The 287,527-nt window shown below is 49.8% G+C and overlaps 5 protein-coding genes across 8 annotated transcripts; 1 reads left to right on the top strand and 4 right to left on the bottom strand.

Moving 5' to 3' along the window:
• Positions 1 to 72,126: 72,126 nt before the first annotated feature.
• Positions 72,127 to 236,578, bottom strand: OSBP2 (oxysterol binding protein 2). Of its 4 annotated transcripts, none has more exons than XM_067307370.1 (14): positions 236,280 to 236,578; positions 196,608 to 196,816; positions 125,152 to 125,402; positions 96,290 to 96,488; positions 93,869 to 93,986; positions 93,584 to 93,650; positions 93,014 to 93,181; positions 86,754 to 86,999; positions 80,109 to 80,229; positions 79,240 to 79,343; positions 78,628 to 78,723; positions 77,906 to 78,090; positions 76,127 to 76,347; positions 72,127 to 75,877 (listed from the first exon to the last, which is right to left on the bottom strand). In XM_067307370.1, the coding sequence occupies exons 1-14, from the start codon at positions 236,576 to 236,578 to the stop codon at positions 75,735 to 75,737; spliced, it is 2,427 nt and encodes an 808-aa protein (XP_067163471.1). In that variant the 3' UTR covers positions 72,127 to 75,734. The 4 variants fall into 4 exon arrangements, with proteins under 4 accessions (XP_067163471.1, XP_067163472.1, XP_067163475.1 ...); XM_067307371.1 differs by lacking the exon at positions 236,280 to 236,578 and adding an exon at positions 208,932 to 208,951; XM_067307374.1 differs by lacking the exons at positions 196,608 to 196,816; positions 236,280 to 236,578 and adding an exon at positions 155,082 to 155,088.
• A 5,276-nt stretch (positions 236,579 to 241,854) lies between these two features.
• On the bottom strand, positions 241,855 to 247,948 carry IQCD (IQ motif containing D). Its single transcript, XM_013954798.2, has 4 exons — positions 247,124 to 247,948; positions 245,559 to 245,792; positions 243,737 to 243,808; positions 241,855 to 242,491 (listed from the first exon to the last, which is right to left on the bottom strand). The coding sequence occupies exons 1-4, from the start codon at positions 247,814 to 247,816 to the stop codon at positions 242,195 to 242,197; spliced, it is 1,296 nt and encodes a 431-aa protein (XP_013810252.2). The 5' UTR covers positions 247,817 to 247,948; the 3' UTR covers positions 241,855 to 242,194.
• Positions 247,949 to 265,504: 17,556 nt separating this feature from the next.
• DUSP18 (dual specificity phosphatase 18) lies at positions 265,505 to 266,074 on the top strand. The gene has a single exon (XM_013954800.2). It carries the CDS (start codon positions 265,505 to 265,507, stop codon positions 266,072 to 266,074), a length of 570 nt encoding a protein of 189 aa, XP_013810254.2.
• Positions 266,075 to 274,435: 8,361 nt separating this feature from the next.
• Positions 274,436 to 280,220, bottom strand: SLC35E4 (solute carrier family 35 member E4). Its single transcript, XM_067306945.1, has 2 exons — positions 278,976 to 280,220; positions 274,436 to 276,759 (listed from the first exon to the last, which is right to left on the bottom strand). Exons 1-2 carry the CDS (start codon positions 279,610 to 279,612, stop codon positions 276,332 to 276,334), a joined length of 1,065 nt encoding a protein of 354 aa, XP_067163046.1. The 5' UTR covers positions 279,613 to 280,220; the 3' UTR covers positions 274,436 to 276,331.
• Positions 280,221 to 281,890: 1,670 nt separating this feature from the next.
• Positions 281,891 to 286,547, bottom strand: TCN2 (transcobalamin 2). The gene is made up of 10 exons (XM_067307181.1): positions 286,291 to 286,547; positions 284,710 to 284,899; positions 284,529 to 284,621; positions 284,242 to 284,396; positions 283,976 to 284,137; positions 283,700 to 283,875; positions 283,163 to 283,337; positions 282,833 to 283,025; positions 282,542 to 282,663; positions 281,891 to 282,111 (listed from the first exon to the last, which is right to left on the bottom strand). The coding sequence occupies exons 1-10, from the start codon at positions 286,343 to 286,345 to the stop codon at positions 282,050 to 282,052; spliced, it is 1,383 nt and encodes a 460-aa protein (XP_067163282.1). The 5' UTR covers positions 286,346 to 286,547; the 3' UTR covers positions 281,891 to 282,049.
• Positions 286,548 to 287,527: the final 980 nt, after the last annotated feature.

The raw sequence follows: 287,527 nt of genomic DNA, 5'->3' as shown, positions 1-287,527 counted from the left end.
TTCTGCCATGGCCCTGCCACCTTCCAGTGTGTACACACTGCATGTACACACCATAGTCCACAGTGATGTAGGAAATTAGCTACAGAGTCTCCTTGGCAATGGTGAGCGGTACCCCCTTGCCAGTGTACATCCAAGTGAAGGAAAACTAACCTTCGGATGTTTGTAATAGCTGTCTATGATCAGGCTGCAGCTTTAGCCTCTGAGGGGGGACTCCAGGGAGGAGCCACCTTCATACTGCTAGTCCATTCCCCACACATTTCCACCTTGCCCCACCTGAAGACATATCTGGGGTCAGTCAGATAAGAAGCCACTTCTCCAAAGCCACGCAGTCTCATGCCAGAGAGCTTCTCCCTGTGGGTAACCATGAGGATGGGTCACTGAGAGAAGAGAAGGGCACAGGCTGGGTCTTAGGGTTGTCTGCTGACTTGTACAGTGAGTATCCTCTGCAAACAGGAATTATGCCTTGGCTGCATATGAATGAAATCAGAGTCACCTCCCAGGCAGAGCTGCTGCCAAAGTGTCATTTCCCAAATGGACCCTTGAGCTCCAGAAGTACAAAGCTCCATTGGTTGTTTTGGGGAACGACAAGAGCTGGCAGGGCTGTTGTGGCCTGCTGCCAGTAGTGGTTGCAACACGCTGCTGACACTGGCCACAGCACCTCCGATATCCCCAGGCATTATGCAGGTGGTTGGCATATTAGGGGCTCTCCCACCCTAACCTAGGCATGGCAAGCCCCAGCTCTCATGCTCAGAGCTAGCACCGTGCAAATGGATGTGCAGTGCTTATGATGCACCAGTGTCCCAGAAGCTGGCGGGGAGCCCCTACTCCCTGTCAGACCTCCTGCTGTTTGGAGATATATGTTGGACCTCTTTGGAGAGCAAAAGTGTGAACAGTGGTGGGGGCTGTCTGGAGAGGGGCAGACACTGCACAGGGGCAAATTACCTTTTGCAAGCTCACAGACTGAGCAGGAGGTAGGAGAGGAAAGACTCAGACAAATGAGTCCTGGCTGGGAAGAAGGGGCCCTGCAATATGCAGTGCTGCCAAAGCAAACTCAAGTTCCAGTTTGGGAAGAGCACCACTCTGAAGCTAGTCCAGCATGCACAGGCTTAGGCGCAATGGTTGGGAAGCATGAAACTCTTTGGTTGGGACGTACACACACCCTGTGGCTGTGACGGTGTGCTGTGACTGGCCAGCAGCAAACCAGGGTATCACTTTGTTACTGGATGGAGAACAGAGCCACCCTCTGCTCTTCCCTACCAGCCCTGTGGGCAGCTCCATGAATGTGGGATGGGGCAGTAAGCGGTGAAGAACTGAGATGCCACAGAAATGGTATCCTCATTTCAAGGCTTTATCTCTCACTAATGCCATCTCCTGGATGCCAAAGGCTGGCATAGTACGAGATCTTGCAGGCACCCTTTGCACAGTCCCTCCTGTGCCTCCATACCAAGACACTCCTAACAGTCCTCAAGGCCTTAAATGAGCCACATGGTTTTCTCCAGGGGGTAGGAAGCAGTGAAATGCTGGTATAGCCTAAGACTAGCCTAAGCCTCTCTGAATCATCAGTTACCTCAGTGGCCAAGAAGACTGAGATGAAGTCCTAGATCCATCTGGGGGAGGTCATGGACAAATAGACACTCTGTGATGGCCTCCAACCTTCACCATCCCCCTCCAAATTTTATGCAGGTCATCATTAAATGGAACACACATAATGATGTGGCCATGCAGGCTGGCTCCTCTGTTTTGTGTCCAAGGAGACAGCCTTCAATTTCTACATGGCCCACCAGATTTCTGTGCTATGGCACCAAGCATATGGCATCCATATATGGTGAGAAGGCCTAGAGATGAGAACAAGGCTGTGAGAGATGTCTGTGTGCCTCTGGAGGACAGCCCAATGCTGTGGGGACAAAGACCAAGCACTGGCTGTGCTCATGCTACTAACTAACAGGAAGGCATGGAGGAAGCATAGGACAAAATGACCATCTATTTCAGTGCCCTCCAAATACATTTTCTTCAGAACAATTTATTAAAAATTAAATGAGAAGATGAAAATTGCTTGAGAGAGAAAAAAACATGGGCAAGAAATAAAAGATGAGTTTCACAAAGAACCAAGGGAGCCTGTCCAAGGACTTGCATTGTTCAACACATTCCTAAAAGGTCTGGAAAAGGGGAACACTGAGGTGGCACACTTTGCTGGTAACAGAAAATTAAGCAAGGAACTGAGGAAGTGCCTGCGGAGGTTGATCACCACAATGAATGGCAGAGGGCTGACTTGCAGCAGCTGGAATTAGCATCCATAAATGCAGAGTGGTGCTTACAGGGGGAAACTGGCAGTAAGAGTATATTTTTAAAGATGGGCTCTCCACTGCTTATCACTTCTCAGGAGTTTGGAGCCACTGTAGAGAGTATGATGAAAATGTTAACTAATACTCAGTCGTGGGCAGAAAGCCAAGCTGAATATGAGGCATTAAGAAAGGCATAGAGAACAAACCCGAAATCATTCCTGTAGCACTGTGCAGCTGCCTGGTGTGCCCACATCCGGAACATCAGACAGGTATAGCACAACAAGGGAAGACAGAGAGAAGGGAGAATGGGGTGATCAAAGGCTGGGACCGTTTCCAGCGGAAGAGACACTAAATAGACCAGAACTCTCTGTCCTGATGGAGTGAGAGCTCCCCAGGTGCTGAGAATGGCAGGGTAAGGATGAGTAATGGAAAATACACACTTCCTGTTTGCTCAGAAATAGGGACAACATAATTCAGTTCTCAAGCAACGAGATTAAACCAAAGCAAAAGGAACTCTGTTGACACAGTGCATCAGTTTGTCACTGCCCTCATTGCCACAACTGAAATGGGTTTGAAAAGCAATTGGACATATTCACAGAAGGATCACCAAGTGCTGCTTAGCACAGACGTGTCACTGCTCACTCGGGAGTTCCCACAACTTCATTTAATGAAGGCTGGAAAGATGCATCAGGCACATAGCCTCACCTATCATCTCCTTTGTTTTATACTGCATCCCCAAACAAATACTGCATGGTCCCTGTTTGTTGCTGCCAAAAGTGCAGACTGAGATTCATTCTGGAGAGAGAAGAGTTTTCTCTAGATGAGGCAGGAGCGACAAAGGAAATGAATAACTGCGGGCAGCATATAATGAAAAATCAGAGGGGAGAGACCATAGCCTGATGGGAAAGAGAACTGAACTAAGCTCCCTGCCTCTTTCTGAGGATGCTCACCACACCAAGCTGGAAAGAGGCTCCACAGTCACCCCTCATCATGATGGCGTATATAGCCCAAACATCCCTAAGGGTTAGGGGTCTGAGAAATACGGTGTATAAGTGAAGGAGGAAAGTGCAGCTGGGGACTCCAGAGGAGTAGCCAGAAAGGCTGGAGCATGGGGGTGACATGTGTGCCAGGGGCTCATCTTCACTGCTGACAGAGCACGTACCAGGGCCCTGCACAGCATGCCGAGGGCAGTGCTGTGTCCACTTCTCTGTTGGTGAGAGGTGGGCACTGGGGGCAGATGTAGGGAGACAGGCAGGGGTGTTAGGCAGGAGTTGGGCTATTTGTAGGAGATGATTTTTTCCTGTAACTGGAGGACTCCCAGTTTCCCATTTCCCCCAGCTCTCTATCCAAGATTATCCTTTCAGGAAATCCATTCCTAGAAGATTCATTTTACCCAATAACAACCAGGGTCATATGGTATGGCCACTGGACAATATTAATTTAGCCCCTACACCTGGGAAAGTGCTAAATGCACCATTAACGCCTACTGCTGAAACTGCTTCTTTCTTTGCAGGAGCTTCCCCTTGGCAGGGATGCTCATCTACCCCTGCAGCCTGCCCTGCTGCATCAATCCCAAATTGGGTTATACCTATCACTTAGGAGCTGGGCAAGCTCCCCTTTCTCCTGCTCCTTGTTCTAGCACTGCAGCTGGCAGACCATGCAGTTGCTGCCTCGTTAACCCTGATTGGACACTCATACCCCCTCTCCCCCCAGGGATCCAGGCATCCAGGGCGCCCTCCCCACAGGGACCCAGGCATCCAGTGTCCATTCCCTTTGGTGACCCAGGTGTTCAGGGCCCCTATCCCCACAAGGACCCTTGCACCTGGGGCCGCACTACCCTAGGGAACCAGGTGTCTGTGTCCCCGATGCCCCTGGGCACCCAGGTATCCAGGGATCTGCTCCCTCCGGCGACCAAGGTGTCTGGGGCCCCACTCTCCCCAGGGAACCAGGTGTCCACGGCCCCTCTACCCTGGCACCCAGGTGTCCTAGTCCCTCTGCCCCCAGCATCCAGGCATCTGGGTCCTGCTCCCCCCAGGGATCCAGGTGTCTGGGTCACTGATCCCCCTGGGGACACGGGTGTCTGGGGCGCCCTCCCCACAGGGACCCAGTTGTCCTCATCCCTCTGCCCCCAGCAACACAGTCATCTGGGGCCCCACTCCCTGCCAGAGATCCAGGTGTCTTGGGCCTGCTCCCCCAGGGACACAGGCATCTGGGACCCTGCTCCCCAAGGGACCCAGGTGTCCTAGTCCCTCTGCCCCCAGCATCCAGGTGTCTGGGTCACCGATCCCCCCAGGGACCTGGGTGTCTGGGGCCTCCCTCCCCCTGGCACCCAGGTGTCCAGGTCCCTGCTCCTGCAGGGACCCAGGCATCTGGTGTCCCTATCCTCACAAGGACCCAGGCACCTGGGGCTGCACTGCCCCAGGGAACCGGGGGTCTGGTTCCTCAATCCCTCTGGGGACCCAGGTGTCCGGGGCCCTACTCTCCCCAAGGACCCAGGCGTCTAGAGCCTCTGCAGCCACAGGGGCCCAGGCGTCTGGGTCCTGCTCCCCGCAAGGATCCAGATGTTTGGGTTGCCACTCCCCCCAGGGACCCAGGTGTCCTGGTCCCTCTGCCCCTGGCCCCCAGATGTCCAGGGCCCCACTCCACCAGGGTCCCAGGCATCTGGGGCCCCCAAACACCAGCACTCTACTGCCTGTCCCCATGCTGCCTGCAGGCTCTTTTCCAAGCTCACATGCCCCCTGGTAGGAAAGTGTCTCAGCAAGGCGGCCTTGGCCTCAACCAGAGAGTGCCTCTGCTAACAGGGCTTCGTTTCTCAGCTGAGCTGGTTGCCCAGGACAGAAGATGGTAGCGTGCTTACAGCAAGTCTCCAGAGCCAGTCCCCACGCTTGCCAGGCACTTAATATGCCGGTACATGGGACAGTGGGGCAGCTGGCACCAGTGGGTTTTCCCTCCTACTCAGCTTTTGCCAGCAGCTCCTGCCCCACGCGTGCTTCCGGGATTTTCTTCTCCTCCACAGATTTGGTGAGTGCATGGGGAGGAAGTGAACCTCCCTGCCTGGGAACAGGCTGGTGGCACAGGCTCCTCTGGGGTGGGCTCTCCCGTGTCACCGGCAGCGCTTTCGGGTGTAAAGGTGAGGGCCATCTCTCCGGGCAAGTGACACTGCGCTGCAGGCAGCAGGGAGCCGAGGCCACGTCCTTCATGCCCCATAGAGCCTCTGGCCGGAGCTGCCCCAGCCCAAGAGTGCCAATGCCCACCCCTTCCTGGTGCCCCAAAGACCCTCCTGCCCCACAGCAACTCCTGCCCCACAGCCCCTCCTGCTCTATAACCCCCTCCTGACCCATTGCCTCTCCTGCCCCATAGCCCCCTCCCACCCCATTGCCATCTTGGTGTATCCTCCGTGTCCCCCCATCTGCCCCGTGTTCTCCCATGTCCCTTCTGTCCCTACATATCCCCCCATCTCACGTCCCCTACATCCTCCCATGTCCCTTCAGAACCTCTGTGTCCCCCCTTTTCCCCCTTGTCCCCCCTGCTCCCCAGAGCACTGGGGCCGCTCACTGGGCAGCTGCCCCCTCCTGGACACCTGGGTCCCCCCGAGTGGCCCTACTGCCCAAAGCTGCTGGGGGGGTTGTGGGGGTCCCTGCAGCCTCTCCCCATTCCCCGGGTCCTGGACCCTGTGGGGCCTCACGCTGCCGCCTGAACTCCCACCCTGACCCCAACCCGGTCCCGCACCACGACCCCACTCCCAACATGGACTTGCACCCCGGACCGGTCCCTGACCCGGGCCCCAATCCAGACCCAGTCCCGGATCCCCACCTGGCCCCCAACCCAGACCCGCACCCCGGACCAGTCCACGAACCAGATCCTGACCCAGACCTGGACCCGGACTCTGGACTGCTCCCGGCCCCGGCCGCGGCCCCGGCCCCGGCTGCTGCCGCCAGCGCCCTCCCGCTGCTGGCCTGGGACCCCGCTGCCGGCCCCGGCCGGAGCCCCCCGGGGAGCCCCGCGAGCAGCCGCGAGCAGCCCCTGCCCGTGGCAGGCACCGCCCGCACACCTGGGCCCTCCGGCGCCGGCTCCCTCGTCGCCTGGCGCCCTCTGACGGCTGCTTGCTCGTCGCCTCGGTCCCTCGTCACCTCGGTCCGCCGACGCCTGGCTTCCCCGTCGGACACCTGGGCCCTCAGACACGGCCATTACTGGCGCACCCGCCTGCTCCAACGCTCGTGTCCAGGGCCCCAGTGTTCCCCAAGGACCCAGGGGTCCATGGCCCCTTAACCGCAGGGACCCAGGCATCTAGGCCATGCTCCCCCAGGGACATAGACATCCAGTTCCTGCTCCCCCCAGGGACCCAGGCATCCAGGGCTACACTCCCCCTGGGGACCCAGGCACCCAGCGCCCTGCTCGCCCTAGGGACCCAGGCGTCCGGGACACCACTCCCCCCCCAGGACCCGGGTGTCCAGGGTCCTGGTGTCCCCAAGGACCCAGGCGCCTGGGTCCCACTCCCCACAGCAACCCAGGCATCTGTGGCCCCTCTGCCTCGGGGACCCTGGCGTCCAGCGTCCCCTCCCCCTGGGGACCCAGGCATCCAGACCACACTCCCCCCAGGGATCCAGGCATCCACAGCATCACTCCCCCCCCCAGGGAACCAGGTGTCTGAGTTCAATACCCTTTGACCAGGTTCTTTTAGATAGTCCATGCACAGGGTGTATAATGCTTAATAGCAAAATGTGTAATAGCAACATTTACTTCTTTGAAAAGGTTTGATGTTACATGGGGTTCTTGCTTCAACAGAGCGATGCAGCAATATACAGAAATCACACTACAAGTGTAAGTAATATATTGTTATGTTGTTCTCATTGTTTACAGTTAGAGTGCCATTGTGGGGGGGCCACAACTCTGTGATCTGTTGCCTTACATGTCTGCAGTAGCCATTTCACTCGATTGTCACAGCCATGCGCAGCTTCCCATCCCGTGAACTTTTCATTAACTCTAGATCTTAGGGTGACTATAACATTATTGCCTCCTCTCAGCCCTTGCCCTCGTGCTCTTACAAATGGTATTCCTCCTGTGACTGTAGCTCTGAAGAAGACACTGAGGTCTGGGACATAAACCAAGCCTCAGTTCTGGTTCACTGCCTCCCTTTAGTGCCTACAGCATCTCATACGCCTTCTCCCATTGCAGGATCATGCTGCGTGTTACAGGGCAGACTAAGAAGGCTGACACTGTTGTGGGTGTTTGCTACAGGCCACCTGATGAGGAAGAAGAAGTCGATGAGGCCTTCTACAGACAGCTGGAAGTAGCCTCACCATCACAGGCCCTGGTTCTCATGGGTGACTTGAAGCACCCTGATATCTGCTGGAGGAACAACATAGCATAGCACAAACAGTCCAGGAGGCTCCTGCAGAGCATTGATGATAACTTCTTGACACAGGTGGTGGAGAAGCCAATGAGGAGAGGCGTGCTGCTGGACCTTGCACTAACAAACAAAGAAGGACTGGTCGGAGACGTGAAGGTTGGGGGCAGCCTCGGCTGCAGTGATCATGAGATGGTGGAGTTGAGGATCCTGCAGGGAGGAAGCAGGGCAAAAAGTAGGATCGCAGCCCTGGTGTTCAGGAGAGCAAACTTTGGCCTCTTCAGGGACCTACTTGGAGGAATCCCATGGGTTAGAGCCCTAGAAGGAAGGGGGGGGGGGTGTCCAAGAGAGCTGGTTAATACTCAAGCATCACTTTCTCCAAGCTCAAGATCAGTGCATCCCTGTGAGTAAGAAGTCAAGCAAAGGGGGCAGGAGATCTGCGAGGATGAGCAAGGAGCTCCTGGCAAAACTCAAACAGAAGAAGGAAGCATACAGAATGTGCAAGAAGGGACAGGCCACTTGGGAGGAATATAGACACATTGCCCAAGTTTGCAGGGATGCAACAAGGAAGGTCAAGGTCCATTTGGAATTAAATCTGGGAACCTACAGTACAAGAGACCTTTGTATTCATTTGAGAAAGAAGGAAAGACAAGGAAGACTTGCAAAAGCAGAAGAAAGAACAGAATAAGTGACAAATGAATCTAAACTTCTGCTTTCTCTCGGGGTGACATCGGCAGGAGACCCCCATCCATGAAGTTCACCCTAAGCAGGGGTTTGCTACAGGGCCTCACTGGACCACAGTGGCTAGGCCACAAGAAGAAAAGAGTAGTGGTCACATAAGGTCAGCTGGAGCTGAGTAAGAAGTCAAGCAAAGGGGGCAGGAGATCTGCGTGGATGAGCAAGGAGATCCTCGCAAAACTCAACCAGAAGAAGGAAGCATACAGAATGTGCAAAAAGGCACAGGCCACTTGGGAGGAATATGATTTCCTAGGAGGGGAGCAAGAGGATTCCCCATAGTCTTGTATATACTTCCTCGGCTGCATGCAATTGCTGGAGGTATCCCCACATGAGCCCTGTTTTGGTGACTGCACGGTCTCTAGAACCTTCCCCTTCCTGCATCTTTCCTAGTTGAAAGCCCTCCATAGCAGGTTGGCCAGCCTATTGGCAAAGACACGTGTGCCCTGTTTAGTGAGGTGGATCCCCTCTCTCCCAAACAGTTGTTCATCTTCAAACAGGGTCCCACAGTCACAGAAACCCAAACCCTGTTGCCCACACCAGTTGTGCAGCCAATTGTTAACTTGGAGTATCTGTCTGCTCCCCCTCCCATCCTTTCCCCTCACTGGTATGCAGGACAGAGGAGAAAACCACCTGGGCTCCCATACCGCTGACCACCATCCCCAGAGCTCTGAAATCCCGTTTAATACTTTCCAAGTTGCCCTTGTCAGTGGTATTGGTGCCCACGTGGAAGAGCAGCAGGGGGTAATAGTCAGAGGGGTGGACAAGCTTCAGCAGTCTTTCCGTGACATCTCAGATCTGAGTCCCCGGCTCGGGGAGGGGAAATATCTCAGTAGCATGATCTGATGCTGTACCAGTGCTTTGTGCTGCAGTAAAGTACAGAAGTCCCTAACCAGTGGCAGGATCTCCTCAGGTCAATGAAGGTGTCTCCAGTGTGGACATCTTCATCTTCAGACAGCACCCTGTTTCCCTTTGGAGACAGCAGAGGCCATCAGCACAGCTGGGACAGGCAGAGATGCACAGTTCAGCATATCCTGCATCTTCTCTGATGAATCGTGTCCTAAACACCAGTGATTATATTCACACAGCTGCCATAAAAAGAGCCCAGGATGTTTAGCTCAGGTATAGGCTTCTCCAAAATAGACATCTGAACCAAGGATTTGGGGGGACAGGATGAATCCTATGCTGAAGGATGTCCAGTTCAACACCAAAATCCTCCTGCTCAGTCCAGCTCTGGGATGTACACAAGATCATACAGAGTCAATGTCTTAAGAGCAGAACCCAGGGATCTTTGAGTTGCTCCAAGACTGCATTTTCCTTCTCCCATAAGTTTAACCCACATCAGTCCTGCTGCTGTTATACATTGTTCCTCTGGCACTGGAACAGTTAGAGAAAATGCAGTTGTTTTAATAATCAGCTCAATTTATCTAATGTCAAAAAATGTAAATAAATAATGTGAAATAGATAAATAATAATAAATTAGAGTGTAGGAGCTTCCAGAACATTCTTTTTGTTTTAAACAAAGCTCTTGTATTCAGAGATTGAGATATTTTTCCCCTATTTGAAGCTGTATCACAAAGGATTATCTTTTTGCTCTTACACCCTATAAACAAATTGTTTTCCTAATTTGTCACAGTCCAGTGCCTGTGATTGTCTTTGAATTATTCTCTTATCAGATGATTCTCTGCAGTTTGTGGGAAGGGTGTTCCCAGCCAGGAATTTATGTCTGTTCATTCCTAAGAAACTGGTGTTTGGATGTTTCCCTGAGTCTCTGAACTGAGGAAAGAGCTGCTTTCATCACTGAAAAGGCCTATTCAGCCCGGACCTGAGCACACGAGAGCATTTCCACCTCAAGAATATTTTTAATTGGTTCCATTTCAAAAAATGGGCTGCACAGCTTTTGAAAGGCTCTTAATTCTTATTAATTTTCCTGATAGCAGACGCAGCCTTCTTTTGATGTGCAAATTTGAAACTATTTTTTTCTCACTCAGCACAGATAGATAGGGATCTTTGGGAAATGAATATTATAGCAGTGCAGGGATGGGTAAGGGGGGGAGGGAGGAATGGATAGGGAGGGACAGGCACAGTATAAGTGTCAGGAGGAGAGAGCAAGAAAGCAGGAGCCAGACAGAAGAAGACTGATGGCTATTTCAGAAATCAATTGAAGACAACTATAACCACTGTGATTTTTGCATGTGCTGGCAGAGGAGATGTGTGGGTGCGTGGCTGCTCCCTACGATACCAGGAGGTGCTACAGTGGTTCACGTGTTCTTATCAAGATGCAGTCACACATTCTTAACTGCTCTCCATGACGTCTGCTTACACCAGCAGCTCCTGCATCACTGGGTATCTGTCTGTTTAATCAGCATGCCATTCCCAGAGGTATGGTCAAGGCTGAACAGTGGTCATCATTGCTTTTAATTAGGGCTATACACCTACTCCACACCATCCAGCCAGAGATAGCAAATACACTATTTTGCCCATAGTTTTCTTTTGCTGTTACTTTACTGACCAGTTCTGGTGGCCAAGGTTACACAGGTGTTTCTTCTGTATAGTCTCTTGCTGTCTTAGCAAAGCCCTTCTAGGACAGAGCAGAAATGTAGTTTCAGTATTAAACTCACCCCAGCTCTGGTATTACGCTCACACCATGCCCCTGCCTGGCGCTTCACCTCACCAGACCAGTGGGAATGCAAAGACCACAGAGGCTGATGTGTCTGAAGCCCTTCCAGTTCTCTCACCTTGCCAGTTCCTTACATACAGACAGGTCCAAGCATCAAACCAGTCCTCAACACCTTATCGAGGAGAGGCTGTCTGTGGGAGACTCCCTTTCCAAGGTCACAGGCTGGCAGGGCACTCAGAGAAAACTTGTACAAGTATAATTTGTCACAGACACAGAGGAACATCCAGAAACAGCAGAGACACCATGGAGGAAGGATGCTACTTTCCTGTGGTGTCACAAGTTAAATGGACTATGTTAAGGCTGTGAGCCAGCCTTAACTGATGTGCAGTGGGTTCATACTTGGCATGAGCCCTCTCTTTCTGCTCGTATGCTCTGGCAGCCCCTACATCGGAGCTTCTGCCTGCACAACATGGATGTGTGGCAAGCCTGAAATCTAGCAAATGCTGGAGCACATGTTCAGGCTGGAGCACAGGCACAACCACAGAGGTGTCAGTGTGAGAATAATGACATGAAGGACTAATGAGCTTCTGAGATGTCTTTCTGTACACAAACCTCTGGGCTGCTATAGGCTTTTCCCAAGGAAGCAGACGACAGAAACACCTTGGCTTCCAAATGAAGCCTACCTGAAGCAGGACCTCCCATGGTGAAAGATTGATGAAAAATTCCAATTTTAGCCTGTTTTTTGGAATCAGAGAAGAAAGAAACTGAAGAATACTCATATAGTGTCAGTGTAGCACCATCCCCAAATGTGGGAGGAGCATGTGGGAGGAAAAGGAAAGAAAGGCTGAATATTTCAGAGATGTCACTGTAAGGAATCCAAACAAAAAAAAAATGAAGCAATGGAAATCTCCAGAAGGATCTTCCGAACAGTCATCAGGATCTTTTTTCTCTTTATTTTATTGGCTGAGTGACTTAATATGTTGTTGCCAATAAATTAAAATAGCAGTAAAACATTCTGTGCAAGACCATCATTATTTTTCCCTGAAACTTATTATAACTGCTTATTACCAGACTGCATCTTTATGGACCACATCAGCTCTGCAGTCATTGCATTGCATGTTGTCACCAGCACCCTCACACCCATCTCAGTTCTTGTTCAGTGCAGGGTACAGCCCTTCACTTCACAGATATAAGCTACTTTCTGGGTATATAGCCTTGTATTTAGCAGTCTTAAAACATATGTTCACAGCACCTGCTATTGCCAAGTAATTCTGATCATACTGTAAAAACTGACTTGTCCCCACGTACCAACTTGTGTCACCTGCAAAGTTCATGTGATGACTTAATATATGTTTGACTCTGGATCATTGACAGATTAAGACTTTCACAGTAACCTCCCAGGAGCTCATAGCAACTTGTCAGAAGTTTATGACCTTTTGGGGACATTATGTCCCCAGTATACTATTTCATTCAGGGGACTCAAAGAGATCCAAATACTATATATCAAGTTAGCCTGGAAAAAAGTAATACACAATTTGGGAAAGGCATACCAAATATGACTAAGAAAATTACTTCTGTCAATTCTCTATGGTATGAATGAGACACCCAAAGTGGCAGAGAAGGCATCCTCATTGAAACTGGGCCCTCACAGAAATGTATCAAAAGAATGACAATTAAAATTTTTGCTGTATAGCAAAATGATAAATTGCAAGCAATACAATAGAGCTAACCTGTGGAGAATTCAAGCTTGACCATAAAATGAAACTTATAGTCATGTAGAAAAGAAAGGAGATGATAATAAACGTGAAACAGAAAGAAATAATGTTTTGGTTTAAAAGTTTTGCTTTAAAACAAAACACAAACAGATGTCCAGCCTATCTCAAAAGAAACCTCACTTAACCGTACCATGGAGTAAGGCTACTCCAATGTGCTGTCTGTAGGGGCACATCCATGGGTCTGCTGGCAAGTGTCTTGCATGTAGAGGAAGGAGATCCTTCAAGCCCAGGCAGGCATTCGGCATTTCCCATGTATGCTCAAAGAGCAGGGCAAGAAGTAGAGTACAAATAAAAGGCAGCAGAGAGAGGTTAAAGCAGGAGAGACACCTTTCTCCCTAAGAGAGTTGTTCTTCCCAGATCACTGGGAGTTAATTTCCCCATCCCCCTTCCTCTCTCCCCCTTTGCTGCATGCTAGCACTGGTGAGATCTGTCTACTCACCTAGAGAATGAAGAGGAAAGAGCACTTTGCTCCATTGTGTCTGAAAGAACAAGTCCAAAAACAGCACTTCTAGCAAACTACCCCGATAACCTGCTGGTGGAAGGAAAGAGCGTGGCAGAGGAGCCTGATGTATCATATGTTAGGAAGAAAATGATTTTCCCATCCATGCTGGGATCCAAGCATTACCAATGGGACATGAGGAAGCAGAGGGAGTCATGTTATGTGTGGCTAGAGGAGCTGGAGCCACAGCTGTGGTTGTCTGGACATGCCCCTGGGAGCTAAGGGAGCAAGATACCCCGAGCTGGTGGTGACAAGGCAAGGGAGAGCCACAGGCAATGGCCAGGCTGCAAATGCTGAGGCCAGCTGGATCAGATCTTTCTGGTCAGACTCATGTGTCTTTATTCCTCTGGCTGAAGGAGGAGGAAGGGCTGTTGATCAGAATTTCCTGCTGAACCTGACATTGTGTTGCACCTTGGCCAGTGCTGTTGTGGTGGCATTAGCAGTGGGGAGTTACCATGACAGCTGACAGGGAAGCAAACCCATTAAAGGGTCATAGCTACAAATCACCCTTCCTCACACTTGCCTTACCTTTCCCTCATGGGCGGGCCTGGAAAAGATTTTAATGTTCTGTGTTTTAATGTTGCAAGCCAGATTTTATGCAGCGAAAATCCCCTGCGTTTCCTTGCTGTGAGTGATGAAATTCAGGGGCTTTGTTTGTATTTCAGCATCTCTCAGTGGCAGATTTCCCTAACAACTTTGATGTGATCTGTGTGTGAGTTATTGATGGGGGGCAGAGTAGATTTTAGCATACAGAGAGAAGGCACAGTCATCTTTGACCAAATGTCTTTAATCAGCGTTACTGATAAAGATAATAGAATCAGCTCAGTTTCCTCTGATAGCAACTCAGCCTGGATTGTTTTAAGCACAGAAAGTGGAGGAGTGGCGAATTTGTCACAAAATTTATACCCTAGGACGAGACAGTGAAAGTAGCATTTGGTCAGCTATTGACCTCCCACCAATATATATGGGAGTAGAATAAGCTCAGATCCAAAGTAAAATGGATTTAGAGTTACCATTGGGACATGAAGCCAGTTCACACAAGGTCCTGCAGACGGCATGGGCACAGATGAGGCTAGACCTCAGATAGAGTCCACAATGCCAAGGGGTCATTGGGGAAGTGGGAGGCTGGCAAAGAAGAAGAAATCCCTTGTACAGACACTCAGACTTGTCCCCCATGTGCCCAAATCCTGCACCATCACCTGGTTATCTCTGTGCAGAGCTCAAGGCAGTGTCACCTGTGGGAACTGAACACCAGACCAAAGCTTTCTCTCTGTGAGGTGAAGGAGGACTTGAACTGTCTCAGTAGAGAAAACACAGCTCAGACACCCCAAAGGGGAAAGGATTTGCATATTTAAATATGAAAAATATTAAAACTATAAAGAGAAAGAGAACCGTATATCTATGACTATTGAAGACAGTGGAAAGAAAGGAGGAGAAGCTATCAGTGATAATATTTTAAGCTGTTCTACACCTTAATTGATGATACAAGGCTGAAAAATTTAACAGAAAAGTCCTGTTCCCAAATATTGAATTAGTCATTGGCATATAATATACATTAAAGGTTCATATATTTTACCAGTGCACAGAAAACTGTATGCCTGAAATATAACCAACCTCTGTGAAGAACATGTCCGTAGTGTAAATTCCATCAGTTCCCTGAACTGTCCTCTGCACATCACTGTTAATTGGTGTCAGTGACTGGGATTGCTGAGGAAAATCAGCTGGCATGACAGACTGTGTGACCAAAGAGGCTTGGGTGGCTGAAGGCACCAATGGCATAGTTGGCTCTTCTGGAGAAATTGGCAGGAAGTACTTCCAGAAAGATATTCAGAGGTTTACAAAACATAAATGTGGGTCATTCCATAAAGCTCGAGGGCATACTCAGACAAAGAAAACTGTTGAACTGAAGGTTGTAAATATACATCAGCATTTTAAGAAGAAATAGGATTTGTGAAATCAAAAATCCACACTTGGAAAAGCTTTTCCCACCTGTCTGCAGCATTCAACACCCATGGTATATGTCCCAGACCATGGTGAACAACTTCAAAAAAAAAAAAAAAAAAAACAGAAGGAAGAGCCCTATAATGAGCCAGTGTTGCAAAATTTAGCCTTGTAATTATGAATCCCTGAAGCAGAGAGACAAAACCACTTGATATTTTGAGGCTAGAAGGCTAAAGGGCAGAATTACTTTCTAACAATTGCTTCGCTCTCTTTCACCAGTGTGTCCTAGCAGAGGAACTCTGTCCAAGGGTTTGGGTTGTTTCTTTTTAATTTCACATGCCCCTGGTTTTTGGGTGGCCAAGTTAAGAGGGAACTGATTTTCAGAAACTGTGGTACTCTTACCCTTGAGCTTTAATACTGTTTGAGCTATTAAAGCAGCCAGAACATCTAGTGACTTGTAACAACCTTGGCATGAGGCCACATCTAAGGCCCCAATGAATTTTTAAAAGACAAAACTTCTGGCAGAGGAGAGAGCATGGAAAAGAAAAATGAGCCATATTGCTGGAGCCAGGCCATGTTAGAAGACTTTTACAGTGAAGCCTACAGTGGAAATCATGCTGGCTTTCCTAGAATTGCGTTTGCAGAAAGTCTATGCATAGGGGAATATTTTTGGCAAATAATGGTGCTCTCCCTCTCAGAAGCAGAGAGACCAAAATGTTAGAGGATAAAATACTGCAAAAAGCCTGTGCTTTGAAGAAGTTTTAAGTGTGTTGTCCTGAGAAACTGTGATTTCTCTGCCTGACTCACAAAGCCATCTCTGCAAACTGACCACACTGATACCAGAGCAGAGACACTGGCTGTGGTTGTTTTAATTAGAGAACTCTGTAAGTGTACAGAGGAGCAGTGACTTAGGCTAAAATTACATCTGGAGTATTTTTGTCTCAAAGGCTTGTTTTTTACACCAGTGCTCCAGCCAGACCACTATTGCTCATGCTGACTGTGGTCCAGCCTTGACCCCTTGTAATCTCTTTTTCCAGAGCACCCAAGTACAGGAGTACCACAGCAGTTTTACGGGCATTTCCAACTGGGCCCAGGCAGCAGGCCAATGGAGCTCATTTGAGTTAATATTGTCCTACATTTCAGACAAGTGAACCAAATAAGCACAAAAAAAAGAGGCCAGGTGGGCACACCAAGAGCCTGTTAGCAACTTCCTGGAATATCACTGCGAGACAACAGTGCTGCTGGGTATTCTAGTGAAAATCAGCCATCCAGCCTCCTCTCACCGCTGCCTACACAGTGTACTTTATTTGCCTTCTGTTATTGAAACCTCATCATCCTGAGCAGCTTGTTGAGTCCTCCAGCTATGAGCACCTTTCTCTTGTCAACATCTGATTTCAGAGACACATGGCCTTTAGCTTTTCTCATACAGGGAGTCTCCATGTCTCACACAAGACCAGGCCTCCAAGGGGCCTCAGACTGGAAGCTGTTTTGCCAACCAGCCCTGGGAAAGGAGAGGAGGTTTCTGAAGTTGTGTCTTTTCTGCTGTCTCCTATTAGGAAGCGAGGGGTGGTGTGACCTGGCACTCAAAGCAATGGATAACAAGGGAAGCTCTCTGTACAGATCTAGCTGCAAAGTCTTAGCTAAGAAGTTGCCTGCTGAGGAAGAGGCACCATCCATGCTTTCCCTGGTGTAAAATCTGCAGCTCCCACTCGCACTGCTCCAGGCATCAGCAGAGACATGGACCAATACTAAAACCCCAGAGATCCCTGCTCAAATCACCGTGTCATCAGCAGATGTTCAAATTCACATTTTCCTGCCTGGAAAGGTCTGTGTATAGGGAAGGGTTTGGGATCATGACTGAAGCATAAAAGGAGGCTCTGGCCTCTGTCCCCAGTGCACTGTCACAGCTGCCTACCTCGGTTTGCCAGGTCACCTTGTGCCACCACCTGGGAACTCTACAGGGTACCTTCTCACCACCCTGACCCTGTGCTGGCAGCCACCTATGGAGAAGGGAAACTACTCCCAGGCATAGCCATGAAAATGTCTCTCTGATCTATGGCCATGGCATGCTGGAGTTTATTCTCGTTTGCAGAGGTTAGCACCTATGTTCCAATGACATGCATTTGAATAAATACACACTAGGATCCCTTGATTTCTCAAGTAGCAGCCGTGTAAACAGCACTTCAATCTAATGGAGCATGAATGTCTCTGGAAACACAGCTCTCAGTACACAGTGGCCCAGCTGCAGCCGTCCTCGAAGCCTGAAGCTGACTGGGACCCTGGAGCTCCCAGGCATACGTCTTGGTCTCAGAGTGAGACAAGGAAAGGGGTAGTGGCAGTGTATAGTTTTCCCTAGGGTTAAACAGGTTTTGGCTCTGCAATAGCCAAACATGCCGTGCCCAGGCACAAGGCACGCCAGCAGAGTTCTGTGAGAGCAGGAACTGGAGGGTTCATAGGATCACATAGGGAATATAAAATTCAACCACCCCTTTTATTTTCTTAATTTGGAGAAGATATTTGTGTATTCTTGACACCTATGCATTTCTCCAGGGGATTCTCCCAGTAAAAATAATAATTTGTTTAGAGGAGAAAATATCAAGTAAAAAGAAACATACAGGATTTAGATTTGACTTGAAAGTGATACCACAGGCTGAATGAATTGACACTCTTGTAACATAAATGTGGAGTTTGACATCTGCTTGACTAATGGTGTTCTGGTCAAATACTGCATCAGGAGTGCGTGTGTGTGTGTGTGTGTGTGTGTCATGGCTCACATGCTTTGCCCATCCCAGCAGCTAGGTTTAACAAAGATATTTTTGGTAACGCAGATGCAGATTCCATCTCTCAAATCTTTAAAGCTTATCAAAGATTTTTTCCATTTTCAGCTCTGTATATTCTTAACCACTGAAATCTTCTTATGTATAATAAACAGAAAAATGCTTCTCTTCCCAGCTTTGCCGCTAAAGCCAAGATGATTATAAAGCTAAATCCTCAGCATATGGCATGTGTACCATACTTGCAAACTTTTCACTGTGTTTTGCACCAAAGGGTGAGTTAACCCTTGGTGGGCATTTTAGATTTGACTTGTTAAGATTGCATGGACATGCTCTAGTCAGAATTGGCCAGGGGGACAAGGAAGTGAGACACCATGTCCGTATAAAAAGGTTTTGTAATACAGAGTGCATGGGACAGACACTGGGAACAGGGCAGATCTGCAGCGACTTTCCTGAACAAAACAGATGCCCAGGTTCAGATTTCTTGCACCTTCTGAGAAAGCCCCATGGAGGGTAGGAGGTCCAGCACACAGTGCCATACCCAGCAACTGTCTGTGCCAGGAAAGACAACAGTGGAAACAGGCTGAACATAGTGTGCAGCACAGGGTAATGTGCAGCACAGGGTAATGTGACACACACACACACACACACACACACACACACACACAGAGCTGGTTTCTCCTGTACAAGCTCACATACAGGAACTCCCTAAGTGAGCAGTTCCTGGATGCATGGTGGTTGATGTAAGGAAAGAGGAGCACAGGGACAGAGGGCAAGGCGAAGGTATCACTGATGGGCAAGGGAAAGGCATAGGCAATCCCAGCCATGCTGCTGTGGTTTATAGGACCCTAGGGCAGGAAGCAGAACCAGACATTCTGATCCTACCTCCTGAAGACCGGCTCAGCCTGGAGCCATGCAAGGCTGGAGCACTGCCCGCTGCATTGCTGGAGCAGTATTTAGCTCAGGGCTTTGCTGCTGTCTTGTGAAACCTGGGAAGAGAAGAGCAGACCTGGCAATCCAAGGGGAAGCAAGATCTTGCAGACTGAAACATAGCTGAAGTCCACAGAAAGCCATTCAGTGCCCAGGCACCATCCCTGTGAACAGGAGTGAGCACAGATTGCTGGGCTCCTTCAAACCCATGTCAGGCCTGCTGTGCCAGGCATTATCACAATGCAGTTTCAAGATGCTTTTGACCAACATCAGCTTCTAAAACAGATGCCTCCACATAATGCTTTGCTCAGGCTTCTCCTCCACCTCCACACAGCTACTCTGGAGTGGACAGGCAGTGGATAGGGATGAAGGGCTTGAGAACCTCATTCACAGACTGCACTGAAAGAAGGGTCCAGAGAGGTGATGGACTCTGCAGACAGGAAAGACCTGAGACCTGAGGGGTCAAAAAGAGATGCAAGTTAGGGACACATTTGCCTTGAAATACAACTGCAGGAAGGGGCTAGCCAGGCTCAGCTTTGAATCACTGAGGTATCTTTCCATCAGGTAGGATAACAGCCCCACTGTGTGGCTCCAGCAAGCTCAAGTGCAAGTTGTACAGAGTGCAGGAGAGCTGGCAGGAAGCTATGAGCCTTAGTAGGGACAAATTCAGAGACTCATTTAGAGAGAAGCCTGGAAGGTGAAGGAAGGAAAGACAGATAAATTTTAAACCCTGATAAATTTGTGTTTTCTTGTGTGTGTGTGTGTGTGTGTGTGTGTGTCTGAATATACCATTTTTTCAATATCATTTGCAGTTTTCTGCAAGTTCTTCATCTTCCTAAAAATAATTTTTTTTTCCAATGAAGGGGAAAATTTGTATTTTTTAATATCATCTGTCACCTGCTAGTGTGACATGAGATGCCAGTACAACTACCTATATCATCAGTGAGAGACTGCTCTCCACAGATCCTTCAAAAATAGCTGAAGTGCCTTCTCAGCTTTACCTTGCAAAGACAGGGAAAAATATACTGGTCTCTAAAGTTAGCTCTGATGATGCCACACTCTGCAGAGGGACAGGTCTAGCTGCCAAGGAGGGACACGGAGACACCAATGGGGAACTGTTCACAGCTTGAATATACAGTTCCTCAATGTCTCTTGGTTTCCTGGGCTATTCTTAAACACAAGAGAGGAGCAGGAGGAGACGTCTGCACTTCAGAGACAGCTCAGGAGGACGATGGGAGGGAATCATCTCTAGAAGGGGCATGGAGGAGGTGTAGGGGATCTGGGGGAGGAGAGGGGAGTAGAGTGTTTGTACCTATAGGTACAGTAGCAGAGCATGGGGACTGAAGAAAATTGAGTAAATGTACCATGAGTAATAGCACTGCCTTAAATCACTTCATGGACAAATGACATTCAAAATTGCAGCCAGTGATGATATCAGTTGCAAAAAAGCAAAAAGAACAAGTTCAGCAATTGCTCCAAAGTTGGGGCAATGAACTTTCCAATAATCTTGTAAATCTTGCAGCAGGTCTCTGATTAAGGGAAAGAAGTCTTTGAAAAGGCATGGGAAGCCAGATCAGGCTTCTAGATGTCCAGAGATTGAGAATATTTCTCTGAATAGCTTCCACAAATAACAACACCGTGAATGGATGTTGCAGTAGATCGGGTTTGAATGTGTACTGCTGCAAATAAGCTGTGGACAAAAAACTATACTCCCTCCTGTGTTTGACTTTCTGAGGAGCAAAGTGAAAAACAGAGCTACAGCACTGAGCAGTGTTAGTATCAGGCAGTTTACTTGCTTGATTTGCAAGGAGAAAAACTTAAGCCCAAGGTCACTATTAAGACTCCACTTCTTGTAGTCATTTGTGATGAAATGGATGATTGCACAAGTTCAAATGTGCGTTTTTGATCTCATCTCAAAGAAAGGGTGCGTGTGGTCAACTAAAGTTGTATCTGTCAGAAGGTAACACACAACACCATAAATCAAGCAGTCCTGAAGGCTGCTTAGAGCCATAGGACTTCATTTGAAAGTTCTCTTGAGTTTCATGTGGAGGAGGATGCATATATAAAAAAGGATTTGCTTCTGTTCCATTGGGATCCCTCAGCACTCTGTTCACTGCATGAGTTTTCTGCGTATCATCAATGTATCACCTAGATGAGTGCTTCAGAAGGCTCTTTGAACAGTGGACATGTTTTGTTCATTTTTTTCTCTAATGTATTTTAATTGTGGGCAAGAAGTTAGCTACATAGATGACTTGAGTTCTCTCCCCTGCTAGCACTCATCTCTCTGCAGCTGCTGACCTGTGGACCACTCTGCTGTAATGAACTGTGGCAGAAAGGATGTCAATCCAGTCCTACCTGAGTCCATGAGATTAACAGAATAATGGCAGCCAACCTTCATGCCTTGTTTATACTGTTGCCCATGTTCATAGACAAGATGTGCTCCCCTGTTATCTCTTACTTTAAATACCTCTAAGAGCAACGAGTCCTGGAGAACTGCTGTCTTTGAGAAGATGGAGGAAGAGCTGAGACATCTGGAAATCAATTCTCTGACTCTGGAAAAAGCTTTCAGTAAGTTCTTTGACAGGTAATATGTCACTTGGTAAAGAACCATCCAGTCCAATTATTTCAAAGGAGCCATTAATAACTCAGTGGAGAAAATTGAGATACCTTGCTGTTGGAAATAGAGGTCAGTCAGGCATCCACTTTCTAAAGGGCTACAGAGTGTTCAGTCCAAACAGCGTTCCTTTTTTGTCTCACAATATTACATATTAGAGCTTTATTCCTAATTGCACTGCCAGTGCTCCTCCTGTTGAGTCTGCTGTCTGCTCAGACATTCTTGCTTCTATTCAAAGCGAAGTGTTCAGCAGTAATCCCTTCTGACCTCTGGTGAGAGACCATACTCTACAGCAAATGACCACTGAAATGTTATAAAGATGTCGAGGCAACTCATCAGACACCAAATAAAGCATTATATCCTCCAATGAAAGATGACCTGAGTCAGAAAACAAGTTGTGGGCATCAGTCTTTTCTATTACTACTGTGACTATGATTTAGCACTTCACGGTCACTCTTTAGAATTTGACTATATTAATAATAAGGTCTGCAAGCTTCCCAAGTAGGCAGCAAAACTATACAGGGCACAATCTTGCAAATTTGTTTTAGAAGAGAAATGTGAACCCAAATACTATAAAAGTAGGAGGCAAGGAGAGGAAGGCAGGGCAGAGTTCTTTGGATTCCAGGCAGGAACAACTAAAGGAGAGACTGTAAATCACAGGCATGAAATCACCAAGCAAATCTGGGACATGAGTGTGTGAGTGAGTCATTGTGACAACAGGACTCCAAAACTAATTGAAGGTGGAAGAAGGGCAGTAAGATCATTCATAAGAAAGCACTCAAAACATCAAATGGGTCAGCTATGTTAATAACATGTCATATGTCGCCTCTTTTAAAAGCTAATCTGATCAACAGAAAATGCAATTACACCACTACATAAAACCATGGTTCAACTGCATTTTGTCTTCTGCATGCAGTTTTGATCTCCTGGTCTCAAATATATACTACAGCTGGGAAAACATCAGAGAAGGACAAGTTGGTGATCAAAGATCTGGAACGGCTTCTGTATGAGAAAAACTGGCGAACAGGACTCTTCTTCACGGAAAAAGAGCTAGCTTTAATGGAAACATGAAAGAAGTCTACAAAACCATGAGAGCCCTGAGAGGATGTGTAGGACTCACCTTTCCAATTTTCTTCCTGCTCCTGAACAAGGGGCATCAAATGAAACTAGAGGGAAACAAGCTCAAAGAAAAAAGAAAACAGAGCTTATTCTCTATGCAACAGGTAACAGACTTGTTGACCTCCTTGTCAAGGAATGTTGCAAATGCTAAGAGCTTGCACAGGCTCAAGAGGGAAGTGGAAAGGGAATTGGAAGAGAGATTCACCAGGGGCTGCTAAACACATTAGCAGACTTCAGAAATCTGCAAAGTGTCTATAAATTCAGCAAGCTGGTGGATAAAGGAGATATGGATGAAGGCAGACAGAAACTCTCCCCACTAATGGCTTGTAGAGCAACTATGATGCCATAAGAGAAGGTCCTCAAAGATAAATGTCTGCCTAAAAGACAGGAAGCAAAGGACTGGAATAAGTATTCGGTTTCCAGAGTGAAAGGAGGTGGATTTTCAAAGGGATATGTGCTTAAAGCACTTACGCATGATCTGCAAAGGAAATGAATGGAAACATGACACAATTTGCTGAACTGAGTTACTGAAGGTAGTAAAGGCAAGGGCTGACTGCAGAGAGTTTCAGAGGGAAGTCATAATATTGAGAGAGTGGATAACAAAATGGCAAATGAAATTCAATACAGATAAATGTAAAGTGATGCACATGGGAAAAACAAATCCTAACTCCAGATACAGTGTAATGGCTTCTGAAAAATTACCACTCAGGAACAAGAGCTGGAGTTATAATGTACAGTTCTGTGAAAATGTCAGTTCAGCTCTCTGCAGTGGTCAAAAAAAAAAAAAAAAATTGAATGCTGGGAGTGAACAGAGAACAAAACAGAAATCATCCTTAAGCCATTGTATAATGCCAAGGTTCACCTGAAGCTAGAAAATCACAGTCTTCCCTGTCCCCATCCTCAGCTTCAAAATGCACATAGCAAAGCCAGAAAATTTACTGACAAGGTCAACAAGGAAAAACAGACATTATTTGATAGAGAGCTGTTAAAGAAGAGACACCAAAAGGAAGTCCCTGAGCCACAGACTGTTGGAGCCCAGGAAATCACATTTCTGCAGGCTGATGCTGCTCTCACAGGCTTCCCTTCAGCTCTGACCACTGTGCTCGCTGTGGCTACAGGCAAGCAGGTCCAGGACAGTGCTCTGCTTGGATGAGGCAGTATGACTAGCCCCATGAGCCAAAGGTCTAGAGAGGGCTGGCAATATCCAGGCACCAGAGTGTGGAACTAGGTGTCTGAAAGCCAAAAGGCTTTCTTTTTAGGCATTTTTCTCTTGTGTGCTTTGGACTTGTGTCTCTGGACTTTATCTTTTGTTGGGGATGCCCCAGCTGTTTTATAGACTGTTTTAATGGACACTTGCTACAAAGTGCATATTCTGTTACTGGGAATTGAAAGTCTCTGTTTTTCCTCTTCATATACACTTCAGTTGTAGGCCTAGCCTGGAGTCTGAGTTTTTCAGTCATTATGAAGGACAAGCCTCATGGCGCTCTTCATTGTGAAGGTTGACCTCTTTCTCCTACCTTCCATTTCCCGTCTTTTAACAGGACATTTTTATGTGAGGACCTTCCTTCTCCTTTTGTAACAACCTTAAGATTTCTTTAAGATCCTTTGGTTAGGGAACTAGCCTTTAGGAAATCCAAGCAGACTATATCAACCCAATCTCCTTGCCCCCTGCCCTCATTGACTCCTTCAGAGAACTCCCATGAGCAAACTCAGGTAGGTCTTCCATTCACAAAAGCCTTGTTGACTTTTCCCATAGATTCTCATTCATGTGCTCCCTACTTCTCTTCCATAGTACAGTTTTACTTCATTTGGACATCAGTATTAGTAATCTGCTGTTCCTTGGATCTGCTCAGAAACATTTTTTAAAATCAAGATCTCACTGCTTTCTTTCCATTTGATAGTGAGAAAATGTTAAGTGAGAGGTTTCACAGTAGACTTAATTCAGTTAATAGTTTAGCTGTTTCATCCATGAGTTCCTTTAGAGCTCTTGACTGAATACCATCCAGTCCTGCCAAACTGCTACTGTTTATTTTGTCAAGTTGTTTTATAACTTCATCTACTGAAACATCAAATTGAGACACATTTTCTGACTTGTCCCCCATACAGAAAGGTTCCAGTCTGGGGACCTCTGTAAGCTCCTCCACATGGACAGAGAGCACTCACTCAGCTTCTCTGCCATGGTCTTATCCTCTTCACTCGGCACTTTTGCATCTGGATTATTAATTGGCCCCAGAGCTGCTCTCACAAGCTTCCTGCTCAGATGTATTTGGAAAAGAAAATACTGTTAGCATTCAACGCCTGAGCTACTAGTGGGCACTGCGGGTATCTGGGTGGCCCTAAAGGCAGTGTGGGTGATGCTGTAGGGAAGCTGTCTCTCACCCTATAGAGGTAAACCTCGTATACTGAAAGACAAAAGTAAGCATGGTGTGTGGCCAGTGGTGGCTGTACCATCTGCCAATTCATTTGTGCTTATAGTGCGCTGGAAAGCTGCTCACAGGGGTGCCTGCCTGGCCCTCCTGGGGCAGATCTGCTCCTGAGAGGATCCAGGGACCTGAAACCATGTTGCTGCCAGCCCCCACTCTTCTGCTGCCAGCCCCTTCCACAGCCTGCCTTTCCCACCTGCCCCACCGACTGTCACCTACAGGTCAGCATGTACCCTGGAGGGTAGGGTGGCTGAATGCTTATACAGATCCAACATTTTATCAGTGCCAAGGGACTGGTATTTGGGCAGACTACAGGAAGTGTCTTGGAGGAAAGGGATCATGTGGCATGGATACGGTGGGCACACAACAGCTTTGGATGTCTTGGCAGGCCCTCTAGAGCCAGAAGACAGCAAAGCTGTGTGGTCACTGTGTGGCTGCAACATGTGTGCTGGGCACAAGGACCTGTCTGGTTCCTCATGCCAGGGGAGAGATCGATCACAGACACCTTCCTCCAACACGTCCTAGCAAGTGACAGTTAGGAACATCAACCCTACCTGCCTTTTCATGTCCCTGATCCAAGCCCCCAAAGAATTGGTGCCCCATCAGCAGCCAGAAGAGCCTGCCTGGGCCAAGGGGCTGTTCTTGAAAAGACCTCACTAAGCACCAAAGCATCAAGCAACCTCCAAATCAGCTGCAATGTAACTTTTTCCCTCACCCACTTCCCCATGCCCAAACCTACCCCCTTGGCATCGCAGGGCAGACACATTCTGGCATGACTTTGCTTCTAATGTGCTTGAGCATGTCATTACGTACAAGAAATCAGGTTTCTTGAATGGCTGCTGCTTTTCCTTATGAGCTGGCTATGTTCAGAGCCCTGATAGGCAGGACCACACGTGGGCTGTTTGTTAGTGTCAGATAAGCTAGAAAAATCTGACTGCATCCAGCGCTCATCAAGACTGCCAGCTCCCTCCTTATTACCATCAGAAACAGGGTGCATTCTCTTCTGCAATGATGGCTTGGTGGTCGCTGTAACCCTTGAGTTGCTGCCCACTGCTTCCTGGGGGCCCACTTGGCCATGTCAGCATTGCTCTCTCCTGCCTCCATTTGCGTCTCATCACAGGGAAGCACAACATCTTGCTCTCTGCCAGGCAGCATCACCTTCTCCCACCATCCTTTCCCTCTTCTGGAAGAACCTCAGTTCTGCTCCCACAGTCTCTCTCAGCCTGGCCCAAGTCTACACATTCCTCCTCAGCCCTTCACAGCTCAGAGCCGCAGCCTTTCTCTAACAGCTCCAATTCAATTACAACCTCTTTAAATATTTCGTTAGGCTTTGAATTGTTTGGTGGAATTTGTATCTAGCAAAAACTGGATTTGCTTCCCTATTACAGACACTTCCTACGTATGAGAACAAATTCCCACTGCATTAGCATTCTGGTCACTGTGTCACCACATACAAAAGGTGCCACAGCTTTTTTAATGGTTTTCTTCCCCTGCTCTGGAGGATGAAGCAGCCTCCAGTTTCTCCTTGGGGTGTGCTCTGTGCAGAACAAAAGACAGCAGCCTCACAAGCAATCTGCAAGTGTCAGAGATGCTTCTTATTTATAACTGGACTCATTAATGAATCATTTTTTCCTTGGCCTGTTTTTTTCCCTTGGACACTGCAATCCAGATGCACGGGCGCCAGCAATGTTCTGTGCTGCAGAAAGGGCTTGTTCCTGACCCAGAGAAGCATTTTCCATCTGCTTTACAAATGAAGAACGTATAAAGTTTCATACAAGAACTCCCCCTCCCAGCTGCTTGCTTTGACTCCAGGCCTAAGATTGAGTCAGATAAAAACAGCCTCTGTCCAACCAAGAGTGGTTCAAGTGGGCAGACTGCCAACAAAGAGACAAGACGAACATGAAGGAAAGGAACATGTTCTGCTGCAACTAAAACTCCCTTGACTCTAGTGAGGTTGGACTTGTAAATCTGCTGGTCTGTAGAAGAGATTTTCCTTCCCATTCCTTTGGCTGCACAAATAAAACCAGTGACCTACTGACTGACTATGTGAAAAGGATATGCTTTGAGATAAAGCTCCAGCTCTGCTCTAGTGCTCATGAGATGCTGGACAAGGCTTCTCTGTTTGCAAGCAAACAGCGGTGAATGGTGTGCTGACTGCAACTGGGCAGGTGGAGGCCTGCACGGGGAGAGAGGCCAAATATGAGTGAAGAGAGGTAACTGTGTCTTGTTTCCCCTGTGTGGGGCTAGATATAAGCCCAAGCCATAGGAGCTGGCTTTAGGTGCTGCATCTACAGGTCAGATCCTACATACGGCATGTGTGAAGGGTTCTGCAGGCTTTGAGCCTTGGCAGGTGCCACTTCTCCATGTTAGATTCTTCTTGCTTTTGCTGAGGTCAGTCTGCTCCCCACACCAGGTGATAATATAAAAGCAAAAGCTAGTGCTTTGGAAATGGCAGTCTTCTAGAGGAAATAAAGTCTGTTACACTCCAGATGCATCCAGCCATGAATCTGTATTGAACTATGTAGTCAGTTGCCTCAGACAGAGCAATATGTCCTTCCCTGTAAACCTGCAACCTGATGTGTCCATCTAAAGCAAAGCCCAACTGCACCTAGATTTGCCATTTTGGCTTATAGACTTGATGCTGCTCTCTATCCTGTTGCTTTTGCAGCAGAAAAATCCTTTAAGTCTCTAAGTAAATAGGGCCGTTTTATAATGGTTTGCTGTTTTCCGGGCTCTCTGCAGATGAGCAGTGCTGAGCACGGGCCTTGTATTGTGTAGAGCAAACTTGCCATCTAGCGGGTGACCGTGTCTCTGCAGAGATGGCTTGGGTTCATTTGCATGTAGTCACCCGAAGGGGGGATTTACCTCTAGTGAGTATCATCTCAAAAGGAGAACTTCCACCTAATCTGGTCAGTAGGGTGAGAAAGGGACCTTTTCACAAGGACTGATCCAATCAGTCTACCTCCACTAATTGCACACAGACAGGACACCCAACTTCACTTTTAGCCCACTAATATTAGGTGAGATGGATGCTGTGTGACATGGCCACAGGAAGTAATAGGCCACAGGACACTGTCCTGGGGATTTACCATCTGTTTGTGGCTGCCTTTTGCGCTCCATGGCTGTATGCAGAACTCCAGGGCCAGGTTCAGTGACTGTGGAGCTTTTCTCACCACTCTTCTGCTTGCTGTATTTTTCATCGTTCTAGATAAAGCAAGAACTCTGCATATTTCAAACGCCCATTATAAGCATCTCCTGCAGGTAATTGGATAAAAGAAAAAGCACAAACTCTGTTTTCTTCTGGCAGTTGCTACAAATTAGCAGTGCACAAAGTGTGTTTCCCCGCAGGGATATAGTGGGGCTGGAGCCTGCCCTCTGTTAAATGCCAGTGAATGTGCTCAGACCAGCACATCATGACCTGGTGGCCATTTCACAACTATATCTTCTGTTGGTTAACCTTAATTTTGGCAGGAGTGCATTAAAACACAAGGTTAATGACGTAGAAGGGACATCTGTGTTTAGCAGCAGTGCACAGGAGCAGACTAACCTGCTCTCCTGGTCATAGAGAGCAGACTGGGAATCTTGGTTGCAGACATGTCACAGGATCTCAGCAAAAGTAGGACTTTATATCAAAGGAGCCATGCAAAATTCCCTGAGTAGTAACAGTTGCATAAATCAGGAGTTACTGAGCTGAGCAAGCTCTCACCTGCAAACTTTGGGGTTATTTATGCTCTGCAAAATGTAAAGGAAAGTATGACATGCAATGTTGAAAAGCGTAAAAGAAGTCCTTCTCACACTGTGAGCATGAAATACTTCATTGTCAGGTTATTACTAGCTTTTGCCTATCATAAAAACAACTCTTGAAAATCGTTTAAATACTTTCATTAAAGTTATTGAAAGAATGGAAAGAACAGTTAATGCATTGGAATATTAAGTGTTGTGTTAAGGCTTTTTCTTTAATAGCAACCATTATTCTCATTCTCTTTGGCTCTAAAGAACTTTTATGGCAAAGAACCTTCTACTTGATAGTCTTTTAGATGTGAAACTGTTAAACATGAACAGTTTTCATGTGGGGTTAAGAGTAGTCAGTGAATTAACAGTATGAATAGCCAAGCAAGCTAGGGGGTTGTGAGACTGGAACGTGCTTGTCCTTGCTGAGCATGGGGGAGAGATGCTCCGAACAGAGGAGGGCGAGAGCTCCCAGGGCCTTTGCTGTCCTACACCAGTGCCCTGCATGACCTTTCTTATGAGCTGATCGGGTCCATCTCCTCCTGGCGGTGGCTGTTGGAAAGGGGGTAGGATCCCAGATGTTTTGTAAGGATGGGCTCGCTGTGCGTGCCTCAGTTTCCCTACGCCAAGGCCCTGAGGGGGTTTGCACAGGGAGGTGTTCGCACACGGGGGCTGGTCCCACATATGGGGGTGGTCCAGAGGGAAGGGACCATCCACCAAGGCGTGACTGCAAAATGGTCACGTACAGGGTGATCAAAGGGGCTGGTGGGGTTAAAAAAGGCAGAGGCAGGCAGGACAGAAGTCATTTTCTAGGGCTTTCTGCCACTGGGGCATGCTTTTATTGTGCTTCCATTCTTTTGCTTTTTCTCTTATTTTTATTTTCTTCCTTTCCTTCCTTCTTCTATTTTTGTCATTTTTCCCCCATGAGAACTGAAATGTCATTAATCTCCTTTTAGCCTTCCTTATTTTTTCCTATTTTTTGGTGTTTTATGTCTCACAAGGAGAAGGGGAGACAGGCGCAGCTTTCAATATCTCGTCCACCAGTGGGGAAGGCAGGATCGTTGTCTGCATTTTTCTAGGTCTCCTTTCACACCAGGAAAGCCAGCTAGTGCCTGTTTCTTTGTCTCTTCTCAGTTCACTGACAGTTCCTTTTTTTGATCAAAAGGATTTAACATTTGCTTCTGTTTGTCTTCCTTCTTCCCTCAGATTCTCTTGCTTTTGTCACACCTAATGAAAATCCAGCAGGGTTTGGGTTTTTTGTCTTTCTTTTTCCTCATTATGTCCAGTTTTCCTGTTTTTTGTTTTTTTTAACTAGAAAACAGCTTCCATGAAAGGTATTTTTTCTCATTTCCACAGTTTTGCTAATTCATTCTGTAATTTACTTCCTCACTTTCCTTATATTTTTGCATTTCTTTCAATAAAATGTGGCGGGGATTTTTTTTTCCCCCCAGATTTTCCCCCTTTTTTGGTCTCATTTTCTCCAGGGGGTAAAGTGAAGGGACTTTTCTCCGTTTCTTCTCATCCGGGTGAGCGAGCAGGGTGTGTTCCCTGCACTGTTGTTCTTTCTGTTGCGTCTTCTTTAAGCGCAGCAAGGCAGCGACAGCCTTTGTGTCATCCCTTATCATTTTTTCTCTGCCAGACAAAATGGTGAAAAATATTTTTTCTCATTTTCCTCATTTCTTTCGCATCATTTTTCATCTTATTTTCATGTGTTCCCCCCGATGTAGTGACATGGCAGTGGCTTTCTCTCATTTTCCTTTTCTTTATCTTTAATTTTCCATCCAATTTTTCACGTCACCCAAGTGGCAACAGCTTTTTTTTTTCCCCCCCCTTGGGCGTTTTTGTTGTTGTTGTTTTTTCTATTCTCTTTTCGCAAGGGATGAAACAGCAGCACTTCTGTGCCACTTCGTCGCACATCTCTCCAGGGTGCTGAGAGGGTGGGAGGGACAGCGCGTGGAGGCCGGGCACGTCACAGGGACATCCCCACGGAGGCCAGTGGGGGGACGTGCAGCAGCCGGCACCCTCCAGCCGTCCAGGAGGGGCCCCCCGTGGGGCAGCGGGTGCAGCCTTCCAGCCCCACCGCTCTGGCTCAGGTGCTGCTGCTAACTTTTTTAAGCTATCCTTTGTTTTTAGGCAACACCCCAGAGACATCTTTTCAAAAAGGGGAGGGAAAAAAAAAAAAACAGCCAGCACAGCTATTTTTATTTTAAACCTGCTCCCTGTGCTATTTTTCAAACCCTCGCTGTTTCTGAGGAATCCACCTCAGCGGGTTTGGGATGTGGAAAGCAGGAAAAATTGCAATTATGACTTTTCATGTCCTATTGTACTTTACAGTTTCTCAAACTGATCTACAAGCAACATCTTTACTTCATTTTTCATAACAAAATGGCAAACGACATCTCATTTAAAACTGGTGGCATTTTCATTTTGGAAAGAGCCCTCACAAGGCAGAGGGACATCAGAATAGCCTGTAGTTGGGGACTCCCCACATTTTCTAAAATGATCCCAACCCACAGTCGCTATGCCATTTTAAAATGATATCAGGATTTTCCCAGGTTCTTCTTAAAGTTTCCCAAAGTGATGGTCCTTTTGCAGTTTTCAGACTGGTCCATTTGTGCCCCAGATCTCACATTGACCTCAGATAGGGCACTGGGGCATTTCCAGCTTGGCCACCACACAGGACCACAACAGCGTTTCAAAAATGATCACATGAAGGGGCCTTTTGGACAACTCCATTTTGCAGCACAGTTCAGAAACTTTCAAAATACCTTCTTCTGAGGGAAAGGACATGGAGGGCCCAAGATGTCTCTGGCTGGCGCTACACACACATTTTTCAAAATGTACCTGTGGGTTGGATTTCAGGATATCCTGAAGATGTTCCCAGGGTGGATCTTTTCCTAGCAGCCACCTTCAGATAACTCTATTTTGGAGCTGATCCTTGGTCAAGTCCCAGAGGCTTGTTCCCAAAGACCCTGTGTTTGGACAAGCGGGGACACCTAGGTCCCGAGGAACAGTCCTTGGGTGATTGGCAACAGGAGCTTCACAAAGCATTACAGAGTTGCTTTCATGATGGCCCGTTGGTGGCAACATGGCCATTTTGAAAACTGTGTTTGTTGAAGGTCACCAGGACATCTGAGAAAATGTGAAGCATTTCAGGCAGGCGTGCAGGGGACCTTCAAGCACTTTGAACAGTCTCGTGGTGGGGCACCTGGCTTGCTGTGGGAATGCAAAGTGTACTTACTGAAAGGTATTCACTTATATACTGCAGATGGACCAGCCAGGGAAACAAAATAACCCGCATACGGGGAGGTTTGGGGTTTGCTTGTTGGTCATTTAATTTCTCGTAGGAAAGTTCCCTGGGGCTGTTTCTGGGTAGAGCCGTGGTGGGAGTTATACACCATCACCCAAGGTTTCCAATTACCCAACATTTTCCAAGAATACAGGGAATAAATCGGTAGCAAGAATATACAGCTATACAGCTCTGTAAACCCATCTTTTCCCAGATTGCCAAGAGATCAGCAGTGCAGATCTCAACTAGCAAACTGTCTCCAGCTCTTCAGCATTCTCCAGAGATGAGGGGAACTGCTGATGAGAGCACAGCGATGTCTCTGCCCATCATTACCCGCAGTTTCTTCAGGATAATGTGCATTGCTTGTGTTTGGAAAAATTGCTTCAGATTAACTAGCTTTTTCTAAAGGGTATGGGGATTGATATATATATATATACATATAAGAGCATACACTGCTACATGACCACAATTCTGTAAGAATTAGGGTACGTGAGCAACATAAGCAGAAAAGCCTCTGGTTAACTGGTGTTCTCTAACACCAGTGGGATTTAATTACCATAAATCAAGCATGTCTTCAATTAATCACTGTCACTGACAGTTCCTTAGGAATGGTGGTAATTACTCCCATTTAGGAAAATATTTTTGATTAATCCGTATTACACAGAACTAACAGGAAATATTTGATAAAACCCCCTTATGCCTCTGCTCAGCCATTGCTACCCAGACTTCAGTAGGATAAGGGATATGGGCGGGGGGGGGGGGAGGGGACACTGGAGCTGAAATTCTTTAGAAATGCTGAGAAATTGCTACTAAAAGGTAAGTGTGGCCATTGTTGATCAAAAGTACAAGGAATAAGGAGAGCGAGTACCTTATCCAAAGTAAAAGTGTAGATACCCTGGCCCCTTGTAGAGATGATGGAGTTTATTGCCACGGGTTACACATACTTCCTGTTCATAACCACTGCATGCAGATGCCCAGGGGTAATTCAGCATTGGCAGAAGGTCACTGGTTCCTCCAGTACTCTATTCATGCCAGTCCACCAGCAAACAATTAAAAGGTTTCCGTGTAATAAGCATTTCCTTACATATGCCAGGAATTGGGTATATTAAGAAATGTCAGCTGGAATTCCTAGGAACATTGGGAATTAATCAGCCTATGAAAAATCAGTTTCTGATCAACCATCCTTAGCTCCCATCTCCCCAGGAACAGTGGAATTACTCACTATATGCACAAAATGCTTCCAATTAGCTGACATCTTCTGCAGAGAACAGGAATGAAACAGCTAGAGACAAACACGCCCCCAATTAACTGCCAGTGCCCAAGTCATAAATAATAATGGGAATTGTTCAGTATAAGTACAAAATGCATCCAATAAATCTAATTACCTAGAAATTAAGAGAATTAATCAGCATAAGACAAGCCTATCCCTGCTTAACTACCATACCCACAGTTCCATACAAATGATTAGATCATTCTTTATAAACAAAATGTGTACCTGATTAACTGGTGCTCTTCAGGGATGGTGGGAACTGACTGGCATATGACATCCACGAGTGGCCATCACCACTCACACCATAGCGCTGGCAGAAATAACTAGAAATAGATGGAAACACAGACAAAAAACACAGTGCTGATAAAGCAGTGGGAGCTTTTGTCATGAGATAAGCAGGTCTCTTAACCACCAAAACTGATGCCTCCCTCTGAATGGAGTTACCCTCTGTGAGCAAAATACTCCCTACTACTTGCTGTTTTCAGGTGTGTTTAGAAATTAAATGTATTAAAGAAAACAGGTGTGCATCTTCAACTCACTCTGATCACCACAGAGTCCCCAGAAATAGAGAGACATAGCACAAGCAAACATGCTTCTGATTAAATAGCATCCTGTAGAAATTATTGGAATTAGATAGTAGAAAACAAGTATGCCTTTAGTTAAGCACTACTGCACACTGCATTACTGTATGATGCTAACAACTAGCCAGGAGAAAGAGTGTCTTTTATGGGCTGGTATTTTAGAAATTAATCAGTAAACGTATTTCCATAAAACCACCATGCTCCACATTTTGTATTGATTGGCTGGATTTATTCAGGATAATCAAAGAAATATATCTGATTAACCTGTATTGCCCAGGAATAATAGGAATTAGTTAATTAACATAAGGCAAGTGCATTTCCTTTTAGTCAACACTGACAAGGAGCTATGGGCCTTTCTCATCATAAGCAAAAATTCTCTGCTTACCTGGCATTTCTTAGGAAACTGCTGCAATCCAGTGCGACTAAAATAAACTGCCACCCCCTAAAAACAGCAGCAGCACTGGAACATATCAGCATAAAGCAAATATATCTTCAATTAGCCACTATCTGTAATTTCATATAAATGATGGTAGTTCTTTATTGTAGCTCAAAATGGCCCTGATTAACCAGCATATTTTAATAATCAGGAGAATTAATGAAAAAAAAGGCAAATATACATGCAGTTAAGCACCCTTATCTCCCATTCCCTGGCAATGACTGGAGCTTCTTTTGTGCTCTTCTTCCTCAGTTCAGACCCCCAGTAAATTTCTCCAGACCAGATGAGAGCAATAACTTCCTCATCAGTCATGAGCAGTCCAGAAGTGTGGGCCTGCCCACCCTCAGCTCCTTCATTTTTACAGCCAGCAGTACAGTCCAGTCTCTGTGCACCTCTGGTCACATATTCCCTTCACCCTTTAGTCCCTGGATCATGCGCCCTGTTCATATTTGTCTGTATCCCAATTTTTTCCTTGCAGTTATTTGTCATAGCTTCTTCTTAGTATCCCTGCTGGTCTGCATGGGTGCTGTGACCCTTTGGGACAAAACCTTCTGCTAACCAATGCCAGCTGAGGTCCAACTGGATTAATGCTAGTTCACATGTGCCTACAGTTTATGATAGCTATTCATTCATTTGTTAGCCCCCTTCCTGGACTGCGGTCTTGCTGCACTGTCCCAGGTCACCCTTGTCTCAAGGTGCCCAGCTGCAGCTTTCCAGACTCCTTCTGAAGGCTTTAGTGCAGGGTGATGGTTTCTTGTCCAGTCCAACCTTGCAAATGGCATCAACAAGAAATGTGGCTCACCATTGTGTTTCAGTTCATCCCGCAGACTGATGCGCAGATGTACACTCACAGTTGCTACCTCTGACCACCCTAACAAGTCTCCCACCAGCTGGGTTCATTACAGGCTTCAAGCACAGTTACAGTTATTCGTCTGATCTGTTCTCCCGGATCAGTCCTGGATCATCCTTCTGAGCCTTCCTAACCTGCGCCATCAGTTTACAAGCCCACTCAAAGTGGGGCTATTGTACCACTTCTCTTATCTCTTTCCAGCCCTCAGGCCAATGCTGGCCAGTTCCAGCACCTCCAGTCAGTTCATGGTGACTGCCCAGGTCTCCAGGCCTGGCTGAGAAGAACTGCTGCCTTTGGTTACCCAGGCTGTTCTATTCATATTTGCAATCTGCTCATATTTGGCTATCTCTGGCTTTACAGCAATTTTTCTACCTTGCTGTCAGTCCTTTTCACTTCACCCCAGGGTCTCCATGCTGTTCTTAGCACATGCTTTGACTTATAACCTTAACGCTTCTGCTAAGCGATAGTAACTGAGGCCCAGCTGTATTCATGTTAACACACACTTGCCCACAGTTACACAGCAAGATCCAAACAGCATCTATTAAGCACCATGAGAAAGCAGAGCACTCTGGGTAACAGCATCCTGGAAATGCAGTCACTTACTGGTGAATAATTCCCCACATTTTATGCAATAATTCTAGCTAATTACCCTCACCTGCAATTCCTGCAGAAGGATGGGGATGACACCTTCCTAGTGACAAATACCCCCAATTATCCAGGAAGTTCTGCGACATAATTATCCTGAGGCAACAGTGCCTCACCTATCTACCAGCCTTCTCCCCTTCAGGACGGATGAGAATTGCTCACACGAAGTGAGGATGCTACCCATTACTCTGCATTCCTTAGAATGGGGAACTTAATCAATGCAAAGCAAACATGTCAACTGTGAACCACAAGTATCTGCAATCCCTGGACATTAGAAGACACTCTCTGTAAGTAAATATCTCTAGTGCATGAGCACTCTCCAAAAAAACATACAAAATCACTCACAGGAAGGCAAGTAATCTTCCAGCTAAGCAGTACTCCTGAAGGGTGGGTGTTTCTGTCAATAGCAGAACAAATCTATCTGCCCTCAATTCACTTCATCCAAACAGGAGGTAGGGGCATCTCTTCAGCTTCACCCCTTGGAGGCTCAAGGACACCACTCAGCAAAGACCGCTCAGCACTCCTCCTGATAGCAGCCAGCCAGTCGCAAGGCTTTCAGCCAGCCCCTGCTCCCTCCACAAACACCCAGAGACACCAGAGCAGCTTTCCCTGAGCCGCTGCGGCAGCCGTGCAGAGCCAGGCCCGGCACAGGGTATGCTGGATGAAGGCAACCATTTCTGTGTTTCAAGTCATGTATCCTTACCTTGGCATAAGGGTCTCACAGTGTCACTCCCAGTCTTTTATTGCTGTCAAGAGCATTCAGCATTTCTGGCTGCCACTTCCGTATATCTTTTCAGAGCTGTATTCAGCATTTTCCTCAACAATTGCATAGCACACATACAATATATTTGTTTAAGCACCATTTCCAGGAATTTAGGAGTTGCCAGGACATTGAGTCTCATTCACATTCCCAGAAGCCAAAGCTTTGGGACTACAAATCTTTGCATTTTTAATTGCAGCTCTCTGGAGGCATGTTTCAACGCTGACACCAAAGTAGGCAGCTGGAGAAGACCACGAACAGTCCTTCTTCCCGGTTTTCCTCTGTTCTGTGCTTCATATTGATGCACGCATGAACAGGGGCTCCCACAGCCTTGGGCTCTGACAGGACTTCCCCAATGTGCTGAAGTTTTAGGGTGAAAAGAATTTGTTTCACAGGCAGCTGGTGGTTTAGAGACCCTGATTTCTGGGGTAACAGTTACATCTTTAAGTAGGATAACACTGGCTGCCAAGGGAGACAGAGTTCAGCGCATTCCAGCACAAAACACTCCCAAAACAAAAGAGCAAGAGGGAAAACATGTAACTTAATCACTTATGTACATGCACATTTATCTAGCAGTTGGCTAGCATGCACCAGTTATGTAGCAAAAGGCTGCAAAGCAAAGATAGCCTTTAAAGATACTTAATGGGATGCTTTTGCCTGTAAATATAGAGGAAATTTTCTTTTCTGGTGTCTCTGCCCATTTATCACAGGGGACAATGGCTTATTAGAGAGGACTTTGGTTTGCAGTCCTGGCAAAGGTCACATTATTACAGAAGATTTTAAAATAGCCTTGCAAATTATAAACATATACCAGCTATATTAGAGCAATCTTTTATAACCCCTGTAACTTACTTCTTAGGCTATCTAAATGACAGGGAATGCTAGAGAAAGCAAACAAAACTTAACGGTAGCATGTGCCTCCTTCCAGACCCCAGCCCCTACTTCAGACATTTGTGCCTCTTTTCAAAACGTACCAGATAAAAAACAGTTAGCACAGGACTAGTGGAACTTAGCATATTTTTCAAGTACTGCCAGAATAGAAACTATTGGAAAAGCAGCATTACAAAGAATCACTGATTGCACAGCACTGCTGAGAGAGGTCATAACTCTTCCTTATGGGTAACAGGGGGAGTCCAATGGATCATTAGACCCCTACAAAGATGGAGTGAGATATGAAGTCCAGTTAACAGAAGCAATATATTCAACCAGAAAGTACTGTACATGTAAATATAGTGACAGGATTGCTGATGTCTGTTCCAGGCCTGAAGCTGTAAAAGCTATCCTGTCCAGGACAGGTTTTTAAACACAGAAAATCCAAAAAGATGAATCATGCTGCTTTCACTTGCTGCAGCAGGCTGGGTGAACTGAACTGACCTCTAATCCTGACACATGAAAACAGCAGCCAGCAGGGAAGATACAGCTGGCCCCACAGTCATAGCAGGATCCAGGATTTAAGAGACTATGTCTCTACCAGGCCTTTTTACCATGCGCAAGTATGAAAGTCTTTTATTTTTAAACTTCCTATTTTTAATAGCAAACAAAAACAAAAAACATGCCTTGAAAAGCCTGCTGAGGTCAATGCTTTACCTGGGGTACTGCTGGGCTTCGTTTAGCTCAGGTTTTCCCGGCCATCATAGGACAGAGAAGCTTTTTTTTTTTTTTTTTTTTAAAGAAAAATGTTGACTCATAAGTAAGGAGCAGTCCCAGGTATCTCTGACAAGAGTAAAATCTGGATGCATACACCCACTATCACCATTCTCACAGTAAAAAATAGTGACAGCTGACAACACCTGCAGCTGGCATCCCTAATTACAAGTAGCAGCTTTCTTTGGGGTTCTCCTTGTGCTACAAGACTTCCTTCTCACGCTTTTATTTCCTCTTTATAGATAACGGAGATGTGAATGGTCATGGTATTTTCGTATTTTACTCATCATGCCTGACAGCAAGTTTTAAATTTTCAGGTCACCAGGGGACATGTGAAAATGAGTACCAGCCCTGAGTTTTTCACAGACAGGAGACAGCCCAGGCTCCTCTTGGGGTCACCATTAAAAGACTAGTAACGTTTCAGGCCCTCACCCTGATTAAAATGAGTTATCCTGTGAAAAGGAAGATTTGATCTGATTCTATGGCAAAAGTCATGAGTGAATGATTAACAGCTTTCAGCCATGGTTTTTGAAATAGAGGGCTTTCATTCCTAGCAGCTTTTCTACAGCTATTTCTGTTACATTTTATCTTCTCCTGAAGAAAAAGCTCTTTGTCACACAGACCATTTTATTCCTGAAAACTCCTCCTTACATATTCCTCATAATCCAAAACTATTCACACCCTGAAAAGAATTTAATACAAGTGCTAGTGTTTGTAGCAGGTACCTTCTTCATTCATGCTCTTTGCACATAGCAGGTTTCAATGTGGGGCAGCTTTTGAAAATTTTAGCTAAAAATGTATTGTCAAAAATGTCAGCCAAACCCATGCAGTGAAGTGTCCATTAGAGCTGAAATCTGCAGCTTTAACCATGCAGCTGCACAGCTCTATCTTTTTCTTTAACCTTGATTTGAGATCTTGTAAATCTTCCATAGACTGTCCCACACAAGAGATGCACAAAAAGTTGTAAAATAGACATTTTCATGTAATAATTTGTTACAGAGGACACTTTCTGTAACATTACAAATTATATGTTGGCTTCATCAGAACTTTCCAGATTCTTTATAAACACATGTATTTTTTTTCTTTTTTTTTCGCTACATGATGGTTTATAATCTCTGTTACAGTCCATTTGCTCTAGGTATTTCATCTAACTTTCATCAGTACTTTGGTTATACTAAATTAAAAATAACACCTGTTTGTAGATTCTTGTATTACCTTTAATAGGGACAAATGCTCCACCAGATGCTTTCAAGTTATCATGCATCAGTATCTCAAAGCTACATGGTCTGACAGACCTTCCAAGCACAATTTAAGGCAGAAGAATCCAATTTTGTGATTTCTGATGACACCAGTTGAAATCACACCACCCCATCTCTCCCAAGCTCCTCTGAGCACCATGCAGCCTACCCTGTATGCAGCAATTAGACTCCACCAAATGAGGTTTGCACCATGGCCCGCATGGGTTTTTATGCCCATGCATGACCCAGCCTGTCGTCATCCTGCACCTAGTGCCTGCCTGCAGGACAAACACATGGTTGTGTGCAGGTTTCCTACCATCACATTTCAAACAGTGCATGCACTGGGCCAGGGTGCTCCTGCCCCAGCTCCTCTCAATTGTTGTTTCCATAACACCTGTCATTTTCAGAAATCTAAATTCCCTATGAAGCAAAAAATAAAATGCAATGTAAAATATATCCTGATATTTGCCAAATGCTGTCATGCTTGGGGAGGTTTCAGCTGGTGCTGCCAAGCAGCCTGGGGTCAGCAGCTTTCTGGCCTAAGCTGTTGGTTCTTATCACAGAGGGACTCCTGCAAACCCCAAACCAGTTTTCTTGGTGAGCAGCTGCAAGGGGAGCATGTGGTGCACTCTACCTCCAGCTGCATGGCTTCTCCCAACCTCCCTGACCTGTACAAGGTGCCCATTTCACAGCTCAGGATCCCACGGGGTGCTCTTTCTCATGAACAGGGCTATGGCTGATCCCAGTAGCATTGTCCCATGGTCAGTGAAGGTTTCACTCAAGCTTTGGGACTGAGGCTGCCACAGGACCTAGGACAGACGACACACAGAAGAGGCAGCCTTTCAGACAAGGTCATCCCGGAGACTGATAGAGGAGGAAATGTCCAGGGAGAATCCCCACGGTGAAAGGGACTTTCAACAACAGGAAAGGGCTGGGTGTCTGGAAGACAGCAGCCTCTGTGGGACTCTGGTTTTGCTTCATATCTTCATAAGCCCTAATATTGGCACAGCTGACAGGGAGGTGATGGAATGACCAGGGATCATTTAAAGCAGGCCCTAGGTACAGACACGTGTCAAAGTGGCTCGTGGAGAGCAGAGACCTCCCTGCACAGCAGGGAGAGGAAGGGACACAGCAGGCAGCTAGAGCTGGAGGCCATCACAGCACCCCATCTCACTGTGCCAGTGTGGCCCATGACATATCCTGCTGAGTGACAGCATCCCTCCAAGGAGCATCCCTCTGGCAGGCTCTTCCCATAACTAAATCCTCTTCAGGGAAGTGGCTGATGGCCCACAGTGCCATGACAAAATCAGAGCAGAAGTTTGTCAGTGCACAGGACAGAGGGAGAGGAGCCTTGGTGAGGTGACGTCAACACCCCGAAGAAAGTCATCCAGCAAGAAGATGTGCACAAAGCTAATCTGACGCAGATGTAGCTGCCAGCACTTATGATCTACACCATACCCAAATTAACGGGTGGAGAAGAGGCTTCACACAGCCCTAAATAACCCACCCCAAGGTCATTACATTAGGGCCATGGCAGGGACTGGTGCGTACCAGAGCTGTGCCTGGTGTTTTCATCTCATTCAATCCCTCACACAGGAGGAAGGGCTGAGGGCTGAAGGGGGAGGCAAGTCCCCCCCAGCTGCCCTGCTGGGGAGCTCAGTTTGGAGGGAAGCTGGGAGAAGTGGCTGGAGGCAACCTGGTCTCTACAGAATGAAAAAAAAAAAAAAACAAAGCTCAAGGTCTGGTGTGAGGCAGGACATAGGCTGAAGAAGACCAAGTGCATCAGGCAAAGTCAGAGGGAAGAAAAAACTTTTTCTAAGCTTGACAGGGCCACCCAAAGCAGTGCAGCAGCTCTGCAGTGTGAACTGTGTAGTGGAGGTTTCTTGCACTTCTTGCACCGGGCAAGTGCATGAAAGAGCTCACCACGACAGACCCAAGCCGGCGTATAGGCCAGAACCCCACAGAAGCTGTCATTTCCCACAAAAGCCCTGGCAGAGGCAAGCAAGCTCTCCTTCGTCATACAGCCAGCTCTCATCCAGAGACCACGCGCTACCACAAGTACCAGTCCTTGCATTAATACGGGAACTCGTCCACCTCTATCCTGGCCCAATGAGTACGGTGGGCACTTGGGGAAGGGGCTTGAGCTATGGATTTCAATGCCATCTGGCTCTGACAATGAGATTTCTCACCAGAACAAAACCCCTTTTTGGATAAAGCTGCCCAAGGATGATGGGCTGCCACAACCCCTACTCTGTCTGACATCATTATTTTTCTTTTTTGGAACTGATATCCTGTGTTACCTTCCAGAGGTAACCAGTTTAGGTGGAGATTGCCACATAGCTGTTAACAGCATCACACAGGGACTCCAACCTTGGGTAGCACCGTGAGCAAGCAGGACAATTTCCAGATAGCACATGGGAGATGCCTTAATTGGAAAGGTGAGGTGAAGAACAACATGAGGAAGGTTAAGGAAAAGATAAAAAGCTTCAGAAGCAGGATTGTGCACCCAGACCCTACCAGGACTGGCCAGATCTCCCCTTCCACCCCCAAAGGCAAGTACAGTCATTCCTAAAATCAGGGCATGTTACAGCACCAAGTGCCCAAATGCACTACAGCTACTCAAAAAAAACAGTCAGCTCAGGAGAACAGGACAAACTCAGGCTGGGAAGCTCTGGGCAAGTGGAAAGGGTTCTGGTTCAAGACGCCAAACATGAGGCACAGGTTTTATTGCAATTTGTGCTGTATTAATGAATGGTTCAGGACAGCCTGCAGCAGCATGATGATACCTCTCTCTCTGATATGTTGTCTCCACAACATGTGACCAGGAGAAAGCCCTGTGCCACCATCCAAAAAGTTGCGAGGCAATCTTGTGGGCACTCAGATATCTGAGTCACCTACAAATCACCCCCAGAATAATTACCAGAGTTGTCATTGTCACAGGACAGCTGCCAGAGCAGCCAGGCTGGCTCCTGAAAGCAGGTGCTGAGAACTGGACAAGAAGCAGAGTGGTAGTGCCATCACTGGAGATGGCATCAGGCAGGCTGGCCAAGTATCTCAAAGCAGTGGATACGGCTTTGACAAGGATGGACAGATTGGAAATGAAGCTGCACAGGTGGATGGAGATGCATGGTTGGATGTGTGAAGCAGAGGGCTGAAGACTGTCAGAAATACTGGTGAAGTGGGAGCAGGACCAGATGGCAAGGGAGCTTCTCACAAATGGGTTTTATCCTGCTCACTCCCTCCTGGAGCAAACTGTAAGGAAGAACTGCCTTAGGATGTGGCAGAAACAACCAGGAATGGAGGCAGAGCAACAGGCAGCAGCAGACATGAGCGCCACGGTAGCACCATCCCAGGACAGGCGTTGCTCTACCTGCTCCTCTTGCCTTCTTCTCAGTCGCACTTGCCCCCAGCAGCCAGATGGCCTTGCGGTATCTCCACACATCCCTGTTGCTCACTCCAGGCCAAGAGCCTTCACCTCAAGCAAAATCCTCAAGGGCTGCCTTGGGGGCCCAAATCAGCTCTCTGCACCCTTTCATACAACCTCAGGATGCTCCCAACCCTACACAAATGCAAACCAGCTGCACAGAGCTCCAGCTATGGCCTCAGGCACTGCATGTGAGCAAGGCCTTCCTACTCCTCCTCGCCCAAAGTTTGATGCTGAAAGGGTGTTCAGAGCCCACCAGGCTGGCTGCAGCCTAGACAGGAGGCAGCAAGCGGGCAAGAGTGAATGCACAATGCCAGGGCACTCTGCAGGGCTAAGCATCACCTCTTCACATCCACACTGGGACAGCGATGGGCTCCCCCAGGGAGAGCGCTGCGCATTCCTCAGCCTGCCACCTCCACACCAGCCTTTTCCTTTTTCTTCCAGCACAGGGCGCAGCATGAGGGAAACGGATGACAAGGGGAAGGGAACCAAAAGAGAGCTGGGGACAGGTAGAAAATATAGCATCAGGGATGGGGCCACTGGTCACAGCTGCAGCTGGGTGGCACATTCGCAGCAGAGCCGCTGAGCCATTCTGCCCCACCTGACCCCAGCTTGCTACCACCACTGTACACACATGAAACATCACGACAGCAACAGTTTTTGCAGCATATTTAATTCCTTTTGGAACACTGCTCCCTCTGGGGGTGTCCCACCCCGAGCCCCCATGCAAGGGTGGTCTGCATTTCATGAAGGCTTTGATTTGCCGGTGTGCTCTGCCTTCAACACCTCCTGACTTCTTTCGTTCTGAACATTTCATTGTGCTTAAATTATCTCTTTATGCAAGGCAGGATTTGTATTCAATTACCATCTATGGCTTCCACATCTCTGTATCTGTTTCTTCATTTCCGTCTTCTCTGAATTTTTCTTTTTTGTGCATTTCACAACAAACAGAAGTTTCTGCATATCAGTGATTTTTTTTTCACTCTGCATTTCAATGCAAATTTTGGGTTCTGCAGCTCATGCCTCGTTTCCATTTTAGCAACCCATTACACACTCTTTTTGCAACTCATCACAAAACTCTGTGTCTGCATCACATTATGCCCCCATCTCATTATGTTTCAGTTTTGAATCTCATTATATTACTTCTTTTGCATTACGCATATTTCAGCATTTACAGCTGAATAACAAGCACAGAACTCACACAGCTAAGCAGGCAGATACAGTCCGGTCCCTGTTTTTGAGCTGCCCTCGTATAATGAGCACATCTCATCCTCATTTAGTACATTTAAGTTCAAAAGCAAAAATACCAGGGGGAGAGCCTCACAGCTAACCTCAGATGGAAGCTTTGGCTGGAGCAACTCACCTCTTCTCCCTGCATGCTCAGCAGCCTCTGTCCGGCTCAGCTGGTTGCACATCCTCTGCAGCCCAGAAAACCCAAACACAGAACCGAGCAACTAGTTCGGGCTCTCCGTGACACCAGCATCTGCACTTGGAGCTATGCCACATCCTAACAGGCACCTTACAGATATTGGGCTCCCCCAGGGCACGGGGGTTTATCTCAGTGATGTTGGTCAAACCTTCACGATGGACTCCAGTGAACAGGGGGAAACAACTTCTACCCGTCAGGGCCAGGCCTGGGAAGCCCATCAGCAAACTCAGTCCTGCATCCTCTTTGCAAAGCCTGAGAAAAAGTTGCCTTTGAAGAGCAGCCTTTGCCCTGGCAAGGCTGCCGGCCACAGTTTAGTGCCTGTACAAGAAAACTCCGCATAGTGAGAGGGGCTAGAACTGCTATAGATTTATCTCAGGTTGTTGTCTCTGCAATGAAAATATACCGTGAGAGACACGGGACCAACCTCGGCATGTTTAAATCACCGTGATTAGTTTCCCTCTTCCAGACTGAACAGCTCTGGTAACAGATGAGTGGATTGTGACCTGAAATGTAAGAGTAAAGGGAATTACTGAGCATTTTAAGGAGATTCGTTATTCCTGAACATTAGTAGGTCTCAACTTGGAATTTATTTTTTTTTCCTTTTGTAAATAATCTCTTTCCTGTGGAGTAAACGCCACTCTGTCAGAAAGCAACACTCTTATTACTGATGATGCTGGAGACAGACACACACCAAGGCCTCATGCACACCAGGAGGGCTGTGCCTGTTAGCCACACCGAAGAGCAACGCTCTTACTCTGAATGCAGCCAGACCAGTAACACCAAGCTTACTGCAGCTCCCCTGCCCCTCACCCCAAGCACCTATATAAGTCAAGGCAGAGTTCTGCAAAAGCATCTGCATCTCCACCTAGCTCTCCTGGAAGCCCAGCTACAACCTGGCACTCGCATGTCCTCACACCCTTGCCCAAGGAGTGACACTGGTAAAAGTCCAGTGCATAAGCCTGCGTGTGGTCAGCAAAATCCTAATCAGCAAAGCTGGCCTGACCTGCAGAATTTGGCACATTTTAGATAAGCCAGGAAAACACTAACACACTGCATTATTGCCCAAAAGTTCAGGGAGCCCCTCAGTGCCATTTAGACTTAAAGTCAGTTTGTTCCTCAGTCAGTAAGCAATTTGAACTCAGCACACAGAAGTTGAATGCAGCACTGGGATGTGCACTGGGTTTCCCTGGTTTGCACATGATGACGGTTATGGGATCAGCTTCCTAGAGACACAGCTACAAGCTCACACCCATCATTTCCCTCCAGTGAGATTCTGCTGAGCATTAACTAACCCAAGTTCAACTGAAAGTTTTCCCCTTCCCTCCTCTCCCCAGCCTCTGTGGTTGTGGCGCTTCTCTTTGGTGAGTGTTTTCATGCAAAGCCCATGCTGTGAAGGACCCACACAGCCAAGTCCCGGCTCCACTGGGCAACATCGGTCAGGGACTTGCTGAAAAAGTCCTCCCTTGACGAGCTGCCCTGCGTTCACCTTCCCAGGCCATTTGCTGTCTCAAGGATAGGTTTCCACTCTCGGGTGTCATCTCAGGATTTTCCAGCTGAGCATCTTCCTGTTCCCTATTTCATCCCCTCACCTGCTGAAAGAAATAAAAATCCAGACATTACTTGAACAAGCAAAGGACCTCAGACACGCAAATGCAAGATGTGACTACCCAAAGGAACACACAGCTGTTTTCGGGGTAGACCTGTTGTGCTGCAGACACTTCAAAAGCAGTGGTAATGTTTGTGTGCCTTCTTTTGAAAGGGATATTCTGGACTGTCCAAAGTTAGCTGTGCAACCATCAATACCAAGGCCAAAAAGCCACAATGAGCCCAGCTACTCATGCAACTGGAGGTAAAAAAAAATCCTCTAAAAGCATACGAAATGTGGTGCTCTGAGACCTCTCTGTCCTGTGGCGTTTCCCTGGGAGTCTCCCATGCTTGCTCACCAGAGGAGGTAGCTGGAAAGGGCTCACTGCTGGCTGTTCCTCAGGCTCGGCCAAGGGGACAATGCCAGGTTTAGAGACATCACAGGCTGTTCGGGGAAAAAACACTTATGAAGCCTTTTGCAGAGCTGAAAGGACAAAGTTGGCACAAGGAAAAGGAGGAGAAAGCAGTGGTTTGTGCAGGTTCCCAGATCACTGCAGTGGAGCTCTGGAGCTGCTTTCCCACAGGGAAAGTGGGAGCTCAAGCAGCTTAGAAATGCTGTGCTTGCATCCACCTCCAGCAGCACCAAATGGTATCTGTACAGGTCACATGCACCTTTCCAGCTTTACTCCTGGAGCAAACATTTTTTCCACATAGGCCAGGAAATACAAAAACCATCAAAATCAAAGAAATGCATGAGATGAGCTTTACTCTCACTCTCCCTCAGCATCCAAGTCACTTCTGTAAATGACTATGTGAAAAAGTCTTTACCCAGGGAGATCAAGGCCTGATAATTTTCCCTGGTCACATCTTTGTACAGCTCCTTCTGCCATTCTTTCAACTCATTCCACTCGTCCTCCAAGAAGCTGATGGCAACATCCTCAAACGTTACAATGGCCTGGAACAAAAATGAAAAAGTCTGAGGATGCTAAACAGGAACAGCCAGGCTCTTTGTCCAGCTCTAGATCAAGGTTTGCCTCTGCAAGCCTTGGAAACAAGGCAGACATTGGCACTGGGAGCTATAAATGTCGTACAAACAGAATGACCCAGTTTCAGGGCTGCCTGGAAAGTGTTTTGTTATACACCAGCTTCCATACTAAGCTTTTCTTCCTTGTCACTGACAGAGAACCAAAGCAAGCATCTTCTCCCTGCTATCCTCTGGATGGCTCCAGAGCAAAGCAATACAATTTGCTAGAGCACATAAAGCGGCAGAGATGATGCTGCCAGCCACACACAGGCTAGCATTAGCCTTGCTCCCTGCCAGAGCGGCAGCTGCAGATGCTGGTGCTGAGCAGGTTCCCACCTACACCCCACCACAGGGGGCTAATCAAACCTGGTCAAAATTGGAAAAAAAAAAAAAAAAAGGAAAAATGTCTCAAAACATAAAAGTGCTAAGGTTTGGCCTCTTCCATCCACTGCCTCATGCTCTTTATTATTCTACAGGTTTCTTCCAGGCATGTGTCAAATTACCTCCAGAGTCCAACACTTCTTATGGGACTTGAAGCTCTAGTAAGTCTTCAGTTAAAAATCTATCACAAGAAGATAATTCCATGTTCAGTTCCCATTGAGAAGGAGATTTCCCACTCAGAATCAAATACAATGGACAGAAAATAGATCATGTAATTTGAAACTTTTTTCCATGATATAATTGCAAGTTAGCACTGTTCCTGGCAGCCTCAAACCAAATCAAAATATTTCACTAGGAGTCAAACCGTTCTGGGAAACTCCTAGGTCATTTGAGCTGAACCATGGAGATCTGCATGTTAAAACTAAACAAAACATCAAAATTTAACAAAATTTGCATTTAATACTGATTTAGAAGGTTCTGCCTTGTTCTGCAGGGACATGGTGAATTCAAGCACAACCCATGTGCCAGCCCAAGAGGCTCCTTGCCAAAGACCTACCTGAGCAGCCATTCTCCCCAGAGGATTGCTGATGGGGCAGAAAGCTGGAGCATTAGTCCTGCACCTGTAGCCAGAGAGGCGTCGAAGTCCTTGCTGCAGCTGTGGCAGATTTCACATCCAAACACTGTCAACTTAAAGTAACACTGCTTTAACCACAAGCAAAGCCAGTCTTGCTTTTAGCAGCACACCAAAATCTCTGCACCAAACATTATTTGCAGCTCAGTTCAGTGCATGCTCTATCACTGACATGTTCCTACTCCTTTTCCATCCCATCCCTGGTGCAAGCCCTGGTGCCCTCAGCTTTGCCAGCTCCTCATTTATTCCTTTGTTGCATCTCTGTGCTGCTCCCCCAGCCCATACAAGGACTGCTGGAAAAGATAACATGCTCCATGAACATGATCCACTTTCTTAAATTTCCTGGGACTCTGCATGGAAGCTTGGCCTCTGGGAGCTCTGCCTGCAAGACTTCCTCCCAGCCTTGCACCCAAACCCAAACTCTGCTGTGGGGGAACTCAGCAGGCTGGTCCGGGCCCCATCCTCCTGGCTCAGCTCTGACATGCCTGCATCTCCTGCAGCACAAGGAATCCCCCCATAGACACACAGACCAGGGCTCTGCACCCAGGACCCTGCACCCTGCACCTGGCTCAGCACCCAGAATGCTGAACCAGGGTCCTGCACCCAAACCCTGCAGATAGCAGCCAGGGCCTTGCAGCCAGACCCTCACATACCAGCATGCAGGGCCCTGCACCAGAACCCTGCACCCCAGCACCATGCACCCCAGCACCACATACACCACCACCTGGCACCCTGCACACCAGCACAAGGGCCCTGCAGCCAGACCCTACACCCCAGCACCCGGGACCCTGCTCCCAGCAACCTGCACCCACCTCCAGGCACTCTGCACCCAGAAAGATGCCCCCACCTCCCAGCACCCTGCACCCAGCACTGTGCACCTACCTCCCAGCACCCTGCACCCACCATTGTGCACCCACCTCCCGGCACCCTGCACCCAGCACCAGGGCTGCGCCGCCGGTGCCTCTGCGGGAGGAGGATTTCCGCGGCCGCCCCCGCGCTCCCACCGCCCGGCGCGGGGCCGCGCAGCGCAGCGCGGAGCGGAGCGGGCGCAGCGCGGCGGCCCCGCGCCCGCCCGGCCCCGGCGGCACCCTGGGGCCGTGGGCTGCCGGGCAGGATTGTCCTCTGCCTGCTGGGCACATTTGTCGGCATGATATTTTCCAGCATAATGATGTTTTTCAGCGCTTTCCAGCGTCGTGTTTGATCGTATCAGCTTTCAGACACACGCACGGCCGCGAGATCCTTCCTTGCCCCCTTCCTCTCCTAACTCCGTGCTTGGCTCGGGGAAGAAAGCGTCCTGCTGCCACCACCTCACCCCAGAATGAAGAGCCCAAAAGCAGAAAGGAGTTTTATCACTGTAGACTTAAAGAAAAGGAACTGTCTGGGTTAGTTTGCCCCCAACAGCACCTGGCAAACCAGTGTAGACAAGGACATTATTAGTGGTGAGCCCCGGCAACAGCTCAGGAGGAAAGAAAAAGCACAAGAGGACATGTCTGAGGAGCTTTTCTTTCAGTCTGAGCTAATAACCACCTCCAGAGTCAGTGGGAAGAAAGAGACCCCTCTACAGGACATTTTATACTTTGAGATGTCTCCAAGAGATCTACTGATGGACAAATTATCCTCCACACATGCAGCTGCTGGAGGTGTTGGGAGACAAAGACTCCCCCACCAGAGAAAATGGCATTGAAACATTCTCTGTGTCATGCAGCCCGAGGAAAATACTGCATCAGTGGAGTGCTCTTCCCCAAATCTAATGATCGGGCAAGTCCCCACTAGACCATGGCCCACCTGATTTTTCAGAATTATCCTTGAAAATTTTGGTTTGCATGGAAGGTTCCATGCAGGCAGGCAGAGCTGAAAAAAATATACTTTACGCATGCTACAAAAGAGAACGTCACAAAAGAAGCAGCAGGCTGCACCATACACCAAACCTGCAGCGGACACTGTGTGCACATCCAGGTCCTTTATTACTAACAAACATGAACCATTCTGCTTCTCTGGGAGCTTTATCTCTTTTATCTATTCAGAAATCTGAAAAAGTGGTAAGTTTTTAATCTAAAAGAAACTATTTGAGTCCTCGGGAGTAACTCACAACATCCTGCAGTTGTGCTAGTAGATCAGAAGCGAAGCAGGTCAAACAGATAGATAGCCAACACACAAATTATTGCGTGGTAGGTGCCTGATTTTAACCATTTGCAACAACACCAACTTGGCAATAGCCCTGTAGATGCTGTCTCTGAACTCTCCTGGAAGACAATTCTTCTTCAACTAGGACCAAGTTGCACTTGTCTTTTCCTTTCCATGGAGTTAGCGAGTAAGAGAGAATGGCAGGGCTGGACACAGACCTCCAGGGGTAATAGCTGTAGACATGAAAACTGTATTAAAAATTGCACAAAGGAAAACAGGCTTTGCTCTTCACAGCGATTTAGACACTTCAGGGGAAAACTATGCAAATACAAACACATGCAGTGCACTCAGTTTCAAGAAGTACAGGCTCCTGCTAGATTAAACTAGTAAGTCCTTTTTGTCCTGCAGCATAGGTTTCCTGAAAATTAGAGACTATTCCTGGACCCAGCAATGGAAAAGCAACGGGCTGGGAACTCTGCCCACCACCTTGCACCCTTCATGCCACAGCAGCCGTAAACTCTGGCTTTCTCAGGGTGGCACAAGTGCTTGGAGGGCCCCCAGCTCACACCTTCTACCTTGCTTCTGCGGGCTGTGGCACACACACCCACACATGCAGCCCCAGAGACAAAGTGCCCGTAGTTCAACTCTTGAGTGAGCTTGCACATGCCCTTTTTTTAGCCCACTGACCAGTGGTGAGGTTGGAACTCTTTCTTCCTATATTTTCTTATGATCCAGCTGAGCAAAAAGTGGCTCTTACTCACCAGCTTCCATGAGGTTTAGCCCAGCCTCCAGCTCCGCTGTGCAGGACTGATGGAAGCTACTATATAATACGCTCCATGTATTTTTGCTGAGAATGCATAACCAATGCTGCCAGAAAGCAGCAATGAGAAAAATGAGCCCAACACAAAAAGATAATTGTTTCAGAAATTCAGAAAAGCACCAGCTCCTTCCTCAGCACTCTACTTCTATTGGGGCATTTCTTCAGGGTTCAGACATTCTCACTCCCCAGGGGAGACACCCTTAGAAATGCCTCTTCCTCCAGTGTCCTTACACACCTCAAAACACAGCATTTCCTTATTTTTCATCATCTCCCAGTTTACCCTCCCCAAGCCATTCCTCCCTGGAGAATGCTTTGCCCTGTTCCCAGATGCATTTCTCCTCTGGTGTTTGCACTTTGAGGTTTTTTTTTTTCTTGGTCTTATTGATCATTTTGGAGCATCCTCCACAGCCCATCTCTCCTCTATCCTCTGTCCTAAGGTCAGTGCCTCAGTCTGGTTTCACTTCACATTGTTACACCCTCTTTCCTATGCCCATGGTTTTCTTTTGTTTTCTTTTAAATCTTCCCATCACTGGATTATTTCAATATTTCTGTCTTGTTAGGACAAGACAGGTCTCAACAACAGAGCACTCAAAAAATGCTTTGGGCATGCACTATAGTTTCTGCATCTTTTTTCTCATTCTGTGCATATCACTTTGTGAGCAGCGCTGATACACTGAGCAAATACTTCCTCTGGTCTATAAAAATAAATTAATACAAAAAGGAGTGGGAGGGCAAAGAGGGTTCACCTCTAGCCCAGCCAGCAACCTGAGCCAACCCACAGGCTGAGAGCAGAAGAGACAGCTCGAGGGAGAGAAGAGATCCTTGTCCCCATCTGCTGCCTGTGCAACGTTTTCTATTGCTCTGCATCCGCCTCTGAACGCCAGCTGGATTGCAACAGCCACACTGAGGAACATTATCATAAGAGCTTAGAAACAAGATGGAGTTAAAGCCATAGATGGAACAGCATCCTATAATTTACATTCTTCATCAGCCACAAAAGTGCATAAAGGGAAACTAGTGAATGCAAAATGCTTTCCTCGGTTCTATTCCTGGAATAGACTTTCTTGTGCGTAAGGCACAGCAGCAACTTGGATTGGACATAGAATAGTTGGGAAATAAAAGTGTGACCAAAGGAAGCTTGAATCTCCATCATCCAGAGCCATTTCTTCACAACAACAGGTCCTCCAATGAGAAGAAAAGAAGGATATCTGAGATGTGAATCTCCCCTGAACCTCCTGCGAATTCACATCCTCTTCCAAACAAGCCAACACTTTTTTCCATGCAAACTCAAAGCCTCACAGTCATCCTTCACTGCATCTTTGCACAGCTCCTTCTGCCATCCCCTTCCTCAGAGAAGCGGCCAATGATGAACATACTGCTGTGTTTAAAGAACCAACAATTTCTCCTCTGAAAAGTCCATCGCAAAAGCAAAGTTAATCATGGTTCCTTTTCCACTTAAAATGCCTCTGGCCTCCTTCAGAATCACAACCGTCATGCATATAGCAAAGAGGGAACAAGTGAGACTCAAACAGGGAATCCCATCGCTCAGATTTCCATGATGAAAACACTGCCGTGATAATTCGGAGAGGTTTGGGAGACATTTCTGCAGCAGTCTTTTTGCTAAAGAATGAGTTGTCTGTCACCAAATTATTCATATGCTTTGACCAGTAAGCTCAGAGTATCATATGCTAGGACATTCATGGTGCCCTGCAAGTATTTGGTTTTTAATTAAAAGCTCTTGAGGTAAAAAGTAGTGTGCACCACAGTGCTCTTTGTAAAACTTAAAATTAAAAAAGTATGAAATAGCTTCAGCAAGGGAATGGTTCTGTGCTTTAAGCAATATTGGAAACCTCTCCAATCCAATATTCCAGAAAAAACATAATGAAAAATACTTTTATTTTAATTGGAAAGAAAGCATTCAGCTATTTCAATTTTCAGTCCTTCTTTTCCCATAAAAGGAGGCATAGTAATAAAGTACTGTAACAAATTCTCATTTTTGCCACCGCACAGGGAGAAACTCTCCTTGGAATTTCTCTTGCAAAGTAAAAACAGTATTTTCTCCAATGAAATGTGTAAAGACTGAGAAATAGGCTTCTCCTTTTCAAAATTAAATGAAAGGTTCTAAACAGAAAGATTTCCCCAGCATTCCTTTCATTAAACAACTTGGGTTTTTTTGCAACAAAACCCATACAGGTCCATGCAAATCTTGCAGCAGTATTCCCCGTTACCAAGGGAATACCTGTTATAGCTCAGTATTTCAATTTTGACAGCTCGTGATGGAGGTAATTGAAGACTTTTCAGTGCAGTGTAAGACAGGTCAGACTATGAAATCCCCAGGGAAGGTTCCTCCTCCCAGACACTACGCCCACTGGAACTGGCCCGAGCATGATGCAGTTTCCAGAGACAGGAGCCATGCTGGACCCCAACATCCCATGGCAAAGCTGGCAGAGAGAGGAGAGGAAGCAGCTGCTCTCCCAGGTGCTGTAAAGAGGTTGTTGGCCTGGCTGAGGTGCCAGAGCAACATCCAGAAGTGCACCTAAGATCATGTATGGGGGAATGAGTGCTCCAATAAAACACTATCTCGAAGGCAAGTCCTCCAGCAGGGATAGATGCATCAACAGCACCATGGAAAGAGTGAGCAAGAGCTGCATTTATAAGAAACTGGACTGGCTTCTGCAAGGAGGGTTCTATCAGCCCCTTCCCAGCATCTCCATGCTTTATCCTGATCCTTTTTCTGCATTCCTGCCTAATCCCTGGCACTTGCTCAAACACTTCATTCATCCAGCTTATTAACAAAGGTAAAAACTGGGCTTGCCAGGTCCCTTTGATACTCTCATCCAGCAGAATTTGCTCACAGTGTGTACAGATAACCACTGGAGCCCTCACTGCAAGGAGGGTGCAGCTAGGAGAAGAAAGAGGAAAGGAACAGCAGGACCTCTTTTTTTCGGTGATAGCCATCCTTTAAGTCATCTCGAGTATTCCTATATAATTGCATCCTGACCTTGAGCTGGGCCGAGCCATCTCTCTAAGCCAGCAAGAAAGACAGGATAGTTTTCTGCCAAGTTAGAGACCTCAGCAAAGGGTCCAGTCAGTGCTAGGAGTCATCCCAGCAGCAGAAAGCTGTTGGATCAGCTCAGCTGTCTTGTGTAACTTCACCTTCAGAAGGTAAAATCCTGACCTACCAAAGAAGTCAGTGGCAAACACTTACTTTTCTGCAGCCAGTATTTCAGTGGCTCCATGGAGAGTCTGACTGTTCATGGCCTGCCACATGTTGAAATAGAGGAAATTCCATTTAGACGTAAGAAAAATCTTCACAGTGATCAAACGCTGGAACAGGTTGCCCAGAGAGTTTGTGGAGTCTCCACACTTGGAGTTATTCAAACCCCAACTGGACATAATCCTGAGGAACCTGTTCTAGCTGACCCTGCTTTAAGCAGGGGTTGGACTAGATGGTCTCCAAAGGTGTCTTCCAACCTCAGCAATTTTGTGATTCTGTGATTCAGGGAGTATGTTCTCAGGAGAATTTGTAGGGCTTTTCTCCTCTGTGCATTCTCTGCTGCAGAACAACATGAGTCCTACTAACAAAGCTTTTCCCCCCGCTTGTCACATCATTGAGGATGGACTCTCTGATGCCAATGGAGGTTTGAGCGCTAGTGAAGCTCTGTTAATCACCTGAGCACTTGCAGGTTTTTCCTCCTGTGTGAGCCCTGCCATCATGCATGGTCAGGATGGATTTCTCCAAGAAGCATTTGACACAGGTGGGGCACTGACATGGCCCTGCTCACGGGTGGGGTCTCATTCTGGAGGAGATGAGAGCACTAGTAGAAGCTCTTCCCACTCTCAAAACTCTTGAAGGGCTTTTTGTTTGTGTGGATACTCTGGCACTTAATAAGGTCAGAGCACTTGTTGAAGCTCTTCCCACATTCAGATCAGTGGAAGGATTTTTTTTTCATTACATGCATCATTTAGTGTTTGAGGGGCTTGGAGACCAGACTGAAGTATTCCTCTTTATGTATTTTGAAGGACATCCTATTGCCCTGAACACAGACAAGCCTGATCATTTGCACAGCTTCATTCTCCAGCCAGTTTTTATCCCATGTCTCTCTCAAAATATCTTCTCAGACCATGGTCCTAGCTTGTCTCAGACTTATACTTCCACCACCTGAGCAATTCTGCCCACATCCCAGGCCTAGCCTGCCCAAGATGAATATCTCTTACTACACTGATCCGGAGAGGGAGCTGCATCCTCCTCATTCAAGGAGATTTAACCAACTACGTGATATTGGGTTAGCCATGAATTCAGCATTCAGGTTTCCTCCTATTGGTGCAGTGGGAATGGCCTTGCACAGTGGATGGACACCTGGCACATCCCAAATGAGTTTGTTCCTTCACAGGGCCATGGACCTGCCATCGGTGATCCCCACTGACAGCCAGTTGCACCCCACCATCTGGCTCTGCCTGGATGTCCCTTCCCCAGTACTGCTCCCCAGTCTCACAGCACATCCCCAGCCCACATCTCTGTCTCTCTCTCCTTCCCTCTGCATCCCTCCACCCAGCCCCAGCCTCCCTACTCCACCATCACCCTACAGACAACCTGCCCACTTGGTCCTGGCTCCTAGCCGCAGTGCTCCTCATGCCTCCCTGTGGCTGCTCCGTACTCTGGAGCTGCTGGCAATGTGCAGCAAGCTCTCAGGCCACCCCGCCATCCCCAGGCAGGTCTCTATTTCAGGGTGAGCCAAGCTGAACATTTGGACTGTGGCCTCACTCACTCACACATGGGTCTCCCAGCACTGGGCCTCTCCTGGTCCCTCACCCCCTTGCTCTGGCTGACCCAGTGAGCAGGCAGGCCCAGGAAGTCAGCACCCAGCTTGCTGTCCTTGCAAGAGGCTCTAAATTCAGAGCCCAGAGAACTTGTTGCAGAGAGGCAGTGCTAAGGGGTTGAATTTATGGCCAGTTCTCAAAAGAGGCTGCTGGCTCTGAGCCTTGGGAAACAGCAGCAGCCATATTTGAAGAAGGACTTGTCCCCTCTCACAATCTAACTTCATGCCCACAGGTTGAGAATGCCAGCTGTAACTATTAGCATCACTCATTTGCTAGAGGTCTGGTCTAGGGGATTTCTGACTCCTTTGCAACTCTGTGCTGCAAACAAGAGGTACCATTTTCTTCTGTGCCCAAAGGATGTGGGAGATGAAACCCCATTTTCACAGGAGCCTGTAGCCTCCTCCAGACTCCCAGGACTCCAGCCAGGGCCGCAGCACAAAGCTCACCTTGCAGAGCTAAGGCCGTGCCTCTAGCCCAGCAAGCCATCTGAGCCTGGGCCATCACCCCACATTCACTTGTACTGACCCACCTGAATGTTTGCTAAAGGCATTTTCAGATATAAGTGGCCACACTATGAGTGCTTTAATGGAACAGGATCCTGGGACACTCCCTAATGGGTCTGGCCTGGGACTTCAGAGCACTGAATTTGCTGTAAAAATAGGAGACGGATGCTTGTCCCACTCATTTGATACGTGTGTTCCCAGTTGCCCTACCCTCCGTGTTCTCTGTGCCCTTTCTGCAGGGTGCCCTAGCCAGCCTGACCCACTGTGGCCTTGCAGATATTGATGCAGGACCTGGCAGGCTACAGATGTTTCTGCAGAGCTCGCTGCTCCCAAGACTGTGTAAGCAGGCTGCCCCAGCTTTCCAGCGCTCCCTAGTAGCATTTGCAATGCATGCAGAGATGAAAGAACAGCACGGTTTCAACAAAAAACACAGTTTCTTCCTCTGTCACAGTCTCCAAATAGACAAGCAGGTGTATGGGACTAAAGCATTTATACTGCTAGGAGATATTGTAAAGAAGAAGTTTATTCTGGCAAATTTCTCACATGTTCTCCCTTCCCAAAATCACATTCCTGCAAGCTTTGCTCTAAGCACCCTGGCTCTGTTAGAGCACATCCAAATGGGATGATGCTGACAACACAGCACCCACTGTGCCCCTCAACATACACACTTGTATCAAATGAAATAAAGTAGAAATAAAGGAAATAAGGTAGAAATAAAGGTTTGCTTCAGGCAGGATATTTTCCCCTCGAATGACATGCTGGCAATGGCACCTTGTATTTAATACTAAAAGCAGAGAGTCTAACAACTAGCTGCTGTCAAAAAGAGAGGTTCAGCTACCCCTTCATCTCCCTGTCCTTAATCATGTGCTCTTCCTGCTCACTTTGGTCCAGGTCTGATGCTTGTTGGAACCACTGTGAGATGATTCATGGTTAACTCCATGGAAAACCAGCCAAGCAATACAGAGGGGATAATCTTCGTTGGAGCTAGTGAGAATGAGCAGAGGCAGAACTGCCCTGGGCAGCTGGGGGGATCCAGAGAAAGATTTCCCCTTACTTGTAATACTGAGCTCTTAAGAGCACCCAGCTACTCACAGGACCACACTCTGCATCACAGAAAGTGCAGCCCCGCTGGAGACACCCAAAACAAATCCCCCCAGAGTGAGGGAGCTGCAGTGAGACCCCTGAGCTCCAACATTCCTGATCACCATTGCTGGTGCTCTTCCAGGCATTCTCTGCAGGAAAAATCTCCTGAGCTCCCTTATCTTCTGCCAAGTGGCCCTACTTCATGCCAACCAGTTAGGTATCAACTAAAGTCATTCTTACACCTGAAATGCTGACCTGTTTGGAATTTGGAGACCAAAACTGACCTCTACAGTACAAGCTTGTCAGCCTTAACAGAGCTTAGTTTCCTGGGTTCAGGAATTTCTGACTGACTTGAAGCCAGACTCCTAATTCCAAGGCATTTTCAATGTGCTTGGCTCCAGTCTCCACCTTGACATGGGAAGCTGCAAGACTTCTTCCAGTACAAACTCCCCCATATACCAGATGTTCCTGCCTATATCCCTTCCCAGTCCAAAAGCATAAGCCCCAATGCCACTCTGCATCCCCCCTGTGACATGGGCCTCTCCACCTCCTCTCTTCCTCTCCCCCTGTACCAAGTACCTGACTGAATGTGAGGAAAGAGCAGCAAAAGTTTTGGTAGAGCTCCAGCATTCACCTCGCTGGACCCGGAGAGCAGCCCAGTGCAGACACCAAGCCTTACCCATCACTCCTGGCACATGCACTGCTTGTCCCCCAGCCACTGGCTCTGGCTGGAAAGGAGTGAGCCCAGCCAGGAGTGGCTGAAGGAAAGTTTTCACTTGGGGATAAGTGGAAAATATCCTGCAAAGGGAGGGTCCAGCAGCTTCACAAATGGTTCTTCTGGCCATGCACAGGGAGATCGAGCTGTCAGGGATGGCTCACAGTCTCGCTGTCTCCATGCCCCAGCCAAAGTCCTGGCCACAGGAGAAAATTCTTCTTGCCATCACTTTAGTTCCTGCTGCTCACACCAGTGCATGGGGGAACGATGAAATCTGGCATCAGGAGCCTCTGTCACAAAGGAGAAAGAGCAGTGCAAGCCCAAAGCAGCATCAGCTCCCCCTCCCCAAGCCTGCTGGATGGGGGTTCCTGGCTTACTGGGGACAGTAGAAGCAGATGGCAGAGAGAAAAAAGGCCAGGAGAAATGCCCTTGTGGCCAAGAAGGCCAATGGTATCCTGGGCTGCATTGGGAAAAGTGTGGCCAGAAGGTCGAGGAAGGTGATCCTCTCCCTCTACTCAGCCCTGGTGAGGCCACATCTGGAGTACTGTGTCCAGTTCTGGGCTCCCCAGTACAAGAGAGACATGGCACTACTGGAGAGAGTCCAGCAGAGGGCTATGAAGATGATTAGGGGGCTGGAGCATCTCTCTTATGAGGAAAGACTGAGAGAGCTGGGCCTGTTTAGCCTGGAGAAGAGAAGGCTGAGAGGGGATCTTATCAATGTATACAAATATCTAAACGGGGGGTGTCGAGAGGATGGGGCCAGACTCTTGTCAGTGGTGCCCAGCGACAGGGCAAGAGGCAACGGGCACAAACTGAAACACAGGAAGTTCCATCTGAATATGAGGAAAAACTTTGTCATTGTGAGGGTGACAGAGCACTGGAACAGGTTTCCCAGAGAGGTTGTGGAGTCTCCTTCTCTGGAGATTTTCAAAACCCTCCTGGACACGATCCTGTGCAACATGCTCTAGGTGACCCTGCTTGAGCAAGGGGGGGTTGGACTTAGACAATCTCCAGAGGTCCCCTCCAACCTTGACCATTCCGTGATTCTGTGATTCTGTAAGAGACAGTTGGGTGGAAAAAAAGGGACCAGAAGAAGGTAAGTAGGGCAGAGTGCAGCTGTAATGGGGGCAGGGAAGAGGGGCGAGGGACCGTGTTCCACAACCCATGAAAATGTGCTTCCTCATGGTGGAACAGAAGGGGAAATGCTACAGCCAACCTGCCTGTGACATGTGTCCCATGGCTATATCCCAGGGTAAGGAATGGGAGACTAAGTAGAGAAGAAGCATGTAGGGGCCCTGCATCTACTCCAGGCAAACTCAGAAGAGGACTCCCTAGGTCCTGCACACCCCTCACACTGGCAGGTCCCTAGGTCCTCCACTAATGAGCCCAGTATCACTAATCCTGTGATGCACATACTCAGTGTGATCATGGGGCTTGCTCAGTCTCCCTAGGTTAGAAACAAAACCCTGATGTCCTGAACCCTGATGCAGGGCTGTACTCACTGCGCTTCACTGTCTCCTTGGAGTGCTCTGTGCGCTTGACGCAGGCTACATGTCCCAGCTGGGCTGGGCATGCTGCAGTGGTGCTCTGCATCACTTGCTTGCTTTGGACTCATCCTTTCATGAGGCTGTGGCAAGAGATAGTCACACCTACCCAGGGTGTCCCCATACCTTTTCTCTTGCTGCGTGCCCAGCTCTCCTGTCAGGACAGTCAGGTTCTCCAGGTTGCCCGTGCGGCGGGTGGTGTTCTCTGCCTGTAGCTCTTGCATGCAGTTTTGGATTTGGTGCAGGACCCTGAAGCGCCTGAAGTTTTGCTGCCGGAGGCAGGGCATGGTGCTTGAGGACAGGGAAGAGGTGGAGCAGAAGTATGGATATTTGCTTTGTCTCTGTGTGAGAAAGGCAAGGTCCAACCTGGTCATGAAAGGGATAGGAGGGGGACCATAGGCCTGGTATGGAGGAGATCAGAACTGGGTTGGTTCTCAGACACGTCTCTACTTCCTCATGACCTGTCATTAAATGCTAGCCTCAGACCCTGCACTGGAGATCACGCATGGACTCACAGGGCAATTGCACCAAATGGCTGCATACACCTGTGCTTATCGTGATGTCTGGGGAGACGTGATACACGTTTCACAGATAACAATGCATGCAGAGATAGGGTGCACAGAGCTACAACCCCACCAATGTGATTCCCTGTGAACAGCATCTCAGAACCCCAAATTGCAATTCCTTCTGCCAAAGAAAGGGGTGTCACTAGACAACAGTAGTGGTTGCTAGGGAATAAGTCAGCAGGCCAACGAAGGACACAGTGCTAGCCACACAGCCTGATGGGCATGGGGGACTGGAGATCTCTATAGGTCTCTGCTATCCCAGCTAGAGCAGCCCTTCCTGAAAGCAGCAAACAGAAGCCCCTGAACCCACCCAGAGCCTTGCAAGGGCCAGAGGAGCTTTGGCTCAGGGAGTGGAGCACTAACCTGAATCAGCTGTTCCTTCAGGGCTCTCGGACCTGCCTCCTTCTCCATGTGAATCCACTCTCGCTGCTGCCTCAGCTCATGCTCCTGCATGTGAACGGAAATTCAGGAAGCCCCCATTTGCCTGTAGCCTACATGTGGGGGTCTAAGTGGGACTGGAAAGGTGGCTATGGACAGCCTCTCTCTGGCACACATTTCCACCTCCTCTCCTGCCCTGCTGGCAGGCTCCAAGGATAAGGAAGTCTAATTCATTCAAGGGCTGATCCCTGTCATGGATACCATCTACTTCATTGCTGGAAAGAGAGGCAGGAGGCTTTGCAGCAGGTACAGAAGACAGAGTGTCCTCCTAGCTCCATCACTGTTCTGCCCCAAGGAGCAGAAATTGCCTCATGCTGGCAGAGGGTGTGAGATCCTGCAGCCTAGCAGCTGCCATCCCCAGTTCAATGCCATGTCCTTGCCCACTGCTAGATTTCTCTATAGGACTGTTTTCCCAGCAGTGGCCCAGCTAAGATCACAGACAAGCACAGACAGGGAAAGAAACAGTCTCCAAAAGTCTCCCAGTCTAGAGAAACATGACATCTGCTCCCCATGGCTCTGGTGTGCTGTCCCACTAAACCTGTACTTTGTCAAAGTTGCTTCCTTGAGCTCTCACAGTGCCTTTCTCCAGCTGTGTAGCCCAGGGAGAAGGTACAGCCCCTTTTGGCTCCCTTGAGCACTGGAGCTGAAGGAGGATGAACCAGGGCTGTTCTCTGGTTCAGGATGACCGCAGCAGACATCAGTGGTCCAGAAACCACCCTGGCTGTGCAGAGTGAAACCCTCCTCCCTCCCTCTTCACTCAAATTACCTTCTCTCTCCAAAGGTGGAGGACAGAGCACCTCTGGGCCTCCCTCTCCCTCTGAAGGTCTCTGAGGTGACGCTGTATTTCCTCACTGAGGCCATGCAGGACTCGGAGCGCGTGGCTGGGGGAGAGTGAAAATGAGCTGGAGGAAATGGGCTATGTTCAGAGATGAAGAGTCAGAGTGCCTGAAAATGCCGAGGGGCTTCTCCACAAAGGATGTCCCAGAGATGCAGGAGCCTGCTTAGCCACCAGCCCACGTTGGGCAAATGTCACAGGACTCTGGCCTCCCCTCCAAGTCTGAAATGCCATGTGGTTAAAGGACTCACCCAAACACTGCTGGCGAAGGGATCTGCCCCATGGAGTTGTCAGGAAGCAAGTCACAGAGGCGCTGGCATGCCAAGCTGATATGCCTTGCCAGGGAGCGCCCAGCCTGGCCTGGCACCGCTGGCTCCTGCAGGGAAGTTTCCTTATGTGGGGCCCACAGAAGGTGCTGCTGCTCCAGCCGCTGCAGATGCGCTTGCAGCCAGGTGCTGTTGCAGGCCCGTTCCTGGGGGAGCAGCCACCAGATCAGAGACACATCAGAGCTGCATCTACACTGCCGCAAAGCTGGCCAAGCCAGGCAACAGATAAAGCCCAGGTCTGCCCTGATTCCACATGGTTTCTCATATAAATGCTGTTGGTCTTGCAGCCATGCTGGAGCTTCATCCACCCAGTACTGACCAGGGGAAGCTTGGTTTGGCTTCAGTGCAGGAAAGAGGTCCCTACTAGACCCACAAACAGGTCATGCACAAAGGCTCCTTGGAGGCATCTTCTCTGCCCTTGTGAGGCACCCCCAGCTTGGAGCATAGGCCTTGCCCCCATGAGGCAGGCAGCTGCTGAGCTTGGCACCTGATACACCACATGGACCCCACCATCCCTGCACAGCCCTTCTGGAGGCTGCCAGCCCAAAGCCCCCTGCCCCAAGTCGCAGCAGCCATGCCTGCTGTAAGTAGGGTGGAACAGCTGGGTGATCTTGAGGGAGCAGCACATCTGGACTGCTGTGCTCCACAGTTGGTCAGTAGCATTATTTCACTCCTCTGTGGCATGGGGGTAGCCTCAGTCCCGAGCCAGCTGAGGGAAGCAGCTAGCTCTGCTGGGGGTGAAGATTTTCTGTGGTTGTACGTGACCAGCCATGGTATGTCCTGGCAGCTGCCCCCCTGCCCAGTGGGGTCCCTATGCTAACCCAGCTCTAGGGCACTGAGTCCTTGCCCCCCCACGTGGGATTGGGGGCTGAGCAATGCCACATCTCCACATACTTGCTCTCTCTTCCCTGACCTGCTCCAGAGCTTCCTGGAGCTGCCGCAGCATGTCCATCTTCTCCTTCTGCAGCAGCACATGCAGCTCATCCAGGGCTTCCTGCCTCCACTGCAGGAGGGAGCGGGTCCGATGCTCCAGCTCGTGGAGTCTCTGCAAGAGAAGCTGGGGTCACACTACCCTTTCTGTACAACCCAAGCCTGTGGTACAGGTCCAAGAACACTCTGTCCAACCATGGTCTCCACTCAGCGTACCAGCCCTGTTGAGGATGCCTGAGTCACTCCTGGCCCTGAGCCTGGGGAGGTCAGGACAGGCAAGTGTCTGATGCTGATTACACTGCACAGCACCACCTCAGCCTGCTCAGGCGCAGGTCTGCAGTCCCTCTTCAGTCCAGTGGAGCAGCACTGCTCCAGGCCAGGAGCTGGTCACTGCTGGAGCCAGGCAGAACTCAGGGCCATTGCTAGGAACTGCCCACAGAACTAGAATAACTGAGTTTTGTGCTAACTGCAAGGCCCCAGTCCTGGCCTCTTAGGCTTGTTATCAAGTTGTTATAAGAACTTGCTGTGTGAAGCAGAGCTTGGTACCAGGTGTCTCTTGTTATGATGTACATTTTAAGCATGGGATAACAGCAAAGCCCTTGACCATGAGTACAGGCTGAAAACAGAGACCTCATGACTATAAACAGCTCAGTGGTGGTCAAGTACTGGTCATTGAAGAGGTGCAGCCTCCAAAGGTTGAAAAAAACTGCTTTAAGAATAGCAACAGAAAGAAGCAGCAGGAAAAAAATATCTAAGCAGTAGGATATGGCACCTGCCGGTACCTGGGACAATAACACCCTCCAGCATTGCACAGTGCGTAGTGCAGGGACAGATGCCAAGTGCTGGGAAACGTTTAGAAACTCAAACACCTTGTGAAAGGACAAATTCTCAAATTTCTTGAGGGAAGAATCATCATTGTGGGGATTGCTACCCCACAACTGTGGGATTGTTGGAGCTGAGAGTCCTGCCTGCTCCCTCTGCCTGTCCCCAGGACCCTGGCTCCCCCTGCCTCTGTCTGCCTCTTCCAGGACTCTCCAAGGACCTTTTGACCGTGTCTGGCTATGGGACTTAGCCTCTGACAAAGGACTTGCTTTCTTTTGTTGCCTCTCAGGGTCCCTCCAGTGAAACCCTGAACCCACAGAAAATCTGTGAGGACACTGACCTTCTGTAACTCCAGTTTCTCTTCCTGCAAAGCTGACGTTTTCCTTAGCTCCTTCTCCAGCCCCTCCTGGCAGTCAGCACAGGCTCCCTGGCTCTGCTCCCCCAGGAGCCCTTGCTGAGACTGAATAATTCCCTTCTTTTCTGCCCCCCAAGTCTTTCTGTCTTCCAGGAGCCGACTCTGGACCTAACACCATGGACAGGAAAGATGCATTACTCGTCCCTCGCAGGGAAGCAAAGCAGAGCCAGCAGCCCTGGCCAGCACAGCCTGAGCTGGGCACTCTCACCCTCTGCAGCCCCCTGTCCCCCAGCCCACCAGCAATACCCTGGGAGCCCCACCAGGACCACATCCCACCCCAGCTGCCCACTGATTCCCCAGCCTCTAGCCTGTCCCTGCCACCCTTACCTGTTCTTGGCCAGTCCCCCCCCCATTCAGCCATCTCTGGATGCTCACCTCCTTCTCCAGCTCCATCAGCTCCTTCCAGCAGGCGTCATGCGTGTGCTCCAGGAGTGCTGGGCCAGTCCTACAGCAGGGACAGTGTCACCCAAAGGGCACCTGACAGGTTCCCATCTGCACCACTCCCCTGGCTCTGCAAACAGAGACCCTGTGGAGATGTCCCAGAGCCCACCCAGCACCCACAGATCCAGGACCCTTTTGTGGCCTGAAAACCATCTTCTACTCCCAGGGCACTGGCAGGAGCCTGTGGGTGTGACTGAGCCCAATCCCTGGGGCTGATGCTTCAGCCTTAGCACGGGATCAGTCCCTGAAGGCCCCAGTATACCTGGCTCTGTCTCCTTTGCTCTGTATCTTCTTTGCAAAGGACCCCAGCTCTTGAACTCCCTTCCAGTTCCTCTGCAGAGACCAAGACAGTGATGCTGGCTCCCTGCCTGCACTCTAGAAGACAAGCGAATGATTATAAAAGCCATATGCTCCTTTCCCCATCCTGACAGCCCACAGCCTTTACAAGGCCATGGGCAAGGCCTGGTGCCAGGTGCTGCATTGGACCCAAGGACAGGGGCCAGGCCTGGCCTTCTGGCTGTGTCCCCTCCACTTTCTGCACACCCCTGCTAGGCTGTGGGGCTGGGCAGCAAGATCTTGGCCAGGCCCCCTCTCACAAGTTTGTGGGGCCTGATTCTGCCTGCAGCCCTGCAGGGGCAGTTGCTCTCTGGGATGCTTCAGTACTTCCCCTTCTCCAGCTCGTTCTCCTGCCTTAAAATGAGTGCAAAGCCAGGCTTCACTCGCTGGGCAAAGATCCTTAGAGGCCACATAACAACTATGGGCTCAGCTTGCAGTGACAGTGTGAGACCTACCAGATCCAGATATGCCTGTCCTACCACTGCAATCAGCATAGGTGGGCTAGCCACACATATCTGGGCTTTACTCCCCCACACCAGTGTTGGGTCCCCTTCTCCCACATTGCCAGAGTCACCCCCCCTCCCGCAAGAGGCTGGACCCTGGGCATCCTGGTCCTGGGGCTGCCCCACTTGGAGAGACCTCAGACCCCAAGGGTTCGAGGAGGCCAGTGGACACACGTGTGTGTCAGGAAGATGGTTGGTGACTCAGCCAACCTTTGCTCAGGGAACAACCAGACCCATGAAAATCCTGTCCCCTCTGGCTGCTCCCTCCCTCCCATTCACAACCAGGTCTCCCAGACCCATTTCCAGCCCTTTTCTCCCCCATGGCCTGTGGGTAGTGCTGCTAACCCCAGTTTCAAGCCAAGAACCCACATTTCTCCCCAGGAATGTTTTCACTTGTACAAAGGGCAGTACCTCCCCAGAAACTACCAGCCCAGGGTTCCAACAACTCCAGTAGATGCCTGCAGACTTCAGGGAGAGAGCAACTCTGCTCCCATGTCCTGCCCTCCTATAGCAAGGGGCTCCCAAATGAAGGGGCACCGCAACAGAGAGCAAGGCTAGGAGCCGTCCCCTCACACCTCCCTGAGCATCCTCAGGTGTCTCACTGCTGGGTCGCTCTATCTGGGGCTGTCTCACTTGGTTGGCAGGAACAGTCACTAAAACAGGGATAAGAGATGGCTTGTTTTCATGAGCAACAAGTTCTTGCCCCAAAACACAGTGTCTCTCCCATGCTGCAGATGGATGCCATGGGCTGTAGTCTATTCAGGGATTATTCTCTGGGCTCATATGACAGACCCTGAAGCCCTCACTGTGCAACATGGGGTGGGGAGAAGGTAATGTGCACTCATCTTTGCAGGCAGATCCAACGGCTGGCCCAGGGCAGTACCTTGTGGTCTAGGCTGGCTTCCAGCCTTGCATGTTCCCACCAGGGCTTGGCCGCTTTGCCTGGGCTCCAGGTCCACCTCTCCGCACTGCTGCTCCTCCAACAGCTGCCCCCACAGGATGATGACTCTTTGTAGGTGTCCATGGAGCCCCGATCCCCTGAGGAGTCGAGGCTGCACACCCTGGGGGGTCTTGCTGCTGTATTGGTACCTGCAGAAAAAAACAGCATGTGTGTGCAGTGAGGGGATCCCAAATACCACAGATAAATCCCAGGAGTGACTGGGAAACCTAGGGATGTCCTCATGTCAGCAAGGCCTGAGAGCCTGCATACAGCTCACTGCACCCTCAAGGACACCCAGCCTGGGGAGAGGGTCTGTGGCCCAGCCAGGCCCTTTCCACCCTTTTCCCTCCTGTGCCCACAGGCCCTGCTCCCAGAGGTGGCCCCCAGCTCCCCCTGTCCACCTCCAGCACTGCCCCAAATGTCCCTGACCTCCTAGGGCCAGCCCCAGACTTACGATGTGCCCAGGACTGAGCTCTCCTCAGCCTGTCACCAGCTCCTTCCATGTCCACATCAGCCACAGCAAGGACAACGTCCCTTCCAGACCGTCTCCGGAGAGCTGGTGTCTCCTGCTGTCTTGACCTCACAGGCCTGCTCACGCGATGCCATCTGGTCCCAGCATCACCATCCCCTGGCAAACTGCTGTCTGCAGAGACTGAGGCTCGAGGCACAGGGACTCCTGCACGTCTCCTTGTCAAACACCCTCTCACATCAGCTCCATGCAGAGTCCATCCCTGCCCAACAAATTTGACTCAGGAGACCACCCTAGGCACGGGCACAGAGGTGGGACAAGCTGAGGCCTGAGTTCCTCCTTGGAGGGCAGCAGAGGGCCTGGGAGGGCAGCTGTGATGGCCCAGGGGGTTCTCTGGGGGGAACTGCCAATGTCTCATCTTGGACAGGCTCAGAGCTCTTCGTCTAGGCCAGGGCTCCCTGTCCCAGGACCAGGTGGTGTCTGGAGCTCTCTGGGGATACCCAGCGCTCAGCTTGTCACCACTCAGTGCACTGTCCAACAGGCCTTCACCAAAGCATGGAGCCCAGTGGGAAGAGTCCTTCTGGCCCACACTCACCTGCTCAGAGGGGGCTGGCATGGGAGCCCACCACCCTGGGAAGCTGGCCAGCTCCATCCCTGCAGTCACAGCATTGCTCTGGCTCAGTCTGGATATCCTCCCTCCCAGAGACTCCAGGCTCTGTCTCCTCATCAGAGATGGAGATGTGCTCTGCAACGGACAGCCCAGCTCCACCTCCAACTGCCATGGGACTTCCTGTCTTCTCCCTGTGGAGAGCAAGGACTCATCCTGCCCAGAGTCATGGTCCTCAGCAGGGCAAGAGATGCCATTGCCTCCTGCTGGGACATCCCTGGCATGCCTGATGCCCGCTGAGAAAGGCTCGTCTTCTTCATCCTCAGAGAACACCAGAGGCTCAACCATACCCTCCTGAAACCTGGCAGCAAAGTCCTCCGTGCACACAGAGCTGGAGCTGCTCTGACTGGCTTCAGTCTGGAGGTATTCAGCCTTGGCTGCAGGTTGTTCTTCCAGTTCTGCACAGGAGAGTAGAGAGCCATGAGTCTCCTTTACACCCTGATGAGGAAATGGCCCAGGGATGGGAAGGAGCACTCCCATCCAGCCGGTTATGAACCAGCTTGGAGGTGCTGGCAATATCTGCCCTCACAGGGAAACTGTCCACCTGAGCTCAGGTCTTGGCTGCCTGACTCACACCAGCACACCTGAATGAGTGTTGAACATTTGATGTGTATCTGAGACAAGGCACTATGGGGATCTAAGGCAGCCCAGGCGATGAGCCAGGCTGTGAACCTGAACAGGAGCAGATTCTGCTTCCAAAATGTGAATCTTTCTTTGGCCAAGGTACTTTTTCACCCTGGTGGATCTTGACACAATTCCAGGCTTCTTCACAGCAGTGCAGCTCAGTGGTAGGCACATTGCAAAGGCTTGACCATGCAGCAGGGCATACAGTTGGGAAGCTGCAAGCTCTACTACAGCTTAAGATGGCATTTCCATAAAGCGAGGTCTCAGACAACAGCTCTGAGAAGTGAAAAATATCCTAATACAGAGGGCATCTGCTCAGAAAGGACCTGCCTTAGCTGAAATGGTATCCATTGATGGTTCCACGCTGAAACCATGCTGGGAAAAGCAACTGCCTGAAATGAGAAGCCCTTATCCCAAACTGCCCCTTGCAACTTCACAAAAGCCACATTACTCCCTCTTTCAACAATGTTTGTACTGCAGCCACAGGTTCCCACGATACAATTCTGCGCTGTAGCATCTGCATCATATTTTGGTCTCTGTGATGCTCTATTGTTTTGTTTAAACAGTGGCAGCTGCAAAATTCTCCGACTGTGCATCCAACCATCTCCTACTTCCCAGCGAGACATCTATCTACAGAAGGATTTGAACTGCATCCTGCAGAGGGTCTAGCAGACTGCAGAAGCAGAACCAGCTCTGAGAAATCAACCCATGGTGCCTGCGGAGAGCTCTGTACTGTCTGTAACTCTCCATATTCTGGTCCCTTACAGGGATGTTCCAGGCTGCTCCTGTGATGCTTGAAACCTGGCCCGAAGCAGACCAGCAGCATGTCCCTAGAGAAATGCTCCAGGACACACTGCAGCAGGATGCAGATAGTGCTGGGCTGGCCCAGTCTCAGCTCTGTCCCCTGCCAGCAGCTGCTCTGGCCACCTCTTCCTACATCACAACAGGAGGGCTGCGACAAGAGGCACTGCCAGAACAAGTCACACTTACCAGCCAGCCAAGAGACATCGAGGGAGGTGTCAGAAGAGATGTCATGGTCTCTGCTGCTGCCCATGACTTGGACACCAGGGCCCTGCCACTGCAGAGAGGAGAGAGAAAGCGTGGGGGACTGCAGGTTACTGCAGCCCTTGGTGACCAAGCAGGACTACATGCATGCCCATGTGCTTTCAGAACCAACCAGTGCACTGGCGGGATGAGACATGGCAGGAACAGCACAGTATTGGCATTTCATCGTCCCCTGGGCTGTCCCTCTAGCCATCCCACATCTCAGACCCGTGCTGTGACCCCCTCAATGTGGTGCTAGTCAGCCCACCCCAGTCATCCACACCTGGCTGAGCTGGGCGTCAATGGAGTCCAGTACATGGTCACAGTGCTCCTTTGCCCAGGATCCCACAAGCCCAGGCTGCTTCTCTGTGTCCTGGTCTGCAGAGAAGAGAAAAGCAGAGTGTCTGTTCAAGACAGAATGTAACAGGTCTTTAAGCATTGGTGGTATAAAGCCTTCCTTGCAAAAGGCAGCTGGGGCAATGGGGAGGGGGCCCCAACTGGAGACCACCTCTGGGCCAAGGAAGGCTCTCTGCATTGATGCTGCTGTCTGCAAGCTTCCGGGCTTCGCTCAGGTGGGGGCTTTCTGCAGCACAAAGCATGTATCAGGTGGTCCCTCCTCACAGGGTCTGGGCCAGTGTGTGCACATATGTGTATGTGCATGATCCATATGTATGACACCTCCAGAAAGCAGGTCTGAGCAAAGGCACCGGTGGGTGCTGGCAGCCTGTATGAACTTCTTTGCCGAAAGCTGTGCAGGGAGGTCAGTCCAAAGCATTTAGTAGGAAGCCGCAGGGTGTCTCTGGTTGTTTCTTCCTTCTCAGACAGTATTGCATCTCCCGGCCCCAGCATCCCCATGAGTCCAGGATCAGAGCTGACCACAGTCCCTCTTGTCCTTCCCTCGCCCCGCAGACATGAGCTACCTCTCCAGGTCTTTCCTTGCCTTTAGACCTGCCCAGCTCAATCACTGCAGTGCAGTCAGACCCAGATGGGACAAGGAAGGGCTGCAAAATTAATAGCTGGCTGAGGGGCCTGGGAGGCTGAACCTTCCAGTGGGGACAGGACAGAGAAGGCAGCAGGCAGCAGGCAGCAGGCAGCAGGCAGGAGCTCTGACTTCTTGCACTCTGGGCCTGCAAACTGCTCAGCTACTGAGTGGCTGGGACAACCCCATTCCCAATAGCACAGGAGCAAAGGCTGGTTGGTTAAAAGCCTATGGAACAGCCAGGCACACCCATGCCATGGGTTTCCACAGGCTGAGCATCACCTGGCACGGCTGAGCTCCAGACCAGCACGACACTTACTGCATTTCATGAGTCGCTCGCTCTGGCCATCGCAGACAGCCTCTTCCAGCTCCCCGTCTGCCATGCTGCCTAGCCTGCAACAGAAAGTGCGGCAGCAAGGCTCGCACCCGCTCCGCAGCTCCGGGGGCATCAGCTCCTCCCTGGGGCCATTATGGCCAAGAGGAGCAGGATGCCCCAAACACAGAGCTGCCGCACAGGCTCGTGCACGTCACCACCAGCAAGCAGTGAATGGTGGCGTGCAGCGTGCACAGGGCTGTGGAAACCCAGGGCGCAGCAGTGCAGACAGCTGGGCAGCTCAGCCCAGTACCCCCAGCTGAGTTCAGAACTCGCCATCACCCCTGCACTAGCGGCTGGAAAACAGTCCCTCAGCCATCCAGACCCGGCCTGCCTGGCAGGGCAGGGGAGCTGTGCAGTCTGCTTTTCACAGCAAAGCAGTCTGTAATGCAGCTTGCAGGTCTCCACTCCCTGGGGCCCCCAGCGCAGACACAGCGCCCAGCCGTGCAGGCTGTTAACATGACCAGGTCCTGCTCTTCTCAGTGACCATACCGTGTTCTAAAAGGCTCAGGGAACTCATTAGGCTTCAGAGTTAACACATCAAGAACAACACGGCCAGGTTCACTCACCTCCCAGAGCCACTGGCCCAGGCTGCAGGGCTGCGCCTCGGTGTGTGGGGGCCCCACGCGCATTTGTGGCACCATAGGGGGCAGCACTTTTCCTGCCCTTTAAAAGCTGAGACACTGGTGTCCTTGCTGCATAGGGCACCTGGCGCTGCCTAGCCTGCAGCCCCGCCGCCCCCCGCAAGCCGTGGCCCGGGGCGGCCCAGGGGCACCTGCCCACCACTGCCCCGGCCCCCAGACCTCAGACCCTGGCCCGGCCCGTGCTCACCTGCGCCCCACGGCCAGCCCGGACAGGCCCCACACGCTGCCCGCGTCCGTCACCAGGCAACGCCGCTGCCAACCCCGCTGAGGGGCCCCGGCATGCCCCAGCCTGCCCAGCCCCTGCCGTCCCCGCCGCCTCCACCAGCCTCCCCTGCACAGCCACCTCCCCCTGGCACCCTCCCCTGGGCCACCACCTCCCGGTCCCCTCCATGATCCTCCTCACCCGGGACACCTTCCCAGGCCACCCCCCGACCCAGGCAACCTCTCCTGTCCTCCTCCCTGGGCCTCCTCCTGCGGGTTACCTCCCCTGGGCAACCTCCTCCCCAAGCCACCTCCCCTGGACAACCTCCTCCCCAAGCCACCTTCCCCAGGCAAATCATCCACAAGCAGCCTCATACCCTGGGCCATCTTTTCACCCGGAAAACCTCTTTCCCTGGATAACATCCCCTGGGCCATCTCTTTGTCTGGGCCATCTCCTCCCATCCCTGCTCCTCCTCTAGGCCACCTCCCCTGGTCCATCTCCTCCCCTGTGCAAACTCCCCTGACCCTCCTTCTCCCTTAGGCCACCTCCCCTGGACCTCCTCTTCCTCTGGGCCTCCTCCCCTGGGCCATCTCCCTGGGCCCACCTTACCCAGGCCACCTCTGCTTCCCTTGGGCCAAGGGGGCGGACACAGAGCACTCTTCAGACCCCGGGGGAGAGGGAAGAGAAACCCACTCACACCGCCAACGCTTCCAAAGCCAGCACAGGGGAATGCCGCACCGAGCCCGGCTTCACTCCCCAGGCACTCAGCGCTCAGTCACAACGGCTGCGCTTGGCCACCCTGTGCAGCCTGCACTCGTCACCCAGGCGGGTGGCCACCTCCTCTTCCCACTCCCGTCCCCGAGGACCTCACCCCCACCTGCCATGCACCCGGGCTCTGCGCATGCCGGGAACTTGCCCAGCTCTGGATTCATCCTGGGACCCCCCAGCTGCAGCTCTGTGGAGCAAGTGATAACATTGGCACTGTACATTTCAAAACTCCCGAATCCAAGTTTTATTACTGTGTCGGAGAAGAGGGATCACTCACAATATATTGTTCAAAAGAAATACATTCAACAGCATTTACAGTAGAATGACATTAAAATCCTCTGGAGGGAAAATAGAAAGACTAGGAGATGGTGCTCAGATTAAGTGTTGTCACTAGATGACCTCTGGAGGATACAAGTTTTTTAAAAATTAATCTAAAAAATGTGGGATTTCTTTTTTGGGGGTGTTCCTAGCACTCCCCTGGGCTCTGCTAAGCTGTGCAGTGCCTGTGACGGCGACTTCTAGACGGATGCATTTACTGGAGGTAAATCAGAAAGGACTTCTCAGTGTCTCAGAGTCCAGCAGGGCTAGGCACTGAGGTGCCAACACTTAATGAGCAACATTTCACTCTACACTTTCCTTAACTGCAAGAACACATGTATCCTGTTTAAGGGACAGCCAGTGCAGGAATTTCCCACCTTTCCAAGCTCTTGGATAATGCTTGTGTTGACAAAATAAACAAGGAAAATAAGGCATTTTGAAAAGCTAGATTCCTAGTCCATTTTATAAAACTGAATCAGGCCTGGCGTGGAGGAGAACCCCATGTGTGACTTTTCTTGTCATTATAAACCAAACTAGGAGAGTAGCATAAAGGAAGGTTTAGTGCAGAGCATCTGCCATTGTCCCAGTTACGTGAATGGATGTCTCCAAAGGAGAAGATCTAAATGCCTGGTGATGGGACATGCCACAGCTCTCTCAGCCGGCTGTATCCAATCAGATGAATGCCATTAATGCAGCAATCTGGAAAATTTAAGAGTTTCACTGGCTTTACTGAGCCATAGGCAAACCATCGGAAGGGGAGCCCTGGAAACGGTGACTGCCAGGCCCGGCTGCTTGTAATACCCAGCTTAGCATTTCAGAGACCCAGCTTTGAGGGTCAAACTCCTAAATCTGGGGCATACTGAGAGCTGTCCTTCAAACCCCAAATGCACTGTTTCTAAACGGGAATGATCTTTCTCATGAGAACACCTTTTGAATATGACCACATCTGGCTTTGAAGCAAAATGTTACTTCTCTACTTAAGCGATTACTCAATCACCATTACCCCTACATCCCTACCTCCGGGACGAGTCTAAGGAAATATATCGTACTCATACTACAAAAACTCAGACAGTTGCTTCTGTCTTCATTATTTTTCATCTATTATGTACCATATAAATTTAAGCAAAATAATTTTTTATATATTTATATATTTATATAAATTAGAAGCAAATAAATAAGATTAAAGGGTACATTGAAATCAGTGGGTGTTGCCACTCCAATAGCCACTCACTACTGTTACATCATACAAGGTCTATATATACTGTACACATAGGTATGCTGTAAATAACAGGTATGGAGGTGCTGTAAGAGAAGGTGACCAGAAGGAGACTGATGGTTTAGGAACCTGATTGCATAAGTGTCCCATGTGTAGCCTGGGTTTTCCAGTTACCATTGCCTCTAAGTTCATTATTGCTAATTATCTTCCAATGTGGATGTGACAGTCCAGCTTCAAGTGGCCTCTGACCCACGGGAGGGGACAGTCAGTATGATATGATGTAGACCCAGAGAAGACATCAAAAATGAAATCCAGTGAGGCAAACACAAGTGTCCAGGTCTCCTTGATTCTCTCTGACCCAGCAGGACTCGCTGGGCCTGTTATCTTCTGGGTCCTGCCACCCCCCTCCCTCCATTTCTGCATTCAGGGACCAGCTATACTTGCATGAATGCCCTGTGTCCAAGCATCACTCACTTCTGGTCCTCACCGATCACTTGCAGGGCTTGTTCAGCTCTTCCTGGGGCATCCAGTGCCACGGTGAGGTGACAGCACACACGAGGGGTGAATGGCAGATGTGGGGCTCCCTTGTCCATGTTCTCAAGCTGCTGCCAAGCAGCACTCATGGGAAGGCAAGGACAGAGGCAGGAGAGGGGCTCCTAGACAGTCTGTGGTTCTTCCAGATGGATACAGAGCTGAGTTCAGCCTGGTATTTCCTCGAGACTGCCCCAGAGCTCCAAGGTGTTAAGAAGATTCCCCATGAAAATGGGAACAGCAGAGGCACAGGCTTTGCTGTGGGGATCTCCCATTGCTCCAGGGAGGAAGCAAAGCCTCTGCCTACTGCATTCAGGGGCTTCAGTATGAGAGGGATATTTTATTTATGAGCTGAAACTCCTCCTGGGAGAGATCTTACACCAGGAAAGAGAAGTAACTCACCCGGAGGAGGCCCAGAGCCTGGCTCTCCTGGCACCAGGAACTGGCCCTCAGCCCTGCAGCCTGTGACCTGGCACATTTGGGGACTGTCTTACTTACTGGAGAAGACACTGGGATGTGAGTACAGATCCAGGAAAAAGGCTTCATGCCACAGAGCCACCAGCACCTGCACCTGCTAGCAGGGAGGCTGCCCCTTCCCACAGGCTGGTCCCCCCTACACCGGCTCTGCAGGAGACCTCTCCATCCAAGCAAGCGGCGCCATGCCACCTTCTCCCTGCTCCTCTTGCCTCTCCCTCGGGCTTTCCCTCCTGCCTGGGGTCAGGCATAGCTCAACAGGGAAACTGTCTGGAAAGCCCCTGCACAAAGTTTCAGACTCCTGGGACCACTGTGTCCCGCCACTGAGATATGGAGGGGAGAGAGCTGATATGCTGCCTCCAGTATCATGGAGCATATGCTGGTCTACAAACTGCTCTTCACTCTGTGCTCAAACACCTCCTCTGATCCCACCAACATAAGCTCGGTATCTCCCAGGTAGACAGCCCACTTCCCTGACCTCAGCAAGAAGCTGTTTCCCCTTAGGATGCAGCTGCAGGAAAAACAAACCAAACATAACCCCAATCAACCTCACAAAGTATCATGTTAAAGACAGCCCCAAACCTTGACTAAACACTGCAGACTGACGGGAAACTGCTCAATGTGCTGCTTTAAAAAAAAAGAAAGAAAAAAAAAAGTCACCAGCTGAAATGTCCTGATTGGTATTGCTGGGATCACAGGGCACTGCGGGAGCCACCAAGAGAATCCAGGATCAAGCGCCTCAGCCACAGTCCCTGGAGGCAGTTTTCTGAGCAGGGCTCAGAGAGTTGCTTGTGTCTTTAAAGGAACCTGAACCAGGAGCAGATTTGTTTAAAAAAAAAATTCCATAAAGTCCACACACAAACGGGGAAAAAAAAATGTCAAAGGAAGAGTTCACACAAATGTATGGCATCCCCACAATGCGAGCATCTTTGGAAGTCGACGTCTCAACCAATAAAGCTGAGGCGCTGAAAGATAGAGGCAGCAACTCCTGATAGCAATAAATACGTCAGGCTAAAAATTAACCAGATTCAATGTGTCTTCATTCCTAATTAGTAGCTGAAAAAGCCACCATAAAAAAAAAAAAGAATGCTATTTATTAGTGCGTAAAAAAATAGGTTTGGAATCCCTGTTTAGATTTTCTCTTTAAATTTCTGCATGTATTGAGTCTGTGTATGTGTTTCTTTGCACTGTTACCTGACAGCAGGATGCTGCCAGCGTGTCCTCACTGTCCCTCTGTCTATCCTGGTGAAGAGGCCTGGGGCCGGCCACCCCAGAGTGAGCAGAGCAGCTCAGAAGATGTCAGGGCAAATACTCCAGTCCTGCTTGTCCTTGGCCTCCCAATATCCACCTTTATAAACACAGATCAGCTCCCCTGTCATGGGATCCACCTTCCGTTCAAACCACAGTGGGATGTAGCCTTCATAGTCCTTGCCTGTAAAAGAAGAAAACTCAGGGTAAGGGGTGGTTTTACGTCTGCCACAAAGTTCTGCATAACTTCACCAGGGGCCCAGAGTAATGCCATGCCCAGGGCCTGGATCAGTGAAGGGTCTCTCCTTCATCCCAACACCAGAGCCCTTTCAGGGCTGCCTAACTTGGTTGCTTTACCCCCAATTTGGCAGCGAAGGGCACTGGGCCCTTGACCCAGCTCTGGTCATGCCTCCGACAGCCCAGAGCATCTCACCTTCCTCCAGGGCTTCCACGGCCTCAGCCTCCCGCCTCCGGCGCACGGCTCTCTGCTTCTCTTCGAGCCGCTGTTTCTCCACGTTGGCCTCATCCCACCGGCCGCTCTCCATGAGTCGCTGGTCAGGTCTCAGCCGGCTGTCTGTGGGGGCCACTCTCTCCTCGGGCTCATTCAGGGTGAGGGCCAGGTCAGAGAAGAAATACATGTTCTCGGCATTCTCCCTGGAGCCAGAGAGCCCAGATCAGGACATCAGAATGCTTACCTGAGCTAGAGCTCCCCACTCATTCATGTGCTTGTGTCTCATCCTCAGCCTGTCAAAGCTGCTCCTGCTATTATTTTGATCCCTCAAAACATATGTAGAAGGCCCTTTGGGGAGCCCTGCCTCCCATCACCTTAGTGGGGATGCCAACGTTGCCTCTCCTGGACTAATCTTGCCACATGGCCTCCTCAGGGAGCACAGACACCTCCTCCGTTGGCTAGCTCAGTGTAAGGAAGCTAAACACCTACAAGCTGACTGCAGTGCCGCATGGCAAAATAGCTTAACCCAAAAGATCCGAGACTGAAGAACAGGGTGGATTAGTCCTGGGGGCCACACACAACACTGGTGGCACTGCGTGGAGATGCTTTCCACTGGGAACCATTCCAACAGAGCACCTTCAGATCCAAAGCAGGGATCAGCTGTCAGTGCTACCAAAGGTTGAAGGTTGGTTTGGTGTTTGGTTTTTGGATGAAGCATCCAGGCAACGGCAACTGGACAGGGTGCTGGACAGGAGCAGAGAACCACCAGAACCCCTAATACAACACAAAAAGGACTGATTCAATGCAATGGGGAGCTGTCGTGATGTTTCTCTGGATCAGAGCTCTTGGAGAGCTGTCTGCTCACATACACAGTTGCTCTCATGCTCTGCCGCACTACTCCGAATGAAAAAAACATGCCAAACCCAGCACCAAGCTGGGCTGGGTGGGAACAAGGCTGGATGAGGAGGGATGAGAGCAATCTGCTGTGGCCAGGAATGTCAAGAGAGGGTTGGTCCCCAGAGGGCTCAAGCAACCAGTGTAAAAGGATGGCCAGCAACTAGCCAGTGAGGCAAAGCAGCCAATGCATCTCCATCCTATAGCAGGGTCAACAGTCAGGAGAACCAAAAATCAAACATACACAGTGTCTCTGGTTGCCCAAGAGCAAAGCCAGCTGCAAAAGTCCCCCAAAGTCAAGGAGGACAATAAAGAGTCACAGCACGTCCCGTTGCATTTGCATGGCTCGGCTGTGGGCACATACTTCGACAACGGCTTCACACAACGAGCTGGTTACACCACTGCCAGCTCACAGCCAAACACCAAAAGAGCCAGGGCAAATCCAAAGTGCAGGGCCAAGCCCTGTCCATAATGCGAATGCTTCCCTGCTCTGCAAAGCAGCACACTGATCCAGGATAACTTGGTGAAGCTGTTTTCCAGCCACGCTGGTATTCACCTTCCCTTGCAGAGACTGCACAACCTGCTCTGCCATCCTGGCACACACTTGTAACCCAGAAAAAGCCACACAGTCACCTAAGTCCTGGTCCCTTTCCACTGTCCTCAGCCCTGTGCACACAACAGAGCTGCCTTCATAGCAATCCCTTCCAGAGCCCTTCCCTGCCTCGGGGTTGTCTGCACGTTACAGAATTACACCTTTATCCTCAGTTCATTTTGCCCATCACTGCAACGCAAGGAAACTGCAGCTGTTTAACAAGAGGAGCTCTGCAGCCCAGGCCCCAGCACCCCACGCCTGAGGACGTCACTCACGGAAGGGGGTATTTCTTCCACAGGACCTTTGGAGACAGGGTCTGGTAGACAGTCTTCTGTTTGCCCTCTGAGCTGGTGCTGCCGTGGCTGCTCTGCACTATCTTGGAGCACTCCATCTTCTCATCCCATGTGCCAGACATGACATAGTGGGCCTTACCATCAGCATCAGTCACCACCCCTGTCACCTGGCAGAAGGACAGATGAAGTTGCAGAGATGGCTCTGGTGGCATTTGAAAGCACCCAGAGGGCAAGGAGACGGGCAGCATGCCAGAACACCCTCTGGGCAGCCCAATCAAAGTAGCTGGACCTGGTGATTCAACTGCGGCTGTAGCATCCTTGTACATTAGGACAGAGCCTAGCTGCTCCCAACACAAGGAGAGCATGGCTCACCCTGACCCAGCCCCCGCAGTTGGGTCTCCAGCCCACCCAGTCCTTTCCAGGTCTCAAACACAGTCACTTGGCTAGTGCTGCAGCTTTAACACAAAGCCAAGCAGAGCCCAAACACAGGCTCTGGTTGACATGGCTAGTTCCCTCCCAGGCCTTGCTGGTGACCTACATCAGAGGTGCCAGCCCAGCTCCCACAGACACTCCTTGCCCTGTGCTGGGTTCATCCTGTCTGCAGCGCTGAGACCCCATGAGCTCTGGCCTGGCTCAGAGAGAAGAGCCAGGCCTCGCCACATGCAAGGCTGCTAGAATGAGCAGGGATATTTTTGGACACGTACCTTTCGGGGGACATCTCTGGAGAAGTAGCTGTAGGGGGTAAATTTCAGCTGGCATTTATCTTTTGACTTATGGTTAACAATCTCTATTTCACCAGACTAGATAAAAGACACAGAATCACAGGAAGTGAGAAACGTTGCAAGGAGACAAATCAGGCATTAGTTGTAGTCTGTGCAGATACAAATGAACATCAGCTGCAGCATTATTTCTGTTCCCGACTCCAGAGGTTGGAGCAGTGCCATTGCAGACAGCGCTGCTGAGGGAGAGGGGACGCTGGCAGCCCCAGCCAGCCCCATGGCTCACCAACAGCAGCCTGCTCTGTTTGGCAGGAGCAAAACCTGTCATGTACCAGATCTGGCCATGTGTGGCCAGTTACACCACCCTGCTCCATGTAGCTGCTGGCTTCGGAAAGAGCCATTAGGAGCTCTGAACGACATTCCCCCCACCCCTGTCATGGAAATGTATCTTCCTATCGTGGCAGGAATATTGTTTGGAAGTCAAGCAGGACTGGCATATACTGCAGGAAGGAAATGTCCTTCTAGTCCCTCTGCCCTTGTCCTGGAGCCAGGTAAGGCCCAGACAGGGACTCTCCTCTCGTACCAGCAGCCACTGACCTGGTCAATCCAGAGCTTGCCCACGATGATGTTGTGAACAGTGGAGGTGACCTTCCTCCAGACGTAGTGATTCCCGCTGGAGTGGAACTCGAGGTGGATGGCGCCTGTGGAGAGAGGAGAGTGCAGGGCTCAGCGTGGGAGGCAGGAGGGGCGGCGCAGCTAAGGGCGGCTCTCATGCATCCCCAGAGCACAGTGACACCCCAGCACCATGCCCCTCCTCGGAGCCAACCTGGGCCCTCTACCTGCATCCCCACTCCCCAGCCCCAAACCTCCTCTCAGCAGCTGAGAAACAGAAGGAGGTTTCATGCCTTTAGGGTCTGTCTTTACTCAACTTTGCAAAACACGGACTTTGAGCCTGAGTGCACAGCGTTCCCTGCCGGCAGCGCCAGCATTACACCTGCATCCTTCCCTCCCCTTGCTGCATGCTGCATGTTTTACTGCTCTAGTGAAGCTGCAATATCTGCAAAGTCCTGTGCCCTCCTCCCTCCCCACAAAAGCTCTAATTTTAAAAGCAGGTCAGAAATGTGCTGCCTGGTCGACTGCTCAGTGTCATGAGACAAGTCAGGCACCCTCAGTGTCTGCATAGCTCTGGGATGGGCAGGACTGTCTGTGACCAGGAGCATGAAGATCTGTGCTCCTGCTTGCTTGGGATGAAAATCATCCTTTCTGGTTTGAGGCTGTACCTGCTTCTAGTTACCCGGGTCTCCCCCAGTAATTAAGGCAGAGAGACTGAGACACTCTAGACATCCCACCCAAGGTCTCAGCTGCATGTGCGCCCATGGGATCAGCACGTGGGTGTAACCTGTTGGGTACTGTACAAGCAGTGCCAGCCAAGGCAAGCCCTGATCCTCTCGACACAAGTCACCTACCCAGTGGCATGATAGAGAGGTATTTGCCCCTGAATTTGCTGGCGATCGTGATTTCTTGCCACAACGTCCAGCCTCGCTTGGAATACACATGATGAGCAGCTGCTGGGGGATGATGGCTCACCTGGGAGAGAGAAGAAAAAGCCTGTTAGGTCACACCAACCCATATCAGAGAGCAAGAGGCAGGAGCAGAGGGCTCCCCCAGGGCTTTTGGAGTATGCAGCCGTGAGGGCATGAGCCCAAGGAGAGGCTACAGTTATAGGCCAGCTTTGGCCTGAGGATGCCATGCTTTCTGACCTCCCAAAGAAGACTACCTTAATTCATAAGGAAACACCATGCCAAGCTCCCAGCCATGGCTGGGCGTCTCCAAGGCCAATGCAGGCACTGGTGTTACCCTGGGACACAGATCACCTTCTCCATCAGAGTGAATTCCCACAAGGTAGCCTGGCAGCACGTGCAGGTGCAGAGAATTATTGTCAGGATTTTCTAAGGCTCATTAGCAGAGCATCAGCTGTAAAAAGCTCAAATTCAGCAGCTTTTTATCAGTGTGAGACAGTGCTAGACCATGACCCCTGGAACAAGGCCCCACTTTCCAAGGATCTTGGTTAAGAAACAGGGATGTGCTGAAACCCAACCCAGATCCCCAGCAATCCCAGTGTAACAGCATCTCTCCTGCCCACAGCAGCTCCCATTGATTCTGCCTGGAAAAATCCTGGGGGGCACAGCTCCTCACGTCACCTGAAAAACACTGACCTGCCCAACCAAGACTTTGGCCTTGCCCCTACTGGCAAACCAGGCTGCAGCCAAGGCAGGGGAAGTAGATACAACTCTGCAGCACAACCTTCCTGAAGGCTCTGGGGACACTGCTCAAGTAGTGATTCTGTGATGACTTGTAAAAGGACAGTGCTCATATTCCCCTGCCCGGGGACAGTCACATCATGGGAAGAGCACAAAGCTGCCCCACAAACGCTGCACGAGCTGGGACTAGGACATCACAGCCCAGCTCCAAGGAGCTCAAGAAGGCAAGAGGGACTGTGGGCAGCTTACTCTGCAGCAGGGGTGCACTGGCAAAAAGACCTGGTGGAGGAAGGAAGCTCCTGGTGATGCTTGTAATGCCTCTATTTCTGCAGTGCAGGTGATTGAGAAACTGCCAGAGAGCTAAGACCACAGAGGGACCCTTGATCTGCTGGTGGAAACAAAGGTCTCCGTCTGCATGAGAAAACCCGAGCGAGTGGATGGGGGTGAGCTGCTGAACTGCCGTTGTCCTCAGCAGAGACCCCTGGGGAAGGGAGCAGCCCAGGCCGCTGGGCTCCCTTTGCCTTTCCCTCAAGCAAAGCCCTCACGCAGTCGATTTGTGGCTATCCAGCAAAACACACACCTTCGTTCACCAGGAACACCTCCAGACCCAACAGCTGTGGCACTGTGTTAAGTGATGTTGCATCGATGTAATTACAGCCTAAGTGCCTTAAGCAACTGGATTGCAAACGTGAGCAGAACAAAAATCTCTCCATTAAATCCCACTGTAACCAGCGGGAGAAAATCCTATTTGGTTAACTGGATTTCATTCACAAGATTATCAATACTTTGCTCAGCATGTCTGAGGGCTGAGCAGCAAACAGACACTCCAAGGAAAATTAAGAGCACTAGAAACAATGTCCATCTGGCTACACGGCCCCAGACCCTGGAGCAAGATGCAGCGCAGCCCGTACTGAGCATGGAGTCAGGCCAAGACTGCCCATAGTAAGAGGTACTGCCAATCCTGTGCAGGTGCAAACCTATGCTATCTCTGAATTTGCCCTTTGAGATGTGTTCAGAAGGGGGATTTAGGGACTCAGCTCATGGATCAAAGGCTCCTGAGTGCTGCAACAGAGCAGTTTTGCTCCAGGTTATGGCAAACCTCAGTTTACGATGAATCTCTTCTAAATGTTCGTGGGAAAGAAACAGGATGGAGGGGAAGGTTAAGAGCTCAAATGGTGGCTATACGCAAGCCTACACATGGTGAGCACCCAAAATCCACCCTGTCCCAAGGCAGCTGGAGTGGGCACACCAGAGGGGACTGAATTTTCCATTTTAATGTGTGCTTTGCACCAGGAGCAACTCCACTCCTGCAGAGGTGAGGCTGATCTGCACAGAGAGCCAGGGCTCAGACTGCCCTAGCCCACGGACCAGAGCTGGGTAGGAAAAGGACATCTTGAAACCACGCACTCCTGCCCTGGGGTCTGCCAGTGACAACGGCAGCCCTGGGGAGCATCTGACACCGAGATGTGTGTGGTGCTAGTGAGGGAAGAACAAAAACAGCCAGGCAGGAGGGCATGACATGAGGATGACACACAAGATGTGACAGGTAATAGTGTGAGAAGTGACAAAAGTTACAGATAGCACCTGGAGGACTCGTCAGATTTGGTTAAGGAGAAGCAATGTGAGAAACAGCCAGACCTCAGAGATAACTGGAGGAGAGTGTTGGAGACCTCTGGGGAGCAAAGTCTTGCAAGGCCAGCAGTACCTAGATAACCGTATCAGTAATAGCAAGTAAGGCTGAGATTGCCTAGGAAATGGTATCAGAAATACCAAATTTGGGAATGGATGTAGCAAAACCAAGATCAGCAGCAAAAAGTAATTCAGTGTGGGTTGTTTATGTGGGAGGCAACCGGAATGGAGAAAGAGAGTACAAGGATGGTGGAAAGGAGGGCCAAGAAACAGGAAAAGGGCTAGAAAGGTATGCGAACCATGACAGGCAGCCCTGTGCTTGCTCACCACAGCCCAAATGAGGACAATAAACCAAAGCTGTTGTTCTGACCACATCACGCGTGTGAAACCTGCTTCAGCAGCCAGGAGGACTGGGCTGTGGGGTGCTTTCCCTGCCTAACGGATGGATTGAGCATCCAGGCATCACCATGCCAGCACCCGCCCCAGACATTGGCACCTACCCACCACTTCCTAACACTAGGTTGAGCGGGGTCACAGCCCAGGGAGAGGTGGCATTAGGGAGGTATTCAAGAATGTACAGAGACAGAGAGGAAGCCACAGAAAATATGTGAATAAGCTCCTGATTGCTTTGGCTTTTTGTCCCCACAGCCTGGAAAGCACACTCTTCACTAGATTTTGAGTTATTTAGATATCAATCATTCATCTGCACTTTAATGTGACAGCAGAGGACATTCATAGCCGTAGTCCATAACGCTCTGGTCAGCAGTGTCCTGGCTTGCTGCAGTCCCTGGCATGAGCTCTGGTGACTGGGACAGGCCACATGGACATCACTGAGCACTGCAGGAGAGCAAAGCTGGCTGCAAGCAAAGCTGGCCCAATCAGACATGCAGCTTTGGATGGCACAAAGGGACAGCAGAGGCATGAATCCTGGAGAATATCTACTGAAGCCCCTTTACTTTTGCCACTGGCAAGTGGCCACACTTCCAGGAGACCCAACACAGCCTGCTCGCTGCTGGGGCAGGCATGGCCCATGGCTTGCTCCCACTGTCACTGCCCGGAGGAGCACTGCCAGCCACTGCCAGCCACTGTCAAGACAGAGAGGCAGTGAAAAGCTTGAGAGCTCATGGGGGATGATGGAACAGACAGAAATGACACGATGGGAAGTGCCACCCTGCCTTGGGCCACAGCTTTACCAAGCGTGTGCCGGACTTTGGGCATCCATTATCTTTGTTTGCACCTACACGTCCTGCTAGGAGCTGATTGCAGAGTATAAAGCCTGCTACAGCTGCTGCTCCAGACTTGGGTGTGAAGGTCTGTGATTTGGCCAAGGGCTCCTCAGAAATAGCTTGGCCTTGCACGGGAGCTGTGCTGGCAGGCAGGCCAGGCCAGTGCTCTCAGGAGGGTACCAAGCAAAGAGAGTAACGGGAAAGTTTGCAGGGATAGCAGCACTGCTGATTCGTAGCAGTGGGCTGCCTGCGGAGGAGGAGATAGGAGCTTTGCAGAAACACAGGGCGCTCTCTGTGGAGGTTGGGAGGCATGGAGCTGATCACAGCCACCCACAGAAAACACCACACTTTCAAAAATAGCTGAAAGAGAGACAAGCAGAGCTCTCGGGGGAGTGCAGCAGCCTGGGGGAAGACCCAGCATCCTCTCCTTGGAAACCTGTGGGTTTCTGCGATAGGGAGCTGAGCTCCCTGATATCTGTTGACAGATATCTAAATTCACTCAGAGGCATCCTGGTGGCATCTGGATATGCACACGCTGGCAAGGCTCAGTTTAGATCCTGAGCACAAGAGACACAGACCAAACGCCACAGGGGACAACCTGAGAAAAAAACTGCAGGGACCAGACCACGCTCTGTGTCAGAGAGAGACTTACACCCCACACCAGCCTCATCGCTGTCTCGCCAGCCCTGCAACCTCAACTGCAGGTTTCTCACCCTCCATGAGGCTCAACACATTTATCCAGCTGCTTAATGACACTACCATGATGTGGGACTTTAGTGAGTACAAACTCAGTCTAGCACAATTGCATTGGCAGGGCAGGACAGCCCAAAAATCCTTTCAAGCAGAAAGCAGAGACAAACAAAGCAACGTCAGGGGAGCAGGGACATGCCTGGACTTCCTCACTGAGTAGTCCCGCCTTGCCTGTCTGCATGTCTGACCACATCGTCAGCTGTGAGCATCATGTAGCCCAGCATAGCACATCCAGATTAGCAGCAAAACCCTTTTCCCTCTAAGGAGCTCTGTCTCTGTGCTGCTCTGCCAGGGCGCATCTGCTCTTTCCCACCAGAAAGAGCTCTCTGGCACTTTGAGCCAACTCACCATCGGGGATTCCCATGCCAGGGTAGCGTGACAACCGGCACTCACCTCCCCACATCCTTGGTGGATCACACACGCACCCGGACACATCATCTCTCCTTGCTAGAGACTCTCTACACAAAGCTATTTTATGCTGCTTCTATAGGGAGCGCTCTGCAGCAGGGGAGACCAGTATGAGCAAAGTGCACCATCTCCAAAGCCCAAGGAGACTCAGAAGAGGGAGGACCCTGGGCACCAGGTGCCTGGAAGACGTAGCTTGCGAGCACTGTCCCTAGCTCTGCAAAAGTCAGCTCAACAGAAACATGGCTTGTTCCCAACAGAGCCATGCTTGGGGCGCAGCTGGGGAGACCCTGGCATGGCCAGAGGCACCCAACTCCAATCGGAAGGGTGCCTCTGCCCTGCGGGCAGCAGGAGCGGGCTACGCAGACTGCTGGCCCCAGCTCCCAAGCACAGTTCAGGTTGCGGGCAGGAAACACCTGAGCTCGGAGCACAGAGGTGGTTCTTCACACGAGAGCTCTGCTCCAGCACTGGATGAGGAAAACTAGCTCGAGACACACAAGGCACTGGGGCAGAACCACTCGCTTTTCCCCTCTCCTAGTCCCTGCTGCTCTCGCCTCAAAGACAGGATCCTCCAGCTACTCCAGCCTCTTCAGCAGTCCTGAGCTATTTCCCAACGCTCAGCCAGCACTGTTCTCCATCTGCCTGCAGACGCCTCTCTTCTATTTTGGGCTCATCTGGGAGATCGGCATGGGTACCAGACTGCGCTGCAACAGAGCACACCTTTGCCATGCAGCTCTAGCCTGTGGCCCAGTGCTCCCCATCCTGCTTTGGGAAGGCATTTCTCACATATTTTGACAGTAAAGAATACCACTTTAAATCACAAAGGAAACAACCAATGCAGAAGGGGGAAATAAGCTGGGTGTCAGAGCACTACAGCAGCTGCCAGGGCTGATTCCCATGCTGTGAATCAATGAACTACAGCCCCGACCCACAAATCTCGCCTCATCGGTCTCAGTGGGTACTGTCTGCCTCTGCAGGTCTTGGACCTACACTGGCCTTTGCAGAGAGATAGAAATTTGTGATTTTGATTGAAGTTTCTGAACTTGGAAAGCTGTGATCACTGCTCTGCTCTGCTCTGGGGATCCCAGCCACCAGACAGCACGGAGACCACCTGGAGAACACAGACCCCCCCCCGCCAATGTTGTGTCCCACTTGTCACATCCAGCAAAAGGTTATAAATGGCCCAGGAAGGCAGGATTGACCAGCCAACTGTGCTAAATGTTAACTTGTCAAGAATCAATTTTTTTCACAGGTCTCAACTCATTAAGCGCCCCAGGTTTTTAATTAAGACCTGCTGTTTGACTGATGTGTGTCAGATGCACTCTGTGGTTAGAGCACGAGGATGCCAGAGATTCTCAGGTTGTCCTCAAGCTCTGAAACCAAAAACTTTTCAAGCCAACAAGAAAGAAGTAAGACCCCAAGACTTGCTGCAGCCTGAAGAGACACCAGGAGCAGGGAGGAACTGTGCCACCGCTTGCTGCTACAAGGGAGCTCGAGTGAGGAGAGTTTCTCCTTTTCTGCTCAAGTGTTAAGGTGGTACAGAAACCCCAGCCCCAAGTCAGGCTGCCAAGAGATGTGCCAGCATGAGAGAGGCCCTTCTCCTCCCCTCTGCCCCACGTCTCCTGTTCTGTGACACTGGAGGACATGGCTCAGGTTGTATCCACTGCTCCTTCTGCCAATGCCAACAGCAAACTGCTCGCTGTACTGGCCTCGCTCAGTGCGAGGGGATGCCCGTTCTTCTTCAGGAAAGGGCTGTTTTGGGCAGACACAAAGAGTGGGACAGTGCTCCTGCTGCTGGGCAGACATCGAGATCCACCCCCCTCTGCAGATCACAACTTACCTGCTCACACAGGGACCGAAAGCCAAATTCATCCAGCCGGTCAAGCTCATAGGTTTCCCCCAGCAGCGGGTTGAATGGCTTTGCTGTGCGGTGGACAGTCGTCGAGTAGGAAGACACTGAAAACGCAGCAACGAAGCACATCTGCTCCGTGGAGCTCTCGCACTTGACAGCTTTGTCCAGCAGCTCGTGGTACTCCAGGTCCTCCGTGAGCCGCTGCAGCATGGAGAGCGGCTCGTTGAAGTTTACCTAGCGAGAGGGAGAGGAGCGAGGGTCAGCGCACAGCACGTGGGGCTACGCAGGAGAGACACCAAGCTGGGCACTCACCTGTCTCCCCGGTAGAGTCCCTGCCCCACCAGACCTGTGTGGCCCACACCCTGCCCCGCCAGCATCTCACACCTTCATGCTCCGAGCACCGGGGAACGCTGAGGAGCAGGTGCACTCCAAGTGTCCGGGGTTCAGGGAGGACGGGAGCTTCGCCTAGTGGAAGCAGCAGCTTTTTAATCCTTCCTGCTCTCCTCTCACCCATGCACCAGGCAAGAGCTACAGCAGATCTCCTTTAAAAGCCCACCGTGGGACTGTGCTGCCCCGGGAGAGGCGAAGGGACTTGAGGGCAGCTCACAGATCTGCCAAGACAGTACGTGTTGCCTCTACAGTTTTATCTAAAAAAACATTAACTAAAGATGAGAAACTCATGCTCTGCCAAGCTCCCTGAACCATACCGCGAGGGCCTGAAGGCTTTGAGCTGCGCAGCTGGGATGAGCTGGAAACAGACAGAGCAGGGAGCTGGCGGCCCCGTGAGCTAACCAGATAACATCCCTGCTCACATGTGCGCGCATGCTTTGCTTCAGACCTCCAGGAGGCACCAATGACTCCCAAAGCGAGTCTCAGCAGCAAGTCCAGCTCCCTCCTGCCTGCCGGCAAGCACCCCACAGGCCTCGAGCTAGGGGCGGCGTGGGAGGCAGAGATGCTGCTTGTGGTGCTCCCGTTGCTGCTGGTATGCTCTCCCTCCACTGGGAGCAGCGGTAGCATTTGTCCTTCCGGGGAGCCCTCCCGCCATGACTACTGATGCTGTTAGAAAGCATCTCCTTTCCAGGCAAGCGCAGGGCAAAGCCCTCTGTGCCGCTCCCCAGGGTTCCCTCCATCGCCTCCTGGCAAACAAGCCCTTCCCACACAGTCCTGCACGTCAGCGCGTCAGGAGACCCTTGAAAACCCTGCCCAGAGCCACCGAGACCAGGACCAGCCATCCCTCCTGCACAACGCATCTGCCTGGCTCACAGGTGTGACACCCAGCAAGCCGCAGCACGGTCGAGGAGAGGGAGCAGGGCTGAGCCCCAGGCACGTTCATCTGCCACCAAGGTGCTGCTTGGCCTCAATTTCTGTGATCTTGATCCTTGCCGGCCCCGCGGCAGCAGCCAAAGGAGTGCAGGTGTCTCACCACGGGGTCGCAGCTGGGTAGTGTCAGGTCTAACCTTGTCTGACTGCTAAATGCAAGCTTAGGGAAAATGAGATGTTTTCTGCCACGTGAGCGGAAGGTCTTCTGCCTGGAAACAATCCGAAATGGGCATTTTACGTTCAGTTTGGAATGGCAAAACTATTTTAGAACAAGCAGATGTTTGGAGGATTGGAGAACTGTTTTTCACAGAAGCCAAGCTACACACTGTAGAGTAAGAAAAACAAAACCAGATCATTCTAGCCTAGGATTTAGCCTATAAGTACTAGGGATCTTAAAGCATCCAAGAAAGAAAGAGTTATGTAGAAAGGGTAGCAGTGCATCCACAGCAGAGCAAACCACTAGCAATGTGAGATAAGTCTCAGAAGAAACCCAGGCAAAGCAGCCCATTCAAACAGGAAGCACAAGAACAAAGCCAGCAGCTGTGTCCTCTCCATCAGCGCTGCTCAATGACAAATCAAAGTCTTTCCACAGAGGAATAAAGATTAACCCGCCAAAAATGCAAAATCCCCAAGCTATTTTACTCCATTTCAATGCTGCATATTTGCTCATTCACAACAAAAATTAACAGGTGTGCTAGCAGTTCACACACAGAAATTTTTCTACTCATCACGTCCCTTGGGGAGAGGACGGTGTCTCAAAAATGTCCCTTAAAGGCCAAGAATCAGGTGGAGCACCTGGAAGTAGAAACTCTTGTCGTCTCCCTGTCAGCAATCCCAATCCACGGCATGCAGAAGAGCCTTGCCGATGTTTGTACTATACATAATTAGTCAAGTTTCAAAACAGCCCTTCCCAGGCTGGCTGCTCTGCTTCCTTCTCATCTCTCCTTTGCACCGTTAACTGCAGCATCAGCTTTAAAGACCTTATTAGACAGCTCCATTTCAATTCACAGAGCTGCCAGTTTCTCCTGCGCTCCAAGCAAATGTACCAGGGAGAGAGAATTTAAACAGCCATTCAAAGCGTATTAAAGAGCCCCCTGTCGCCTTTACCACAGGCTTATTGTTCTTGCAGTAAATCTCCAAAATAAATGCCATGCGAGGCTGAGCTAGCAGGGCACAAAGCACCTCTCTGCCCTCCAATTTCAGATGGGAGGAAAAACCCATTCTACACCTGGGGGTTGAGGGCTACCCTTACTTCCCCATAGCAGAGGATATCAAGACAGAGGAGCTAACAGCAAGCAGCTGGTGTTGGGCTAAGCAGTTTTTTTTACAACACACAGCTCTGTTGAACAGTTTAGGAGACAGCAGTGCTGGGAAATGCTGGATCCACTTGCCCCAAGGAGGGATGGAGTAATTACTTCCCCTAAGCTGACATCAGGAGCTGTTGCGGGAGGCAGAACATACTGTCCTCAGGTTTTTATTTTGCTTCAGCAGCTCCTGGAATGATTTGATTGATAAGAAAGGTATGAAATTCCTCTCCCCAGGCACTGCAGCTGCTGTGTTTCTGTGAAGGATACCAAGTCCTGAGCTCATTCCTGTACCCATCAAGCCTTTATCTGATACTGATGTTGATGCAGAAATGCTAACAGACAGCACGGGGCTGAGTATTGCTACAGGACGCAGCACAAGGAAGAGAAAAACTCATATCTCTGACTCAAATGTTGTCAGGCACTGTCCTAAAAAGAGATAAAGTATAACCAATTGAGCAGACAAGCTTCTGTAACACACCCTTTCCTCTTTATCCATTAGAAAAAGGACCCCGACTTCAGCTACATGGTATGGTTCAAACTTTCCGCGCTACTTCCACTCCAGCCAGCACCACAATAACCTAAATTCACTCCCAGCCATTTTACAATTCTCCCAAGTTTGTCGGGACTTTACATTTTGCTGGGAAATGGATAATGTACAGCAGCACCCAGTCCCATCCATGCCGCTAACTGGGCTGGTCAAGACACGCTGGTGAATCAGCAGCTGTTTTGCTCTGAAAGATTCTTTCTGCTGCAGTTTTGGGGGAGATTGGGTGGGCTTTGGCACTGGCAGCACTTCATCTGGGCAGGGACGAGCTAGCACGACCCAGCCCAGTCTGCTAAATCAGTGGTGGGATCCATCTGCCCTCATGTAGGGGACTGGAAATTAAATGGCTCCATCCGAACCCTGTCTGTCGTACACGTGCCATTGCTGGCCAGCCCCTTCCCAGGGAGCGCTGCTTGTTATTTAGTCCATTGACGAGCCGTGTGCCATGGGCACCTGCAGCCTCCCAGCAGGACAGGGAGTTTGTCACCAGGCGCAGGCTCAGCTCATGCCAGGATGCGGGTCTGGAGTTGTTCTAGGTCCTAGCGAAGACTGGGATTTCTCCTCCTCTTTTCTGAACTGAGTGAAAAGGCTCCAAGCTCCATGGGAGTAAATGAGGCACAGCACAGTTTATCTGCGAGAATTAAGTGCACTGCCCACTAATATTCTGCAGCAGCCTTTGTAAGAGGACTTTCTCCAGAGACCCCTGCCAGCAAACCCTCTCTTCTAAATATCTGCAGGAAGCCAGCACCCCAGGGAGTGAACCCAGCAGCATCCGGTGGGGGAAATCTTGACTGTAAATTGTCCCTGTGGTGCCTCCTTCACTTTGCAGGGAAGATAAAGCTACCTTGGGTCGCCAGGTTGAGACCCACACTCCCTCCATGGGCCTCCGGACCATCTGCCCAAGGAGACCACAGTCTCCCTGGGCAATGCAATTGCTTGCAAGATATCTGTGGCCCCCACAAGAAAGTGTCTTGGCTCACACCACTAATTGGGCACTTACTTATCTAGAAAGGTCTCTGCTAGATAGCAAAGCTCTGTGAGAAGGAACCTCAAAACACAGAGCTGCAATACATTTTCCCCCGTGCAGGCAAATGAGAAAGCGTTCATCTTACCGAAGTAAGACACTCCATGACCTGACTGTGCAAATTCAAACCACAGCACAGGGGACTTGAGAAAAGCAGCATTACTGAAAGCTCCAGGATCCAGCCAGCTCCTGCTTTCACCAGGACAGGGATGGGGATCCTGGCTAAGCCAAAGGAGACTGGACCAGACCACAGCACAGTCTTCTCAGGGACACCATCTTCCCACACTCTGTTTAGTGGGGACTCACAGCAGGGAAACTGCGATCTCCAAGAAGATCTCTTGGTTTTAGGCCCTAGGTGCAATGCATGAGTCCACAGGGATTCAAAGTATCCTGATTCTCCCCTTGCCTTTGCACCAGTTTGATCTGCAGAGGACATTTGGGCGATGCCCCTCTCTGCTCCAGCTCGCCTTGGGCACTCAAGGCAGCAGATGCATGTAAGCAAGCTGCCAGGGATGCAGGCACTCTAGGGTTGTCCACATATGGCGCAGGGGCAGGAAAAGGAATCAGTCCGCAAGAACTGCAAGAACTTCAAATGGTTCCCAACCTAACAGCCTTGATGCAAGAGCTGGTTACCACAAAGCAATTAGCAATACAGATTCATGGTGCTGCATTCATCAGTCAGTCCCAGACACCCAGAGCTCAGTCTCTATGGGCTGGAAGTCTGCAGAGGGGAGGGAAGGATGCAATCAGCCTTCCTCATGTCGGGCAGACTTTGCTCCTCCTCGTTGTGCTGGCTCTGCCTGATGAGACCACCTGCATTCGGCAGTAGGTGGAATTTTTCATGGGCCAAATAAATTGCAGGGGAAAATCATACAGCTCAGTCAGACCCAGCAGAGCTGAGCAGCAAGGTCACATGGGGCTGGGAGGAAGAAGAGTGAAACAGCTTTGACGGGATTTGCCAGCGCAGGGGGACAGGGCACAGCAGCTCTGCACTCGGCTCAAACAGGGATCCCGCGGTGGCCACAGTCCCGAGGGGCTCCACTCTGAGACAGGGGATGTTAGATGAAGGAGCAAGACATCCAGGTCAGTCCCTGGGAACAGTCCTTCCCCGAAGGCACCAGCCATCTCTTGATGGACAGCACTCAAGGTGCGCTCACCTCCACGGCCATATGTGTTGCGTGTACGTACGAAGGTACATAAGGGGGCCCCAACACACCCAACAACTGCAAGACCAAGCTCTGTAGCCTGACAGCTCCAAAACGGACCAGCCAGCCACAGACAGGGAAACCAAGCCACGGTAGCCGCATCCTGACCGTCAACCCAGAGGGAGTTGGTGACACGCTCTCTGTCCTGCTCAGGGTCTTCTCTGCTACCACAGCACCCAGCTCATCAGTAAACTAATTTAGGAGCAGCTCTCCAGCAGACACCACCAGTCAAGAAGGACTTCCCCAAACTTTGCTTCTTTCAGACCTCGGGCACCAGCTGCCTGCAAATGTCTCCTCAAGGCTTGTTTCTTCTGCACACCCTCCCCTTGCACAAATGCCACCCCAATTTTGAAAGAAATAAAAGACTATCCCCCTGCACCCTCCGCATGCCCTGGTGCTGTTCTCCCTCCTGTGCGTGACTCTATGGGCCTGCAGGCACCACTCACCCAGTCTGTCCACTACAAACCAGTCAGGCCAAAAAAGCCTTTGATCTTTAAGCACTTTCTAAGAGTCACTCAGATATGAGCTCCTGACACCGTGGTGCTCTACGCACAAAGCCTGGCCTCTGAAGGACAGGGTAGCTGGTCTTGCTGCTCTTCACTTTTGGCTGATACCTGCAGACACTGCATGTTTGCAGCTCCCCTGACTGCTAGCAGGACTGGCCATAGCCCACAGTCCCTGACCTGAGGAGCCAAAATCCAGATCCTGTGTGTGGCAAAGAGTCATGCCCAAACCGAGACCTCAGTTCAACGCTCACATCACGGCACTACCCTTTCTGCAGGCCCTCAGCACCATCGGCTGCCCGGCTGGCACCAGGCTGGTGGGGCAGCTGCGACACGCTCACTTACAGGCATGGGGATCTTGGACAGTTCTTTGCCAATGCAGTTTTTCATGATACTCCAGAGGTTAAGGCTGTAGTTGGGTTTGTCAGGGATGCGGGTCCTTCTCCTTTTCTTTGGTAGGAGATCTTTGCAAGTTGATTCATTGTAGCTGGTTTGATTGGAGCTGTCAAACACCTGTGAAAGCATCAAAAGAAAGGCAGGTTTAAGCCAGACTCTCCCAGCAGACCCAACCAGAAACTGCCAGCTCCTGGGACTCCAGCTCTTGGACACTGCTCCCTCTCCACTCAGGGCACATCAGCTTTGCTCAGTAGAGGTCAAGTAAGCTGTGTCAAAAAAGTAATGTGGTAACTGTCCCCCTTGCTTGGTCCTGCTACCCCCAGGAGGACGTTTGAGGTGTTGCTGTAAGTTCACTGACATCTCTCCCACCACGGCTCACACAGCAACCAACTCTGCTCCCACCCTCGAAGCCAGGCAGGGAACCGCATGGAGAGTCCCACAACCAGCTTCCTCTCCAGCTCATCTCCCCTCATGCCATCACACCGAGTCCATCCCTCCCTCCCTGCACGACAGACTCACACTGTCCTCCAGGTTCCAGTCCTCAGGGTGACCCTCACTGGCCCCGCTCAGGTTACTGCCAGAACGCCTGCAGGGAAGAAAGTGCCAATTGATAAATGTGAGGAAGGCAGACAAAAGTGGTGTGCAGCGCCACACAGCCACCACCACCCAGGACATCTCCCTGCTCCACTTCGGGGTGCTGCTGGGAAGGCAACAGGGTGACGGAGGCTGTGCTGCGGGCATGACGAGTGGATGATCAGCTCACGGTGAGCCAGACAAGTGGCCCTGGAGTGGGGGGGATCGTACCTGTGGTGTTTGGGGTCTGCGGTTACTGTGATAAAAGCTGGTGCATCCTCCATGGCGTCAAAATACTCCGTCTCCTCATCTTCATCACTGGCTTCTCCTTTTGTGGACTGCACACTCCCTGTTGACACAAAGGGTCCGAGCTGCTCAGCTCACTGCTACCCCTCCGGCAGGATATCCATGCGTCCCACCAGCACGCACCACTGCTGCCATTTCTGCAATCCCACCTCCTCCTGCTGTGTGTCCCCCTCAAATGCTGGCTCACTTCACAGCCTCGTCCCTCTCTTCTCCATCCCGCTCCACACTGCTGAGAGGCCGCTGGGCTGATTGCAAACTCCCGAAAGCAAGAATGTGCCCAGGCAGCCTGAGTCTCTAATCTGGGAACACAAGACTCCTCTGCTGTGGTTGGGAGCACCTCCAAAATACCCTCAGCCTGACTGAGCCAGACACAAGCATACGATGCGCGTGTCCCATCACATCTAATATAGCTCCCATCCCAGCACCAGCATGTCTGCCTGGAAATCCGGGTAGGATTAAAAGAAAAACAAGTCAAGTGTTTCAGGTGTTGCCCTGAGATACTTCCTGCCCTTCGGGCTTCCCAGCCACACACTTGTAAACATTTCTCTTCCCCACTGCTGTGGAAGAGATCACTGCAAAGATGGGAACTGTCTGCAGCCTGGTCTGCTCTCGCAGCCACAGCAGAAAAGCAGCCCTCCCATATGCAGTTACCATCCTGTGCCTCCTGCCGCAGCTGCAGCCTCCCTTCGCCACCCCTCTTGCTCCTTCACCTCTCTGCAGACCCCACGGGGACCCGAGTGCTTCCCCTCGACTGTCACTGCCACCCCGTGCACACGGCCACCTCGCAGACCTTAAACCCAGCTGTTTTGGAGGCACGGGGTGCCTACTCCTGCCCTGCCTGCTGTGCTGCTGCCCTTGTCCTCCCTGAGCAGAGCTCCTCCTTGGGCACTCGCCTGGCTGCTCTCCCTCAAAACCATGATTCAAGCAGCCTCTCCACACAACCAAGCAGCCAGGACCATGCAGGGCCTGTGGGGAGAGCTGACAGCCCCTAAAGTACCTCATTCTCCAAGCAACTGGCAGCCACAGCACTGCATGGCTGTGCCTACTGCTGCTCTTACCTGCAGCCGCCTGCCCTGCTTGGCTACCCCTGCCTGTCACCTTGACTTCAGTTCACATTACAATGCAAGGTCTGAAGATGGACAATGTCCTCCTCCATCACAGAGCTCAGGGACATTGGTCCTGCTCAGGGCTGCCGGGTGGTGCTGCTGCACCAGCAAGGAGGGACGACGATGCAGCCGGGCTGAGCTGGGACAGCCCGGCACTGCGCAGGCTGCGCGCAGGCAAACAGAGAAAGTGGGACGCCCCAGCCTGCAGGCTCCGGCCATCTCACTGCAGTGTCCCGTGCTGCTGAGTCGTTCGCTCGTCTTCCCGGCATGAAAAGGTCACCTCCTTGCTGGCATCATTGCTACGTTCTTCTTGCTTGGAGGTAAATTGCCAGAATAGCAAGGTCACCTCTCGCAATGGGGTCTACGGTCAGGTCAGACGGGATTTGTGCCTTTGTCTAAACTGATTTAACCTCTGCCCACCCCAGCTATGATGTACGGCACGTTGGGAGGCATCAGGAATGAGGGCAACACAAGGCACCGCTGTCATCCTCTCCAACGACAGCTATTTTCTCCCTTAGTTCAAGTTCTTTAAAAATACGGCAGGGCTCTACTTACAGTTTTCATTTACTAGACTATAACTACTGCCTTCCGTGTGGAAGGAGAGGATTTGGCACTAATATCAGAAGCCGTTAGATTTTATTGCCCGCTAAGTCCTGTGAACAGCAAACAAGCTGTGATCCCCGTCTCCCCGCGCAGCAGCGCAAACAGCAGCGTGAGGGACCTGTTGGTTGCCTCTGAGTGACAAACCTGCCATCCGGTAGCCAGAGATGCACCTACGAGTCAGAGTTAAGGCCATTCAAATATTCCAAAATACAGGTGGGCAAACAGGTGTGGGGACACATCCTTCTCCTGCACTGATGTCCAAAAGCCCAGGGAGACACAAGTCCCCACGCAAGAGCAGCACAGCAATTAGAGATGCTTCCAGGGCTCCCATGGGAGCACACCAAGGGTGAGTTGCGTTAACACCTCTTCAAAGGGCACCGCTGCCTTTCAACCAGATTTTACTTAAGAAAAAAAATCACGGGCACACAGGGCTTGTGCATCCTTCTCATCCCAGCTGCTGCCCTCCAAGCAACCCACCGGCAGCAATGGGGTGGAAAACCCATTTTTCCCCTCAGTCCCTCTGGCTTCCCCCCAGGGCTCTGCCCCGTAGCCGTGCTCATTGCTGGCTGTTGAGCATGAGGCAGTTGCCCAAAGCACCCGGCGCTCCCACGCTGGCCCCCGTCCCAGCAGCACTCACCCTTGGCAGTGTTGGTGATGCCCGCGCCCCCCGAGGACAGGCCGGGGGCTCCTCGGCAGGCTCGCTCCAAGCTGTTGTGCTGCTTGGCTAGCTGCTCGATGGTCTCCTCCAGGCGGATCCTCTGCTCTCGCTCATACTGGAGCGCCCGCTGCCATTTTCGACTGTGAGTTTCAGCTAAGTCCAGGAAATCACGGCAAGCCTAGAGGAGAGGCAGGAACAGGTAAAGAGCTGGTAGCAATCACCCTCGCAACCCAGGAACTCGTCACAGAGCCGGGACTGACACATTTTAATTCCCAAGCTGGCTCCCCGCTACTCCACCTCCTCCTACGCTGGTATCGCTGTTTTAAGAAGCGCAGCCCCAGAGCTTTGCACGATCCCCGTGTCCCTGGGGCTAAGAACAGTATAACTCAGATCATCCGAACCTTCATCATCTCAGCCAAGGTGGCCGCAATGCCGCAACGCTGGGGTCCGGGAAGCCGTCGCTCTGATGCGATGCCCCATCTTCCACAGCAGCCCGACAGCCCACCAAGCGGGTTCAGCACAACCTCCGCTTCCCATTCATGTCCCCCTCCCCACTGCTGGCTCTGATAGTGGCCCCCGTCCCAGGGAACCCAGATTGGGCTTTCACAAACTTTAGCCAGCCCTTATCTAAGACAAGCAGTCTGGGAACACAAGCAGCAGCCCCAGGAGATGCAGAGAGGCCAGACAGGATAACGGGTCCCCAGGTGACACACATACATAGTTGCAGAGGTTCAGCTGGTGAGCTGGAGAGCCCTTTCCTCCAAGGAAACAGAGCGGGAGGGCTGCCCAGGTCCTCCACAGAGCTGCCTGCACAGCCCAGGAGATGGCGAAGGGCCAGGCCTGTCCCCTGCAATGCATCTGTGACAGCCGAAAACCCTAGTCTTTCTGCGCTGTGCCCTTTTCAGGAGGGTGGGACGAACCAGACAGGGGGACACGTACATGCATGCTCAGCACAACAACAGACAGAGGGCTCAACAGCCCTGTGCCTGCCCTGTGCCACCAGGAATGGGACAGCAGAGATGCTAGGACTGAGGCTTCTGCGGTTGCACAGGAGAACTCCTTGGTGGCATTAATCCATTACCACATCAACCTGATGCGGGTCTTTACAGCATCCAAACACCCATAAATATGCTGTGACAAGGCACTGCCAGGCTTCCTAAAAACTCCAGCAGGGGCCAGAGGAAGGCCAGGCATCAGTCCCAGCCCAGAGTGATCAGAAGTGATTTCCTCCCAGAAGCAGCCTGGAGGTGCATGGGAGACTCAAGACTGCTCTCTGCCTCATCCCCTGCAGGAAAGAGGCTCCGTTTAAAGTCAACCCCACTGCTTCTTTGCTGACATTCCCCATTATGTTTAAAAGTGGGAAAATGTGATTTTTACAAAAATTTTACAGGAGTTTGGAAGCAGACTGGCATCTCGCAGGCAGAATAACTGTGTTTTTGTATGGGAGATGATGTTCAGCTAGCTCCATCACGTTACTGTACAAAGTAAAGAACATAACATACCTCTCAATAAAAAATGCTGGCCCAAACAATTGAAAACAATTTAAATGACTACAAAGGGAGTGAATTTTGCATATCTGACAGATTTCTAACCATCAATAGGACCCAGTTATTTTCTGTGTTTCAATCTACTTGGATTTCACATAAGATTCATGTAGTTCTTTGCACTTTACTCAGAACCTGGACTGGCAGATTTCACCTGAATATCTAGTTAGTGCTGTTCTCCATGCAAGCACCAGGCTCTGGGCTTCAGCTTCCCTAAAGTATCCTGATACTACCAGGATTTGACCACGAAAAGATCTGATTCATTAGTTTTTTGTGAAACTTTTCCTTTAGATAGGAGCAGAATATGAGTCCAATCCATCTTAAGAAATTCTTCCTTTAAAAACATCAGGAAAGAGTCACCAGGAAAGTAATAAGGAGGTACAGGTTTTCACGTTTTAGATGAAGCAGCACAAAACAGAGGGAATTAATACCCTAACACATGAAATACGGGGAAATATGCTGGGATGAGTGCACGTCTTTGATTGCATCCTGAGCACCAGGTCCCTTGTGAAGCCACTCCCAATTTCACATAAATGAACTCCCCATTCCAGGGGAAGAGGCAGGGACAAAACTTAGATCAGAGAAATGAAGGGCGAACGTGACAAGTTTAGAGCCGCACTTGTAGTCATTACCTACATACTCTGTTCCCATCTGTCTATTGGAAAAAATCAGTGCAACTCATCATATTTGTAGGGATTTTTTACTTTCTATTCACCTCTGCTGTCTCCTGCTTCCTAATATTTGCATCAAGGACTGGTAGAGAAGGACCTGGCCCTACGCAGACTTATGTATGCTTAATTCCACCCCAACTGCAATCTCTCGGCAGATTTCTGTAGGATCACTCTGAGCATCATGCTGGCCAGAGTGAAGTTAAATTTACAGGCTGCATGTTCTCGCAAACCTGCTCCTCTTACAGGTGTGGACTGGTATATTTAAACGTCCCCAGGGTGAGCAACAGCATACATCATTATACAGCATCATTAAGGCTCTCTAACCGGATGCAATCACGTGCAGTTTTGCCAGGCAGAAATAACTCAGCTGAAAAACATTTGCAAGCTCTGAACATGGGTTTGTCCTATGGCCTTCGCTTCTCGGCCTCTGCATTTTCATTTGTGGCCATCAGTGATGCTAGGAAGCAACTCAGAAGTACTGCCAAAGCTATAGAAAGATATGTATCTACTCCGCCTCAGTAAATATGTCCCTGCTAGCACCATGTCGAAATGCTGATAAGGCTGTATCACCCATGAGGAGAGGGTGGAAATCGCTGCCTCATGGTGCAGGGCTGAGAGGGATGAGCAGTTTTAGTGGCACTGACCAGTGGATCAGCTCAGCTGCTCACGAATGAGGATGGAGCACCCCAACGCCCTGCTCCTTCCCCACACCAAGGGCCAGGCTAGGCTCTAGGCTGGGATGCACCAACCCTCACTACCCCGCTTTCCACTGAAGGCAGGCAGGGAAGTGCAGGGCACCCCATCAGGTCCGCCAGTCCTGTTCCCAATCCCATAGCCGTATTCCCATCCTCACTCTTGTGACATCCTCCAGTCCCTCAACTGGACGGGGACCATCCAGGTCCTCCTCAAACGAGCACAGACCTCATGGGGCTGCACGGATGGGCATGGGAAGGAGACGCTCCTGGGAGAGCAGGGTGCCAAAGGGCATGGCCAAGGGTTGCCAAAGCTCTCCTTGCTCCTGAGGAAAGGCTAAAAGACTGGACTGCAGATTTCCAGGGCGCTTCACAAAGCACCACATTTTCATTTCATTTTCCAGCAGCAGCTCAGCTCCTCTCCTGCACCCAGAAAAGTCACATTTGCTAGCCAGCCAGCAGCCACAGAGCACGCAGTGAAGGCCCACGGGGCAGATGCTGCATTCCCCAGCCTCAAGCTGAAGTCTCTTTCCAAGAAAAAGTCTTTCTTCACTCTTGCGCTTTTCTGAAGACCACCATCACTGGTTAAAACTAAACTGTAGTCCAAGCTGGCATGCTAACTTCTTTTATTATGCTGATGTATTGCGATAAGAGGATGATACCACATTGGCAAGTAATCAGATAGTGGCCTTGACCTTCGCAGCCAGGGAAAGCTCATTATCTGCTCTGAAGGGCCTGGCTCTGCAGTCAGAGCACACACTGCTTGCACAGAAATACCCATTTCAGTGCCACTCCCTGGAACATAATACGGAAATTGCCAACTGTCCCCAGCTCAGGGGGTTGAATGCTTTCAAATGATGCACTAGGACATCACCTGTAATTATCCTGCTGCAATTAAATGCAGTTTTTAAGATTGTTATGGGAAATGGAATGTTTCTGGTATAAGAGTAAATTACAGATAAAGGAAGTGATTACAGATGAGCTACGCGAAAGCAGACTTTCCAAGCACTTCACGAGGGAGCTGGAAGCCCAAAGGAAGTAGAGGAGAAATCTCAGGATCAGTCAATGTCCTAAATAAGAACTGTAACAGATAAAACTTTGGGTCCTCCCGTCCCAAGGCTCCAGAGAGTTTTTCTGAGGATCCACGCTACTCCTGTTACAGAAGGGATATCTGCAGAGTGACTTCATCCATATCCATGTCAAAAAATCCATGCCATTGAGAAGTGGCCATCAGTGCTACACACGCTCTCCCTCACATCTCCACCAAGCCAGGCCTGAGTGCGGCCAGGTCTGGAGGTTTCAGGAAGGTCCTGGACAGTCCTCATGCTGCCAAATCTGCCACCACAGCTTTACAGGGTGCACGAGACGCCGCATAGGAAGCCGCAGGACCTCCCCGCGGCCTGAGCAGCAGTCTCACCTGAGCTCCAGGTTGGGACGATGCTCCTTGCAGCATCCCGCAACTTGTGTCCGCATGGATTTATGGGATGACAGGGCATGAGGAGGACAGGGGAGATTTTGGGTAAGGGGAGATGCCTGAGCCTGCCACCGGCCTCCCCAGGACTCTCCCTGTGGGGCCATGAGGCCGGAGCTGGGAACGAGGCCATGCCCAGGAGCAGATAAAGGGCTCCATTTTCTTCACACATACCAAGCACTGTTCACTTGCACAGTTGCACAGGGGGGTTTATTTCTCTGCCCAGCCCTGGTCCCTGCAAGAAGCTTGCCCTGACACTGCTCAGCCTGACCAGGAAGCCTGTGCTGAGCCCAGTTCGAGGACCCTCCTGCCTCAGCAAAGGGTAACCAGAGCCATCCCATCCTAAGAGACACTAAAACTACCATGCTCAATATCTAACGAAGCACACGGACACACCAACCCTGCCAAGAGCAGCTGCCTACAAGGTTCAGGGCTTGGGGGCTGCATGTCCTACGACCCAAGCCTGTGTCCAAAGAGCAGCTTTGCTCACAGCCAAGGTTTCCTCTTAACCTGCCACTGTCCCCAGCCCACCGCGTCCCACAGGTCCTCACCAGCCAAAGGCAGCAAGGCCATAGTGCCACTGGTGGATCCTCCCTAGGATGACAGTCTCCTGCCTTCCCCAACGAGCCAGTACAACCGTGTGCAATTAATGTCACTCCTGTCTGGCCCGTTTGAGGTTTTAAGCAAATGCCCACCACCCGCTCCAGATGTGGGTGCTGCTTCTAAGAGTGGGGGATAATTCAGCTTATTAGAGCACTTTGGGTCCTCTGGAACCATGTGGAGATGGAGCATGGAGGATGTCGGACTCCTTCCTCCTGTTCAGGAGACAGCAGCTGCTATCAAGCTGTATTTTTCTCACAGCCCCTGCCACTGCAAAAATTGGTGTTTTGATGTATTTCTCTTTCTTATGTTATTTGCTTCAAACACAAAGTATTCATAAACTGCATAAGCGCCGTGGGAGAAGGAAAGGATAGCTGCTGGCAAGTGTCCTGTGAGAGCTGCTGCGTGGGGTGTCCCTAAGCTGGGAAAAGCACAAGCCTACGAGATATCTATTTCAGGAGATCTGCGACACCAGCCCTGCCCTGGCAACGCTCCTTGATGGAAACTGGAGGCTGAAGCATTGCAAATGGCTCCTTTCCAGCTCCAAGATGCAGCGGAACAGGATTAGAAATTGCAGCTTGGCAAGACAGCCCATGGGTAGGCTCTAACCCAGCGAGGTGACGGCAGCGAGCAGCCTTCTTGACCCGCAGGAGGCTGATGGTGCAGAACCAGTTCAGAAGTTTGTCAGGAAACAGAAGGGTTGGAGCCAAGTCTGCCCTTCCAGCGGGGCTCCAGAATGGATGTGCAACCAACACAGCCAAGGTTTGAAGCCCTCCGTGCATGTCCCTGCTGCCCACCATGGGGGTATTGCACTGTCTGCTGACACCAATGCTTTGGGCTATTGCTGCAGCCAGGACACAGACTGGATGGTCCCAGGTCTGCTCAGAACTGGCAATTGTCATGGTCATTTATTTGAAGACAAGTGATGCTGTGCGAACGCTAAGAAATGTCAGAGGCAGTAACAGAAGAACATCCCAAGACAAAGGTTCTCCAACCCCAGACCTTTAGTTGTGAGCATCAGCTTAACAGCCAAGCAAATTAGCGTTATTAATCTGGTTTTATAGCAAGGTGGTGCAGAGCGTGAAAGGCGACTGCAGCTATGGATGCTCATCAGTCTGTACAGAGAGACCTGATGGGAACTGCTGACACCCCAGCACAACTCATCCTTCACTCTTGGATCACCCCCCTTCCCTGTTTTTACTGGATGAGTATGGAGTGAGAGAAAGGCCTAGTGGTTAGGGCCCTCCTTCTCCCCGTAGCTCCGTGTGTGCCTGGCAGACTCCGTTCCAGCATCCAGGTCCTCCACAGACCCCAGCAACCCCAGAAAGTCATTCTGCCTTGCAGAGGTAACAGCATTGCCTGGCCTGCAGCAAGGGTGAGCTCAGCAACTCAGTCCTAGCCCCTGGGTAAGACTGGAGGTGGCAGGTTCCGCTGTGGCTTCAGGGACAGGGGGCCTGGCCCCCTCCAATCCCTCTTGAAGAGCAGAGGAGCATCAAAGAAAAGTGACTGAAACCAGCGGAGCCTCTCAAAGGAGAGTCTTGTACTGTGGGCCAGTGCCAGGGTACCACCTTCACATCCCAGGCCCTCCTGAGGTCTCAGTCTGCAGCCTTCTGCCCACTGTGCTGGGCCTGATACTGCTCTCACAAACACCTTTTACACCCACATCATTCCACTGACCTCAGTGGCAGTAGTCCCGATTTATGGAGGTGTAAGGGGGAGCAAGGCTGCTCCCTGGTCCATAAGGAGCAGCATCTTGGCCCCTGGCTGAAGAGATGCTCTGAGCTCCATCCTTCGCTCAGACCACGGCCCGCATCCACTGCCCTGCAAGCAACTAAAACTATCTTCTGTGGCCACACCTCGGCAGTGAAACCAAAGTAAATCCAGCACCCACCCATGCAATTCCTCCCCTTTCTCAACCTGACTGATCACCGTAGGACCTGAGTCACCCCACCTTGCTCCCCACCCAACATGTCGAAGCCTGTCCAGGACAGACCCCAACAGCACCAGACAGACCTTGCAAAGGCAGCGCATGCCCTTACATGTCCAAACCCCCACCACCGGACCCCAGCTCTGCAACCACCTTAACCAAGGCTGCTCCTGCTATTCCCAGCCTAGCTGATCTCCACAACCACACACTGGGGAGACTCACTGGAATGTTACGTTAAAGCTCCAGCATTTGGTTGCAAGGGCTGCAGTGCCTGTTTGAGCAAGGAGCAGCAATGCCGTGCTGATCTTTTCCTAAGACAAAGAAACATGTATATTAAACACTGCTGTGCTATGTGATGGTCTCCGCGGCTGGAGCCCTTCACATCTGTCAGAAGCAATAATTAAAATACTGCTCACTGGAGCCTTCCACTGAAGGACATGACACGACTTTCCTGCACTGACAGCTGCCCCCCAGATGTGGGTGCTGGCTGGGGCGGAGGGCAGACTGCACCCAGCTCTCCCTTTCCCTGAGCACCAATCGACTGCTTATCAGCAAAACCAGCCCAGACACACAGATCAGCTTTCCTTTTGCGAGCACGCAGAGTCCCAACGCACTTCGGCTGCCCAGGCAGATCTGCAGGAACATTTAGTAGAATGCACAGTGCAATTGCAACAACACTTACTTTTTTCACAGTGCTTGTGTTAGAGCTGCAAATGTCCAAAGAACTTCATGCTTTCCCCATGCACTATCTTCTGCTTCTAGCAAAACTGTAGTACACCGCCTCCATCCCCCCAAGACCCATAAAAAGACTTGTTCAAGGTACCACACCTGGAGCTGTACAGCTAATGGACAGAGACGGCACACCAGTGAGACGTGGTGCTGCTCTACGTGGTGGGACACACAGACAAGGACAGTCCACATCGCCCAGACAAAACAACTCCAGAAGGAGAAAACTGTTCACGAGATTCCTCCAGGGGCAGGTCAGCCAGAGACCTGGCACTTTAGAAATGCAGCCCGGATCCCCTGCTTTGGCCTGGGAAGATTTTGCTCTTCCTGAGCAGCCACTCTCAGTAACATTAATCAGTGGCCAAATGCTTTTTCCAGTCGGCTGAGCACTGTTCTCACATCTTTACCGGCTCCCAGGGCTGTTCAGTGCTGTTACGGAGGAGACACATAGCGCTCCATGCAGATGGCACGAGCCCTCCACGCCCTGCCAGCAGCACCAGGCAGAGGCAAAGAGAACAAGGCAGAAATGCCCTGGAGAGGGTGAGGAGTCACTGAACAGGGTGAGAAAGGGACCTGGGAAGAGGTGGATGATAGGGACAGAAAAAGGGGTTGGCAGCAAAGGGCGAGGAAGCAAGAGTGGGGGGAGGAAGGAAGGTCAGGAAGAGAATCTGAAGAAGGAAGAGTCCCAGGTTCTCCGGCACTGAGGGTGGAGGCAGGATGGTGCAAAGCAGGTGCAGGAGGAGGCTGAGACAAAGCCTAGAAGAGGTTGAAGGAACTGCAGGAGATAATGCCCAAGAAATAGCTGGAAACAGCAGGCTGAGTAGCAGTAGCAGGTGGAAAGAGTGAGGAAGAGTGCAATGATGAGCAAATGGGACATCAGAGAAAAAAGGAAAAAGAGACCAACGGCAACAAAGTGCAGGTCAGGGTGAGTGAGAGAGAGGATGGCCAGAGAGCAGACTGAAAGCAGAAGGGGAAAATGGGAGAGAAATCAGCAGCGAGCAACTCTGCAAGGGTGAGGATGGGGAAATGCCCCGTCAGCACAGCTGTGGAGAGGACAGGGCAACCATGAGGGTGAGGCAATCCAGGCAGCAGCAAAGGGGACTGAGGGACAAGCCCAGGATGGACAGAAAGGGATCTGAGAGTGCTTGTATGGCCAACAGGAGAGCAAGAAAAGGGGGTCAGGAGAATGGTCCCAAGGGAGTGGGGAGTGAAGGCAAAGGAGAGACAAGGTCAGAGAGGGGGGGATGTCCTGCCAGGTTTGGGGGAAAGTTTGTAGGAAGATGGTGAGATCCTTTTTAGACAGCAGATGCTTGGGAAGGGGAGAAAGGATGTTCCCTGAACACAACAGCACAGGAGCAGGCTCAGCATGGGAGAGGACCCGGCAGGAGTCAGCAGGACCATCAGATGGTCTCCACACATCTTTCTCCATGCAGGCATGCTGAGAGGCAGCAAAAGCTGAGGAGACGGGAGGAGATCAGATGGGTGAGAAGACAAGAGGCAAGGAGAAGCCTTAGTCCCAGTGCTTTTGAGCCCAGATCCTCCTACCAGCAGACTCAGCAAGGCCTTTGCGACTTCACCCGCAAAGCTGCCAAGGATCAGGACCACAGATGACGCTACAGTGCTTCAAAACTACAGTGCTTCAAAACTACAGTGCTTCAAAACTACAGTGCTTCAAAACTACAGTGCTTCAAAACTACAGTGCTCAGATCAGCAAGAGGCACATAAACTACCTGCTCCAGGATCTTTCAAAACCCATTAAGCTCTGGGACAAGGCTTTCACATGTGCAGGAGCTAACACACGGGGCCCCAATTTCTGATCACTCCTTTGCAAACGAACAAAACGATTCAGGCCGTTACGCATTGCTGCTGCCACTTTGCTCACTGCTAAGGCTCCCAAGAGGCTGAATCCAGGCTGACATATGCGGATTGGCAGGTCTAACAGGTTGGGGGGTGAGGACTTTGCATGGGAAGGATTAGAGGGTTTTTGGAGAAAAGAGAATCTGCAATGTCCCCTGAGGACCAAGGCAGAGACAGGCTGAGCACCGCAGGCAGAGGATCCTAAAGGTGTCCCAAGGGATGCAGTCAGAAAGGCTGCCGTGGCAGCAGCAAGCAAACCTTAAATAATCTCCCAAATCCACATTTACCTCCATGTGCTGCGTGCCAACACTCATGTCTCCTGACTACTTCACATCTGCCTCAGGCCAAATCCCACTGCTGTCGCTCTCCAAGCTGGAGCAGGGACACTGGCAGCTGCCTCCCTGCGCCTGGAGCGCTGCCAGACACGGAGGGGCTCCCAGGGCAAGCCCGGCACGCGAGGACCACAGACAAACTGCGGCCCAGAGCTCGCATGAGCTACTAGCTGGCAGGCAAGGCAGGAGGGCTTGAGCCCGTGCTGCACAGCAGCTGGGATTGCTGGCGGCTCTATCAAGCTTCCATTGCAGAAAGGGACAAACCCCTGCACAGCCCAGGGCAGGATTTAACCCTTGGGCTGTTCTAATGGCAGCTCTACCACCATGTCAAATGAACCTCCCCTTCTTCCCCTCCCCAGGAAATCCTCTCCAAGCAGCAATTTTGACCAAACTGGGAAGGGCTGGCTCCTTCCTCATCAAATCCATGCACGACTTTATTTCAAGTTGCTGGTACAGAGTCTACCTGCCTCACCTCCCAGGAGCAATGGAGAAGCTTCCAGGTGGCCTAGTAACAGAGAGGGCAGCAAAGCTTTGGGGGCAGGAGGAAAGGAAGAGCGTCTTTTGCTCCTCCACAAAGCAAAGGCCTCTCCAGACTCAGTGATTCTGAGGGCAGCAGAAGGGACTGCTTTAAGTAAATAAGACTTCATTTTAGGCAAAATCCACCAGCTCCGCAAAGCTGGCAAAAAGCAGGGCAAAGCAGGCCAGCTTATTAATGACAGCACAGTCACCAGCCCACAAAAGGAGCCTCCTGAAACCACTCTCCCTTCCATCCAGACCTGCTTATAAACTCCACAGGGCTGCAGTGCATTAAGCATTGCTGCTGCTTGCAAAGGTGACCGCCAAGCGTCTCTTCCATGGCGTGCTCAGGGATCTACGGCACCAAACACACCGTTAGCAAACGTGCACTCGACACCACAACAGCAACCTAGCAAAGGAAGACAAGCACATTAATTGCAAAAAGGACTTTCAGTCCTGCCCTCTGACTGTGAGAGTGCGGTGATTTCCTTGGACGTTTGCAAGAATCAATGCCCGCACTCTGAGCAACAAGACAGAGCCTGTGAGAAGCCCGTCAGCGTATCCTCTTGTGCAACATTTCCTCCTGCCAGACGTCCAGCGCAGGAATCAAGTGGCCATTGCACCCCATCTGGCAAAGCGCAGTGGCAGCTGCAAGGGGTCAGTGTCAGAGCCTGGGCACTTCACTGCTCTGCACTGGCTCCACGGCTGGCCAGGATCCAGAGCCGGCAAAGTGACTCGGCGCCCTTGTTGCTAACCTGCTGCCTGCAGAGAAGTATCTGAGGCTCAGGAAGTCCCATTACGTAGGTCCCGTAGATGGTGCAGAGGTGCACGAGCCAGCCCCAGGATACAGATGATGCAGGATGAGAGCAAAACATGCCGCACAAAAAAGGGAGCAACTTTCCTTAACAGATTTGCTAAAGTTTCCCTAACTTTCACCCTCCGGGCTGAAAAAGCTCTTTGAAGTGTTTGCACCACAGAGAAGCCCCGACACATTGCCGGGAGCTGAGATGGGCCATTCTCACTGACCCAGTGGAGAGTGACCCAGGTCTGAACAGAGCCGGGAAAGTCCACAGTGAAAACATCTGCAGCTCCCCACCCGGGGGGGTGTCTTTGCAGGACATGGCACCACCCACAGGCTGGATGACCCCCTCAGCTTCTCCCACGCGGAGTCACACTACGTGGAGCCAGGACTAAGTCGGCCCCTCCAGCCCCTGGAGCAAGAGTCAACGATTCTTGCCATAACTCAGCTGTCCGCTCCCATGCCCACCAGCGAGCCCAGATATTCACTCTCCTTCTCACAGTGGGAGGCAGTGGTGCAGGCAGAAAACCATAAGCCCAAAGTCTGCCCCAGCAAAGCTGGGGGCAGCCCCCAGGGAAGGATCCAGCCCAGGCAGAAGCAGGTGGAGGTGCAGCTCAACATGTGCCTTCCTTGCAGGAACCAGAGGGCAAGACAGGCTGCATGTGGGGACACAGAGCTCTCCCAGCACCCTGCAGTCGTGGTAGTGTCAACCTGTGCTGCAGCCGCATGCATCGGCCCCAGTGTCCCTCATACCCCAGGCCCCAGGACCCCCACACTCCAGCCCTGCCCAGGGCACTTCAGCAGCAACAGCAGCGCTGCTGCACCTAAATGCGCCGGGGCAGCCAAGAGGATTTCTTTCCTGCTGAAGTCACCCATGAGCTGCCCCCCTGGGCTGAGCTGACCCTCATCGTCCCCATTTCAATACCTCTGAGCGCCGGCCCGCTTCGTCACCCTCCCTTCGCAGGTCACGGCCGTTTCGGGAGAAGCCAGGGAGGCTGAGCGGCTGGGAAGTCGCCTGCCTCCACCAGGGGCACGTCGCATGGCTGTTACCTTACCTCAAAAAGGCAGTGGAAGCACCAACAGGAAACCCAGACCATCCGCGCCACCACTCATACCCCTTGCTCGGCTTCCTGCATTTCAGCACCTCTCAGTGTGCTGTACCATTTCATCCCAAACAGCGACAGATTTTGCAAACTGCTTGGGACAACAGCCTAAGCCCTGCAGAGCAATGGAGCAGGCAGCTCGTCATAGCGCTCTACGAATGCTTTCATTTTTAAGCCTCCCTGCTCCGTCAATGGCTTTAAACTCTAAAACTCACAAGAGAGCCCTTTTCTCAAGCGTTTGCCTTCCGAGGCTGCAATCCTCCTTCCACAGCATCAGCCGTCAGCGCTCGGACCCGTGTCAGCCAGTCTCCGCCTGTGACGTGGGCCCAGCGAGAGGGTGACAAGTCCTGTCCAAGCGGAGGTGTGCAAAGCAGGCGGATTTTCCCCGAAAGTGCTGATCTCACTCTGCTGAATGCACAGGGCTCTCAGCTGCCTAGCTCAGACCAATACTGCCATGAATTACCATGAGGCGAGGGGACATGAACCCCAGGCTAAACTTCAGTGTCCCAGGTCATTGCTCCTTCATTCCATTAATCCCTCACAGATTGGCACAGCACTTCAACACTGAAAACAATTGCATCCACTGAGCTTTCTTGGAAACAATGTCTTGAAATCCAGCTTATAAAACACTTACAGGGTGATGGCTAAATTTAGTTACAGATGAACCTGATCTGGATTGTGAGCAAGACATAGCCACAAATCCATGTTACATTTGCACAGCCCTTTTCGCAAAGGTCAGTGGACAAGAGGCTCAATGATGAACTAGGTATGTACTACAAAAGAGACTACAAAGCCAGCCTGTAAGCTGAAAGCAAACAGAAAGCAATTCCCAAATGAGCCACATGACCTGGGTGTCAAGGCTAAGTGTATATGAGGATATGGCCTTCATACAGATACAATCATCATCTTCAGCACAGCTGCATACCTGCATCTAGCAAAGAGATTGCCCAGGCCACAGTTTCCCACCCACTACTGAGCTCGGGGGAGACCCCATCACATCACATATGCCAAAGCCTCCCAGGCGCTGCACTAAACTGAGCAATCACTGCCCCACCACAGCTGCTGCATTTTAGCAGTGTCTTTGTTTCACAGGTGCAGTGCCTGGATTTTCACCTCTGGTGCTGTCCGAGGGGGTATCAGGACATGCGCTGACTCCTTCCCCTTTGCTGGGCACCCAGTCTAAAGTCCTGCTGCTTCACCTAGATTTGAGATGAGGACAATCTCCTTTCCTATCCCCACTGACGCCAAGGCCAGAGGCAGGAGCCTTAGCAGGAACACTGATTGACGTGAGAAAAGCACCCGACACATTTGCTTTCCAGTCGCCACCGCACCATTTTACATGCAAGGAGGATGCCTGTTTCTCCTCAGCCGTCTGTTCCTTGGGTGCGTCACAAAGCTTGCCTGCATGCAAACAGTGACAGTGTCAGAAAGCAACTGTTTTTCATGCCAGAAATAGCCAATCTAAAGTCCTTGATTTCTGCTGGGATTTCATTCAGCCATTAAAAGTGACATGGACAGTTATCCATGCAGCACGCAAGCTGGGGCAGCTGTTCCTTTGGCCTTACCCCCATCCAGGAGCAACACACTATCCTACAGATTGTCACCACAGTGCGGGCTCCGCTTGACCCTCAACTGTGGGCCATTCCCTCATGCACCCATATTTGCAAAGAGAACTCTCCTTGCCCAGGTGAGAGCCTCTGACCACCATGTGCTGTCCCAACCTGTCTCCAGTAACAGTCCTCTGCAGCACTGATACACAGCAACAAACACATTAAAGAAATCCCTAAACCCATGTCCAGGGAGGGAGATCCAGCTTCTCCTCATTTGCAGAGGAGACACAGCACAACGTGCCACAGCTTTTGCTGCAAGGCAGTAGCTGATCAGAGTCCAAAAGTCCAATTGCCAAAGTTGCAGCCTGGAGCTCACTCTTTGAGACCACATCTTTTCCTGGCACTGACACAGCACAGAGTCAAGGTTTGAGAACACTGGCCAAGATGTTCTCAACTTTGCAAGCAAGCGTGTTTAAAAAAAGAAGAGCAGCCCTCCCAGAGAAGATAAGGCTAAGAAGCCAGGCCGCTTAGTCATCACTGAACGTCTCAGCTAGTGCTTACAACTCGTCTTTGCAATTCTGGCAAATCATCAGCAACTAATGATAAAAGGAAGCTTCATCCATCTGCAGTACAGGTGCAAGGTCCTGAGGGGAAGCCCACCCAGTACTACCTGTGACCTGGTAGCAGAAAAGATGGAGATCTCTTCTCTTCTCCTCCAGGGGTAGAACAATTCATACAGGGGGTCCTAATTCAGTGCTGGATGATGGGAGCATACATCACTGTAAAGGCTGAGGCTTCCACAAGGACAAGGAGGCAGGAGCCAAGGTGACTGGTGCTATTTGCCCAGGGCAGGACTAGGAGCCTTTGCATTCATCTTCTCCAGGTAGGATTGGGAAGAGGGGAGCAGGGCAGCTCTATCCCAGGTGCAGCGTGCAAGCAGCTCTCATGGCCTGCCAGAGATGAGACCCACAAGAGTGTGTCTGTGCGGAGAAGCACCACGGAGGTCCCTGCAAATTATCATGGAGAAAGAGGCAAGATGCTGCCGAGACCCTGCCTCTGAGGAGGAGATGCAATGCCACGTTGCCAGCATTGTGATCTACGCTAGGGCCCTGAAGCAGCAGCAAGCATGGGCAAATTTAGCAGATTTCACACATTTGTCATGGCAAACAGTCTGAAACAAGCTGTGAAATCTGCTAAAAGGAATGTCATCAAAGTCCTGCAGAGTATTTATACAGCTGAAAACCATCATCCCAGGTGACCTATGTCCTGCCAGGTGAGAACCTGACATACATGAGCAGGTTCCTCCGCTCCTTCTTGTGGAGAACCGTCGTCCACCTTCCAGAATACACAGCAGCAATGCTCCCACACTGTCTTCAGAGCCTGGGATCTCATGGGGAACAGATAGTCAGTATTAGATACACAGAACAGAGAAACTAACTTAATCAGATTGAAAGTGCCGACTGCTGTGCCGAGGCAAACGATCACATCAGGGTGTGCCAGATTTCTGCCACTGGGCTCTGAACCACAGGGGATGACAACAGCCTCGCAAGGCTGCTCTCTCCAATGATTTCACCGCCTCCAAGGAGATACGCCTCTGATCGCCCCAGACAGGTACCGAGGGAATGCATTTAAGCCTGCAATCTGACCTGCCCAAACAGTCCCAGAGGAACGGCCCCCACGAATCTAACCACAGGAGCAGGGTTTAGGGAAGGAAAAAATCTACCAGGGAAGCACAGACTGCTCTGGGGAGCGACATTTGCTGCTGGCCATCTAGATGTCTCCTTTGACGGCACAGGAGAAGAACCACTTCATTGCCCAGAAGCTACATAAGAGAGGGAAATGGCCAGATGTGTTCAATCATCTCTTTTTCTAAGGTGAATTATACAGCAAGAGCTGTTACCTCATTGATTGGAGCAAAGAGCTTCTCCCCATTCTGCACGTGTCTGGTGCGTCAAAGATAAGCGCTCACTTCCTTCCTGGATTCATCAAACCTAGGGACACATCTGCACTGTTGCTTACCAAAGAAAATCCCTCTGAAGGGAAGGCAACTTCTGATTCGCTTCTTTAGCTAGGTCCTATAAGCTTTGAACTCATTAACACCAGGTCAGTGCTCCAGTCACACAGCATGAAATAGAAATTAGTGATTTGTATTTAGAGCAGCAAGATACGCACAGCATTTGCACCAAGAGAGGATTAACTTCTTCCTCCTACTAAAACACTCTGATCAGGAACCTAAAGGGAAAATACAAGGAGCGCAAAGAGGGAAGACAGGGGCCAGTCTGAATCCCAAGATCATCTTGCATAAGCAATCAAATTGCAATGAGACGTGATTTTGAGTCTAGTCATCCACCACGATAGCGCTGTTACAATGCAGTCACCCAAGGGGCCTGAGAACAGCCTGTCTGGATGCCATCAGAAACAGCGACACAGAGAAACATCCCTATCAACACAGGCTGCTTAAATGACAGCAAATCTGTACGAAATCCTTGGAATGACCCTCAGCCTGCTCAGAAGCATCCTTGCTGCCCAAAGCAGAGAGGACACAGGAACTCAGAGAGCCACTTTTCCCAGTGGCAGGTCTGTAGGACTGGTGGCAGGAGGAGAGCCTGGAAGGTGGCACTGGACTGAGCCCCTCGCCAGGTCAAGACAGTCGTTCATTAGGAGCATGAGTGTGATCTGGCCATGAAAACTAGAGATCATACAGGATAATGGTAATGATAATCATGGTAAACTAACAGCTGGCACACAGAGAGAGGAAGTGGAAGAGATACCACCAAAAAGTAAGGCAGAATTGCATTAAAAACCTGTGGGTGCAGAAGGTGTGGTTCAGATGCTGAAAAGCATCCCACTCCCTGCTGCTTTTCTTTCCATCCTTCTAAACTATACATCGGAAGGAGGACTGGATCCAGGGGAAATGGATGCCACAGAAATGCACAGACACAGGAAAGCTCACTAATGCCCCAAAGAGGAACATAAAGACACCACAGCACCATGTGGTCCACCCCACATCCTGGTGATCTGCAGGCACACACTGCACACTGCTAACATCAGCATCTCAGGAAGACCCCAACTAGTGACCCAAGGTTCCGGGCAGAATCTTGCTCCCAAAGCTTCTGCGGGTCCCATATGAGTAGGTGACTTGTGCCCCAGCAGTGCCTGTTCCTCTCTAGGGACTATGACGGGAGTCCAGGGGGGCTCCCTAGAGAGTCAGGTGGAGACATCCAAAATCAGGTGGAAGTCAGATCTGGACTCACAGGTTGTCTCCCTGTGAGTTTTACTCACTTACCGTGGTATTTTGGGCCATCCACCTAAATGCAGTAAAGACACTAACCTTCCCCTCCATGAGACAGGCCTCATGAGAGCTTAACTAGCCTCAGCGGGGGCTGGTTGGAAGAAGTCTGAGAGTCAGCTGAGGCTCTTGGTTGGAAATGTGCAATGTGACTGCAAAACAGTGTCTTCTGTTGCTTTGTCACAGTACACTGCAATGGCCACTGTCCTGATTAATGGGCTAGCAAGTTTAAAATAAAAGCAATTTTACCATCGTAGATTACAAACCAACCCTGAAGCTACGAGACAGTTCTTCTGTATTTGCTCAAGTCATTCTTGGGGAGCCAAGGCAACATTCATTTATTTGGCTACCCATCTACTGAACACATTTTGTCTGAGGCATAGCTCCTCAGAGACTAACCCATCCCAGGTCCAAACCAGCAGAGGTAGTCCAGACAGCCCTGGCACTACGGCAAGAGCCTGCCTGCAGTAAGCACTGTTACGGATGTGTAATCCACCCCCTTGCAATAAAGGGAGGATTAGAATGGCAACAGTGGCAAATCCTTCAATACAGCTGGGTTAACAGAGGCTCCTTTAATCTGTTACCCAGGCAGCATTTATGTAGGCTACAGAATCCATAATCATCACACACTAGGCACGATAAAAGGAAGTATTCATTACGGTTCTGAAAAGTGGCATAAAGGAGCCAGCTCCTACCATCAGTGACGCGCCGAGCGCTGCAGAGGGGCCCAGCCTGTCCCGCTGCGGAGCAGTGCGGGGGCCGACTGCTCGTTTCGTTTACTAACACAGCCCCGGGCACACTCCCTTCCTGCCACAGATCCCAGGTCAGTGGGTGGCTGACGAAACGGTACAGCAGCATATGGAGAAAACTCGCAGCACGTTGCCTACTGAAAGGTGTCCTGGGGGCCTTTGCCCCGACGCCACCACCATTCATGGGCTACACACCAAAGCAACACCAGCAAGGACCTTTGGCATGGGGCAGTTGCAGGGCCTGGTTACCAAAGCTTTGCTCTCCAATGGAGAACCAGTGAAGCATTTGCTTAACACTTCCATGCGACAGCAGCAGCCAGCAGTGCTATCCAAATTCAGCCCCAAACCTGGGGGACAGAGGGAGGCACCCTCTGATAGCCATGCCAGAGGGCTCAGCTTGGCACTGCCGCTGCACTGCACCGTGCTGGGGACACACCATGGCAGGACAGAAGATGCACTGTGAGCTCAGACGGGACTTTCGCACCTCACACCGGGAAGCCCCACAGAGCCCGGCTGCCAGGGAGCCCAACGCTCCTTTGTGGAGTTTCACTGCTTTTTTTGGGGAACATTCACTTCTTTGGCTTCTCTCTTCGACATTCTTACCTGCTACTTGGCTTCCCTGCCGCACACTACCAGCAGCATGGACTCTGTTCTCCACGAGTACAGCCCCCTCCCTGGAAGCTCTGCTCCTTGCACAGGCCTCTTCCCCTTTCAAGATGTAACTAGAAGAGGCCACTGGAGTCGTTTCCTTCCCCTTTGCTTCCCCAGACCACCAAAATCATTGCAGCAGCGTGGGGACCTTCATATGGAGCAGGTCTGCAAAACAGCAGAGTCAACAGCACCAGAGCAGCAGGTCTCAGTGCACTGCCCCATCACCAGGGAACTGATACCCCAGAGAAGAAAACCCCTGCTGCTCCCCAGCTAGACTCATTTCAGGGGCACGGGGCAACATCTCTGCCTTCCCCTTGGCTTGCCTTGCCTTTTGAGGAATCCAAAATGCCTTTACGGTTAAAAAAAGTTAAGCCGGGTTGTCTCATCATGATGCTGCTTATTTCCACTCTTACATTTGTTGAAACTCTGTAAGGGAGGGAATGCGGTTTCTGTGCTGGGCTCTTAGAGCACCTGGAGGCCTGATCATGGCCCTAGCGCACTGCGATAGCTTTCTGCAGCAAGTGGCTATCACAAAGACAGATTTAATGAGGTTCTTGTCTGACTTTACTTTGTCTTTTCTCATTCACCTGATGGAATGAACTCCAGAATTCAAGAGCTTCGGTCCCCAGCCCCATGGACGGCGGCTGTAACACCAGCACGTGACAGCTAGCAGCAGGGTTTGCCAGTGGGCAGCCCCAACTCCGCTGGCTTTGTAACCTGGAGGAAGTCACTTCTTTCTACACCTCGGTTTCAGCCTCGTGCAACATGCCTACCCACACTGTCAAGCTTGCAAACTGCTCTGCAGCTGTCCGATGAGAAATCCTGGATGACCAGTAGTTATTTTTACAAGCAGCTCATCCAGCTGAAGCATACCCATTACTCCACTCATCTCCAACACTGACCAGCGGAGGTAACTTCTTCCTGGGTAAATGTGTGAAACAGCAGTGCCACCATCTCAGGAAACCATCCTTTGAGAGGCACTGCAGGAAGGGAGACCCAAAGAGACACGGCACGTGTCACAGTGCATTAGCCTGGTGAAGAGCCAAACAAGGCCTTTGCAACACAGCAACGGGCAGAACCAGCAAAGGGATTAACAACACAGCGATGTGTCGCTTTACTGTTAGCCTTTCTGTGTCCCTGTCCTGCCCTGAAAGCATCAATAACCACTGTGCACAGCAACAGTGCAGCTGCCTGCACAACTGCAGCGCTTGCTACGGTTCAATCGTGTCTTATGGGTGGTAGCCAGATTCACATCCTAGAAGAGCAGACAGGGTATGGAGAGGACTCACCTTGCTACAGCAGGTGCGTTTTTTGGAACCACCTGGCTAGCCTGTCTCCCAATTCTGCAGAACTGCTAACACCATCCATTTTTGACAGTGTCACTCCAGTCTCTTATCTGCTAACCCCACTGAAAAGTAACCCTTGTTATACAGCAGCCACCTGGACAGAAACGTTCAAAACGCTCCTCAGAAGCTAGACTAGAAAAGTTATCAACGCTGAGCCCAGAAACCAGGCAGGGCAGAGCTGTCTGGTGCAGGGAGAGGCATCTTTGGATATGAGTTGCAGAAACAGCCCCCATCTCCTTCTAGCATGAGTCTCTGAGGGGAGCTTGCAGGATAGAGGCCAAAGCCTTCTGGAGGGCAGGTGAACACGGCACCCCTCTGAAACACTGCGTTTTAGAAGGGAGCTGGAATAGGAAGGCACGTGCTGTCCCACTGCTCCCCAGGTCAGGAACTCAAGTCATGGTGAGGACCGAGTCATCTTCATGACTTTCATGAGGAAGTCATCTGCAGGAGCATCAGCTGGAAGCCCCCGCCGGTATGTAGGCTCCCTGGACATGTATGAAGCATGAGCACAGACACTTCCAAAACAATCTGGCTGGGTCAGAGTCTGGCTGTGTACGTCCACAAGTGGTGATGGAGGGTGGGACAAAGCCAGCCTCCCCCAGGTCCCCGCTCCCCTACGTTGCTCAGCAGGCTGCCTGGGAAGCTCCTAGTGCAGAGGAAGCTGGGGAACTCCCAGAGGGCTGCCCGGGGCAGAAAGCAAGCTGTAAGGACTCAGCAAATAATAGTAAAACCATGGGGAAGGATGATGAGAGGAACTGGGGGATGTCAGAAAAGGGGAAGGCGCTATCTGTCTAGACAGATCTGGTCAGATATACCCTCTACTTATATCTTCTAAATTAAAAAAGCAATAAAGGATGTTTCTGAGAAAAGTGCTCTGCCTAGAGGTAGCTTAGAGCCCAGGAGAAGGACTCTGCACCTCCACTCTCTGACTAACAGTGCCAGCAGCTCTCCCGGAGCCCAGGGCCGCGCCAGGAGCTGTACACTTGGGGACGGGTCCCTCAGAGCTCAAACAAGTCCCAGGCCACCCTTTCGCCCAACAGCAGGGGATTGGCAGCAGTAAGCACCAGGGTGATCTCGCGGCTCCACTCCTCCAGCCCACCGCCCGGCCCCAGCGGCCTGTCCTGCCCCAGGCAGGCTCTGCGCAGCCACCTCGCAGGGCAGCACCATCTTGCCTCCTTCCCCGAAGGCTCGGGAGCAGTTCTGACCATGCCCTGGGCTCCCCTTCTCCGACAAAGCAGGAGTCAAGGAGACCACAGCAGAGCGGGTCAAAAAATAAATCAGCGGCAGAAAACTGGGGCAATGCACCCCGGGGAAGAAGCGCCTCGTGACAGCCAGGCACGGTGCCAGATTGCAGGGCAGACACAGCCGCTCAGACCCCTCGCTGCGGCTTTCTCATCTGACGAGGATTACATTGGTGTTAGAGATTTAATTTCGAGGCCATGAGATTTCTGGGTCTGAGACATGGTTTTAGATGCACTGATTAGAGTAAATGCCACAGCGCAGCACTGATAATTATAAGGGCCCCTTTTCAGAGCAGGCATGGAAGAATGGGTCACCACTGCAACAGTGTCACAGAGGAAGGGAAATCCTGCCAAAGTGCAGGGCTTTGCTTTGATTTTACGCACTAGGATATCTGCGTGTGGCCGCAATGGGTGACGGCGCGGCAACCCCCATCTGAAGCTACTCTAGGAACTGAAGCTGGTGTTTGCCAAGCGCAGTGCCTGAATTAACCCCTGCACTGTGGGGATGCACAGGGTGAGGGTTCCCCCGGGATCCCGCCAGCCCCTGGGCAGCCCCACGGGCCGCGATGGGCTTGATGAGGAGCAGAGTCTCGGCAGGCTCTCCTCATCCTCAGAGTCACCCAGGGCAGCCCAGGACACAGGAAAGGAAAGGACACTCCGAACTTGCAAGTGAATGGAGAAGCTTCACTCCTGGCACACGCTAGGCTGGTCTGGCTCATGCCTGCTGTAGCACCCCGGATCATGCAGGAGGTGCGGTGGGACACGCAGCATGGAGGGGAGCACAGAAGCTGCCCACGGGACCAGCTGGGACACCCACAGCAGGGATACCTGCCCTTGCCAAAAAGCGCTCCAGCTGGCACATGGCAGCAAGACTGCCTGCAGGGAGAAGCACGGGACGCAGCCAGGCCCATAACCGCCAGATCCTATGGAGCAAACCACAAGCACGAGGCATTCTCCTCCCACAGGCAGATGACACAAAGAGGGAGATGTGCTACAAGCAAGAGCAAGCAACTCGACACTGCCGTTTCAGAGGATGCTCAGTCCCATTTCACCTGAGCAGGAGCACACCGGCTGAGCAGCATCGGCCAGACCTTGCCACCCACCTCCGAGCAGCCCGTTCCCACCTGGCACCGGATGGAAACACCTCCCCAGGCCGGCAGCAAGCTCAGCACAGGAATCCAGCTGGGTTTGCGTCAACCCAACAACCTTGCTCTGATCATGACTGCACTACCTTAAAATGCGCACAGTAACCCCAGTGTCTAAGCACATTTGCCTGCCCGGGGAAGTGATCCTGGGGAAGTTGAAGCTACCCGAAAGGGCCTGGCTGGAGAAGCGCTGACGCAGCCCTGCGCCGCTCAGCCGCAAATGCTGACAGCAGCTCGTCTCTTCTGTCGGAAGCAAAGAGGGAGCCAGCAGCTCAAATGTGGACAAAGAATTACTAACGGTGGGCAAGAAAGCACCAGCAATGGGATCTAGGGCCCATCAAAACATCACTGCAGCCCTGGCTACGCCACTGCCTATTAACTTCAAGCAATTTTTCATTCAAACATCCAGACACATACAGTTGTCTATGAATCACTGAAACAAGTCATTAAAAATTACACCCGGGGCCAGAACCTGCTCTCCGCTGCTCAGTGGGGAGTCTGGAGCAGCTCGGAGCATGTGCTCAACATCAGAGTCTGGTTTAATATTGAAATAATTTTCAAGCTATAGATTAATCACTGGGAGTTGTAATGCCATCACCAAGGGAGCACAGGAGGCTTAGCATTTCATTAAAATAGCGCTGAATTTGTGTGCCGCCTCCCACGCAGGGTGCTCGGGGGACTGCAGGAGGGCAGCCCACGAAGGGCCCTGGGGAAATGCTCCCTGCCTCTTGCAGCGACGCTCCCCTGCTCCAAAGCTGCTGCCAGCGGGGAGAGGAAAAACGCACCCAAGGGAGAACGACGACACCTCCTTTTTGTAGCCAGGAAAGGAGAACAGCGCCAACCTGCCGGCGCTCAACAGCCAGGCTCTCCAGGCGCACACACGCTCTCATGTCTCCTCCAGACACTAATGCTGTCACCCAGTCCTGCCAGGAGCCAAGAGCTGCCCGCACGCAGCGTGCCACAGGGAAAGGTCAGGACGGGTGACACCAGCAGAGCCAGTCCCGAGGGCAGGAGCAGGGTGACCTGCGCACAGCCACTGGGCAGCTCTCTGAGATGTCCCTAAGCAGCAGGTGGCCTACAACAACCCTTCCATCCCTCCTCAGATCCATGGCAAGCCTGGCTCAGCTGGGAGACGTAGATGTAAGTCAGACATGGGAGATGTAGATGTAAGTCACCTCAGCCAAGACTCAGATTAGGCATGGCATTAAACGCTTAACCCAGGACGGCAGCTCCGAGTGTCACAGGCAGGGCTGGGATGGCACCTGAGTCGGCTGCGTGCCCAGTTCCCAGGGCGGCACTGCTGCCAAGGCCATGCAAACCCAGCCACCCGGGCAGGGCGACTGACTGCAGGCGCCTCCGTCCGGCAGATCAGACTGTGGAGGCTCCAGGGGGCAGCGGCCAGCTCTACGCAGAGGTTGGCTCCTCGGCCAGGACCGCTGGCACAGGGTCGCCTCTCACCAGCCCGCATGCTGTCGGTCAGGCTTTGCTTAACACTTCATCTGCCCACAGCCTTTGCCTGCTGCCTGCGTGGCACCCGGTTCAGGTCCTGGTTCAGAGCAGAGCCCTCAGCCTCTCGCTCCAGGAGCGAGTCCTGAAGCAGCTCCAAAGCAGCTGGAGAGTGGCCCGGAGGACTGTGACAGAGAGAAACGCTGATGGGAGTCCAGAGCGATAGCAGCATCAAGGAATAGGTAACAGAGATCAAATTAAAACAGGCCTCTCTCCAGCCTGGGTTACAACACTACTCCTCAGCAGCTTCTGATTTACTGTCACTTGTTCCACCACAAATATTTATCCCTGGAAGCAATCAGTGGGCAGCAGCAAATGTGTTTTCAAGAATATAATCAGGGAGCCCTGCCTGTCCACTCAGGGCTCCACCATGCAAATCACAGCAGCAAAGTCATTCCCACAAAGTAGGCGAGTCTCCAGGTTGGCTGTCCCCATGAAGACATGCTGTTTTGGTGTGGACTGGATTGAGAGCCCTTTCGCACCCTTGGAGCTCCGTGGGACAGTCTCAGATCCTGCTTAGAGGTTCAACTAAATGACCCTAATCTGCAGCAGGGCAGCAGCACCTTCCATACCTCTGCTGCTCTTCTCAGTGAAAAAACTTGAAAAACCTTGAGAAAAAAATTTTAAAAACCTTGAGAAACAACAAAAACCAAGCCAGCACTGACCAAAAATAACACAAGACCAAACCTTAGCCCTGCTGCTCTCCGTGCTCAGATCAGCACGCCACTTTAAAAAGCACAAAGAAAGAAAAAAAGAGACAGTGGCTATTACACTGCTCCATAAAGTTCAGCTGTCTCAACTTCACTGTAGCAAATCCATTCCCATTAAAAAGCTATTTCCAGCAACACCCACAGCATTTTGAGCTCTTCCTGACTCCCAAACTGGCTTCCTCAATGTGTTTGCAAGGCCCTCTCTCTCGCCTTCTGTCTGCTGCAAAATTATTAGAAGGGAGCTTTCTTTGCTCATTGGAAGAGTCCACGCAACACAGTATGCTGCTTTTCATCTCTGCTCCTCTGATTATGCTTTTAATTTGTTTCTTCTTATTTTTATGTACCTCCCACTCCTCCCCCATGGCAGATTGCGACTCATTTTTCCACGTCTCCTGTTCATTGCGCCTCACAGCTCCACTTAAGAGTGGCCTCTCTGAGTAGCCCTAGTGAGGCTGAAATGCTGTCACATGCGCTCACCAAGCTTGTTATTATGTAAGATTTAATAATCAGGACAAGAGTGGAGAGAATGGGTGGCTTACGGAAGTCTGGGCTCAAATTTTGGCTCCTCAACAGGTCACCTCTGGGCCCTTGCATGAGTCATGCAGTCCCTTCAAGGTTTGAATCCTCACCTGTAAAACACAATTATCTGGCACATCCTGCTCTCTTGTGTCTCTGGCCAAATCTACCTCTTCCATCTTGTGCATCACTCACACAGTGACAACATGCACCACCTTCTCCTCTAACATGCCACAGGGTTAAGCCAGGGAAGATCTTCCAAAAGAAAAACGCCCCTCAGCTGTCCAAGGCAACCAGGGTGCTGCACACAGGCTCACCAAGTCTCCCCAAAGCAGCGTGTTTACACCAAGAATGTTGCCTTAACAGCAAAGTTGATTTATTTACATACGTATTTATTTATTTCTACTTCTTTGACGCTCTTCCCCACAGCTCCAGGGACATTTACATAATCAGATCATACATAGCCAGACGGAAACTGCAGACACGTAACACGCACAACTGAGTGCCCCGAACGCACTCATTCCTGCTGCAGAGAGCAAAGCACAGCCTTCCTGTGAGAGCACCTTCTCTGCCCATCCCTCACTCACCGGTGAGAGCAGGCTCGTCACCCAGGGAAGAGAGGGACCAAGGCGCAGAGCACAGACACACTGCCAGCCAGGAACTTGTGGGGGCCACAGAAAGCAGCAGGCGTGAGCACATACACAGCGTGACCTCCTCGACAGATCAGTCAGGCAGCCCATCACGCGATGCTCGTCTCCAGCAGGCCAAGGCATGGACGTGAGCAACGGGATGGCCTTCAAAAGCCAACCTCTGCTCACCAGGCACAGATGAGAAAGAAGTCCTCACATGGCTTGCTCCCATGCCTTCCCTCCTCGGGGCTGCCTTCTGCTTTGGCTAGGCTGGATGGGAGTGAACTAGCGCAGTTTGGAGTGCATGGTTGGCAGCACCACTCGCACCAGTTCCCAGCTCTGCCCATGTTGTGACCAGGGGCACCATGCGGAAACGGAGCATCCGCAGGCTGGAACAAGCTTGTTGCTCCTGGCTGGGATCTCTCTGGCCAAAAGGACTCGTGCAAGGATGATTTGATTTCTCCTGCAAGGAACTGCAGGCCTGTCAAAAGCATCTTGCACTCACTTGGGATCAGCAGCCCTGAGATGCCTACAAGAGCCTGCATGGACTCAATGAGAGTGTATTTTCACCTACTGCCAAGAGATGGCTTGATGCCATGTGCTTTCTTTAGCAATGATTAAAATTTCAACATGGCAGATTTTCGTACCTTTCTATTGCATCGAGCCACCCCCAAACAGAAGGACACTGCCCACCAGGGTCTTCACAGCAGTTCATAAAAGTCCATGGCATTACACCATGCTAAAGAGAAGATAAACTGAGGCACACAGAGTTCATGGGATCTCTACATATTCAAAAGCCATCTGGACATAATCCTGGGCAACGCGCTCTAGGTGACCCTGCTTGAGCAGGGGAGTTGGACTAGATGATCTCCAGAGGTGCCTTTCAACCTCAGCCATTCTATGATTCTGTGAAAGTGGGACAGTTGTCCGAGTGTCCAATAAGGTCTTCCAAATCCATGATCATCACCACTTCTCTCCACCTAGCACAACAGGCTGAACTACAGATCTGCTAGGAAAACACCATAACAGAAAGTGATTAATCACAACGGGTAGTGATTAGTCACTGCCACTGTGTAGCCAGGAGCACCAGGCCACCACGAGGGTATGCGGTGTTAGGCTGCAATGGTCTCCCTCGCTCCCAGGCTCCCAAGACTTTGCCCACTGCTCTTTCTCCTCCTTCCTTACAAATCAATCCTTCAGGGGACCTGCCCCAAACTCCCTAGGGACTCCAGTCTTGATCCTGCCTCTCTTCCCACAGCACCTTACTTCTCAGGACCCTCATCCCAAAGCAATGGTCTCATCAGAAAGCAGAGAGAGGCGAAACCGCTGCCCCAGAACTGCCCTTCTGCTCCCATCCTGCCTTCTCACACATTACCATCTTTTCTTCTTCTGACATCTCCTCAAGAAGCTTAGCCACGAGCTGAAGTGAAAAAGATGACACTGTTAAAACAGATCTCTTTGACATCCACGTGAAAACGCTTCAGACCTCTTACCTCGTGTCTGCTTTGGACCCAGCCAAACCATGTTGAATTCCTGCCATTTCTTCCCCGCACAACAGTTCTGTGATGTTTCCTACCACCCAGACAAACCCACACTCAGGCTCTTATCGTGTCACGCTGCAACCACCGCAACATCCTCTCATTTGGCCTGGGCAGAGCTAATATTACCCTGCTCGTCTCTATCCAAAAGGCTGTTGAAGAAGTCCCCTGCCCCAGCAATTTCCTGGCCATGCTGCTTTTTCTATATCCCTCCATTAGTCCTCCTCTGTCGGTAACATCGTACCCGAGCTGTCCCTCCAGCCCAGAGGGCTCTGGCTGCCACCTCTCCTGCAGCATCGAGGGCCAGTCGTGGCCTCGCGCCACGTGTAACACTATGCAATCCTCACTCAGAAAACTTTCACAAACTCTTTGCAGGGAGAGCTCTGCACAAGCACCCACAAAGCCACTCCAAAACACAAAACACCATCTCCAGAAACTCTGTTGCCCAATAACTACAAAATCTGGAGAGCAAGGGGGATCCAGTGAGCAGTGCAACAGCCTCCGGGCCGTGACACTGGGCTTTCGTGGCACCGCCTCCCGCACCGCTGGGCAGCTCTCGGCGATCAGGCAGCGCCCAGCAGAGCTGGCTCCCAGTTCATCACCTGTCTTACTAGGTGCTTTGGCTGCCGTTGATGCTAAAAGCCAGGCAGGCTGAGGAAAGAGGTTAATGAATGCCCTCCGGCTCCTGGCATGAAGCCAAGAGGAGGATTTTTTTTTTTTTAATAGTTCTTTAAAACAACACATTAGCTTTGGCTTTGGGGAAAAGACTGCTCAGAGACAGCACTGCTCCACTCACAAGTCCCTGAGCTCTGCTGTCATTTATCATATATTATTCCAGGTCTGACAGGCTGCTTTTTTTTTTTTTTTTTTTGCTTTAAATATTTTATTTAGGTTTGTCCACAGTACTTAGGTCACTCTCCCCCTCACCAGTGGTCCCCAGGGAAAACAATGCTCCCCCTAAAAGGATGCTCCCCGGTGATGGAGGCAGGTCCACACACACCCCCATCAGAAGACGTTGCTGGCCAAAAAATCAGAAAGCAATGTCATGCTGTCCAAGGGCAAAGAGCAGCGACTGACTGCCGGGCACTTCGCGACCTATGATAAACCGGCCCAGGCGAGCATGGCTGGGCGTGCGGCGGCTCCTGGACACCACAGGCAAGTCCCCAGTTCATGTGAAACAACGGGAAGAGCTGCACAGAAGTCAAGGAAGACATGTATGATCTGGGATGCTCACCTGAACCTGCAGCGGGAAACCAGCCCTGAACTGCCGTGCTGGCCAGAAAGCAACCCCAGCAGCCAAAAAGCCCGTTATACGCTGAGCCTCTGCTTTGCCGTGGGGATGTTTAGGAGCTGCCTGCCCAGCAAGGGGTTGCACGGGCTGAGCAGACTCGCGTCCCAGCGGGAGCGCGGCGGAACAGGGCACTGAGCAGCCAGACCCGCTCCCAGCGCTGCACCCTTTAACTTCGAACCCTCTGCCGGCCGCTCGCTGCCGTGCCTGAGCCGACGCACCAGCCCCTCGCGCTCTGCTCTGCTCCCAGAGAGCCGTGCCGTGGGGAGGAACCGGGACACCACAAGGAGGAAGGAGAGTTTGGGAACAGGAGGAGAACAGGGACACACAAAAGGGAAGGGACAGAGGAAGAAAATGCTCCCCCCCCCCCGCCTCCGACATGGACGCAAGAGCAGCCCCGCGTTTCGCAGCGCGCCCGAGAGCCGGCGGCTCGCTCCGCACTTACATTGATCATAGCATTGGAGGTGATCCGGAAGAGCGTGGCTCGCTCGTTCACCGCCTTGATCTTCTCGCCGCTCTCGGCAGGCAGCTTCAGGTTCTCCAGCTCGCTCAGGGAGCGCTGCAGAGCCGCCCCGTGCTTCGCTATAAGGTCATTGCAAGTGCTCAGGTCCTCCAGCTTGCTCGAGAGGGTTTTCAGCGTGCCGTGCAGCTCGCCCTTGTCAGACTGCGAGGCGGGCTCCTCATCGCCCGAGTCATCTGCAAAGGGGGGGATGGAGAAAACACAGTTTCCATGGCTACCTCCGGACTGTGCGCCGCCGCCGCGTGTGGACACCCCCTCCTCCTCCGCGGCGGGGGGCAGCGGCCGCGTGGGCGCCCACACAATGCCCTCCCTGCTCCTCCCGCCGCCCGGGGAGGCCGGGGCGGAGGCGCCCCGCCGGCCGGCACGATCCTAGTGCAGGCATTGCGCCGCCGGCCAAGCCAGCCCTAGGGACGCCGCCGGGCCGGGCAGCGGAGGCCAGAGACAGGGCTTGGCACCGAGCAGCTCTTGGGGATGTCGGCCAGAGCCCCAAGGAGGTGTCGCGCAGGCTCCCCGGGGCTCGCTGGGATTTGGTGCGGGGCCGCTCAGTCTCAGCGGCCAGGGGTGACGCATGGAGCGGGTGCGCCCGTGCCACCGAGGGCTGCCGCGTCCTCGCTCCAAACCTCCCCCTTCCCCGCTCCCGTGGTCAAAAAGAAAAGGCTCCGGCATGGCCTTTCTCCGAAACCATGACACCTTGAGAGGGCAGGAAAGTCTCTCCTCTCACTCAGCATCTCCCCATCACCACCAGCCTCGCTCAGCACCACAGGCGGCGGGACTGCGGCACCGGAAAGCCATTCCCGGCCCAGGGCTGCGGGGCCTCATCTCCCACCCCAGGGTGGCCAGGGGAAGAAGTTCCCCGACCGCCACCACGTACAGAAACACCCGTTTTAAGATTCACAACAGTGGTGAAGAGAGCTCCCTTGCAGCAGGGAAGGAGCTGGTGCCAGCATCACCCACGTGCAAAGGAAATGGTTATTCCTGTGACTTTTGGACGCTCGGGTGATTTAAAAACCAAAAACCGAGCCAAAACTGAGTAGGGAGCATAACGCAGTGGATTTCTTTACGCTACATCACACTGCCTCCCCCAAGCAGGTGGGAGAAGTGAAAGGCTCCGAGACACAGCACTGCCCGAAGCATCGGATACAACAAGCGAGCGTGGAGCAGGTCTACATGGGCAAAGGCTATGGGCACTTCCGCTCTACGCCCTCACCCCAGGCACGCGCTGCGCCCGTCGGGCTGGGGACATGCCAACAACGGCCCATTTTACCGGCTGTGCTTGCTGCAGGCTCCCCTGTGACCTCCACGGAGACCTCAGGCCCCTCCTGGGACGGCTCTAGCTCAGGGACAGGCTCGGTCTGCCCTGGTGCTCTGGTACAAGCAGGCTGCAGTCCTGTGACCACCACGGGGTCCTTCAGGTTGACCCTGGCCCCTGGCATACACCCCCCAAACCAAACAGAAGCAGCCTGCTCGCGGTAGTGCTACGATGAGCTGGTCTCTAGTAAGGAACACAGACACAAGAAATTCAAAAATGAGCACGAGATGAGGAGCTCAGCTATGAACCCCACACAGCACCGGGCTCCCATGGAGACCTGCAATTCTGCAAGTCAGCAATGGTCGAGCCACAAAACGGCTGCAGAGAAAGCATCCATCCACGCAGGCAAACAACTCACGTGGAAAAAAGCAGAAATAACAATCAGGCATTCAAAATTAGCCTGCATCGCTCTTGGGTGCAGCCAAAAGCCACCGAGGCAGCACAGCACAAAACAGCCCCTTCGTTTCCCCTCTTTCAGTCTGCTGTTTCTTGGATTATAAAGAGACAGGAACAAGCAAAACCTGCCTCCAGGGCAGAACCAGCAAAAAAATCACCTACCAAAAGCCAAGGTGACTCTCTGCTGGCAAAGACCAGCTCCGAGAGAGGGACCAGGTTCTGAAATCTGGATAACTGGTGCTTAGGGGCAGCTACTGAAAGGAAGGCACACCAGGCTCTTCAGCCAAATCACCTTGACTCGACTATGCCAGCAGTTCTGAGCAGTAGGATATCAACAGGCTCAACCGCAGCTGCCATCCAAGAGGTCCTACACCTCACACCAGCCACAAACTGGGTGCTATATTTTGGGCTGAGAAAAACATCACCGCGTCTCCACGAGGTGCAAATCTAACTGAAGTTATCTCAACCTACAGGATGAATTTCTTCCCACAGTTAATCCTTTCTATCCAGCAGACTGACAGGCTCTGGGAATGAAGAAAGGACATGTTCCCTAGTGCCTGCAGCTTCTTTGCCGGGGCTGGGGGAGCAGGGGGGGACCAGGATGTCCACTCAGTCAAACAGATGAAGAGACACCATGATGCTGCAAAGAACAGAACTTGGAGGTGCCTTGGTTTTAACAGGGATGTGGCACATTGCTTTTCTGTGCTAGGAAGCAAGGAGAGAAGCCCATAGTTGACTAATACATGCGGGGGGGGGGGTATTCCTAATTAATTTATAAGACCTTTCAAAATGTTGTATTGAGAGTGATGTTCAGCCATCACTCAATGTAAGTACATTGATTCTACAGCTCTTGGGTCAGGTATGGGAACTGGAAGAGAAAGAGCCCTTCATTTAACAGTATTAAAGCTGTGTTTCTACCACAAAAATGAGAGCAATCTGGATAATACAAAAGGACAATCAACCTGGAAAGTCAAAGCAGTGGTAGAGCAGAGCATGGTGCTACAGTCTGGAGCATAATGGAGACGCACAGTTGAGAGCCAGAGGAACAAACAAGTCTAATAAACCCCCTGTAATCAGAATAACGCCCATGCCCACATGCCATAAGCACTTAGCAGACCCCAATGGCTGCAGCCACTTCTGCAGTAAAAGGCAACAACTCCTTCAACACCTGCAGGATCAAAGTACAACAGGCAGATCAGACAAACAAGGTAATGCAGGCCTTGCTCACACCAGCTGTTCTGAGTTCTGGAGTTAGTCTAATCCTCTTGAATGTGGACAGTGGCCCGTGTCCACATAGAGGCTTCCTGAGCACCTGACGGGACAGAGAGGGCTCCCAGAGGGCCCACAAAGAAGCAGAGTCCAAACAAGAATAGCCAAGTGTGAAGGCCCAGCAGAGAAACCAAGTTTGACCCAAGAGTTGGGTGCCTCAGGATCCACCGCAGAAAATGCCACTGGAGAGCAGGGCAACCAGGAGAAATGCCAAGCATGCAAGAAGGGGTGTGGGGAAGAACGGTGTGCTGGACGAGGGACTGGCAGGACTGGGAAAACCAAACCTCTTGGTGTCATGGAGCCAGGCTATGACGCTACTTAGAACAGGTGCACTAGGAAAAGGACGTACGGTCCAGAGCCAAGGCTTATCCCACACAACAGGATTTACCCCAACAGCTTAAGAAAGATGGAAGAACAAAATAAAAAAGGCCTGTTGGGAAACAGGACACAGCACAATGCAGGCACATCTCACAGAGGAAAGCACCAGGGCAGGACCTCCCTATACAACCATTTGATCTGTCCACAACTCAGCCCTGGGCCCCCGCAGAGCACAAACTTCTGATGAACATCTGAAACAGTTGATAAAGCCAGTAGATAAAGTGGCTTGTGGCCATCAGGGACAAGGCTCGATAAATTAATAAATACGCAGCCAGTGCCAGCACCCACAGGAAGCAAACAGAGATGTTTTCCAGGAAGGCGAGCAGCAGGCAGTTTGCTCCCACCGAACGGCTGAGGAGCCATTAAACTGCACATCAGCAGGGGAACAGCTATGGTCTCTGGGATAAGGCCAGCATTTTGAAAACCTATTCAGTACCAGGGAAGGCCTCAGGCCTGGAGGAAGGAGACAAGTCAAGGGAAGAGAAAAAGGAACATGCAGAATTCGAAGGGCACCAGGAGGGTGCCCAGAGGTACCGCGGCAATGGACATGGGCTTATGTCACAGGTATCTTATAACGCAAACTTCAGGAGACCCAGCAAGAAAATTTAAGCCATTTGCTGCCTGTAAGGAAACTCACTGAGACCTCCCTAAGCTCCTATTTCTGTTTCAAATATGTCTAAGGAACCTTTCATCCTGGGGCAAGCCATGGCACTCTGAGTCACTGGCACCATCCACCTCCCGGTGCACTTTGAACACTGTCTTTACGTCCACCCCAAACTGGCGCATTTGAAGGACAGAGCGCGCAGTACGGCATAACACCTTGGACGCTCTCCGGAAGAGGCACGGGGAGGCGCATTGCTGTTACAGCCAGCTGTTACACGGCTGTTACAGCTGCTCAGAGCTGCTCCTCAGGTGGAGGCCTTTACCCATCCACTTTCACGGTGTCCTACACAGTAGCCCACACAAAGCATCTTTCTTTTGCCATCACATATGACACGAGCTTTCACCTGAGCTGCTGTCCCGCACCACAGCTTCCAGCTTGGGAGGCTCCAGCTATAGTCACTGGCTTTCACCGTGCTGGAAACCTGCTGCACACTCCACATGGGAGCTGCAACATCACCCTACCACGCAGTCCCAGGCAGTCCGGGACACCCTGTCGGTCTCGTGGGATGATGCCCTGCCCAGCTGTGAGCAGAGACATGGCAGGGGTTAGTAGGGCACTGGAGCAGGCAAGGTGCAGCAGGATGGGCTCACCAAGTAGCCCCCTGTGGCTAGCAACAGCTCAGGAAGGGCAACCTGGGGGCATAGCCACGTTCACGGGGCACCATGGCCCCAGCCGCCTAGGCTAGCATCGCTGCAGGGGAGCCAGCGCTGGCAGGGGCCCCACTGGCCAGTGCCACACTGACAGGGACACTGCACACAGCCAGGGCCAGGGCCAGGCTCAGACTCAGGGACCTTCAGTCCTGCGCTGACATCAGTCGGAGCATCCAGGGCTCCGGCTGCTCCATGCAGGAAAGCAGTCAGCACCTTCCAGGCTTTGCTTTCACCTCTAGCTAGTCTGAAAAGACAGGCACGAAACAGCAAGGAAGCCGTGTACGTCTGGAGCTGTTGGAGACATGGTCTGGGAGAGCTCATCCATGCCCAAGCGATGCCTGGGCTTCACTCGGGGGCTGGCAGCAGGGAAGACAGCAGAGGGTCTGACTTCTGAGAAGGGCCAGCCTTTCCATGGCGCGGGGAGTGCATTAGCATGGCTATTTTCCCCAAAAAGGTGGACCAAAAAGCTCACAAGAACATTGTTTCCTGGATGCAGGACAGAAACCCTCAAAAGTGGCAGAGAACCTATCCAAAGTGATGCTTGTCTGGCTACAAAAGCTGCACTTGTGCCACATCTCTGCAGTGATCACTGCCGTGATCCTCTCCTCAGCCCAAGTGCCTGCAACAGCAGGGAACGGTGCAAAGCACTGCACACTGCCGCACACCCCGATGGCACGTGCATCTCCCATGGCATGCATGCCTGCTGTAGCACGTGCGCCTGCGGGGAGCAATGCAAATGCAGTGTGCAGCCTGGATGGGCAAACTGCACACAGAGCAGGAACAGGATGGAGGTGGCATTTATGCAGGAGAGCACAGCCCAGCCCAATCCATCGGTTTCCAGTCCAAGAGCTCCCTTGCTGCCTCCAGCGTCTCCATTTGCACTCTCACCATGAGCATCCCCTGCGGCCTCAGGGGCATGCTGGCCCCAGCAGGCCTGCAGCGAGCTACCCGTGCTCAAACAAGCCGGTGGAAGGAGCCTTTCTTCAGTGTGCAGTGATCTGGTCACTAATGAATCCAGTCATTAGTGGCTAAATGGTGTTTTATAAATCCAGCAGAAGCAGCAAACCCAGAAATTTGCTCATGGAGAAGCCAACCACCCTGGCTTGGTTTTCACCACAGACACCAGCCAGGCAACCATCACTATGTCAAAAAATACCATCATCTCTGAGTGGCTTAAGACAGTGGACCCAATTTAGGTTTTTTCTGTTTGTTTGCAGGAGGAAGAGACACTGGTGATACTTCTCAGGCCCAATCTTGCCTGTTTGCAGCAACTGCTGGAGGAGCGGGGAAGGTGCAGGAGAGCGTGATGTCCCCTTTTTGTGCCAGCAAGTCTCAGTTGCTGGCGAAATCTCAGCGCCTGGCCTCCGAGGTTCAATTCCCAGCCCAGCCACTCATCCCTGTGTCACCTGGGCTTTTATATCCACGGACCTCAACTCGCCCAACTGCTGCAAAGGGAATTGCAATACCAGCCTCCCATCAGGGCTCTCAGGCCGATTGCACTCCCGGTCACCATTTTGAGTGGAAAAGTGCTCCACAAAGGCCACTATCAACTAATTGAATTGCAGGGCTGAATCCTGGCCCCCGCAGGCCATCCACGCTCAACTTTCTGGGGCACAGGCTGTACAGCGTGCCTCCCTAAGGATGGGCAAACCTGAACCAGAGCCTGCAGGGTTTGCCCATCATTAAAACGCTCCAACACAGGGACGGCTCGGCTGTGCTGCGACAGCGGGGCTCCGTCCGTTGGCGAAACGTTATTTCTCCTCCTTCGCTCCCTGTGCATCAAGGCTGCTGTAACGATCTCTCCTTGTGCGCTCAGCTAAACACAGCAAACGCGAACATGGCATGGCCCTTTTTTTTTTTTTTTTTTTAAAACCACTACACAGAATTATATAAATGCCCCAAAGCCCAGTGAAAAGAGCTCCCCTCTTGCTGGGAGGAGGCACCTGGGTCAAACCATGACAGTGGTGACACTGTCCTTTCAAGTCGAGTTAGTGCAGATGAACGTTCCTTGGCGGAAGCTAGTTCAGAATATTCCTTTTCTTCCCTCTTATATAATGCCGGCAAATACCAGAGCAGAGCGAGACCCTGCTCAAATCTGCGGGCTCAAAGGTCACTCATCAATAACTGTCTTAGAAAGAAATCACAAAAGAGGAGAAAATAAACACTGCAGGATGAACGCGCGCTGCCGAAAAAGCCTGCCAGCTCACAGGAGGTGTCCAAGAGAGGGGCTGCTTGCACAAGCCGTCCGTCTGTCTAACTGCCTGCCCCAGAGCTGGTTTTATTGTTGGGCCGGGACCCAGGTGAGCCAGGTAGCAGGATCCCACATTCATTCGCCTCCAGCCCTTTCAGGCCCGAATTGTGAAAATCGAGAAAGGGCCTTTCAGGCTCTACCGAGGCTGCAAAGTCCAAATGGGATCTTGAACTCAGGCTAGAAGGTCAGGACACGCACAGGAGGGAGCAATGTGCAATACCTGGTCCTGGGAACTTAGGCACGCGCAGCACAGAGGATGGAAACATGCTGTCCTACACACCCCATCCCCATACACATGTCCCATAACCTCTGCCTCCTGCCACCCAGCCCACACAAGAACAGGGAACGGTTTATACAGCTTCTGTGATCCACAGTAAAATAAAAATATCCTAAATAACATAATTTGCTGTAATTAGCTCCAATCAGAGCACGGGAAGACGGAAGCACAACATTATGGCTGCATTTAAAATCAGAGCAAATTCAAGTGCAAAATGTTGGTATAAAAAGCACCCAAACAACCCTCCCGTCCTCTTGCAGTGATCCTACCAGGGCAAGCCATTAAAAGCATCTCCGAAGCTCAGTTTCTAACCTGCAGCTGCAAACACTGAAATACTGTCACGCACTGAAATACTGTCGAACACTGAAATACTTCCCTCATTACTGGGCTGTCCCCCTGCAGCACCAACACAGGCCACGTAGGATTGACCGAGTCCCCCGAAGCAGATCTCTCTCATTCCTCAAGTAACCACCAACCTTTCAGATCTGCACCAGCTTTCTGGTGTTGTTCCTAAGAGCATCCCACAAATCTGAGCGGACGGAGCCCTGTTTCCACCTAATCTCCATCCAGCACTTTTTTGTCCGAAGAGATCCATTGAGGGAAAAGCTATTTCTCTCCGAGACCCAAGTGTCCCACTGTGTAAACACTGCAGTACTGTTAAATTAAAGGGGCTCTGTGAATGACCCTTTTCCTTCGGCAAAGGTCCAAAACATTATTTTTACCTGTACAGCGAGCCCTTGTCTCTGCTTCGTGCATCACCTGGCGCTGCTGGGAGCAGCTCTGCCATCTGCTCTCCGCAGAAGAAAAAAAAATCCTCCCTAAAGCAGCAAACCCGTTTGACTTCTGCAGTTTGGCAGGGTGCGCTCCCCAGGGCAGCACCCTCCCCACCCGCGTGCTGGGATGCGGGTGCCCCTGCGTGGCCACAGCACCCTGCTTCATCTCCTCCACCACCACCAGGAGAGCAGCAAGTCCCTAGCTCGCCTTGGCTCACCCCATGCCTCAGTACGGGACGGGTTTACGATGAAACAAAGCCTATGTTTATTTAGCAAGAATTCACATTGCTTCCACTTACAAGGCTGCAAACCAAAGCTACCGAAGAAAACAAACTCGCAAAGCTGAGGACAAATGCTTGACAGCAAGTTGCCTCCACGCTTGTGTAGGTACCTCGCAGCAGGTGGACCCTTGCAGCACCAGAAGCGTTTCCTGCACGCAGTTTCAGCGCCTGCTCTTGTCTTACCACCAGCATTTCTTGTCACCCAGGATGCACAAAAGCCTCCGCAAGCAAGAGCTCAGACACCGAGCAAATACGCGGCGAAGGACGGATCCTGCCCCTGCGCCAAATCCGGCTCACAACTCCCGGGGGAGCAAAAACATTTCTCCAGTGGGACTCTGAGCAGACGGTGCAGTCAGAAGGTGGGAGCAAAGGGGCAAGAGGAGGGGACAAGGTTTCCCTATGGTCATTCAGCAGGTTGATAGGAGGCAAAACGGGCCCAAGGGGAGAGCCCTGGCGCTGGCAGCTGGCACACCGCACATGCACGCAGGGTCGCTAACAGCAACTTCTCATAAATCTCTTCTCTAGGAACTTGCACGGCTTCTATTTCAACACGTGCGCTTAGTCCACACACCCCGTGCGCCCCAAAAAGCACCAGCCCCTGCAAACCGAGTCCTTCCATTCCTTAATCGATACTTTCCTTTGACCTACAAACAAACTTGGGGAATTCTGTTTTGATTTTTATTTGTAGGCCACTGGCATGAAGCAGTTGCTATAGGAACAGCCAGCCTCCCTGAAAGCCGAGAAGATTATTTTTGGAGCTGTGATACTATTTAATCTATGTAAAATGGATCAGCAGCTGGTGGCCGTAAGCCTCTTCAGGCCCTGGAAAGCAGCTACACAAGAGAAAGGTAAGAGTACAACAGCACAGCCATGGTGTTTGCAGAAAGCTTTCCCTTCCTGGGTGTTCTCACTTCCAGAAAAAGTCTTCTCCTTTCCACACCATCGTTAGCTATCCTCTGAGAGCCCTGCAATCCTGAACTGCTCGCCCACTGCTTTCCTGAAGTCTTGGAGCCTCTCAAAGGCAGTGTTGGCATTTTGGAGTAAGTCAAACCTGTCCTTTCTGCCGGATGGAAACTGGCACAAGCAGACGAGGGCAGCGAAAGCGCGGGATCAACCCTGCAGAAGCACCGGCGAGCCAGACGGGCTCCCACGTTCGGCAACGGTGGACACCGGTCCCGGAGCCTGCAAATGAGGGCAGCCCCCTGCAACCGTTACACAAACACAGCGCAAAAGCAGAAAGACATTTCCTACGTCAAAACAGTTTGATTTTTACCTATAGGGAAAAGGGATTATTTGCCGCTGTCTGCAGGTGAAACCATCACGGACACCCATGGGTGACTTCAGCGCTGCCCCTGCCGCAAAGCGAGCAGGGGATATATGTGCTCTAGACCCAAAGGCGAAACAAGAAAGCTTGTGATTCCCTCCAAATCATACAGACTCTGGAGGAAATAAATGACCCAGGGAGGCCAGCCCCAAAGCCAGGCACCGAACGAGGCCACTCGCGACCCTCCCGGGGTCCCCCAACATGACATCCATCCCCGTCAGTGATTGTCTGTATCTCTTGGAAACGCTGATCGCTAGTCATTTCTCAGCTGAAGCAATTTTTGTGTTGGCTGTAGAAGACACAGCTGCTTTCATCACTTTTAATAGCTATGAATATCAAATGAAAACCGGTATCTATATTTAATAGTCTAGCCTGGCTGCCAAAAGATGGACGCGTTTTCACAGCATCTGCAAATACAGGCACAGGCAGAGCATTTGGGGGTGTAAAGAATTATGCTGGAAATTAAATCACCAAAATAGCATCACGAATAATCACCATATATCATTCCAAATTTCGGTCATCACTTAACAATTACCCCCAACCTGGCAAGGGTATTTCTTCTACTGCTAATGTAACCGGACAGCTGTTCAAGCAAATGGAGGCCTAAAAATAGCAAGTATTTGCTTGCTGTTCAGCTTGGACACTTCCTGAAGTCAAATTCAACAGAAGTAGGTGATGGGAGCGAGCTGAGGGCATAAGGACCCCATCCTGGGCCAGCCCGAGATCCCGCGATGGGGCTCTCCACTAAATCCAGAGTGCAGAGATCTGCATTCCTATCACAACAGCCGATTGGATTTGCCCAAAATCCTAAGGACTGTAGAGAGAAGTGAAATGCATTCATATTGCAGAAATTTAGGTCTAAGGACCTGAGTAACCTGATCTAAGTTGGCCCTTGGGTTGCGCAAGGGGTTGGACCAGAGATGTCCAAGAGCCCTTCCAACCCAAATTACTCCATAACTCTAAGTTAAATGAAATTTGGTCACTTGAAATAATTGGCTTTGGATCATAATCAGGTCTAATGCAAAGCTGTAATAAAGGGGTTAGTTTAATATATATGCAAATGAGAAACATCTGTATAGGCACTAAGATGCATATATACTAACATATCAGCATATCTGGTTAAAAATGTAGAGGAAAATGAATATGTAAAATAGGTAAGATAAGCAAATGGGCTTAAACAATTTTTGGAGACCCTTTCTTTGGGTTACAGTTTGGACAACACGCCACCCTTCAACCAAGCAGTGGTGAAATAAAGAAGGCAAGTAACCTCTTTGGTTTTCATTTAAAAAACTGTTAATCCTATCTCTTGATTTCCATAACTGTGACTTCTTTAATACTTTAGTGCAACTGGCTGGAGTGAAGGCTAACAGAAGAAGTGCCACTTTAACGTGGCCCTACACACCCTGCATTGCTTTGGGCAGCGAACTCCTCAGTGACAGCAGGTCTGAAAGACTAAGAATAAAAGATCAAAAGGATAAAAAGCAGCTGGGGTCAGTCTCTTGGCACCTCATCCTTGATAAATTACCACTTATAAGAAAAGCAACTGGCAAAAACACACTGTAATAGTAGAGAACATGCAGAAGCTAATGGAGACAGGACCCCGAAATCAAGGTAACAAGGCTGACCTCAAGATAACCATGCATGAAAACACCTCCTTGGAAGGAACAACACTGCTGAGAGGAGGCTGCACGCATAATTCCTCCGAGACATCAGAAAGTCAATGTAAGCAAGGAGGCTAAACAGAATGATCAATAGGTCTTGATCTATTTTGGCACTAGCTCTTCGCTCTTCTTGTGACTGACACTTCTGTTTTGATAAAGACACATTTCCAAATGAGGGAACACTCTGTTCAAGGCTGTCTACCGCAGGGATGCCGAGGAAACTATCTGAACTACCAGCCTGAAGCAAAATCCGCTGTGGAACTGCTTTTGAAGCACAGCCCTGGTTCAGTGCCAGCATCCTACAGCCCCATGAAATGAGTGCTTGCTTCAGTGCAAGTGAACCCTAGGAAAAGCTTTCCTTACATGCTGCAGGAATACCAGAGGACCAAATTTCTGAGAAAAACCTGAAATAGAAAAATTTTCATACTTTGTGCTTTTTTATTTAAATATACATTTTCAGAATTCATTTAGGAGGCACAGGGTATTTGTCCCTTTTTTGCACAGGGCCATAGAGGTTCTAGTAGTGGACTTTCTGTAAGGTTCCCATTAGGTGATCTAACCTCACAAATTTCTTTTGGCACAAACCATCCTTGCCATGAGGGTCCTGAAACCACAGAAATGACACCAGGCATGAATTTTGACCCACCTTACATTATCCGCTTCTTCTTCTGTGAAATGTGTATTAAAGTACCAGCCTGGTAGACCAGTTCATTAATGCTTGTAAAGGACTTCTCATTTCTTAAGAGCAAAGCACTGGGAAAGCACAAAGTATTTTTATTACAATTGCTGCAGCATGCCCAGTCCAGCTACTGAACATTTTACTGCTGCAATTAGAAAATGATGATGTTACCAGTCAATAAGCCTCAGCAGCAAATGCTGCACTTTGTCTAGACTGCAGCCATTCTCCTTCCCGCACACACAGGGTTTTCCGATTACCCAATCACCTACACAAGTTCAATAATTTCCTAAGGCAATGAAGACAGACAAATCAGCTGAAAATGCACTGAAAGACAGAGTTTAAACTCAAAAGAATTTGGACAAATTAGAGAAACAGAGTCTGAAATGCAGGACACAAAAAATGCTAAATACCATACTGCATCAGGTAGAGAAAACCAACTAGACAGATATCAGACAACCACCAGTTTAGCAGAAAAGGATCAAATGATCATAGCTTATTATAAATAGAATATTAATTAAAATTGATTTTTTTAAGTATGCTAAAAAAGCAAATAAATAGTTATATGAACAGAACAGTCTCATCTAAGACATATGATGTCATTTCTTTTAAGTTTCCAACAGGCTATGCCCAATTCGAGGAACTGAACTCTTAAGACACATGGGCACCATAAAAAGATAGTCCGTGGGAGCATCAATAAGAAGGATACGTGGGAGGAAAACACATCCAGCAGGGAGAGATTGAATGAAAGGACAAATGAGCAAAAAAAGGACAAAAAGAGCAAAAATGGGAGAAAATGCATTGGAGACATGATAACAGTCCACAAAAACCACAAAAAGTTGTTAACAAGAAGGGAACAATCTGCTCTTCATGTCCACAACGAACAAGACAAGAAACCATGAGCTTAAATTATTGCAATGACACTGAGTATTCGGAACAACTTTCTACCCACAGGGGCAGTGAAGCCTCGAAGAGGCTTCCTGCAGAGACCACGGGAACTCAGCACTGGCGGTCTTGGGGGATAGGAATAGCAAACATCTGTCAAGAATCGTTTTGAGAGAGCTGATCCTGCCCAGGGGCAGATGGATGAATTTGATAGCCTCTTGAGGCTTCCTCCAGGCTCATTCCCTAGGATTTTATCATTTAAAAGAAAAAAGGCTAGAGAATGGTCAGGAAACAAACCCGCAAAAAGCAGCAAACTGTGACAGGCAACCGTATCACAAATCAAACCGGAATCCTACTGAGCTTAATAGAAATTTTGTCTTGACTTCAATGAGCCAGGGAAAGGCACCAGTGGGTAAAGGATGAGACACGGGCAGGTATCAGTCCTGGGTTGCACACACTTTAGATGTAAGTGTTTTTAAAACCTTCCCAAAACCATTCTCAAGAGAAAGCAGCAGCAGGACTTCCTTTACAAGGAGATTTCTACTTGCTGGCTTTTGGAGAAGTTGGAGGGTTTTTTCGATCCATTTTTAGACTACAATTTTCTGCTCTCCATTTCCAGGGGAATAAAAACTTTGGCAGATACCAAGAAAAATACCAAGCCAGATCACAAACCTGTTAAACTGGAGGCACACGCCGCAGGGAGCAGAGCTGGCTGGGAACACAGTCAGAGCTAAAAATGATTCCGGCAGATGCTATTGTTAAAACATTGACGAGTCAAAGTTAGCCACGCTGGACAGAGCCAAAGGAATGTCCTATCCCCAAAAGAGAGTTCGGAATAACAATGAAAAAAATCGTCGTGAAGGTGTGATTATAGGGAAATAACCGGTCATTATCAGGCAATTAGCAGCTCACACTGAACATCTCAACACCAGAAAAGAAAATGATAAAATAAACGGCCTGATAAAAATGGGAACTTTTCCACTCTACAGCTTGGAAGTAACTGAGATGGTTCAGGATGCAAAGTGCTGCTTCACTACAGCTCTGCTTCTCCACCTGCCTCCTATTTTGTAAGCACAGCTAACCCTGGGCCCCAGAGGGAGCTACTTTGCTTCTATTCACATGTGCAAAACTGCCCGGGGGACCCTAGCGCTTCCCACTGAACAGGCTGCGGTGAGATTAGCAGGAACTCGGCACGCCGCAAAGGGGCTCCACATTTCACTAGTTTGAACTTTTGCAGAACAACTAACGCCAAGGAGGAAACCCCGCATGCAGTGACTCCATGCTAGGACCGGTCCGGGGAAGCTGTCTTAGGCAGGCTGATGATTTTGAAGGGAGAGATGGATCCCGTCCCCGCTGGGAGCACACACATGGACACAGGCTCTACTGCTCTGGAGCAGCTTGCGCCACTACACCCATTCGGCAGCACCCCAGCTTCTCAGCACACGCACTGACAGCAGAGCTCAGAAGGCTGCTCAGCCCGCCTGGGACAAGCCTGAGGAGCACTTCAGGGTCTGGGTCTGAGCAGCAGATCTGGTCTGCGCAGGGAGGCGACCTGCATGTTTCTCAGAGCAGTCCTGCTAGGCACTAGGAAAAGGAACAACAGAAATTCTGCAACAGCCAAGAGGGCCTCTGCTAACCAGGACCTCCATAATATTCCCATCTCCCCTTCCCATGGGACTCAAATTCCAGAAAAAATCCCTTTCTCCCAGGATGTCTCATCTGCAGAGGGAACTCAATCCCTCCTTGGACGTTCAGCAACTGCAGGTTTTCACACCAGAATTTCATTCACAACATATCAAGAGTTCATTGAGCACAGAGGGGAGCTTCCAACTGTTCTTCCCTGCAGATTTTTATGAAAGAAGTAATGATAGCAACAACACAGAGTGAGTCCCCAGCCCACTTCTGGTGGCCAGTTCCCCTTTCAACACAAGCTCCACAATAGGAGAGTAACAGTAACATTTAAATCACCCCTTTGAAGTATAGTAGGATCTTTAAATTACTCAGCAGATGGACCGGAGGATCAACAAATCCATTGTTCTGGCAGCCCTGATAATGCTTGCATTTAAAAAGAAATCAGAAGTCAAATTCATGCTGCAGGTGTCAGACACAAAGCCCGGTAAACAGAAGCCCCCACCAGATAGAGCAGATCATCTCATCGTATGCCAGCTACTGCCAGCTCTGTTTTGGACTCCATGTTCTTTAGCTTTCTACTTTTTCTATGGAGTTCACAGTTCACAAGGCAAAAAGACACCCAGACAAGGAAGCCTCTACACAGCCATGCCCTGGGTAACGAGGAGGTTTTTCTTCAGCCCCTCTGCTAGGGGACATGTCTAAGAGGGGTTTGCCAGAAGCAGGAATGAGACATCCCATCTCTCCTTGTGTGTGCCACTGAGGAGCCCTCAGGGAGCTGGTTTGGGAGCTGACCTTGGAGGAGGCTCCATCTACCTCCCAGCGTCACTCTGCAGTTTTGCACACGTAAGCAGAACAGTTGGAGGTCTGGTTACTTGCTCTACCAAACCCCCCGTAAAACTGCTTGTGAAAGCATATTCCTCTGTCATTAAAATCTTTGCATATATTCGTATCAGCAATGCAGAAGTGAAAACCTCCATGACCCATTCTCAGTCTCCAGGGCCAACAAGATCCACATCCAAACAAACATCACTAATTTGCACTTTACTAAACCATCCCTCCTCTAATTCATATGTAAACTCAGAGTTGACAGTCAACAGGCAATACAAGACAACTCTGCAGGGATGATTAATATTACCTAAGGCTTCAGACTTATCTCCAAGCAGAATGAAGAATATTTAGCCACACAGAAAGAACTGTTGTCATAAATAATTAAAAGTTATTTGCTCTCATCTAACAGATGAGCTAAGCATGTGAAAAAACGTATGAACCTTGTTATTTTTTAATTATGTCTGTCGATTTACTTCCTCAATTCTTTAACATCAAGTGACTAATATGAATTTGCACAGCTCCTCTGCTCTGAAACGGAAGAGTCAATAGAGTATGGTGGCACTTTGAGCAAGGAAACAAGAAATCCCTGCATCTTCGCAAGGCAGTAGACAGGACCACAGGTACTTATGGGGACTCCGTAGGGAAAGGTATTGGGTGGCCCAGGACTGGGCATGAACAACCTTCTTTAGCTGAGACAAACCAGGACAAATGTAAAAGTGGCACAAACATTGGTTTTGTCCTGGTGTTACTCTATTTTTTATTTTTTTATTGAAGAAGCAGGAAGAGAGAGGGCATGTTTCCAGTAAAGTAAACAATCAGCACAAGGTGCAGCGGAGGAGTAAAAGCAGAGAGGACAAAGAATGTACAAGAAGGGAGCTTGTTTCCCTTTGTACTCCTCCCGTTCTTCTTCCTCTCTTTTCCTAAAACTCTCTCTCTCCAATGCTGTATTTCTGCCCCAGGGGCCTGCTGGAAGGGCCCCTTCTGTCCTCCCAGGGGACCACACCACGAGGACATGCAGTCTGTGCTCTGCAAGGCAGCACTGCAGGTGGCTAACTCCCCCAGGTGCCTGGGGTCCTCGTGGGGACGGGATGGCTCTGTGAGAATGGGGTTAAGGCTCCATTCTCTCTAACAGGCAACATTGCCAGGCTAGAGGATGCATGATGTGGGGTTTCCCGAGCAGGGATGGCCAGGAAACTGTCCTCCTGTTCTGGGACGCTTTCAAGATTTCTAACACTTTCCAAATCTGTGATGGGAGAAAGCTGAGATGTTTCAAAGCAATTCGAAGAAAGAGCCACCGACACCCACGTGGCTAGAGCACACAAGGTGCTCTGCCCTTCTCCCACAGCCCAGTGAGTGCGCTGGCAACCCAGCTCTTGGCCCTCTGTCTCACCCACTGCAGCTCTTTCACTTTATGCAAATGAATATTCTTCAGAGCAGAAACTTGGACCAGGGACTCATGCCAGACGGGCACAACCACCGCTGTTCAGGACATGGGGGCTAAGTCATCTCTCTGCAGTGTGGAGTCCCACACTTAGTCTCAGTGACAGAAAGACCTTTGGTGGCAAAAGTCTTGTTGAGAAGTGCACAGGCACTTTCCAGTTCAACAAAATCACCTTTGGGGTTTTTTGTTTTGTTTTTTTGTTTTGTTTTTTTGTTGTTGTTGTTTTGAAATGAGAACCTGCTTCACTGGAAGTCTCCTGAGCAGCTCTATTGATATCACAACCCTTCTGAGTCCAGGCTGTGGCAATGCACATCCTTGCTACCACCACCAAGGGGCAGCCACCGCACCAGCCCTGGAGCGCGGGGTGAGTGAAATGCCCAGCTCACATCCCTGACCCTATCATGGACATCAGGGCCCTCTTCTTCCACACGCAACAGTAACAGCGCCCTGGCACACAGCTATTTAAAACCATCTAAGGTCTTGGATATCTTCCTAAGTGCGTCACCAACCATACATTTTTAATCATGTTTAAATATTTTCCAGCCTCAGGTTCATCTACAATTTCACCAGTGCAAGGAGGGGAGCTCGCAAATAGGTTGGTCTCTCTTCTTTAGATCCATGAGCAGAAGGAAAAGGAAACACTGCTGATGGCACATCTGGCTGCATCTGGGGGATCAGCAACCACATGGTATTTGAGAGGCACATTAGCAAACATAAGCTCCCATTCTCAACAAGTTTCTCTGCAGACAACGGGCTAACGCTATCCTTGGTGTAACTCTGACAGCACCCATGGAGCTCACCACAGATGAACCTGGCCTGTGATTTTATTATTATTTTAAAAAACAATAGAGTCTTTTTCTCTAGATGTCTCCTGTCAGCTGGGAGAACACAACGTGCCCCAGGCTTTCTCCTCTCTTCTTGGAAAGGTCAGGGGAGGAGGAGCAGCAATTCGGATGGAGGTGAGGAAGAGAGGCACAGGGCCGCGCCAAGAAGGCCAGGCACACAGACGCCACTGCCCCTGTGAAACCTGCAGCCACACCAGGATCATGCAGGGCCTTCAGTAATGTTCCTACAGATTTATAAGCTCTGCTAACCCCATTTGAAAAGCAGCTACATTTTGGATAACCCGCTCAATAGCTGTCGAGGCTGAGCTGCCAGACAGCATGACATGGACGCCCTCACATTAATGCATGCCCTTATGTGCATTTAAGTCTGCCTGACCTGCCTGTGCTCAGCTTACTCATGTGTAAGAGGATCAGGGTTGGTGTAGGTTACAGATCTTCCAATTCCACAAAGGTCACAAAATGCCAGTGGAAACAGAGGGATGCTAAGCAAGCAGGCAATCTTCTAGCCCCTTTGACCTGCTGTCCAGCATGTAATTGGGAGCCTCACAAGCAGAGAGGGTGAAAGCAGGTCACAAGCAGTCCAGACGAGCTTACACCCTCCCACCACCACTTCTGCATTTGGTTTTAAAACCTGTTCCTTGGGTACTCACAAGCATATAAGGCAAAGCCCTGGTGAACACATCTCCACTAACCACTTCTTGACCACTGGGCATTCAGGGGGTGCTGGGAGAGACTAAGGGTTTCAACTGGAAGGAAAGATAAAGCTCCAGTTAGTCTTCTTGTAGAGAGCATTTTAAAATGTACGAGAGACAAGGGTGAAGCCTGGCCTCAGCAAACTTTTGACTTTCACCTAACAATAACAGATTTTTCTAACTATGTGAGATAAACAGCCAACTTGCACTGAGGCAAGTAAACCCATCAAGCACATCATGTTTGGGTCTCCTCTGAAGGCTGGAGGGCTCACAGCTAATTTGTATTGGGATCTTTCACTGCATGTAACGACAGGATGAACACATTTACAAACTGGACTAACGATTGTTACACAGGCTTCTGTAATCAGTGATAATTCCCCCCCAAAGTAAGGTAGGATGAATTCCTGCACAACAAAATGTATATTATACTTGAGTACATGACCATTAATTAAAAGCTGCAGTTTACTAGCAACACTCAAGCCTTCTTAATTCATAATGAACAGTGAAGCTGCAGATATACTAATTAGTGGGCTGTACATTATTACATCCAGCTCGTGGCTAAACTGAATGGCGCTGGTTCTGATCTCACATGAGCTCAGTGCAAAATGCATAAGAACAGCAGCACTAAGAGGAAAGACCTAGTTTTCCCCACTTCATATTTCCGCAAAGTACTGACAAGAGGCTAAAACGCCGTGTGTCAGAGCAGCGCTGTGCACAGCACAGTGCACAGGCAGAGCAGCGCTTGCACTGGGAGTTGGGTGGTCCCAGGGCAGTAGTAGAGATGTTGCCTGGGGTGGTTGAACAGCCCCAGCCCTCTTTACACCTTTCCCTTTCTTTTCCCCCCTTCCTTCCGCTTGCTAGGCATCCAGGGTCTTTCCAAACATGCCAGACCACACAGGTGTATCAAAGCACCTTACGCCTCAAGGGGGGCCAGACAGAGCTCATTAATGGTCAAACAACCATAATAGCTCATTTCCTGCAAATGGAAAGGTAATCTAATCAGTCTCGCTCGGTGACAAATAGGCCTGTCACTGCCAGGGCTCACTCAGACGTTCAAACAAAGTTAAAGCACCAAGTAGTTACTCCGACCCTGCTAATTAGTGCCTGCAGTGGAAACACTTCTGTCACCCACTAGTGATGGACTCTGTCACCTATGGGTCCCTGCTCAGCATGTCACCATCACAGCCCGATGGAGCCATTCAGCAGCAGCATGTTCATGCTCCCAAAGCCTACAAGGTACAAACAACAACAACAAAAAACTTCCTTTGGCTTCCACCCAGTTTTTACAGCTCCCTCACTGGGAGCAGATCCCACACAGCACAATGGGATCACCCTTCCTGCACTGCTGCTCCAGCCAACACAAGAACAACCAACTTGGGAACACTCCATCATTGCCAAACATGCCTCATCTCCACAAAACAGTATGTCCTTACTCCAGCCCCACGTCAAAGATGGGGTTTCATGCTAAGCACAATCTGTTGTAACTGCAGGCTGTCAGCCAAATGGATGCTACAGCTCTTTTTGCCCCTCTCCTACACCCCAGAATGCAATTCCAGCCATGGCCCCTATGATCACGCAGCTGCAAGATCCGTCGGGTCAGCAAGAACCAGCTTCTTTGGGAGCTACTGGAGCTGATGCAGGGGCAGCAGCAGAAACACAGAATAAGGGACAGGAGCAGGCCAGATTAGGTACAAGGTGAACTCACACTCCCAAGGTTTAATAAACTGACGTGAAGTGTGAAATCTCCCCGCAAGGAGTTCTGTATTTAATGAGAGGGAAACAAATGGAGACAGAGGGGCATGAAAAGGAAGGGTGTTGGGAGTCTATACAGCAATGCAAAAAGGTCTGCAGTGAAGCACAGTATTGTGCAGTCTGCTTCCAAAAGGGCAGAAAAAAGCAAAACAAATACGCAAAACAGAACAAAAACCCCCAGCCCACTCTCCCCTGGCTGGGCCAAGCCTCAACACCAAGTTCCTCAGCTTAAAAACTTAAAACAATGAGCAAGGGACTGTGTACCCCCTGCTGGGTTTGGGAAGCTATGCCAGACCCCACAGCACGTTCTTATTTCCAGCCTGTGTTAACTCAGAGCCAGTTTGCAGCTCCACATCCTTGTGCCAGCTCTGTCCTTATGGCTCTTCTCCTTTGTACCGATTCCAGCTTGAGGCCATTTCTTCTGAACTCAAGTAATCAAACCCAGGAGCATGCGTGTAGTCCCCAAGTATCCTGTGCAGCAGCACCACCTACACTGGAAATACAGTCAGACTTAATCTCCCGAGTTCCCTTCCAGCTTAGCACAGGTATGAACAAGAACACTGGGATTAAACATGCTCATTCATGAAAATAATCAGCCCTGAGGGCAACCTCATCTCTGCAGTGCAATCCTGGACCTCTAGTGACACAAGTTACCACTCTCCAGCGCCCATGCTGGCTGTTCCACAGCCAGTTTCCCTGGGTGGTTTCCAAACATCTGGCAGTTTGACACAGAGTCACCCGCAAGGATGCTGCCAACCTAAATGCCAACACACCATATTTCTGAGTCAATCCTTTCTCCTCTAAAGGATGTGCCTGCAACCAGAGAAGCTGCTTGCAAGGACACAGCTGGCAGCTCTTTGTGCTGGGGAGATCTTTCCAGCCCTGTGCCACAGTACCAGCACTGCCAGCGTCACGCTGGGAACCAAGGAGGAGCACAGGCAGGTCTCCCAGGCAGTCTGGTCGTTTGTCAGGGTAGCAGAGCCATTCCCACAGTTACAGGTCTCCTGAAAGGGGCATCTGAGAGCCCCTGCACATCAAGGAGATGAAGAGCTGACCGAGCATAAGGGTGAGGGAAGGGGAGCTGTGGTCCTCCTCTGTCACACTGGCAGCTCTGCACGGGAGATTTGATGAGTGGGGAATAAATGACATGAAAAACCGCAGTAATTCTTTTTCTGCTCTCCTCAGAAGAGTTGTAGTTGAAGTGCTTTGGGCTCAGCCAGCACCAGCACACTCACTTCTCTCCATAAAAGCATAATTCACAGCCAGGAGACACCACCAGCTCAGCACTCGCTGGGGAGCAAGCGCAGCAGGCTCTTGCTAGTCCAACCCGAGCAGTCACACCGCCGCTCTCCCAAGGTCCCCCAGCACAGCCTGCCATCCTGATAGAGGCAAACTGGGGGTAAGCACAAGCAGAAACCAGCCCCAAAACCACACACTCCTTGGGGAAGGGACTACAGCGCTAAATGTCAGCTGGAGAGCGCAAAGCAAGCTGTCCCCTCCAGGTGATTTCATGATGGGATGCGGATGTTCCCAGGGAAGACACGTGGCCAGCTCAACTGCTCATGCAGTCCCTCTTCCCCCTCGCTGCCCAAAGCCACGGATCATATTGGAGCTCTTCTCCCCACCAGGCTCACCCCATGCCGGTCTGCCACAGAAGCAGCAGCACAGCACCTGCAAGGCATCACAACACAGCTGCACAGACCCCTCATTTATTCGCTAGCAAACAAACAGAAGCATTTGGTGACCTTGATCCCACAGGCCCTGCTTGCCTTCTGCGGTGTGGAGAGATGTGTCAGTTGTGTTTAAGCAGTAATCACACAACAGTTCCTGCCGCACATGAATGAATCTGAGTCCTGTCTGGTACCAACAACCTGCCATAAGGTCAATGGAGCAATGGCCGTAGTCCAGGCACGTCTGGAGCAACGTCACAGCCATGCTGGACAGGTGCTCAGGAGAGACGAACAGCAAAGGCAAGCTCAATGGGGCTAACATTTTGGGGGGCATCTTTATATTCTCAAAGATGATAGCTCCTTTCCAGAGATAGTATGGGGCCTGTATTTTACTTTATAACTTCATGTTATAACAACTAGCCTGCTTTTTCTTCCTGAAGATGGTTTAGATGACTGCCCTGGGCTGGGGAGAAGATTTCAAGAACTGCATCTATCCCCGTGCACAGCGGGAAAGTTAGAGCCACCCCTCAGCTGCCCAAGTCTTTGCCAGGACAGGTGCAATCAGGGAGCCTCTATCAGCACTTGGAGGCTCCTCCTCCGATCAGGTTAGTTTTCTGCTGGATGAGCAAACAGGAAGACCCCTTTGAACCCCCATGAGCACAGCAGTGATGACAAGAGACACATACTATTTGAAAGCTGCTCTGCAGGACTAGGAAGCCGGATGGGAAACAGATCCTTTTCAGCGAGCCACTGAAGGTCTGTTGAGGCCGTTGAGGTCCGTTTACACTATGGTCTCCCCACTGCAGGTGCTGTTGATGACCTGCTGCAAAAAACATCCACCAAACCAGCAATTTGCCGCTGGAACTGCTCCACCCACCAGTAGCCCCAGTCCAGGTTCAGCCGGGGAACAGCACAGGAGCAGAGCAGGGCAGTTATACTGACGCTGCTCTGCTGGTAGCATCCTCTCCCATAAAACTGCTGCGTTGGCTATCAGTGAAGCCTAGTCAGTAAAAAGGGAAAAAATAAATCAATTTCTGCTGTACACAGGGCCTCTATTTAAAGACCCATATGGATGGAGCTCAGAGTTTATCTCAGTTCTTTCCAATTCGAAACGCATTTCTGGTCTCTAATTATGCCAGCAGGCTGTCAAGATGGCCACTTCCTCCCTAATTACTCTCCTTTGTATTTAAGGCACAGCTAATAAGACCACATTGTTAGCGATGGCTGTTGATTACTTCCGATGGATGAGGAGAGCATCTCTTGCCTTACGCTGAGCCGCTCTGGCCCTGGCTCTGTGCAGCAAGTGCTCGGGCAGGCTGAGCACCGTTGCAGAGTGCCATGGAGCACAACCACTTCCTCCAGCACCTGCGTGTCCTTTGGGATGGGTGCTTTTAGAAACGAGTCCCATGCGAGCCCCTGCACACATGTGCAGGAGAAGAACTCCATGACTGCTTTGAATGAAGCAAAACGGATGGTCCTTCCTCCCCACGCGCACTTCTGCAAAGCCCCGGAGCTGCCGGCACCCTTGCGCCTTCGGCGCATCCCACCTGCAGACGGAGGGAAATGCCCCCTTCCCTCACTGGCGAGCAGCCCTGAACTTTGAGGTCTGCTATGCTTCAAGAGCTGCTTTCTGCAAAAGATGTGGTTTGGCCAGCTTGGGAAGCAATGCATCACTCATAGTTTTCAAAGAAGGACTTGTATCGGGCAGCAGTTCAGCTATATTTAGCGCTCTCTATACTACAGGCTTATCCTAGTGGGGCTCCAGAGGCTCAGCAGATCGCAGGCAGCATCCATCAGTTTGCAAAGCTGTCGTGCCTCGTCTTGCACAAGCAGGTATCTGCACAGCTGGCTGGTCTAGGGAGGAAGAAACACCTCTCTTTTTTATTTGGCAGCTGAAGGGATCATTCGTTCCTTGCTTTTAAGTAGTATGAGCTGCTCTGATAACAGGATGGTGGGTACCCACACAGGAAACCCTTTCAAGCAAGCAGCCATGACATATGGTTTTGTTAAATTAGGCTCAAAAGCACCCACTGCTCTTTAATTCAGAGCTCCCACAGCCCAGGGGGAACGGATGTCAGAGCTGCTGTCCTGCCAAGGCTCCCCCTGCTAACGGTGGATGTACCTTGGTACCTCTGCTGAAAAAGGAGGATTTTCCAGTTGATCCTGAGTGGAGGGTTAGGAGCAATGGTTCATACCACACCTCTTCTGTACGTAAAGCTGACACCATCTAAACCCACCTTGAGGGAAAAATATTATGAACAGTTATTTCCAATTAACCCGCAAATCCAAACATCACTATTCTGCACTTGGCAGACGGTGGCACAGCTATTGCAATTAACCTCCCTGCGCAAAGGAAACATTAACCCTTCAACGCAGGCAGGAGTGAGAAAACAGGCAAAATGTGTCGGAAGCAAAGGTCAGCAAAAGCGAGCATACCAGTGAAAGGGGTAGCGCCAGAAAACAGGCAAAAAGTTCAAAAATCTTCATTCCTGGGAAAACTGCTATGTTCCTTCTCCCCCAAGGACAAACTTCAATACTGAAAATCCTTCTGCAACCTTGTCAAAGGGTGGAAAAGCTTTCGCCAGCCCCTTGGCAGTCACAACAGGGACCTTTCCCCCGAGGAGTCCCGAGGACAGTGTTTTCCCTTAGTTATCAGCCCAGTGAGTCAGTTCCTTGCTATAACATGTGCAAAACACATACATCTCCTCTCTGCTCTGCTGCCAAGAGGTGAAGATTCAGGGTCCAAACCGAACCCTGCTAGTGTAATCCAGCAGTCTTGGATCAGTCCTATCGAAAGCCAAGAGGCCAGCACCATCCCCAAGGCGTGAACGACAGAACAACTCCTGGGAGCACCTGGGCTGCCTGCACAGACCTTCCTTTGAAGGAGCAACAGGAGCTGATGGCTGAAGTGCACCTGGAGGGCAGCCAAGACTAACTTTGGTTTCCCATCTGCCGACAGATTACAGACCCGACTGGGCTTTTCAAGCAGAGCAATTGCCCCAGGCTGAAACAGTCGCAGCCAAGCCGGGCAGGAGGAATGGCAGGGACAGAGCAGAGGTAAGCGGGGAGCTGCCAAAGAGGGATGCTGCAATACCCCAAATCACAGCTCTTCAATCATAAAGACTATGTCTTCATTTCAACTGTCATGTTTCAGAGGAGGATTGAGGCAAGAAGTAAAATACACGCAAAGTATGACAAGTGAAAACAAACAGAAGGTGACAGCAGTGAGACCATACAAGGATATAAAAAATACAGAGAGCTGCTAAAGGAAGCAATGTCTCCAGCGAGAGAAACTCATCAGCTGAAAGCTCAAGTCGTGCTCAGCCGCCTTACAAACTACAGACATCGTTCAACTGTGATAGCAACTAACACAAGAACAAAATAACCAAGGAACCAGTGGATTTATCATCTCCTACTGCCTCCACATCTAGGCGAGTTGCATTTCTAGGAGACGGGCAACCCAAACACAATGCTATCACACAGGAGAAAGGACATGGCTTGTGGGGGCCCGTGGCTTTAACGGGACTGTTATTAGATACTGTACTCAATCCTTGGCTCCATGCTGTTAGTGGCTGGCCATGCTAAGGAAAGAAGTGTCATAAATCTCATGTAAGAGCCCTCCACAGAGATTTCTAAATACATTTGGAAAAAGGCTGAATCAGCATTTCAGCATTTGGAAAGCAGGCTAGAGCGTCACGTGGCATCAGCGAAGTACATCACCTTTTCCCAATGACTACATGTGCGTGTACCCTCCTAGCAATTTAACATGACATTACTTACATTGCAGGCTTGATCTTTACATTAGTTTAAGAGATTCATTTGAATAGTTTCTACCTGTGACATAAGATAAATAAATACTGCTGGGGATGTAGCTATATAAATGCATTTCTTCCTCTATTTATTCGATGGCCCCATTAGAAACTGTTCACACACGTACATGCATCTTGTTTTAGACGCTTTGTCATCTGCAAGCCCAACACACTCGGGAACTAAATCAGCAGGGTGCCAACAGCTGGGAGTCCTGCTTGCTGCCAGGCGGCAGCCCTGGATTTGACTTTCATTAAAAGATTTTCATCCATGTTAACATCAGATATTAATGACAAATTACATGTGCCGATATTTCAGAACAGGGGACTCGGTAAGAAATCCAGGCCTTATTACTATCCCTGCCACCGAACGCTCCAAATGGACCTGGCAAGTGTATTTAAGTTTCCTCTGGAAGCAAGATTATTGTATTGACTAATTTCTGCTGCAAAGAACATCGAGGTTCTCAAATAAAATTCACTAAAGATAAGCTAATTGTCTTTATCAGCTACCTGCTGCCCTTTTTATGCACAGCAAGTGTGGTCACCGTATTCCTGCTAACCGGTGTAGACAGTATTCGCATAGCAATAGGTGGGCAGTTGTAACCTACTTATCATAATGCCAAATAAGATGTTTCACTCTTCAAGGGAAGATTTCAACACCTTGTTTTTTCTGCCTTGATTTGGCCCCGGCCAACATCACTGAAGCCAAAAGACAAGTTCCCATCAGCTGTAATGGAACCGGATCAGGTCTTTGATGGCCAAATATAGAAGGGTATAAACCATCTTACTTTCATTTTCACTTTTTTTCTGTTGCTCTCTAATCTGAAAGGTCTGCATCAGCTTCGTTGTACAAACACACACCAAAAAACACAGTTAAAATCAACCCCAAAACTCCAGAAAGAGTGGGTTTGTTCATAAGAAATCTCCTACAGAGCAACAAGGCTGGGCCAGCTATCCCCTGGACTCCTCATTAAAAGTCATAGGCATTTTAAATAGATTTCAAAAATTTCCTTTCTGGTGGACTTAAGTCCAAATTTTTTGTGGAAAACAATTATTACAGCACATGGATTTTCAAACAAAAAGCAAGGCGTCCTTGGAAAATATTTTCACTTCTGGAAGAAGTATTGGATTTTCAAAATGTAACATGCTTGCCAGAGTCTCTTTTACTGGACAGTTTGTACATTAGGTTTTACAGTAAATTGATTTTAAAAGCCAATGAGTTCCCAATTTTTCAGTTCCGTTTTCTGATTACAAAAAAGGGAGAGGCATTAAAGGGTTTCTGAGAACAAACCCAATATTCAACAGAATGGAAGAAAAAGCCATGTTCCTGATTTAGGGCATCCTCTGCAGCAGGGCTCGATGTTGCCTGCCATCCCCGATGCGAATCTTTACTCTGCCCAGCCTAGTGACATCAGTTGGGCACCACCTTTCATGCGCAAGGTTAACAAAGGAAATCTGAAACTACTAAAAATCACATGCCTATTTTGTGCACATAATACAAAACGGTTTACGTTTTTTTATGTGCATTCCCACGATTAATACCCTGTGCAAGGTGCCCAGGAAAAAAAAATGCAAGAGCACGTGTGCATGGTCGCTGCAAGCTGCCCCATGGAAAGACACAATCATTTTGCTGGCATCAGGCAGAAAAGCGCAGGTGGACGTTTCAACACCTGGGCAATAGTTATGGGGAAACAGCACAGAAAAAAACTAAGGAAACCCCTGAGGATATGTTAATTTGAAGGTTTCTAAATTGCAAACAGTGTGTTTTGTGCTGTCCATCATTCACTGTGGCAAAGATGACAAAGCTGGCAGGGTCCTTTAGCGGTTACCTCACTTCTTCCCGGTCCCAAAACAGACTCAGTTTGATCTCAGACACCCTTGGAAGATATTTCCCTCACTTTCTTCTAAAATCCTCTAATGAGAGAGAGTCTGCAGTCTCCCTAGATTAATTCTTTACAGTTACAAAGGTTTTCCTAGAGTCCAGCCTTGGCCCTTACTGAAGTTCCCGTTTGGTTTCACCCATGCCCGTCACTGACCATCTTCCCTTCAACTTCATGCAATAGGAATCAGGCTCGTTTCAGCTTTTCGTGAGAATAATTCTGGTTTCGGGCATTCTGTTCTCCGGTGAAGCCCAGTTACATAAACTGCTGTGCGTGCATGTGCAAACCTATGCTTACACATATATCCTTATGTCATCTAGTTATAAAAACAGCTTGGGAAGAAAACCATAGGAAAGTGAACAATCTGGATTTTCTAGAAAAGCTTCCCCCCTGCCACCATCTGCCTGAAGCCTCCTGTAAATCCTGAACTGCTTGATTTTTGATTTGACCTATTTACGTTTCTCCTTTCCTTGCCTTTTGCTTGAAAGGAAATTACATTAAGATAAAATAACTTCTTGTGATAGTATGCTTGAGAGTACGACAGAGACACACATATGTGCACAGGGACCACATCAATCAGAGGCTGATGCTAGTGCAGGGCTGTGCAAATACAATTTCACACCATACACTATTAAAAATAAAACAGAACTAGAGTTCCCAAGAGGGGGCTGGGGAGTTTAAGCACTTGTATCTAAAAAAGGTGAGATGATTCATCTCACCTGACTTTGGATAGCCAGAAATGAGAAGACGAAGACCAAGTCTGGGGAAGTCTCCCAGGCATCCCTTAGGTCAACGGCAAGAAATCAGCACATTCAGAGGCAAGTTGTCTGCTGACCTGCAACACCTATTTTGGGAAGAAGTTCTCTGGAGGTGCCTGGTTCTCTTTACTGACTACAAAGAAAACTCTGGGTCACTAGACCAGGCTGAAACGTTTACATCTTAAACAGCTAAAGTTAGGAGAGACAAATCCCACATAAAATGAGACAGTGACTTGATTTCTAATGAATTCTTGTACGATTTTCGGCTTTTCCTTCCTTGAACCGACAGAACTATTCCAAACTGAACCAGAAGAGCAACAACTACATAGGACCACCCAGGAAGGTTCAGGTGTGCATCATCCATGACTACCAGTTCCCAGCCATGAATAGACCCTCTGGCACCACAACACTATAATAAAACACAGCGAGCAATAAAAGTTGTTATCATTCCCCAAATCATCCCATGTTAACCCTGTTCTGCTTTGCCACAGGATCTGACCCCAAAATAACAACAAACCACTAAATTTTTCAGTAGCACTCCTAAGCAGGGATTTCTGTCCCAAATTGGTGCTGATTTGGGCAGAGGATCAACTGTCTTATACATCACAGCTCTCCTGTGCACTGAACAAACACCAAACTCCTGGCAGGGTTATATTATAGTAGGAAATTCCCGAAATAACCCAGCAAGGAATAAGAGACAGGTGCTTGTAGTGCAGAACCTTATAATATAGTTTACCACCAATGATACTTGTTACTCACAGAGAAATTTTTCTTGGAGAACATTTCTGTGCCTCGTGTCAGGTCAAACAAAAGTACTGGCAGGGTGGATTAAAGGACAAACAGGGAAACATTCATATTTTGTCTTAATTGCCACACATTTTTGCTTATAAGAAAAACAGAAAAAAAAAAGATTGCCTGAAACCAAATAACAGGTCCAAAATAGACTGTCCACAGCAGGAACTAATTTGCCCATACTGAACAAACAAACCAGTTGCCTTTTTGATATTAAAAGGGCCCAAAATGCTAAAGAATGAAATACCATAAAACTTAACCCTCTCAGCACGAGAGCACAGACTTGAACCGTGGGTGATTTCTTGTATTTCTTCCCACATCTGGCAAAGCAGCAAGTGCCACCCACTTCACAAAGCTCAAGAGACAGAACGGCAAAGGACACAGCACACGCACCGCGAGAGCCCCTTCTGCGAGCCCCAGCTCAGCTCTCTGCCGGGGAGAACATGCAGGGCCGTCATGCAGACACCACGGATGGGTTAGTGCAGCCCGTTTTCCACGTTCCTCCACTCGCTCTGGGGCATTCGGGCTTCTGCAGGAGGCTGTATGCAAAACCACCGCACAGGAAGACGCCCCTCCAGCTCCAAGGCCCCCTCCCTCGCTCCCAAACACATTGCGAGACAACCGGAGCACAACCGGCAGCCACAAAACCTGGTGCCTTCGGCAGCGACTGGCTGGAGCATGCAGCGATACCCCGAGGGCTGAGGAGACGAACACAGGCCTCCATGCGGAAGCCGGGAAGGCCACTAACCCTTCTTAAATTTATTCAGACAGCCGGAGTTGCAGAAGGAACGAACGGATCCTGTCTCCCAGCAGCCCCTACCCTTCATGCCCACAGCTGGACGGCTCTCGCGGAAGCTAAGCGCTACATTACTATTAGGGTGGAGGAGGAAAAAAAAGAAAAAGAAAAAAAGAAAAAAAAAGTCCTTATTCAGCAATCAGCTCTGAGGCTGCATCGCTGCACTTACAGGTCCACATTTCCCATTACAAACTCTCGCCCCATGCTGTTGCCAGAGCACTACGGCTCTGAACTCGCAGCAACCATCAAACCACCTCATTACCAGAATGCACCGCTGCTCACTTCAGCCCGCGGAGCAGCCCTTAACTCCATCCGTGCCAGAAAGAGCGCGCCGCTCTCAGAAAAGGGCAAAAAGGGCAGCTCCGCATACTACCAAGTGAAGCTTCTGCAGAGGCAGTCTCCAAAACGGTGCAGAACAGCCATTAGGAAATTCAGGCTGAAAACTGAAGCGATGCTGTCTCTGGGGAGAGAACGGTATTTGGAAGCTTGTCCCTTTAAATATTGCCGGGGGTTATTTTTAGGACACTTGCTTAAAATATGCATCAGAATTTCTTTCTTTTTATAAGAAACTCAAGCACACGTTTTTCTCGCACGGCTACATTTCAGAGCACCCCAAGAGCTCAGCAATAAAACCCCCGAGATTTGCACCGGTGACCCCACACCCTTGCGATGTCCCTATTTTCTCGCCCCTCTGCTGTGGGGCTATTGGACTTTCCCAGCCTTTAATGTTTCACTAGTCTCGGGGGAACTGGCAGGCCCAGAGGAAAAATGGAGGAAAAAATAAATCACAATTCAGGATAACATGAGCAGCTGCAACAACCCTGTTACTGCGTGTCGGTCCCTTAAATGAACAGTTATGATTTTGGGAACCACAGCTGGAACCGCTGTCAACTATTTACAAGCATTACAAGTTTATTCTTGAGATTCCTCTCCAACTTTAGCTGGATTTCGCAGGTTTTATAGCTACAAAGCAAAGGCTTATAGTCTATCTTTTAAAATCACACCCAGTCTCTGTGGATGTATATAAAAAAGAAGGACTTTCAAGGTAATCTAGGTGGAAACAGGATGAAGGCTTTGGAAAAGTGAGCTTTCACACACTGTGCACATGGGGCAGGGGAAGCTAGTGCTGGCCACACGCATACACACACAGATTTCAACTCTCATTCACGTTTGTAATTATGCTTAAGGTAAGAACCAACAGTTTTGCAAGACGAGAACATGAACATCACATGAACAGCGATGTTTAATCGGTGGGGAAGGCCTTGCTGACATGTGGCTCGAAACCTCAGTTTCTGTTAGCAGATCCAATACCCAGATGGAGCCAGGATCCACGTTTTGACACGAAGACCATGGCCAATATCTATCAGCATTCATCCTTCAGATGCAAATACTTGATCCACGCATTAGCACGGGTGTACACCCGGTATCTGTAGAGCTGCGAGTTCCTACAGTCACTGAAGGCTCTCTGAAAATAGGACCATTTATCTAAGAGTTCAGGTACGCCGTCTGATCCAGGCACCCAAATTTGAGTAAAGAATGCAGCTCAGCAAGGCTGGAGCTAAATAACCTGCGGTACATGAACACATTTGACGGAGGCTCCCCAAGCGCCAGGCAAATACAAAGACCATCGTCTGGGGTGAGGAGTTGTGGCTTGCCAGACCGCAACCACGGGGGCCAAAAGAGACGCGGAGCCGCGCTGCTGATGAGCTACCAAAACGCCTCTCGCTGCAGCAAGCTCGGAGACGGCAGGAGGAAATCAGGTAATTTAAGTGCTGAGCCCAAAGGCTTTCTATGCAGATATTTAAATCAGCACAATTCCTGACGGAGGCAAAAACTTTTCACATCGAGATACCCTATTTGCTTGGCAGACAAGCCCTTCGCTTGGGTATATTTTAGTTAAATTTCCATTGAAGTAACTGCAAGGAAGGCTCATAGCTAAGCAAAGACCCTTTCAATCAGTCTAAAGTTTATCAGTCTAAAGTCTTTACAACTCACTCTACGTCTCTTCTGCCAATGCCATGGGCCTTCTCCTGCAAATATTTAAGTCACACCCACAGAGCTGCTCATGTAAATATGTGAAGAATTAGTCCTAAAGTCCCCTACTTAAAAATAAATTGCAGAAATATCACTGAATTTAATTCACTGTACTAGAAGACAAGAGCTACTGAGCAAAAGCCTTGGTTCCTGGATCAGCATTGCTCTATGTCAAGATGAAATTTCTTCTTGTTTGCTTTATATGAGAAATACTCAAATCAGTTTCCATTAATTATGTGGCTATTTTTCTTGTGGTTTTTTTTTCTAGCACTCTGACACTATGCGTTTGAGCACACTGGGCCTCACTTGACATTTTAGGAATGTGGAAAGCATACAATACACTCAAAATGACAGGAATGAGGTTAGTTCTTGCTGAGCAGTAGCAAAGAAATAGGTGAATAAATGGTGAAAATGGCTGCGAGAGGTGTGGGACGCTCCGAGCTGACCGAGGGGAGCCAGAGGGAAGGATTCAGGGAAAGACCTGGATAAAAATGTTGAATGAGAGGTCCCAGAAGGAGAAAAACTATCTCCTCCTTGGCACACGGAGCATCTCTACAGCAACGCACAGCCTCCTGCATCACGGGCTCTGCCTTTTGGTTCTATAAACAGTATTAAACCCATTTCCAGAAAACCATATGAGACTTTAAAAACACACCTTCCCTTGCAGCTTTGATCTTCCAAATACTTAGTGTGGAAGAAAACAAGGCAAAAAGTTAGGCTGATTATTTCAGTCCTGTTTCTAGTATAACTTCCCTGCCCAGGTTTGATGAAATTCTAAAACAAAGTAAAGACACAAAGTATTCTGTGCTTTCCTAGTCCGGAGTGTGACCACTAACACACAAAATAACTAAAAAGTTAGGGGGCTATATACTTTCATATGACATTGTCCTTTTATTATTATTCATCTAATCTTGAAAGCCTCTACAGTCCTTAATTTTCTTTGCACCTTTATGCATATGCACTACATGCATCTCCAAAAACCAAAGAAAAATGTTAGATTGATTTACAAAATACACAGGATTAGTTGTACTAAAACAACCCATATTCCAGCTCCTTCTTTAAAAGCCATCAGAAATACTGTATTTGTAGCAGCTGAAAACAGCTTCTCTCTGGCTTAATTACAGAGAGCAGGGCTGTGCACAATTAGGAAAAAGAGCTGCCCCGTTCAAGGAGCTGGCTGAGTTTCTGCAATGGGCAAAGTGACACCTCTGCCTAGGAGCCTGCAAACTCCAAGGACCGCTCACAGATGGGAAGCTTCATAGGTTTGACTTTATGAACTTATATATCAGTTTGTCACGTGTGTAATCGACATCCAGATCTTTCTCAAACGGTGACACAGCCCCTGCAGACACACCATACACACAGGAAAGCGCACAACCGTTCAGGCAAAAATCAAGCACTTGGCACCTGCCAAAATTCAGGTTGCTCACGCGTGCTAAATTCACCCCACCTTGTGCGTTTTAGTAGCTGGTAATTATACAGTTACATACTGTTTTTTCCACAGCACCTCTTCCTCATTCAGTGTGCAGACGGGCTCAGCTCCGTGGTTGAATCAGGGCTGTATTGTGGAAAACATCACAACTGTAAGACTCCAGGCAAGGACGATCTTCCTCCCGTGAGCGTCTCAGCAGGCTCCATATCCTAATTTGTTCCCTTCCCTTGCTGCCTGCTCTCTGCAGCTCGTCTCCCCTTTGCGTTCGAGCCAGGGAGATTCCTGCCCTCCTCGGCTCAGGAATCGCTCTGCACAGCACCGGCAGATCCTCCGCTCGGCGTCCCACCAACCAGCCTTTTGCGAGCTGGAGTCACCCAGAGATGTCCACCCCTGGGAAAAGCCACTTTCATCTCCTTAGCCCTGTGCTGGAGCAACTCAGCCACCTTCTGGGAGCACTGCCTGCACGGTCTGACCAGTGCCAGCAAATGGGAAGGACAAAACAAGCTCAGAGAAAACAGGATCTTTGGAAATTTCAACTGTTCAGCTCTGAAAAGTTTCTAACAGAGAAGCGCAAAAAAGTCCCTTTTCACAGGCCTCTTCTTGACCACATTTGGGAAAATTTCCATTGCGAGAGCGACAAAAGTTGCACAAAGATAGCCCCCTTGCCAAATTTCAAGTCCTTGCTTCAAACCACATGGGAGGCAGCATGATAAAACCTCCTTAAAACAATTCTGATGACTTTGGCCCGCGTCGAAATAATGTATTTTCTCCCTCACCAGAAATGCCCAAATATTCCAAAAGATCAAACAAACCATCATCCATAAGGCTATAGCTGGGACATAAAGAAACAAAACACATGGGTTAAGTTTAACATAATTACAAGGAAATGGAAAGAGGATCCTATAATGGGAAGCACAAAGGGTAACAACAAGAGGTGTCTGTAATATTTACAGCAGCGATGTAAGACCAGAAGGGTATCGAGAAGACATCCTTCTGCACTGAGGCAGCATCAAGAGGATCTACACCATCTCTGACAGCTGGTTGTCAAACCCTTTCTTAAAGACCCTGCTTCCAAATGCTCTCCAAACAACGTGCTCCAATACTCACACATTTGTATAATTGGAGAGTTAGTCTCAGCAGCTGAGAATTTTCTTGCTCCAAACTAAAGTGATCACCTCTGCCCCCTGCAGACATGAAAAAAAATGCTCACCATCCTGCTATGCAAAAACCTTCAGCATACTTGAAAATATCTGTCACACTTTGATAATCAGTCTCCCTTTCTTTTAATAAGCAATTTGATTCTTTCAGGCTTCCTAGATTTCCGGGTATTCGTCACAACTCTTTCCATGTTTTCCACCTTTTTGAAATATAACGCCCAAAACAGACCAAGTATCCCACCACACAAGTGTAAAGTAGAATTTGTCTCTTGTATACAATACCACTCTTAATACAGTCACGAATAACACTTTGCTTTTTTGGAACAGCTTCAAGCTGCAATTCATACCTATCTGATAAAAACTATCAAAACAATTTTGCTACCCTGCTGCTTTGCTGGTTATTCCCCATTTGGCATTTTACATTTCTTTTCTTTTCACGGACATAGTACTTTGCACTTGGCTTTCCTGAATTTCATCTTAGTGATTTCCGACCAGTTCACCAATTTCCAAAAGTCCTTCTGAATTTTGACTCCTCCTGAATTCAAATCCTATTTTCCCTTTCAGAAGTGATTTACACAATGCTTCCAAAGCAGGAAAATCCTCGAGACTTTCAAAAAGAAAACACTTTAAGCATTTTAAACATTCTCCCTGACAGCTAGGTAACACTACACCTTCTCTATTCCTATGCAAAGGGAGAATTACTTCGGGGTAAAAAGTAAAGAGGAATAAAAATGCAAAACATTAATAGCAGCTTTGCTCCTCTCTTTAGACTTTCTCATTCTGATCCTTTCTGCAAGAAATTCTTTTGCAATTCTGCTGTAAGCTTGAAGACAACCAGTGAAGCCTGTCCTTGTCCTCAGTCCTTCCGATAAACGGCCACGTCCAGCAGCTCCACGAAGGGACTCCCTCCTTCCAGCTGCAACCTTTCCATGCTGCTCATCGCTGCAACCTGCTTTGGATGTAAACTAAGCCAGCTACACTCTGACACAGGATACTCTTAGAGCATACGCTCGCTTTTCTAGTCGGTGCATCAGTCCCATAGCGAGAAGACAACTGAGATCAGGGCATCAGCGCCCTGTTCCTGCCAACTGCCCGGAGCGCAATCCTCCCGGAACGGGTGAGCAGGGCGGGCTGGGTGACCAGCCCGGGCAGAGGTGTGCTCCTTCCTCCAGAGGGGACACCATCCTACCGATGCCACCCTCCGGGACACCAGCAATGTCTCCTCACCCCGCGATCTCCGCGTGGCTCCCCTCCTCCAGTGCCGCTGCTGCCCTTGGCAGCCCCAGGACGAACACCCAGCAGCACAGCTGCGAGTGGGCTGGGGCACCATTAACACAGCTCCTCTCAGCAGCTGAGCTACTTTGAGGAAGATCACTTTGATAAAAATTCGGTCCTTATGAAAGAAAAGAGGTGCATTTCTATTCATGTGCACATAGTGCATTTCTACCTCCGCAACGGTTATCCCTGATGCCCTGGACCCCAAAAAGGCACCTGGTTACCTCCCCAGGTGATGCAGGGGCACAAGGAGGATTAAAGCATTGTATGCAAACAGCCAGTGACTTCTTGAATCATAAATAGAAGGGAATGTGGAGAGATAAGTGCTGTATTTAATTTTTCCTTGTCCTCAGCATTCAAGTCTGCACCAGCCTAGCAGAACCCAGCTCAACCATCTCAGTAGAAGCAGCTCGTGGAGTGGGCACATAAGGCACAACACAAACCCAGCGGGACACAGCTGCAAATCCCATCTGCCCCCTCCAATCCCCTCAAACCCTATTTTTCACAGTCAGCTCAATTCGTAAGCACAGTCAGGAAACTCGGACAAAAAGGCCATTCAGGGAAAGAAACACTCGCTGCTTGGTTCGACCTTTCTCAGTCCCTGCTGTACGCGCTTACAACGCAGCGCTGCAGAACTGCATTGGATTATTACCGTGGGTATTTCCTTCCCCAATACTCATTTTTGGAGACTAACATTGAAAACAATTTCAGCCTCCAGATTTCCCCACAATAACAACACGTCTTTCTGTTTTCTGCAGCTCATGGGAATTCGTGCAGGTCCAGAACATCTTAAGCCCAATCTCACCCCAGCCCCCTTGCAAATCTCAGACCTGAGATAGCCAGAAGCAAAACTGCATAATTTGTTCAAGGTTGTGCAGAAGGGCCATTTCCAGAGAAACATACCTGGAAGGCCTTTAATTAGTTTTGGCCAGTGATTCGCTTTTTCCTTACATTTTGTTCCTTCCTCAATTTATACTATTCCATGCCAAAAGCACTGCTGGAATGAGAAACAACACCCACCGGCTCCATCTTGTTTACACTGAATTCCACAGAGGATTTTGCATACCAGGAAAATCTCAGATTTGTAAAGAATGTATAATTCACCCTAAAGATGGAAATAAATGGAATAATCAAAATAAGCCTTTTCAAGCATAAACAGACAGCTTAAAGAGCCAAAATATGTATCTTTTATTAATGTACTAACGTTTTCCTCACGCATGGTTCAACTAAGGTTGCTTTCTAGCATGTCAGTCACTGTAAGGTCATAGCCTATCTAGTTAGGCACCACAAGCTGTTAAGAAAATGCATTTTACACACAACTTGCCTCTGTATTTTTGTGTTTGCTTAGTCAGGTTTTGTTCTTTTCATTGCCCACACCGAGGGAAGCCAGAACAACTCACAGAAAGAGAGCTTAGTACAGTACATTAAAAGCGCAAAAAACGGCTACCAAAAAAATCCACAGAAATGACAAAAAAAATAAGATGCCAATCTTCATCTATTATGTTACTATTCATGCGTCATTATGTTAAAACCTAACAAGAAAGCTAACACACGAGAAAAATGATTCCTGAAACTAAGTCTTGCTTTTTAACAAGAGATGGCTTTAAAAATTTGTCTTGCAAATTATCTTGGCTCAATACAACACACGTTCCAAATTCCTGCAGCTACTGATGTCCCGAGTACATCAGTCTGTATCAACAGCACACAAGATTTTTACTAGCTTCTTGAAAATATGTCAGAACATTTTTTTCCCGTGGCAATTTTTAATGTCACATCAAAAAGCAGGCTACTCCAGAAACACAGCAGCTGTTCCCATGTTTCACTACAGCATCAAACTACCACCCATTCACTGAGAAATATGAATAAAACAATTAGCAATGGCCAGAAATGTATCATTTGTATTAAAATCGTACTTTTGGCTTTTAAACAGGCTGTCCCATACAAGATTGTAAGAACAGGACAATTCTGCTTTAACGCAATTCTGAATGTTTTATCAAACATTTATTGTCTTTGCGCTTGAATCTCAACATCTGGAAGAAACACCCTGGAAATGAAACACCTTTCATTTTACATTTCTAGTATTTTTCACCCAGATGTTTCCTTAAAACGGTGCATGTTTTCTCAGATGAGCTGTAGTCCCTCTGTTCAAGTCTGATCACTCCATCCAGCTCTTTTAGGAAACTCCTCACCTTAAAGAACGGTAACGTGCACGGGCTCACAAGTTCCTTTTTTGTAAGGCAAACACCTATGAAGCAGGAGACAAAAAGCACAGAAAAACTGATTCCTGAGCTATAAATCTAAATTGCAAAGACAACGGCGCTGTTCTTCCTCCACCCCAGGGAATGCGACCGCCACATGACCGGCAGAGCTCTCCGACGGCATTTCACGCCGGGATGAGGCAGCCCAGCTCTGCAACACCAACGGCCCCATCCTCAAAGCCGCCACCAGCGCGAAGCTGTCTCTGGTTGACACCCCCGACGCAAACTCACAACTTAACAGCAACAGCACTAGGTAACGTTGTTCCAAGAAAACCTTGCTATGACCCAGGCTTGCTCTGAATAAATGCAGAAAAACCTTATAATCAACAATTGTTCATAAATCTGGCTACTCATTAGCATAGATATACACATGCTCTAACTCTGTGACTTAGCACATACGAATGCAAAGTCTCCTCTTTACCTTCTGCTCATTACTAATTAAGAAGCAAATAATCAAGGCTCAGAAACACTAAATTTACATTTAGTAGTGCCACGGCGGCACCTTGGGCTGGCTCCGGACTCAGCCCCACGGCAGCACTCCAGGCCTTCATACAGACCGGCCCCGGACTCAACCCCACAGCGGCGCCCCAGGCCCTCGCACAGGCCAGCCCCATGGCAGCCCTCTGGACCCTGACTCAGACCCACAGCGGCACCCTAGACCAGCCCCGGCCCCACTGCAGCACTCCAGGCCCTCATGCAGACTGGCCCTAGACTCGGCCCCTCAGCAGCACCACGGGCCAGACCCAGACCCCCAGCAGCACCCCAGGCCCTCGCATGGGCCAGCCCCAGGCTCAGCCCCATGGCAGCCCCCTGGACCAGACTCAGACCCAAGGCAGCACCCCAGGCCCTCATGCAGCCCAGGCCCAGACTCAGCCCCACAGCAGCACCACAGGCCAGACCCAGACCCACAGTGGTACCTCAGACCCTCATGCAGGCCAGCCCCACAGCAGCACCCAGGGTCCAGGGCTGGACCCGGACCCACAGCAGCTCCCTGGGCTGGCCCCAGCCCCACAGCAGCACCCAGGGCCCACGGCTGGAGCAGGACCCAGACCCACGGCAGCACCCGGGGCCCTCGCGTGGGCTGGCCCCAGCCAAGCGCAACCAGCAGCGGGGCAGCCGTGACCCCAGGGGCTGGGGGAGGGAAGGGAGCCCCCAGCAGTGGGGACGCGATGTCCTCCCCCTTCTTCTGGGCCGCAGTCTGGGAGAGGAGGACACACGACAGAGGTGGATCAGCCGAAGCGGTTCGTTAACCAGCTCCTTTACCACCATCTACCGAGCACGCATGGATGCGACACCCTGGCAAAGGCAGAGCGGCTGCCCACGGACCCAACAGTATAATTTCTGAGAGAGCTACATTTAAGTCAAATCACCTCTGCCCTCAATCTAAAATTACACACGCAGCATATTAGCCCTCAGACCCTTTTGTTTGAGGGCTGTTTCAGTTTGAGGGGTTTTTCCCCCCCCCCTAAATTTCCCCTTAGTCTAGTGCTCATGTAAGAACAAAACACTGAATTAACGTGCTCCCATTAATAATTCTCCCCTGATTTCAGCAAGGGCCTCTGAGGATTACTAGAATCAATCTCGTGTTGCACTTGTTTCCGTTCTCTGCACGACAGTATTCTCAGAAATCTCCGTAAATCTCTGTGTGCACACGCTCAGCCAAGACTTCTAACATCTCCAGAGCGTCCAGCCGAGAGCTGCAGGGCATGAGGAGAACTGGGGCAAACACAAATCTGGGGGCAAAGCATCAGCTGACCCTATCAGTAAGGATGATTCCTTTCCACCCTTGATAACCTGGACTTTATTATTTAATGACTTAGTATAAATCTTCAATAAATAGATATGTTTGTATGCATTACATTACCATGGGCATGCAAAGTGGCACAGGAAAAAAAAAAAAAAAAGCCAAAGGGACCTGGAGAAACAAAGGCAAAAATCAAAGCTAAAGCAGGGGAAACTCACTCCCTAACACCTGTTTTGCACAGCCTCCTGCCCCTCACGAAGCTGTCTTGCCAAGTAATGGCACAACCAAGAACAAAAATAATCATCTCGCAGCTACTGTACACTTCATCATGCTTGAAAACTAAAACCCAGGGAGGCTTTCTGGAGACCCTCCATTGCGGAGTCAGGAACAGCACGAGCACTAAATGGCCAGCCCGTACCATGCTGAGACCATGCTTTCATCCTCGCCACGCTGTTTAGTCACACAGAGAAGCATCTTCACGCCTGAACTGCTCTCTTCTGTCACACGGCCTGTCTCTAAGCTCAGCTGGACTTGTTACTCCTTGGATAGTAGGAATCAGAAGTTATTAAGCTTTTAATAACACTCAGAGCTTCTAATTGCCCTCATTTTTCAGGCTCCATTACCAACACCAGTAGCTAACACAACATATCCAGCCATTCAGCTGTTTTAGAAACTCCTACTTTTTTCAGCAGGTAGCAGAAGACATCCACACTCATCATCTTGACATATTCTCTGGAAACTCACTGCCTAAAATCTTCCATACAGCCACATCTGTGAGGGTCAACTTCTGGCACAGCACTTCAGAGGGACCTCCAGGACTCTCCTTCCAGCACAGGACATGTAAAATGGGATTTGGAGAAAGTGATGATTAAGCTGTAGCAAGAAACTATTTACTTTAGTATTTAGGGCCCACCTGACGTTATGCAGCCATATGGGGAATTTTATGTAAAGAGGGGAAAATTCACATCCCTGTGTAGAAGGAGAACACAAGGCTCCTTTCAACCCCCACTTGAACAATGCTGCTTCTGAAGATGTGTAACGCTGGTGTTTTAAATATCCTCCTACCCTCTTACTGAACACAGCAGCTCTAGAGATGACAACCGAGACCTTCCTTGGCTTAGTCAAGAATTTATCAGCAAGGTACCCTCATTACTCCTACAGCTTCAGTGTGTTTTCAGTGTCAGAACTGGCACATCCAAGTGCTTCTTCCATCTCTGTCAGCAACTGCCTTTTGATCAAGGGTCAACAGAGCATCTCTAAGATGAACTTATTCAAGGCAGATAATGGTGTTAGCAACCATAGCACCAGCCTCCACAGTGAGGCAGATGTAAAGGAAAAAGAAGAAAAATATATACAGTTTTTCCTCTTGTAATGTTATATACTTTTAATTTTGCACACTTGCAGTTAGGTGCCAGGCCCTTGCAGACATCAACAGAAATCCCACATTATCCATGGATAACAAATTTCCTGTTTGGTCAAATGCAACAGTTCTGCCTGCACTCTCTGGTGAGAGCACTTGATGTGATGTTCTCCAGGCACAGGCAGTTATGAAGTAAATAGAATAACAGACATAAAATTCTATCATGCCCTTCTTCAGATTTCAAGTGCCTTTAGATGCTCACTTGGGTACATGTTTTGTTTTCCTTTGATGTATAAGAAGGCCTGAAAGGGTATCAGGAGGCTTAGGTAAAAGCTCAAAGCTATGGTCTAATTCCACAGTTCCTTTTTCCCCATATTATTCACAAAGAAAAAAGAAAATATGTTATATATGATAAAAATGGAGCTAGAACATTTGCCATTGATTGCGTGCCATTAGGCAGTGGGAAAAAATACACTAAATGAGCTGATTTTAAAAAAATCTCACATGCTCTAGAGAGGGAAATTTCACATTGCCAAGTCCTAAAAGATATGCCAGGAGCATGGACAACACGGGAACCTCTAGTTCATGCTAGAAAAGTCAAGTCCACACACAGATTTTGCACATGGTTGCCTGGGCTGTAATAGCCAAAGTCACTAATGTTTACCACTGTTCATGCAAATGCTGCTCTTCACCTCGTGCACAAAGACTTGGTCTTGATTATCCCTTTATAAATCTCTGAATGGAAGGGGAATAAAGGATACAAGAACTATTGCATCAGAATATCAGCAAGTAGGGACATTTCTCTTCTGCTGACACAGCCAGGTCTGAAAAGGGACAATGCAACAGTGTTTTACAGAGCTTATTCTTGAAGAGACCCAGAAAGAAGCAATACTGAGGTAAGCATCTTTCTACTGACACAAATCAGGCACAGAAGAAGTTGTAGCATGTAAATACACTGGCTAAAAATACAACCCCAAAGAACATCAGCAGAAACCTTTGGTTGGTGGCCAAGACTGACTGAAAATCCCTTCCCCTCTCAGCCACTCAGACATCCATCTCTGGGCTCCTGTGAACATTGCTAAATTGATAACCTTGTGACTGATGCTATTATTCCACTACGTTTCCAGTCAAAGACCTTTGACAAGACCTAATTTCTAGCAGTGGAAAAGCGACCTTCTTCCAAATGAAAGGCTCAATAGGAAGGACTTTCTCCATATAAGTCAACACAAAAAGGCACACAATCATTCTTCCCTCTTGTGGTTTAATTTATTTAATCACTTCCTTGACATAGTTATTATGCAGGTTTCTCAATAGCCTGCCAAAAACTATCAATAGGTCCTTTCTGGTTCTGCTGCCAGGTCCGGCTGTGCAATCCATTTAAGTGGACACTTATGTTCTCCACTTTCTCTGCCCTCTGGGCCCATCAGAATTCACAGCTGCTGTACCACAACACTAATTTTTTATTACTTAGCTCTAAGAAAGAGAATTGAAATTATTTGTGACTCAAATAAAATACAAACTATGGTCTTAACAACCATTTCAGCTGTCCATATCTAGTTATTTAGTTGTCACTAACTAGAAAATAGAACCAATCTGCAGCCAGTGGTTTGGACAGATACGCCAAGAGTCCTATTCTTTATTACTAGTGTGTCCTTACAATCCACACAGGACGGAGCCAGACCCACTGAAAACAGACAAAGGATCTATGTGTCCTAATTCAGACAAGCCACCTCTGGCAATACCCCTTTCTCTCTAGCAACTATGAAGCAAGAGTGGAGATACTGGTCCAAGTCAACAGGCATCTAAAGTCTCACTTGGAAGTAAATGAGATGAAAGTTTTACAGGGTTAACTGAACCTACTTCTGAATTTTCACCAGTTTCACCACCATGACTCAAGCATTTTCCCAAGAGATTTGCACTAGTACAGGTGCAACAAGGAGAAGGCCCACTGAGCAGATATGACTGGGAGTCACCAAACTATTAATATTAAATGCTACAATACTACCTTTATTTAGCCCATTCTTAGAAAGGACTTTGTTGCAAGGGGCCTGAATGGAAAAGGGGTTGCTGCTGCAATCAAAGAGGTTGCGAGTGCCACTGGCAGCTCCCTGTTTCACTGCCCCACCCCAAACATGGCTGTGCCAGCATGGAAGAATGTCAGCGGATGAAGCAAAAGCTACTGAAACCAACACCGCCACCAAAAATGATGTGAGACTATAGCCTAGATGGAAGCTAGGTACCTCCAGGCTTCTCACAATCTCTAGCCTAACAGCATGTAGCCTTGTCTGTAAACCATCCTCCGCAGGCAGACTGTGACCCAGGAGCCCTTCCCCCTTTACCTGGAAACGCCCCAAGGAATATTCTGTGTGCAAGGAAGTGTATGGAGACAGTCCCAAGAGACTATTGCACACAGCATCTCCAGTGTCCTGCTGGACCATCCAGGCATGCTGGGCCTCCTCACTCGAGCAGAGGAAGCTAGGAAACTGGTTCAACCAGGGGTTAGGTCGCAGCTGGTTGCAACTTTGCTTTTTTGTTGTTGTTGCTTTAATCAAGGCATTAATACTACAGCATGTTTTGCTGATGCTGTTGCCCAGCTTACTAACAAGACACTAAGCAATGAAACGGAGCAGGATCACGCTTCTCTGAGTCAAGGCCCCCAAAGTTCATGCAGCACAAGCAAAAAGGAAGATGCTTGCTAAGCTGACATAAAATGAAAGAGATACAAAAGGGGGGAGAAAGAACAGAGATCACTTAGCCGGAAACTAGTTCAGGGAGGCAGAACATCACTGAAAAAGAAACCCCACAGCTCTGTGGAGTCACAAGAGGTATGAGCAATGCCAGCCAGTTTCAGAGCCAGTCACATGCAGAGCAGGAGATAAAATATCCAGCTGCTCTCCATGGAGTCTACCATTCCCTGCAGTCTGCAAAAATTAGATTTAGGCAGGAGAGCTCTTCCAATCCTCCTGCATAACCTCCAGATAATTGGGTGCCCTAGATCAAATAGGTCACAGTGTTTGCCCACACTGCAAGACAAGCACCTGGGGCCTCCAAGATCACCTGCTCAATCTCACCCTCCATAATCTCATCTAGATGGTAATGAGTTGTACTTCTCAAGAGTGAAAAAAACACCAGTAATTGCCAGAATAAAGTACAAACTGCACCAATTCTTAGAAGAGAATTCAACTGTCCAGTGACTCTGGTTATTAACATATCAACAGCCTGGCTGCAAATTAACAGCTCTGAACCTTGGTGGCAGCGTTATCGGTTTTGCCTGTGAGAATAACAAACCTCCAGCTGTCTTCACAAAGGATCAAGATAAACCTATCCCCACGGCTTGGAAACCTCGTCCTGCAGCAGAAGAGCCTATTTAGAAATTCTAGTGCTGAGCTATCTCCTTCATCCTCTCTGAAGTCAATGTCAGCCTCCTACACCATCGGGTCCTTTTCTTCCCTGCCTCATCGCTGCTTCTTTTACCTCCGCTTGCATCAAAGACCTCTCTATGCAGCCCTTCCATCCTTCCTCATGTGAGAAGCAGGGCTGATTATGGATGCCTGTTGTGTCAAGTCACTGCCAGGCTCCTGCACTGCTAAATATAACACCTGCCGCTTCCCTTGAGAAGGCTCCATCAGCAATTTACACTCCTATCAGTACATTCGGGGGAAATGATAAATTGGATTTTTATCACCCTGTCATGCTTTCATTGCTCCTTGTTTTCCCCCAAGAACTTGCCGAGCTTTAGTTGTAAATGAATATTTAAGTTTATAGTGAATGGGCTACTGCCAAAGGGAGAATTTCTCCCTGAAGAGATTAGTTTAGAATCCTCAAAGCCACATTTTCAGTTTAAGCTACACGTATAGTAACTGAGGTCAAAAGCCACTGGTTATTAGTCATGATTAACATCATTCCTGACAATATAACGTTGTTATACTAGAGTGAGAAGTGATTTCACACAGAAAAGGCCAGGCCTCCACATTGCATTTATCATACCTGACTTTGGATAAGTCTCTTTGCATCCCATGCTAGTTTTGTGTCATGTTTGTTCAAGAGCACAAAAAAGGCAGCGCAGCACCATAAGAAACCTACTGCACGCTGCCCCACATTCGCACAGGCTGCATTCGTGGCACCCAGCGCTCACCTCGAGCCTCCCAGGTGAAAGCTTAGGCTGGAATTGGGTGAAGTGCCCAGACTGCATCACCCTCACCCCAGGACAGGGGTCCTACCAAAAAGGCTGGTGAACTACTGAAAAGAGGGCTCTGCAGGACGTCCAGGTGGCTCAGACATAGCTCCCCTCCTCAGAGAGGAGGGAGCAGGGGACCCACATGGACTTATGTTTTAAGAAGGAGAGTTGGGTGCTTTCCCTACCCACTAGAGAGAAGGACCAGACCAAAGCAACCTGCAGCAAAGACCTGGCACTGGCTTCGCTGCCTGTCCCATCCCCTACAGACTTGCCTCTAGTGCACCATCTTTGTTCATGGCAACACCATAATTCTGCTTACAAGAGGAAAATACTCATAATTCACCAAATCTGTCACTGCAGCTATAAAAGGAAAAGGATGTTCCTCCTCTTCTTGAAATACTGGCAGCATAAGAGATGTACATCGTGCAACTCTATTGACATCATGCTGCTGCAAATCAGAGCAGACACTGCCCCTTTTTGGGGCTTTCAGGGGATTGCAAGTGCTCTACAGGTAACCAGAAATACTGCCTGCATGGCAAAACCCCCAATGCTGCCTGGCAGAGCTCTTCCTGCAAGGTGGCAAGAAGCCTGCAGCAGGTTTACCCAGAGCTACCAGTCCTGGGGCAGAGTGAGAGGATGTTTCTCTGTCCGTGTTGGAAGGCAAAGACAGGAATTTGGGATATATAAAAGGATTTAACAACAGCAATTCATAAGAAATAGCAGAAGGGAGGACATTTTACTCCTAGAACCAGTTCTGACAGATTTGGGCTTTTTTGTCATCTGAGACAGATTTCTTCAGAACAAGAAGCCTCTGAACTGCCTTCAGAGCCTGGACCGCCCCAACGGCTCATCTGCAGGGCTGAAGGCAGAAAACATCACTGATCTGCCAGATTTGTAGTTCACAGTTTTATAAAGTTTATAGTTACAGTTTTATGTAGTTTATAGTGACTCACTCCAGGAGAATCTGCTCTAGTGAAACTCTAATGCAAATCAACACGGACAGGGCAGAAAAGCCCAGGGGGCTTCCTAAACCATGGGCTTCAGGGACATGCATCCCACCCATTTCCATCATGCTTTGAAGAATCTTAGGTATACTGGGAACATCCACCTCAGCTGCTAAGATAAGATGTTCACTGAATCATCAATCCTTTATGCTTATAGGTGTAAAACACCATTTTGCAAATGGTGTGCTATTATTGCTGCTGTCTTATTCCAACCCCAGTGAATCTGCTTCCCTCAAATCCCTATTTGAACTTCATGTGACATTCTTTCACTTCATCCTAAACTGCAGTTGAACAATCACATAATACTAGCAACAGCTGTATTTCAGTGACGGAGGAAATCTCCCGTCTCACTTTTGTGGTATTTTGGAAAGCGTTCCGAAGAGGAATGAAAACAACACAGAGGTGCTAATAGGAGCAATGCTTTGTCAGTGTGCTCAAACTGCAACTCCTTCTTACATAAGAAAGACACTGCTATGTAAAATACATAGGTGGCTTCATCTCCTTTTAACTAGAGATACTGTTCCTTACCAAGTGGGCTCTTGCATGAATGGCTGCACAACTCAATCATTCTGATCACTTTAATCAACAACAAACAGATTGGTCTTTTGTCTCGTTTGACAGGGGACCTGACCGGCAGATTGCAAACGAGCATCCTACGAGCGGTTTCCCTGCAGTGGAACACGAGAAAGGGGATCAGCCCGACACCGAACCAAGCGTCAGGGCGCAGATGGGGGAGCACAAGTGTGGCAAGCTGCAGGGGCTCAGCAGCTGTCGGGGACATACTGACCTGCTGCAACCTCAGCAGAACAAGCTCTTCCACAGCGCTCTGGCTGAAGTACCTTACCAGTGTCTATGGTGACCATCCCAAAACACTAACAGTTAACTAGGAAGTTACATGGACAGCAGAAATGACTCCTGATAAGGAGCAGACAGCAACAATGATGTTTAGCAGAGAAGTCATCAGCAGAATAAAGATCCTGCTAACAAGGAGATGACAAGAAGGAATGCTGGCTGGGAAAGGAGGTTATTCCCAACTGCTCAGTGTGAGCATGGAGGAAACCTTTTAGATAACACAAGGCACGGCAGCAATATCAATGCAAGAAAGGCTCAAGCATATTGACATGAAGACTTGGCTGCATGCACAGGACCAAGTACAGAACTGGGGTAACAGCAATGCAACACCCAGACACACTGGGGCAGCCACCCGTGCTGACCCCACAGCCTCACCGCCCTCCCCTGGCTCTGTGGTGGCCACGGCCCCTACTGAGACTCCTCAAGGTGACAGGGTCTCACCACAAGTCACTTTTGGCAGATTACCTGTCTCCCTTCCCAGCACCCCCAAATGCTGCCAAGCAGGAATCAGTTCCTGCAGGCTTGACTGTTTCTCTGATACCCAAAGGCTCTTTCAGGTCCTTTAAAGACAACAGCAGCAAACAAAAGCAGTGAGTCAGGAGGCATCTGCAAAAAGCCTAAAATAAAAGCCAAGGAAACCATACTTGCTGCTCACTTTAATACTGCTCATAAGCCAGATACCTTTAAAGGTCTTCAGGATACAGGTAATGAATTATCTTATTGTTGCCTTTAGTGAACTTTGCTCAGATAGCTGCAATTGATTTCTGCCTGTGACCCCCCCACACCTTCCAAACTAACGAAATTGTGCAGCACAAAGACACATTATGCTTCCTTCCGGTGGTGACATGTGAGCTGTCACGCTCCTCAACAATAGATATTCCCTCTCAGGCTCAGCTCTGCAGCCACGTCCTCCCCACTGGCACACAGATTCACTGGCCAAGCTCACGTGTCCCATGGAGCACACTCGCTTTGGAAGCTTATGTTTTGCATGTATTACAGCCTGTTACCTGCCATTAAGCTACCTTCAGAAACATTCTTGTTGCAAAATCCAACACCTGAAATAAGCACGTAGGGTTATTATTGTCCCTGCAATTGCGATTTGCCCTCCCTGACTATTCACTGGGAGGCAGCTGTTAGCGCACGCAAGAGCTGAACATCCTTCTATGCGTTTGCTCAAATGCAGAGCTCCAAAATAGGGATCAGCCTAAAAAGAAAATGGAAATGCCATGTAATATGACGCATAGCTGCCTCCTCTTCAGCGTGGAGGTGGACTCTGCAGAAATAGCAAAAAACCCCCTCAGCATTGAACAGTGCTGCGTGGTCGAGTTACTCCTCCAGCCAGCAGCTGGGAGCAGGGAGCATGCTCCTGCAGGACAGCCCCAGCGTCTCGAGAAACCCTGCACACAGCACACACAGCGGGGTCTCTGCTCTGTCCTTGGGGACATGGCTCCTCTTGACCTCCATGCTGGCTCGCGGGTCCCGTTTCCCTTCCCTCAGGGATCCCAGGATCAAACACACACTGGATTTGTCCTGCTGCTATCCGTTTGTGGTCAAGCCACATCAAGACCAACCTCATGCCTTGCCTCCAGCCACGGATACATGCTCCTCGCACCCTCCTGCACTGAGCACCTCCCCGCCTGCCACATACCAGAGCTCCACTTCAAGGTCAGCCTCTGTGCGGTGGCCTGGGAAAGGAGGGACTTGCCGTAGATCCAGCTCCCATAGGGCAGCTCCAACAGTGCGGGGGTCCCAGCAGCACAGCCACTACAACCACCACCTACATCTCATCACCTCTGCCAAAGCTGAGTGCTGCTGCGAGGCTCAGACTCAAGGGCACCGGGGGTGTTAACAGCCCCAAACAGGGAGGATGCAGCCCTTGAGGTACACGCTACCCCCGCCAACGCTGCCAGACGGTTCAGGGCCCGCGTTGCTCCCCTGCAGTGCAGAGCCTCACGTCCCAGGTTAACGCAGATTGCCACAGCACCAAGTATGCTTGGGAGAGGATAGTTACGTACTTCAGCTATAAAAAGCTGCCACTTATAATCAATTACATAGATATGCAAATGAAGCTTGCATCATCTTAGCCCTGGGATTCCTAATTGCAGATATAACGTTTCCCACTAAGTCTGTTTTTCCTTTGTAAAACCAGGTCTGTGCTTTGTGGGTTGGACTAGATGACCTCCAAAGGCTCCTTCCAAACTCCAAAATTGTGTGATTCTGTCTCTTTTCCCTTCCTGCAGGACAAGAAGTCACCTTCATTAGCAGAAGGTCCTTTGCCATGTGAGCTGTGATGGGCAGATGCACAGAGCAATACTTGTTGGTATCCCTCCAGGAGCAAAGCAGCTCCCTTCCTGCTCTCATGCCTCCAGGCAAGGGAAGAAGCATGCAGCTCCCTCCTGGTGATGTGCCCAGCATAACCACAGGCAAGGACGGTGCCTTAAGTGCTGGCCCTGGGGCCGAAAGCAGCTCAGAGCCAGCGGAGAGATGCCTATAGGGCCCAGCACCCCAGAGGAGGAATGGCAGCATCTTGCAGTTCCACTCACCAGCAAATAAAACACTCAACAGAAATGGTTTAGTAACCACGACTCTCCTTAGTCCAACTCCAGCCTAGTGCATGGCCCACCCCAGCACCGTGTGCAGTTCCCAGCTCACTTCTCTCGGCGTAAATCCTCCCTGCTCCAGCATCACTATTTGGGGACCTTTAATGAAACAGGAAAACAGCACACATTGACAGGGACCCTCACACTGAGGGCAAATCCCAGCCTCCCAGGCTGAAACCCCCAGCAGATGCTTTCCAGCTGCCTCTGAAGTTGCGCTCACCAGCTCTGGCGGAGCGCAGCGCTCCGCGTGCCCATGCAGCCGCGGCTCGCTCAGACCCACAGAGAAGTCGCGAGGCGCAGCGGGATGCAAACCAGCTCTGAATGACGGTGCTCTGGCAGCAGGCTGAGAGTTACCATTAAAGAGATTTTCTTCCTTAAACAAGACAAAAAGCTGGGCAGAATGACAAAGATAACTTCTCTTGCCTTGAGCTCATTTCCTAGCAAGCCAATTTTTGCCTGAAGGCTTCCTAATCAAATCAGGATTAAGAATTTCCACTCCCCCCTACCACTCATGTCCCAGTTACACAGGCATACAAACCAGCAATTTCGAGAAGCACTTGAGCATCCAAAAGCTCTTCTGGTTTTTTTTCTAAGGTTTTCGTCAGTCTGAAACAACACATTATCCCTTCCTGCAAGTCTTGCCCTATCAGGAATGACACTGACGTTCCAGGAGCAAAGGCACTTGGGTCTGGAAGACATGCACATGGAGGCACGCTCCAAGTCACCATCCACACTGACCCGATTCCTGTACCACGGAAATCGGGGAGACAGCCGCTGCATTCAGCAAGAGCAAAAATGAAGCCCTGTACCAGCAGAAAACATGCTCAGCGCTGTCTTTCCTTGCTCCACTTCACCACAAGTGGGAGTGAGGGTATTCTAGCATTAGGCCAGGCCCTGGAAAATGCCCCGAAGGAGCGTCTGTCAGCATCAAGTGGAGCAACCCTCAGCACAGGGAGGAGAGGAGGTACTGCAAGAACACAAAGCACTGCAAGATGACAGCACAGACCAGGAGGATGAGCTGCTTCTCCACTGATGTCTCTGCGCACCAGATGTTTTGGGGTCTCCAAGGGGCTCCCCAGGCTGCGAGCGCTGTACTGCAAATGGCAGAAAGTCAGCCTGAACCACAGCTGGGCCCAGGCAAAGAGTCAAAAACACAAGGGAGAGGAGAGGAGATATCCTGCACCCCGGCCCCCTGGCAGCAGCATGCATGCTTGTTAGAAACAGGCACAAAGCAGGGCTAAGACAAAACCAGCAGCTCTTTGGAGAGCGTAAGCGGGCCAGCTGGTAGGAGAGGAATGAGCCCCTCAATCTTATCAGATCACCTTCTCTGCCCTACCAGACAAACACAGACAGGTCTGGCCACAGTGCAACAGGGGAAGACATCAAGGGGACAGAAGCAGGGACCATCTTCTGCACCATCCTCCTTTTCCCCTAAGTCCTCAGAAGTACTTCTGTAAGAAATCATGATGTTTTGGTCAGCAAGGGAAGCACGAGTTGAAGCTCCCTCATCGGCCTGTTCTTATCAGTTCCCACTCCATAAAACACCCTGGGAAGACTTCCCAGGCATGCCAGGTAGGCTGGCATTGACTCTTGCCTATCGAATCCTGTATCTCCTCCCAGTAAGACCAGAGTCTGCTGCTTTGCAAGACGCAGGAAAAAATCTTAATGCATAAGCTCCAAGTAAATTCCTTGATGTTTCCTGGAAAAAAGGTAACTTTTCTCTGCAGAGGTCTGAAATAGCTCCATTAGCCCTTGCTGTAATGGCCATTTTATAAGAGTCCCTTTCCAGCCCCCCTCCCCAAAGTCAGAGGCAGGGTTTCCCAGGAGCAAGGTTCCTGCGGATTTTAAACAGCTCTGACAACACCACCTTGGCAAGCCAGTCCTACAAAAACTTAGCTACTGAGGTTTAAAACTTGATATGTCCAAGTACTGCTAGGAATTTAATTGTGGGAAGAGCAGACTCTCCTACCCCAAAGGAGACTTAAAGCTGCGTTTGTCCATTAAACATCTCTCTCGTAAGTCATCATTAAAAGGACAGTTATAAAGTCAAGTAAAGGCAAGCAAATATCTTCCAGGCTTCAGTGCCTTCAATGCCAGGCTCTCTGCAGGATGTCTCTTACACAAGACTTCAAGAGTCTCATGACAAGTCCCACTGCGAAAGGCAAATTAAATTCCTGGGCTGCAGGGCCCGCTGCTCAGCGGTGCGTCCACGCTGCCGAAACAGGGAGCTGCGGCTTTGTGGCAGGAACATGCCAGGAGAGGGCAACCTTACACTGCATTATCTTGGCTTAAATAGAGTACAGCACCGACAAACCACCTCCGGGGCACCCTGAATCATAGCAGCCACGCAGCTACAGCTAAAGCCAGTACTACCAGACTGCGAGGAAGCAGAACAACCTCGGAATAATAAATAAAAGCATCACACCAAACCTGAAACACAATGAAATCGCACGCACCACCGCTGCACTGCAACCCCACCTGGTAGCCTGCGCCCGGACAAGTGGTGTTCAACCAGAGCTGCCACACCAGGCAATTTATTGCTCTCCCCCTATATCTGCGCTGGAAAGACAAGGTATTTCTGAAAATGAAAGTAAATCCTTCCCAAATAAATCTCGCAGCAGGTTTTCTCACTTTTCCAGAACTATTTTCCGGCTGAGAGCGCTTGCGAGAATCATAATCAAGGGGAAAAATTAGCCCCATGGAGAAGCAAGAAAGGACAGGCACTGTTTGCCCATCAAGGGTGGAGCGAGCCACTGGTCCACCAGATCTCCAGCCAGCAGCACTTCTCTTTTATAACCCATGCGTCACCTAAAATTACTGGAAAGATTCTACAGACGACCCCGTGCACCATTATCATGGTGGTTTCCACTTATGTCCAACAAAAAAAAAAAAAAAAAAAAAATTCAATAACCTTGAATAAAAACATTTCCCCACTTGGAGCCCAGATCTAATTCTTCATTTTGTACGTGCTGACTTGCTCAAGGGGACAGAGTCCGAGGCAGAAAGGAAGCATGCCAGCAGGCTTCCCTTTCAGCCATTCACTCTTTGTTATAAAACACCACTGATGCTTATAATACTGCCTAGGCCCAGTTGCTAAACAGATGCCTTCAGACTTTTTGAAGTGATCAGCTTTCATCTAATGACTCATTTCTAATTAGCTGGAATTGTTATTATTTTCAGAGCAAAAAATTGATTTTCCTCCAATGGCCCTTTTCTGTGCCAGCAGAAAACACTCGGGAATTTTAAATGCCTAATAATAACACAGAAATATACTGAGCCAATTACTGGAGCTGAGAAAGTTCCCTCTTGGTGCATCCAAGGCAGACTAACAGTACGAAAATCCCTGCTACGTTATTCAGGGTATTGAAAACCACTTACAAATGAAGCTTGCTTTGTTTAAAACTTTTTAAGTAACAAGCATCTCTAGTTCACCATTTAGGGAGAGTTCAGAGGCAGCAGAGCTGCCCACTGAGCCCTGCTCCAGCTGCCCGCGAAGCCGCTCGGGGCACTCGATGCAAGTGGTACCTACGATGCAAGGCAGCAGCATTGGGCAGAGGGAGGACACAAGCCGTGCTAACAGCTGAGTTTTTTCCCCTGGAGTATTTCTGTCCATCTGCCACCGTTCCCCAGTGTGACCCTGCCATCGCGGGCCGCAGCCGAACGGCAGCAGGAGCTCCGGGATATCCCAGCAGAGGCCTTATCAGGTAGCAACAAGGGTCATAAATCAGGATTTGGCCAGACGTCCTCGCTTGAGTGTCTGCTTGTTCTTTATCAGAAGAGCACCACAGAAGACTGCAGCGTCACCCGTGCCTCGGGATGTCCTGCCAGCAGGGCACCTTGGTGCCTTTGTAGAAGCCACGCTTGCACCAAAGCGGTGCTGAACTGGCCCTTCCAGCTCTTGCAGCTTCGGCAAAGAGGACACTCCACACTTACCAGATAACACGACTGCTGGCAACGCTGCATGCAATGCAGCGGCGCCTGGTCCCACCACAGCCCGCAGCTCCTCGAGCCACGTGAAGCAGGGCACCAGACTTGCAGCTCAAGAAAATGCACACGCCGGTGTGCATGTACACATACCATGCTGAGCCGTGCTCAGCATGCAGCAGGATAACTCTTTTTTGGTATTTCACAAGTTGCTAAAGTAACATGGATCAGCTGAGAAGGCAACAACTTCAATGTGTCCCATCTACACTATCACATTCAAACACCTGGAGCAACAGGTAGACACCACCACATTTTCTTCCTCCTTGGAAAACAAACAGAAGGACAATAATTCTGAAGAGGCACTAAGGCAACTTGCTTTAAATATGCATTATTGGCAATTTGCTTTGTTTCTTCCTATAGATAGAGGATCCCCTCCATGTCCATGTTACTTATAAATCCGTGTTATGTTCTGTGTTCAGCACCAGCATGTGCTCAGTGAGCTGCTGATCACAGACTTACCTGGCTCTAGGTTCATGAACAAGCTGTTGTAGGTTCTGAACTTCAATCACCCGGTCTGAGTAAGTACAATGGCAAGTTAAAATTTGACCTGGGAAGATTGCTCAGCATTCAAATTAGCAAACTAACATTCTGGCATTCAGTAAAAAGGGACCCAACTCACTTTCATCTCAACTCTAGCTATAACAGTTACTGAAATGACAAATCAAACTAATATTAGCAAGCACAGCAGAAAAAGAATGAAACAGATCATCCTTCCCACTTGTTCCACCCACACAGGGATTTTTAAATCACAGGGAATATACACTGCATACAAGGACAGGGCAAGAGAGAAACTTGCCTTCGGTGACAAGCCAAGACTCGCAGGCTGCTTAACGGCACTTGTTCCCCAAAAGACAGACCAAGCTCCAGGGATTGCCACAGGGATAGTTTACCAAGGCCACGAAAGGCACATGTTCCTCATACATAATCTGCACTGAATGTAGGGCTGTGGATACACATCCAAGTATTTAGGCAAGTGACTGAAATGGCTGTCTACTTACCGAACTAAACAGGAAAGTTAGGAGCTAAATAGCTGATTGAACCGAGGCTACACACAGCCAACCTCACAGTCGCATGCGTGCAGCAGTACAACACTATGCACCAGCAGTTTGCAGTCCCTGAGTTTGCAAAGCAACATCAGTTTGGTGCTTAAACAGAATAAACCAGACTGCACGTTTAAGCAAAACCTTGAGTGGGACAGAGCACCAGCTGTTCCCAGACTATGTCTTCACAGCATCCCAACACAGGGTGCTCAAGTCACCTGAAGAAATCCTGTAGCAGAGGAAACTGCCCTTCTTGTCTGAGCCACACCAGCCTGATCCTATGTCCCGCTGCACAGCTAAAGCCTTGCAAAGTGAAGGGAGCAAAGGTCAGGCTCTAGGGATGAAGATCACCCTGCATGAAGATGCTCACAGCCAGTAAAAGGCACATATACACCTACGCCCAGCTAGGCTATCCCCAAAGAGCAGCCGGAGAGCTCCAATCTTTCTGTAAGCTTCTTTCAAGGTATAAGGCTTCCTGCTTACAGGTTCCCAGCCCCATCGCAGGAAGGTTGGAGGGCTGATGGCAGACAGGGGTTGGCCTGCAGGAATATTTCAGCCTGGAGAAAAGCCTGTGGGCTTATTTCTTGCTCCCCATAATCTTTAAGTACTGGGCCAAGCGCTCAGGAATGGGATGTGCATCACCCACTGCTGCTTCCCAGCTAAGAGCATTTCCAGCTGATCACCAGTGTCTGCTCCAGATCCTGCATCTTGGCTTTTTTTTTGCTAACTGGCCTTAAGGACAGTTCTTCCCTAAAGGAAGCTGGGTAATAAAAATTACAGAGAGCTAGCTACACGCCAGCTCCACAGTGAAGCAATGAGCCTGCACCACTCACCAGACACCGCTCGAGCGTGGCCAGGTCAGAATTTCCCCTTGACACTGCCAACGGGAACGTGAGCTGGTTTCTGCTGCAGCAGGCTGAGGCCAGCCCACCTCCACTGCAATCTGCATGCATCAGGTCAGCAGCACCAGACTCAACTAGAAATCCAAAATACTGGCTCCACCAGCAACTCTGAAATCTGGGTGGGTGTGGATCCAAGCCACAGTGTCAACAGCCAGCAAAAGAGCCCAAATTCAGCGCCCATTTGATGGCTGGACACAGAATGCCGCCTCCTGGATAGCAGCTGCCAGCCTTACTTAATACTTGATTCAACTTTGTTTGTAGACAGATACAAATTGGCCACTGAGCACACATTTTACCAAAACGATCCCAGAATTATTTTAAAACAGTTCACAGGCACTCAAGCTACAAAGGCAAAGGAGCCCACATTTCCATCCCGTTCAGGTAGCGTAGGGATCATGCTACCCTGAAGGGACAAGGCACATAAGTGACCTGACAAATTCATGCTGAATTCACACTTACCAGGACTAGGACAAAAAGGCAGAAGCAGTTGGAGCTGACAGTGGCAATCCATCCCCCTTGTGCTCCCACTACCTCTAAATCCAGGCCATTCCCATATTCTGCCATGGGCAAAGACACCCAGACTTGGCTCACAGGCAGAACGGGGACACCATCAGCTCAAAACATTTGAGCCAGGGATGGCAGGAGGAAAGGAGAGCGATAGGTGTGCACAGGAGAACACGGGAACATTATGCTCTACAAGGACCATGGCCTCGGGCTGCATCCCCGTCCCTCCCGCACAGAGATCCTCAGGGAAGCGACATGGGCAGGCAGCTGGCCTCCTGCTACCTACTCACAAGTCTTCAGCTTATTTCACTAACAGCATCAAACCTTGCAGTCTCCCCAGGGAAGGCCCCTGCTGCAGAAAGCTGCTGGTGAAAGCAGAGACTACAATCTCCTGGCGAAAAGGTCCGGGAGCGCCCTGCACTGCAGTCACAGAGCGCAGGGCTTGTGCTGGTTCCAGAAGTCCCTTTATGATCTCCCAGCAACAGAGAAACAGATTTCTTTGAAGCACGCGTTTCCAGTGCGATGCATCGTCTGCCGGAGGCAGGCGTCAGTCGGACAGGCCAAGGGCTCCACAACAGCAAGACAAGCAACAGCAGCACCCCACTTCCCAGCGCCCTTCTAGCATCGGGCATCTGATAAAGCAGGCCAGGCTCCTCTGTGCAGCAATAAAACCAGCAGCGAGCTACTCTGAGGACCCTTGGTGTACTGTCAACAGAGTTCTTCCAACCAGCCGCTGAAAAAGTCCTTGTCCAAATGGACAAAAACAACCACACTGATGCAAGTCCAAGCTAGGGCCTCCATTCTTTCACAGTTACTGTTCAAAACCCGCCAGGATCATACTAAAGCCAGAGGGTTCAGGCAGTTAATCCTCCCCACAACGGTTCACAGAAGCAGACACAACCCACGGATGAGAGGCACATTGCACTTTCCAGATTTCAGCATTCATGTGGAACCAGTTTTGCGCCAGAATTTGTTCTGGTCTCTGCATTAAGCCCCGCACAAAGCTACGCAGCCAGATGCAATGACTCCCCCTCATTGCATTTACACACTCACAAAAACAACTAAAGGGAAACAAACTGGACGCACATAAAGCAAAACCCCCTGACCACATTCAAGTCCACAGCAGACGGAGGATGGGACCCTTCAAGTGGAGAAGAAAGGGCAGATAGCAGACATTTCAAACTCCCGTGAAATAACCAAGTGCCACTTGCCTTTTTCAAAATGAGGTACTTGAATATTAATTTAGGTAACACGTGTGCACAACTCCCTATCTTTTAAGTTTTGCTTTGCAGTCCTGACAAGCAACCTTGCTAAATTCTTATTTTCTAAAGTGTGTAAAAATGATAGAAACAAATGGAAGCAACAGAAAAGCCACAAAGCATTAGACAAAGGAAACATTTATTTACAAACAGCAGAAAACCATGAAATGATGGAATTAACACCTACTTAAGCCAGGAACTCGTACACAAGGAATCAGCAGCGGTGTTTGTCTGCAGTACAGGGTAAGAGTCCAGTTAAGTGATGAAATGAAGAAAAAACACAAGTTTTACAGAAGCAAGCAGGATGGACACAGGAGAAAAATAAAACAGTAGCGTGATAATCAGCACTTTTTAAATAAACAAAATTTTTACAGCAAATACAAATATGGCAAAACAAAATACTCTGTCACTGTTACTTTCATGATACTTAAGAAGTAGTGTAATCCTCCCCATAGATATATATATCCCTCTCCCATTTTTGCTGATGAAGCATTGGCTTTTCAAACTTGCCAAGGGGAAAGAAAACAGTTTATCACTCTTGCTATAAACAGCTACCTTCGGGTCTTGCCTTTGCCCAACCTCCTGTTCCTCCAGCCATGATGGTACCACCAAGCGGAGGCCAGGAAGGAGCTTTCCTCCCTGCAAACTTGCAGCACCCGCTCCATTTAAAAAATACAAAAAATAAAAAAAGCCTTTTCCTTGTGTGGCTGTAGCTGGTAGCTCTGCAGAGGAAGGAAGGGGGTTGACTGTTTCATGCTCCATGCGTGCTGCACCAGCAGGCTTCAGCACAGCCTTATCCTTGCTGGACTTTAACATTTGCAAGCCACAAAATTAGCATCCCCTATCCCTAAGTCAGCTGCCTGCAGAAGGTATTTTGCACAGAAGGGATGGCCAGAAGGACAGCCGAGGGCTGAGGACAGACGCAAGGTAGGAGAGTCATGCACAGCACAGTTCTGAAAAGTGTCACAGTGCTGTGACATTAGCAGATACAAAGGAACAAAGTGAGCTACAATTTCACAGCAATATTTGTCCTATAAAAAAAAATTCAAAGGCTCACTTCAAGATCACAGTGAAAACAGGTTTTCCACTCCAAAAGTTCTAGTGAGTCACACTGTTGGCGAACCCTCACAGAAGCAGAGTTGGTCACTCGGGTCAGAACAGTGCGTGAGCACTTCAAACTCAGATTTGCGCATCTTTGACGCAAACCTGCACATCACGCGTCCTACTTCTTCTGGCAGGACCAGCTTTCCAAGAGCCAGTGAGGGAACGAAGGCGCCTGCCCACCATCACATGCATCGCATCACTTCTGCTGTGGCAGCTGTCAGCATTTACTCTCGAAAGCAGTTTATAAAAGCTACTCACTCCTCTGCACAGTCACGTTCAGGGTTTTTTTCGCCTCCCCTCAAGGGCTTTCCCGATGCAGTCTCACCTGTAGCCCTGAGGATACAGGAGCCCAGAAAGCTCCAAAAGAACAAGCGTACCGAGAACAGGCAGTACTATCTCTCACTGCCATGGAGCACATCTCATCCGCACACAACCCACTCAATTACCATCTCCTGTAATGGGATTTTTAGAAACCCTAAAACACGTCTCATGGGTTTGTGCCACCAGTCTGCCAGACCATGAAAGAAGTGCAGTCACAGAGTGCCTGGCGGCTTTCAGTGCAGAAGCGACTGACAGCCCAACATTTTTCACCCTGTCATTTTTAAACGGCAGTAGCTCAGCCGTACATCTGAGCACGCACCCCCTCTTCTCCGACTTCAGAGTGCTTCACTTTGCAGCCTGATACACACTGAGAGAGCAGGGAGACGGCGAAGTGACGTGCTCAGAAACCAAAGCAGCCGCCTCCATCCTTCCTCCTGCTCCCCTGCGCAGCAGTGCAAACATTTTCTCCACTAATCGAAGCAGTCACAGAACTGCACAGAATCGTTGAGGTTGGAAGGGACCTCTGAAGATCATCTAGTCCAATCCCCCTGCTCAAGCAGGGCCATCTAGAGCACATTGCCCAGGTCACTGTCCAGATGGCTTTTGAATAGCTCCAAGGAAGGAGACTCCACAATCTCTCTGGGAAACCTGTTGCAGTGCTCTGTCACCCTCACAATGACAAAGTTTTTCCTCATATTCAGACAGACCTTCCTGTGTTTTGATTTGTGCCTGTTGCCTCTTGTCCTGTCACTGGGCACCACCGACAAGAGTCTGGCCCCATCCTCTTGACACCCTTCCTTCAGGTACTTAAACACATCGATAAGATCCCCCCTCAGTCTTCTCTTCTCCAGGCTGAACAGGCCCAGCTCTCTCAGCCTTTCCTCATAAGAGAGATGATCCAGTCCCTTCATCATTTTGGTGGCCCTTTGCTGGACTCAATTCAGTAGCTCCATGTCTCTCTCTTACTGGGGAGCCCAGAACTGGACACAGTACTCCAGATGCGGCCTCACCAGGGCTGAGTAGAGGGAGAGGATCACCTCCCTCAACCTGCTGGTAACACTCTTCCTGATGCACCCCAGGATACCATTGGCCTTCTTGGCCACAAGGGCACATTGCTGCCTCATGCTTAACTTGGTGTCCACCAGCACTCCCAGGTCCTTCTCCGCAGAGCTGCTTTCCAGGAGGAAAGTTCCAGTCAGGACACACCTGCGCTGGCAGAAAGATGTAAAGGCATGTTCTGCAGAAGAAGTGAAGAGTGAGAGTTGGGATATCAGCTTCTACGCTACATCTGAACCCCACTTGATTCCCTGTACACCACACACCTTTACAACACTACCATATGCTGCTTCTCAAATAATACTACGCACCTTTTTTTCCTTTTGAAAGGAGGAGAGAGTACCTTGGTGCATTTTGTCAGTCCTTCCCTTGCCTTTAACTGCTGCTGCACGATAAGTTATTTTCCATCTACACCACTCCAGCAATCAGCTGGCAGCCACGCAGCACATACAGCAGCAGCAGCGCAGCACTCCTTCAGTTTATTCCAAAGGACGAGGCTGCAGCAGTCAAGATGGCCTATATACTGCAGTCTCCACTATAGCTCTCTGCTGCAATATTTAATTTGTGGTGTTATGTAAGTACCATTTTCTGTGTTCCTTTGCTACAATTACCATGGATTACCTCTGCTATGTAAAAATGTTATATATTATTCTGTGTAAGATAAGGAAAAGATCAGTACCAAACTGAGCAGTTAAGCATATGTCTCAGGTAAGTATAACATAGAAGTGAGGTGGAAAAAGGTAACAGCAAAATCAAAAAGAAAAGTTATCTTGAAAAAAAGGGGAGGGGGGATTTTATGACATACAGAAAAAGCCTGAAAGATCCCCCCTTGCCTGCTCATGCCTGCATTGTTAGGCAGAAGCTTTCTGCTTCTTTAAAATTCAGCTTCACTAGTCTTCAGTGCAAGTAGGAACTGCAGCCTAAAGAATGACAGATGTAGTTTTAGGCTGTTCAAGTTTCAAACTGTTTACAGTTCATTTCAGCTGAGTATCCACTTATCAAGATCCCATCAGTCGTAGATATTCAGACACCCTGATTAAGCATTTGCCCCCTGCTCCTCACATCTTCAGGCCTTTGAGACACTGAAGGCTTCTTCTGTGAAATCAATGGAAGCACCTACTTAGTCTGCACGCTCCTGAGGGTAAGAAAAGCTCCCAGGCTCATCAGATCTATTCTAAAGCAACAAAAAAGGGGAAAATGCTACACTTCTCTCCCTTTCATTTCTGAGCTTCCCAGAACATGCCAGATAAATGTTCAAAACACTTGCTTGAACAACCTGCATTTAAAAAGGAGTCAAGGAGGACTTGCTGCAACAGCCCCATCCCCTGCTAGCCCCTAAGCATTCCGCCTCAGACAGTCTAGGCGGCAGGGAGAGCTAAGGCCATTTCCAGACATCTAAGCCCAAAAAGCTCTCATCTTTCCTCAGAGACCCCCTCCGTTCCCCACAAGATGCCCAGATGTCTTGTTCCATCAAACCGCATGATAGCTAGGGACAGACCCTGCCCCACAGTTATGCTGTGTTAATAGCAAGGCAAACGCTTGTGAAACAAGGACCTGAACCGCAGCAGGGCTCATTTGAGCCCCACAGGACGTTGCCAGGATGTAGCTTCATCAGCTCGACCTGCAGGTTTACAGCTAACCAGATTACTGAGAGATCCAGAGAAGGAAGGACTATTTTTATAGCCTCTCCCCCAAGGTCAGGTTTTCAGTAATGAAGGCAAAGGGTTATGAAACAAAAAGCAGCAGCATGTGGAGAACACAAGAGGGGACAGAAGAACTACACAGTCCCCCACTCGAGATGGCTCAAGTAGTTCACTGGAACCAATTCAAGCTCTGGCTGGCAGAAAGCTTCATATTCTAATGCTTGATGCCAATACAGCTTCCGAATACAGCCTTCATCCGACCCTGGATGTCAGACCCCAGACACGCAGGACTGACAACTGGCATAACTATTTCTAAGTGAGCCTAAATTAACCTTATCTTACAGAGACTAAGCATTCAGAAACAATATCAGTATTGCACCTTGTGATTCTATTAATGACATATTGCAACTCATGTGGGATTACCTCTAAAAAAGGACTGAAACAATTCAAATCTTTTCTGGATGCTGCCAGAACGACAAAGGATAAAAGGCCTTTCCAGAAACTAAAATATATATATACACATATATATATAATGTGTGTGTGTGTGTATATATATATATATATGAGAAATCCTGAAGGCTACTGTGAAGCATTCAAAGAATTTCCACTTGCCATTTTCAAAAGGAGGGTGACAGGAATTCTGCAAAGTTCAAAAAAACCTCCACTTTGACAAAGCAATAAACCTCTTCAGTGGTGTCTAACACAGGAGGTGCAGCTCCGGCTGGTTTCCTCTGCAGTGTCAGGATGGCTGGTTTGCAGGGGATTCACACATCCCACGTTCCTGGTGCATTACACCATCCCTTTGGCTACAGCGGGAGAAGCTAAAGTATTTACCATAGCACATAGGTTGGAGCAAAGGCAGTAGCAAAGCTGAGACGGAATAATCGATCCAGATAGCAACTTCACAGGAAAACAGGAAAGACAGACACCACGATGACATGTGCTTGCAGAGAAGTGAGCAGCAGAAGACACTGAAAAGAAACAGGAATCACTAAAGACTGGGAATCCAAGAAAATTATTGTGTCTTAACACTACTGTCAATTATCCTTTCCATGGCAGTGACTCCTGGCACAGTTAGCAGCAGCCCGCTGTCCTGGGAAGCTCCAAGGGTCATAAAGATAATTAGAAGAACAAGGTAACTGCATGCTGGTAGCAAACACCTCTGCAGACACGAGCCCTATAAACAGCAGGTAAAACTGTTAGTAACAAAACAGCCAGGCAGATAAACGGGATGAAGAGGCATCACAAGGAGGACGGGAAAGGGAGCAGTTTTGCAGAAAGCACTGGCAGGAGCTGGAAATAGCAAGCAGTGTGACGACAAGAAAAGAGCTGGCGCGTGGGACAACAATGACGACGACTGTCTACTCTCGCCACAATCACAGCACAGAAACACAAGCAATCGCCACCTGCCCAGGAGCTGGCTGTGGGGAAAGGGAGCAAACCAACAAAGGCGTCATTCACAAAGCTGGGGCAGGGAAGCTTGCAGATGCCTTAGAGCATCACATCCCCAAGTCAAAATACCTTAGGCGAACAAAAACCCCCTTAATTGGGAAGAAAGAAAAAGCCCAGCCAAAATACATCAAGCAACAAAATTGAAACTACCACTGGGTGCAACTACTGGAATAGGTAGGAAACTACTAACTTTGGATCCTTTTTAATAATACTACTGCAGAGCCACTACAAACTGGCTGAATCTAACATGCTAAAGCTACTTGCTGACAGCCTGCTTAGGTGAGTTGCAACCATGAGAGCTGTATCTTGGCTCTCTCCCTATGACCTGCAAGCCAAACCTGTGGGTGGGAGTACTGGCCTCTAAGATAACATTTTTGCCCTCCAGAGTTGCATTTACCCTTTACGTTCTGCTGCGGAAACTCACCATGTAAGTCAGAGCAGAAGACACCAGAAGCACAAACCTAACCCTTTGTCCTTCTCCATTTGCCACCTTCCATGACACTTTGCACCACTCGAAGGTCCTGACCTCCTCCAGCCTGAGACAAGCCCCCATGAAGCTCCTTTTCATCATTCCCACTACTAAGAAGAAAACAACTGATTAAGTCAGTAAGAATAACCATACCCAAGCAGTCTACTGCATTGTCCCAAATCCCTTGAACCTTTCTCCCCCTTGTCCAAATATATGTTCTGGCATTGCTTCCTGCAGCAAAAATGTTAGCACTTTGGCGGGGTTCACCTAAATATAGATATTCCCACAGGCACTGGGTGCCCAAGCGCCCACGACAGCCAAGGAGTCTGGACCGAGCTCACTCAAAGGGATGAACTCGGCTGAATCGCTTAAGACTCTTGATGGGGTTTCCCCTTCCCAATACATCGGGAGCACAGACCCACAACTCACACCTGGACACAGCTGGGTGTTGATCCACAACCGAATCCTGCCCCCTGCAACTGCAGGGACTGTCACAACCCCGAGAGGCTGGAAACACCACGTGAAGCCTGACAGGGCGAGATTTCAGGGAGTCCCACTCCTGATTTGCAGACTTGCCAGTACGGTCACACCGGGTCAGCTTAAACGCCCATGCAGCTTCGTCTCTTCTCCAGCCAGGGAAGAGCAAAAAAATGTTTAGGAAAAAAGGATAAAGCAGGGCACATGAGCTAATTTTTTCTGGGCATATTCCCTAGCTCCTAGTAGCATGCTGTTTAAGGATCTCCTGGGCTGCATCTTGTATACAGAAAATTACAGTTAATATCCTTCAACGACTAAATTGTGCACAAATCCATCCAATCTCTTTCCGAGCTTTCTGGCTTCCTGCAGCGAGCTGCACCATTTAATTTTGTGTTACATGATATAAGAATTATTCCTGATTATTTTAAGACTACAACCTGACAATTTCTTCTTTGTTCTTGCTATAAGTAATTGTTCCCTATCTTTTCCACAACATTTACTGTCTTCCATATCTGCAGCTGTTATTTTTCCAGACCAAAAACTCTTACTTTCCATATTCCCTTTGTGGAAGAGGTTTTATTAATCTAGTTAGCCTTACTGTCCCTTTCTTTTCTTTTAGCTCTGCTGAAAACTTTGGGAGATGGCGTGATGAGAACCACAGTTTTTCCACGAGGTAGGTATGGCTACACATGCAGCAAAATTTAATTTTCGGTTTTGTTCTTTTTCTAGCAATTCCCAACTTTGCTTCTGTGCTGACAGCTCCTAAGCCCTGGCATCAGGCACTAGATGCCTTTGGGAGCGGTTAGTCAGGCGAGCTGATTTTGGCACGGATGCAAACACTGACCTATCTAGCTAACTCCTGTATTTTTAGTATTATGCAGAAAGAAAATGCAATTGGTCAGCCCAAAATCCGCACATGCTTTGCCAGTGACGCAATGCCCCCCACACCATGTTCCTATTCAGATGCTGACCCCAGGCGCAGCAGCGGATTTCACCCTCTCCTCTCTCAGACCGCAGAGCAAGGGATCAAAAAAGTCACTTAGTCCCTCACCTCTCTGATCCATCACCAAGCAGCTCAAGTTCATTCCTGGGTGTTTTCCAGCACAATATAGGGTGTTTAAAGCACCAGAAATGACACATTTCTGCTCTTCCCTTGCAAGCTTTTCCAAAGACCCCCTCACTCACATAGCCACGGGATTAATTCTCAGATATTCAGCATTCACAGTTTCACATAATTAACTCCCGTATCTCACGATACTGCCCTAAAATGAAAGGATATTTTTACTCCCGCAGTAACTGCAGGCTATCTCCATCAAATATTCTAGCTTTGCATCCTCGTGGATTCCAGCCACGTCTGCAGAGAGAAGAAAGCCCACGATGCACACATAAAAGTGTTTCTACTATACATCATGCCTGGCCTTCGAGAGTTACAGAAGCCTTCCAATATATCATACTCAGCCATGCAAGCTCAGCCCGAGCAGGAGAGAAAATACCTGTGGAGGCGGAAAAGCAGCTCCCTGTCTCACAAATGGCACAACGCAGCCATGAAGGGTGCAGGCCTCCCTGGCACATCTCACCACCCTGCTGAAGGCTGACGTTCTGTGCAAGGACTCGGGCTACTGACAGGCTAATGCGTAAGCTGACAAAAATCCAAGGGGTGATATGAGTACAATATGGTAAACAGAAAAGGCTGGAATTATTTGAGAGCTTACAGTAATACAAACAGAGGGCAATTACAAAAATCTGCTATTTTCGGAACAGATAAACAGCCATTCACACAGGGCCAAATCAAGTGCTGATGCATATACAAGCCGTTCTTGCTGTTTCCATGCGATGGTTGAACTGGGCACCACCTAAGTGAATAGAATTTACTAGGACTTGGACAACACTTTATAAATGCAACTGCAGAGAAGAATTCCAGATTTGGAAGAAGAGAGGGCTACAGTAGAGCCACTCAGCAGAGTTTATTACCCTTCTGCCATAACATTAAGTCATATATTTAAGGGAATTAAGCACTACACTAAGTGCGGAGAAAGATAAGACAGCAACCCAGCTCTGCTCTCACTTTCTGCCACTAATCCACTGGGTATTAGTAGGTGATACCAGGCAGCTTTATGAACACCTACCCATTTCTCATCAGCAAAACGGGAATAACAAACCAAGCTCTCTCATGTAACATCTGCAAGTATTTACATGCAACTGCCCCAACTCACGACTTGTTACCAAAATGGTCTTTGCTTCACAATGGATAGAGAGGAAAACAAGTCTCCTTCAAATACACAAATGAGTCTCCGATCTCATACTTGGTTTGGGTATTAGTTTCACTATTTCTTAAAAATAGAAATGGGAATTAACTCCAGGAAAAGGGAATCTATCCTCAAGTGCACAGTTCAAACCAGCCAGTAGCTGAGTTAAAAGATGCCTTTGTATATGTTTATTTTAAGAAAACTACTGGGGGGGGGGGGACAGTTTTCATCCACCCCAAAATATTCTCCCAGTAGTTAGATACTCATGGGGTTAACCTGAATTGTCAGTCTTATAACCTGTTAAATCTCAAATACTAGGAAGCACTCCTGGTGAAGTGGTCAGTCTTGTACTCACTATATCCCTGATCTATAAAAGTTACAGTACCAGTTACAATAGTTGTAGCAGATATAGTGCCCGTTTATTAAGTAGTTATATACTGTTTGTTCCCCACCATTCTGTGTCTCCTGGGAATCGGAAAGTAGTAAGAGACCACTTATCTGGGGAGACATACAAATTAATGGAAAAACCTAGATTACACTCAGGCCATGTGTGATGCTCCTCCGGTTGAGCAATAAACGTACCTGTTAAACCCAAGCTGACTGTGAACGGAAGGTGCTCAGAGGCCCTAGAACAACAGGACGCCTGTAACAAAGCCTTGTTTGTACAACAAGGGTAATTAAGAGATCCACCCAAGGGCTGCAGATTGCTTCTCAACCAGCCTGCTAACCACTAGAGGTAGACACTCAGAAATCCTCTTGAGCATCAAGCTGCATGTGTTATGCTCATTGCTATGAAACCAAACAGAAGTTAAGCAACACGTCTGACAACTGGGCTGGAGTTTTGATTTTCAGCAGCAGCTAAAGTGTGGCTCATCTTTAGGACATTTCAAGAAAACAGGTCAACCTTTTTTTTTGGGGGGGGGGGGGCTTTTTTTGTAATTAATTTCATGCTAACACATTGATCCTTTCTGAGCACAATGAAAGAAGGACTCCAAAGGACCTCGGCTTCTCAGAGCACCCAGGCGTGGGAGCCCTGGGAGCCATGATCAATCCAAACCTAGTCCTAAAACAGAAAGCTCCCCCAAACTGCCAGGGAGTAGGGACTCCTGTTTGCCAAATAATTAGGTAGGTACTTACCATTACTCATCCTAAAGCAGAATTATAGTCCAGTTAAATGAAACCTACCACATCCCCAACAAAAACAAAAAAAAACCCACACACTTATAATTCCTCTGTTGACAAGGACCTTGAAGAAGGCTCAGAGGATAAACAAGCGTCAGGGAGTGAGAACCACCCGTCTTTTCCTCTCCTGGGTGCACCTCGCTGCATCCAGAGAGACCTGCTGGTAACTATGCAGTCACTGTCGGAAAAGCTGCTGCACAACCGAGACTGCCACGCTAGTGCTCGTCAGCTGGAGATATCTCACAAGAAGCTGATTTGAACTCGCCTGTCTTCTCCCCAGAAGAAAACATGCCACCTCCCCCGGAGTCCCTGTGTGCCAGTGCACACTGGTGGGGACCACCAAGGACAGACCCCTACCACATCCCAGACAGACCTTCCCTGCAGTTGGAAGAGCAGGAGGCAGTGCCCAGGGAGGAAGTCTCTGTAAGGACACCTTCATTCCTTCCCTCTGTCTTCCCCAGAAGCACAGGCAGCGCTAGACACAACCTGTTTCTCTGTCCTCACCGAGTCTGTTCCTCCTGGAGAAACCAAATCTGGGGTGCTGCGTCCAGTTCTGGGCTCCCCAGCACAAGGAAGACATGGGCACACCGCAGCAAGCCCAGAAAAGGGTCACAAAGATGATTAAGGGACTGGAACATCAGGTACGAAAGGGGAGACTGAGACAGCTGGGACTGTTTCACCTGGAAAAGAAAAGGCTCAGGGTATCTTATCAATGTGCATAAATACCTGATGAGGAGTAAAGAAGACAGAGCCAGATTTTTCTCAGTGGTGCCCAGGGACCAGACAAGAGGAAATAGGCACGAATTGAAATATAGGAAATTCTGCTTAAACCTAAGACTTTTTTTTTTTTTCCTCCCCTGGGAGGGTGGTCAAACACTGGAACAGATTACCCAGAGAGGTTGTGAAGCTTCCATCCTTGAAAACATGCCAAACCCAACTGGTCAAGATCCTGAGCAAGCAGCTCTAGTTGACCCTGCTCCACACAAAGGGTTTGGACTGGACGATCTCCAGACAGCACTTCCAACCTCAGCAATTCTGCGATCCCTCATGCTTCAGTGGGCACTACCCCAGCCAGGCCATGCAGTTCTGCTGGAAGTTCCCTCCTCATGAGCAGCCCCATGAATCCCCCATCCCTAGCAGGAAGGCAAGCTGCAATGCTGACAGTCTTCTCGCCTCACAGAGCTATCAGTGCTCTCTCCTTGGCTGCATGCAGCCATGTGGCCACAAGCTGCCCTTCTTACCCACTGGCCAAGACAGCCCCGATGCATCAACATGGGTTCTGCAGAGCAGTCCTGGGAAACACGTGGGCATTGGGGATCACTCAGGAAGCAGCTCAGATTGGGTGTTACTGAGAGGAATCAGCTCAACAGACCCCTCACTCGAGCAGATCTGAAGGATCTAGGGACTTCAAAAAATCCATAGCCTCATCTCTCCACTCGTAAATACTCACCTCATGGCTCTGTCTGAGGCCCAGGATTTATAGGGACAGAATGCTGGGAAGTTTATTTCAATTTAAGCAAGATAGTCAAACCTAGCACACATTCATCTTAATTAAAAGGTCTCTAGCTTGGGACAAAACGGTACCAGCTAGTTGAAGGTAATTCACAAAAGTCCTCAGTTGTGATTTTGCAGCACAAGGATTCAGCGCCTGTTTACAGAGTTCTTATCCCCTCGGTCAGATCAGAAAAGCCTGGCAAAACAGGAGGTTATTTAACCGAGATCAGTTCCCTGGCCTGGTTCACAGCACTTCCTCACAAAGAGTTGGGACAGCACAACGGAAAGGCAGCACAGGAATGGAAGCGAGCAGCTGGGAGTATTAACACCTAACAGCAGCACTGGTGCCCAGCTCTTCATATCCTGAAACTATGGCCTGAGCTTACTGAAATTCGGAATTCAGCATGTTCAAAGCTTTAAGACAGGAAGTCTCTACGTTCGATATACAAAATGAGCACATACAGTTCTGAAGGCAACATCACTGACATCTTCCTGAAGCTATGTACTGAACTGCAGCTCAGTAGCAGGCTGTCCGCTCTTTGCTTTACGCCTGCCTTCACATAACCAATGTGTTATGCAACCTCCACACTCCAGTGTTCAAAAAAGGTGAATGTCAAGGCACTGATGTAGGAAAAAGTCTAGCAGTAAACTCATTCCTCCTGCACATCAGATCCTTTTCAAATACCTACCTGGTTAAAGGACTTGGTTTTCCTCTACGGAAGAAGCAAGGTTCACACAAATGCCAGCCCTGCCGCACCCACAGCAAGTTCACTGCGTCTGTGACCTGGCAGAACACCATGTTTTGCCAGGCAAAACAAGCGTGCCTAGAAATTTGCCATCTTCTACTTCTTAGTTTTATTCCCCATTAGTATTTGCATACACTCTAGAACTGCAGTATCAAGGGCCAGAGGGTTCACAACACAGTATCATTAAATCTGTGGATACTAGCGCCATGAAATGCAGTGTATTTAAATAATTATGGGAAATGAGTAAGTGGCTCATGCACTAATCAACTTCTATATGAACTTGTGGGACAGCTAATTATACAAAAAAATCAGATCGCATTACTCAGGGACTAGGGAACATTCTCCTGCACGTCAAACTGTTTATGTTACGGCATTCTGCTGCTATCTTTAAAGCACTATGTTAAGCACAGATTGCCATCACTACGCCCCTGGCAGCCAGCACTGATACAGAGACAAAAAACGTTAAAGCATTGCCTTCCAGAAGCATGGACAAATTCTTATTTTAACTTTGTGCATTTTGATAAACTGGCAGCATTAAAAAGTGATCCCCATCCACACAATCCAGCCTGCTGCTCAGGAGAGCTGCGCGCAGCAGCTGCATCAAGCACACCACAAGATGTTTTGGTGTAGATACAGCAACACTTCCCCAAGGAAAATAGAGGTTTTCATTGATGCACTGAGTCAACTGCAGCCTCCTTTGGTGGCAATTTTGAAAGCTAAATTTCAGGAACACTTTACTTACATATGTATACTCACTGCAGCTGATACCACAGAGCAGCATTTACAGCTGCCCCAAAGCCCCACACCTGGACCAGAAGAGCAATATCCTCCTACATGCTCTGCGAGCACTGAACCAAAGCAGCCCCAAGCTATAAAGCTGTGCAATGTCTTGCTGTGACCTTTTAGTCTCACCTTCCCACACCCCCGTTCATAAAATGCCCCAAGTATTTTAGAAGCTGTGTTTTCATTTTTAAGCAGAATGTTATAAAGACCATACCCAGATGTTCCCTACACCTTTTCCCTTGTATAAAGTCTGATTTCCAGCAGTCAAAGTAAGTTCTGAGAGTGGTTTTATTCTAGGGTAAAGGGGATGGCTGGCTTTTTAATACATCATTTATTATTTTTGTTTTCTGTGACTTGAAGCCATGCTTATTTGTGGAAGAAAAACAAATATTAATCCCAGAAGAGTTATGAACATTGCAAGATTTCTAAAATACGCTGTTTGTTCAGCACCTATTCCATTCACTTCATAAAGGAGCAGTAAAAATGACACTCTTGGGAGGAGCTGCATAATGTGCATGTGGCTTTGACAGCTTTACATATTGCAGTTGCCCCAAACATACACTAATGAATACCACACCCCATTTTAGTGTGCGTGGGGCAGGGGGGGAACAGGAAATATGTACTGAGAGAGAGAACTGAGCTAAATTCAAATTGCATTCATCAAGGGATTGCATGTTACAGAACTATCAAAACATGAGTGTATAAGAAAGGCTCTGGCATTGCATCGTGAACTGGTGCTCCCTGGAGCACTACTCACAGCTGTGCTTAGTGTTTCCTGCAGTATTCCCTATCCACACTGACCCATTCAAATTCTCCAGGAGAAAGTCATGTATCTCCTACTTTCCAGCAGAAGTATCCTAAGTTCATTTCTATCAACTCCCTGCAAATGCAATTTATCGTCATTACCAGGGCTTTAGAAAGACTGGCTTAATGCTGCCGGACCAGAAGAGAAGACATTTGGGGCACACAGTATTGCTGAAAACCCCCTGTGGCTTGGGGGAACTAACACCTGTTTTTAATTGTGTATGAAATAGCATCTACTAAGATTTCTGCACAATTAAGCAAGCACAGAAGAGCTGATTTACAACCAAGTTTTAAAAAGGATCCAGTTCTATGTTTGCATTCTAATACACACTCTACCTGACTGGTTGTTCCTCATGCGGATAGCTTTGGCTTTGGCCAGCTCCAGGGCCGTGACCCATCGTTGCCTCTCCACTTCCGAGTTTGCCTTTAAGTGGTATGTCCTTCCCCCATTGGAAAGCACAATGTTACAAGAGTCCTCCGTATCGATATGAGCCGTTGACAGGTTGATGGTTCCGCGACACGTGTGGGCCATTTCAGCCTGTGTCCTGCACAGGAACAGAGGAAAAGGAAGTATAAATCCCTCTGGATTCACTCTGCCCCCAAATCTTCACTTCTGCTCCTGAACACCCATCGCTCGCTCCTGCGGGTATGCCTTCCTAGGTAGCAAGGGCCTACAGTAAAATATCCTGAGAATGCAATAAGCACATTTAAGCCATGAAAGCTAGAAAAGTTTCTCAAATGGAAAAATAAGGAATGGGCTAAAGCATTTGGATTGAGCTGTGTAGCTTATTCCCTTGCATCAACTCCCTGCATCAACTCCCTCATCACTTACACTGGTGGGCTTCATATGCAGCTGCTTAGTTCGCGTGTTGCCCCAAAAATAAAATTACTCAACTGTACACCACTGGCATTTCTTTTCTTATTTGCATTGCTGATTCTTTTCTCCCTTTCCCTACTATTCCACTTCTAGGATCTAGTATTTCGTAGGTTTTTATACCCTCTCTTTTCAATCATGGTCTTTTGTCTAACAGTTCAATTAGATCTTGCATGCAAAGATCTCCATTTGTAAGGCAAATGAGTACGGCACAATTTCTCTGCCGCAGTTAAAATACCTTGACTACTGACAGCATTGTTGCTCACTGATCTAAGTAAACCTACTGAAGTAAAGAGAGCGGGATGTTTTTCTGGGGCTAAACTCCCAAGGAATCACTCATTTCACCCCAGAAGTATTCAGCTCAGCATACCAAGGAGAAACGGGCGTGCTGGCACTGCTGCAAGTAACTCTTAGTGACCAGTTTACAAAGTAGCTACAAAAAGACAAATCTTCTGTTTAATACAAACCTTTCTTGACACCATTAGTCACAGATCAGGCTCTTCATTCAATCTGCTCTGCAGCAGACTTGATCCACGGCTACCCCACTGCTTACAGCAGCATCCCAAGACTTTATGCTAAGAGGCCAAAGTCAACAAATCCTCAGTAAAAATACAACAGGCCTCCCTGTCCCATACTCCAGTTCTCCTAGTCCAAAACAGAAACAAGGGTACAGACGCAACAGATTGTTTGAAGGGTGGTTGCTTTGAGCCACTGGTGATAATTGCAACTCTCCCTTTCACAAAAGGGAATTTCTGACCTTGAATACTCTTAGCCCTTCGTGGACTTGTAGCTTTATCAAAGCTAAAACGATTACTTGTCTTTATTATCCATTTTCCTCTTTCCCCTTGCCTGCTTCTCCTTCTCAAGAGGGCCCAAGTCCCATGAGACTAGCAGGTCCCACACTGACTGCCAGTGAAGGTTTTGGCAGGTATCGCACTGGTTGAAAGCTGGCTTCTTGCCCAAGTAGAGATGCTTTGTCTTTTCAGAGCATGAAAGCCAGACAGCCACATACCAACCGACAGCCACTTCTTAAAACATGACTTAGCATCATGTTTTCAGAAGCACCTAAAAAAAGTCTTTTTTTTTTTTTTTTTTTTTAAATGACGAGTTCCAGAGACCAGATTTTTAAAGGCACTTGGGCACAAAGATAAATGCCTCCACATCCACTACTGCATTTACAGAAGCCTCAAAGAGCTCTACAAAGAGTCCTAAATGCTTACCACCACTCCAGCAGACATACTCAAACACTCTCTCTCCCTCTTAGTTGCTTACCCCTTGCCAGAAAGGGGGAGTACATTTGTCATTGTGACACTCCAGCTCTGCAAGTGTTTCCCATCCACTCCAAACTTACATGAGTCCCATCCACTACAAGCACTTCAAACCACAGACTACTTACATGCATTTATACAGCACGTTGCAAAATAGGGTCTTTCCTGGCTGGTATTTACTACAGACTTCATTATTAAAAAAAAAAAATTTTTGAAGCAGGACAGACATTAACATTTTGAAAATTCAGTTCCTCCACTTTTTCTCCCTTCTACTGCTATCTATCTACTGCTATCTATCTCCCTTCTACAGACAGCTGGAAGTAGCCTCACGATCCCAGGCCCTGGTTCTCATGGGGGACTTCAACCACCCCGATATCTGCTGGAAAGACAACACAGCTAGGCACAAACAGTCCTGGAGGTTCCTGCAGAGCATTGGTGACAACTTCTTGACACAGGTGGCGGAGGAGCCAACAAGGAGAGGTGTTTGTTAGTACGAGGTCCAGCAGCACAAAGAAGGACTGGTGGAAGATGTGAAGGTCGGGGGCTGCCTTGGCTGCAGTGACCATGAGATGGTGGAGTTCAGGATCCTGCGAGGAGGCAGCAGGGCACCAAGTAGGATCGCAACCCTGGACTTCAGGAGAGCAAACTTTGGCCTCTTCAGGGACCTACTTGGAGGAATCCCATGGGTGAGGGCCCTAGAAGGAAGGAGTGTTCAAGAGAGCTGGTTAATATTCAAACATCACTTCCTCCAGGCTCAAGAACGGTGCATCCCTATGAGTAGGAAGTCAAGCAAAGGAGGCAGGAGACCTGCATGGATGAGCAAGGAGCTCCTGGCAAAACTCAACCAGAAGAAGGAAGTATACAGAAAGTGGAAAGGGGGACAGGCCACTTGGGAGGAATATAGGAATGTTGTCAGAGTATGCAGGGATGCAACGAGGAAGGCTAAGGCCCGTTTGGAATTAAATCTGGCTAGAGATGTCAAGGACAGCAAGAAGGGCTTCTTCAAATACATCAGCAGTAAGAGGAAGACTAGGGAAAATGTGGGCCCTTTGCTGAATGGGGTGGGTGCCCTGGTGACGAAGGATGCAGAGAAGGCAGAGTTACTGAATGCCTTCTTTGCTTCAGTCTTTACTGCTCAGGCCAGCCCTCAGGAACCCCAGACCCTGGAGGCAAGAGAGAAAGTCTGGAGAGAGGAAGACTTTCCCTTGGTGGAGGAGGAGTGGGTTAGAGATCATTTAAGCAAACTTGACACCCACAAATCCATGGGCCCTGATGGAATGCACCCACGAGTGCTGAGGGAGCTGGCGGACATTATTGCTAAGCCACTCTCCATCATCTTTGAAAGGTCATGGAGGACAGGAGAGGTGCCCGAGGACTGGAAGAAAGCCAATGTCACCCCAGTCTTCAAAAAGGGCAAGAAGGAGGACCCAGGGAACTACAGGCCAGTCAGCCTCACCTCCATCCCTGGAAAGGTGATGGAGCAGCTCATCCTGGAAGCCATCTCCAAGCATGTGGAGGAAAAGAAGGTGATCAGGAGTAGTCAGCATGGCTTCACCAAGGGGAAATCATGCCTAACCAATCTGATAGCCTTCTATGATGGAATGACTGGCTGGGTAGATGAGGGGAGAGCAGTGGATGTTGTCTCCCTTGACTTCAGCAAGGCTTTTGACACTGTCTCCCATAGCATCCTCATAGACAAGCTCAGGAAGTGTGGGTTAGATGAGTGGACAGTGAGGTGGATTGAGAACTGGCTGAATGGCAGAGCTCAGAGAGTTGTGATCAGTGGCGCAGAGTCTAGTTGGAGGCCTGTAGCTAGCGGTGTCCCCCAGGGGTCAGTACTGGGTCCAGTCTTGTTCAACTTCTTCATCAATGACCTGGATGAAGGCACAGAGTGCACCCTCAGCAAGTTTGCTGATGATACAAAACTGGGAGGAGTGGCTGATACACCAGAGGGCTGTGCTGCCATTCAAAGAGACTTGGACAGGCTGGAGAGGTGGGCAGAGAGGAACCTCATGAAGTTCAACAAAGGGAAGTGCAGGGTCCTGCACCTGGGGAGGAATAACCCCATGCACCAGGACAGGTTGCGGGCTGACCTGCTGGAAAGCAGCTCTGCGGAGAAGGACCTGGGAGTGCTGGTGGACACCAAGTTGACCATGAGCCAGCAATGAGCCCTTGTGGCCAAGAAGGCCAATGGTATCCTGGGGTGCATCAGGAAGAGTGTTGCCAGCAGGTCGAGGGAGGTGATTCTCCCCCTCTACTCAGCCCTGGTGAGGCCACACCTGGAGTACTGCGTCCAGTTCTGGGCTCCCCAGTACAAGAGGGATGTGGCACTACTGGAGCAAGTCCAGCGAAGGGCCACAAAGATGATTAGGGGACTGGAGCATCTCTCTTATGAGGAAAGGCTGAGAGAGCTGGGCCTGTTTAGCTTGGAGAAGAGAAGGCTGAGAGGAGATCTTATCAATGTGTACAAGTATGTGAAGGGAGGGTGTCGAGAGGATGGGACCAGACTCTTTTCAGTGGTGCCGAGCGACAGGACGCGAGGCAATGGGCACAAACTGAAACACAGACACTTCCATCTTAACATGAGGAAAAACTTTTTCACTGTGAGGGTGACAGAGCACTGGAACAGGTTGCCCCGAGAGGTGGTGGAGTCTCCTTCTCTGGAGATATTCAAAACGCGCCTGGATGCAATCCTGTGCAACGTGCTCTAGGTGACCCTGCTGAGCAGGGGGGTTGGACTAGATGATCTCCAGAGGTCCCTTCCAACCTCAGTGATTCTGTGATTCTGTGATCACTTATAGCATAGTTTAATCTTGCCTAGCATGTTCACCAATTTCATCTGTATAATAAGCAGTCGGGGTCCTAGAAGAGTCTCTAAACCCAGTTTAAAACCCTAAATCACCCAAAGTCCACGTGGTTATGCTGGAGAAAAGAAAGAGGGGATCAGAACATCGCTATCACAGGGCACAGAGGCCTCATGTAGCTTTGCATGTCTCTTCTCCAATCATTCCCAGGGTCCTCTTTTCAGGATCTTTTCCCTGACATTAAGACACACTGGAATTGGGTAGATTTTAAACAATAGTTAGAATGATTTTGCTAGCATTTCAGCAAAATACATTACTAAGCAGTTGCTCACGAAACTGAAGAATCACAGGAATTTGCTGAAATTTCTTTCACTTACTAATGGCTCCTTCATTTTCCCCCAAGGCTAGCAACATAGTCCTTACTAAGGAATGTCCCCAATGACAAAAGTTTGTCATTCTTAACTTCAGTTCTCATGGATAGAGGCCTTAGATAATGTCATAATTCAGCAGAATATTTTCAGCAGTTTAGAACATGCAAAAATGAGAGGCTACCACGAAGTGTCACAAGACTTCCACTCAAAGAATCACTACTCTTGGAAGATGCCGATTCACGGACTACCTGCACATCATCCAGCATACTTCAGATGAACACACACACAAGAACAAGTCAGACAACAACATATAAAACCACTAGATTTAGTGGCAGGACAGGTGAAAGCCTCCTTACACAACTGCTTAGCTCCATCATTTTACAGGAAGTTTGCATCAGCGCAGATAGTTTGTGTAAGCACGTATGAGTGAGGACAGCCCACTTCACTCAGGGTGGCAAAGCAACTCAGAGCAAAAGGGCTATCAAAGAACATGGCACTTGTGCTCCTCAGGCACCCAAGTGCTTTTTAAAAGAAGTCCAAGACAGTTATTTGAAGCATTTTCTGAAGAATACACCGGGGGGGGGGGGGGGGGGGGACAAAATACTAACTTATTTCCAACTGATTTTGAAGGCTTCAAGACTCTTTGTTGCATGACTAAGCAGCTGGCCACAAGAAGACCTCACCCCAGCTAGTTCTACAAGCAGCAACAACCCTCGCTCGCAAACTTGGGAATCACCAGGTTACAGAGCCTTACTTCAAGTCCCAGGGCTCTGCCTCCGCTACCCTTCAACTATTTTTCTCCACTTTTCTTGTTGCTTTACTCTAGATGTCTTTTCTCAGCTTTTTGCTCCTAAACTACAGCACCCTTAGGCACAGTATTCCCAGAAGGTAATAGTTCATCTTCACCTGGATTTTTAAGCTGCCCCAGTTGGGCAGATGTCTTTGCTGATCCTTACATGGCAATGCCAAGTCTCTCCCTCTAAGTTTCTGATTCCCCTATATACTGGTAATCTTTCCCATCTTCCTATGTTCAACTTCAAATTTCATTAGGACATGTCCAATTACTCTTTTTTTCTACCACTAATAACCTCCCCTCTGTCTCAACAGCAGCCCGTACAAAACAGCCACGCATTATCCTGCTGCAGAGCTCCTCACCACCTTTCAACTCTCACAGAGCCATGTTTTCCTCAGTTCACCAATGTGACATCTCACTAAATTCATTAAAGTCCAGGTGTGATAGTTGGCCACAACTTCTAAAATTTAAGAATTTCAGAACTGCAAAGACTTATCTGCTCAGCTCTGACTCTGCTTTGGAGAACAGATTTAATCTAGCTCCACATTCAAGCTCATTGTGCAGACACAGCATCCAGGGACCATGTAGAAAAGCAAAGTTCTTGGTACCTCTTAGCTACTCACAGGAAAACTCTGGGTTTGAATTTAACCTGTGGTGCTGCCAGTGAGCACAGTGCAGGTGCATTTGTTTGCAGAAGGGGTGAATTTTGCTCCAAATGAAATCAAGTACTAGTTTTCATCTCAGAAGTCATCCTCCTTGTGATTCAGCATGCACTGACATCTTCTCAGGAGGGAATACTTTTCACTTTGAGAAAACTGCTAAAATGTTTTCCTCTTATATAGAAAACAAAGGTCTCCAAGGTGACTGAGTTAAGCTGATCTAAATCACGTAAAACAGCCCTGCTCTTCCACCCAAGAAAACTGTTCCTGCACAAGATATTGTTCTTTAAGCTACCTTTGAGTGAAAATTTGCATGGGAAAAATCAATTGCTATCAATCACCACCCACAAGGCAAGCACCTGACCAAGCTCTGAGCCAACAACCAAGCAATTTTCTCTGTCCGCATGCAGAAAAATAAGAGGTGCCCTTCAGAAGCACTTGTGTTTAAATGAATCTGCTTATTCATTGCTAGCAGCTCAACTATTGCATAACATGATCCAGGCAGATTTTCTGGTTCTCAACTTTCTGCAATAATCTGAGAGCTGCGCATATGGGAGACCACGTGGGCAGGCCGCAGAAAGCTGAACTGAGGTTAAACATGGACATGGACCACACAGAGGTGGACGCTGCCAAGTATCTGGGATTTTTTGCTGCTCCCTCATACAAAGCTAATTCACAGGATTCACCTTCAGAGGTTCACAGTTGTAACTGTGCGTGATACCTAGGCACACACAGAAGATGACTGCCTTATACAGTCCTTGCTGACACGCACAGTGAAAGAGGCTACGCAATTAGATCAACAGGAGTAACCACCAAGGTTACCGCAGTGGGAGAACTGGCTCCCTGTTCATCTCCCCTTGTGCTCCTGACCTGCTCCTCTGGCTTCAACCCAGGATGGCATTAAGGTACCTGCACAGAATCTGCCTCCAGTGAGCAGGACATGGCTTTCTCCACCCAGACCCCCAAAGCAACCTCAGGGGTTTCAAACCAAGTCTCACACAGACCTTCAAGCAAGCCAGAGGCTCACTGAAGCAGATTAGACCCAGCTCAGGTAACTCACGAAGCAAAACTACATCTAACAGCACAGGTTAGCCAGTCCAGTGTATATACAGTGCAACATACAAAAGATTTTTCTCTCCCTCCCCAATGCTAACAATTTTATAGCTATTATTAGCTATAAGTGCTAAAAGAGAGTGGGAAAGAGCACTGTTATATAATGGCACTGGACTATTTGTTCCAATTTGTTTAGACAACACAAAAGCACTTGTTCTATACCTAAAGGTGTTTAAAAGCAGGGAGAGTTGGATTACAGTGACTATGGAGCAAGGGGAAAAGCTAACATCCTGGGTCCTGGCACAGAATGAACATTATTTCTTCCATCTCAAAGCACAGCAGCGAGATCCTCAAAGCACTGCAGCGTCCCAACACGAGCCCTGCAGGCGCACATATCCTAAAGGGGTACAGAGCCAGGGGTCTACGCTGCTAAGAGATGCAACCCCCCCCCCCCCCCCAGGGCCACACGGACACAGACAACACTAAGTAGTATAGATGGTATTGCCCCAGGTTACAGCTCACTCCAACTAATACTTTTATCCTGAAATGAAGGAAACGCCAAAGCATGCACGTGTCTTTCTACTTCACCTCCCCTAGTGAAAAAATGGCTATGCACTAACACACACACCAAGAACTTTGCTCATGAGCGGAGCAAAGTCAACTCACTGCTTTACAGGCAACAGGCATACAAGACTCAGGGCAACTCCACGCAAACCTTGAGCGAGTAGCAATTACCTAGGAGCAGGCTGCAGAGCCCTCCCAGGGGACAGCACAACCAAGTTCATGACAGTGAAAAAAAAAAAACTATTAACTGGAGTCAATTGTGATGACTTAATCCCAAAAACACATGAGTCTTATCAGAAAGGAGACTTCTTACTCTGAAAGCACAAATAGACTTCTTCATGATATCACCAGGTCCCTATTTGAGCTGCCAAACCTACTCTGCAAGCATGGCTCCTGATTCCTGAACAGATTTTTCCAAAGCTACCAGAAGGTGCTGCTCAAAATAGAGCAGAATTAGCTTTTATTATTATTTCTACAGCACGTAGAATGTAGTAATAGAAATTTAAGATTGGCATCATTGCTCAGGCATCCTACCCATAAGTACAGCAAAGCTCTTTATCACAATTTGCATAATGCCCTATTTCGCAAAAACCTTCAAAGATCTTCTAGTTGTTAAAACATTACTTGCATCACTTCTTATTTCTTTGACTAGAGAAGCTGCTAAGACTACTTTAATATCACAAATCTAAACATATAGAGCTTGACAAGATGACTTACCAGCTTGACTTATTTACAAAGGCCTTCAATATAAAACTCTAATTTTTGCCCTCTGATATTTCACAGCCTGATAGGATCAGCTACATGCTATAGCATAAGAGAAAAGAGTAGTAAATCACAATTTAAAGACCTGCTTTCTAGTTCTGAAGGAATACTCAAGCATTGCATGAGATTGTCCAGAGTGTGTCAGTCATGTAAGACGCTCCCACTTTTCAATTACTGAAAAGAGTCTTACAGTAAGATCTCATTATTTCATAACAAGAGCTCAGAATTATCAGAGTACAGAGGAAAAGCTGAAAAAGCAGATAATGTTTTCCATCTAGAAGCTCCACAGTTTTGATCCCTGAGATATCACCACTTTATATACAACAGCTCATATACAAAGATTTAGCTCCAAATGCTGGTGGGACATTGCTCAGACTTTGCAACTTCTGACTGCCTGCACTAAACAGTGAGCACCTGCCTGGGCAGGTCCCATTGCAAAGGCTTCCTTGGAATATACGGATAGGGAGAAGATAGCAGGCAGCTTTCCAGCCAAAAAGGAACAAGTGAATACATTAAAATGCAAGAGGCATTTGCAGCTCTGCAGTATTGACTTGCTTCAACTTTGAGACACTTGTGCAATTCCTCAGGTCAGCGTTTCTTTCCACCAGCAGTGCTAAACACCATTTCTTCATAGTCTCATCTCTTCTAAAAGTTGACTTCCCATCTTCTCATAGCTCAACCTATTCCAGATGGAGAGCCTAGGAAGGGAACCAGAACTGCGCTCCACAGTTCTGATCCACCTTCAAAGCTCGCTGAAATACCGTTGGCTGCTTTACACCATGCAATTAAAGGCAAGGAAATCAGGAGTAGCAAAGCAGTCTGATTTTGAGATCAAAGTAGACATCTGCAACCCTGGCAGTTCAAAAGCTATTTCAGTTCAACTGAGCAAAGTGATGATGACACACGTATGGAACCTCACTATGTTACTTCCTGGCAAAAAGTGTTCAGCTTCACAATGGCGCCAAAAAAGACTCAAACTAACAAGCGAACAGTTCCTCCAAACTGGATTATCCAAAAACAAAAAAAAGGCAGAAAGACTATACAAACACTGACCTGAAATTCCTAAGCTGGAAGGGCCAATACTGTCTGCTCATGTGTTTCCACACAGCTCATTCCATATCACTAGGCACCTTCACAGAGAAATCCAAACCACAAACTCAACTAGACCCATGAAAATGATATGTTCTTCCTTCTCTCCTTTCTTCCTTTTCTTCTATGATCTCAAGACAGTTTGCTATAAACGTAAATAAAATAGAACACCTGATTCTACATCCTAAATGCCAAATTCACATTTTGTCACTTGTAAACCAGAGAACAAAACTGGCTATAAATCTGTTAGTGCATGGCTCCAAAATCCATCACTGTGCTGACAAAATCAGCCACATGCTCCTTTCTCTTTCCTCTTCAAGTGTATCCTCCATCTCCGGGTTTCATTAACCGCAGTTACGTCAAACCAAGTAAAATTTGGGCAGGCACATTAGAGGCCATACCTGCACCTTCAAAGGTCTCCCAATCACACACTTAAAGAGGATTTGCCCTTCCTCTTCCAGTATAAGGCAATTATGATAAAAGCTAACATAATTTACAAGCTGCTGTCTGAGTCATTCTTCCTTTCTGAAAGCAGCACTGGAAGTGTTTGAACATAAAGCTGCATAAACCAGAGCCCTGGCAACATCCAGGAGGCATTAATAGAAACTCCAGCCCATTTGCCAGGTTATTATTCAGTTGTAATAGTAGCTTTGCCACTGTTTACAAACTGGGAAATACTTTAGTATAAACAGCATCTACATGAAAATCTATCATGGTTGCCATGCAGTCTTTTCAAAGTTTTTTTTTTTTCCCAATAATTAGTTGAGCTATAAAAAGCGGTTATGCATGGATGAAGTTCTGCAGGGACATTTTAATGTCCACCTTTTTCTGTCCAGTTTTGAACATTGGTCCAGAAACAGCTTCCTCAGCACTGACAGCATCATCAGCCTGGTTGTTCCAGCCCAAGTGCTTTTGCTTGCTTCAGAGCAGCAATTTCCCAACTTTCCTGTGGGACAAGGGGGTACCACTCCAGGGAGCTGCTGGATGGTTAACAGGGATTGAACCAAGCACTTCACTGCAGTTACATGATGTGACTGGTTTGTCCTGCAGGATGTAGGATTTGGGGACAAAGCATGAGATGGATATGAAAAGTTATAAAAGGAAAAGCCACAGCCTGTCAGGGAAGAGAGTGAAGCTATTCATCATAGTTTTATGATTTTATTAAGTCTGTGGATGTGAAGTATAAGAACTTAAAGCAATATTATCACTACTCACACTATGTGAAGTTGGAAACAAATACCATGCCCGTATTTTGGGCTGTGAAACAGACACTAAGATGAACTTCCCCAAGTGAGTTCCCCCATCAAATCATATTCTAAGAGCCAAGAGCTTGGAAACAGTTTGCCACTACCATAACAGAAAAGAAATATGCATCTAGTCTTCTGTACCAATATTGCAGATCACATCTAAAGAAACAAGCCAGTACAGGAAGGAGATTTCTTAAACCACTGGAAGTCAACACTTCTTCTACAGAAGGTGGAACCACAACACATGGACGCATTACAACCCAGGAGCATTCAGCTGGCACACCAAAGTTAGATACAGGGCACAAGGTCTTCCACAGCATACAGGAAACAATTCAAGGTACAAACTGAATAACCAAGACCAGACAGCTACTGAGAGGCAGTGAAAAGACCACCACAACCTAGAAAATTCATTTTTAAAACTTCAGAACAAGCCAATTATCGTCTTGCCAAATTTTGAGTATTCAACCCATTTATAGCTTGGTTTCTTCAGCATGAAGACGTGCATTGGGCTGAACCATTATATTGGTTAAGACAGACCCATGCAAAAGGAACAGGATTATGCCACTGGAGTTATGAGACTCCCCTGCAGCCACTCGGCCATAGAGTTTTCCTTCCTTCAGCACTTGCCAGAGATTTTTTTTTTCCTCAGATGGCCTAAGGTTATGGAAAATTAGAAACTTTGCTGTCTCCTGGCTATTGCTGACATCCATCAGCTTTTGAAAGCAGAAAATGAAAGAGTCCACCACAGGGAGATAAGAGATTTAGACACAGATTTGGAAAAAACTTTCCAAGCAGAAAGCAATGAAGACTAAGCCACTGACCAACTTAAAAAACAAACAACAAAAAACAGACAGAAAAAACAAACATACACAGCTTACCAAGCTGAGTCTTTGTCTACACGCTTGGTTGATATTTTGCCCATCCACCTTGCCTTCCTTGGATTAGGCAAGCAATCAGGCCTACAAAAGCAGTAAAACTCTTAAATATGGAGACTTTACTCTCAAGAAAAATACCTAGGTAGATGACCCTCGCATATCTCCCATGAAAAGAAATGAAAAAAAATCAGGGTATGAAAGCCCAGCAGAATTAGAGTTTTTAAAATCAGTGCTGTAATTTCCTTTTAAGCAACATTTCCTGCTGCCTATTCCAAAAAGGTGGCAAGCCCATATAACCTACCTTTAAAAAAAATTTTAAAGGGACCTGAGGGGGATGTTTATATTTCTCCAAGAAATCAGAGCAGGGCCTCCAGGCTCTTCAAATCTCAGCTTTTACCTTTGTAGTATACCTGCACAGACCTAGTGCTAAAAACACATTACTTCACCAGAAGCAGGGCTACAGGAGTTGAAGATCAAGATCATGCCAATTCTTGTACCTAGGGAAAAACAAAACGAGTATTTCATCCCAACAAGGTCAAGACATTAGTGTTACAGGTCTGTAATAACTTCTTATGACTCAAGGATAGGAAAAGGATTGATCATTAGCACTCATTAGCGCTCTCAGAAAAACATTTCCTTTTTGCATGTTGATTCAGTCTCGCCACACAAACATTTATTCATAAATCTGAACAAGAATAGAACTAGCTTCCTTCTCAAAGTCCAACCTGGGGCTGGAAGGAACGAATCTAACTCATTATAGGGAGAAACAAGACTTGGACTAAAATTTACATCGGAAGACCCTTCATTCTTTAATTGTCTGAGTAAAAAGTCACATACATAAGACCTTGCTTCCAATGTTAACCTGAAGCAAAGTCTGGCCAAACAAGAATATGGGGTATAATGGACTCTTACTCCACTCCCAGTGGAGTTCAAGGGCACTGTAGCAAGAGGACTAGCGCCAACCATCGTTGAGTACCTTGCATGTTATCTGCCATAGCCACCCTACCAAGCATAATCAGTTCAAATACATGCCTGGCAGCTTAGTAATCACATGCTGCTGGGTAAACAAAATCATGAGCTTCACATCTTTCCCCCTGTTTTCCCAGCAAGAAAACAAGGATAAACATTTCCACTCTGATCTGCTGAGAAGGGACTGAGGCAAGCTAAGCTTGCGGCATAGCAGACTGCCAAGTAACACATCCAAGAGGCAGAGAGCGCAAGCCCTACTTCTGCATCTGTTCACGGCTACGTGACAGCCTACTCGCTTCTGTGACGAAAAAGTTAAAGACACTAACGTTCATGACTTGTGGGCAGTGGTTCAGCTCCACACCCAGCAAGAATCCCCTTGCAGCACATCTTTGGAAAAAAGATCTTACAGGTTTTCAGTCAGGAACTTTGCTGGGTGCGTACTGCCCAACTGATGTCCCTGGCAGAACAGGAAGAGGGCAATTCTGCACACAATCATGGAAGAATGTCTTCCCCGCAGAATACAGTGGCCTAAATCAGAGACCTACCTTCCTGAACTGCATAGTACTGCAGGGGAAGCAAATTCACACTCATAGCAAGGTACATTCACACCTCTGCACTCCCACCTTGTATTACGGGATGTAGGATGCACAGGTAAAACAGGGCAGGTATTGTTGCAACTACCAGGAAAACAAGCACATGTTGAAACTCATTTAAATGCAGCTGCTTTTCTGCTAGAGAAGGCAGTAAATCACCAGAGACAGGTAGGAAATCAATGTAAAATCCCAGTATAAATGGCTGCAAAGCACTCCTGTGTCCAAATCTGCCAATTAAAAATTGTCAATAACAATATTTCAACCAGGTGAACCATTATCATTTGTGTAACAAAAAAAAAGACTACTTCAGATCTGTTAACCTTGTAAACAATATGAAGAGTATTCTCCTGTGGCCAAAAAGTAGACATGTTTGACCCTTCTTCTGTGATTTTATATCTTGACTATACAGCATCCAACGTGTAGTCTACTACCACAGATTAGGAACAAAGCAAAAAAAAAAAAAAAATCCTGGCAAGTCCATCACTTCTGGTGCAGCACTTGTAAAATCACTGCCCTAAACCAAGGATTGAGGAAAAAAGAAAATTCACGGTTAATACACTTTTTAAGAAAACTTGGCATTACAGAACACATTAATTACCTGATTGTACTAATGATAAATGACTCTGTATTTGACTTTAGTATTGCAACCAACTTTGGCGACTTGTACTGCACAGAACTACTTTCTCATCGGAGACGAAGAAAATGATTGTAGTATTGGTGGGTTTCAAGTTTTTGTATTGAAGAAATCAATGTTAGCTGACTTTCTTAAAGAAAGATCAAAAAGGACTTTCAAGAAAGATGATGCTGGTACACTCTCCCTTTTAGAAGCAGGTTTCCGCCTCCAACTGACGATTTCAACTCAAGCTGCTGGATTCCTATCAGAGCAGAGGTCACAGCATGCTCCACCAGACCCCCTTCTCCCACATCCACCAGCCAAGAGAGACCTTCCCCCTGGCCAGTCAAGCTTTGCCCATTCTCACTGAAGACTACAGTAACACAACACGTGCCCGGGCACAGATTTCAGTGCCACAAAACCTAACTGGTGAACGCCACATTTCCTCCCCAGAACAGGTTACTACCACTAAGCCTGATTTAATGTTTCTTGAGAGGGGGAAAAAAAAAAAAAAATCCCAGCTACAGGAGTTGGTTCAAAGATCCGCTCAAGGCACTTGGCAGTCTAAGCCGCAGGTAACCAGCAGCCCAACAGCCTCTGCGATGACAACTAACGACCACCTCCACTCTTCCTGGAGAGGAAGATCTTAAGGCCATTAAATCTCTGCAGTGACCTCACTAAGGTACTCAGGACTGTCACAAAACACTTCTTTAATACCACTTACTGCCCCCAAACCACCTCCTAGAGAAAGAAACTGGAAAAACCTTCTCCTCGATGACAGCCTCTGTTTCACACAATGCCATCTATAATACATGTGTCTCCCCACTCTGAGACATTAAGACCTACCTATTTTCCCTACAGTATCTTTCAGAGGTTGAGACCAGCTTGACTTTAATGCCTTCCTGATAATTTATTCATTTCACTTTCCCATTGTGCTGAAAGATTAACATAATGGTAACTAAATTAATGGCTCTATTGCCATGGAATCGTATTTATACTAACTACATCACTGCAAAACGCCCTTTAGAGCAAATTACAGGGACTGTTGAGGGCAGAGGCAAGAATGGGGGAAAAAAGGACAGGGAAACAAAACTGGGCAATGCAATAGATGTGGACAGTAAATGAGAGATAACAAATTTACACTCTACCTGGCCTGCAAATAAGACCAACAGATTGGAATACTTTCAGTAGGCCACTTTTTGAAGAGCTCACTGAAGAACTGTCATGGTCCACAAGGGTAATCAGGCTGACCCTCTCCTTAATTAATTGAGGATGGAAATTTCTCTTGGGAGATTTTGTTTCATTATGGAGTGCAGGGCAGCACAGCAGACTAAATGCAATCATAGGCATTCTCAGTGCAGGAAAAGGCCATTTGTGTCCATTTGCTGTAGAGCTGATCAGAAACGTTTAGGCATTCTTCCCATGGGAAGCCACTCTCTGTTTATATTTCATAAAGCACAAGCCAGCTCTGGAAGATGCATGTGGATTTCCACACAAAATTCATAACCTAAAAAGACTATCCAGAGCAGGTCAACTTCACTGATCCTCCAGATCTGGAGGATCCAAATTTCCATTAGCAGAGCCTACCAGCTTAACCCCCTCCATGAAATATTGTTTGCAATCAGCATTTATACCGCAACGGCCAAAGCAGTAGTCTGGCTGCCACTTTCCTTCTGGCCTGCAAAGGTGGCTCATGCCAGCCCATGGTACGGCCACCACGGGGAGGTCAGAGGCCCTCCACTTTCCCGTGGTCCACTCTGGTGCTGCTGGGCAGGCAGACTTGTCCTCAGGGCTATCAGCAGTGCTCGTTTCACCAGTGCAAATGTTTTCTTTCTAAAAGAAAAGCAGTCCACAAGCAGTTCAGACAAAGGTCTTCATCAGCACCATTGCAGGTTCTGTGATCTTGCAGATGTGACCCACACCAACGCTACGGTCATAACCGAGTTTTAAACCGTACGTAGATTTAACACACCCACGCTCGCCAGCGCACGACACTAAGCACTTTGTTCCACGTCGCTAACAAAGGCCCACTGTACAGCTGCAGAAAGGGCAGCCTCCCACAGGCCAAAGCATCTTCTGCCTGAGCTGACAGTGTCTTCGTGGCCTCAGCGCTAATCCCGGGCACCATCCGTGCTGCAGCAGGGAGCACAGCAGCAGCACTCCTAACCCCACAGAGCACTGCTCCGGCAGGCTCTAAGCCTTAACAGTTAATCTGCACTCAGATCTAGCGCTCAGTTGCAAAATCCCCGTCCAGTAATGCTCAAAATATTCCAAGATGAGCAGCTCTCCGGTTACAGAACTCCAGCTGCACAAATGCTTTGAGGAGCGTTTTCCTACGAACCGCAATTTTGCACGTTCATTTTCTTGGTACAGATTGGGGAGCAGGGGGTTAAGTCAGTAAAATCTCTGCATTCACTTTTATGTTATGTGAAATTCCAAAAAGCATTTTAAAATCGTTTTTCCTTTGAGGCCAAAAGTTCACATGCCTGAAGTTAGAAAATATAAGCCCAGACACCAAACCTCTCGGGGGTTTTTACTCTCCCTTGGTTCAAGGAGAAAGATTTTTACAATGACTCAACTCCAGCACACAAACATCCAAGGGAAAACAAGCGTGTGGTTGAGGAAATATTTTCCCAGCTTGCGCAGTAAGCAATATGCACGTTCAACAGATTACAACCTTGTTCAGTAAGTCTCAAAAACTGCAAGCTCCACATGACAGCGCTTTTTTTCCTTCCTTCCCCCCCCCCCGCAAAACCTACAAAAATCGTAAACGGAAAACCCAAACAAACATGGCAGCTGTTGTACTGAGATTTCTGCAAAAAGATGCAATTACGTCTGTTTAAAGGGCGACTAATCTGCAACTGGCTGTAGTCAAGATGGGTACAGATTAGTTGGGGGGGGGGGGGGGGGAAAATCAGCCTCTTCTCCCAGAGTGCTGTAACGTGAATATATTCAGTCACAGTCATCAGCAGTCCAGGAGACAGATAAAAAAAACAAAAAAACAAAACACTACAGCACGCACTGACAGCAAATGGGGCATCCTGCTCCACAGGTAGCCACCCAGATCAAGGCCCAATTTCCCAGCGTCCAGCAGCTTCACAAACCAGACTTTGGGACAAGTCGTTACCTGCACACAGGATCTAACACTAACAAGCCTCAGCCAACGTTCAGCCTCCTCACCCAGCGAGGTTGAGAGCCAGTATGACTGTAAACATCTCTTTTAAATAGGAGACTCCAAAAACAGACGTAATCCTGGTCTCACACTCCTTTCTCCAGTGCTTTCCCACTTGAGTTTGGCCATAGTACCTACACGAGGGCAGAGAAAGCCTTTAAGGGAAAAAATATATACCTGAAAGAAAATTATCACTGGTTTGTCTCATTTGCAAATAGAAGTTCAGTCTCTCCCTGCAGTATCATCATCTGAAAAAATAATTTAAAAAAAATTAAATACAAGAGGGCTAGGGGACAATAATTTGTCAGAAAGACACTCCCACCCACAACATTTCAGTGTAGTGCAGGACACTGCATATATCGCTGACACCGCACATTGTACAGGTTTAATGCAAAAAAAAAAGTCACTGCAAAATCTCAAGAGCACAGTTCGGATACGTGAGCACATTCACATTTGAGGCATCTTCAGCATACAAGTAGGCCTAGGAAAATTCTTTGGTAGTGAAGCACACGGATCTAAGTAAATGGTCAGGCCAGGAAAAAAAAAAAAAGAAAAAGAAAAAGAAAACATTGCCAAGCTGCTGAAATGTCTCCAAAGAGCCTCAGGCTTCTTTCCCTGCCAAAGAGTGCAACAGCCTTGCTGGACGGACACCTGAACAGCATCTGGCTCATGTACAGGCAATCTCCTCTTCAGAGCACAAAACATATCTAAGCAGGTACCACCAGTGTGAGGCCTCTCACTTCCTGTGAAACCACACTCTGCGTAAGGCAGCATTTATAAAAGCATTTATAAATCTATATGCATTTATCACTAAACACCAGAACTGCATCGAAATGCCAAGGTGTGCCGCAGCTTCCTTCCAACCCAAAGTCTTTCCCCAAAGAGGTGTTGGGGTTTTTTTTTTAGTTATTATTTTTTTTAATTAATAGCTCTCCTACAAACAAGATTCCCATACCAAATAAAAGGGTACTGTGTAAAAAGATATCTACTCATTGGATACATATGTTTCAGAATTAGCTTTTGCAACCCATTTATCCATCTCCCTGGGCACAAGGCAGATTATCTGCCAAGAAACCTTAGCAGTGGTCAATGGGAAAAATCAGTAAGCCATCACGCAGAAATCGGGAAGTGCAAGATAGAATCTGACAAAGGAGTCAGTTTGTTTACTTTTCATGGAAAAAAAAAAAAGAAGAGTTTGGTTTTTTTAATCATTTTTTAAACATAGAAAGTCCTAAAACCACAGCGAATTGCATTTTGGTTACCAGTAAGCATCCACGCTCCTCCCACTACGTAGCGCTATCTGTGCTGAACTTCTGGAGACGCTAAGGTTGTCCCCGCATGATAAGGGTATCAGCTCTGCAAACCTGGGCACGCAAAGAGAGCTCTGAAAGCTGGCATCCCGGGAGAGCAGCCCCGCTCGCGTCCCTCGGTGCCACTGCACAGGAAGAATCGAGGTGAGCTGGTAACGCTGAACCTACCCGCCACCCCTCAGAAAGGCCAAAAACCCACCGAGGAGGAGAAGGGATCCAGCGAAGCTCCCTGGACAGGGGCCAACCTTGCATGATCTACGACATTTCAGCACACACAATTGCTTGGGTGGATTCGAGTGAAAATCGTGCCAGTTTACCCCAAAAGCATTAAGGAAGCAGTAAGGAGAGGTCGTTGGCAGCTCTGGGCCCAACCTCCTCTCCCTGCCGAGGCAGTGACCTTGGCCAGAAGAGGAGCCCATTACTACTCGAGGGCTTTCAGCCCTCACCTTCCAACAAAAACTGAATTAAAGGCCGTACAGGAATCAACTCAGGGAGAAGAAAGCAAAGCGTATCTGGTGAGGAGAATATCCTCGGACTTAATCAGCAGGAAACCTAGTAAGAGCATATGAAAGCACCAAGCAGCCCATTTAGGGCAGTCAGCCAACAGCTGATGCTGTAGATAGAAAACACAGTTGTCTGTCTCAGCTGAGAAATCCCAAACAGGAGGTCAGCAGCTTTAGCAAAGCAATTACTGTGCGCGAGGATAGGGTGAAAGCCGCTGACAGTTTTGACTAGCTTTGTTTATGGATCTGTGAAAGTTCAAGGAAACGCATCTCTTGCCTAGGCAGTGCATTTTTTTGAACACTGTAAAACTTGAAAGTCTTCTAAGAGCAAGTGTTAGAACAGACCTGCCCTGATTTCTGTGTGTTTAGAGAAACCTAAGTATTCCCATTTATCACTGCGCACTCCGAGACGGGCGCTCAAACTGAGAGGGAACGCCGTGTTCCCCTGAAACACATACCACCGAGCATTTAATACCAGCCTGGGGTTCAACGGGTTTTGCAACAAGGGCGCAATCTCGGACATGGTAGGTTAAGCGGCATTGCACCACGCGGTGGGGGGGGCAACCTAAATTTTATTCAACAAGATGGCTAGGGTGATAATCACACTGCTGGTAAAACGGCACCATTGGCAGCTTGTCCCATTATTCACATTTTGGGCTTCCAACTCCCATTACAGGGTGCCTTCAAGAGCATGAAGGATTTCAGAACCTCCTCATGGCTTCCTTCAAAGTTTCTAAATCATCCCCTCCCTACCCAAACCAGCTGATCAGCCACCTGTAACTACTCTCACTAATCATCCCCTGAGTACACTGTGACTAATGCAAACAAGCTAAGAAAGCCCTGGAGCTGCTGGGCCTGGCTCTCCAGTGCACTCAAGTGGAGTATTCCCAGTTAGGCTGCTCACCTAACAAACCCCAGAAAGCAGGCATCAAGGAGGGCTTCTCAAAACTTATTTCCTTCCCACCTGGAAATGCTTCTACTAGAGGATCATCAACAAGAGACAAAGTGGATATTTGTTCATGCAACAAATATATCAGCTTTAGTTGAGTTCACCTTTACTTATCACTGCTAAAGCACTAGTCTTACCCAGTCTTTCTCAAGGCACTCAAACGTAGATAGAAGAGCATTTCCCAGAAACTTTCCACTAACGCAAGCAGTTCTGTCTTTATGCAAGTTACAGTAAATGTTAACAATATTTTCAATACTGAGTAAGTTTTCTTCAGAGACACTGTGCATGACCTCCAACTTCTGAGATCATTTTAAAGTCACTGTGCTTCTGACTTTTTGCCAACTTTCAAACAACTCTAAAATTATAGCACAGAATTTCGTTCCATACGGAATATTTCTTATGGATATACCTGATCAGGAAAGTCAAGCCAGGTCCAAAATCCACACAGCTGCATAGACACTTCCCCCCCCCCTTATTTTAAGGCCTAGGCACAAGAAGGCAAAGTTGAGGGCTACATTTTCTCACCAAATACCATCAAGTAACTGCATCTGCTCAGGCAAATACTTCACATCACCAGACAGCACCGAGTTCCAAGGCCTCCTGCCACCACCTGGAAACTTAATCCTTAAAAATTGTGTTCAGATCTATGTCTAGCATATCCTAATTTCAATGGCAATTATCTGTTCTTCTCAGAGAGGAAATATCAGACTATGCAGTTGTCTCTTTCAGAACCAAGCCAAGAAGAAAAGTCTTTCAGTAGTTGGCATAATAAATTTGATATCAGTCTAAGCAGAAGAAAGAAGAACGAGCTTGAAAACTGCAAGAGGCACTTACATACAAGGTATTTCTATGATCTACATTATTATTTCTATAAAACTATCAGATTTACAGGCCCTTCAGGATATGTTCCTGAAAAGTGTAGAGGTTAGCGGTTTATCGGATAGCAACTTTTTCATAAGAATTGATGCGCAGAGGGGGGAATGCAAGCAGGAGCTTAAAACTCGCCTGCAATTTAAATACACAGGGATGGCGTATCAGAAAGCAAGCTCTTTCCCATTTTTTATAACACTACCCAAAAAAAAAAAAAAAAAAAAAAAAGTTGGCAACTGGCTTTCCAGAAGCTAGACATGCCAAGCTTTTATTAAAAAAAAAAAAGCTAACCGTTTGTTGGCCTGCAATTCTGACTCTCTTCGATCAAATCTTGCAAATGCCCCAGTGTCCTTGTCCAACCATTTCTGGAACGGATCACTTTCCTGAAAAATCTCAGCTGCTTCATCTGTGAGACGATGCCCAAAGCAAGTCTTTTAGCATTACTCTCTTGAGACCTCTTTAAGAGTTACATTTTCATTACCATGCACTTCCTTAGATGACGACTGCTCATCAAGTCAATCAAGCATGAAGCCTGGAAAAGAAAATACACCTTGTATATTTTTTCCATGGTATTAAACAATCAGAGCAAGGTATTAAACGATGAGTGACAAACATACAAAATAACAAACAAGCATTTGGTGAGGGGGTGTTAGTGTATTTACCCTCACAAAGTAAATGCCAAAAAGATAGTCCTACTGCTCCTAATTTTACGGACACACCATTCCCTCTCAGCCTCTGTGCAGCAATATACACTCACACAAAGCACAAGTTTCCCACACTTCAGAGAATTTAGCCCAGGAATCTGCATCATGTCCATACTTTGCATTGGAAATCATTACTTACGGCTATACATTATCTGCAAAAGCCTATGGATATGGATTATGGGTTACCAGGAATAGAAAAAAGTTAAACATATGGCCAAGAGGGAAAGCAAAGTCATTTACCTTCATAAAGGACTTCTCTCACACAGACAAGGATGAGTTACAGCTTAAGGCAAATTTCCCAGCTGCTTGGTCCAGACCTTCAGTGTTATTTTAGTATACTGTGCTGCAAGAAAATTTCCCTGGAGCAAGGGATGCTTCCAGTTTTTATATAGGGATATTAGAGCTGCTTCGACAAAGTTTCAGACCTGCCCTCTACTCTCACTGGCACAGTGAGAGAGTTTTTGATTTTATTTCTACTGAAGGGCTTTAGTGTTTATCTGCTGAAAATGCAAGCCTATACACTAGTTTCCCAGACAACACTTCACAGGATGTACCTTCTCGACAAGCATCAGCTGCTGTGAATCAGGAAGACTTTTGATCCTCTCTCCATCTCCTCCACCCAGGCAAGGTTCACATCCACAAAAGAAACAGCAGTAGGTATTTTATTCAAAGGCACCCCGTTTCTTTTAGCAGCCCTCCAGCAAGTACCTTTTTGGAGCACTAACAACGCACCCACTTTGGGAAAGCAAAGAACTTCCAAAGCAGCTGGTTGTGTATGCATCAGGGAGGTAGATAAGCATTTAATGAGCAACATTTGATACATTTTGCACAAACAGATGCTTCACTCAACTGAGCAATCGACAAAACCCTTCCCAACTGCTCAGACACCTGGGAAGCCAAAGGTTGTTTGCCAGCAGGTACCAAAGTCCCATTGCAGGTCTGGGCCCTGGTGCTTCACGAAGGGTGGCTTTAACGCTTCCTTCCCGTGTGCACCAGAGAGAGCATGTCCAGAAGTTCACGTTGAAGGAACAGAACTGGAAACAGTTTATTTTTAGACCTCATTCTCAGCAACATTCGTTTCCGCAGCAGATACGCCAAATGCTTATCTTCTCTAAAAGTCTGCCTTCTTTGCTTCTCGAAATGATTTCAAAATTTGACTGCTTGAGACAGCAGAATAAGGGGGAAAAAAAAAAAAAAGAGATGCATTTGCTAATTAGGACAGTTTAAAGAGGACAATGAAAGCAAGCAAGGTGCTAATATGCACAAGGGCAACAGCCAGTTTGCTTTGCCAATGAGGAAAAAAGAAAAAAGAAAACAGGAAAAGTGGAAAGTTATTTGTCATGTGCATTAACTGATATCATAATATTGATATAAGCTCCTCTAATATATTATGAGATCATAGATAGTTACACCTTTGAAAACAAATATTGACAAGTACAGCTCAGAACCAGAAGGAACTTGGTTCTCTGAAGCTTTCTCACAGCTTTAAAGTTCTTCTAGCCAACAGAAGAAGAAAGAGTTTAATTCTGTGGCATAGTTTTAAAGTATCAGATATTGAAGAACAAACATTTATACAGGTGTTAAGGCAGGTCAGATACAAGACAGGCCAAACAGTCTAAAAGCCACTCTTTATATACAGATTTTTCTCCCTTTTAAGAAAATCCAAGAAGGTACTATTAGAATAACATGACCCATCACTGTTCTTCTAGTCCTATTTCAGGCTCTTTCTGGAGTCACTGTGACTTACAGGAATAATTCACGGACATCAGAAAGAAGAGGTTCTCAAATTTCAATGAAAGACATTTACTTGGCACAGTAAGTTCTTTTTGTTCAGAAAAAGATCTCACAAAAGCTCAGACTCCTGTAAAAGGTTAAGATATTCCCTTGCCACACACACTTGTATCGGTTCATAATTGAGGAGTCAAAATACTCCAGAAGCTACCAGACAAAAATATGTTTAAAAAAAAAAGTGGAATAAAGGTAAACAAGAAGGAAATTCTGCATTGCTGTGACATCAAACAGAGGATGGAATGAAGAAATCCTCAGGAGGGTACAAACTTCAGAATATTCCAACTCCAGACAAAGAATTTCTCTTTTGGAAGAAAAGTTAGGCAAACACTATAAGTATGAACATGAGAGAACCCATCCTCTGCTTCCAAACTAAAAGTTTACCCAATGCAGAAGCAAAAGATTCTTCTAAATTTACACCAAAGATAAGACTATGAAGTACTTTTGCCCCAGCACATCTCCAAAGAGCAAAGCACTACAGCACAAGCCAACCCAATAGACAGAACTCTGTTGCAACGGTTTCTACATGAAGACACTGTATGAGAGGCCAGAAAAACTCAATGGTTTCCCAGCCAAAAACAAAAAATCCCAATCATCTCAAAAGAAACCCTTGGGCCTAGAGACCTTCAAGCCTGTAAACATGCTTTCTTTAAGCAGCATAGCTCCTCAGTCCTCTAGATGGCAATGAAAATTAAGTAATTTTGCACCATCTCTTGCCGTCACCTAAAATTAATGGCCAGGAAGATACCCTCGGTATCAAACCCGTTTCTCTCACTGCCTACCAAAGCACAGCTTTCTCTGGACACAAGCGGTTATTGAGCAACATTAAGTACCACAAAGTGCAGCTGTCAGCATCTCAACTTCTTGGAAAGAAGCACAGATCCTCAGCAACCAAACCCAGCTAAAGTCAGTCTCTTGCATTAGCTTCCTTTAGTCCAAACAGCAGCTTAAAATGCACTACGCTGATGCTTTCTTATTGTTTCACCGTCTCACTTTATCATCTACTGCAAGATTCACTAATGAGGGAAACCAAAGGAGCTTAACGGCTCCGACTCCATAAATCTCCGTAAATGGGGTTGGGACAAGAGCAAGAAGAAGATCCCAACCAAGATGCGAAGGAGTTCAACCTGCTTCTTGGCCATTTTTCAGATCACTGGGCTCAGTTGCCATTATTGCCTTTTGGGGGTATACAGAGGACAGAAAAGTATCAGTAATTTTTAAAAAGCATAAAAATGAACTGCCAACACAAAACTACATTTTACAAAGGTGAAAAATAAAGCTGCCTTCATCCTCTTCCTTTCCTCCCCAGATGCACTGGAGTGGTTTTATACATGAAGACTAATTTTTGTTACCTTTTCTGCCCATATTCCTTTCTTTATTCTTTTAAATAGGTGAAGGAAGAGGATCAATAAAAACTGAAGGTTTAAAGTTATTTCTTCAGGGAGCAGAGAGTAAAAACAAATGCTGTAACATGGAAGAGAAGGAAGAACACTGTAGGAGATCTTTCTCCCATCTCAAACCAGCTTAGAGAAAAATATCTAAATTACCAAAAATGGGTTGATCAGATGTGATACTAGTGAAAAAGTCAGATATTCTTTCCCAAATAAATGGGTGGATGACCAAGTCATTATTTTTATTTATATATTGCATGAGGAGAAACTAAGCTGTCAGAACTACAACATCTGTACGCAGAAGCAGACTTTTTATAAAGATCTGGCACAGGAGAAAGGTTATTCTTAGGGTTATATTAAAGAGATAAAAGGTGCACCTAGCACTAGGTAGCATTATGTGCTTTCACCTATTCCAGTCACATGAGTACACTGAAACTGGACAGTGATTTTAAGCATTTCTGCTAGCTTTACATCCCTCAGGTTGTAGACTCTCCCTTAATACATCATACACAGCCACAAGCCTGCTCGCAGTTTTTATCCTCCTCCCATACCAAGCCAAACTTCTCCATGTTTTCTCCCATTAGCAACTAAAGCAAAAGCATGTTAAGGGCAAAAGACTACCTTACAACATTACGTCTTCACAGTCGCACCAAGCAAATCCAGTCGGCACAAAGCCCATTCCCTCTCAACATTCAAGTCCCACCATGATAGACTTGTGTTTTGTACTTTCATCTGACGGGAAGATAAATTTAGTGGAGAGAGAAATAAAACAGAAGGATTCATGCCGCTTGCCTTGTCCATCTTCATACCAACAGCATCAAGAACGCAAACGTGTACTTTGAAGAATGGACACCACTCCACTATTATTCCAGGTCTAGCTATGCCGTTCCCTTAGCGGAAGGAATATGATGCACTTCACAACATCTGCCAGGCAACATTCTCATCCCGACAGTGAACATGACAGGATGCCTTCCCATCTCTGGATAAAAGAAAAAGCTCTACTGAGAGACAGCCTGTAGTTATGTGAGCTCTCCAATGCAGGGTACAGAAAGTCCTTCTGCAGACAGTGCGAGAGATTGATATTGGAAAAGGACAACAGCCCCACACACTGCAAGATAAACATCAACACTTCTTATCCAACTCTCACATTTCTTCCAAAGGCACCTAGAGTTTCACCCTGAAAAAAAATCAAGAGTTTTTGAGGTAAGACAATACCATACTGCAGCTTATTTTCTTAATGCAATTCTTTTCAAGGAGCATACACCGACATGGCAGCAAGAGAGCAGACACCAACTTACCTAACACCACACTCTTCAACCTGCATGCAACTTTGCTACTCAACTTCGACCCAAACCCCAGTGAGATGACATGGCACTTGAAGCCATGTACACTGCATTGCCAAACACAGAGTTGTCAAGTTCTATTCAAGCGACTGATCCCACTTTTTGGCAGCACACAAGTGCCAGCAGCAAAATCTTATTCCCTTGTTCTGTCTGGCTGGGAAATACATTTAAAGGCAATTCCTGCTGGCCACAGCTGGGTTTACTATAACACATGTTGTGGATCAACAGCACTTGATTAGCTGTATATAAAATCAACAGCACAGATATACCTGCAATTCCATAAATAAACCACAATTTGTGAATTAAAAATACACCTAATGGTAAGAACCCAGTTTACTCACATGGAACAAGGGGTTTGCAAGAATTAACTTATTTCCATTACAATGCAAATGGAAAACAATGAAAACTGACAGAAGCAAAGTGTGTTGAATACGAGACATAATTCACTGCATGCCTATGATGTGTTGCTTCAGCCTACTTCCTACCAAGATTATAAACCAGCTTAATATTGGTATTTCAACTAGTTATAGTTATTTTACAAATTCTTCCTGAGACCACGGAAACTGTAAACCTTCATCATGGAAATGCCTTTGAGAGTAAGTTCACAAGAACATTAAATCCACACTATGCTACAGTTAAAGATTACATGGTTCCTACTCCTGTTACAACCAATTAACCGTCAGCCTTTATATCCACCCTGTGAGATACAGGGCATATAACACAGCAGTTACATTACAGGAGAAAACTTAATCATCACATTCCTGGCACAGAGTGCTTTGCTACAAATGTTGCTGCTGCCTTCCTGCTGTATTTTTAGGTATTTTTCCCTGAAGGACTCAATGCCCAGTCACCAAACAGTACATTGACTATGGAATTTAACTCGTAGGACACAAGACCATTTTGAAGACCTTTCCTCTGTTCCCATGAACAAACACAACTTAACTCATCATTCGCTGAGTCTACACTTAATGTGCACTTGGAAATTAAAAGTAAAAATCCTGATGGAATCAGTCCCACCTCACGTGCCCTATGGAATAACCGAAGGTCGGCATGGTGCTCTTCCCAGAAGAACGGAAGTGAGATAATATATTAACCTGTAAAATCCCCAGAATGGAGAACATGGCATATGGGCAGTCTAAAAGATATTTAATTCTTGCACTGTAAAGGCAGCTTAGGGCTGCAGACGCAAAGGAGAACCCAACTCAATACAATAGTTACGGACCCTTATATGTAGTAAAGTAAAGCGTTGTGCGGTCTAAGGTACCTGGAAGTGAAGTTCAGGGATTGATACCTGTAGGCTGTAAGCAGGAAAAAAAAAAATTACTCATTAAAGGACAACATAGAGCATCCCAAAGAAAAAAAATAAAACACTTAATAGACCTCTGCACCTAAACTCCCAAAGTTTAAAACTAAACTTCCAAGGAACTTGCATCCATAGGTTTTCCACTTCAAAAGAGAAGTCTTTTTAATACTTTTCTAAAGGGGGGGGGGGGAGCAAGGGGCAGGAGAAAAGAAAAAAAAAAAGGTTAAATGCCTCATCCAGCCTACATAAAAATGCAGGCAACTCAGAAAACAGTTTAAGGGCAGTGTCACATTTGAGAAACTCCAGCAGCTACACAGCCAAAAGCAAACAGCTAAGAACTTGAAAGTCTGTCCTCTGTCAGCTCCCGAAGCAAATCCCACTCCTAAGGGATTAGTAACTCACCCAGTTCTTTAACTCCTGAGATGTTCCAACAGGACACTACAGTTATTATGAGCTTTAACTAATAAAAACATAATGTGTCATTAATGCACTGTTTAATCACATCATAGTTTCAGATTTGCATTTCTATTGGCTTTTTAATACTCCGACTGTTGCAGTGGTCAGATAGGAGTCCTTCCCTAAATTTAGAGGCTAATTTATAACTTTAGAGAGTCAGAGTTAGTGTTTAAAAAGTAAAAAAAAAAAAAAGTACTGCAGCTGCAAAAAGTCCAGGAATTAAGAGTTGCTTGGCATTGAGCTGGAATAGTTTGATGAGTAACACTAGCTTTCACAAAAACAAACTCTCCATACTATTAAAAGTCAACTCCAGGATACGCACAGAGCACACAGTGAGATTACACTCTCTGAACTGTACTTCGAACACCAGTGTCCTCACTGAATCCTCCCCAAAGCAGCTTTTCAGATTTTTAAGCAGATCCTGCTTATTTCCTACCACGAGGCACAGAACAGGGTCCCCAACAGTGAGATACATCTTTATAACCCTTCCTCCCCACTCCCGAGCCTACACCACTAGATCATGACTTGATTCTCATCACAGGGTGAAGAGCTGGGAAAGTGGAGCAGGAGCAAGGACCCAAACAATGTCTCAGAAATAACATCTCAGAGGAGAGAAGCAGCATCATGAGGAGTAAGATGGGTTATTTGTACACTAACCAACGCTCTAAGGTCTGCTCAGGTCTCCATATTTGGAGACTTCCCCATGCCATTCTTCTCATCAGAAGATGAATAATCATAGAAGCACACAGTAACTGATGTTGGAAGGCACCTCTGGAGGTCTCCAACCCACCCTCCTGCTCTGAGCAGGGCCACCTAGATGAGGTTGCACAGGACATTGCCTAGCCAGTTCAAATACTTTCAAGAACTTCCTCTGCCTCCCTAGACCTTGTCCCAGAATTTGACTCTGCTCCTGGTGAAAAAGTATTTCCTTGTATCTCATTGGGACTTTCCGTGTTCCAACACCCTGCGCTTCAGCCCCAGTCACCTCAGTGCCCCTTGCTAGACTCGCTCCAGCACACAATGGCTTGTCCTAGGGAGCCCCAAACTGGACCCAGTGTCCAAAAGCTACGGGCCTCACCAACGTGAACAGAGGGGAACAGTCTCTTCCCTCGACTTGCTGGCTGCACACTTGCTAAGGCAGTCCAAAATGCAGGTGGCCATCGTGGCAGGGACCCGCTGCTGCTTCCCAGTCAGTGTGTTGCCCTCCAGGACCCACCAGGGTCCCTTCTGCAAAGCTGCTCTTCAGTCAGCTGGCTCCAGCCTTCCTGCTGCCTTGGGGTATTGAAGCCTGGAGCTGGATTGCGCATTTGTCTCTACTGAACTTCATGAGGTTTCCATCAGCCCATGTCTCCTGCCTGTCACACTCCCTCTGAAGAGCAGTCCTGCCTCCTGATGTAGACTGGCTGAGAGCAGGTTATGGCCAAGTCATTAACATTAGTCACAGTATTTGCTTTATAATCTTATAATGTTCACAGAAGAAAAAAGATTCAAATTATATGTTGAAATACTAACAAATATCAAGCCACACGGTACTCCTAATCAGTCCCGGACAGGACATAGCTACTGTTAACATTGCATTACACCAGCTCCAACAGGGAGTCCTACCTGTTGTCTCAAGGCAATAAAGGTAAAATACAACTCAAACGAGCACTGTATGAACTGACAGCATGCCAGACATGCTCAATTCAAATTATACAAGATTAAGAGGATTCTTCCATCTTTTGTACCATTTCTAAAAAAGACAAAGCAGTCCACCAGCAGTTTAGAAATAAGAGATTACTTCAGGGCAAAACGACCTTTGCTTTGACTCTTAGCTCCTGTTTATAAAAATTACATCCCAGGAGAGGTTCAAAATTAGAGAGCCTGCAGCAGGCTCTCACCAACACAGATCATGGAGAGACACAAGTGACAAGGAAAGGAAAAATTGTTTGAATAAAGTATTACCATGAATTAGTTTCAGCTGACCACACACTATAACCCCATAGCACTCTTTGCTCCACAAGCTCTGCTGGGGAACTCCTGGGTGGTAACTCACAGAAACAATAAGTGACAAGCCCAGGAAGGACTCCGAACTCAGCATCTGATGAAATCAGCAGCTCCTTGAACCATTCACCCTTGCCAAAACAGTCATGTAGCTCTGCTATAACTCTTGGCATGACAAACTTAAAAGTTCTGCAGCATATAATTACCGTTGCCATGGCAAACTATTTTTATTATTTGCTTCTTGAGGACCTCATGCTGCAGAACTGAATATCCATGTGGGTATTTAAGAAACAAGGCAACAAACAGTTGGCACTTGTGCGACTCAACACTAACCCCAGTGTAGCGAGCTAGACGCAACAGGCAAGGGAAACGCAGCAATACAGTCTACAAAACCAGACCGATTACATCACCCAGCAGCAGCCACAGCAGCAGTGTACACACGCACATGCACGCTTGAAAACAGCGATGCTTGAAGACATCAGTCTAAAAATAATGACAGCCACGAACTTCTGAAGTCAACCCAGCCCCTGCGATTCGCCCTGGAGCACAGCCTGGGTGCTCACTCCAGATGCCCCTGGAAAGGAATCCAAGCCAAAGGCTGAAACTTAACTTTGGTAACTCTTAATGGCCAGTGGGCACAGTTGGCACCCTCAGCCACTGCATATCATCTCTATATTTTCCAGACAAAAAGGTGCTTTTTCAATCATGACATTAAAAGCTATTTATATGAGCTTAAGTTATTCTGCTACCAGGTAGAAAAGAACAATATAGGAGCTATGAGGGATTAATAGATTTTCCCAGGCTTAAGAAATTAATCAATAATGAACTCAAAATTCTGTTAATAATTCTCCACTCCAAATTCCAAATCCATTTCTTATCCTCCACTCATCCACAATCCACCTGGAGATAAGCATGTTTCCTTCCTACTACCATCAGCACTTCTCAGTCAGCCATGGCTATTTTGCAGCCAAGTACATCCAGACTTATCCTTTGGTCTGAATTGTGATCCATTTATTTTTTGCATGTTTCCAAGAAGAGCTCTCATTTTTGACAATGACAGAAGATGGGGGGGAGGGGTGGAAATCTTGTACTGCAGATGTTTCTTGCACCCTAGTGGACAGTGAAGCTAGAGTAATGCACTGGAAGACTTTGCCAAATGGGAAACACAACTGGAAGCTTGCAGAATGATCCCTATGTGTTGCATGGAAAGAACATTTTCAAAAAATGTAAAGATTCACAGGCCTAGTGAATTAGTTGCCATGGATATTTTCTTCTGTGACAAATACTCTAATTCCACATTCAGATGACTGACAGGCACCGAGTATGAAGCCAGCTGGGAAGAGTCCAACACTGCAATTCTGAAAACGCAGCTGCACTTATAACGGGTTGCTACTTAACACCGCAGGGAGCTTCAGTGAAGGAATGGAGTGAGCAAACCGAACACATGCCCCTGTAGTGGTAGGTCAACCGCCTTCCAAAAGGAGCTTTGCCGTCAGACCAGGTACACAACTTCCTCCAGCATTACTGCTGCAAATCCCTGCTATCATATAAGTATGCCAAAAAAATAAACCAGTTTGTCATTCATTAAGAAAAGGCCATGCAGTTGCAGTGCTTAGGGCTGAACTTACTATCTTTACCAATCAGCAAACCTAAAGCAAAAAGCTCTTGTGCATATAGCAGTAATATGCAAGCAACAGATATGAAGGACCATATTTTCTGCTTGGTTCCTCATAAAATGCTTAGTAGAAACCTACTTTAGCTACTAATAACAGATTTTAAGAATCACCGCTTTGTGTTAAAGGAGAAAAAGGCAAAGGCACGAACTCCTATGGCATCGTATTTATATGTATTGTGGAAACTACTTAACTCGAAGGTGCTGTGCCTGCCCCTACAGCATTCTTTGTTGACAGAAATAGCTTGGCCCAAATCAGTGCGAAAGGAAGGACTGCTGCCTAAAGCGCAAACATACCATACCTGGTAAAACAAGTCATTTGTAACACGTATATGCAAGCCAGCGAGTCAATACTACTTACACTGCAAAAAATTTACCGCAGTCAATGTAAACGCTGTGAACTGCATGACATTACGTTTGCAAGCAGCAGCAGAGCCAACAGTTCAGAAATGTTATAAAGTTATGAGCAATGGCATCTGGAGAGCTTTCAAGAGCTAGCGCTTGCAAAGGTAAAATGAATTATATAACAGTCTGGAGCAGGACAAAGGAGAAGATTTGCTCGGCTGTTATCACAGGGCTGCCACTACCAATTGAATCATGTCACTGGCCCTGTAGTACCATGCTTTCAATTTGCATTTTTAATTCTGAAGTTGATTCATGCACAGCCTGAAGGCTCCACACAGGCACACTCGCACGCGTGCCTGTATGAGTCAGCAATCACTGACCACACAGCAACAGCACATCACAGCCGTGGTGGAAACCCTCCAGCTTTCACTCAGGCTGCAGTTTTCAGAGAAAAAAATATCGAGCAATTAATTATTAAGCAAGCTTTCTGATTGAAACCAAACAGAGGTTGATATAAAATGTATAAAGATCCCTGCCAAGATACCATAGGAACGATTAAAATAATTGAACTGCATAATGAAGACCTGAAAGGAAATTTAACACCTACAGCTAGCTCAGTTTCTGAAGTCTGTTAGCACTGTGACAATTTGGGGACAAATCTTCGGGAGTTTAAAGCATGACTAGCTGCCCGCCTTCCAGATAGCGGGCTGGGACCACTCATATTTCAGGGTGATGACCTGATTATTGGCCATCAGAACTAGATCTGAAGAGATCTATGAAAAGTAAAGGGCCCTAGTATCATTACATCCCTAAGTTATCTAAAATTACCTGGATAAATTACACTGTAGCTAGGTAATTTATCTGCACGCACAGTATAATACAGAAAATAAGTTCAATAGTTTACCTTGCTGTAGTGTAAAAATCAAACTAAAGGTAATGGAAGTCCAAGTCATTCAGAAACAAGTCACAGTATTTTAAACACTTCATGTTTCACTGATTGAAAACTCCTCCTCAGAAGGAAATTGGGTAGTTTAAGAAGGATACTGTAATGAAAAAAATATAAACAAGAGAGCTCTTAGCAAGTTTCTAGCATTACTTCTGGCAAGAGATTATCAGCTCCTTCACCAGTGATCCACTGCGGGTACAGAGGATGATGGACTAAGCAAGCAGAAATTACAACTTGCAGGTGGGGCAGGAGATTAGAACTAAATACACATTACCCTGGCAGAAGGCACAGGCATAGGAACTACAGTCAAATGGTAGGTGTGCACCTGGATCAGGAGAGATAACTGTATCATTTCCAGAGCGTGCACAGCAGAGGTCCCAGAGCACAGACCAACAGGGCTTTTCCACTACTATTTTTAAGGAAAAGAGCAGGGAAAGTTAGAGTTAAAGAAAAACCATGAAGACTGCTGACAAAATTTCTCAGATGTAAGCAAAGCCACTACTATCACTAAGCATCAGTCAGACCATACAAGCCCTTAGCCACCAGCTGCAAAAGGCAGAGCTGAAAAGCAGCTACCAGCAATATAAGGGAGGAACAAAAGACTGAGAAATGACCTTCTCCTGCCTTTGCAGAGGAAAACTGAGGTAGTAAGAATACAGGAAAGGCATAACTATGCCTAGGCTTTTTTTCCCCAGCAACAAAGCAAAAACAGTTGAGACTAGAAATATGAAACAGGCATCTTATTCTCTCACAAGCATCTGCACAGCTGTGCCCATAAAAAAAACTGCATACTTGCAAACATATCCAGGAACTAAACTGCAGAGTGAGTGTCATTATCTGGACGTTTACCATGCAGTCAACATTGAGATGGCAATACAGGCTGCAAATTATACTGCACAAAATGCATTGTTCCTCCGGTCATCTCAATTTAGTTCTCACAAGATAAATCCGTTCCTTCTACAACTTCATCAAATGAAGCATTTGGCTCAGTATACTATCTTTAAGAATATGCAGGGAAAAAAGTAACAGGAGAGTCCCCAGCTCTGGTTGGTTAGCTGCAACCAACAAGCAGAACCGGGAAGAATATTACAACCAAAGGAACAGGTAGAAAAATCCTGATACAAAAAGCTGTCGTTATTCTTACAGTATTGGGGAGCAGAGGTCAACTCCTGATCAATATAATCAACTCTAAGTTAGCTCTGCTGAGGGCAAACAGTTTCAGTGCAACAATGCTAATAATCAGGGTATGCTGAAAACACTTGTAAGAACTAGGATCTCTGGTTCATGCTCTCCTGCAGCGCAAACAGCTCCAAATACAGTTGCTGCTCTGAGTCAAGTCAGCCCAATTCCCTCAAAGCTGTAATAAACTGGAAGCAGAGAAATCAAGTTTGCAAACAAACAGCCCAGGAAAGCTCATTCCTCCTCTCACTCCATGGCAGCACTCGCACATCTTCCCACTCAGCTGCAGCTGTGCACTTGCCTGGGCCCTGGTGGAACTTCACTGGGAGATGCTTGGCCCAGCACGAACGCCATGTCCCCAGTTACAGAACACAGAAGTTGGGTTTCCTCAAAAACAGAGTGGTGAACAATCAACAGCAAAACTCCATATGGCCAAAGAGAGTATCATGCAAAAAAAAGATGACTGAGAGCAAGCATTATTAAAATTCTGATTAAGTACAAGCTGTTCAAAGTTACCATGAAGCTACAGGGCTATCTTTGAAAACTACATATTCAATGACCCCAAAGATGAAAAGTAATCAAAGACATTCAGCTACTTTATACTTGAGGTGAGACAAGCTGTTATAAAAATCATGCTAGGAGAATATGTGCTGGAAACTGAATAATGCTTTAGTTTTTGGCTAATATGACTGGCCCCTCTCCTGATTTTACTTTGTGTCAACCAGATACAAGGAAACTTTTTTTTTTTTTTTTTTTTAAATCATGAGGGTGGTCAAGCACTGGAATGGGGGGCCCAGAGAGGTTGTGCAATCTCCAGCCTTGGAGGCATTCGAACCTTGACAACGCAAGGCCCTGAGCAACCTCACCTAGTGACACCACATTGAGTGGGGGGTTGGGACTAGAGATTTCCGGAGGTCCCTTCTGATCTCAAGTATCCTGTAATTCCAACAGCAGCAGCAATTTTTCAACTCCTGCCTGAATCCACTGCCTCAGCTTTCAACTGGAGTCCTAGCACAGGAAGCAGGAGAAAATACTAGGTTATATTGGGTGTCTCCTTTCTACACAAGACCTTAAAATGCTGATCAAGAGTTAACTGCTGTATAAACAAAGTTATTTGAAGAACCTTGCTCTGGGAAACACAGCTCTTCCAGGGAATCAAACTGTCCTCCCCCTCCACACAAGCAGGATACCATAGGCAAGACAGTTAATCCGGTCCAGGCACCAGATCATTCTTCTAGAGCATTTCCAGCACTGAGAGGAGAGCTAAGGGCTGCTATCTGGTGAGAAGCCTTTCAGGTCACAAAAATGAGCAAATAACATACAGCATGCAACATTTTTTCCTTTTCCATTTAGCACTATTTAAACTATCATTTCCGGTGGCCACCAGCAGTAGTGGTGAAGACTTCAGACATGTAACCCACAAAAAAAAGGGCTACAAACCAATCCTGTAGAGGAGATCACCTGAAACTAAAGCTATTCAAAATATGAGAAAGCTGCTTGGAGAAGACAACATTCACCTGGAATATCGACCAGAAGAGCCAAAAACCAACCTTTGATAAGTTAATACTTACCTAAAAATCCTTTCTAATCTCCTTGGGAACGCTTATCTGTTCAAGGTGATAAGATTCTCCCATATACACACTCTAATCATAGGTAATGATAAATCTATAAGTGGAATCCTGCCAGTGCAGTTTGGAGGAAGATTTTTGATCGTTACTGAGTTAAATGGACTGGCTGTGCCATGCTTAAACTTCCAGTCTCCCAGTACAGACATCACCTTTATGCTCTAGATTTCCCAGTCAGTCAGTCAACTTAAAAAATACGCTAACAGGGACAGTCAAGGGCAATTAGAGAGACAGAAGAAAATAAGGGCCTACTCAACCCTAAAAATACTAGTCATTCACAAGCAATGAGAGTCATGAATATCCTGCAGATGAGACTCCCTACTTCCATAACTTCAAGGAGGAGAGACTGGGGGTAAGCTCAACAGACTGCACGCAGGCTGAAGAGCAGCCAGCAGTTCTCCAAATATTGTTATATAACGAGATGCCAACTAAGACATCCCAATGAAGGAGAATGATGCGAAGCACATGCATTCACACGCCTTCCCTTGCTCAGAGAGACAGCCCAGCCCCTTCTCAGTTGCATTTTTAACCATTCAAGTACTGGGCTGTGCAACACAGCTCTACCTTTATCAGACACCAACCTGCAACTGCCTTGAAGGGCCCAATATGCAGAACAGAGGTGCCAGCTCTCCCCTTCTATTTCTGCAGTCAAGAAAGGTAATGCACAATATCTTAGTGACTGGAAGGGAGGAGGTTACTCAAAAGACCTGGGATCTCTTCCTGGGCAACTATCTTGCTGTATGACTTCTGAAAAGTTCCTTAATCTAAATGCCTCACTAAAAAGGAGAGTTTTTCCCCAAGACATCTTTAAGAATTATTCAGCTATTATCATCTTCCACAGGTTTAGAGTAGGGAACATACAGCACGAGCACACATACTGCATGGAAGCTTCACAGGCAGTATGTCTCCATAGATTTAGCCAAGATACGAGAGGCTTTAAATATTCAAATGAATTTGGAAAGAATATTCTAATTAGAAGTTTTATTTCAGAAAACTGCTCCTGTGAAACCAACCAGGCAGAAAACAAGAGTTCCACCTGGCTGCATGAGAATACTTCAAAAAGTAATTCCTGCCATATGGCACGACACCCACCTACGCTCTATTACAACAGGACTTCCCAATAGGCCTCGCAAGATTTTAAGAGCTCAACTCCACAAACAAAAAACCTAGCAGGAATCACCGCCAGACAACTTTATAGGCTTTTTTTAAGATAACCTAAACAGTGAGCAGAAGGAAATTCAAATGAAAAGCTTCAATCTGAAACTGCATCAACACACTCAAGGAGGCACTTAGGCATCACGATACAATTTTTCAATTAAGATGACTTTTAAAGCACTAGAAAATGGAAGTTTTTATTGCCTTCCTCACATTAGCCCTGAATAGTCAACAGCTAAAAGGATACACGTCATCAAGACTGTGCGGCAGGACAACCATCTTCTAAATTCAAATTACAAAGGTGTCAAGAGCCGCTGAGGCGAGCACAGCGACCTATCCTTAAAGGCATGATTTGTCCTGTAAAACCTTTTGTAGCAAATACAGAAAAATACAACTCTAGCATGCATCTTCAGAGCTGGTATGAGTACAGAGAACCAGCCGAAAATGAGACAGGCGGACCACAGAATATCAAGAGGCCTTTACAGAATTTGATCTTTTACAGTCGCTCTATGAAAGTCAAACAAACAGAAGTCCACACGTTTTACAACAGTTTCCTCACACAAAAAACATGCATGAAAAAGCACTGCCTGATACCTGCGGCTTCTTTGCTCCTATCAATTAGCCAGAAGTAGTACTGAAAAATGGCAGTTTACCCAGGATTATCTCACAGGAGTTCCCTGCCATAATCAATCCTAGCTGGCACTCGACGGCTAGGCATGCCTTCTATTAAGAGAGCTGGTTTGGAAGAGTATCATGGGGGTTTTTCCATTTGTTTGGGGGGCAAGGCACTTTCCCATGTGATCTGTACTACATTTTTGTACTCGTGACTCACAACTGAATTAACTCAGTTCTCATCGAGTCCAATGATGAAAAAACGATTCAGTAGTTCAGTATGTTTAAATCAGCCCTACCAAAAATGCATAATAAGTCATCAGCAGTACGTTACCCAAGCAGCCACTGCACAGCTGAACTGGCCAAAAGCTCCACTAAGTAATTCTAGCTCAACTCTGTCACGCGTTGCTCAAAGTCACTTCCTTGGGTGATTTTCTGTTGTTTCAGCCTACAACATATCAAATTGTCTTAAAATAAATTTAGCTCTTCTAATTTAAAATAAAAAGAAAACCAGTTGTTTGCTAAAGACAGACTTGGCAGCAATTAAAAAAAAGCACTCTCACAAGGTTACAAATGGAGCATTAAATTCCAACAACTGTTTAAAGCTGCATAGTTCTGTAAGTCCAGACCTAGTTTAGAGTTATAGAGCATAAAAATATCAGAAAGGATTAAAAATAAGCTAGCTGAATTGCTGAAAGGTAACTAGATTCTTGTGCAGTTGTTTGTTACAGAGTATTTTGGTTTGGTCTGGGTTTTGGTTTTTCAGGTTTTTAAAAAACTCCAGGTAATCAGAAAGACACACTGTTAAAACTTCTGACATATTACCGTCAAAGTCTGAACTCAGGACCTAACTTCCAGATTTCTGTTTAGATACTGGATGAGTTTATATTAACAGCTATTAGTGACTTGAAGCTCACTCATCAGAGAGGAAACAGGAATACAAATTTTGTGTTGGGAGAAAAAACAGCTTTCAGCCTTAAAAAAAAAGTCCTAATTGGTATGGCTTGGTATTTTAAAGATATATATTTTAGAAAACTCTAACCACTATATCAGGGATCACTTCCATTGCCTGAAATACCATCAACGTACACCCCATGAAAGAGAGGGTGATAGAGCAGAAAGGAATTAGTCTTCATAGAGACAAGAACAAACCCAGTCCTTCCTAAGGTATAGGTATACCTTATATTTTTATATATATATATTTCTTTTATACGGTATAAAACAAAACAAAACCTTACAGCATCCATACGTTTATATTTTCACCACTCAACTAACATAAAAACACAGGGGACCAATTAGAGAGGCGTTACGCTGAGGACCAAAGCTTGCAGCCCCCAGCACCGGCGTCTCAGGTACCACGCTCACTGGAACACGAACAGCCCGTCTGGAGACAGCCAACACGCTGGACAGTGAAGAAAGCTGGGCGAGACTTCGGAGTCACCGCTGTTATAACTTCCTTCCTTCCTCCAATAGTCTTCTGCCTCACCGGCTTTCCTGAGCGCTGGAGTCCAGCCTGGCCTCCTTCTCTCTCAGGAACATCAGGAGCGGCGCTTGCACTTCGCGGGCACGGCTGTTCTAAGCACTTCCAGCCTCTGGGCTTCTAAAACTAGTCTCTTGCACCCGAAAAGCAGCGAAAGCGTGTTACAAAACCAAATCACGACTCTCAGAAAAGGCGGCTCGTTTGGCGATACTGTTTCCACTGCGATTTTTATTTTAAGTTTAGGCTAGAGGGGGTGGAAATCAATAAGCCGGGCGCCTTCCCGCAGAGAGCCGGGGGAAGCGTCACCCTGCGGGTCCCCACTGCCGGGGCACGGCGGGGCCGGGGCCGGGACCGCGGCCGGGCCCGGCGGCAGCCCCCGACGGCAACGGCGGGGCAGGACCCGCGCGGGGCCGCGGCCGGGAGCCCGCGCGACGCCGCCGCTCGCAGGTGGCGGCCGGGATTCGCCCTCGATCAAGCAGCGCTAGCCAAAACGACGGGATTTGCGTGCTGCACAAGGGCGACGACATCGGGGCTCCAACAGGCACCGAAGGAAGCCGCAGCGCTTCCCCGGGAGCGGCGGGAGGCGCCTGCTCCGGCCGAGCCGAACCGAGCCGAGAGGAGCCGACTCGCCGGCCCGGCCCGGCCCCGCTCCGCCGCCCCCCGCCCGGTGCCCCGGCGCCGCCGGTACCTGTAGTAGCTGAGGAGCCCGTTGCTGAGCACGAACCAGCGGCGCTGGTAGCCCTTCAGGTAGTTGGTCCACTTGAAGAGCCAGCCCTTGTAGGTGTCGGAGCCCGGGGCGGCGGGCGGCGCCCCCGCCGGGCCCCCGCCGCCCCGGCCCCCCGCGCCCGCCGGCTCCGCGCTCATGGCCGGCGGCTCGGCGCGGCGCGCGGCGCCCGGCGCCTCCTGGCAGGCCAAGCAGGGGACGGCGCTCAGCAGGGAGACCAGCCCGCGGGTGCTGCCGCCGCACAGCGCGGCCGCCTTCCCCATAGACGCCGCGGCCGCGCCGCGCCGCTCCGATCCGCTCCGCCGGGCACCGGCGCGGGGGCGGCGCCCGCGATCACGTGACCGCGGCGGCGGCGGGCGGCGCGCGGGCGCCCCCCGGCGGCGGGGCGGGGCCTCCGCGGGGCCGCCACCACCGGGACCCATCGCCACGGGGATTCCCCCCACCACGGGAGTCCCCCCACCACAGGGAGCTACTGCCACGGGGACCCCACCGCCACGGGGATTCCCCCCACCACGGGAGTCCCCCCACCACAGGGAGCTACTGCCACGGGGACCCCACCGCCACGGGAGTCCCGCTGCCACGGGAGTCCAACAACCATGGGAGTCCCATCATCACGGGGACTAACCACCACAGGGACCCACTGCCACAGGGGACCCACCACCACTGGGACCCACCACTATGGGGATCCCACCACAAGGACCCACCACCATGGGGACTCACTGCCTTGGGAGTCCCATCACCACACAGACTCTCCACCAGGAGGACCCACTGTCACAGGGACCCACTGCCATGGGGACCGCTCTGCCACAGGTGTCCCACCCTATGGGGGTCCCACTGTCATGAAGACCCGCTACTCACTGCCACAGGAACTCTCCACTACAGGAATTCTCCACCACAGGAACCCACTGCCATGGGAGTCCCACTGCCATAGAGTCTCATTGCTATGGGGTTTCCACTGCCATGGGGAACCCACTGCCAGGGGCTTCATAGCTATGGGGATCCCACTGCCATGGAGACCCCTCTGCCACAGGAGTCCCACCACCATGGGGCCCCATCACCATGGGGGACCAACTGCCATGTGGCCTCACTGCCACAGGGGTCCCACCACCATGGGGATCACACCACCACAAGGCCCCACCACCATTGGGGCCCACCTCCATGGGGGACCTGGCACCATGGGGCTCCAGCCTGTAGGTTGCTGGCCCCTGCACCCAGAAGAGCCCTCCACATTTTGCACACCTGCCTGGGCTTGTGAAGCCTTCACCAAATTTTTCCCAAGTGAAACCACTGCAGGTTTCTGTGTAACTGAGCCATGGCACCAAGTGCTCCAAGGTGTCTGGGATACTGTGAAAATAAATGCATTCAAGATGCAACTCAACAGACCGTTGGGAAAGGCTGATAAGGGACCGAACCCAGTGTGAAAGCACAGCCAGCCCCTTAGCCTGCCATCTGCATGCTGCCCAGGCAGCAGACACAGCAAGCCCAGCTCCGTACGCTCGCCCTGCTCTCGCATGCCCACGACCCAGCAGGCCTGTGACCTCACATAACTGAAGATTTTGTTCCTAGCAGTAACAAGAGAGGCAAGAAGAAGAGACTTCAGGTGAGCCAAGAAAAAATAAATAGTCTTGTAACACTACTCGTAACAGTAGCCGCTGCCCTCCCTGGAACCTGAGCTCTGCCATGTGAGCAGGCTGTTGGCTACAGTTACCCTCACCCTGCCCCAAGACTACAGCCAAGAAACAAGGATCAACCTCCTCCCAGCCCGAGACCTCCTTTTCGGAAGTGCTGAGTGCCATGTACTCCAAAGCAGACCAAGCAGCAGGTGCTTTGGCTGAGCTCTGGGAGAAGCTTCAGGTTTTCTGCAATACAGAAGCTCCTGTCTAGCTCCCCAACCAGTGGCTTGAGGACCATGGGCAGTCCACCAGCCAAAGATGATTGTATCATTACTCTGAAACCCCCTCTTAAAACAACATCCCCCCCGCAAAGTGGATAACCTGGGGAAAGAATGAAAAGCAGCAAGAAACCAGGGAAGAGCCACGGGGACCTTTGACAGATGCTCCCCAGTCAAGTGTCCCAAAGCCCAGCAAGGCCCTCTTAGTTTGGTGCCGCCCCTCCTCCCAGCCCTAGGGGATCTCCCTTCTCTGATCTCTCTAATCCGCTGTCATCCCCCTAATCACCTGCAGTTGCATTATGGCTCGCTGATTCACCTGCATGGCCAGCACACATCCCCCAAACCAGGAGATCTGCCTGAGGGTCCTTACTGGGCTGTCCCTGGTCTCGCAGGCCATGACACTGACCCCACAGTGCTGCTGGCCATGAACATGTCCCTGGAAAGGGGCATCTCGGGCAGCTCAACTCCTCACCTGCAGTGCAAGAGCCAAAGTGGCTATAGGGTTGAGACCTGGACATCTTGCGCCAATGAGCCGTTGTTTGGCAGCCCTGCAAGGGCTCCCTCAGCAGTGCCGGGCTTCAACCCTCCCAGGAGGATAAGACCAGCCCCCAGAGACCCTTGGTGTGGAGCCCATCTGTGGCCAGGATGAGCTGGAAAACAGAGGCAGGGGCATCCGAAGCCTACACACCTGAGAGCACCCCAAAAAAGGGAATAAATCCAGGGGAGTGAAGGCCAGCAAGTTACCATGCTGAGCCCTGCCAGCCGGGCCAGGATCGCTGCAGCTTCTCTCCTCTTTCCTTTCCCAGTCGGTGGCCCTGCAGGCAGAAGTCAGTCTTGTGTGACAGCAGGGCCATGGACTCACAACACAGCTGGAAGTCTGTGCTGCTGCGCTGCAAGGGGAGCTGCTGGCATGACACAAGGCGCCTAGGGAACCCCACAGCACTTACAGGGTCCCAGAGAGTTGGCTGCAACCAGTGAATAAAGGTCTCATGAACAAGTGCCACCAGTGCTGAATGGCTGGTTTGAGGCAGAGCAGGGAGATACAGGACTGGAACTAGCCACATGATGAGCAGCAATGGACCACGGTATGGGTGAAGGAACCCCCTAACCCTGACACTGGCCTTGGAAACAGCTCCAGTGAATGCAGGGGGCAGGTGGATATGGTCTAGGCTGAGAGAGCTGGCTCTTGCTGGCTTTGCCCCAACTTGCTGTCTCAATGTATGTTGAGTACTGCTGTTTTTCCCCTCTTCAAAGTGGCTGGAGAGCCTCCAATACCTGAGAATCTCAGATTCATTTCTTCCCTTTTCTCATGATGCTTCTTCCTTATTTCTGGAAGTACCTTAGGCATCAGTGAGACCCATGTTCCTGAATCCTCTTTAAAATCAGAGACCCAGTCCCAGACAGCCCATTGGGCTAGTAAACCCAATATGCGTGTTCCTGTGGCCAACAGCTTGGGAAGAATACAGAAACATCCACTCTCTCCACCTTGCTCTCTTCAGTTCAAATGATCAGGAGTCCATTCAACAGCTCAGCCGGCCCCAAGCAGCATTTGAGAGGATCTGGAGTGAGGTTTAACCTCAGAAGACGATCCAGAACAAGAAGCAAGAATTTGCTCCCTGTAAATCCCCCTGCTGCCTGTTAGGATTCTTGCTGCTGCCGAGTGCCACTTTAGTCAGTATGTGCCTTTCTCTCCTTGTTTCTTGACAAAGATTGAAAAGTCACACTCCATCCTATTGCAATCTGTCCCTGTTTGACTCCAAGCCTGAGGATCTGGGCTGGGCAGGTCCTTGGATGAAGATAGATGTAGCCAAACTCTCTCCACTGCTTTGGAGCCCTTTCTCTGCCCCCACAAACCTGTCAAGCATTTCTTCCCATTCTAACGACATGCCCTTGAGAGCCCTTCAGCCACGAGCTCCAGCATCTCTGGCTCTAGCAGACTTTGAAACACATTATAAGGGCAAGTCCTATGTCTGGAAATGGTTTGATTTGGACTCTGAAGGCTGGCATGCTCACAGCAGAGGGTGTTCTTGATATGTCACCCAGCTGAATGCCTCTCCGGATAGGCTCCAACATCTGGAGGCAACCAATAGGTTTCAGACAACCCTTAGACAGAAGGGCATCAATCATAGCATCCAACAGCCCCTGCAACACCCCAGCATCCTCTGTTGAGGGCTTATCTAAAAGCATGTCCAGACCTTCTTTTGCTAGGAACTCAAAAGCTGTAGGTATTTGTAAACCCAGGCCTCCCTGGAAATGAAATATCTCTCTTGATGTAAAATATGCCCCCTAACCTTCCCATATGGGTACTGACATCCTAATGAAAAAGTCTCCACAGACCTTGAAATCTCTTGTGGCTGCCAACAAGGGGAAAAGAAACCCACCTTGGTCCATTTCTGAGGAGAGAATCTCACCTGATCCAGCCTGTCACATCCTTTGGTGAAGAAAGGAGGAGGGAGAACAAGGTGAGTGATGAGGGACAACCAATGTCCTGCTGACAGTGTGATGTCCCCACAGTGGATGACTTCCTGTGGCAGAGCGAGCACCTGCCTCAGTGATTTCAGCATGCACTTGGGATCAAACTCTGCCCAGGACTGGACATACGATGGCAAAAATCCTGTGATTTCTACTGAGCACATAAGCAGATATCACACTGACCCCATGCTTATAAACAAATGAATGATGAAAGACAATGGGTGCTGCTGTGAGATCTTCCCCTCACTGTACGCTCAGGCCTTGAACACAGCTAACATCTCCAAAGACTCTTTGCCCTTAGCAAAATGGACCCCTCCCCACCTTGATTTACATTAGGTGGGAAAGAGCATCTCAGTCCTTTTGCTTTAGGTACCCCTTTATGGACAGAGATGAGAGGCAGACAAGGGTTCAGGCCTGCTGGCTATTTGGGCTTTGCAGCCAGTGTCACTGCCCTCTTCTGGGAAGAGAGGCTGCAATGAGGAGCCACTGAAGTCAGGGAACAAAGAGGCATCACTGGCCGTCTGGCTCCAAAATGCTGATGACTCCCAGCCTTGTTTAATGCAAAGAATATGTGAGAGGAGGTGCCCAGACCATATTGGTCTTTATGGTAACATATAACAGCCTAGTTTCCCAAGAAAATGAAACATATATGACATAGCACTCCCTGTCTGTCTGGACCCATGCCCAATTTCAGCCCTGGCTGGCAGAGGAGTAAAGGGCTCCATGGTATGAAGTTTCTACAAAGCTATTGAAAATAGAAGGCCAAGGGAGAAAATAAAAATACTTTACTCATGCCCCTGTGACAGGGAAAGGCTGCAGCATGCTCTCAGCACATTAGACATTGGAGAATCCACAGGAGAGTGCACTGTCAAAAATAGGGCCTGCATGAAACAAGGCATGGTTTGCTCCTCAGCTTAGGGAGAGACTTGTAGGACCAGGAGCAGAGCATGAGTTGGGCTGTGCCACATCCCATCCCTCAGCTGGCTGCTGCCATCAACTGCAAACTGCCAGGGATGATGCCCGGGCAGGACTTCTCTCACCTTGCTCTCTGAAAAGCAATGAAGTCCCGCAGCTTCCTCCTGTACAAAGGAAAATTGTCTCTCAAATCCACATGAGGAGAAACCAAGTCAGGCACAGGACCTCATCCTGCCTCCAGAAATGATTTTATTGCCACCTTCAGTAACAACAGAATTGGGCCCTGACACACAAGCACAATTTGTGCATGAGGACTAAAGCTAGACAGACAAGTCAGGAATCTGCACTCCTGGTTGGTCCAGTCCCTTCATCAGGAGACATCCTCCTTCTTTAAGTGGCAACAGAGCTAAACCTAAAATGCTCAGACATGTCTTTATGCCACTTCCTTGATATACTCTAACTATGACAGCCAACCCCAGCCCTGGAAAGCTTGGGTCTGAGTGCAAAGGCTATCTCAGCTAATGCTTTTATCTGGAAGAGCCAGAATAGCCAGCAGCTTTGCCAGGAGGAAAGAATGGAAGAGAGAGAATAGATTTTGTGTTTATTTGTTGGGGTTCTTGCCCCCTCCCTTCTTCTTCTTCTTCCTCTTCTTCTTCTTCTTCCTTTTCAACTTGAAGAGCAACCGGACCAAGTAGCCCCTCCAGAAGGCCTGGATGCGGGTGGCAGCAAGGGTCATGGTGGTCAACTCCTCCAAATCCCGTTCCTTCTTCTTCTGACGTATCCTGCGCTCCTCCTCAATCTGGGAATACTCCTGGATAAGCACTGCATGTTTTTCCTGCAGCAGGGACACCTGGGCCTTCTCCTCGGAGTAGAGAGCATAAAGCTCCTCATACTCAGCCTAGCAAGATAGTAGATACCAGCTACAGCATTTTTGAGAGCTCTTCCCTGTACATCCATAGTTAAGTATCCTTTTAACCATCCCAAATCCAGGGAGAACCACAACTGGCAGCTGAGCTGAGCCTTTTCAAAGGGACTAAATAGGAAATGCATGCCCAGTGCTCAGGGAATTTCAAGAGATGCCAGGTCTTAGTATCTTCAAGCTCTTTTGAAAAATATTCTCATAATTCTCCATGCTGTAAACCACATCCACCCTCAGCTGTGTACTCTGACCAGGTAATACGCATGTAAGTCAGAACCCGTCCTGTGTATACTCTGAGCAAAAAGCCACATCACTGCAGGTAGGACAAAGCTGAGCCCAAGCAAACAGCTTTGCTGAGAAGCAGGTTATATCAGAGTGGCACTGAAACCCACCTAACATGCTGTTTACTGTTGGGTGTATGAGAAGAGCCAGGCCATGTCAGCATGCAAAGAGCCAAGGACAGGTAGTTTTGATGGTGCAACCACAGGCTCAGCAGTTTATTCCTTTCCTAATGCATTAGAGCAAGCCACATGGAGGAGGAGGGTTAGGGGAACACAGGGCTCCAACCATTCAGCAGATAGGAAGTCAAAATAATCTGACATTATTAAAAACAGGACAAGGTGGGGATTCCTTTTCACAGTAAGCAGCAAGTTTTTAGGCCCCTCCCTACATTTTGCTTTGCAATCCAGCAGCTTTTATCCACCTCCATAAAAAGGGTAGGAAAATGAAAGCATCTAGGGCCTTCTCAAAGGAGAGGTTAAGGGGTGCTGACATGATTCTCAGCTTGTTACAGGTAATTTGGATACCAAGACAGTGGTATGCAGGCTGTTAAGTCTGCAGGTGTCTCTCAAGTGGGCCAGGAAAAACAGGAGCATGATTTGGACACCAGACATGACCAACAAGATTGAGGATTGAAGCAAAAGTGAAAGCCCTGTTCTCTAACAGCAAGTGGACATGTCTGACAGACTGGAAGTAACCCATCATCCTCCAAACACTGTGGGATTTAACAACAGATGTAACCTTCCCTAAAGTAAAAACAGCAGAGAACTCCTGAACACGTAGGTAGGACAAAGGAATATTTCCTTCCAAAGCCCATGCTGCTTCTGGGTGGTAAATTGTCCCTCACTTCCGTATCTTCCTATGTATGACCCGCACATCTGTTTGGACAGTGATCTACCTGGACACATCACCTCATGGAAGAGCCAAGTACCTTAAAGAGGATACCTGTTTTTCTCCCATGTCCGCATCATATTTCTGGATCCACTTCTCAATTTCCATCTCTACTTTGCACTTCTTCTGAAACAAACAACAGGATACGTTACTTGCAGGCACCTGAAGCCTGGTAGAAAGTAGCCTGGGTTAGAAAACAGTGTGGCTTTGAGCCCCAGCATCACTACACTTCAGTGTAACACCTCCTCCTTCTAGCACACCACCTCCAGCTGACATATTTTGCCCCTGCTTTGAGGATTCTCTTGGGCTCGACCTCTACTCCCTAAGGCCAAAAGGGCCATATTTGGTTTACAGCATGGGGCTGGGTGAGGGCTGAGTACTGGGACACACCTGAAAGGTGTGCTCTGTGGTAGGAAATGAACACATCTGATGGAATGAGGTAGGTCATCAACAAACCCTCAAACTAAAGCAGTAGGGAGCTGCTAAACTTGAAAGTTGGACAGAAAATACTCAACAGATAGAGCCTCTTAAAATGAAGAGAGATTTCTAGCTACAAAACAGTTTAACAGTGGCTTGACCCTGCAATATGACCAGGTATGGCCAGTTTACCCCCAGCTGCTGTATCCACACTCCATGGAATCACCAAAAGGAAGATCAGCTAGAGCCTATCACATGAGCCACACGATTTCCTGTGTGACACTGGCTCAGGATGTCCCAAGGGCTTCCAGGCCATCAGGAAGACAGACCTGGCACTTCCTAGCTATTTACACCAAAAGTACAGTCTTGAGCCACCCAAGGCTAGAGCATGTGCTGAGGAAGGGAAAAGGAGACTTCTGTGGTCAGTAAATCTCTCCTTCTGCCTAAGAGCTAGACTGAGCTGAGCAGCTCATCACAAGTATGTCAATGACCTGCAGCCTCAGAAGAAACTGTCTGATAAAGCCACTCTACTAACGGAGGTGTAAATGGGTTGCTTGGATTTTGTATTGCAGCTCTAACTTGCATTTGACCCTTTGTCACTGCCTGGCCCTGCTGCCACTTTGTTCTACTAGGGCTGCATAGTTCAATGCAAGAGTGGAAGATGCACCGTTACTGGTGTGTGCTGTCCTGCCCACAGGAGGTCAGGATTTGTTTGGAGCAAACACCATATAGGGGTAAAATGAGGGGAAAAATTGCTCCATCTTTTTCTAGCTCCAGATTCTCACTGCCCAGTGTCGCCAAGATGCTCTGCTCAGGCCAGAGTTGTTGATACAGAGGCTTGAGCCTGTCTGCTGGTCTTATTTCCTCCTTTTATATCTGCTCAGCACTGTGATAAATCACACTTCCTCCTCATTTGATTCAACTGTGACTCCTTGGATTGTGTCTCTTAGCAAAGTACCAGACAGACTGGGAACTGCTTAGCTTCCAAGACCAGCTGCATTCAGCCCTGGATACTACAAACAATAAACTACAAAAGATGGCTTTATATACAGCCAATATTATGTTTGCTCTGTTTACCCCATGCCAACTCCCTTGTTTCTTAACATATGCCTTGCCTACTTTGCAGTAGCCTTGATGCTCTGAATTCTGAGTGGAGCACAGCCTCTCCAGCATGCAGTGTCGCAGCACTGTGTAGAGGTGCTCTTAGAGCTAAGTGAGCAGACAGGGAGCAAAGGAATACTTGTGAGCACACTATCTCCCTGGTGTCACTGCAGGGTTGCTTTCCACTGAAATCAGCAGAGCATTAGGCGAGAGAGCAGGTATATTCTGACAAACAGCATATGCATCCTGCCAGGAACTAGCAGGACCCAAGTAATTACTAGAAGCAGACAGCAGGCAGACCTGACAGCAGTTCAACAAGTTTTAAACTTCCTATACTCAAGCTCTCCTTCCATGTTACCTTTCTGAGAGCCAGCTCTGATTCTCGATGCTCCAGTACAAGCGTACAGAGTTGGGCTCTTAGCTGCTGAATATCCTCCTGTAGTCTAGCACACCTGGCCTGGGAAGCTCGCAGCTCCTCTTTTTGCTGGTTTTCCCCTTCCTGCCTAATCTGCAGGACACTGATCTTGTAGTTGTTGGCCACATCTTGCAAGGAGTTTTTGAGATCTTTGATCACATTGTCCTTCCTGTGAATCTAGACCCAGAAAACAAGACAAAGAAATACTGTCAAGAAATGGAGGGTAAGGTGCAGCATCAGAGCAGGAGAAATAACGCATGTTTGCAAAAATGGAGGTGATCTAAGAGTAGACACTTCTGCTCTGATAGCAACAGAGACCTGCATTTGGACAGAACTCTGATCTGATCATTTGTAATAATCACAAGATTTCCACCGCTGGCATAGGGAACAGAGTTAGGTTAACGCAAGATGCTTTGGAAACCTCTCACTCTTCCTCTGTGAACCTGTGAATAAGGTCAGAGATTGAATGAGTCATACTGAGGCCCACTGGCACTGTAATTTGAGGAAGCTTCCACAGATACTGACCCATCTGAACAAAATTCAAAGTCAGAGCCACTGGACACAGCCCAGTGGCTTCACCAAGTTTTGCATTAGGCTCAAAGGGACAGTCCTGGGGACTCAGCTCAGTGGGCTGCCTGCAAAAGAAATACTCAGCTGGGACCAGTAAAACAGGTTTATTCATTATGCACTGGACAAGCTGCCAAATTGCACATAAAAATCTCAAGTGTCTCAATTCACAGATCTCCAAGGAGCGAAGGGAAAGCAGGCCCTTGTCTCCATCAGCACCATTCAGTGCAGTCAGCATACGACAGAACTTGCCCCTCTGACCCCTCTTGCCAAAAGGAGAAAGAAAAGCACACATACAAAACAAGGAATTGCTTGTCAGGATTTCAGGGCTCAAGTTCATTCTCAAATTCTGGCTCACAGAAAGATCCTGGGCATGTCCATTAGTTTATCTGTACCTCTGTTGCTTTCAGTGCAGAAACGAAGAAATCATATTATCAGGCATTAATCATACATGTTCTAAGGTTGCTAGTAATATAGAGTTGGAAGTCATAGAAATGTTGGTTTTAAGCACGAGTGAAGGCAGAGTAGATATTAAAAATGCATTTTAATCAGAATAATCTCTCCTTGGAATGACTTCTCACCATTTCATCAGCAGTGAATAGAGCTTCTCATTGGCAGTTGACATTGTGGCCCTGCCAAAATACTGTTGCAGCAATTTGTGCCTGTTCTACAACTCCTTTTTAAACTCGGTGATTTCCAATGTGATTTAAGCTGCCAGTGAGAACACGATAAAAACATGTGAAATTTAAGTTTAAAAATCAAGCATGAAATAAACCTTTTAAATTATATTTTGCAATGAAGTAAGTATCTTTTAATTTAGGATCTGGTTTACAAATCATTACTTCCTGTCTAGGATCTGCAAGAAAAGGATTATTTTTTAGTTTACCAAAATTCTGCTTCATTGACCCTTTGTTAGAAAACATATTCCCACAATATCATACCTTTTCATCTCGAGATTGAATTGTTGCTGCCAGTTCTGCCTTTAAAGCTGTGAGTGTTTCAGTGTTTTTCTTAATCCGGAGGGAGATGTCTTCCATGAACTGAATCTTTTCTTTCTCTTCTAAGGGACTAGTCAGGAGTCTCTCATGCATGAAATTCCTGAACTCCCTAAAGGCTTTGATAAATGCTTCAGCTGATGACCGTCTTCCACAGACTTCATATTTCAGAGCCTGACAAAGTGAAGGGTTGGCTAGCAAGAGTCTCAGAATATTTCTAACAGAACTTTTCAGATGTTGCTCTAGCAAGCAAAGACAGTCCCTCTGTTCCTCAGCTCTTGAGCTGTCCTCTTCTTGAAAGCTAGAAAGCAGGTGCTCCATTTCGCTTGAAAGCTTTTGGTGCTCGATCAGGTCATTTGTGATCTCAGGTCCCAGCATATCAGCAAAACTATCCAGAGAGTCAATAATACAAGGGATCAAACTGCTCAGTTCCAGCTTGACAATCATCTCGTCCAAGACAGATATGATTCTTTGGGTTTCATGAGTATCAAGTTTTGACCGACTTGGGTCTAACATCCTTATGGAATCTAATCTGATCACTTCCTTCTTTGGAGTTTGAATGCCTTTTATCACAGGCTTGTTTCTTTGCTTCATGTCCTGAGATGATCCTTGGAGCACAGTTGGATTCTCTGTTGCCATGGCATCAGTTAAATACTTCTGAGCTGAGTGTTTCGAGGTCTAGAAGGGACACCAAATCTTCTCACAGGATAAGACCATAGAGAATGACTCAGGCGAAGTACATCAAAGTCCCTCTGCTGCTTCTGTGGCAAATTCTTCTTCCTCAGATTTTATCCTTAAAGGAAAGTTTAGAGAAACAACATTATTTGGGAAAATGTGGGAGTTTCAGATTACACTGGAGTTGTCCCTAGGTCTAGGCACACAGTCAGGGCATTGGGGTTTTACATCAGAACTGGTCTCTATTGCAGAGATGCTCTTAAACATCCAAGTGTACTAGAACACCCATGGGAAAGGAAGAAAAGTAATAAATTCCCTGCTTTGAAGGATGATTGGGAGCAAGCTCCCAGCTCCTTCTAAGTAACAGGTGAGATGGAGATCACTGATTGCAGCTCTGCAATCTTTAGAGGTGCATGGAGGGGAGCTTGCAGGTCACTGGGGCCACCTCAGAGGGAAGGGCAGGTTTCCTGGTGGGAAACATGCTCCTTCATCCCTTCAGGCCTGGCGCTGCTGGAGGGAGGAAGTGCAAGAGCAGATCCCTGCCTGGAGGGGCTGCACTGGCAGGGACAAGGGCCAGGGGAAGGGACAGAGGGGGCAGAGGACAGCTGCATGCGGGAGGGTGACAGGGAGTGAAGAGTCTCCTGGGTGTGGGTCTGGGGGCATCAGAGTGCCAGGGGATCCCAGGGACCTCCCCAGCATGGGTCAAGGGGAGAGTCAGAGAGCTTTGGGGGGGAATCCCCTGTGTGGGGGTTGCAGGCGTGGGGTGCCAGGGGTCCTGGCGGCAAGCAGGAATCCCCTGTGGGGGGGTCCGGGGCCTGGGGGCAGAGATGACCAGGGTGTATCTTGGCAGGGAGGAGTGGGAAGAGCGTCAGGGCCCAGGTATGTGAAGGGCCGGGGTGCATCTTGGGGGGTCAGGACCCAGGGGTGCCAGGGCCCAAGGATCCCAGGGTGCAGAGGCCCAGGGGGTATCATGGGGGGGTCGGGCCCAGGGTGGGGGCCCAGGGGCCGGGCCCGGGGGGTATCGCAGGGGTCAGGCCCGGGGGGGAGCCCAGGGAGTCGGGCCCGGAGCACAGAGACTGGGGGGTATTGCAGGGGCTGGGTTCGGGGTGGGGGCCCAGAGCGCAGAGACCGGGGGGTATCGCAGGGGCTGGACCCGGGGCGCGGAGGCCGGGGGTATCAGGGGGCCGGGCCCGGGGTGTCCCCGGGGCCGTGCGGGCGCTACCGGGGCCCCGCTCTCCCCCGCCGCCGCTCCCGGTACACCCGGCCGCCGCCAGAGTCCTCGGGTTGCTAGGCGACCGAGCACGGGGGGGCGGAGTGGGGCCTCTCCAACAGCCTATGGCGCTTGCTCCGCTTTGAGGGCCGCAACACCTCTAGCCACTCAGCGTTCCCCTCTGCGATTGATGGGCAGCGCGACTGTCCAATGAGAAGGCCATCTGAGGGCTCCGGGCCACGGGAACAAGCTGCGGCTGTGAGGAGAGCCGCCATCTTGGTTGGGGGCCTGAGCGCTGGGGGGAGGCCCTGCGGACACGGAGACTGAAGAGGCAGAAATGTGCATCAGTGGAAAGGGAACGGGAGTTTTCCATATCCTCGTCAGCCCTTGCTTTATCTTTATAACAGCTGTTTACCAGGCAGGGAACAGGCCAGGCGAAGCAAGTCTCCCTTAAGGATTCAGCATTGTTCTCTATTAGCAAATCCAGGCTCACAGCACCCTTCCCTCCAGACCCCCCGGTACCCCAGGCAAAATGTTCCTGAGAGCTGAACAATAAATTTCATAACCCCTCTGTGATAGGTGATAATTTGTTACATCAACTCGGGAAGTGATTTTACCATGAAACTAGGCACTAAGTACAGGCTATCACCACAATGATTGTACTGAGCCAGCAGAGCGATATTGCATTGTGAAATGTATGCGCGCGACCTGAAGGGCACCACGCACAACGCAGAGGAAGACCCCAGCTTTCATCCCGACCCCCCCCAGCAACAGCCGGCGCAACCACAGAAGTTACAGGCATATAAGGGGACTGTGAGCGGGGGATTGCGCGCGCCGTTGGTGGAGCAGGAGACTCCCCGGCCGCCCAGCGCTGTTTTGCTTACTTGTGACTTGCTCAATTATTCTATTAAATTGGAATTTATGCAGCCCGGCCCGAGTGGTTGTCAATTTGTCGTGTTTACCTATAACACCTTTCCCCTCCCCCTGCACTCAAGTCTCCTAGGTCCTTTGCAGGCATAAAAAAGCAAAAGCAAAGTAGGGGAAACACATTTGCAAGCCCATGCTCAGGTCCCCTCGGAAAGGGTTTTTTGTGTAACCGGCATGGCCACATCTCAGTGCAGCCACTGATCTCATGAACGAGGCATCAGGAGTAGCAGGTCATCACCAGCACAAGCCACCTGCCGCCACTGGGCTGGAAACGGGCCCTTTGCCTCAGCCCTGATGGAAAGAGATCGCTCAAGAGCAGAGATGCAGTGCTGAAAAAAAGATCTTTCAAGGTCGCAGGGTGCACATACACGTCGGTCAGGCCAGGGTTACAGAAATTCAGACCATGTAGCAAAATTAGACTGGGCAGAATATAAAGTCTGTGGGGATTTTAAACGTCAGAGCATCAGCAACCAAGAAATTACCCTAACTGTACTATTAAGGAAGAGTCATTTTATATCACACTGTGTTCAGGGCTATTAAAATGCTAATAAACTCCGGAAGGCTGCTGCTGATCAAGATACAGATGCCACACATGCCCAATTAGTTGATTAGCCATGAATTAGCGACATCTGCAGAGAACATACTGGCCCTTCAAAACTCAGTGTAAGTCCTGCCCTTGCACTGCTGAGGGATCAGCAAGAGGCATCTGTGCAGGGAGAGGAAGGCTTGGGTTTCTGGGAGGAAACATGGCAAAATGCCCAAAGCCAGTGCTGGTCCTAGCGACATACCCCTGTCTGGGGAGGAAGGGGCAAGTGCTAAGCAATGGCATGGCGGCTGCAGGAGCCCACAGACAGTGTCATCTGGGATCTCTGCCACGGTGCTGTGGGGAGTCTGTGCTCACACCAACAAGAACGTTTACTTATTTCTGGGCTAAGCATGTCTGACTGTGCTCAGAGCTGGTCCAGCACATCTCTGGTTATTATTCCTTACACAATGCAAGCTAGGGTCTGGTGATGGGAGACAGAGTAGGAGCACCAGGGCCAGACTCTCAAGGCCTGGCACCTGCGAGGATGGATGGGAGGAAAGCACCCTGGGAAGCAGTTCCTTATGTACAGGTCAGGGACTGCTTGTGCAGTGGCTGAGCTGCCTCCTGCTCCCAGCGACCAAGTCAAAGGAGGAAGAATGGCGCTAATGTTGCCATGGTCCCTTTCTTCCCTCTGCCTGGGACCATGCAAGCGCAAAGCCACAGACAGGGAATGGCCCCCTGGTTAGTGCCCCCTGGGCTCAGCCACAGCACAGGTTTGGAGGAAGGTCTGGCTGGGATTCAGTGCAATGGTAAGTCCGGATTTAAGTCAAAAGCAGTGTAGCCACCAGCACAAAACCCTAACCTGGTACATACCTAGCCTGCTGTGGGTTGGAGTGGTAGCTCTAACTCCAAGTGTGGGACAGTCCATCCTTCAGTTTCCAGCAAAAGCAAAGAGTTGTCCAGAAACACCATCTCTTGTGCCCTAACTAATTTGGCATTTGTGATCTTGTGATTATGTCAGATCCAAATCAGCTTGACTGTGCTGGGTGAGCAGGAGACCCACAGTTTTAGCACAGCAGGGCCATAAAATAACAAAGATGGTGTGCCACTGATGGGATGTTTTCCTAATGGCATACTGTAGTCATCACGGCCCAGAGAAATAGCCCTGGAGACATGGAGAGCTGCTGTTTTTCCTGACAAAGACTGCAGGAGCGAACCCTGACACCAGTGAAAGGCTGCCACTCTCCCTGTAGACATTTTGGCAATTAAATCAGTCTTGAAAAGAATGCCTTTTTCTTTCCAAAGCTGATGAGTGTCTTGATTGCCTCATTTGAAATGGGCCACTGCTCTCTGAGAAGTGGAAACTCTGGCTTCCTTACGGCCATGACCTGGAGACAGGATCAGCCGCTGTGAGTAATTGTCAGCTGAGAGTCCCGTGTGCCCTGTGCACACTGCCTGCCAGGGACAGAAGGATCCTTGGAACATACAGAGAAGAGAGGAAGAGAAGGGTGAGCCTGTGGGTCGCATCCAGACCTCCTCTTAACTAGGAAAATCCATGGAGCGCTGCAACTCCCTCCTGGATTTGACTAATTAGAGACATCTCAATCTTGCAGGCTGAGATGGGGGTGATGGCATGTGCTCAGAGCAGTCCGACTCGTCCTGTGGCTTCCTGCACTGTCCCCAGGCCAGGAGCAGCTTTTCTGCTAGGAATGAAACCAGGCTGATTTGGGAGCTGTATGAAATGTCACCAAAGCTGTGTGTCATCTCTGCTTCTTGTCCACAATGTAGAAAAACCTCAGATCCATCCTGAAACAATTCACCCTGCAAACAAACTCACCAGCCTGCATCATTACTCAGAGCACCAGCACATCGAAAGGTGCTCAGGAATCAGAACTGTGTGGGCAAGGGAGCTGTTCTGGGTACGCCTGAGCAGGAAAGGGGGAGCTGAGAGACTGTGTGGGTGGGTGCAGCCCAGGCATGTTGTCCCCTGCTGTTTGAGTCCGACTGTGTTCAGATGCAAAGGTCTCTGTATATCCCTTGTAACTAAACAGCTGAACATCAAAGACCTACCTGGCCCTGTCTGCGTTTTCACCTCCACATTTGAAACACTCTTCAGATGCAGAATTTTTAACCACCCACTGAAAGGCAGTAATTGTCTCATCCCTCTCCACTGTGGCAAAGAGAAGGCAAGGCTCAGCGCGTGTGAGCAGGCAGGCTTGGCTGATCAGCATGGAAAGCTGTGATCCACCACAATTTGGGTTTGTCCAAATCAGTTCCCTGCCTTGGTTCCTGCTGCCACCCACCCAGGGAAAGGACAGCAGGGAGGGGGGTAGATTACACCAGTTAAAATTGATTGTGAAACGATGGCAAAAGAGCAGAGGCACACAAAGACGCCAGGCTGCAGGGTTACCATACCCCGACCCAGTGTCACTGAGTCCCCTCTTCTTCTTGGCCCTGACTGCAAGTCCCTGCCACTAACCTTGGCTGGCTGTAGCCAGAACACAGCTGTGGGGTAGCAGAGCTGGTTCACTGAAAGCATCTTCTGCTCTTCTGCACACCAGCTCTGATGCTGTGAACTCCCTTCATGGCACTGGGCTGCTGAGCTGAAATGGTCTGTGTTTGGAGGGATGAGCGCACCTCACAGGCTGCCACCACCAACACCCTGGGGTATCACCATGTCTGACACCGTGTGAGGAGCTGCACCTTTAGGATTCCCTTGCAGAAGCCAGTTGCACTCATTGCTGAGCTGTGCCAAGCCTTGCATCATGCACTGCTGGGAACTTGGAGCTTTGGCACCAAACCAGGCCCTGGGGAATCTGTGGGACTGCCTGATCCCTGACCACTGCACCCTGCTGCAGCTCTGGCTTGTTTTCACTAGTTCCTACATCTTGCCATGAGTGCAAGGACATGCTCTTCACCTATATTGTGAACAGGTGGGAGTGACCCGTGCTTCCCCTTGCCCCCAGAAGCCTGTTAGAAACACTCAGGTGAGGCTCTGGGAACATCATTAAAAATAACAGTATTGTGTCCCTTTCTCAGTGCTTATTTCCTATTTCTTGGGGGAGGATGAGGGAACATTTCATCACTCTTTTTACATGCAGAATTGTCTTTGACCTGCATTCCTTCCACACCCCTTGCCAGCCAATGGGTTGAATGCAGGTTAGCTAACACATGACGGGGCTTCACAAACACCACTTTGAGGATAATAGTTCTTATTTCTGTGGTGACCTCCAGGCACAAGGGCCCAGAGCAGTTCGTGGTTGCACACAGGAAATGAGACCCAGCACACCAAGGAACACTGCTGGTATGAAGCATTTTAGCTGCTTGTTCAGGCACAGCAAGACAGTAAAACAGGCTGAGCTGGAGAGGAATCCTGTCCAACCTCCTGAGGGGGTGGGGGGGATTTTAAATGGAAAGCAAATAACTTGATGAGGAACAGAGATTTCATAGTCACACTAGGGGCCAGGTTGTTTAAAATGCCTGGAAGGCAATAGGGACAGCTGGAACAGGTAGAGGAGGTGTCACTGGTCCTTGAGGCTGCAAGCTTTGCCCACTGCTCTCCAGGGCCAGCCTGGGAGGACCTGATCCGGCCAGCCAGCAGCCAGCAAAGACTCACACAAACATGTCCTGGGCATTGCTGACTGCCAGGCACCGTTGCACCATCCAAGAGACAGTTGGTTTCTCAGGGGGGCTCTGGTGCTCTCTAGCCCTCCCTCCCTACCTGTTGCAGAACCACAGGTCCTTCAGCAGCTCTCCTTCAGGAGGATGCTCATCTGCGTGCACAGCTCCAGTGCTGTACACTCCTCCAAGGCCAGCAGCTGCTCCAGGACATGGGCCAGCAGCTGACTCTGCCTCTCTGTCTTCTTCTTCCAGGAGAAGACAGGATAGACTCCCAGCCCTGTCTCACACTGCAGTCCCAGGAATGTGTCTCTCTTCTCACATAGCCCATTGCCCTGGCACCTCCTGATGTCAGGCAGATGAGCGGAGGCTGGCTGGTGGGAGGACTGGCAGCCATTCCCTTCAAAGACTTGGAGATGATACAGACCCTTTCTCATGGCCCCTGCATGACCAGTCCCACAAGAGGTTCTTTGTCATGCTGTAGGGTCCTGGGCACAGAAGGAAGCCCAGACCCCCAGACCCCCCACTGCCTGGGTGTGATGCAGAGGAGCAGCCCATGTGCCATTATGTGAGGAATGAGGAACTCTGACTCCTTTGCCTCCTCCATGGCTTCAGACAAGAAGACAACCCTGGTGCAGGAGCTATCTCAAAGGTGTATCAGTGATCTGGTCACATGAAGACCTAAGACCAAATCAAAGGCAGAAAGAGCTCTTCTCTCCTTGTGGAGGCAAAGCAGGCATCATACTGGGAACCCATGCACCTAACAGGCAACTAACATTTTGCTTCTCAGGACACTTTTTCCTGTTCAATTTCTTGCTGTTGAGGAGGATAATAATGATGCAATGCACACAAAAAAACAAGCTCAGTGAAAACTGCAGCACTGATTTCAGGAGAGGTGCCCAGTAGTTGCTATTTCTTTTCTATTGCACATTCATCTCAGGGGTTTGCAAAGCCCGTTCTCATGTCAATGCAAAATTCTGTGATTCAGAGTTCAGTGAACATACATGGTTGATGTTATCAATTATCTTGAGTTTCTTTATGCTCTACTTCAGAGCCCTGCTCTAAAGAGCTCTTCATTTTAGTGTCTATCATAGCTAAGTACAGCTTGCATGTCTTTGCCTCCCCAGATTTTCACACTCTCTGTGCTTTAATGCAACAAAAAAAATCCTGAACTCCGTTTAGCAGAACTGTTTCAGTATTGATACCAGTCTCCTAACTTGCTCCTGTGGAGAGAGGACTTGGGGAGGGCTCAGTATGTGTGTGAGCTCCTTCAATCAATGGACAGAGCAAGAGAGAGAAGTTTGCAGTCCAAGCTTGAGCAAGTGGGCAGGCAAGGAGCTGCCTGCTAAGCCAAACACAGATAGCTCTGCCCTGCGATGAGACTGAACAGAACCACTCCCAGACGGGCACTAAGACTAGGTCTTATGGGCAAGAGTCATCTGCCTGTATTAACACTGCCCCAGGGCATCTCTGAGCACTAAATGGTGTGTGAAGCCAGGATGTATCAGCCTCTTGCTTGGAGCTTCTTCAGGTGAGGAAAGGGCTTGCAGATACATCCCTGCCCAGATCCTGCCCAGCTTTCTTCTACCCACAGAGATCAGTGATCAGAGCTGCCAGGGAGCTGAAACATGGGTTATATATCAGTGCTGGTGTCCTGCCACCCCAGCAAAGGACTGGGATTCTTTGATAATTCATCCAGTCCTGGATAGCACCTACTCTCTGGTTCCGACTTAATGCAGCTGCTCCCCTGGGGAAGGTCCAGGCAGGCTGGTACCTCCCACTCATCCAAGCATAGCCCCATTCAAGTGATGAGCATAGTGCTGGCACAGCTCCTCGTTCCTTCCAGGTCTGGCTGAAAACACAGATCTCATCAGTTTGTGTGAAGGCAAACATTCTCTACTTCTTGACACCAGTCTGTCAAATACTGGAAGGTAGCAGGTACCACCACAGGGCTCTGGAGGAGGCAGTGAGCTCTGCTAGGGAAGGATGGAGAACTGGAGCCAGTGAGTCTTTCCTGATCAACCTGCTGTTGCCTCTACCTCTGTTCTATCTAAACAGAGAAACCAGTGAGTCCCTGCGGGAAGGAGTCTGCTGAAGAGACAAATGTAGTGGGATTATTAGAAACTCTGAAGCAAACTGACTTTTAAACTGAAGATAAGGAAGGGCCGGAGGAACTGACCTGGCTGTGCAAAGCAAGAAGCCCAGGAGCACCAGGCTCCTTCCTGCTGGCTGGAAGCAGCAAGGCAGGAGAAGAGAGGTGGAAAAGGGACCCTGGCTCAGCCAGTAGCACCCTCTGCAGTCAGCTGTGGGCAGCTCTTTAAGGGGAAAATCTCCCTGGAGGTGTAGGGGTCATTGAGTTCAGAGAAAGTAATTTGATCCAAGAGGGAAGCATCTGCCTGCTGAGTCTGCAGCAAGTCACCACCTCCAGTCTCCAAGATACATGCCAGCCTCTTCCTTGCTCTGCCAAGTGGGAATTGCAGGTGCTTACTGGCTAGCCTGGCCCACCCAGGACACGCTCAGCAAGTGTACTGAGCCCCTGCAGAGCCAGGTCTAGGAACTGGCTAACACCCAAAGGCCCACCATGGCAAATGGCACAACTACCAGCAGTTCAGCTGGTTTCAAGGCCAAGGGGCTGAGGCAGTAGGTGAGGCAAGTGCAAACAGGGGTCTTAACTGGACCTGTGGCCCAGGCATTGCCCCAAGCATGGTGCTGTTCATACTGGGGACAGCTGCTGCATGCAAGGGCAGACTCCTGCAGTGGGGATACTGGGATCAAGGACAGCAGTGAACATGAAGCAGAGTGAGGCTTCTTTTCCTGACAAAGAAGTTCTGGTAGACTGGAGAAACCACAGTTGGTGACTGGCCTCTTCCAGCGCAGGGAAGACAGGGGGTGCACAGAGGGGCTGAGTTCTGACCTCCTAACCTCCACACACCAGAGCACAGTTAGATAGAGAGCACCACAGCCCTTTTGCTCTCATGGCAAAAGGGAAAGGACATCCCCTGCTGTCCCTGGGTGCTGCCAAGTACCACAGACCATCAAAGACCTGCCACAATCCTGGCAGACACACTGGTGAAGAACAGGGACTGTGTATCACCAGAATGAGACATGGCCAGACACAGCACAGTGCTGAGAGCCTACCAGGAAAGGGGGACAGCCGTCTGTTGCCCTGGACAGCCACACATCGCTCAGGGATCCCCATTCCACGCACCGTGGTTGCCATCTTGGAGATGGATGTATGTGGCTGTTACCTTAGCAACAAAGCTGAACTATTCCTGGGCTGGCTGCACAGCAGAGTAGAACTGGAAACGACTGACACCTGGAGAGGAGATCGATGGAGAGGGGACAGGGCTGAGGGCTCTGAAATCACAAACTGGGGAGAAAACAAATGAACCATCATTCATTGCTTCTCCTCACACAAGAGCCAGGTGCGCATCATGAAATTGCCAATAGTAGGTTTAAGAGAAACTAAAGGAGCTGTTTCTTCACATTGCATCATTAAACACTGGGACTCGCTGCCCCAGGATGCTGTGGAGGCCAGACACATACAGGAGAATCCAAAGGCCATGGAGAGCAAGTCAGCTGCAGCCCAGATTGCTGAGAGCTGGAGAGGTGCGGGGGGAAGGGACTCTCTGTCCACACTCCACTTCGTGGACTCTTCCCTCCTGCTGATTGTTTTGACTTTCTGGATAGTCTGTCACCCTCTCTTGGGGAGAGGTGGGCTGCAGGAACCCCAGTGCGCTTTTGGCAGGATGGTGCATTTCACAAGCTGACAGAGCCAAGAGCTCTAGGCAGTATTCAAATAATAGCTGAAGTGTTGCTTGGTAACGCACAAAGTCTGGCCAAATCCAGAAACCCTTACTCAGTTTTAAACCAGTTCTTTTCTCACAGCATTTTCCCACAACAAAAATCCCAAGGATGGCCAGTGCAGGTCACCCCCAGGTAACAACCTCCAGGTTCCTCTCTAAAAATTTACTTCATTATTTGCTTCTTGATCGCATTTCCTTGCTTCCCACCCTCAACACATTTCTTTTGTTTTATAGTGCTATGCAAGCCAACTGATGCAGGTAGATACCAGTCTGTCACCAGTGCCAAAATGACCAAAGACATTTACCATCTGTCCCGTCCAGCAACTGTCACAGTGAACAACAGATCCACATTTCCCTGGACAAATATAGCAGGAAAAAAGCTGCAGATGCAGGGCTGCTAGGCAGTTAACTCTGCTAATAATTTCTCTTTCCAGTTGGATGTCACTGCTGAGTTCTCGGGCAGGATCCAGGTGGCAGCATGTAGAAGGCAGACTGTCCATGACTGAGGTCAAAAGGATCTGCTTATGGAGTGAACAGTGCAGGACAAATTTATCATAGGTGTAGTAAAGAATGACAACAAGAAAATGCCTTAAGTGCCTGGGGAAAACAAGAAATTTATAGATCTGTGGATGGAAGCCAATTCTGATGCCTGTCACTGATTTTCTAATTCGATTCATTCTAGAGCCTTTCAGCATCTGGATCATGTCTTTTAACCACTCTCTGGAGCCAGTTTGAGAGGATGCCTTTAGCGAGGAACAAGCCCTCATAAGACAGGCAAGCCCACAGCAGAGGGTCTATTACTGTTGAGATGTCCCAAAGATGAAACACAGTGCCCCTTAAGTGAAGACTGCCAGGCAATTTTCAGTCTAAGACTTTTAGTTATTATCATGTGTAGCTTTGCCAGACAAACTGGGTTGAAATTTTCCTTCTGCCAGGTGTCTGAGCCTGACTGAATTATTTGAAAAGCTCCAACAAAGAAAACAGAAAGAAATTTAACTGTTTTCAAGGACCAGAGGTTAGGGGAAAGTTTGCTGTTTCTTTAAAAAATAGTCTTATAATAAACTGAAAAACAATGTTGCTTAGTCAAGGCCTGACACCTCCAGATTTTTGAGCACTGAACTGTAACTTGTCGGGTGTGCTGTCCTGGTGTCTGAGATACGCCTTTAGCATTAGTCATGAAAATTCACTATAGAAAGCTCAACCAAGGAGGATAGCTTGAAGGTACTGCAATTTTTTTTATCTAGAAAAGAAAACACTGAGTGAGGACATGACAGGATTCTTCCAATATCCAGTTATTTCCTAGGGCCACTGGAAAACATAAAGAATGATCAGCTTAATTTGAAGCAAAAAAGATTAATGTTAAAAAAAAAAACAACGCTGCAATGCAGAAACCTAACTGAAAAACCAGGCCACCTAAACAAACTGTAGCCTCTCCTTCACTGCAAGTTTTTATAAACAAACCTGATGAACATTTTTCAAGGACAGTCAATGTGCACTTAATCCTACAGCAACACAGGGACCAGACTGGATGATCGGTTAAATCCTTCCAGTTCTGCATTTCTGCGATAAGCTGGTATCCCATCCTACTGTGCATGACTCAACAGTTATTCTGAAAGGCTCTGGCTTGGGAAAAGGGAGGAGGAAAGTAGATCAGTTCTACTTGCCTCTAACCACCTTCCCCATCTGCTGCTCATCTTATGTTGTCCAGCTAATGTATTTCTTTCCTTCACCTCTGAAAAAGAGAAATGCATGCTTGCTTCCAGCTGGCGTTGTCTCTCCACACTACCCCACCTCTGCATGTCAAAAATTGCTGGGGTATTGCTGATTAAAATGACTGCACAGGCTGTCAGGCTGGACGAAGGCAGAACTTCCACCTGCCCATCAGAGTTAAGAGAGGCAGAAAATGAGCGAATGAGAAGCAGAAGCCAAGTCTCTCCAGCATGGAGAAGACACCTCCCAGTGCTCTAGCTGAGACTTGGTGGGTTTTGACCCTGTCACCACAAACTCAGCCCCTACATACTTACAGAGAGCAAACGGGATGAGTACTGCGGTTAACCGCATTCAGTGCTTTGAAGTATCAGCTCTCCTTCAATACTTTGTTCCTTGCTTTTGCTTCCAACCTTCTTAAGTTACCACTCCTGCTTCTTTCTCCCCAACAAGGGATTCATTTGCCCCCCCTGAACCTCCGATAACATTTCTGGAAATCTGATTAGCCTTGAAACGTGTCCTGTTTGGACCAAGAATAAAGCTCTCCAAACACACAAGCCAAAATTGTAGCCCTTTCACATCACTTCTCTACTGCCTCAAAGGAAATCAACCCCCTTTGAAAAGGTTTCTTTTATTCCTGCAGCTGCTGTGCTGCCCTGCTCCCTATATTGTCCTCAGCCTATGGCCCTGTAACCACAGCAGCCCAATACGAGAGATACTGTGGGATCATGCTGGTTTATTGATGTAACAAGACCTAGCATAAGTTTCCTAAAAAGACAAACTGACAATCAGGTAGACTGGCAGGAGCAGCCAGCAGGAGGAGCTCTCTAGACATCTCTCCTGATCACTTTTCAGTCTGTAGCGGCTGCATGTTTCGAGGGCATCACTTTAGCTTTCCTTTCTTGGGACTTCCCCACAGACGAGCCACCAGTTGAAGGCACAGACGATGTCCCAGTTTTGCGGCTGAACACTTCCAATGATTTTTCAAACCTTTCAGATGCCCTCTTCCACCGTGCCATCTTTCTCTCTTGTTCCTTCAGAAACTGCTGCTTTAAATGTTTGTGGAAAAGTTCAGTCTTCTTTCTGGTGTCTTCCAAGCGTTTTATCTTTAAGAAAGCAAATGCAATATTTTCTGGCCAGTAGCCTAACCACAGAGTAAAGAATTCCAAAGTGATGCTAGCCTTTGGGAAGAAAGATATCCTGCCAGATCCCTCAGTACTGTCAAAGTGACCTCTAAGCAAAGAAGCTCCAAAATTCATCAGTATCACTCTAAACATTGGGCTGACAAAATTATTCAGATCATCCTGCTCCTTGTTCATTTTATACTGCTGTAAGAAGCAGGTCTGGAGGACAGTAGTCACAGTCTCTTGCACTCTTGTGTTCTCATTAGTTAGGTGCAAAGTCTAACCCTGCATCTTAGACCAAATCTATAAAAGGCCCAAATTATAAAACCAATCAGTAATAATGTGGTCATCTCCTGATATGAGTGGGCTCCCAAAGGGAATTTACTGAGCAAGCTAATGAGCTTTACGTCACCCTTTAGCACCACAAGTGTACCATGTGCCTTCATGCTGTGTTACATGCTTGTGGCCATGCAGTCTCTACTGCCGTAAGGAGGTTGCATCTCCCCGTGTCTCTTGATCCTGCTGAACAGACACCTTGTCTACCCTGTCCATGTGCATGACACAACTCCAGGACACACATGCACTGTAAGACCAAACCGGGCCAGGTGTCAAAGCAGAGCTTAGGTCCTAGACCTAATTTTGCTCACTGTGGCTGCACTGCCCTGAGTTCTTGAAACACACATCACAAATGTTTGTGGGCCACCTACCGCCTGGAGGATCTCCTCAGCCCACAGCTACCTAGAGGTTCCCATCAGTCTTGCACGTTCCACTGAGTTAAGGGATTAGAGAACGGCAAACCAAGGAAAATACGCCTCAGCTCTCTCTCGTGCGGTTATCATCCCAAAGACAGCAGAAAGAAATGTTCAGTCGGGACCTGTTAGCATCGCTAGTTCATGTCTCAAGTACATATTTTAGTGAGGGACTGGCAAGTGAAACTATCGGACATTAAGTTCTCTATTAGGTGATTGATTCCCTTTTTTTAAACAAACCTCACCTGACAGGTTCTTGGTCAGGTAAGTTTTTTTCCCCTTTTTTCCTTTTTTTTTTCTTTTTCTCACTTATAACTGCTATGGGTCTACACAGTTTAATGCTTAAGCCAGGCTCACTCATACACACAGCCAGGCCCCTCAGCATTCACCCTGCTCACAGCCCTCCAGTTCTCTTCGAAACAGTTCAGGTCAAGGGAAAGGGATGGACTTTTCCAACCTCATTTTATATAATTTTGATTTCAACAGAAAAGCTGCTGAAATCATGATGCTTGTGTTTTCTCACCAAAGTGGGAAGGCAAAGTTCCTTGGGATTTATGCAATAAGGTGAGGGCAGAGGATTCAGGTGGTGCTGGCTGGGACTAAAGACAAAAGACTTGGCTGCATGGAGTAGAGAGGAGAGCTGATGGGAGCTACTTGGGGCATGAAGGTTCAGCTATGTCTAATGTCACTCTAAATCCTCATTCTGAGGTTATGGACTCAACTTGTCACCCCACGCATTCCCTCAGGAGAGAGCATCTCACCCGATATTGTTGATGAATCCATTACTGTGGGATCATCAAGTAAGAAGCACTAAGGGGGAGATCTGACTGCTGAAACATTCGAAATGCTGCAAAATCTTTGACCGGTTCCCATTCTTGGGAGGCCACTCAGTTAGTGCTTCTCCCAACCTCTGTAGTTTATCATTCCAAAACACAGTTTGCTTCCAGGCAGGAAATGGCAACTTTGTCCTGAGGTCAGGGTCAGGATGGAGGTTCAAAAGTTCACGCTGAAGACTGCCTGAGAACTGATAGCTTTCACCCCTCCTAACACTCTCTTACCATTTGCTTCCCATTCCCCCAAAGAGAGCCCTAGCAACAGTGATTTTGCAAAGCCCTGGGCATCCGCGTCCTGATCCAGTGGGCTTTTAAGCGAAGATGTAAAGGATCTGAGGAACTGCGACCAAAGTGTTTGCACAAGACATTCCTCCAGCCTTGCCTCATCTGTGGGTCTCAGTGCCAGCCACCTCAGAGGAGGAGCTCTGGGCAAACAGGCTCTGGTTCTCCAAAACACAGCCACCAGCAGCCCAACAGCAAACAAATGCCCCCCTACCCTGGCTGCAGGGATGACCCCCCCCCGGCATGGCCGCTTTCTGCACCATTCAAGGGGACTGCCCTCCACCCTGGCAGCCAGACCGCTCTGCTCTCTGGGCTGGCAGCCACTCGGTTCATGGAAAATGCCTCTGCCGGGGAGCTCACCAACGGCCATGAACCCCCTCCAGCTCCGGTTCAGCTACGGGCATCTAACAGGGGCTAGAGACGTGGCCGTTACCTTGATCTCCAGGAGCTGCTGGGCATGGTCGCTAGCGTGGAGGACAGACCGGGGCAGGCGGCTTTCAGGCAAATGCCTGCCCTTGGCCATTTCGGTGTCTGCAAAGCTGCTGCAGGGGGAGGAGGGAACCTGTCACCCAAAATGGCAGGCAGCCCCAAGGGCTGGGGCAGGGGGTGCTCCAGGGAGCCCCCTCCGACACGGTGTGGGGTGGGAGCGGGGGGTCTCACAGCCCCTCGGGTCGGGATGTGTGTGTAGGTGTAGGGGTGTAGGGATGTGTGTGTGTGAGGGGTGTCTGAGGGGGGGTCTCACAGCCCCCGGGTCGGGGTGTGTGTGTGTGAGGGGGGGTTTCACAGCCCCCCGGGTCAGGGTGTGGGTGGGTGTGGGTGCGTTTGGGTGTGGGTGTCTGAGGGGGCTCTCACAGCCCCCGGGTCGGGGTGTGTGTGTGTGAGGGGGGGTTTCACAGCCCCCCGGGTCAGGGTGTGGGTGGGTGTGGGTGCGTTTGGGTGTGGGTGTCTGAGGGGGGTCTCACAGCCCCTGGGTCGGGGTGTGTATGTAGGTGTAGGGGTGTGGGGGGGTGTCTGAGGGGGGGTCTCACAGCCCCCGGGTCGGGGTGTGTGTGTGTGGGGGGGGGTTTCACAGCCCCCCGGGTCAGGGTGTGGGTGGGTGTGGGTGCGTTTGGGTGTGGGTGTCTGAGGGGGCTCTCACAGCCCCTGGGTCGGGGTGTGTATGTAGGTGTAGGGGTGTGGGGGGGTGTCTGAGGGGGGGTCTCACAGCCCCTGGGTCGGGGTGTGTGTGTGTGAGGGGGGGTTTCACAGCCCCCCGGGTCAGGGTGTGGGTGGGTGTGGGTGCGTTTGGGTGTGGGTGTCTGAGGGGGCTCTCACAGCCCCCGGGTCGGGGTGTGTGTGTGTGAGGGGGGGTTTCACAGCCCCCCGGGTCAGGGTGTGGGTGGGTGTGGGTGCGTTTGGGTGTGGGTGTCTGAGGGGGGTCTCACAGCCCCTGGGTCAGGGTGTGTATGTAGGTGTAGGGGTGTGGGGGGGTGTCTGAGGGGGGGTCTCACAGCCCCCGGGTCGGGGTGTGTGTGTGGGGGGGGGGGTTCACAGCCCCCCGGGTCAGGGTGTGGGTGTGTTTGGGTGTGGGTGTCTGAAGGGGCTCTCACAGCCCCCGGGTCGGGGTGTGTGTGTGTGTTGGTGTCTCTCAGCGCCCCCCCCCGGCCGGTGCGTGTCGGGGGGCTCCCGCAGCCCCCGGGCCGGTGGCAGGGTCCCACCGGGCCGCGCCCCGCACCTGGGCCCCGCGATGAGTCGGCTGCCGGGCAGCGGGAAGAAGGTGACGCGGGGCCGCCCGCCGCCGCCCTCCTCCATGGCCGCCGCCGGCCGCGGCCCCCCCGCACCGCCCCCGCCCCCCCCCCCCCGCGGCGGCCATTGTGCGCGCGCGGCGCCGTTGCCATGGGAGCGGCGCGGGCGGCAGCCGGCGGGGCGGGGTGAGTGCGGGCCCCGCGGCCCGGCCCGGCCCGGCCCGGGGCTGCCCCGCGGCTGGGGGCCCGGCGGGTCCGGTGGCCCCACGTGCCGCCTCCCGCGGCCCCGGCCGCCGCCGCGCGCCCGCACGGTGCCGCCGCTGCCGTCAGCCAGCCCCGGGGTGGCGAGCGGCACCAGAACCGGCCCTGTCTCCCCCCGGCACGGCGCCCATAAACCCCGCGGGCTCCCAGGGACGCCCCAGCAGCGCCCCGCAGACGGGGACACGCTCGGCGGGCACCCGGTGCGAGGCGGCGGGAGCCGGTCTCGGTGGTGCCTCAGCTCACCCGCTGCATCCTCCCTTTCCTCTGGTGGTAGGAAGCAGGGGTGAAGCTGGTGCTGAGCACTGGTGAATTACTGCTCGGAGAGAGCCAGCAAGGATTTGTGTGCCTACAAGTCCCGTGTCGTGTTGCAGCTCCGGCTGTGCTTTAGCAACCTTTCCTTTACTACCGGTCTCAAGACACGGGTTGTCCGTTGTTGCTCTGTTCTGGCTGCTCTTCTTCCAAACACGTCTGGAGCATCCTTACGATTCAGGCCAAGTCTTCTCCTAGATACACTGCTGAGTGAAATATATTAACTTAGCCTGCTCCCGGATTTATTTGGCTAGATGCTGTCCTCATTAGGAACTGAATTAGATGATGGGCTCCTGAGAACGGGGTAAAAATCTCATGGTTTGTGCCACCAAGCAGAATCAATCTGGATTGATCGTTCACTGACTCAAAAGAAACTGGGAGAATTCTCAGGCGAATGTTACTTACATAAGTGCCTATGCAGTTCATTTTAAAACACCCCAAACTTCATGTTTACTAGCTGGGTAGCAGTACTGCACATCTTCACATCAACCTCCTGCAGTTCCTTATCTCTTTTTTTTCTAGGCAAAATACAATAAGGCAGCCCTCCACTGTAGCTGCTCTGTAAAATCCACCTCAATGAATACAGCTTTTGGAGTTTTGCCCATGTTGTTCCAGCATCCTTCGGTGTATGGCCCGTCACGGATCACCCCTAACTTGTACCTCAGTGATGGCGCCACTGCCAATAATAAGCTCCTGCTCCTTACAAATCAGATCACGACTGTCATCAATGTCGCTGTGGAAGTGGTAAACACTTTCTATCCAAACATTGAGTATATGTGTGTTCCTGTGGTGGACTCTCCCCACTCCTGGATCTACAGTTGCTTTGACGCCATAGCGGATAAGATACACAGCGTGAGCATGCGTCAGGGCCGAACGCTGCTGCATTGCGCTGCGGGGGTCAGCAGGTCGGCCACCGTGTGTTTAGCCTATCTCATGAAGTACCACTCTATGTCTCTGGCAAGCGCGCATGCGTGGGTCAAGTCTTGCCGTCCCATCATACGACCCAACAACGGCTTCTGGCAGCAGCTCATTCAGTACGAGTATAAACTCTATGGTACTAACACAGTCCGAATGATCAGCACTCCATTGGGAATGATACCTGATGTTTACAGAAGGGAAGTAAGACTAACAGCACTACCATTCTGAATACAAACTAACTTTATGACATCTTGACAAGAAATCAAGAGAAAGCCAAAGGCATTTCTTCTAGACCTATCCTGGAACTTTGAAAATAAACTCTTCAGATCCGAGAAAGTTGTAGCATGAAGTCTCTGCTGCTAAAAGTATGGGGAATCAGTGATAAGAATGGAGACTTGTGTGTTTTACTATAAATAAAATCAGCACAGTTTAAACTATGCAGTTAGTTTTCACACGTCATTTGTGTTGGGGTCCCGACAGTAACTCTGAAACGAACTGTCACATGTTTAGAAAGTGTTGTTTTATTCCAGCACAAACTGTGCTTATACCACAGGACAGAAACTAGCTGCAATTCAGGAATTTGGAAAGTTACCAACATTTTTTTTTTCCTAATTGGGATAGGACTTTGGGTTTTGATAAAGCAACCCTAAATCCAATCATCTGCTGCATTTCAGAGAGGTCAGGAACAGTGAAGACTCCTGCATTCCCAGCTGGAAGATACCTATGAATTTCCTGCTTTTTATTACCTAACACTTTCTCTTCCTCCACCTGATCCCCCAGTCCTTTTTCAGAAAGGTACCTTGGCCTCCCTGGGGAGATCCATAACTATTTGGGTGAGCTGCTCTGAAGGAATCCTCTTCGCTCCTATACATGCAAAATCTTCTCAGGTCCCTGATGCTGCCTTTGAACCATTCCCATCCAGGTGGCCTGGGAAATCAAGGTGAGAGCAATAAGAGGAATCCTACTGCCAATTTGAATCATTGCTGCAAGGTCAGCATCTTGTTAAAAACTAGAAGCCTGGTCTGGACACACTTTGGCATCTTTCAGCACCAAGCCATGTATTAATTCCTGATGTGCTTATCACAGTAAAAGTCTTCAGTTCTAGCTGTATATAGTTCTGTCTTGAGTTGCAGTAACAATTCTTCTGGCATCACTATTCTCAACTCAGATGACCGGTTTTGGCATCCAAGACTAGGGCCTACATAGATCAGGATGGAAGAAGATCTGTTCAGCTTCAAGACAGAGGAGAAAACAAAAGTCTCTGTGTCTGTTGTGAGGCATCTTTAGATAGTTCAGTAGACAACATTTGTCATTTCGACCTTTTCTCTGCAATCAGACGTGTCTGCCGATTTCTCTCCTTGGGTTTAACTGTGCTTCTGAGCAGTAGAGCAACAGTACTGTAGCACATGGCAGAAGCCTTCTTCAGCCCATTGCCACACCAGCTGGGATTCCTGACACACTGGAGGACTCTGGCACACCTTTGGCCCCAACTGCATTCACAAATTTTTTAAAGGCCAGCTATGATATTGTGCCCTACCAATGGAGTGCTTCTCCACTCCCACAGAGAGCAACCTGATGAACTAGCTCCCTGCAGGTCTTAGAGCAGCTTGAATGATAGCTGTGGTGGGTGATAAGAGCCTGATCTTCCTTTGGGTATATTGACTTTCTCCCAAGGGGCTCTCTAGAAGCACAGCAAAGATCCAACTCCTCATGAACATTTAAGAATTTCCTCTTGCAGAATAGAAATGTTCTAGAAAAGCAACAGAATGAGATGACTGAGTGCAGGGGTATCACAGAGAATATCATGGACATGATATATCTCTTGGAGGAACTGTTACCAGCCCTGTGTGCTGTATGGCCACTTCAGGCGCTTCTCAGTTTGGATCTCTGATTTGGCTCTTCTGACCAGATGAGGGTGCAGTTAGTGGCTGTAGAATCGTTACCACCCCTTCTCTACTCCAAATTTGCAGCCAGACCCTGTGCTTTCCCTACCAAGAACAACAGTGCTGCAAGCAGCCCTAGCTTGTCCTGAAGATGTCTGGCTCTTGCGTGCGTGTTATGGAGGCGACCACTGGTTAGGTTTCTCTGTCTGAGAGAGGGCAGACCAGGGCTCTGCATATATGGAGGCAAATGGGGTCACTTAAGTGGGAGTCCTGGCAGTCCGTAAAGCCACTTTAGAAAAATGCTCTCAAACTTGACAGAGAGCTAACTCTTCTGGGGACTGTGGCTGGAGAATATAAAGCCCCAGATGCCAAATCTTCTATTCTCAGAAGTCATTTGATAGCTGCTCCCCATGGCAATGGCTGTCTTGACAGTCAGCAGAGAAGACACATGCACCTTTAAAATCCTGGTTCAGCACTCAGTGTCGGGGAGCAGCTGCCCTGCAGGGGAAGGCGAGCCGAGAGCTGAGGGCACCAGCAAGGCAGGCAGGGGCAGCAGCCTCACCAAAAAGGGCACAGTCCCACAGCACCTGCACGAGGCAAGCAGAGCAGGTCCAGTGACAGTAACCAAAGTCAGCTGAGAGTCCAGGTCACCAGGCAAGTCTGCAGTGATGAGGCAGGTCCAACGTCAAGCCAGGAAGTCAAGTCAGTTGGTCGGAATCCGGATCCAGCTCAGTGGGGTACATGGCCAAGCACAGGCATGGCTGCAAAGTAGCTCTGGCAGGGACCAAGGGCAAGTGCCTCGGTTTAAATAGTGCTTGCAAGAGAAATGGGGGGATGTGGGATGGTGCTGCTGCTCTCAGCTCTTTATTGAAGACCTTTTTCTTCACAGCCATGAGAACCCAGATTAGACAGTTGCACCAGACCAGAGAGCTGGCCTTGAGCACAGGCAGCTGTATTCCTAGGAGGTGGCAGTACACTCTGGGCCCTGACATTCAAACCCATTGAACCAAGCTCTCATTCCCCTTGACTGGAAAGTCACATGGTGCCAGTACTGCTAAGGTCCAGTGAGTTCCTTCACGCCATTTCCACAGGTCAAGAAAAAGGCAGGGCTCCTTTGTTTCAATAAAAGCCTGTGCCCAGTACAGCAGCACTTTGGCTTGGGCACAAGCTGGCTGGCTTAAGATACCAATAAGGCATGCTGGATACATCAGTATCTGCATTTCACAGTAGCCCATGTATCATTTAAGTTTTCATACAGCAGTATAATGTTATGCATACAGCAAGTAGCACAGTATTATAATCACAGGAAATATTTGTATCTTAAACATCTACTTTCTTATGTAAAGTTCAGATATTTTATGAAAACAAAGTATATGATTCTGTACATTTCTTTAAGCTTATGTGATTTAATCTTCTAGAAACTCAGCCTTCTGTAAGACGATCTTCCTCAAGCAACCACTTTGCAATGGTTCTTTCTGCTAACATTTCTATGCTAATTATATCTCAAGTTAAATGCTGATTATATTTCAAGTTAATAGCATTTAGTAGCTCTATTCAAGGGCCACACTTCTCTTGTGCTGGAGCTGTACTGATGAAGAAGTAGACCAATCCTACCTTTGAATCATGAATCCCTTCAGAAACCATGTGACTTCTTTCCCGTAATGCAGGCTCAAACTCAAAGGAGCAAATGAGCTTTGTTGCACTTTCCTCTGCTTTCCCTTGCACTGATGTAAAGCAGATGCAGTTTTGCTGCAATGCTCAGAAGGAGGGCTTCTGCAGAAACATGATGGTGCTGCAGAAGTGCTGGTGGCATCACTTGAGAAGTCTTGTTTTTTACCTCTAAACTCTGCTCCCAGTATAACACTGGGATCACATTGCTGCTGGAGATACTGCCTCATGGAGAGCATGCAGAGCTGCAGTTCCTGTGTGAGCTGTTAGCAGTGAGGACTCACCCAGCAGCTGGGAGATCCAGACATGCCCGAACTGACAGACAGGTGGAGTCTCAGCCTTTGCCACTACTGGAAAGGGAGAGAGTGCTGCCCTGAACCTTTCTTAACCTTGGTTAAAGTAGATCCCATGGAAACTACTGCTTTGGCCTTGGCCTCCTGCAACCAGATAGCAGTATCCTTGCTCTCTGTTTTGCACCAAAGGCCTTGCAGACCACCATCCTCATGCTGCAGGCAGAGAAGGTGACTGCCAGCTGCCACACTCCATCCCAGGAGGGTACATATAGGAGCTTTGGGAGGTGTTCCCCAAGGGAAGATGCTCCACACCTGGACAACTGTAAGCATGGCTACAGGAAGTCAACAGTTTTGTTCAGGCAGAGCAGTGAGCCCCTGTGCCATAGTGAGAGAGCAATAAAGTGACCAATAAAGCCAGCCTGCCCCAAAATGGTTGACAGCGAATTCTGGAACCTTTTTTGGGTGCTGAATCAGAGAATGTAGAGCTGGAAGAGTCTGAAAGGTCATCTCGTCCGTCTCCTGGCCTCAAACCAGCCTCACTCTGCTTCAAGCATCCTCAGATTTATCTCCACTGATGGACATTGCAGTCCTTCTGTCATCTATCCTTGGGCTGGGCTGTCCTGCCAGGGAGAATGCTTTTCTTAACATCTACCCTAAAAAAAGGCTTTGCTGTAATTTCAGGTCATGATTTCTTGTCCTCTCCTAAAGGGAGACAAAGAACAGTGTATTCATGTTCTCTTTGGAGCAAACTTTTACATATCTAAAGGTTTGTAAGCCCCCAGGCTACACAGCCTCCTCTGTTGGATCTTTCCCAGTGAGCTATGCATCCTAGGTCTCTGGTCATGGTTACCTCCCCACTCTCCCCAAAATATCTCCCTTGAAGGCCTGCTTCCCTCCCTGCCCCGTTCACTAGCAGTGGGACCCTGCAGTACCAGATCCTATTGCCACCAGAGCCAGAATGGTCTCTGACACCAACAGAGGACTGAGATGCAGTAACCAGGATTGTACAGATTTAAGACCACAACCCAGCATATGAGGGAAGAATATTATTTTCCAAAATGATATAGTGGCTTAGGCTCCCTGGCTTAGCAAGCATTTGTTCTTGCTGCCCCCCCATCTGCAGATCCCACTTCTCTCTGTGCTAATGCTGTAAACCTCACAACATCCCTGAGGCCTGCAATTAATCCCCTGTCCTGAAAATTTCCACAGCGTACTCAAGGGCACACAGCTGACGAGTAGTAAAGCCATCCCAATTCTCCTTCCCTGCTTGGAAACACACTGCTCCTCTGCCAAGGGCAGCAGTTCACAGCTAAATCCCCAGCATGGTTCATCACTGCCTCAGAGGAGGATTTCAGAAGCAGTTTAGCAGCTAGCCCAGAAGAAACAGTTCAGCCAGATCCTCTAACAACCCTTTTCCATTGCACACACACACACGTCTTCTTCTGCCTCAGATTTTCACACCTAACGGGGAACTTCTTGTCAGCCAGCACCTCCAGCATGATGGTACTGAGCAAGAGGAAGTGCCAGCAGTCCTTCCACAATGGCAGGCTGTGCTGCAGCCACTCTGTAGCTTCAGAGCTGTCATCCCACCTTGTGTCTCCTTTCAGGAAAGAGGACATTTCAAGAAAGCTGCTGAAAAGGAGTGTGGAAACCTGAAGTCAGAGCCTATGTGGGAAGATTAGCTGACATGTGCTGAGTGCCCAGGTACTACACTTTTAACCCAGGAGCAATAGGATCTCAGGGGTTAATGGTCCCAGACATGGAGGTGCAGGGGTTAAAAGACCTTTCAGGCCTGCCTGTAGTATGGTGTTATCTAGAAAAAAAGTGAAAACAAAGAGGATGCTTGGAAGGGGCTGTGGAGAGATGCATGGGCAAAATCTTCCTAGGAATGAAAGGCCCCTCATCTGGGCAACAAGAGCTTCAGGGATTTCAAAGACCTAATCATGGTCCTTAGACCAGGGCAATAGTTCACTTAGCTACACTCACCACACCAAAACAGAGCATGGGGCTGCCTATCCAAGCCCCTGTCCCCAGCTGTGGTAAAACCCCGTGATGTGCCTGCTGGGAAGAAGCACTCACCGGAAGATCATTTCTGTTCAGTGCCAGCTGATGTCCACCTGCTTCCTGGTGAAGCGCAGAGACTGAGCAGATGCAGCCGTAAGTGGAGCAGGGAGGATGTGATGCCAGCCTGATTCCTGCAAGCAGGGGCAACAGGGCTGGGGGCCAGGACTGGGAGGAGGAATAGGACATGCCGCCTTCACTGAAGGACTCTGCCTGGCCATGACCCATGGCAGGGCCAAGCCAGCAGGGGTAGAGGAGCCTGCGGCTGTGGGATCCATGTGCCCATGCAAGGGGTGTCCCCGGGCTCCATTGCTCCCACTGTGGAGAATATGCCTAATTTCTTACACAGATGCACTAGCTTTTGTCCTGCCCTGTGTAGCCAGGGTTTTCTCTCCAGAAAGGTGCCTTCATTGGAGAGGAGCTGCCCCAATCTGCTCATCCACTAGTGAAGCAGCCTGTGCTGAGTGTGCGGCTGCGAGGCCTTTCCTCCAGCCTGAGGCACCTCAGGCTCTGTTCTGTGCCTCCCTTCCTGGGCTCTGCTCTCCCCGGGCTCCCATGCAGCCCATCCCACGTAGGCAGAGCGGCCGAGGAGGAGCCCTGGACCAGGCACGGTTAGAAGCTGCTGCCGTGCCCATGCCCCCTTGCTGAGCCCAGCCTTTGAGAAACCCGACTCCCGCCCAGGGGCCGGAGACAGGGAATGCCAGTGGGCTGAGATCACAGCCTGAAATACCCGGAGTGAGGGAAACTCCACCAGGCCAGCCCTCTGGGTGCTGCCAAGCCCTTTATGGGTACCATAAAAGTCCCCCCAGCACAAGAGCTGCCCATGAGACCTGCGTGTGCAGCCAGTGCAAAGAGGCACCCTACAGCGGGCTGGCTGTACTCCACTGAGCAGGAGGGGACGTGGCCAGTACTACAAAGTACTCAAAGTACTACAAACAAGGCAAGGCCACACATCTAGGCAGGATCTGGGCAGCCAGTGGAGACCCTGGTGCCAGCAAAAGACTCAGGGGGAGCATGTGGGCTGGGGAGGGCGGGTGCTCCCCTTGGGAAGGGCTCCTCAACCCAGTGATACCACGGGTGGGCTGGTTTGCAGATCCCTCTCCTCCTGTCCCCTGGCAGTCTACAGCAGGGACAACATGGTTATGATGTCCTGGGAACCTCCCAGGAGGGGAGTTTCACCCAGCCCCATCCCCGGGGCCACACAGTGTCTTGCCTTTCAAATGGAAAAGGCAAATCAGAAAGATTTTTAATCCTCTGTGTTACAGAAAAGCCTCAGAAATATGATCCCTAAAAGCAAACACTCAGAGAAATGCGTATTGCTTGTGACTTCTGGGCTCTTGGCACAAGCAGGGCTGTTGTCTGAGCCCTCGGTGCCCTTTAAGTCTTTTGTGGGCCTGGCGCCGCTCTGGGCACTGCCCTGGAGCACCCTGGCAAACATGCCAGCAGCGTTGGCCATGCCAACGCATCAACGTGGCCCTTCCAGCCCCGTGAGTCAGCCATTCACTCCTGCCCGGGGAAGGAGCCATTCCCAGGGCACATCTGCAAACGGCAGAGCTGCTGCCTCAAAATTTCCAGCCAGAGAAGTGGAAGAAAACTGTTGTTTGAGCTAAAACAGGGTGGGAAGCTGGAGAGATCAGCAGGGCTAGCTGAGCAAGCAGGGAGTTTCCAGGGCTTGGGCTGGGCGGGCACTGGGAAGCAGGTTGCACTCCCACGCAGGAAGGTAGCTCTGAATCACAGGGCTGGGGAGAAGGCAAGGTGTCAGAGGATGGGTTGCCCCAGGATAGGATGAGGCATGTCTTCCCAAGTGACTCTGTGGAGATTGGGACACCGGGTCAGTGCAAGACTGGCCCTTCATTTGGGCAATTACAGCCCGTGAGTCCTCTCCCCGTCACACGTCCCTCCTGCTGCTGCTTGGGCAGCTGCAGTTTTCCCTTCACCAAGTCCTCTCGAGACGTGTTTCCTGGGAGAGGGGCCCAACGCCAGCCCTGAAGTGGGGCAGTGTCACCTAGCAGGTAGCGCCCCAGGATGGCAGCCTGGGGCTCTTCATTTCCAGGTAAGTGGAGGTCAAGGCGCTTCAGTATTGTTGTGCCTCCGTTTCCCATCTTTAAAAACAGGTTGTTCCTCTGGCCTTCTCAGGAAAGCGCTGAGATATGCCGGTGAAAAGTGCTAGATAAGAACTGAGTTAGGAGTTCTTAGGTAAGAGCGGTGCGCCTTGCCGGCCTCACTCTGCAAACATTCTCTGTGTGTGCCAAGCCCGGCTCCCGGGGAGCTCCTGGTGAGGAGCACAAGAGGTTGGAAGCTACCTACCCTCACATCCCACGTGCAAACACCTGCAGGTCAGGAGCCTTCCTGTTTTGATTTGCCTCAGGCAAAAGTCACGATGCTGACATGCAGTTCAGCATGGCACCCGGGACGGGCAAGGAGGGCAAACACCTCCCAGTCTGGCCAGGAAAGCATGGATGCTCCTGGGCATGTTGCCTGGAGGGCCCCCGGGGGAAGAGTGTGAACACTATTTCACATGCAGCTGTGGTCGGCGTGTCTGCGGTGTCACCCAGCTCTCCCACAGTGGAGGGCAGCCTCCCCTCTCTGTGCATCTCTGCTCCTTCCCCCGCAACACCCAGCGCCAGCCCCTTGGCCCCAGGCCCTGATGTTTTCAGGCGGGAGATCACACCGAGAGCCGAGGATGGAGTACAACAAAAATAGAGTTTTATTTCAGGACAAGTGCAATCAGAGCTGTCCTTCGGCCCAGGCAGGGCTCCCTCACCACCACGGAGACCTTGAGCACAGCAGCAGCCCACGCACTGCCCTGCCGGCACGGTGCGTGCCGTGACCCTGTGGGGCCATGGTGTATGCGCACATGTGGACACCTGTGATCCTGCGCTTGTCCAGGTGGGAGCACGTGTGCTCTGGAGCACGGGCACCCATGCACAGCGGGGAAGCTCCCACACACGCGGGTGTGAGAGCAGGAACGTACTTCTTGGCAGGTTAGTGCCGAGCCTGTGCTTGCCGGGGGGGATGCTCGCCCGTGTGCAAGCGTGGGTCTGTCCCCACGTGGTATTGCTGGGGATGCACATCGGCGTCTGAGTGCACACACATGTGCGTGCGTGTGTCAGCACGGATGGGGATGCGTGTGCACCCATGCCAGGGCATACGCGCAGCCTGGCTGGAGGCTCTGTGCGGGTGCACGTGTACATTTGCAAACGTGAGCATGCACACTGTGCTCCAGCCCTGGAGCCCCGGAGTGATGGCAGGGCAGTCTGAGACATCCCCATGGCTTTGCTGGGTCCTCGCAGCCTCCAGGAAGGAGCCCCTGGGATGAGCAGGCAGCCCAGGACCCTGCTCATGCCTGCCCAGCTCCAGTGGCAGCAGCCTGAGATGGTTGGGGAGGGCCAGCACAGGAGAGGCAGCCCCGGGGGCCTTCCTGGAGGCTGCCGAGGGCCAGAGCCGGAGTAGTGGCAGCCAGGAGGGCATGGCCAGGATGCCACAGCCTGCCTGCAGCCCCAGGGGTGCCATGGGATCAGTGTGGGGAGCACTGGGGTTCGGCACATCACAGAGGGGTAGGAGCAGGATCTGGGGATGCTCACCCTCCCCAGGCCCCGGGGCAAATCACTCGGCCGCACAAGAGACCGCTCAGCCCTGGAAGGAGGCTGACGGCCATTGCCGTCAGAAGTCCTCTGAGCCCCCACCACAGCCTTGATACGCTCCATCCCCTGGGAGAGAATATAAAAATGTACATACACATAGCCCCATACACACACTCCGGATTTTCTCCATCCAGCAGAGCTCAGTAGTGAAGTACACGCTCACACACGCACACACGCACACATACACAGACACGTGCTGCTCCGTGCTTTCCCCAGGAGGGGACAGCGATCAGACACACAGAGCCACGTGTGTGCATGCATACCCACCTGCCCATGCCGAGCCTGTGTTTGCACACACAAACACACCCGCAGAGCCCGTGTGCACAGACACCCGCATGCACACTCAGAGCCTGCACACACACACGTCCGCACATGCACACAGAGCTGCGTATACGGATACCTGCTCATACATGCAGCACCTGTGCACAGACACCCACTCGCACACGCAGAGCCTGTGTGCACAGACACACACACACAATGTGTGCACACATGCACACAGAGCCTGTGTGTGCACACAGAAGAACGCAGGAAAAGCCTGCGTGCCCACAGGCACACTCAGAGCCTGCACACACCAGTGCACACGTGCACACCTGCACGCAGAGCTGTGCACACATGCAGAAACCCGCTTGCACACGCAGAGCCTGTGCACACCAGTGAACACGTCTTGCCCACCTGCACGCAGAGCTGTGCACGCAGAGACCCGCTTGCACATGCAGAGCCTGTGCACACCAACGAACGCATGCAGACCTGCACAGAGCTGGCCATGCACAGCAACCCACTTGCACACACAGAGCCTGTGCACACGCTTACACCCATGCTGACCTGCACGCAGAGCTGTGCACACACAGAAACCCGCTCGCACGCACAAGGCATGCCACAGGCTCTCTGGCTTCCCAGATCACCCCAGACGGCAGCTCTCCGCCCCATGCACGGGACCTATTCCCGTTTGCCCCGGGCCTGGCCCTGCCACGATGCCCAGCGGGCAGCGATGAAGTCAGGGTGGTGGTACATAAACATCCCGGCCAGTGTTAGCCCGATGCCCACGTAGCTGAGCCCGCTCAGGTGGCTGCCAAAGAGCAGCCGGGACAGCACCAGGTTGCCCACAACGTTGAAGTTGCCCAGGACGTGGATGGTGAGGGCTGACGTCAGGGAGATGACGCAGAAGCTGGCCAGGTTGTAGAGGACGGATCCGAGGCAGCTGAGCAGAACGTAGGCCCAGAGGGTGCTGTCGTACCGCAGGACACCCGCCCAGGCAGGGCCCACCTCCAGCGCCACGGCCACGCTGAACAGGATGCAAAAGCTGGGCAAGGAGGTGAGGCAGAGCAAGGAGATGGCGTCCAGCCTGTCCTCCTGCAGCAGCAGACCTGTGGGGGGGACAGAGGGTCACAGCGGGGCCGGGAGAGCCAGGAGCAAGCAGGACACCCAGGACCCGCACGCACCGCCCCACACTGTCACAGACTGACGCCCGCCTGAGCGGCGGGTAAACAACTACGCAACACATCCATGCATGTAGACGTGTGCCTACATGCACACACAGTGTACATGCACACATGTGCCAGCACACACACACACATACATGCATGCACACACACACATACACACACACACACATCCCTCCAAGGGGATGGCTGACATGTGCATCGGAGCTCCCCAGGGCTGGCACCATGCTGGGCAGAGAAAAGCCCCCACGAGCAGCCCAGCTCGGTACCCCCAAAAGCCTCCCCAGCACCCCCGGAGCATCCCCGGGCACGCGGCACCGCAGGGAGCCTGGCGCTCGGAGCTCCTCAGTGCTTGCTCGGTGCTGAAGCGGTTAAGAAATCCCGAGCATCCCGCTGAGAGGAAGAGCAAAACAGAAGGGGGGGGACGGGAACCAGCCCCTGCCGCTGGTTCAGTGACACTGCTATGGGGACGGCAGGCTGAGGGACCGAGCAATGCTTTGGTCTGGGGGTGACGCAGATCCACCACGACGCAGGCAGGGCTTCACGCGGCTGCCTGCACCACCCCATTTGTTGCCAAGGGCACTTGGAGCAAACATGACTTTAGTCCCCCTGTCATCCCCCTGCCCCATTTTGTCGGCTGATTTTGCAGCCGGCGCCAGAATTTCTGGGCATGTGGCCGGTCCCCCCCCTTCCTGAGACATCTGGGGACACGGCGCAGCGGGCGCAGCGGGCACAGCTGTGCCAGCTGCCCACACACATGCACACACCCAGGGGTGCCCGCACCCCCCTGGCACGAAGCACAGACATGTGCCACAGCCAGAGCTGTGGCCATGGGGCTGGGGAGCAGCTCGCAGCCACCGTCCGTGTCCTCCTGAGGGACAACAGGACTCAGGGGACAAGGGCTGGAGGAAGGGCCGGGGAACTGGGGTGGGCACTGGGAGGTGGGGGGGTGAGCACAGCCCAAAGCCCGCAGTGCACCCATGGCGCCCGCAGCAACAGCTCGGTGCCAGACCTGGGGCACCCAGACCCAGGCCCTGGGTCCGTACAGCACCCTGGAGCCTGAGGCAGGGCTCGGAGGTGATGGGCAGGAGCATCCTGGGCTGGGGGTCAGGATAAGTCCCGCTGTTTTCTCCAGCCAGGCATCAGGCAGCGCCCCTGGGGGACCACAGGCACGGGACGCACCGGGGTGTGCTCTCACCCCTCGGCAGCACGCCAGCACGCGGCCACCGCCTGCGTCACCGGCTGCCGGGGTGGCGAAGGAAACGTTCCTTTCGAAGTGCAAAACAAAGCAGCCGGCTCTGCTCTGCCGCCTGCCAAGGACAGCATGGCCCAGGCGGCCGTCCTGCTCCCCAGGAGAAGCGGGGCTGCCCGTGCGCGGCGCAGCACAGTGCAAGGACCATGCCGCTCGGCTTGGGGACTCACAAGGGACGCGGAGCCCTGGCCATCCCATGGCGGCCCCGGCCCGGGGTGGTGGCAGTGGGGGCATCATGAGGAGCCAGTGGTGCCCACGGGCCACCACAAGGACACCAGCATGTTTGCTCGTCCCACCAAAGAGGAGCCACCTTGGGGCCAGGAGCAGGGCTTGGCCCCAAGGAGGGTTTGCTGGGGGGGGCAGGGGTGACACTGGGGCTGGGTGACCCTGGGGTGGCACCAGGGCTGGAGCAGGCTGGGGTGGCACCGAGGCCAGGGAGGGCAGTGGGTGACACTGAGGCTGAGGTGGCACTGGGGTTGGACTGGGCATGGGGTGGCTTTGGGACCAGGAAGACACTGTGTTGGCACCAAGGCCAACATGGACAGTGGCGGCACCAGAGCTTGGGTGACATTGGATTAGCACCAAGGCTGGGGTGGGAAGGGGGTGGCACTGGAGCTAGGGTGGCACTGGGGTGGCACTGGGCCTGGGAAGACACAATGTTGGTACCGGGGCCAGGGTGGGCAGTGGTGGCACCAGGGATGGGATGACACTGGATTGGCACCAAGGCTGGGGTGGGCAGGGGGTGGCACTGGGGCTGGGGTGGCAGTGGGGCAGCCACATGGCGCTGCCAGAGAGCCAGGGGACAACCCAGACCCCCCACAAAGGCAGCTGCTGGACTGGGGAGCAGGAGGCAGCGCCGTCAGGTCCCCGGGGAGCACATGGCACTTACTCTGCTGGATGGACTTGAGCCCACGGAGGAAGGTGGCAGCGAAGAGGAAGCAGCAGCCGGCCTGGTGGAAGCGGACCTCGCTGACGATGCTGCAGGCTGCCCCAGCACAGACGGGCCCCATGGCCGCGTACTGCAGTGGGTGGTGGCGGCGGCCCAGCAGCAGCGCCGAGAGCAGCAGGGTGAAGAGCGGCGTGGTGGTGTACACCACCTGCGCCACGTCCAGCTGCACGTAGTTGAGGCCCAGGTTGCCGAATGCCACGCTGGTGCAGAAGGTCAGGCTGAGCAGGTAGATCCGGGCGTGAGGCCGGGCGGCCGGGCCGGGCCCCGGCATCCGGCGTGCCCGCAGCCTCGCCAGCGGGTAGCCCACGGCCACTGCCGAGAGCATGTGCAGGGAGGAGAGCAGCAAGGGGTACCGGAAATTGTGGATGGCGAAGATCCACTTGTTGAGGCTGGCCATGGTGGTGCCGGTGCCCAGCCAGACGAAGACCGTGAAGACAAGGGGCAGCACCCGCCGGGACGGCCACGGCGGCTGCCGTCTCCCCTCCCGGCCTGGGTCCGGCTTCCAGGGCCGGAGGGGCGGGCTGCCAGTGCCGGAGGTCATTGCTGCTTCATGGCTCCTCCGGGAGGACAGGCACATTGGCGAGGGGCCTGGCCCGAAGCGAGGAGGGACCGTGAGCCCCAAAAGCAGCGGGTGCCCCCGCTCCTGTCCCCAGACGTCCTCGCTGTCCGCAAGCCGCTGTCCTCCTGGCCCCGTCGCTCCCGGGCAGGCGAGTTTCCAGGGCGGCGCAGGGATGCTCCAGGACTCGGCGGGGGAAAGAAGCCGCCGCCGGCAGCGACGGCCGGGGCGGTCCGGCTGCCGCCGGCTGCTGCAGCCGCGGAGGGGTGGCCAGGTCCTCCCAGGCGGCCACGCAGGGCCCGGCGCCCGGTCCCGGGGCTGTGGGCGAGCGTGCGTGCGTGCGTGCGGGGGGCAGCCGCGGCGCTCAGGGCCGGTGCGCTGCCCGCGCGCTGCCCGGCGGCGATGCCATGTGCGGGCGGCTCGCCGGCGCCGGGGAGCGAGCGGGAAGTTTGATGGCCGGGACCGAAGGCGGCGAGGCTCCTCCCCGCGGGGCCCGGGGCCCGGCCGCGTCACGGCCGCCGGTGCGTGTGCCGGCTGGGCGAGGCGGTGCGTGTGCGTGTGCGTGTGCGTGTGCGTGTGCGCGGCGGGGCGCGTCCGCCGTGCTGCCGGCCGGGCCGGGCCTGCTGCGAGCCCGGCGCCGCGCGGCCGCCTGTACCTGAAGGAACAACAACAGCCGGAGCGCCAACAGCCGCCATGGCAACGGCAGGCGGTGGGAGGCTGCGTCAGTGCCCCCCCGGCTGACTCACAGCAGGAAGTTCCCGGGGCCGGGAATGCTCCTCCGGAGCGGCGGATGCGGGCAGGGAGGGGGCCGGGGCGTCTCCGGGCCCTCGGCCGCCTGCCCCGGCCTCGCAGCACGACGGCACCTTGCCCCCGGCACCACCGCCGCGTCCCGTGTGACAGCACCCATCACCCCGGAGCGTCACCCTGCCGCCGCGCTTGGCACCCTACGCGCAGGGCACGAGGGGGTGAGCAGTCCCTGCTCCCGCCTGGGCGCTGCCGGCAGCAGTGGCATCCGTCCCCGAGTGCTCCCCCGAACCGCGCCTCCCCGTCCCCACCTGCCGTGGCCACGTGGGCACCCCGCTCCGATGCGCACCGGGGACGTGGGCTGGTTTGGGTCACCCGCGACGTGCCCTCGCCTTGCATGCACTGACCCCCCCCCCCGCCGTGCTGCACGCCCAGCTCCGCAGCCCCCAGCCCCTTGCACATCCCTCGCTGCTGTGCCAGCACGCGGTGTCCCCGGGACTGACCCCTTGCAAGGTCTCCCAGCGCCCGGCCAGCAGCACAGGGCATCCCCCCCCCGTGGACCCTCTCCTTAGACTCACCTCCTCCCCCTGCCGCTCACTGCCCCGGGGGGGCGTTTTTGGAAAAAAGAGCAGTAGGATCAAATCCCCGGTGACCACTCAGATTCGGTACAGAAGTGCCGCCCTAAGGCTACACAGAGCAAGCCCAGAGGTTGCCAGCATGTGACTCTAGGCCCTGCACGCCAGGACAGGGCGCACACGGGGAGACACGAAGTCCCCTCGTCCCTCGCTGGGAAGGAGGCGGCCAGGTCAGGCCACTCCTGTCGCCGCCGGGGACAAGGCAGTGCTGCCGGGCGATGGCTGGGCACAGGTTGCGCGGTGGCACCAGGGGCTGGCACAGTCCCCCCCAAGACCAGCGCCTCCGAGACCCTTGGGATGGGAGGAGATGTCTGGACCTAAAGCCGCTAAAACCCCTGCGGTCAGGAAGGCCCAGGGGTCCCCCCTTGGCTGGTGTGCGGAGGAGAGCGGCCCTGGCTTGTGCCTTGCGCTGACTGAGGTGGAGCAGAGCACGGCGTCACCGTGCTGCAGGGCCAGCCATGCTGGGATGGTGCCAGAGCTGCCACGCGCGGGGGGACACCGGAGGCAAAGGCAGGCTGTCACACCGTGCACCTCGCTCACCAGCTGGGGGCAACACAGGTGCTCGAGCCCGGCTGGCAGCCTTGCCAGAGGGACGAGCAGCTCCAGAGAGTGGCGACAGGCTGCCCTGCTCCTGGGAGCAGCCACCTTGGGCACCGGGGCAGCCCAAAACTGGGTGCTTCCCACTGCCGTCCACCACGTCTGGAAGTTGGGATGGGCCCAAAGGAGCTGACAGCGACCGAGAAGGCAGCCCAGGTCTCCCAGGCTCTTGCCAGCGCTCCCATCCCACTGGCTCTGTAGAGCACAGCTCATCCCTCCTCCTCCTGCTCCTCCTCCTCCTCCTCCTCCTCCTGGGGTGGATTTGGGGCATGACACTCGAGGGGTGCAAGGCGCACTAAGAAACCACAATGCAGAGAGGCCTGTGAGTCTTGCAGTGCAGGAAAGCCGTTTCATTGGCATTGGCGCTGTTAGCTGGAGCTCTCCTCTCCAGGACGGCGGTGCCGGGGGCCTGTGCCACCCAGCCCCGCTTGCTGCCCAGCTTCGGCCACACGCCCCCCGCGCAGCAGCCAGGCGCACGCTGGCTACCACTTGCTCAGCCGCAGGATGAGGGTCTCCCCGTCGTGAGGCTTGTAGTCGGCAATACCTGCAGAGAGATACAACGAGCCAGGCTGGTGAGAGCAGCGCGGTGCTGGGTGCTACCGGCATCAGGGCACCCCCGGGTGCTGTCCCCCAGTGACTGCCTGCACAGCCCCCACAGGACGCCATGGGTGTTTTACAGATGGGCAGTTGGTGTCCAGAGAGAAGGGGACAGGCAGCACCTCCCACCCCGTTGCACCGGGTCCCCATCCCTGGTGCCATGCTGTGCTTCCGGGCCCATGGAGCATCCCCGGGGCAGCCCGGGATCCTGGCAGCGCGGGGTGTGCGGACTCTCGCAGCACGCCAGAGGGTCAGCGCAGGGAGCCCCGAGGAGCCGTAAACCCATCCCCAGGGATGGAGCAGCCGCAGGGAGCTGGGGCACTGCCAGCCAGCACCGGGGCAGAGCTGGGCTCCCTGCTGCTGTCCCTGGCACTCACCAGTCTGCAGCCTGGTGTCGGGGGCCGAGAGGAGCTGCCAGTACCTCCGCTCTTGCCACTTGGCTTCCACTTTCATCACCGTCGTTAAAAAGGGGCCGTAGAGGCTGTCCTGAGTTTTAAACCTGGTGGAGAGGGGAGAACAGGAGGAGAGGAGGGTGAGGCTGTGGGAGGCAGAGGGTCTCAGCAGCTCTGGCCCAGGGAAAGGAGGGCAGTGCCACCCACCGCGCGCCCGCACCCTCCTGCCCCCGGGCCTGAGCAGCGGGGCCGGGACGAGGGTGCAGGGCAGCGTACGTGAAGGCATGACGTCCCTGCTTCGAGGCGGCCTCCAGCACGTCCAGGAGGGAGGAACCGGTGGGCACGGACACAGACTGGTTGTAGGGCACGTGGTGGTGGCACAGCCGCTTGGGGCACTCCACCACCAGCCTCACGGTGATGTTCCCTGGTCCCGGGGGCTGCGTCACGGGGCGGATGGGCTGCAGCGTGTCTGTGACAAGGAGAGCCACCGTGGCACTGACAGACTCAGGGCAGCGCTGCGCCAGCCCTGTCCCAGGGTCCCCTGCCTCAGCGGAGCCACCCTGCAGGCTCAGGGGCCTGCTCGCCCCCACGCCGCCCCGCTCCTACCTCTCTCCCCCTGGCAGTGCATGGAGGCGATGTCCAGGTAACTGCGGCCGTACAGCGCGGGCAGCAACTGGGATATGGCCATGGGGTTGGTGAAGTTGTCCAGGCTCTGCAGCAGAGCAGCCCTGGCCCGGTTGTACGCCAGCTCCGACTCGCACGTGTTGGTGGCAATGAAGAGCTGAAAGCAGAAAGGAAGGAGGTCTCGGGGCAAGGGATGGCCTGTCTTGGGCCAAGGCGGGAGGCAGGTCCATTCCCAGTCCCCATGTCACACCTGCACCTGTACTTACACCTGCACCTCCACCCTCTCCCACACCTGCACCTATGCCTACACCAACACCCATGCCTGCAGCCACACCTCTACTTTCACCTGCACCTACACCTGCACCCGCGCCTGCACCCACACCTCCACCTTCACCCATGCCTTCACCTGCCCCCAGCCTCTCCCTGCCCCCACTCTTGCACCCATGCCTGCACGTTCCCCCATGCCCACCCATGCCTGTGCTCATTCCTGAACCCATGCCCCCCACCCACAGCACCCACCTGCATGGCCAAGGGGGTGCTGAAGACATTGCCAAAGAAGCCGTCATGGCCCTGTGCCTGGAGCAGCTTCCTGCTCACGTTCCGGACGGCCTCCTGCAGCTCCGACGCCAGTGCGCCGCGGGCGAGCTGCGCCTGATCCAGGCAGGCGAAGGCCAGTCCTGCCATGGCCTCCGTGTCTGCGGGTGGCATGGGAGAAGGGGTGGCCTGTGGTGCCACGCGCCCCTGCGCTGCCCGCCCGCCCTGGCCAGCTGGGGCCAGCCCGCCGCTGTGCCTTACCCACAGCGTGGCCATGGCCGAGGCTGAACCGGTCCTGCTGCTCGGCCGCCAGGAGCCTGCGGATCACCTCCTCCCTGACCTGCTTGCGTTGCACGCACAGGGCCAGGATGCCCAGGCTGTACTGGTAGTAATTGGTGAGGGGGTGGCCGTGCCGCTGGGAGCCTGGGCACAAGGGACCGGCGTCACCCAGGGGGCACCCGGCTCCTCCGTGCAGCACATGGCCGTGCCGGGGGGCTGGGCCCCGCTGAGCCACCAGCCGCGCTCACCCGTCCAGTCTGTCTCCAGGGAATACTTGAGTCGGGTGACCAGGTGGCCCTCGGCACCGGCGTCCAGGGGCTGGCATGCGGCCCGCAGCGCCAGCAGTTGCAGCGCCAGGCGCCCTGTGCTGGGCCGGCCCCGCTTCCCCGCCGCCACGGCGCTCCTGCAAGGCACCGCACCGCGAACGAGGGCGTCAGGGCAGCCACGAGGAGGCCGGGCAGCCATCACCGCGGGGGGACGGCGGCAGGGGCACCATCCCCTCCGTGCCGGGCTCGGCTGCCGAGCGCCCGGGTACCTGTGGTGGCCATGGGCGCCAGGTGCTCGGCCGTGGGGCGCTGCGTGGGGCTGAGGAAGGGGCCGCTTGGGCTGGCCGGCCGCCTGCGGGCTCCTGCGGGGACACGGCGAGGCTCGGCGTCAGTCTGGCGTGGGCTGCTGCGGACGGGGGCCCGGCGGGGTGGCGGGTGCGTGGGACCTACGTGCTGTGGGGGCCCTGGAAGGCGTCCTTCAGCCTGGCCAAGTACTGCGCCTCAAAGGCCAGGTCGTGGTCGTCGGCGAGGCGAAGGGCCACGTAGATGCTGGGGTTGGCCTCCCACGCCGGGTCCTCGGCCAGGCCCAGGAGCCGGGCGCTCATGGTGCGCGCCTGCGCCGCCACCTCCTCCGGGACCTCTGCCCGCCCCAGGAGGAAGACGGATGAGAGGATGAAGAACGGTGCAGAAGGGAGGAGGCGCTGCTGCCGCAGCCCGCATCCTCACTGCCCCCGCGCTCCTCCCAGGAGCCCCGGGCACGTTTCACCCTCGCCTCGGTGGCCGTGGCCACGGTGCACGTCCTCCTTTTCCTCCGTGTCCTTGTCCGTGCTGTTGCCCCGCAGGGCCCCGGTGCAGGAGGCCCTCAGCTCCGGCATCACCAGCGCCAGCATGTCGTGAGGCTGAAGCCCTCACTCGCTCCCCGGGCTGGTGTCCAGCACGCGGGGCTGCACAGCACCGCAGCACACCGAGGCCAAGATCCCGCTGCACGTGGCCCAGCATGAGCTCAGCTCCAGCCGCGGGGCAGTGCCGGCGTCTGGTCCCTCCGGCCCGGACAAGGGGAAGGTGTGGGTGCAAGCTGGGCCATGGCACCGACCTGCACCAGCTCCACAGAGACAGTCAGGCGTCGGAGAAGCCCGGGAGCCAGCAGCGATTCCTCCGCTCAGATTTGGCCGTGCCAAGCCAACCTTCCCCAGACCTGCCAACCTCCCTCTCCTTCCCCGCAAACCAGGGGAGCCAAAACCCAGTCTCCCCGCAAAATGGAGAAGAAACGAAGTGAGAAAGCATGAGAGAAATGCCGCAGAGAGCAGGGCTGGGGAGACACCGAGCCCTGGGCATTTCCGCTCGCCCGGTCACGCGCTGACACGCTGGCACCGGCACTACAGGCACCTCTGGGGCCAGCAGGGCGCTCAGCTAGCCCTCAGCCAGGGCATCCCGACTGCCGGGATGGGGTGCCCCGGCCGAGGGCATCTCTGGGGACCTCATGGGGGTCTGCGCGGTGTTAGGAGCAGCTGGAGCTGGGCTGGGAGAGGGTATCACGGGGGGGGGGTGGGAATCAAGGCTGCAGGGGCAATTTGGGAGAGCAAAACCCCATCACGAGTCTAGACTTTTGGTCAGGAGAAGGGAGCGACTGTCACAGCAGTAACAAGCCTAATCCCAGAGCTTGGTTGGACACCGGGGAAGTGGGGAGAGCCAAGCTCAGGAGCCGGTCCCCAGAAAACTCCTCACCGGAGGGTTTTCAGGAGACAAATGCCCTCCCCGGGGCCAGGGCTGCAGCACAGCATGGTGCCCATTCCCCTTAGCTCTGCTGCCTTTAGGGACCTCTCCGACAGCACTGGGATCTCTGATGCCGCAGCCAGGTAGCAGAGCTGCTGCAGGTCATCCGTGCTGGCCGCCCCTTCTGCGCACCATCCTGCACCCGGTCCGCCACCAGCATCACGGCTGGGGTCCCCGTGCAGGGGAGGGCAGCGGGGAGCAAGGGGGCACTCTGCAGAGCCGGTGGGAGCGCGTGGGGTGGCTGGCCGCTGTACTCACCGCAGAGCTGGGCAGGCAGGACCACAGCCTGCAGGAGGACAAGGAGCCGCCACATGCCGGCACGGGGTCAGCAGCAACGCGGGGGACAGGCAGGGCGGTGGGTGCCGTGGCTCGGCTCAGCTCAGCTCAGCTCGGCTCAGCTTGCCGACCCGGTAGTGCCGTGCGGAGCCCAGCTGAGCTGTGCCGAGCCGAGCTGAGGCACCGCCTGGGACAGGAAGGTGTTGTAAGAGGCCCTTTCCGCAGGCTGGAGCCAAGTCAGCAGAAACGGGAAAGGACTTTGGCTGGACGTGAAACAAAGGGAGACGCGGGAGCAGAGCCGCAGAGCGCCGGGGCAGAGGCAAAGTGGACACAACCGCTTTCCCTTCCTGTTTCCTCCCCCTGCCAGATATACCCTGTCCCCTCCGGGTCACTTCTCAGTGCACTTACTGACCCAGGGCAAACAGCACCAGTGCCCGCTCGCGTCCAAGGTGTGCCTGCCCTCTGCATCACGGCCAGGGCATGGGTACAGTGAGACCAAAACTGCCGTGCATCAGGGTTAAATTTACCACCCAGTTTTAGCAAAGAAAAAAAAAAATACTGAGCCCTCCATCCCTGCAACCTTTAAAGGAAATAACTCAGCTTCTCACCTGGAATTGGATTTTTATTGAAAATGAAAACAAAAGTTAAACAGCACAGCTCAGAGAGGGAAGCACTACGCAAAGTGCTGGGGAGATGGTCTGTCCACGCTGAAGGCCCTGCTGCCCTGCTTCACTGTGATCCAAGGGAAATTCTGGCAATCCAGGATATCCTGCATGGACACCCAGCATTGTCTGACCATTGCCAGTCACTGCTGTCTTGAACGCGGTAGTTCTCTGCTCCTCAGGGGAGCCCCTGACTGTCTCAGCAGCCTGATAACAGGCATAGCAATGGGTGTGATGGGTGCTGAAAAACAACCAACCTCACACCAACCTCAGCACCCAAGCACAAGCAGTCACAGCACTTTAAACCCCTGTCGCTCAGCAGCCACATCTAACCATGTTGCGCCACGGAGCCACATCCTCAGGCCAACCTGCACCAGTCCTGTGCCCTGGCTAGGCACTGGGAGCTCCAGGGACCCTCGGCCAGAGAGCTTGGACAGGGTGCTTGTCTCATCTGCTACAGGAGAAAGCAGCAGGCCAAAAAATCATACAGACATGAATGATTTTGCCCCAGCGGCAGTGGAGCCGTCATGGCACCAAGCCCAGCACCTCCTTCCAGA

Source organism: Apteryx mantelli, chromosome 17 (assembly GCF_036417845.1).
Source record: "Apteryx mantelli isolate bAptMan1 chromosome 17, bAptMan1.hap1, whole genome shotgun sequence".
Classification (NCBI taxonomy): domain Eukaryota; kingdom Metazoa; phylum Chordata; class Aves; order Apterygiformes; family Apterygidae; genus Apteryx; species Apteryx mantelli.
Note: the sequence above shows the minus strand (reverse complement) of the source record. Positions and strands in the feature narration are given on the sequence as shown.

Coding starts and splice junctions, on each gene's coding strand:
- IQCD (XM_013954798.2), bottom strand. CDS start 247,816: ATGGCAACAGAGAATCCAACTGTGCTCCAAGGATCATCTCAGGACATG. Junction 245,793..247,123: donor TTCAATCTCGAGATGAAAAG/GTATGATATTGT, acceptor TTCTGGGTCTAG/ATTCACAGGAAGGACAATGT. Junction 242,492..243,736: donor CGGACATGGGAGAAAAACAG/GTATCCTCTTTA, acceptor CTATCTTGCTAG/GCTGAGTATGAGGAGCTTTA.
- OSBP2 (XM_067307370.1), bottom strand. CDS start 236,578: ATGGGGAAGGCGGCCGCGCTGTGCGGCGGCAGCACCCGCGGGCTGGTC. Junction 79,344..80,108: donor CCTCTCTATCATGCCACTGG/GTAGGTGACTTG, acceptor CTCTCTCCACAG/GCGCCATCCACCTCGAGTTC. Junction 78,091..78,627: donor CCAGAGATGTCCCCCGAAAG/GTACGTGTCCAA, acceptor TCCTTCTGCCAG/GTGACAGGGGTGGTGACTGA.
- TCN2 (XM_067307181.1), bottom strand. CDS start 286,345: ATGTGGCGGCTCCTTGTCCTCCTGCAGGCTGTGGTCCTGCCTGCCCAG. Junction 284,622..284,709: donor TTCCAGGGCCCCCACAGCAC/GTAGGTCCCACG, acceptor GTGTCCCCGCAG/GAGCCCGCAGGCGGCCGGCC. Junction 282,112..282,541: donor CGACACCAGGCTGCAGACTG/GTGAGTGCCAGG, acceptor ATCTCTCTGCAG/GTATTGCCGACTACAAGCCT.
- DUSP18 (XM_013954800.2), top strand. CDS start 265,505: ATGAATACAGCTTTTGGAGTTTTGCCCATGTTGTTCCAGCATCCTTCG.
- SLC35E4 (XM_067306945.1), bottom strand. CDS start 279,612: ATGTGCCTGTCCTCCCGGAGGAGCCATGAAGCAGCAATGACCTCCGGC. Junction 276,760..278,975: donor GCTCAAGTCCATCCAGCAGA/GTAAGTGCCATG, acceptor TCCCCCCCACAG/GTCTGCTGCTGCAGGAGGAC.